The following is a 288,358-nucleotide window of genomic DNA, read 5'->3' as shown; positions in this document are numbered from 1 at the left end:
GAAGCGCAACCCACCCATACCCGTACATTTACCCCTTACCTAACACTACGGACAATTTAGCTTCGCCAATTCACCTGACCCGCACATCTTTGGACTGTGGGAGGAAACCGGAGCACCCGGAGGAAACCCACGCAGACACGGGGAGAACGTGCAAACTCCACACAGTCAGTCGCCTGAGTCGGGAATTGAACCCGGGTCTACAGGCGCTGTGAGGCAGCAGTGCTAACCACTGTGCCACCGTGCCGCCCACTGGAAACATTTTCCTGTCAGAGGGTTGAGAGAGTTTGGAATCTCTTCCTCAAAAGACAGTGGGTGCAGAATCTTTAAATGTTTTTAAGCCGAGGGAGAGAGAGAGTCTTGATTCCGAAGGGGATGAAAGATTGTAGCGATTAGCAAGAATGTATAGTTGAGATTAAAATCAGATCATCCACGATCTTATTGAAATGCAGAGTAGACTTGCAGGTCAAGTGGCCTCCTCCTGTTCCTGATTGTATGTTGGAATGATTGCTCCTTTATCTACTTCTCTAGCTTTCCCTTAAACACTTAGTGATTTAAACCTGGGCACTGTCCAATTATTCTGCAGAATAATTTACTGGCTATTCCTTCAGAATAATTATTTCATTGTACAGGTCTAAACCAGACAGAGGATAGTGGGGAATTGGAATGTACCTTCGGAATTCTACCTTTGAGCCAGGTAGAATGAAATGCAAAACTTGCACCCACATCCACCCCCCCCCACCTCCCTCCAAGGCCCCAATGGATCCTTCTATATCCATCGCAAATTCACCTACACCTCCACACACATCATATACTGCATCCACTGCACCCGATATGGCCTCCTCTATATTGAGGGCAGCATGGTGGCACAGGAGGGCAGCATGATGGCACATGAGGGCGGCATGGTGGCACAGTGGTTAGCACTGCTGCCTCACAGCGCCAGGGACCTAGGTTCGATTCCCACCTCAGGCGACTGACTGTGTGGAGTTTGCACGTTCTCCCCGTGTCTGCGTGGGTTTCCTCCGGGTGCTCCGGTTTCCTCCCACAGTCCAAAAATGTGCGGGTCAGGTGAATTGGCCATGCTAAATTGCCCGTAGTGTTAGGTAAGGGGTATATATAGGGGTATGGGTGGGTTGCGCTTCAGCGGGTCGGTGTGGACTTGTTGGGCCGAAGGGCCTGTTTCCACACTGTAAGTAATCTAATCTAATATTGGGGAGACAGGCCGCCTACTTGCGGAACATTTCATGGAACACCTCTGGGACACCCGCACCAACCAACCCAACCGCCCCGTGGCTCAACACTTTAACTCCCCCTCCCACTCCACCAAGGCAGGTCCTTGGCCTCCTCCATCGCCAGACCATGGCAACACGACGCCTGGAGGAAGAGCGCCTCATCTTCCACCTAGGAACCCTCCAACCACACGGAATGAATGTAGATTTCTCCAGCTTCCTCATTTCCCCTCCCCCCACCTTATCTCAGTCCCAACCCCTCGGATTCAGCACCGCCCCCTTGACCTGCAATCTTCTTCCCGACCTCTCCGCCCCCCCACCCCTTCTCCAGCCTATCACCTTCACCCTCACCTCCTTCCACCTATCGTATTCCTAGCGCCCCTCCCCCAAATTCCCACCCCCTTACCTTTTATCTCAACCCACTTAGCACATCAGCCTCATTCCTGAAGAAGGGCTCATGCCCGAAACATCGATTCTCCTGCTCCTTGGATGCTGCCTGGCCTGCTGCGCTTTTCTAGCAACACACTTTTCAACTCTGGTACTCCAGCATCTGCAGTCCTCACTTTCTCCCATTTGGAATATACTGCCTGGGAGAAAAGTTAAGGCAAGAAACGTCACAACCTTGAGGTGTCACAGTGGCTCAGTGGTTAGCACTGCTGGTTCACAGCACCCAGGACGCAGGTTTGATTCTCCCTGAGTGGGTTGCCTCCGGGTGTTCCAGCTTCCTCCCAATAGTCCAAAGATGTGCAGGTTAGGGTAGGTTAGCCATGGGAATGTTTAGGTTGGGGGTGGGTGGGTCTGGGATGCTCTTCAGAGTAGTCGGTGGGCTGAATACTGGAGAGATTCTATGAACCTTCAACATGATCTTGGATGGTCATGTCACAGCATTCAAGGCTGTGGGAGAGTGAGACTTGTGTATATTTGGAGGAGTTTTTTTTTGTTGGTGCAGACTTGATGGACTGAAGGGCCTCTTCTGCGCCGTATGATCCTGTGATTGAATTCCTGCTGAAAAAATACACCTGCAGTTGAAGATTTTTGATTTTTGAAGACTTTTGATTTTTGATTTTTGAAAATTATTGATTTTTGAAGATTTTTGATTTGCGCGCACAGGACATTTAGTAAAAATGCCCAATGTAAACAGGAACAGCATGTATATTATAAGAAGTATCAAATACTTTACACAAGAATATACAAGTAGCATTACCAACCAATCAGCACTCGCTTCTCTGCAGTATAACATATTGTTCCTTTTTAATTTATATTCTTACGAAATGTCCTGATGATTGCAAGAACAAATGGTTTCAACAAAACGTGTCTTTTTTCAGTCTTATTTATTTTAAATTCAAGTTGAAAAGTAACTTTCAAAATAAAGAAATAGGATAAACAGGAGGAAGGATAAAAATTTGCAGAGCTTCAGAGAAAGCGCATAAATATAAAAACAACTCAGTGGCTGTGACAGAGAGCTAGCACTTCCACAAAGGACAAATGGCCTCCTTCCATGATATTTAATTCTTTGATTGATGGATTCTGCCTTCTTTCAATTCAAATGCCAACCTGAATTCTAACTGCTTCTCTCTCCAAAGTTACAGAGATGGACTGATCTGAAATAATCTGATTATCAGTAAAAAAAAATGTACTTACAACCTCCTTATATCTTTGTTTCTGGCAGTCTTCCCTCCCTCACTGTGACTGAGCACAGCGCCAACAATACATTCTCCAACAAGCTGCACGCCACCCTCCCAAAACAAAACAACAAAAATATCTGGCTATTGGCAAATCAAGTTGGCAGGTTGTAAATTGGGATTTAATGAGTCGTGGGGTTTCTTTTCAGGTAGGGTTCTAGTTTGTGGGAAAGCACCAAGCAGGAATCTAACAAATGTTATTTTAAAAATATTTTCTTTCAGTGATGGATTGTGTCAGACTGGCAGAGCCGTATGTTTTAGTCTGGTGGTGGTGGTTTTGAGGGATCATTTTGTTAAGACAATAATGTCATTAACAAGGGGAGAGTGGTGGCAGAAATGTGTTTGAATGTGGTGGAAGACTGCCCTCTGGTGGTGCTTTTGGCCCAGAACAACACGACTCATGTCGGCTGCTTTTATGTAGCAACACATGCTGTTTCTCTATCTCTTGCGCCTTTCTTGAAGCGTTTTACAGCTGATGAAGACAAACAGCAAAGTCTCAATGACCGCACAACCTACACTTTAGTAATGTCGTTCGGGAAATTGGAATTGGCCAGGACTTCACAGAAAACTCTTCAAAATATTGACATGAAGTTCTGGATCAGTGGTGCTGGAAGAGCACAGCAGTTCAGGCAGCAGCCAAAGTGCAGCAAAATCGACGTTTCGGGCAAAAGCCCTTCATCAGGAATAAAGGAAGTTTTCTAAGCCCACCTGAAAGGGTTTGATGCCTCACCTGAAGGACAGTGCAGTGCTCCCTCAGGGCTGCATGGGGAGTGTCGCTGAGCTTTTGTCCTCAGGTCCCTAGAATGGGAACTAACTCAGAGAGGAGACTGGGATCCGGATTCCTGATATAACAGAAGAACAGTGGGAAGAAGAACAGCCATAGTATAAAGGGCAAGAGTGGATCAAGAGCAGCCTGTAGGCCCCTATTCACAAAGACAATGCACTGCTCCTTCATTGACAAGGGCACAGAGCTGATCTCCACTCACTTTGAACAGTAAATATTCACCAACATGCTCTTACACTCAATGCTGTCTTTCATAGATGATGAGAGAATGCGAACAACGTATCAGTAAACAGTTGTAATCAGTTCTGACTGCATTGCTATGTGAGGGTGAGATTCTCACTTAGGGGGAAGAATTTTTAAAAGGGTGGGAGATTACAGTAGCTCAGTGGTTAGCACTGCTGCCTCACAGCACCAGAGACCCGGGCTCATTTCCAGCCTGGGGCGACTGTCTGTGTCCACATTCTCCTCGTTTCTGCATGGGTTTCCTTCAGGTGCTCTGATTTCCTCCCATTGTCCAAAGGTGTGTGGGTTAGAAGGATTGGCCATGGGAAATGTAGGTTTACTGGAATAGGAATATGGGGAGTGAGACTGGATCTGGGCCTGGGTGGGATGCTTTTTGGAAGTTCAGTATGGACTCAATGGGCTTAATGGCCTGCTTCCATACTAAGGATTCTATGATTTGTGTTATAATATCAAAAGTGCTTGTTGATACACTCTATGGTCCTCTATCCCAGAGTGTCCTGGAAGGAGAATGATGTTAAACCATTTCTGACCATCCTGTCAGCCCCTATCACTCAGGACCTGCTCTGTTTCAGATACTCACACACACAGAGAGTCATTGGAAATAGGACTGATGGACCCAGCCGCGGAAGTTGGATATTGTCAATGTTGCTGTGATCCAGTGACAGTGCAGAGAAATGGAGGAGGAATGGGTGTGCTAGGAAAGGGAGGGCCCACTCTACACTCCAGCTCAGTCGAGGCTGACCATGTCCTGGGACAATGACCCTGAACGATGCCATCTATGCTATCTGCTAGAGTGGGATCTCCCAACCCGAGGTGGGCAGAGTGGGAGGGGGAGGGGGTGTCTGTACCTGGTGACCTTGTGGTCATCGGGGTGACAGATCTGGTGAACTTTTCTGTGACTGGATCCTGTGTGGGATCTCCCAGTCATCCTCCCACAAAACATATCGAAGCAGTGACTGATGCGACTGGTAACAAATGACACGCTTTATCTCGCTTACCCCGGGACCAAGTCAGTGCTGCAGCCCGGGACGATTGGATTCCGAAAGCAAACAAAATCCAGGATTGGGGCCTAGCAGCATCTGTGGAGAGAGAAGCTGAGTTCATGCTTTGGGTCCAGTGACCCTTGGTCAGGATTCTGAATGATAGCTGCCTTCCCCCAGCTACAGGAAGCGATAGAACATCCCCATGTTTTGCTGGGACCACAGCTCACACTGTCATCAATCCATCAAAGTACACATCCATGTGTGATCTTCAATAATTCCATCCTGGAAGACACTGCCAGCTTCCCTGGGAGCTACCATGACACCTAGATCCTTGTGAACACTCAAGGCCTGTTCCTTTGTGAGGCTGGTTACTGAGACTAACCTCCCCTCCCCCCCACCCCATCCCCACCCCTTACCCGGATCCATAGCTGGTGACTCGGATCCACAAGTCCCTGACTGGGGCCGAGCACAGAGACAAGGCAACGCATTCTTCACCCAGGGCATAGGGGAGCAGGTGATAGGGCTCCTGAACATGAGGCTTCAAGGCTAGTGGGGTGTCACAGTCCACTCCAGATGGAGTGATCCGTACAATCCTGCAGGAAGTGCTCTACACAACTGGAACGAGCAGCGAGGAGATGGGATGGACTCTGAAGAGCCAAGAGAGCAGCCGCAGTTTCCTGAGGAGGAACACTGAGCAGGAGGGACATCACCCTCACTGAAACAGAGGGCTGCAGTGCTTGGTATTACTAACCAGGCAGGGCTGAGCACTGACAGAGGGCTGCAGTGCTTGGTATTACTAACCAGGCAGGGCTGAGCGCTGACAGAGGGCTGCAGTGCTTGGTATTACTAACCAGGCAGGGCTGAGCGCTGACAGAGGGCTGCAGTGCTTGGTATTACTAACCAGGCAGGGCTGAGCGCTGACAGAGGGCTGCAGTGCTTGGTATTACTAACCAGGCAGGGCTGAGCGCTGACAGAGGGCTGCAGTGCTTGGTATTACTAACCAGGCAGGGCTGAGCACTGACAGAGGGCTGCAGTGCTTGGTATTACTAACCAGGCAGGGCTGAGCGCTGACAGAGGGCTGCAGTGCTTGGTATTACTAACCAGGCAGGGCTGAGCGCTGACAGAGGGCTGCAGTGCTTGGTATTACTAACCAGGCAGGGCTGAGCACTGACAGAGGGGTTCTGTTGATCTAAGCTGGGTGCAGTGATTACTCAGGGACTGGAGTTGTTTTGCTTTGCAAAAATCAGGCAGCCCCTAGTTGTTCCCAGAAAGCAAATGCAGCTTTTGTTGATTTTTTTTTGCTGTTGATGAAATAATGTGAATGTTTTAAACCGTTTGAGGGTTTTCTAGTCTGTGATGGTCCCACGTTGAACAGTGAGGGGATGCCAGTCTATACTGGGCACTGGGGAAACAGTGACACTCCCTCACTCAGAGGAACAAGCTGGGGGGGGGGGCGCTGAAACTGGTTCCTATAGCTGCAGTTTCAATGATCGTTGATCAGACAGGGGATGGTGTAAAATGGCAATACATTTATGAACATGAGGAGTCGCTGTGCCACCTATGTACCTTCCAAGGCATCCCTCCAAATTGGCACTGGTGACATACATCCCTGGATGTGCCAGAGTCATGGGCATCGCTGAGAGCACAGCAGTGCCATAGAGGCAAGGAATGTAGCAGATGAAGCAAGGAGCATGAGATATCTCAGCGGAATTGGCAGATAGAAACTCTCCAGGAAACTCTGGCAAACCGACAGCTGGCTGATATCTGGTAAAAGGTAACCAGCCGAATGATGGTGCCTTTTGAGAGTCTTGATGGTTATCCCATATTGACAGCCTCCAGTTAGACTTTTCCCCACAAAGGGGAACCTTCTTTCAGTCTTCACTCAATCAGAACCCTTCACAAGTTTAAAACTTTGGCTTTGGTTGGATAAGGCTGTTATAAGCCACACTCAGACACATGCTATACCATTTGGTAAATCTCCCCTCCTCTTTCTCCAGTGACAACCAGAACTGTATGAACTATTGTGACTGAGATCGAATCAATGTCTGATATAAATGTAACACAATGTCCCTACTTTTCAATTCAATCTCTCTGGAAATATAACCTCTGTTCCTTTCATTTCTGTCTGTCAAACATGGCTGCGTTCTTCCAGGGGGGAATCTAACCGCAGTAAAGCTGGGGCACTGCTCCCTCCTCATTATAGCCTTCTTACCCTTGAATCAAAGAATCCTTCCAGTGTAGAAGCAGGCCATTTGGCCCATCGGATCCACACCAAATGTCTGGCGAGCATCCCACCGTATCCCTGTAAATGTGCACTTCCCATGGCTAGCCCACACATACCTGAACACGATGAGGCAATTTACCCTGCTCAATCCACCCTGACCTGCATATCTTTGGACTGTGGGAGGAAACCCCACAGATTCACAGGGGGAATGTGCAAACTCCACACAGATAGTCGCCCGAGGCTGGAGTTGAACCTGGGTCCCTGGTGCTGTGAGGTAGCAGTGCTAACCACTGAACCACTTTGCCACCCCATGGTGGTAGGCCAGCTCTCACTAAGCCTTTTCGATTACAACCATCACCTTCAGTCATCTGAGCAGCAAACCCAATCTGTACCTCACCATGTGGTAACTTGCTATCACCATCCTCTTGAAGTACAGGAAACTGCAGAGCCTCGGCCTAGGGTGGGAGAGGGAAACCACTTCCTGGAAACTGCAGAGCCTCGGTCTAGGGTGGGAGAGGGAAACTACTTCCTGCTCTAATTAGAAGAGCCTTTTTTTACACCCAGTGGGTAATGGGAACCTTGTACTCGCTGCCGGTAAGTATAGAAAAAGCAGAAACACTCATCACATTGGGCATGTATTCAGATGTTCACTTGCAATGCCAAGACTATGAGCCAAGTGGTGGGGAATTGGGATTCGAATTGGGGGCTGGTTGTATTTGACAGTCACAGACTCGATGGGCTGAAGGGTTGTTTTCCATGTAATAGAGCTTTCTGGCTCTGTGGCTCTATGCACATTAACACCTGGCAACATTAATGCTGTAGACTTTGTTACAAAACCTTTAGGGAGGTGTTAGATGTTTGGTCTCATTCCTTCCAGATGTTAAACTGTTCTGCTCACAATTCCAAATACAATCATGGTGGTGGGAGGTAGGAACGCGGGAAAAGAGATAAACCATTTGATCCATCAAGCCCACCCCACTATTCAATGTGATAATGACCCTTCCAACACTTCAATGCCTTTTACACATAATCCTGTACCCCACTGATTATCAGAAATCTATCAATCATGACTTTCAGCAGACGCCATGACTGAGCCTCCACGGCCCTGTGGAGTAGAGAATTCCAAAGGTTCACCCACCTCTGACCAAAATAATTTATTCTTATCTCGGTCCTAAGTGGCATCCCCTTATTTTTTAATTCATGCCCCTTGTTTCAGACTCTCCAAACAGGAGAAACATCCCGTAATGAAAGCAAAGCCTTGGGGGTGCAAGAAATCTGAAACAAGCACAGAGAATACTGGAGAAACTCAGCAGGTCTGGCAGCATCTGTGGAGAGAGATGGAGAGTTAATGTTTCTGACACTTCTTCAGAACATTCCGAACAAAATATTTCTCTGCATGAATCTTTTCAAACATTTTTTGCACAGATTAATTAACTCTCCTATGGACTATTTAATTTTTAGGAAAACTAAAAGAGCTGTGGATGCTGTAAATCAGAAACAAAAACAGAAGTTGCTGGAAAAGCTCAGCAGGTCTGGCAGCATGTGTGGAGAGAAATCAGAGTGAGCATTTCGGGTCCAGTGGCCCTTCCACGGAATTCTATTTTTATGTTCACTTCCCTCTTTGGTTTGAACTTATTTAAATGCTTCCAGGTTTTGTACAATTCCTTTTAAGTTTTTGTGGGTGGCACGGTGGCACAGTGGTTAGAACTGCTGCCTCACAGCGCCAGAGACCTGGGTTCAATTCCGTCCTCAGGCAACTGACTGTGTGGAGTTTGCACGTTCTCCCCGTGTCTGCGTGGGTTTCCTCCGGGTGCTCCGGTTTCCTCCCACAGTCCAAAGATGTGCAGGTCAGGTGAATTGGCCATGCTAAGTTGCCTATAGTGTTAGGTAAAGGGGGAATGGGTGGGTTGTGCTTCGGCGGGTCGGTGTGGACTTGTTGGGCTGAAGGGCCTGTTTCCACACTGTAGGTAATCTAATCTTTTTGTGGAACATTCCCTGAAACTGTTTTTATTTGGCTCCTGCAGCAACAGCATTCCCTCTCTTTTGGTTTTGAATTTCTTTGATTACAGAGCTGCTTCCATGAGGAAGCACTGGCAATTGTAATAATCAGGAAATGATGATGTTGATGTGAGATGAGAATTAAATCATTCAGTGGCCCCTTCTTCTCCGCGTTCCTCAAACCCAGTCCAGCTCCCTGCACTCTCCCTGCACACAGAGTGAAACGCTGGGAGTTGAGTGGTGTGCAAGAGTTTAAGGGAATAAATCTCAACCTTTCACCTTCTTAAAATCTAACAAGCTGCTGGTCATTGAAGGGTAGTCATTTAACCTGCTTTAGGGCCAAAGGTAAATAGAAACAAAAACAGAAACTGCTGAAGAAGCTCAGCAGATCTGGCAGCATCTGTGAGAGAGAAACAGAGCTAACCTTTCTGGTCTGGTGACCCTTCTTCTGAACTCTGTTTCTCTCTCCATGCCTGTTGCCAGACCTGCTGAGTTTCGGCAACAGTTTCAGTTTCTGTTTCTGATTTCCAGCATTTGCAGTTCTTCTGGTTTTTTGTTGGATATAAAAACAAGCTGATCTTGTGCCAAAGGGCAAGTCAATTAAGCTGATTAAGTAAACTGCTTGTCTCTAGTTCTTGAGGCAGGATAGGCCGAGGGTGTAAAAACAGGGCCTGACATGTGTCCAACAAAAATGTTAACTGTAGAAAGTGAAGCGCTGGGTGTTGAATTGAGTTGAGTTGAGTAGAGAGTTGAGTTGAGTTGAGTTGAGAGTTGAGTTGTGTTGAGTTGAATTTGTTGGAGTTGAGTAGAGAGTTGAGTTGTGTTGAGAGTTGAGTTGTGTTGAGTTGAGTTTGTTGAGTTGAGTTGAGTTTGTTGGAGTTGAGTAGAGAGTTGAGTTGTGTTGAGAGTTGAGTTGTGTTGAGTTGAGTTTGTTGAGTTGAGTTTGCTGAGTTGAGTTGAGTTTGTTGGAGTTGAGTAGAGAGTTGAGTTGAGTTGAGAGTTGAGTTGAGTTGAGAGTTGAGTTGAGTTGAGTTGAGTTTGTTGAGTTGAGTTGAGTTTGTTGGAGTTGAGTAGAGAGTTGAGTTGTGTTGAGAGTTGAGTTGAGTAGAGAGTTGAGTTGTGTTGAGTTGAGTAGAGAGTTGAGTTGTGTTGAGTAGAGAGTTGTGTTGTGTTGAGAGTTGAGTTGAGTTGAGAGTTGAGTTGTGTTGAGAGTTGAGTTGAGTAGAGAGTTGAGTTGTGTTGAGTTGAGTTGAGAGTTGAGTTGAGTTGAGTTTGTTGGAGTTGAGTAGGGAGTTGAGTTGAGTTAATTGAGTTTGTTGAGTTGAGTGTCAAGAAGACATACAGGACACTTGCCTTTCTCAGTCATGACATAGACTATAGGAGCAGGGAGGCCATGTTAGATCTGTCCTGAACTTCTGTGAGGCCTAGGCTGATGAATCAGTACTCCTCCATGTTGACCAACACTTAGAGGAAGCACTGAGAGTAGCGAGTTCGCAAAACATAGTTTGGGTGGGGGATTACAATGCCCACCACCAAGACTGGCTTGGCAGCAGCACTAATGATTGAGTCGATCAGGTCCTAAGGAACATAGCTACCAGACTGGATCTATGGCAGGTGGTAAAGGAACCAACAAGAGGGAAAAACATTCTTGACCTCATCCTTACCGATCTACCAGCTACAGATGTATCTGTCCATGACAGTATCGATAAGAGTGACCACTGCACAGTCCTTGTGGAGACAAAGTCCCACCTTCACATTGAGAATACCCTCCATTGTGATGTGTGACACTATCACCGTGCTAAATGGGACAGTCTTCAAACACATCTAGTAACTCAAGACTGGGCATCCATGAGGCACTGTGGGCCATCAACAGCAGCAGAATCATACTCCCACACAATCTGTAACCTCGTGGCCTGACATATCCCCCACTCAACCATTACCACCAAACCAGGGGATCAACCCTAGTTCAATGGAGAGTGTAGGAGGGCATGTCAGGAGCAGCACCAGGCACACCAGAAGATGAGGTGATGACCTGGTGACAACACGAAACAGGACTATACAAGCAGCAAGTGATAGACAGAGCTAAGTGATCCCACAACCAAAGGATCAGATCTAAGAAAGGTCACTGAATCTGAAACATGAAGGTTAGGTGAATTAGCCATATTAAATTGCCCATAGTGTTCAGGGATGTATACGGTAGGTGCATTTGTCAGGGATAGATGTAGACTAATAAGGAAGGGGAATGGGTCTGGGGGGGTTACTGTTCAGAGAGTTGGTGTGGACTTAGAAACGTACAAAAGTACAGCACAGAACAGGCCCTTTGGCCACTGATGTACTGTGGTTTAATCCTAATGTAAAATATAATAACTTAACCTATGCACCCCTCAACTCACTGCTATCCATGTGCATGTCCAGCAGTCACTTAAATGTCCCCAATGACTCTGCTTGCACCACCACAGCTGGCAACGCATTCCATGCATTCACAACTCTCTGCGTAAAGAACTTATCTCTGGCATCTCCATTATACCTTCCTTCTAATATCTTCAAGCTATGACTCCTCGTACCAGTCAATCCTGCCCTGGGGAAAAGTCTCTGGCTATTGACTCTGTCCATGCCTCTCATTATCCTGTACATCTCGATCAGGTCACCTCTCTTCCTCCTCCTCTCCAGAGAGAAAAGTCCGAGCTTAGTCAACCTCTCTTCACAAGGCAAGCCCTCCAGTCCAGGCAGCATCCTGGTAAACCTTCTTTGCACACTCCCCAAAGCCTTTGTATCTTTCCTATAGTAGGGCGACCAGATCTGGACACAATATTCCAAGTGTGGTCTCACCAAGTACTTGTAGAGCTGCAGCTAAACCTCACAGCTCTTAAACTCGATCCCCCTGTTAATGAAAGCCAAAACACCACATGCTTTTCTTAACAACCCTATCCACTTGGGTGGCAACTTTGAGAGATCTATGTACTTGCACACCCAGACCCCTCTGTTTCTCCACACTGCCAAGAATCCTGTCTTTAATCCTATATTTAGCATTCAAATTCGACCTTCCAAAATGCATCACTTGTTGGGCCGAAGAGCTGTTTCCACACTGTAGCGATTTTATATTATTCGAAGCATTAATTCTGATTTTTCTCCATAGACGCTGCCAGACCTGTTGAGATTTTTCAGCATTTTTGTTTGGATCAGATCGAAGCTCAGCAGTCCTTCCACACCCAGTCTTGAACGATGGTGGAGGAGAAAGTGAGGTCTGCAGATGCTGGAGATCAGAGCTGAAATGTGTTGCTGGAAAAGCGCAGCAGGTCAGGCAGCATCCAAGGAACAGGAGAATCGACGTTTCGGGCATGAGCCCTTCATCAGGAATTTTCAGCTCATGAAAAGGTGACAAAGAAGTGCAACATTTTTTCATAAGGATTAATAATCTTTTTAGTCCACTGGATATATAAACTTTGCCTCTCTCTCCTTCTCCCTCTCTCTTTATATATTTCTCTATCTCTCCTCTACCCCTCTCTCGCCCTCTATCTCCTGCTCTACAACCCTCTCTCCCTCTATCTCCCCCTCTACCCCCCCTCTCCCTCTATCTCCCCCTCTACCCCCTCCCTCTATCTCCCCCCACCCCCCCCCTCTATCTCCCCTCTAACCGTCTCTCGCCCTCTATCTCCCACTCTACCCCCCAATCTCCCACTCTACATCCCACTCTCACTCTATATCCCCCACTACCCCCCTCTCTCCCTCTATCTCCCCCTCTACCCGTCTCTCTCCCTCTATCTCCCCTCTACCCCCCTCTCTCCCCCTATTTCCCCCTCTACCCCCCTCTCTCCCTCTATCTCTCCCTCTACCCCCTCTCTCCCCTTATCTCCCCCTCTACTCCTCTCTCTCCCTCTATCTCCCCCTACCCCCTCTCTCCCTCTATCTTCCCCTCCACCCCCCTCTCCCTCTATCTCCCCCTCCTTCTGTCTCCCCTCTACCCCCTCTCCCTCTATCACCCACTCTACTGCCCTCCCTCTCCCTCTATCTCCCAGTCTCCCTCTCACTCTCCCTCTATCTCCCCGTCTACTCCCCTCTCTCCCCCTTCTATCCCCCTCTCTCCCTCCATCTACCCTCTACCCCCCTCTCCATCTATCACCCACTCAAATGCCCTCCCTTCCTCTATCTCCCCCCTCCTCCCCACTCTCCCTCTATCTCCCACCTACCCCCCACTCTCCCTCTATCTCCCCCTCTAACCCCTCTCTCTCCCTTTATCTCCTCTCTACGCCCCTCTCTCTATCTCCCCCTACCCCCCTCTCCCTCTATCTTCCCTCTACCCCCCTCCCTCTGTCTCCCCTCTACCCCCTCTCTCCCTCTATCTCCCCCTCTACCCCCACTCTCCCTCTATCTCCCCCTCTACCCCCACTCTCCCTCTATCTCCCCCTCTACCCCCACTCTCCCTCTATCTCCCCCTCTACCCCCACTCTCCCTCTATCTCCCCCTCTACCCCCACTCTCCCTCTATCTCCCCCTCTACTCCCGTCTCTCCCTTTCTCTCCCCCTCTACATCCCCTCTCCCTACATCTCCCCCTCTGCTCCTATCTCTCCCCGTACACTCTTCTCTCCCTCCCTCTCCCCTTCTCTCCCTCCATCTCCCCCTCTAACCCCCTCCCTCCCTCTATCTCCCCCTCTACCCCTCTCTCCTTCTGTCTCCCCCTCTACCCCCCTCTCTCCCTCTATCTCCCCCTCTACCTCCTCTCTCCCTTTCTCTCCTCCTCTACCCCCCCTCTATCTCCCCGTCTCCCCCCACTCTCCCTCTATCTCCCCCTCTACTCCCATCTCTCCCATTCTCTCCCCATCTACACCCCCTCTCCCTATATCTGCCCTTCTGCTCCTGTTTCTCCCCCTGTACACTCCTCTCTCCCTCCCTCTCCCCCTCTACTCCCTCTATCTCCCCCTCTACTCCCCTCTCTCTCTGTCCCTCTCTCTTGATGTTTCTCCCTCTCCCTCTCCATTTCTCTCCCTGTCCCACTCTCTCTCTCTCCCTCTCACTCCCCCTCTCTCAGGTGATTTGCTCTGAGAGGGTCAATGGAGTGGGGTGGAGGTGAGCTGGTTTACCCAATAAAGACTTGCACCATGTGATTTGCCCCAGTCATCCATCCCCCTCGAGGGATAACTGCAGACAATCCCGGGATCTGCAGCCTGTTGGCTGGGATTCAGACAGGCAGGAATATCTTCAGTGGTAGCTTAGACAGGACCAGGCCTGGGGTGTGTTAGCAGTCAGTTCCCTGCAGAATCCTGTGGCTGAATCCATAGGGAGCAGGGCTCGCCTTTCGGATCACCGATCGAGAGGTGGTCACCAGGATCAACTGTAACACTGGGTTCCTTCCTGACCTGAACCCCCTCCCTCCTTAATGTCCCAGTGTCACAGAAGTAAGAACACCACCAGAGGGACCTATTTGTCTTCAAACACATTGAAACGCCGTGCATTTTCTTAACAAGGTTTACCGCACTGACAGAGGAGGAGAAACAAGATCAGCCAGGACTGTATTCACTGGAGTTTAGAAACTGAGGAGGCATCTCATTAAAAACTAAAGTTAAAAAGAATCCAACAGGACTGGACAGGGTAAATACAGGAACTGAGATCAGGAGAAATGTCGTCACCCAGAGAGTGGGGGAGCCTATTGAACTTCCTGTCACAGAGAATGGTTTGAGGCTAATATATTGAATATTTTCAAAGAGTTAGATATAGTTGTTAGGGCGAAAGGGGTCAAATATTATGGGGGAGAAATCATGAACAGGGCACTGAGTTAGATGATAAGCCATGAACATATTGAATATTGGAACAGGCTCGAATGGCCGAATGGCCTACTCTAGCTCTTATTTGTTTCTATAGTTGCGCCACAGGGACAGCAAGCCAAACTAAATCAGCCTCACTAATACCGATTCACAACAGAACATAGAACATTGAACATTACAGCACAGTACAGGCCCTTCAGCCCTCGATGTTGCACCAACCCATGAAACCAATCTGAAGCCCATCTAACCATCCATATGTCAACCCAATGACCATTTAACTGCCCTTAAAGTTGGCGAGTCTACTACTGTTGCAGGCAGGGCATTCCACACCCTATTGCTCTCTGAGTAAACAAACTACCTCTGACATCTGTCCTATATCTATCACCCCTCAATTTAAAGCTATGTCCCCTCGTGCTAGCCATCACCATTCTAGGAAAAAAGGCTCTCACTGTCCACCCTATCTAACCCCCTGAGTATCTTATATGTCTCAATTAAGTCACCTCTCAACCTCTCCGCTCTCAATAACAGGCTCAAGTCCCTCAGCCTTTCCTCATAGGACCTTGCCTCCATACCAAGCAACATCCTGGTAAATCTCTTCTGAGCCCTTTCCAAAGCTTCCACACCCTTCCGATAATGTGGTGATGCGATACTCCAAGTGCAGCCACACCAGGGTTTTTATACAGCTGCAGCATGACCTCATGGTTCCGAAACTCAATCCCTCTGCCAATCAAAGCTAATACACCTTAACAACCCTATCAACTTGGGTGGAAACTTTCAAGGTCTCTCTGCTCATCTACACTACCAAGAATCTTACCATTAGCCCAGTACTCTGCATTCCTGTTACTCTTTCCAAAGTGAATCACCTCACACTTTTCCGTATTAAACTCCATTTGCCACCTTCAGCCCAGCTCTGCAGTATATCTATGTCCCTCTGTAACTGGCAACATCCTTCGTCACTATCCACAACTCACCCGACCTTCGTGTCATCCGCAAATTTACTAACCCACCCTTCTACGTCCTCATCCAGGTCATTTATAAAAGTGACAAGCAGAAGCGTACCCAAAATAGATCCTTGTGGTACCCCAATAGTAACTGAACTCCAGGATGAACATTTCCCATCAACCACCACCCTCTTTCAGCTAACCAATGTCTGACCCAAACCACTAAATCCCCCTCAATTCCATGCCTCTATATTTTGTGCAATAGCCTACCGTGGGGAACCTTATCAAACACCTTACTGAAATCCGAATATACCACATCAACTGCTTTACCCTCATCGACCTGTTTGGTCACCTTCTCAAAGAACTCAACAAGATTTATGAGGCACGACCTACCCTTCACAAAACCGTGTTGACTATCTCTAATCAACTTATTCATATCTAGATGATTATAAATCCTATCTCTTATCATCCTTTCCAATACTTTACCCACAACCGAAGTAAGGCTCACTGGTCTATAATTACCAGGGTTGTCTCTACTCCCCTTCTTGAACATGGAAACAACATTTGCCATCCTCCAGTCTTCTGGCACTATTCCTATAGATAATGATGACATAAAGAACTTGGCAATCTCCCCCCGGCTTCCCAGAGAATCTGAGGATAAATCCCATTCAGCCCAGGGGACCCACCTATTTTTACACTTTCTAGAATTGCTTACACTTCCTCTTTATGCACCTCAAACCCAACTAGTCTAGTAGCCTGTGTCCCAGCATTTGCCTCGACATTTGCTAATATGAATACTGATGAAAAATATTCATTTAGCGCTTCCCCTATCTCCTCTGACTGCACGCACAACTTCCCATTACTGTTCTTGATTGGCCCTAATCTTACTCTAGTCATTCTTTTATTCCTAATATATCCATAGAAGGCCTTAGGGTTTTCCTTGATCCTATCTGCCAACGACATCGGGTGTCCCCCCCTCGCTCTTCTTAGCTCTCTCTTTAGGTCTTTCCTGACCAACTTGTAACTCTCAAGCACCCTAACTGAACCATCACATCTCATCCTAACATAAGTTTTCTTGACAAGAGATTCAACTTCCTTAGTAAACTACAGTTCTGTCACTCGACCACTTCCTCATTGCCTGACCAGTACATACTTATCAAGGACACGCAGTAGCTGATCCTTGAATAAGCTCCACATTTCAATTGTGCCCATCCTCTGCAGTTTCCTTCCCCATCCTATGCATCCTAAATCTTGCTTAATTGCATCGTAATTGCCTTTCCCCCAGCTGTAACTCTTGCACTGCATCATATACCTATCTCTTTCCATCACTAAAGTAAACACAACCAAATTGTGGTCACTATCACTGAAGTGCTCACCTACCTCCAAAGCTAACACCTGGCCAGGGTCATTACCCAGTACCAAATCCAATGTGGCCTCGCCCCTTGTTGGCCTGTCTAGATACTGTGTCAGGAAACCCTCCTGCACACATTGGACAAAAACTGACCCATCTAAAGTACTTGAATTATAGTGTTCCCAGTCAATATTTGGAAAGTTAAAGTCCCCCTAAACAACTATCCTGTCACTCTTGCTATTAACGAGAATAACCTTTGCTATCTCTTCCTTGACATCTCTGGAACTATTCAGAGGCCTATAGAAAACTCCCAACAGAGTGACCTCTCCTTTCCTGTTTCTAACCTCAGCCCATACGACGGAAGTAAATGAGTCCTCAAACATCCTTGCTGCCACCGTAATGCTGTCCTTGACTAGCAATGCCACACCTCCCCCTCTTTTACCATTTTCCCTGTTCTTACTGAAACATCTAAATCCCAGAACCTGCAACAACCATTACTGTCCCTGCCCTATCCATGTCACAAAAAATATCAAAGTCCTAGGGACCAATCCATGCTGCAAGTTCACCCGCCTTATTCCGGAGCTCCTGGCATTGTTTTTTACCTCAGTGTTCTCAAACTCCCGCAAACTTGAACTACAATTTAAGTTCCCAGCCTCCTGTTGAATTAGGTTGAACCCATCCAACCAGCATTAGCACATTTTCCCCCCAGGATATTGGTGCCCCTCTGTTTCAGGTGAAGACCATCCTGGTTATAGAGGTCACATCTAGCCCAGAAAGAGCTCCAATTATCCAGACATCCGAAACCCTCCCTCCTGCACCATCCCTGTAGCCTCGTGTTTAACTCCTCTCTCTTCCTATTCCTCGCCTCGCTAGTACGTGGCCCATGCATTAAACCAGAGATAACAACTCCGTTTGTTCTAACACTAAGCTTCCATCCTAGCTCCCTGAATTTCTGCCTTAAATCCCCATCTCTCTTCCAACCTATGTCATTGGTGCCTATGTGGACCACAACTTGGGGCTGCTCCCCCTTCCCCCTCAAGGATCACGAAAACATGATCAGAAACATCATGAACCCTGGCACCTGAGAGGGAACACACCAACCTTGAGTCTCTCCCATTCCCACAGAACCTCCTGTCTGTCCCACTAGCAATGGGGTCCCCAATGACTAATACTCTGCTCCTCTTCCCCCTTCCCTTCTGAGCAATAGGGACAGAGTCTGTGTCAGAGACCTGTACCCCACTGCTTTCCCCGGGTAAGTGACCCACCCCCCAACAGTATCCAAAACAGTATACTTGTTATTGAGGGGAACAGCCACAGGGACTACAGGGGTTCCCTGCACTGCCTGCTGGTTCCCTTTCCATTCGCTGACTGTAACCTATCTGTCTTTTTCTTTTACCTGAGCTGTGACTAGCTCCTTGTAAATCCTCTCAATAACCCCCTCTGCATCCCGAATGTTCCGAAGTTCATCCAGCTCGGGAAGGTCTAGGGACTATCACAGGAGCAAAGGCCACCTTGCCTGTTGACCAGGAAGCAATCGCATGATGCTGCCAGGCACACCCAGAGCCATTTGCCTTACGGGCAAAAGTAGAGGCAGAAAAGTAGTGGGCGGCACGGTGGCACAGTGGTTAGCACTGCTGTCTCACAGCGCCAGAGACCCAGGTTCAATTCCTGCCTCAGGCGACTGACTGTGTGGAGTTTGTACATTCTCCCCGTATCTGTGTGGGTTTCCTCCCACAGTTCAAAAATGTGCAGGTTAGGTGAATTGGCCATGCTAAATTGCCCATAGTGTTAGGTGAAGGGGTAAATATAGGGGAATGGGTCTGGGTGGGTTGTGCTTCGGCGGGTCGGTGTGGACTTGTTAGGCCGGAGGGCCTGTTTCCACACTGTAAGTAATCTGACCTAATCTAATCTGAAAAACAGGAGGCTGGAAAACGAAGGAATCATCAAACCAGGCGAGAGTGTGGAATAGGCAGCACCAGTCATAACAATTGTGAAGCCCGACGGGTCGATTCACCTCGTGGGGATTTTAAACAAACGGTAAACTGCTTCCTGTAGCTGGTTAACACCCAATCCCTCCCAGAGAACGTTTGTATGCAAAGCTGGCAGGGGGCTGACCTTCACAAGGTGGACATGAACAAGGCGTACTTGCGGTTGTGGTTAGATGAGAATTCCCAGATGCATGTTACAATTAATACCCATAAGAGTTTGTACCAACAAAACAGACCGCCATTTAGGCTGAACATGAGGAACGTATTCCAAAGTCTGCCCCAGGTCACCATTTATGTAGATGGCGTGCTAATAACAGGGACGATAAATAAGGAGCACTTTGAGAACTTGGGCATAGTCCTTAGATGTTTCTCCCAGGTGCACATACACCTTAGAAGGGAAAAATGTGACCTACTTGGGCAACAGAGTCAACGGGACTGGGTTACGCCCATTGGAAGATAAAGTGAGGGCAATCAAAGATGCCCCAGCCCCATGTATGTACCTGAGTTTAGGTCTTTCCTTGGGTTGGTGAATTGTTATGGAAAGTTCATCCATACCCTGGCCTCCACCCTGGCACCTTTGTATCAACTCTTAAAGAAAGGTCAGCCTTGGGAATGGTCGCTTAGCCAAGTCAAGACTTTCCGTGAAGTGAAGAAACAGCCATCATTCTCAAAGGCATTGATAGACAATGATCCCAAGCAAGATCTGATATTGATGTGTGATGCCATTCCTTATGGCATTGGGGTAGTATTAGCTGATAGGTGGCCAGATGAAGAAGTACACCCAACAGTGTATGCATCCAGGACTTTGGCTCATGCAGATTGTAAATATACCCAGATAGAAAGGAAGGTTTGGCAGTCATATTTGGAGTCAGAAAGTTTCACCAATGCCTTTAATGGACATAAATTTGTAACAAAATCAAACCACAAACCCCTGCTAGATCTATCCAAAGAGGTCAACACAATGCCTCCCATAGCTTCAGGCTGAATTCAGCAGTGGGTTCGAATAATAAGTGCGCATAATTACAAGTTGGAACACCCTCTGGGTGGCCAAGTAGCGAATGTGGCCTCCTATTGGCAGATATACCAACAGTGGTACCGCCACTGGAACAGTCTCTAATGGTTTTAAATTTCCTGGGCACACTCCCAATCACAGCTGACAATATCAGATTTTGGACGCAGAAAGATCCGGCCCTGACAAAACTGAAACAGCTCGTGGTGATGTGGGAAACCTGAGGGCCGTACAATCAGAACTGAAACCTTTTTGAACCCAGAGAGAGCAAATCACAGTAGAGGTCGCTACATTATTGTGGAGAGCAACAGTGATGCCCCGAGCAAAGGCTGCCACCAGATACAGGCTGAACTCCTACAGGAGAAAGTGAAGTCTGCAGATGCTGGAGATCAGAATGTGAATGTGTTGCTGGAAAAGCGCAGCAGGTCAGGCAGTATCCAAGGAACAGGAGATTCGATGTTTCGGGCATAAGCCCTTCTTCAGGCTTATTCCTGAAGAAGGACTTATGCCCGAAACATCGAATCTCCTGTTCCTTGGATGCTGCCTGACCTGCTGCGCTGAACTCCTACAGGGTCATCCAGGGGTTTCCAAAATGAAGATATTGGTGAGCTGCTATGTCTGGTGGCCAGGATTGGTAGGGCAGTGTCCAGAGTGCCAAAAGGGATAAAAATGACCACTAACAGCCCTCCCACATTGTGGGAACAGGCAGGTAAACCCTGGACTCGGTTACACATGGACTGAGCAGGTCCTTTCATGGCCTTAATGTTCTTAGACGTTGTGGATGCCTACTCAGAGCGGTTGGATGTGCATACAGCTCTTTCATCAGACACAGGGATGACGTTAGAAAAACAGCTTTTGCAATACATGGGCTCCCGGAAGTATTGGTCAGAGATAATGGGCCATCGTTTACCAGCAGGAAGTTTGAATATTTCCTGAACTCAAATAGTATTCGTCATATAAAGACAGATCCATAACATCCATCAACCAAACTTTGAAAGCAAGGCTTAAAGAAACAGCCTCATCCCTGATAAAGGGCTTTTGCCCGAAAATTCGAATAGAACAAAGAACAAAGACCAAAGAAAATTCACAGCCCAGGAACAGGCCCTTTGGCCCTTCAAGCCTGAGCTGAATCAAATTTACTGTCTAAGCCTGTCACCCAATTCCTAAGCATCTGTGTCCCTCTGTTCCCCACCTACTCATACATTCATCCAGACGCATCTTAAATGAATCTACCATGCCTGCCTCTACCATCTCCGTTGGCAACGCGTTCCAGACACCCACCACTCTCTGTGTGTGAAGTACTTGCCGTGTGTATCCCCCTTAAATGTTTCCCCTCTCACCTTGAAAACGTGACCTCTCGTTATTGAATCCTTCACCCTGGGAAAAAGCTTGTCTTTATCCACCCTGTCTATACCCTTTGTGATTTTATAAACCTCAATCAGGTCCCCCCATAAATCTCCTTTTTTCTAATGAAAATAAACCTAACCTACTCAACCTCTCTTCATAGCGAGCACTTTCCATACAGGCAACATCCTCGTAAACCTTCTCTGCACCGTCTCCAAAGCGTCCACATCCTTTTGGTAATGTGGCGACCAGAACTGTACAGAGTATTCTAAATGTGGCCGAACCAATGTCTTGTACAATTTTAACATGACTTGCCAGCTCTTATACTCAATGCCTCGTCCAATGAAGGCAAGCATACTATATGCCTCCTTGACCAATCTATCCACCTGTGCAGCAACCTTCAGGGTACAATGGACCTGCACTCCCAGATCTCTCTGCCCATCCCTTTTTCCCAAGGCTCTTCCGTTCATTGTATGATTCACCTAGAGTTAGTGTTGCCTAAATACATCACCTCACATTTGTCTGGATTGAAATCCATCTGCCACTTTTCCGCCCAACTCTCCAGTCTATCTATATCCTCCTGTATTCTTTGACAGTCCCTTATGCTTTTTGCTACTCCACCAATCTTCGTGTCATCTGCAAACTTGCTGATCGTACCAACAGTGCCCTCTTCCAGATCATTTATGCATATTACAAACAACAGTGGCCCCAACACTGACCCCTGTGGAACACCACTGGTCACCTTCCTCCATTTCGAGAAACTCCCTTCAACTACTACTCTCTGTCTCCTGCTGCTCAACCAGTTCTTTATCCACCTAGCTAGAACACCCTGCACACCATGTGGCTTCATTATTGTACCACAGGGAACCTTATCAAATGCCTTACTAAAGTCCATGTGTATGACATCAACTGCCCTTCCATCATCTATCAACTTGGTCTCTTCTTCAAAGACCTCTATTACATTGGCAAGGCACGATCTCCCCCGTACAAAACCACGTTGCCTATCACTGATAAGCCCATTCTTTTCTAAATACAAATAGATCCTAACCCTCAGTACCCTCTCCAGCAACTTTCCCACCACGGACGTCAGGTTCATTTGTAGTTACCCGGATTATCCCTACTACCCTTCTTGTACAGGGGGACAACATAAGCAACCTTCCAGCCCTCTGGCACCTCACCTGTACTTAAGGATGCCACAAAGATATCTGTCAGGGCCCCAGCTATTTCCTCTCTCACCTCCCTCAGCAACCTGGGATAGATCTCATCCGATCCTGGGGATTTGTCCACCTTAATAACTTCTAGCCTACCCCACACATCTTCCCTGCTTATGTCAACGTGATCCAGGCTAATCAAACTTCTATCTCTAATCTCAAGATTCATCATGTTCCTCTCCTTAGTGAACACTGATGCAAAGTAATCATTCAGAATCTCACCCATTCTCTCAGGTTCGACACACAGCCTTCCTTCATTATCCTTTAGGCACGGTGGCACAGTGGTTAGCACTGCTGCCTCACAGCGCCTGTAGACCCGGGTTCAATTCCCGACTCAGGCGACTGACTGTGTGGAGTTTGCACGTTCTCCCCGTGTCTGCATGGGTTTCCTCCGGGTGCTCCGGTTTCCTCCCACAGTCACAAAGATGTGTGGGTCAGGTGAATTGGCCATGCTAAATTGCCCATAGTGTTAGGTAAGGGGTAAATGTAGGGGTATGGGTGGGTTGCGCTTCGGCGGGTCGGTGTGGACTTGTTGGGCCGAAGGGCCTGTTTCCACACTGTAAGTCTAATCTAATCTAATCTAATCTAGTTACCTGGTGGCTTCTTATTTCAGAATAAAATGCTTTGGGATTCCCCTTAATTCTGCTCCTTGGATGCTGTGCTTTTCTAGCACCACACTCTCAACTCTAATCTCCAGCATGTGCAGTCCTCACTTCTGCCTGAAAGAAATAGTATACAGCTTCACTAGAAACCAAACTATCCCGGTTCCTGTAAGACTACAGGGCCACCTCTCACGCATGTATTGGGATAGCTCCAGCAGAGTTGCTCATGGGAAGGGGCCATTTCTAAGATGTGATGGCATGACATTGGCATCAGTGGCTAGGCCAGCATTTATTGCCCATTCCTGATTACCCTTTTGATGCAAGTGACTTTCTATGGCCATTTAGGAAGGCAACCAAGAGTCAACCACGCTGCTGTGAGAGTCACACAAAGATCAGATCAGCTAGGGATGACAGACCTCTTTCTATAAAGGACATTAATGAACACAATTGGCATTTTCACCATTAGGCTGGTTTTTTGATTCAAAATTCCACATTTTTATCAAATTCAAAGACTTCCCATTGTTGTTTACTGTGTCTAATCCCAACAGAGTAAACACTTCCATCCCCTCCTATTTTATTCAAGTCATCACAGTCCTCGTGGGTCGTAAGGTGGCTCTGCCATTTTAGAGAGATGTCTGGCGATGGTTTCACCTGAGTGTCACCACACCTCAGGCAAGGGGAGAGGTTGGGAATGAGAATCGTTAGTGGTAACCTCAGCTTATGTGAGAATTATTGGTGCTTCACAGCATAGCTATCCAGCCAACTGAGCTAATCTAGTCCCTCATTGCATAATGAATCAAATTCCTTCCATTTATTTCCATTACATAGAAACTTAAATTGACTTAAATTAAAATCGACAATTTTCCATTACTTTCATTGCATTCAAACCCTTCAGACCGGAACACTTCCCATTCATTCCTGTCCTACAGAATCTCTCTGTAACACAAGTCAGAGCAGTCTCAGACTCAAACTGTTATTGCGAGCTTCTCTGAGACTGAATGAATGTGAAAAGTTCACTGCATCAGCCTGACTGAGTTCCTGTAGCACTGCCCTGCTTCCTGCCCTCAGTGCTTAAGATTTGTTTTCCCAGGGAAATCCTGTACATATGATCAGGAATCCAGACAGAGAGAATAATGCCTTGTCTTGATTTCTTTACTGTTTAACCAACTTAACTAGGAAACAGAGCTGGGGTTTGCTGTGGACAAGTCATACAGTGTTGTATCAGAGATTACTTTCCAACTGTAATGTTAATGTGATCCCAATGATACATGAATGAGAGAGTCCCAGTACAATGTTAGGATTAACCAGAGTAATAATTGTCGCTACCACTTCTATCAACAGTTTTACCAAGCACAGAACTTAATGTATAGACCGGTCAAGGACAGGCGACGAAACCGAGAACAAAAACAGATATTGCTGGAGAAACTCAGCAGGTCTGGCAGCACCTGTGGAGAGGGAAAGCAAAGTTAATGTTTCAGGTCCAATGGCCCTTTTTCAGAACTGCTAAAGACGGGGTGGAGGGAGTGGTGGGAATATGTAATCTGTTGGTAGAGATAGAGCCCAGGAAGAAAGAACAGCAGTTGGGCACACAGGAGGAGTGGGTACAGGTCAGCCTGGGAGAATGAATAGCTGCTAATGGGGACCATTAATGACAGACAATGGGTTGTTTGTGGCAGGAGCCTGTGAGATGACAAGGCCTGATGTGTGTGGGTTGGGGTAAGGACATGGAGACGGCGTTCAGGACCTAAAATTGTTGAACTCAATATTGAGTCCAGAAAGCTGTAGCTGAAAATGTGTTGCTGGTTAAAGCACAGCTGGTTAGGCAGCATCCAAGGAACAGGAAATTCGACGTTTCAGGCCAGAGCCCTTCATCAGGAAGCCCTTCATTCCTGATGAAGGGCTCTGGCCCGAAACGTCGAATTTCCTGCTCCTTGGATGCTGCCTAACCTGCTGTGCTTTAACCAGCAACACATTTTCAGCTCTGATCTCCAGCATCTGCAGACCTCACGTTTTACTCCAGAAAGCTGTAGAATTCCCAAGTGGAAAATGAGCTGCTGTTCTTCCAGATTACTCTGAGCTTCACTGGATCACTGCAGCAAACCTGAAACAGAGACGTTCGTCAGGGAACAGGGTGGTGTGTTAAATTGACAGACAACTGGAAGCTCAGGGTCTGTTTTTTGTGGGCAGAATGTAGATGCTCTGTGAAGCGGTCCATGCTTTGCTTCCCCAATGTAGAGGAGACCACATTGTAAGCAGCGAATGCAGTGGACCAGGTTGTGTGAAGTACAGGTAAAGTGCTGCTTCACCTGGAAGGTGTGTTTGGGCCCTTGGATACTGAGGAGGTAAAAGAGCAGGTGTTACACCTTCTGCAGTTACAGGGAAAGGTGTCGTGGAGCTGTGGAGAGATGTTGAGATTGGAGAAGGAGTTCACCAGGGTGTTCCAGACTAAATATATGAGCAAAATAAGTGGAAAAGTTTATCAATCTCATTTCCGATTTCCACCTTGCTGTCACCTTTACCTGTCCATCTCTGAACCCCCTTTCCCTTCCTTGACAACCCTGTACCATTCCTGGGGATAGCAATCAGTCATTTATTCCACCATCACTGGGAAATGTTCATTCCTTATCTTAAAGTGAAGTTATACAGCACAGAAACAGGCCACTCAGCCTATTTTGTCAGTGCTTGTGTCTGATCAGATTAGATTACTACAGTATGGAAACAGGCCCTTCAGCCCAATAAGTCCACCCCAGACCCATTCCCCATATTTACCCCTAACTAATGCACCTAACATTACAGGCAATTTAGCCAATTCACCTGAACTTCACATCTTTGGATGGTTAGAAGAAACCAGAGCACCCAGAAAAAACCCACACAGACACAGGGAGAACGTGCAAACTCCACACAGGCAATCACCCAAGGCTGGGATCGAACCCAAGCCCCTGGTGCTGTGAGGCTACACTGCTAACCACTGAGCCACTGTGCCACCCAGAGCCTATTCTCAGTCTTTCTCATCAATCCCCATCAACATATGCTTCTATTACCTTCCCCCTCAGGTGTTTATCTCGGTTTCCTTCCCATTCCTACTGTGTGCTTCAACTGCCCAGTATATTAGTGAATTACCTTTGTCACTCTGCCCTGGGTAAGAATTTTCCCTGGGTTCCTGACTGGAATTATTCAGGAGCAGTTTGTACTTGGGGAGGTTACTTACTCTGGTGACAAGGCAAATGATATGCAGATTAGTTTAACATCAATAATGGAGGCTTAAACTTCTGGTTAAAAAATAGATTCAAGGTCTATCTCTGAGATCAACCTCAAGGAAAAGTCACAGCACTTTGATGGAGTTTAATAAGTAACTGGCAAGAATCTACCTTCAGATAAAGAATGCAATGAAACAGTTCCCTGACTCTCTCACTAAGCAAGTATCCTCTCTACACGATCCAACCCTTTCAGAATCGTAAAGAGCTCATTTAGAGAACTCGCTTTCTTACGTGAGTCAGGATAGACCAATTCTGCATTTCAGGTTTGGCAATTGTTCATCGCATTCAATCATCCACAAACAGTTCCTGGTCTGGCGATTCCTCAGTTTGAAAGTCCTCAGCTTTGGTTTTGCGCCTCTCCATAGCCTCACCTGCGCTCATCTCTGCTACCCTCCACCAGCCTCACAACCCTCATCGATCTCTGCTCTGATCCTAGTCTGGACTCTCCAGCACTCCAAGCACTGTTTCCAGCCTGCACCTCAGGTTCAGGAATTCACTCCCAGAATTTCTACAGCCCTCCACTTCTCTCTCTCTCTCTCTCTCTCACTCCTCTTCCTTGTCGCTACTTTTCTGACCAAGTCTTGGAAGCGTGTCTTTGTATTTCTTTCCATGGTGTTGTCCCAGTGAAACAACTGGTGCATCTTATTGCACTAAAGGCGCTATATAAATGGAAGCTGTTGGTGAAAAGTCTTTGCATTTGAGAGGAGCATTGGATGGCAATTTGGATAGGAATGGAGTGCAGAGATCTGGGGGAAAAGCAGGAACTTGGCACTAGGGAATAGAACCAGGACATGCTCAATGGTCTTCAGAACAATTTGGCCATTCTGTGTGATTTGAGGGCTTTAGAGAATGACAGGATAAGTGGAACTAGTTGGATAGTTCTTTCAAAGAGGCAGCAGTGCAATGGGCTGAATGGTCTCATGCCACACAGTATCTACCTACATTTCAAAACAGAGCAGCTGCACAGTCACAGCTGCTCTGTGGTAGGGGTCATGCCAAGATGGGTCTTAGAGGGGCCAGGTTTGGACAGTTTCGGCTACAGGGCTTGAACCAGACAAAACAGCAGAGTCTGCACTAATTTGCTGCATTGTTTAAGAAGGCAAAAGGAAACGAAGGAAGTGAGTCACATCTATATTGTTGGAGACTTCAAACCTGCAGTGCGGGAGAGGAAGGAAGGGAGCTGAGAGGAAATGCAAGCCTTTAGCTGCTGGGAGCAGTGGAATGTGACCTCTTCAAAAGAAGCTGGTGTTTAGCACAAGTTGTGTTTCTCTCCTGCAGCATCTAGTGCATCTCACTTGCTCCTGAAGAGTGTCTGGGTTCTGGTCAGGACACTGCCCACTTATGCTCTGTCTCTCTCTCACACACACACACTCACACATTTACCAGGAGGTTGCCAGGAATGGAGGATTTGAGTTATTAGCGGAGGCTGGATAGGCTGGGACATTTTTCATTGGACTATAAGAGGCTGAGGGGTGACCTTATGGAGGTTTATAAAATCATGAGGGGCATAGATGAGGTTAATTAGTAGTCTAGCAATGATAGCACCATCACAGAGCACTGTACCCTCTCCAGTTTAACAATATCCTTCCTATAATCTTATGCAAAAAGAAAATAAAAGGGAAATAATGGGACCGATGATTGAGGGTCACAGGCAGTGAATTGCCTATCGCAGACAGATATGGATGTGCCATCATTGAGTGGAATCAAGGCAGAGATCAATAGGTGTCTGGGTATGAAGGGAATCGCGGGATTGTGTGGGAAGGGTGGGGAGTTTATGTTGCTGTGAAACTTATGTCTCAGGATTCTATTGTGCTTTTTGTTGTGATGAATGCCATAAAAATCATAGACTCAGATAGTTCAGAAGTGGCCCTTTGGCCTGTGCAGTCTGCATCAACAAAAAACTATTCTAAATCAGCACTGGTCCTATTTTCCAGCACTTGGCCCATAGCCTGGAATGTTGTGATATCTCAAGGGCTCATCTAAGTACCTTTAAAAGGTTGGGAGGTTTCCATCCTCAGCTACCCTCCCAGACAGAGCATTCCATACACTTCCCAGACAGAGCATTCCAGACCCCTCCCAGACAGTGCATTCCAGACCCCTCCCAGACGGATCATCCCAGACCCCTCCCAGACAGAGCATTCCAGACCCCTCCCAGACAGAGCATCCCAGACCCCTCCCCAGAGAGTTCATTCCAGACCCCTCCCAGACAGAGCATCCCAGACCCCTCCCAGACAGAGCATCCCAGACCCCTCCCAGACAGTGCATCTATCTCTCCCTGCCTGTGGAACATGGGAAAGCAGGAGGTGGCCATTCAGCCCTTCAAATCTGTTCCACCACTCAGTACGTTCTGTGCTGGACGTGCTGTTTCTGTGCTGGATGTCTCTATGACTTTATGACTCTAAATCTCCCAGAATTAGGGATACATGGGATTAGGGAGAATGAGGAATTGGAAGAAATTATTATCACCAAGAAGCCTGTGTTAGAGAAACTAATGGGAATGAAGGACTGATGATCCACATCCTGAAAGAGATATCTATGGAGATAGTGAACACATTGGTGATTGTCTTGCAAAATTCTACAGTTAAGTAGATTGTTAGGAAGAACAAATGTGCAGAGTTTTTATTAAACTATGAAGGTTACAAAGTGCAGAGATTCAAGGGGAGTCCTTAGAACATAAGAACCAGGAGAGGGAGGAGGCCATTTGGCCCTTCAAGCCTGCTCCACCATTCTATAAAACCATGGCTGATCTTTTCATGACCTCAGCTAACTTACCCGCCAGCTCATCGTAACCCTTAATTCCTTTATTTAAAAAAAATCTATCTTAGCTTTAAAAACATTTACTAAAGTAGTGTCAACTACTTCCCTGGGCAGGGAATTCCATAGATTCGCAGCCTTTGGGTGGAGAAGATCCTTCTCAATTCAGTCCTAAACCTGTTCCCTCTAATCTTGAGGCTATGCCCTCTTGTCCTAGCTTCACCTGCCAGTGGAACCATCCTCTCTACTTCTATTTTATCGATTCCCTTCATAATTTTATATGTTTCTACAAGATCCCCCTTCATTCTTCTGAATTCCAATGAGTATGATCCCAGTCTCCTCACAAGCCAACCCTCTCAACTCCGGAATCAACCCAAGTAATCTCTGCACCCCCTCCAGTGCCAGTACATCATTTCTCAAGTAAGGAGACCAAACCTGCACACAGTACTTGAGGTGTGGCCTCACCAGCACCTTGTACAGCTGTAACATAACCTCTCTGCTTTTAACTTCATTGCCTTCAGCAATGAAGGACAAAATTCCATGTGCCTTCCTAATTACCTGTAGTACCTGCAGACCAACCCTCTGTGATTCACGCACAAGGACACCCAGGTCCCTCTGCACAGCAGCAGGCTGCAACTTTTTACTATTCAAGTAATAATCTATTTTCCTGTTACACTTACCAAAATGGATGACTTCACATTTATTAACGTTGTATTCCATCTGCCAGACCTTTGCACACTCACTTAAACCAACTACATTCCTCTGCAAAGTTTTACAGTCCCCTGTACACTTTGCTCTATCACTCATCTTAGTGTCATCTGCAAACTTTGACACCATACACGTGGTCCCCAACTCCAAGTCATCTATAAAAATTGTAAATAATTGCGGTCCCAATACCGATCCCTGAGGCACACCACAAGTCACTGATTGCCAGCCAGAATAGCACTCATTTATCCCCATTCTTTGCTTCCTGTTAGTCAACTAATCCTGTATCCATGCTAATACTCTATCCCTAATGCCATGTATCCTTACCTTATGCAGAAGCCTTTTGTGTGGTACCTTGTTGAAGACCACATCCACTGGGTCCCCGTTGTCCACCTTGCTTGAAATGTCTTCATAGAATGACAAAAGATTTGTTAAGCATGACCTGCCCTTCATGTCCTTGTCAGTAAGTCACTGAAGGGCAACATGCAGGTGCAGCAGCTGCAAATGTGTTGCTGGTCAAAGCATAGCAGACCAGGCAGCATCTCAGGAATAGAGAATTCGACGTTTCAAGCATAAGCCCTTCATCAGGAATAAGAGGCCAAACGTCGAATTCTCTATTCCTGAGATGCTGCCTGGCCTGCTGTGCTTTGACCAGCAACACATTTGCAGCTGTGATCTCCAGCATCTGCAGACCTCATTTTTTACATGCAGGTGCAGCAAGCTATTAGGAAAGTTAATGGAATGTTAGCCTTTATTGCAAGAGAATTTGAGCACAGGACGAGTGAAGTCTTGCTTCAGTTGTATAGCAGAGTGGTTAAGCACACCCCAATTACTGTGTACAGTTTTGGTCTCCTTACTGCAGGAGGGATGCAACTAAGGTTCAGCAGACCTGTTCCTGGGATGGCGGGAGTGACCTAGGATGAGAGATTGGGAAACTGGGTGGGTATTCGATCAAGTTTTGAACAATGGGAGTGATTGCACTGAAATTTCCAAACTACTTAAATGGATAGAACCAGACTAGATTCAGGTAAGATGTTTCCCCTGGTTGGAGACTCTTGAAGTGGGGCCACAATTTCAATGTAAGGAGGATGCCACACGTAAGGAGTATGTATTTATGTAGAGGGTTGTGATTCTTTAATAATCTTTCTCTCCAAGGGCTGTGAAAGCTTAGTTTTTGAGTTTAAAGTAGAGATTGACAGATCTCTAAATACCAATAGTGCAGAGGGATAATGTGGAGGAATAGTTCGATTTCCTACTGGACAAGTGGTTCTTCATAGTCATTTTCTCCCCCTCATTCTGACGCTGCCCGAGTATTCTTTGGCTACTTGGGGTTGCAGGCGAAAATGTAAACCCCAAACCAATCACACAGGTTTCTGGCCAAGAATTCTACCACCACATACATTTCCAAAGATTCAGGAGGCCATTCAGCCAATCATGCTTGTACCAACCCTTTGAAAGAGCTATCCCATTATTGCCCAGCCCCCTGCTCTTCCTGCATAACGCTGAACGAAACGTACTTTCCAAGTACTTATTCAATTCCCTTTTGAAAGGTGCTGTTAAATCTTCTTCCATAACCCTTTTAGGTAGCATTTTCCAGATCATATCTCAGTGTGTGAACAAATTACCCACATCAGCCTTTCTGATTCTTTTGCCAGCGAACTACGTTCTTTGCTTTCTGAATTTCCTGCCAATGAAAATAGTTTCTGCTAGAATCACTTCGCTGTTTAAATATCTCTTTTAAATATCCCTTTAATGTTCTCCACAATAAAGAGAACAGCCCCAGCTTCTCCAGTCTCTCCATTTACTCTGTGAACTGACACATTATTATTTCTGTCACTGTATTGTATCTGTGCTCTCAGATCACTGTCTTGAAGCCCTTCATTAGTGGGATTCTGACTTTATAGCACAACCGCTGTTAAGTTTCTATTCAATGCACTTTGTTGCACCTGACCTGCGTGGTTACTATGTTTGTCCTACAATAGCACAACCTCCTTTGTTAAAATGTGCAAATGTTGCTTGAGTGTCTCAAATTAAGCTGGCGAATCCCAAATGGGCAACAGATGCTCACTAGTGTAATGTGGGGAGCTACTGGAATTGTAACCAGAATAAACTTTTCATCACATTACAAATAAATTAGATTAGATTCCCTACAGGTCCACACCAACCCTCCAAAGAGTAACTCACCCAGACCCATTCCCCTAAGGTATATTTACCCTTTACTAATGCATGGCCAATTCACTTGACCTGCACATCTTTGGACTGTGGGAGGAAACCCACGCAGATACAGGGAGAATGTGCAAACACCACACAGTCAGTCACCCAAGGGTGGAATCGAACCCAGGTCCCTGCACTGTGAGGCAGCGGTGCTAACCACTGACTCACCAAGCCACCATGCATTGTGCCACCCATAAAGGTTTAGAGATCAAGAAGAAATGTAGGAAAGATACATAGCTGCGATCATCGACCGTTTTCTGACAGTATCAGTCAATGTGCAGTCATTGTCAAAGAAACCGAATCTCAAGGGGACTACATCCAAATTGATATTGTGGCTTCAACCCTCTGGAGCCGACGATGTTGGACAGGGGTGGGCAACGTCAAAAGTCACATGACACCAGGTTATAGTCCAACGCGTTTATTTGAAATCTCCACCTGGCAAAGGAGCAGCGCTCCGAAAGCTTGTGATTTCAAATAAATCTGCTGGACTATAACCCGGTGATAGTGAGGACTGCAAATGCTGGAAAGTCAGAGTTGATAAAGTGTGACGCTGGAAAAAAACACAGCAGGTCAGGCAGCATCAGAGGAACAGGAGAGTCAACGTTTCGGGTCAAGACCTTTCATCAGGAATGGGGAGGGGGAAGGGGGCTGAGAAATGAATAGAGGGAGGGGGTGGGGCTGGAGGAAAGGTAGGTTGGATGGCAGTAGGTGGATGCAGGTGGTGATTGGTGCTGTGTGAATTCTGATTTCAGCTCTCTCTCTAACATAGAGTGTATCCAGATCTCCAGACATTAGCTATGAAGAGAGATTTCAAAAACTGGTTCTTATTACTTGGAAAGTGAAAGATTAAGGAATATTATAATTGAGATTTTTCAGATTTGCTGTTGATTTGATGGGATTGATAGTAATTTTTTTTCAAAAATATACTTTACTCAAAAAATTTGTGAATCAAAATTACAAAAACATTTCAACTTGAAGCTTACAGACTTTGTGATAATATTCAACTAGTCCCCATTCACTATGTTTCACTCAATATAACTGTAACAGACTTAATATTTGCCATGTAGGTTCCATATCAGTTATACAGCCTAAGGGTAAAACATTGCAACTCATAGACTGCAGATTTAGCATCAGACATAGTTTTAGTTTCTATACAGTATGTGTCACTCTGAGGTGTCTTAATGTGTTTTCAATACTCTTGGTTTCCAATGTACATTTTTTTCTAAAGTACATAACCCAAGGATTCAACAACTATCAGTTCCTTAGGGGATTATGATTGAAAGACTTAAATAACCACTTTTCCCCACTGCGCCTCTGAGGCAGTTGTCCCAGGTTTCAGTGAGTCCCTCAGCATGTAGTCCTGGACCTTGGAATGTGGAAAAATGTTTTCCACTACTTAAAATATTTAGGAAGGGAAGATTTTAAATCCAAATCGGGTTTTGCTTTGGGAAATTAGTTTAAAAAAACGCACCTCATAGATATCATAGAGTCCCTTTAGTGTGGAAGCAGGCTATTCAGCCCATCAAATCTACACTGACCCTGCGAAGAGCATCTACCCAGATCCACCCAATCCCTGTAACCCTGCATTTCCCATGGCTAACCCATCTAGCCTGCACATCTTTGGGCTGTGGGAGGACACTTGGAGGAAACCTACACAGACACGGAGAGAATGTGCAAACCTCACACAGACTGTCGCCTGAGGGTGGAGTTGAACCCAGGTCCCCAGCACAGTGCTGCATGAATTTATGTAAAACTCCGTTATCTCACTTTTTAGATTTGAATCAATCTAAACCTCATGGCATAGATAGAGAACATAGGGGGCTAACACCTTCAACATACAGTCTAGCCATCACCATTGTTAATAGCTAACCTGAGAATGCAACTTTTTAAAAAAAAGATTTTGTGTAAGAAGTGAAACTACCACTGTATTCTAACAGATGAAAGGCTTAACAGACAATCAATTTTTCAATGTATGATTTCAGTTACATCACACTGTAAATTTTTGCTATAAATTCTGTGTGTTAGGATTGAGCCCTCCACTATCACCTGATGAAGGAGCGTTGCCTCTGAAAGCTAGTGTGCTTCCAATTAAACCTGTTGGACTATAACCTGGTGTTGTGTGATTTTTAACTTTATACCTCTCATGATTTTGTAGACCATAATCAGGTTCCCCCCTCAACCTCTGTCTTTCTAATGATAATAATCCTAATCTACTCAACCTCTCCTCATAGCTAGCACCCTCCATACCAGACAACATCCTGGTTAACCTCCTCTGCACTCTCTCCAAAGCGTACACATCCTTTTGGTAATGTGGTGACCAGAACTGTACACAGTATTCCAAATATGGCCAAACTGAAGTCTTATACAACTGTAACATGACCTGCCAACTCTTGTACTCAATACCCCATCCGATGAAGGAAAGCATGCCATATGCCTTCTTGACCACTCTATCAACCTGCATTGCCACCTTCATGGTACAATGAATCTGAACACCCAGATCTCTCTTGACATCAATTTTTCCCAGGACTTTTCCAATTACTGTATATTTCACTCTTGAATTGGATCTTCCAAAATGCATCACCTCACATTTGCCCAGATTGAACTCCATTTGCCATTTCTCTGCCTAACTCTCCAATCGATCTACATTCTGCTGTATTCTCTGACAGTCCCCTTCACTATCTGCTACTCCACCAATCTTAGTGTCATCTGAAAACTTGCTAATGGGGCAACCTACACCTTCCTCCAAATCATTTATGTATATCACGAACAACGGCGGTCCCAGCACAGATCCCTGTGGAACACCACTGGTCACAGGTCCCCATTTTGAGAAACTCCTTTCCACTACTACTCTCTGTCTCTTGCTGTCCACTCAGTTCTCTATCCACCAAGCCAGCACACCCTGGACCCCATGCGACTTCACTTTCTCCATCAGCCTATTATGGGGGACCTTGTCAAACACTCTACTAAAGTCCATGTATATGATATCTACATCCCTTCTCTCATCAATCAACTTTGTCATTTCCTCAAAGAATTATATTAGGTTTGTCAGACGTGACCTTCCCTGCACAAAACCATGCTGGCTATCACTGATAAGCCCATTTTTTTCCAAATGGGAATAGATCCTATCCCTCCGTTTCTTCTCCAGTAGCTCCCTACCACTGACGTCAGGCTCACAGGTCAGTAATTACCTGGATTATCCCTGCTACCCTTCTGAAACAAGGGGACAATATTAGCAAATCTCCAGTCCTCCGTGACCTCACCTGTGTTCAAGGATGCTGCAAAGATACCTGTTAAGGCCCCATTAATATCCTCTCTTGCTTCCCTCAGTAACCTGGGGTAGATCCCATTCAGACCTGGGGCCTTGTCCACATAAATACCTTTTAGAATACCCAACACTTCCTCCCTCCATATGCTGACCTGACCAGAGTTCTCAACGATCTATCCCTTAACATCCGTCATGTCCCTCTCCTCAGTGAATATCGATGCAAAGTACTCTTTGAGAATCTCACTCATTTGCTCTGACTCCAAGCATAACTTCCCTCCTTTGTCCTTGAGTGGGCCAACCCTTTGTTGAAAAGTGTGGTGCTGGAAAAACACAGCAGGCCAGGCAGCATCCGAGGAGCAGCAGAATCGACCCTTCGGGCATAAGCCCTTCTTCAGGAATCAATTTCTCCTGGGTCAACCCTTTCTCTAGTTCCCCTCTTGCTCCTTATACATGAATAAAAGGCTTTGGGATCTTCCTTAACCCTGTTAGCTAAAGATATCTCATGACCCCTTTTAGCCCCCTCAATTCCTCATTTCAGATTGGTCCTATATTCCCAATATTCTTCCAAAGCTTTGTCTGTCTTCAGTCACCTAGACCTTATATATGCTTCCTTTTTCCTCTTAGCTAGTCTCAGAATTTCACCTCTCATCCATGATTCCCTAAACTTGTCATTTCTATCCCTCATTTTCACAGGAACGTATCTCTCTTGCACTTTAATCAACGTCTCTTTAAAAGCCTCCCACATATCAAATGTGGATTTCCCTTCAAACAGCTGCTCCCAATCCACATTCCCCAGCTCCTGCCGAATCCCCCAGTTTAGCACTCTTCCTTTAGGACCACTCTTGTATTTATCCATGAGTATTCTAAAACTTACGGAATTGTGATTACTATTCTCAAAGTAATCCCCTACAGAAACTTCACTCACCTGACTGGGTTCAATCCCCAAAACCAGGTCCAGTATGGCCCCTTCCCAAGTTGGACTATTTATATACTGCTATAGAAAACCCTTCTGGATGCTCCTTACAAATTCTGCTCCATCAAGACCTCTAACACTAAGTGAATCCCAGTCAATATTAGGAAAATTAAAATTTCCTATCACCACCATCATGTTGCTCCTACATCTTTCTATGATCTCCCTACATATTTGTACCTCTATCTCTTGCTCGCTGTTGGGAGGCCTGTAGTAGAGCCCCAACATTATTACTGCACCTTTCCTATTTCTGAGCTGTGCCCATATTGCCTCACTGTTTGGGTCCTCCATAGTGCCCTCCTTCAGCACAGCTGTGATATCCTCCCTGGCCAGTAATGCAACTCCTCCACCCCTTTTACCTCTTTCTCTATCCCTCCTGAAGCATCAATATCCTGGAATATTTAATTACCAATCATGCCTTTCCCTCAACCAAGTCTCAGTAATAACAATAACATCATACTCCCAGGTACTAATCCAAGTCCTAAATTCACCTGCCTTACCTACTACACTTGTCGCATTAAAACAAATGCACCTCAGACTACCTGTCCATTTGCATTCATAATCTGCTCCCTGCCTATTCTTCCCCTTAGTCATGCTGACTTCATCATCTAGTTCCTTACAGGCTTTAGTTACTAACTCCTTCCTGTCCACTAACCTCCTCACTTGATTCCCATCCCCCTGCCACATTAGTTTAAACCCTCTCCAACAGCATTAGCAAAAGCACTCCCAAGGACATTGGTGCCAGTCCAGCCCAGGTGTAGACCATTCAATTTGTAATAGTCCCACCTCCTCCAGAGATGATTATTTTTGAAATAGTATCTGAAGCAAGAAGCATAACGTATTACAATTGTGATGAATCTATTACCATCAGATGCAGGGATTGAAGGATGTGAGACCATGGGAAATAGGAGGAGGAATGGGATACCCAGCCTCCTAAACCATTATATAAGACTGTGGCTGATTTGCTGCAGACCTCAACTCAAACAATAAGAGGATGCCATTTATAACAAGGCTCTAACAGTTTGTAGTACGGTTGCAAAGGTGATCTTACAGAGGTTTATAAAATCAGAGGGTGAATAGCCAAGGCTATTTTCCCCAGGCTAGAGGAGTCCAAAATAAAAGGACATAGGTTTAAGGTGAGAGAGGAAAGATTTAAAAGGGACCTGAGGGCCAACATTTTCAGGCAGAGGGTGGTGCATGTGTGGAATGAGCTGCCAGAGGAAGTAGTGGAGGTGATTTTATTACAACATTTACAAGGTATCTGGATGGATACGGGAATAGGGAAGGTTAAACTCCAACCTACTCATCGGAGCATAAGGTGATACTGATGCAGTCATCAATCTAGTGGAGGAAAAGGTGGGGAGTGGTGCCACTGTAACTGTGGAAGATGGACTGTTCCACATAGCTGACAAAGAGATAGGCATGGTTGGGCCCATGCAGGTGCCCATGGCTGCCTCTTTCATCTAGAGGAAGTGGGAGGATTGGAAGGAGAAATTGTTAAGGGTGAGGACCAGTTCAGCCAAACAAATAAGACTGTCGGTGAAAGGATACTGGTGGGGGCGTCAGAAGAGGACGTAATAGAGGGCTTAGAGGCCCTGGTCATGGCAGATGGAGGTGTAGAGGGATTGGATGTCCATGGTGAGGCTGAGGCATTGAGGGCCAGGGAAACAGAAGTGTTGAAGGAAGTGGAGGGCTTGGTGGTGTCCCAAATGTATGTGGGATGTTCCTGGACCAGGGGGAATAAGACAGTATCGAAATAGGTGGAGATGAGTTCAGTGGGTCAGGAGCAGGCTGAGACAATGGGTTGGCCAGGGTGGTCAGGCTTGTGGATCTTGGGTAGGAGCTAGAATTGTTTCCCGAACTATGATGTTGGAAGCTGTAGGTGGGAGATCCCCTGAGGTGGTGAGCTTATGGATGGTATGGGAGATGATGGTTTGGTGATGGGAGGTGAGGTCATGGTCAAGGGGGTGGTAGAAGAAGGTGTCTGTGAGTTGGTTCATTTCTTTAGCAGTGTAGAAGTCAGTGCACCAATGCATCCCTCTGTATCCCCCGCCATTTCCACTTCACCATCAACAAACAGACTCCATTACCACAGATATATTTCCCTCCCCACCCCCATCCCCTTTCCATAAAGACCGTTCCCTCCGCGAATCCCTCGTCAGGTCCACGGCCCCCACCAAGCCACCGTCCCGTCCTGGCACCTTCCCCTGCCACCGCAGGAATTGAAAAACATGTGACCACATCTCCCCCCTCACCTCCATCCAAGGCCCCAAAGTAGCCTTCCACATTTGTCAAAGTTTTACCTGCACTCCCACATGGTATTTACTGTATCATTTGCTCCCGATGCGGTCTCCTCTATATTGGAGAAACCGGGCGCATACTCTCAGAGTGCTTCAGAGAACATCTCTGGGACACCCGCACCAACCAAACCCACCACCCCGTGCCAAACACTTCAACCCCTCCCTCCCACTCGGCCAAGGATATGCAGGTCCTAGGCCTCCTCCATCACCGCTCCCTAACCACCCGGTACCTGGAGGAAGAACACCTCATCTTCCACCTTGGGACCCTCCAACCCCATGACATCAATATGGATTTCACCAGTTTCCGCATTTCCCCTCCCTCCATCTTATCCCAGTTCCTACATTCCAACTCAACACTGCCCTCATGACCTGTCCTAGCTGTCCATCTTCCTTCCAACCTATCCACTCCTTCTCCTCTCTGACCTATCAACTTCATTTACCTAACACACTCTCAGCTACCTCCTCCCCCGCTCCAATTTATCTCACCACCCCTCGGCTCACAGCCTCATTCCTGATGAAGGCTTTTGCCTGAATCGTCAATTCTCCTGCTCCTCGGTTGCTGCCTGACCAACTGTGCATTTCCAGCACCACAGTCTCATCCACATGCCTATCCAATGACCATTTAAATGCCCTTAAAGTTGGTGAATCTACTGCTGTTGCAAGTAGTGTGTTCCTCACCCCTACTACTCTCTGAGTAAAGAAACTACCTCTGACATCTGTCCTATATCTATCACCCCTCAATTTAAAGCTATGTCCCCTCGTGCTAGCTATCACCATACATAGAAAAAGGCTCTCACTGTCCAACCTATCTAACCCTCTAATTATCTTATATGTCTCAATTAAGTCACCTCTCAACCTTCTTCTCTCTAATAAAAACAGCCTCAAGTCCCTCAGCCTTTCCTCATAAGAGCTTCCTCCATACCAGGCAACATCCTCGTAAATCTCCTCTAAACCCTTTCCAAAGTTTTCACATTCTTCCTGTAATGCGGTGACCAGAACTGTACACAATACTCCAAGCGCAGACACACTAGAGTTTTGTTGCAGCATGACCTCATGGTTCCGAAACTCAGTCCCTCTACCAATAAACGCTAACACACATATGCCTTCTTAACAACCCTATCAACCTGGGTGGCAACTTTCAGGGATCTATGTACGTGGACACCGAGATCTCTGCTCATCTACACTACCAAGAACCTTACCATTGTCCCAGTACTCTTTATTCCTGTTACTCCTTCCAAAGTGAATCCCCTCACACTTTTCCACATTAAACTCCATTTGGCACCTCTCAGCCCAGCTCTGCAACTTATCTACGTCTCCCTGTAACCTACAACATCCTTCGTCACTATCCACAACTCCACCAACCTTTGTGTCATTCGCAATTTTAATAACCCATCCTTCTACGCTCTCATCCAGGTCATTTATAAAGATGATAAAAGCAGTGGACCCAAAACTGAAACTCTTTTGTTGTCCATTATATTTGTGTTCCTTGTATCTAGTTGCTACCTTGCAACAAACTATATTGTGGTTAAGACAGCCTCTCTTTCTTAGATCACAAATTGCTTTTCCTCTACTACATCAGATTAAGGGTCTGTAGATCCCTATCCTGAAACTAAATTTAATCTCTGGGTGCAGGCACTGCTGACTGGGCCAGCATTTATTGCCTGTCCCTAGTTGCCCCCTTGAGAAGGTGGGGTTGAGAAGCATTCTTGAACTGCTATGGTCTATGTGTTGCGGGTTGACCCACAATGCCCTTTGTTCTAGAATTTTGACCCAATGACAGTGAAGGAACGGTGATATATTTCCAAGTCAGGATGGTTGTAACTGAACTCCAGAATGAATAGTTTCCATTAACCTCCACACTCTGTCTTCTTTCAGCTAGCTAATTTCTGATCCAAACCACTAAATCTCACTCAATCCCATACCTCTGTATATTTTTACAAGAGCCTACCATGGGGAACCTTATCAAACACCTTACTGAAATCCATATGCACCACATCAACTGCTATACCCTCATCCACCTGCTTGGTCACCTTCTCATGGGACTGCAATCAGGTTAGGATATCTGGTAAGCATGGACAAGTTAAATGGAAGGCTAAAGTGTGGACTGCAGATGCTGGAGATCAGTGTCAAGAGTGTGGTGCTGGAAAAGCACAGCAGGCCAGGCAGCATCCGAGGAGCAGGAGAGTCACTGCTTTGGACAAAAGCCCATGAGACTGAAGGGTCCGTTTCTATGCTGCCTGACTCTGAGTCTAAGTGCAAATGCAGCAAAGACAGATGGATGAAGATAAAATATAGATCAAACAAATACGCGAAGAGAAGTGTAGACTTGAAAGGCTGGATTGTCTTCCCCCAGTCCTATTTCTAGAGCCCATTGTCAATTTTATATTGGCCATGCTGAGCCTTGCAATTTTGAATTGACATTGATGTGGTGGACAAGAAAGGATGTGGTGATTCAGGACTGAAACCCCCTAACAATCCTTGCTGAGCATTGATTTTAGCACAGGAGGTATTTGTGACAATCTCTTTGTTTTCTGCTCTTGTCATCCTTCATCAATAACTTCCTGTTGTTAGTGACAGCTTTCCACAGCTGCTTCCTTCAGTTTTATGGTTCCACAATCACAAGAACTTGTATTTATATAGCACCTTTAACATCATCAACAATTGCCAAATGCTTCACAGGAGAGCAGACAGAACAAAACATTGATACTGAACCACATTAGGAAATTATAGGACTGATAATCGCAGTGGGGCCTCCTATTCCATTGGCTGTATGTGTTGCTTATACTATTGCTCACAGATTTGAAGTTATCACTCCCTCTCCCACCAACACTGACTACCAGAAGTGTGTACCGTCTACAAGATGCATTTATATAAATTCACCGATGATCCTCAGACAGCATCTTCCAAACCCACACAGGACAACAGCAGCAGATACATGGGAACACCACCCCCTGCAAGCTCCCCTCCAAACCACTCACCATCCTGACTTGGAAATATATCACCGTTCCTTCACTGTCATTGGGTCAAAATCCTAGAACAAAGGGCATTGTGGGTCAACCCGCAACACATAGACCATAGCAGTTCAAGAATGCTTCTCAACCCCACCTTCTCAAGGGGGCAACTAGGGACAGGCAATAAATGCTGGCCCAGTCAGCAGTGCCTGCACCCAGAGATTAAATTTAGTTTCAGGATAGGGATCTACAGACCCTTAATCTGATGTAGTAGAAGAAAAGCAATTTGTGATCTAAGAAAGAGAGGCTGTCTTAACCACAATATAGTTTGTTGCAAGGTAGCAACTAGATACAAGGAACACAAATATAATGGACAACAAAAGAGTTTCAGCACAGACAGGATAATGAGGCAGATGTTAGAATAAAAGGCAGACTCTCAAAGGTAACATCTGGACTATTACCTGAGCTATGTGAATTGGCATAGGGCAAATAAGATGGGGGAGGTGAGGGGATTTGATTGAAACTTACCGAATACTGAGTGGTATGGATAGACTGGACATGGAGAAGATGTTTCCATGAGTAGGAGAGACAAGAGCCCAAGCCACAGCCTCAGAGTTAAGGGACAGCCCTTTAGAACTGAGATGAGGAGGGATTTCTTCAGCAGAGGGTGGTGACTCGGTGGAACTCATTGCCACAGAGGACCATAGAGGCCAAGTCATTGAGTGTGCTTAAGACAGAGATAAATAGGTTGTTGATTAGTAAGAGAATCAAAGGTTATTGGGAGAAGGTAGGAGAATGGGGTTAAGAAACATATCAGTCGTGATCAAATGGTAGAGTATACTCAATGGGCCGAATGGCCTCATTCTTCTCCAATATCTAGTGGCATTCTAGTTTCTTGGCTCAAGGAGGGGTGTGATTTATGGGGGTCTTGCACCAGTACTGGGTAATTTTGACTGCATGGTTGGGATGGTCTACATCTGAATTATACTAGGGCTATTACTATTGTAAGCTGCAGAATTAAGGATGTGGAGAGGGTTTTAAATGAAATGCTGGGGGAGACACTTAAAATTTGGCAAGATGTCGAAGAGTCAAGACAAGGCAAGAAAGATAGGCATTTGTATTGAAAATGTTAACCAACTGTGACAGGAAGGGATAGAGAAAATGCATCAAAGAGTGAATTAGCTCATAAGTTTGGAGGTTACAACATTAAGAAAAAGACCAGCTGAAATCTCTATACCAGATGCAATTAGAACTCACTTTAATTTTACACATTAATCTCTTCTGTGGGACTTTGTCAGAAGCTTTCTGAAAGTCCAAATGAGCTCTTTCAATGGCTTCCACTGAACAAACCTTGCTAGGTACATTCTCGGAGGGTTCCAGTAAATTTGTCAAGCCTGATTTCCATTTTGGAATTAAGAAAACGACAAGCTGAAATCTCTATACCAGATGCAAGGATCTGAACATGGAAACAACCATTATTAAGATTGATCCAATTGTCATCACAAAGGCATGGCTACAGGGGCCTGAATATTTCAGGGTTCTAGACATTTATGAAGGGCAGAAAAAGGTTGAGGAGTGGGTTTGTTGATTAATCATACTCTCAACATAACAGAGAGGAGGACTTAAATCTAGGAAACTAGGTCGTAGATGTAGTTTGGGTAGAGATGAAAAATGATAAAGGCATGGATCACTTGTGGGTGTGGTGTGCAGGCCCCATATCAGTAACCACATTGTAAAATAGCGAATAAAGGAAGGAATAAGTGAAGCTTGGCAAGTAGGCTCAGTGATCAACATGGAGTGTTACAATCTACATACAGACGAGAAAAGAGTATGAAAGAAAGCTAGCTAGAATTACAAAAACATGGACTAAGAGTTTCAATGTATGATTAAAAGAAAAAGAGTTGACAAAGTGAACTTTGGACTTACAGAAAGTTAGTCTGGGATATTACTAATGGAAATAAGGAGATAACAGGTTTTCATAAGTTTTCATTATAGACACTATAATTAACATGAAAACATAGATGATAGGAGCAGGAGTAGGCCATTTGGCCCCTCAAACCTCCACTACCTTTCATCTTGATCATGACTGATCATGGAGTTCAATATCCTAATTCTGCCCTCCGCCATATCCCTTGGTCCCTTCAGCCATCTTCCAACTCCTTCTTGAAAACACAAAGCGTTTGACCTCAATCATTTTCTGTGGCAGAGAATTCCACAGGTTCACCACTCTGTGGGTGAAGAAATTCCTCATCTCGGTCCTAAATGGCTCACCCCTTAACCGTAAACAACGACTCCTGGATCTATTGGGAACTTTCTGTTTCGTCTTATTAGAATCTGATAGGGTTCTATGAGACAACCCCCCATTCTTCAAAACTACAGGGAATATCATCCTAATCAATTCAATCTCTCTTCTGTGGCAGTCCTGCCATTCCACGAATCAATTTGGGATGCACTCCCTCGATAGCAAGAACATCTTTCCTCAGATAAGGAGACCAAAACTGCACACAGTATCCTAGGTGTGTCCTCACCAAGGTCCTGCATAATTGCAGTAAGACATCCTTGATCTTGTACTCGAACCCTCTCGCTATGGAGGCCTACGTACAGTTTACCTTCTTTACTACCTGTTACATCTGTGCACTTACTTCCAGTGACTGATGCACAAGGACACCCAGATCTTGTTGAACATTCCTCTCTCACAATTTACAGCCATTCAAATAATAATCTGCCTTCCCAGTTTTGCTCTGAAAGTGGATAACCTGACTTTTATCCACATTATGGTGCATCCAGCATATATTTGCCCACTCACTCAGCCTATGTAAGTCGCACTGCAACATCTCTGCATCCTCCTCACAGCTCACCCTCCCACCCAGCTTTGTGTCATCTGCAAACTTGGAGATATTGCATTTAGTTCCCTCATCTAAATCATTCCCATATATTGTGAAAAGCTGGGGTCCAAGCACCTGTCCCTGTGGCACCTCACATTCAGAAAAGACCCATTTTCTCCTACTCTTTGTTTCCTGTCTGCTATCCAATTTTCTATCCAACTCAACACACTGCCCCTAATTCCATGCACTTTAATTTTAGACATTAATCTCTTAGGTGGGACTTTGTCAAAAGCTTTCTGAAAGTCCTAATGAACTACATTCAATGGTTTGCACTGATCAACCCTCAGAGGGTTCCAGTAAATTTGTCAAATATGATTTCTGTTTTGGAAATCCATGCTGACTGTGTCTGATTCTACCAATGCTTTCTAAGTGCTGAGCTATAAAATCCCTGATAATTGTCTCCAGTATCTTCCCTGCTACCAACTTCAGACTCGCTAGTCTGTAATTGTCTCTACCTCTCTTTTTCAACAACGGGGTTACATTAGATACCATCCAATCTATAAGAACTGTATCAGAGTCTAAAGAACCTTGGAAGATGACCACCAATGCATTTATTATTTCTAGGGTCACTTCTTTTAATACTTGGGGATTGAATTTCCAGACCCTAGTGATTGATCAGCCTTCAGTTCCATCAATTTCTCAAACACCATTTCTCTACTAAGATAGATTTGCTTCAGTCCCTCCCTCTCAACAAACCCTGTGTTCCCCAACATTTCTGGTTCATTAATCATGGCTTCGTTTGTGAAGACAGAAGCATCTCAGAAATAAGTCTATGTCAAGACATGGAAGGGAGGGAGAAACTCAAGATAAACGGAGCAACTCGAGATGGGGGACTGGGAAGATTAGGACCTCTTGAAGAAGGTTGGGTAAGTGTAGAATTTTTAAGGAAAGACTGTCCTCAATAGGCACTAATAGACCGAGCTGTGTGCTTGTCGACATATATTGGCTCCTGATCCAGGGCAGTTCGACATTTTCAAACTTTCTTCCAAGCACTTCCATATGCCCACATCCAACCCCACTCCCCATCCCTTTACCACCGTAATCTCCTCCAGACAATAGCACCCAAGATGCTCCTTGCTTCTCCAATTTGGCCTCTTGACCACCCCACATTGTCATCATCCCATCAATGGCATCCACTGACTCAGTCAGGAATTCCATCACTAAACCTCTCCAATTTTTAAGATGTTCTTTAATTCCGACAAAAGAAAGCTCCTTCATCACAATAGTGCAAAGCAACTGTTTCCTGATGGGACCTCAGGTTTAATGTCTCTCTCCAGCTCTCTGTTTCAGGACCTGAGCAGATATGAACTCCTGACTATGCAAGATACCCCAGAGGACATGGACATCAGTTGCAAACGATGTATGCTGCTTCAGAAATTATTGTCAATTCACAATCTCAGATTCCTTTCAGCTGAACCAGTGTGGATGTAGCACTGCTTCGTCAATAGATGCTCAGTCCCATTGTCCACTCTGTATTTTTAAGAGCAACATTGTTGAAGTCCATCATCTTAAACATACACTCCAACCTTCACTACAGCAGGTGAAGGTGGGAGTTCATGTTTATTTGACAAAGGCTTCCTGAACAGCAAGAACCCATACCTTCCATCAGCTACAAAGACATCGTCACCATCTCTGGAGAACAGCTCCATCTCCAAGCTTCCTGCTGTATCTTGCACTACTGCAGCAGGAGCACATTGAGAATCCAGCCTGAACAATCTCTAGGCTGTTGGTGTCTCAACATCGAAGCTGTTTCTCTGAATCGCTACATCAGGTTCAAACATACGCAGAGAATGTTGGAGGAACTCAGCAGGTCCAAGAGCATCTGTGGAGAGAGAAAGCAGAATTAAGGCTATGATTCGTTATCAGAACTCAGAATTTCAGAACTGTTCTGAACAAGAATCATACCAGACCCGAAACATTAACTCAGTTTCTCTCTGTACAGATGCTACCAGCCCTGCTGAGTTTTTCTAACATTCTCTGTGTTCTTGGTTCAGATTTCCAGCACCTGCAGCATTTTGCTTTCCTCTAAGTCAGAACTGAGCTCCTTGTGTTGGCTGTTCCCTCACTACAGTTCATCAGTCTGGAACTCAATACTTAGTAGCACCTTGAGAGCACTTGCACCACCACACAATATTACAGTGCAAGAGGAAGATATATCAGCATTTTCCCAAATACAACAGAGGGATGGACCATAAATGGGTCAAGAAGAGCATCTCCTCCATCGCCAGACCATAACAACACGACGGTTGGAGGAAGAGCGCCTCATCTTCCGCCTGGGAACCCCCAACCACAAGGGATGAACTCAGATTTCTCCAGTTTCCTCATTTCCCCTCCCCCCATCTTGTCTCAGTCAAATCCCTCGAACTCAGCACCGCCCTCCTAACCTGCAATCTTCTTCCTGACCTCTCCGCCCCCACCCCACTCCGGCCTATCACCCTCACCTTGAGCTCCTTCCACCTATCGCATCTCCACCGCCCCTCCCCCAAGTCCCTCCTCCCTACCTTTTATCTTAGCCTGCCTGGCACCCTCTCCTCATTCCTGATGAAGGGCTTATGCCCAAAACGTCGAATCTCCTGCTCCTTGGATGCTGCCTGACCCGCTGCGCTTTTCCAGCAACACGTTTTCAGTTCTGATCTCCAGCATCTGCAGACCTCACTTTCTCTTCAAGAAGAGTGTCTCCAAGTAGAGTATAAAATGAATGAAATATTCAACGGGGACAAACTGCTGAGTGTAGTGGTGCACTGAACTGTCTAGGACATGATTAAAAATACAATGAGGAAGTTAGAAGTAGGAAGGGAAGTCAAGATGGAAGATATCAAAGGATAATGAAATTGTATGTTATCAGCAAGGGTCATTGAACCAGGGTTCAAGAGACAATTGCACATGTTTTTGGAACAGAGTGAAATTGAGGGATTTGACTGCAAGATGGGTTTGATTTATCAAAGAATGCCTGTGTTCGTTCAGTCAATATTCCATTTCCAGATTACCCTTTTGCTCATTCTTATGTCAATATTATTCAACTTTTTTTTTAACCAGACAATGTCCTCAACAACAGGCTTTCTTTTTTAAATTCACTAAAGAGCTATTCCTATCTCTGTTTTCATTCTGAATCAGTTTGTTTCAGATGGGAGTGCAGGTAGTGTCAGGGATTCACTTGGGGACAGTTACTGGTTCAGGTTTAGGGACACAGCTTCAGGTTAAAGGGAACCAACTGGTGAGGGTGAAGAGTGCACTTTCTTTGAGATTAACCCTGTTCCGACTTAGTCCCCTTTAGTGAGTCCTTTTTCTGTATAAAAGAGAAACTGAAAACATATGGGGAAAACAGATGAGAATGATCATTTATTTGAATTGGCTTTAGTACACCCACAGTGTGACCAGTACATGGTGCAGGCAACTCCCATTATGTGTCATACAACACAATTATTTAAATCACCATTTATGTCTCTGAAAACCAAGTGGCTACTTTGGGATAATTACGTTCAATTTATCTGGTTTCCGACACACTCAGCCCTCAGCCCTGATATCACAAACGTGTTGGACAATGTCAGGAAATGACTGAATGGCAAACGGGCTGGGTCCCAGGAGCAGGAACAGAGGAACAAACAACTCTGGAAAGCTGAGACAACACACTCAGCACCGCAACCGCACCAGTTAACTCTGGAAACTAGTGCTGTAATCTGCACTAGATATTTGTTCCTCTCAATATTCCTCATTTTTGGATGTAAACAGGACAGCAAGGGACTGAAGTGATTTGAAGAGAGGTAAGTGGATTTGATTCAGTAAGTAATTGGAGGGATAATGCAGTCATCAACAAATGAAATTATTAGTGGGTTAGGGTGGGGCGACATTCAGTTCGAGCGTTCCCATTATTGTGATTCAACAGTGTACCAGCTTTAAATAAGATGGTACCTGACCTGGGACGGTGTGGAGGGAGGTTTACTCTGTATCTAACCCTGTGCTGTCTCTGTCCTGGGAATATTTCATGGGAACAGTGTAAACAAGCTATATTATGTATCTAAGTCTGAGCTGTCCCTGTTCTGGAACTGTTTGATGAGGACAGTTTAGAGGAAGCTTCACTCTGTACCTAACACCCGTGTCATCCCAGTCCTGGGAGCATTTGATGGGAAGTGTTGAGAGAGCTTTATGCTGTACCTAACCCTGTGCTGTGCCTGCCCTTGGAGTTTTTTGATAGGGACAGTATAGCAGAAGTTTTACTCTCTATCTAACCCCGTGCTGTCATTGTTCTGGGAGTGTTTGATGAGGACAGTTTCAAGGAAGATTTACTCTGTATCTAACCCCGTGTTGTTCTGAGAAATGGACTGATTGTAATCAAATCATGAAGGTAAGTACTAGAAGCCATGCTCACTACAGAGCTGGCGTGGTGGCTCAGTGGTTAACACTGCTGCCTCATAGCGCCAGAGACCCAGGTTCAATTCCAGCCTTGAGCAACAGTCTGCATGAAGTTTACACGTTCTCCCCATGTGTGCGTGCACTTCCTCTGAATGCTCTGGTCCTCTGGATGCTCTGGTTTCCTCCCACAGTCCAATGATGTGCGGTTTAGAATGGCTTGGTCATGCTGAATCACCTATCATGTCCAGAGATGTGCATGCTAGGTGGATAAGCCATGGGAAATGTTGGGTTACAGGGATGGTTGGGGGAGGGGGGAATCTGAGTGGGAAACTCATCAGTGTGGACTTGATGGGCTGAATGGCCTGATTCCACACTGTTGGATTCTATGCTACGAAAGAAGGTCACTTGCCTGACTCTAGAGGATGCACCATCGGGCAGGTTAGTTTGTTAAAATTACTACAGTATTGCATGTGGTATTATTCTGCCTGTTTTTCCCATGGCAAATCGGATCCAATCAGATGCAAGTAAAACCTTCAAGTAGCAAAGTCTGATAACCAAGGGGGTCATCTGATTATAACAAACAGAATTGAAACATCCTCTCGCAGAATACTCAATGTGTAGTTCAAGAACATTTTGCCAAAGAAGCACACACAGAATCCCTACAGGTGTGGAAGCAGGCTATTCGGCCCATCGAGTGTGTTGCTGGAAAAGCACAGCCAGTCAGGCAGCATCCGAGGAGCAGGAGAGTCGAAGTTTTGAGCATGAGCTCTTCATCAGGAATCTCCAACAGACGTCAACTTCTCCCATTCGGCCCATCAAGTCCATACCAATAATCTGAAGAGAATCCCATCCAGAACCATATGCCCTACTCCCGTGACCCATGTATGACCCATGGTTAATCCACCTAGCCTGCTTATCCTTTGATGTTATGGGTAATTTACTGTGGCCAATCGAGCCTAACCTGCATAGGCTTGGACTGTGGGAGGAAAGCGGAGCACCCGGAGGAAACCCACACAGACACACGGGGAGAATGTGCAAACTCCACACAAGGGTGGGTCCCTAGCGCTGTGAGGTAACAGTGCTAACCACTGAACTACCTCAAGACATGGGTGAACTTTTTTTTCAGTCTATCAATCGTTGTGGTCCAGAAAGATCGTAATGGGACCAGATTCCATAGTTATCTTCGAGTTAATTGGAATTTCTCAAAGTTTCTTTATTTATTTATTTCAGCATTCCAGAGGGTATTGGCTGGTTGAAAGTGAGGGCTGCAGATGCTGGAGATCAGAGCAGAAAAATGTGTTGCTGGAAAAGCGCAGCAGGTCAGGCAGCACCCAAAGAGCAGGAGAATCGCATATTGGCTGGTTGTATGAAAACAAATGGCGTGCAAAGATATGGGGAAAAGCACTAGGGAATGGAACTGGCACAAGCTGATGGGCTGAATGGCCTGCTTCAGTAGCAATTCTGTGATTTGTTCTTGGGATGTGAAGGTCCCTGGCTAGGCCAGCATTTGTTGTCCATCCCTTACCACCCTGGAGAAAGTGATGGTGAACCATGGCATCCTTGAAGTGTAAGGATGCCCACAGTGCTGTTAGGAACAGAATGAAGTAACTTGATCAGTGGGGACATTCAGCCCATTACAACTGTACCAGTATTGTCAGAGAGCTCTTCATTTTACCTGTTTCCCCAGTAACTCTGACAGTTGTCATAGAGGCAAAAAAACCAGAGAAGAGTCAAAGAATGTTTTTTTTTAAAAATGCGTTGCTTCTGAGTATGCACTGCCTGAAGCGGTGCTGTTAATTCAGCACTAACATTGGAAATGGAATTGGGTTGATGTGTGGAAAGGGGAGAAATTGGAATATATGGGGAAAGAACGGGGGCTATTTGAATAGCTCTTCAAGAGAGAAGCAGTGATTGCCTGAATGGCCTCATTTGGTGTTGCGAGAACTTATGGGTCAGTCCAGGGCAGAACTTCTTTGAAAAAGCGAGAGAGACAAATCCAAACAGAATTGGAACACGACGTGTTCTAAGCAGGACTGTCCATTGGATAGATACCCACAACGTTGACTTCTCCACTTCCTGATGCTGCGTGGCTTGCTGTGTTCTTCCAGCCTCCTGCATGTCCATTGTATAAGCAAGTATTTAAACAGCATCACGTCACAGAAAGAAGCATAGCAGCTGGAACTCTGACCATTCGCTTCGGCATTCAGAATATTAATGGATTCATTACCTAAGAGCACTAGATCCTTTGTCTTCTACGTGATCCCACATTATGATTTGCAAAAGCAAGTTTAGCGGATTCTATAGGTGAGTCATTGGAAGCCAGAACTCAAGACAAAGAGAGTGATCAGTATATATTGCTAATTAAAACAGGATACCCCTCAAGGTGACTGCAAAGGGAGGTGTCACTGCAAAGGGAGATCCATTTCCCACTCAAGTGGCTATGAGTTCGAGCCCCACCCCCAGAGGCAGAAGTGTTGCCCCCACCTCCCCCGACCCTGGTTAGCAGGGGATGGTGGGGAGGCCTCAAATTCCAAAGGGTGGTCCACCCTGGTTAAGGCCCTCAAGCTGTACATGTTAGCCACTGAAAGGCAGTGCTTCCCCACCCCCTCCACCACCACCAACCCCCACTCTCTCGATGTTGAGACTGAAGGGAAGGACAGGGAGGAGCCAAATCTCAGCCTTGTTCAGGCTTTACACAGCAAGTGTCACTCAAGACAGCCCCTCTTTGACACCAGGTTCTCACCATCCACACCACAGTCTCCCCTCACAGAACCGGTCAAATCCAGAGCCCAGATCAAGGCTGGTAGACAACGGCAGAGTTACCAGGGCATGGGGCTTTTGCGGGAGTGGGAGGAGAAGGACCAGAGGTCCAGAAAATCAGGCCTGGTTCCTGTTTTCATTCCTCAGGCCTCTGTCTTGAAAGCTTCAGCCTGCTGCCTCAAGGGACAGAAAGCGACAAACTTGCTCAACATCTCAGTGTGAGAAAGACCTCCTTAAATTTCCTCCTGAACAATTTGACTCTGATTTTGAGTATCTGTTGCCTCATTTTGAATTCCCCTGATCTATCCGGTAATGCCCACACCTTAGTCCTGATGAAGAGCTTATGCTCGAAACATCGATTCTCCTGCTCCTCAGAAGCTGCCTGACCGGTTGTGCGTTTCCAGTGCCACACTTTTTGACCATGCCCACATCTAATAAATGCAAAGGAAGTAATTAACTTACCATACAGTCTAAATACTCCATTTCTCCCCAGAGTCTCCCATAATCTCCCATAACAGTACTGTAAATTCTAGGACAAAAATCACTGGCCTCCTGACACCCCAAGGCACAAGTCAGGAGAGTGAAGGAATACTCCCCACTTGCCAGGATGGGTGCAGCTCCAAAAACACTATCGATGATCAATACCGTCCAAGATAAAACATCCCTTATAATTAGCACCTCTACCACCAACTTCAGCATCCACCCCCTCCACCACCAATGTTCACGAGCAGCCGTGTGTGTCATCTAAAAGGTGCACTGAAGAAATTCACAATTGAAAGCACTTTCCAACACTCTGTTCTCGAAAAGAACAAGGGCAGGAGATCATGGGAAAACCACCACCAGACCAAACATGCACACCATAATATAAAACTTTATTGCCACTCTTCCACTGTGGCTGGGTAATAATCCTGGAATTCCCTCGCTTTGGGCATTGCAGGTCCACCTACAGCACATGGAGCTACAGCAGTTCAAGAAGGCAGCTCACCCCCACCTTCTCAGGGTATGAATAATAAATGCTGGGCTAGCCAGCGACACCCACATCCCTGTGAATAAATGTTTTAAAACTACACACACAGCTTGTAATTTAAATATTGGGATATTAAACCTTTACTCTGCAGTCGGGGGAGATGCTTTTTCTCAGTCTAATCCAGCCTGTCTAATCATAACCCAGGCTCATTCTGCTTCCGTCTTGTCTACCCATCTCCCAGTTCCTCTCCTCCCCAGCAGCTTTCTTATCTGACACCATTCCGGCTCTGATACTTGGTGCAGGCCGTAAGATCTTCAAGCATTATTGTGAGAATTTCCAGCTGGAGTTGTGGGAGATAGGTTTAGCTGACCACGGACACTGACAAGGAATGCTGTCTGTACAAAATAAATTTGGCGCATATCGTCACATCATTCAATTGCCTCAACATTGGAAAAATTGAAATAGGTTCCTACTCAGGTGTTTAGGTTTGCAAGCATCAAATAAATAGAGCAAGACAATAGAAGAACAAACATGATTTAAACTGAAGATTATTTTTGGTGACATCCAAATTCAGTAACCTAACTTGCCTGACTTTATAATGGGAGGAGAAAGTGAGGTCTGCAGATGCTGGAGATCAGAGCTGAAAATGTGTTGCTGGAAAAGCGCAGCAGGTCAGGCAGCATCCAAGGAGCAGGAGAATCGACGTTTTGGGCATAAGCCCTTCTTCAGGAATGGACTTTATAATGACTTTATAGAGAAGTGAAACAATCACTATGATTAGTTTCAATGTGACTGTAAGGGGCCAAATCTTAAATATAGATTTCTTCCTCGAAAGGACATTTGTGATCCAGTTGAGTTTTAACAACAATCATGGTCACTTTAAATGATTCCAGATTTTGACACGTAAAAAGATATCATCAAATTGCTAAAGGAGTAGATTATTCCGATAATGTAACCTCCACACTAACACAAGCTAAATTTACATCAACAGTAAGTTGTTCAGGCTTATTATCTAGGTGATTCATGCTACGATTATGACTGTCAAAAGTGTTCAACTTCATAAACTGGAACAGCCACTCAAACCCTAGATTACATTCTCGAAATAACTCACTGCTCACTGTCATTTTATTTTATTATTCACTCAAGGGATGTGGGCAGAGGTGACATGGTCCGCTTTTATTGCCAATCCCAGTTTGTCCCCTTGGGAAGCAATGATGCAGGGAGCCGGATTGAGGTGTACACAACACACAAAATCACACAACACCAGGTTAAAGTCCAACAGGTTTAATTGGAAGCACAAGTTTTCAGAGCGCTGCTCTTACATCAGGTAGCTGGTTGGGAAGGTAAGCAACCACTGCAGTCAATGTGCTGTAGGCTGACCCACAAAGCCCAGAATTTTGATTGAACAATACCGAAGGAATGGCACTATGCTTCCAAGTTAGGAAGGTGAGGTAAGGGGAACTTGGAGATGGTGTTCTCATGTACCTGTTGCCCTTGTCCTTCTAGATAAAAGTGGTTGTGGGTTTGGAAGGAGCTGTTTGAGGATCTTTGGTGAATTTCTGAAGTGGACCCTGTAGATGGTACACTCTGCTGCTATTGAGCGTCGGTGGTGGAGGGAGTGGATGCTTGTGGATGCGGTGCCAATCATGCGGGTTGCTTTGTCCTGGATGGTGTTGAGCTTCTCGAGTGTTGTCGGAGCTGTACCCATCCCAGCAAGTGGGGAATATTCCATTACACTCCTGACTTGCGCCTTGTAGATGGTGGAAAGGCTTTGGGGAGTCAGGAGGTGAGTTATTTGCTGCAGCATTCCTAGCCTCTGATCTGTTCTTGTAGCCGCTGTGATTATGTGGTGAGACCAGTTGAGACTTTGGTCTATGATATCCCTAGGATGTTACTAGTGGGCGGCACGGTGGCACAGTGGTTAGCACTGCTGTCTCACAGCGCCTGAGACCCGGGTTCAATTCCCGCCTCAGGCGACTGACTGTGTGGAGTTTGCACATTCTCCCCGTGTCTGCGTGGGTTTCCTTCGGGTGCTCCGGTTTCCTCCCACAGTCCAAAGATGTGCGGGTCAGGTGAATTGGCCATGCTAAATTGCCCGTAGTGTTGGGTAAGGGGTAAATGTAGGGGTATGGGTGGGCTGCGCTTCGGCGGGTCGGTGTGGACTTGTTGGGCCGAAGGGCCTGTTTCCACACTGTAAGTAATCTAATCTAATCTAGTGGGGGATTCAGTGATGGTAACACCATTGAATATCAAGGGGTGCTAGTTAGATTGTCTCTTGTTGGTGATGGTTATAGCCTGACATGTGTGTGGCGTGAATGTTACACGCCACTTGTCAATCCAAGCTTGGGTATTATCCAGGTCTTGTTCCATTTGAACACAAACTGTTTCAGTCTGAGGAGTCATGAAAGATGCTGAACGTTGTGCAATCATCAGTGGACACCCCCACTTCTGACCTTACAACTAAGGGAAGGTAATTGATGAAGCAACTGAAGATGGTTAGGCCTAGGATACCACCCTGAGGAAATCCTGTACGGAGGTCCTGGAGCTAAAATGATTGACCTCCCACAACCACACCTACCTTCCTATGTGCAAGTATGACTCCAATCAGCAGAGAGTTTGCCTCCAGATTCCCATAGATTCTAGGAGAAAGTGAGGACTGCAGATCCTGGAGATCAGAGACAAAGAGTGTGACACTGGAAAAGCACAGCCAGTCAGGCAGCATCCGAGGAGCAGGGCAGTCAACATTTTGATCATAAGCTGATGAAAAGATTACGCTTGAAACGTCAACTCTCCTACTTCTCGGATGCTGCCTGACTGGCTGTGCTTTTCCAGCCGCACACTTTTTGACCCTCAGATTCTAGTTTTCCTCAGGCTCCTTGATGCCACACTTGGTTGAATGCAGCCTCGATGTCAAGGGCTGTCCCTCTCCCCTCCCCTCTGGAATCCAGCCTCTTTTGTCCATGTTTAACCCAAGGCTGGAATGAGGTCAGGAGCTGAGTGACCCTGGGGGAACCCAAACTGGGCGTCACTGAGCAGGTTATTGCTGAGCAGGTGCTGCTTGATAGCACTGGTGATGACGCCTTCCATCACTTTAATGATGATGGAGAGTGGACGAATGGGGCGGGAATTGGCCGGATTGGATTTGTCCTGCTTTTTATGTACAGGACATACCTGGGCAATTTTCCACATTGTTGGGTAGGTGTCAACATTGTAACTTTACTGGAACAACTTGGGTAGAGGAGTGGCAAGTTCTGGACACAAGTCTTCAATACCATTGCTGGAATATTGTCATGGCTCATGGCATTCACAGTATCCAGTACCTGCAACAATTTCTTGATACCATGTGGAGTGGAGTGAATTGGCTAAAGACTGGTGTCTTTAATACTCTGGACCACTGGAGGAGGCTGAGATGGGTCATCCACTTGGCTGCAATGGTGATTGCTGTGAATACTTCAGCCTTACCTTTAGCGCCAATGTGCTGGGCTCCTCCATCACTGAGGATGGGGATATTTGTGGAGCCTCCTCCTCCAATGAGTTGTTTAATTGTCCACCTCCTTCCATGACTGGATGTGGCAGGACTGCAGAGCTTAGATCTGACCCTTTGGTTGTCGGATCACGTCATTCAGTCCATCACTTGCTGCTTCTGCTGTTTGGTACACAAGTAGTCCTGTTTGGTGTTGTCACCAGGTTGACATCTTATCTTCAGGTATGCCCGGTGCTGCCCCTGACATGCCCTCCTGCACCCTCCATTGAACCAGGGTTGATCCTCTGGCTGGGGATATGCCGGGCCATGAGGTTACAGATTGTGCTGGGGTACAATTCTGCTGGTGTTGATGGCCCACAGCACCTCATGGATGCCCAGTCTTGAGTTGCTAGATCTGTTTGAAGTCTGTCCCATTTAGCACGGTGATGGTGACACACAACATGATAAAGATTATTCTCAATGTGAAGGTGAGACTTTGTCTCCACAAGGACTGTGCGGTGGTCACTCTTACCGATACTGTCATGGGCAGGTTGGTAAGGATCAAGTATGTTTTTCCCTTTTGTTGGTTCCCTCACCACCTGCCGCAGACCCAGTCTAGCAACTATGGCCTTTAGGACCCGACCAGCATGATCAGTAATGCTGCTTCCAAGCCATTCTTAGTGGTGGACATTGTAATCCCCCACAGAGTACATGTTGTACCCTTTCCACCCTCAGTGTTTCCTCTAAGTGTTGCTCAACATGGAGGAGTACTGATTCATCAGCCGAGAGAGAGGACAGTAAGTGGTAATCAGCAGGAGGTTTCCTCTGCAGGTAGTTTTGAACGAAAGGGCACTGAAGGAATAGAAAGGTAGAGACCAACAGCAAATATATTTTGAAAGTGGGAGGCTGACAGGGAAATACAGATGAAAGAATGAGGCAAATTCAACAAAAACTAAACTTAATCAATTTCTGTAGTAAATCAGGTGTGAGAACTAGGTTAAAAACAATGACTGCAGATGCTGGAAACCAGATTCTGGATCAGTGGTGCTGGAAGAGCACAGCAGTTCAGGCAGCATCCAACGAGCAGCGAAATCGACGTTTCGGGCAAAAGCCCTTCATCAGGAATAAAGGAGAACTAACCTACTGTGAATGTAGATTGAAAGATTATGATTAATGCCCTACAATTTCCCTCATCGGTACTTGCTCAGGTTACTGGCTCACCGCCTGTTGATTTAGGGTTTGGTCAGAAAAGGCCAGAGCGGCTCTGCTGGACCCTGAAGCAGTGATTCGCTTCTGCTGAAAGAACTGGGTAAGGTGTGCGGCTGGGTGGGGGTGTGCTGGAGATGGATAGCTCTGGGCCTGTGTGTGAACGCCACCTTCCTCAGTCTCTCACTCTCTTTCTCAGTTCTCACACAACGAAGGCTATCAGATGTTTACTTCAGTTCTGAGCTTCATTTCCAGTTTTCTCTTTCTAAATATTGAACATCACTTCTGGTGGAGCTTCATTGTGTAACTTGCCCCTGGACTCTCATACTCTCCGCCTGAAAGGAAGACGCACGAAAATGTTTTTTTTTTCTGTGTTGTCTTTTCAAACTACTCTTTATTTTAAAACTTTCTCTTCCACTCAGTGTTTCACTTTTTCAGCCAGCTCCCCAACCCTGTGATCAACTAGCCCCAAGAGTTTGTGTAAATTCGAAAAAGCCAAGTCAACTCTGATTGGTTGAAAAGTCACTGTGGCAAATACACCAGGGCATTTGCCATGGCAACATCGCATCCAATCAGAATCCAGCTTCCTACCAATCAGCATGCCCTTTTTCTGCATGGACTGTAAATTGTTCCTTTTGAGGTTTGTATTCTTATGCCTGTCCTGATGATTGTGAATTCTTGAATATTTTCATAGAATCCCTACAGTGTGGAAACAGGCCCTTCGGCCCAGCAAGTCCACACTGACCCTCCAAAGAATAATCTACCCAGATCTATTCCTCCTACCCTACAACTAATGCACCTAATCTACACGACCCTGAACACTATGGGGCAATTTAGCATGGCCAATTCACCTATCCTGCACATCTTTGGATTGTGGGAAGAAACCAGAGCACCCGGAGAAGCCCACACAGACACAAGGAGAATGTGCAAACTCCACTCAGTCATCTGGCACTGGAATTGACCTTGGGTCCATGGTGCTGTGAGGCAGCAGGGCTAACCACTGAGACACCATGCCACCTTTTTGGGATGTGTCAGCAGTGTTTGCCTCAACAATGCTTACATTCTTTACAATTAAGCAGAAACAATGATTGTGAAAACTGCAGAATATCACAAAACCTCAACTGATCCAGTAATGTTCTTCTGTAGGAAGTGAATCTACAACAGTTATTCTGACTACTCTTTATGTGTCTCGAGTCTCCAAGTAAGTGGTTGACCTCCGATGCCCTCCTCTGTAGTGGTTTCACAAGTTAGCCAGGCCATTGTTACAGGGTAACGAAAGGCCCGACAAAGGTTACAGACAGTGGAAAAGAAGGAAGTGTAATTTTATTACAGTTCATTCTCCGGGATGTGTTTTCTACTTTTTATTTAATTCATTCACAGGATGTGGGAGCATTTACAGTGCAGTCATGGAGGAAGTTCCAGAGTTTTGACCGAGTGGTGATGGAGGAAAAGCTGGCATATGTCTGGGTCAGGATGGTATGTGACCCAGAGGGAGACTTGGAGGAGGTCAGCATTTATTACCCATCCCTAATTGTCCAGAGGGCAGTTAAGTCAGCCACATTGCTGCGAGTCTGGAGTCACATGTAGGCCAGACCAAGTAATGATGGCAATTTCCCTCTCTAAAGGACATGAGTAAACCAGATCTTAATCAGCAATGGATTCATGGTCATCATTACTTTGGATGCTGCCTGAACTGCTGTGCTCTTCCAGCATCTGCAGTAATTGTTTTTACCTCATAGTTATCATTAGACTCTTAATTCCAGATTTTTATTGAATTCAAATTCCATCACCTGCCATGATGGGATTCAAACCCAGGTCCTCAGAACATTTCCGCAGTCCTGGGTTTATCCCTAATTGCCCTCTGAAGGGGGTGGGGATACTGTGGGTCATCTGGAACTGCTTACAGGCCGTGGCTCTTACAGTGCAGTCATGGAGGAAGTTCCAGTGCTTTGACCGAGTGGTGATGGAGGAAAAGCTGGCATATATCTGGGTCAGGATGGTATGTGACCCAGAGGGAGACTTGGAGGTAGTGATGTTCCCATATGCTTGCTGACCCTGTGCATTTGAGTAGCAAACATTGTGCATTCAAAAGGTTCTCTGAGCATTGCTTAGGATAACACAAACCAATAAACAATATGTCAGGAGCAAAAACTAAAGGAAGGAGTCAATGAGAGGCTGCACTAACTGTAAAATCAAATTATTTTTTAAAAACCTGAAGAACATCTGATTGAAAGTCGGCACAGGAACTAGAGGAGAGATGAGGAGAATTTCTATGAATGGGCATTTGGTAGAACAGAAGTTGAGCAATGCTCAAAAAAAGGACAGCTTTTTATCTTGCACTCATCAGGACATTTCACAAGAATACCAATTCAAGTGAAAAAAAATCACATTTATCATGAGAGGAGAGTGTTGGTTGATGGCAAGCTAACAGTGATTGGTAAAGCATTTCCATGGAGACTGCTCCCATCGTTGCTAATTGACAGTTAAATGCCAAAATCTGTTTAAATTTTAAACCAGATGAGTTGACTCTGATTGATCAGGGCATTCCCCTGAGTAATTAATCAGCGAATAGATATTTTGTCACGGTGAAATAGGCACATATTCTGTCTGTAGTGGGCGGCACGGTGGCACAGTGGTTAGCACTGCTGCCTCACAGCGCCTGAGACCTGGGTTCAATTCCCGCCTCAGGTGACTGACTGTGTGGAGTTTGCACGTTCTCCCCGTGTCTGCGTGGGTTTCCTCCGGGTGCTCCGGTTTCCTCCCACAGTCCAAAGATGTGTGGGTCAGGTGAATTGGCCATGCTAAATTGCCCGTAGTGTTAGGTAAGGGGCAAATGTAGGGGTATGGGTGGGTTGCGCTTCGGCGGGTCGGTGTGGACTTGTTGGGCCGAAGGGCCTGTTTCCACACTGTAAGTAATCTAATCTAAAAAATAATGTACAATCATTGTGCCTGCGCTGATAGCTCTTTCATAGAGACAACACTGATATGATTCTCCTGGGCTGTCGGTTTCTATGTTATTTATTGTGGGCATTTTATTGGTTCAGGTATTTTATTGAAGGCAAAACATGGCCTTTAGACCACAGGCACATTATGATGATGCTCTGTGCATAAAATAAGCAATGATTCTGCTGCACGCATCTCTGGGGGCTTGGCATAGTATTTACTGAATGAATAACTAGTGTGATCACACGTTGCAGAAAATACTTGCCAATGCTTTGATGAAGTTGCTAACCTGTTGGAAAATAGGAAGATTAGCACCTTGGCTTAAATCGCAAGGAAATTTCACACCAGTTCCTTCCAAAATGTTCATTGACTGACTGTGATTCCAGTACATTGGCACACAGTGGAAGCTACCATTATTCAATTCCCATTTCACTGGAGAAAAAGAGAAGAGGGGACATCATTTTATTTCTTTATGCTTTAGTTCATCTACTGCCTAAATCCATAATTACTGCTTTCATTCCTTCCAACCTTCTTCATATCTAATGCTCTTCTAGTCTGACACCCATCTTCTGCAAATTTTTCAAATTTCATCTCATCCAAAACCCATTCGCCCGCAAAGCCTTGGTTCACTGGTCTAACTTGCTGCAAATGTGTTGCTGGTTAAAGCACAGCAGGTCAGGCAGCATCCAAGGAACAGGAAATTCAACGTTTCGGGCACAAGCCCTTCATCAGGGATGAGGAGAGTGTGCCAGGCAGGCTAAGATAAAAGGTAGGGAGGTGGGACTTGGGGGAGGGGTGATGGAGATGTGATAGGTGGAAGGAGGTCAAGATGATGGTGATAGGCCAGGGTGGGGTGGGGGCGGAGAGGTCAGGAAGAAGATTGCAGGTTAGGAGGGCGGTGCTGAGTTGAGGGAACCGACTGAGACAAGGTGGGGGGAGGGGAAATGAGGAAACTGGAGAAATCTGAATTCATACCTTGTGGTAACTCACATTTCTCCAGTTTCCTCATTTCCCCTCCCCCCACCTTGTCTCAGTCAGTTCCCTCAACTCAGCACCGCCCTCCTAACCTGCAATCTTCTTCCTGACCTCTCCGCCCCCACCACACTCCGGCCTATCACCATCACCTTGACCTCCTTCCACCTATCACATCTCCATCGCCCCTCCCCCAAGCCCCTCCTCCCTACCTTTTATCTTAGCCTGCTTGGCACACTCTCCTCATTCCTGATGAAGGGCTTGTGCCCGAAACGTCGAATTTCCTATTCCTTGGATGCTGCCTAACCTGCTGCGCTTTAACCAGCAACACATTTTCAGCTGTGATCTCCAGCATCTGCAGACCTCATTTTTTACTCACTGGTCTAACTTGGCTTCCATACAACAACATCCCTTTTTCAAATTTACATCTTTGTGTTTAATTGGCTGGATGGCCTTCCATTCCATTGATCTCGATAATCTCTGTTAGACCCACAGTCACCTGCAGTTCTGCAGTCCCATTTTTCTATCTACGGGTCTACATCTTCTATAACGCGATGGCTGTGTTCTTGTGCAGCCCCGTGTTACAGAAATATTGCGCTTCAGAACCGGCGCTTAGAGTATTGGCAATGTAATCGTGTTACAGCCAAAACACATTTTAAAAGTTTGCACATTAGAAACAGTGTCCCAAGTTTATCAATTGTGTTATAGCAGAACGACCTGTACTGCCAATTCTGTTTGCCCCACCATAGGCAGACGTGCCTCCAGCTTCCTGAGTTCTAAGGTCTAGAATTCTCTCTCTAAATGATTCCACCTCCTCCTTCAATACAATCTTTAAATGTCATCTGCTCGAACAAGTGTGTGCCCAATAAGCTTCCTCTGTGACTCAAGCTTTTATACTAAAGCTCCTTTGAAGCGCCTTGCTCTTTGAAGATGTTATCCAAATGCATATATTGTGCTAATGATATCTGTTATGGCCAATCACTAAAGCCAGTGGAGTAGTGGACAGTTTGGAAGAGGGTTACAGGTTGCAGGGAGACTCGGATAAACTGCAGAATTGGGCTGAGAGGTGGCAAATGGAGTTCAATGCAGATAAATGTGAGGTGATGCACTTTGGGAGGGATAACAGGAAGGCAGAGTACTTGGTCAATGGAAAGATTCTAGGTAGTGTGGATGTGCAGAGGGATCTTGGAGTCGATGTGCATAAATCTCTGAAAGTTGCCACCCAAGTGGATAGTGCTGCTAAGAAGGTATACGGTGTGTTAGGTATCATTGGTAGAGGGATTGAGTTCCGGAACCGCAATATCATGGTGGAACTATACAAAACGCAGTTCTGGTCGCCCCATTACAGGAAGGATATGGAAGCATTGGAAAAGGTACAGAGGAGATTTACCAGGCTATTGCCTGGTCTGGAGGGAAAGTCTTATGAGGAAAGGCTGAAAGATTTGGGTCTGTTCTCATTGGAAAGAAGAAGGCTAAGAGGGGATTTGATAGCGACATACAAGATGATCAGAGGGTTAGATAGGGGAGACAGTGAAAGACTTTTTCCTAGGATGATGACGTCAGCTTGTATGAGGGGGAATAACTACAAATAACTACGAGGTCAATTCCCGGAATGGCGGGAGTATCTTACACTGAAAGATTGGAGCAACTGACCTTGTATACTCTTGGGTTTAGAAGGCTGAGAGGGGATCTGATTGAGACGTATAAGATTATTAAAGGATTGGACACTCTGGAGGCCACTTAGAACAGAGTTGAGGAGAAACTTCTTCATCCAGAGAGTGGTGGGTGTGTAGAATGCTCTGCCCCAGAAGGCTGTGGAGGCCAAGTCTCTACATACTTTCAAGACAGAGTTGGATCGAGCTCTTAAGGATAGTGGAATCAAGGGTTATGGAGATAAGGCAGGAACAGGATACTGATTGAGGATGATCAGCCATGATCATAGTGAATGGTGGTGCAGGCTAGAAGGGCAGAATGGCCTACTCCTGCACCTATTGTCTATTGTCAAATTGAGGGGTGATAGATTTAAGACAGATATCAGAGGCAGGTTCTTTACGCAGAGAGTGGTAAGGGTGTGGGATGCCCTGCCTGCCAATGTAGTCAACTCAGCCACATTAGGGAGATTTAAGCAATCCTTAGATAAGCACATGGATGATTTTGGGATAGTGTAGTGGGACGAGCTGAGAATAGTTCACAGGCCGAAGTAGTGCAACATCAAGGGCCGAAGGGCCTGTTCTGTGCTGTGTTGTTCCATGTTCTATGTTCTATCCCTGAGTAAAGTTCCCTTATCATTCCAGTTCCAGATGAGATACTCCTAAATTGAGAAGCTCCTGGATGAGGAGGCTTGTGTTGTCAGCTCTTCTTTATTTACCACCTCCCCCTCAGTTGCTCACAACAGTGTTAATTTGCAAAACATCACTCCCCTTTGACTGTCTTTCTCACCAGAGTTTATGCCTGAAACATCGACTCTCCTCAGATGCTGCCTGACCTGCTGTGCTTATCCAGCACCACGCTTTTCGACACTGATCTCCAGGATCTGCAGTCACCACTTTTTCCATGTCTTTCTCCCCAACCAAACAAATTCATGTTTTAAAGGAGTCAATTGAATCAGGTTCTTGAACTAATGAAAGAGTGAGTTGATTAGTTATTGAAAATAAGAAAGATTAATAACAGAACACAATACACATAGATTAAGAATAAGAGGTGAGCCCAAATAAAGGTAAAAGATGAAAAAATATACACAGATTTGTCTCAGAATCCTGAGAAGAGTAGACAGTGGAACATTGCAGCCATCATTTTGGATGAGACCAGTAGAATGGATGTTGTTAAATAAGCAGCTGGCTTTGAGATTCTTGGTCTTGCAAGACACGGTGGGCGGCACGGTGGCACAGTGGTTAGCACTGCTGCCTCACAGCGCCAGGGACCTGGGTTCAATTCCCGCCTCAGGCGACTGACTGTGTGGAGTTTGCACGTTCTCCCCGTGTCTGCGTGGGTTTCCTCCGGGTGCTCCGGTTTCCTCCCACAGTCACAAAGATGTGCGGGTCAGGTGAATTGGCCATGCTAAATTGCCCGTAGTGTTAAGTAAGGGGTAAATGTAGGGGTATGGGTGGGTGGTGCTTCGGCGGGTCGGTGTGGAATTGTTGGGCCGAAGGGCCTGTTTCCACACTGTAAGTAATCTAATGTAATCTAATCTAAGCAGATCATCTGTCATCGTCTTTCCTGTCATGTGACCATGTGCAGCCCTCACAGTAAGAGAGCATCTTTCCTTTCCACCTGCAGTGCTAGAGTGACACGGAATTTTCTTAGCTGTGACCCTCATGTCCACTTGCACTCACAGACCAGGACTGATGCTGGTGTTAAACACTTCTTGTTGTATGTCTGCACCTTGGGAAATAACTCACAGGAGATGGCTTTCTGCTGAGGGATAGGGCGGAGAGTGTTGGTTCAAACATGACCCCAGCTTATGGTCAACTAGATGGATTATGCAAGTTTCATCAGATTAATTTCCTGAATAAGGAGCACTTGTTGGAGATGGTTGGCATTGCATTACATACAGCAAGCCTATCCTTACAGACTGACTGCAGTGTTGGGCTAGATTTAGCTGACCACAGGCTGGGAAGTCCTGGCTTTCAGCTAAAACCTTGTTATTCTCTCAGGTTGTAGTAAAAGTCTCCGTGTCATGTTTGCGAGAGGAGTGGTGGAGCTCTCCCTGGTTTTGTGGACATTGGGGTACAGGGGGCTAATATTCTGGGGTCATGGGCTTGGATTCCATTAAATAGTGAAATCAACGTTTCGGGCAAGATTTCGCTGCTCGTTGGACGCTGCCTGAACTGCTGTGCTCTTCCAGCACCACTGATCCAGAACCTGGTTTGCAGCATCTGCAGTCATTGTTTTTAACCTTGGATTCCACCAAGGCAGTTGGTGAAACTTGACTTTAATTAAATTATCAATTTTTATAAATCTAGCCTAATGGTGATTATGTAACCATTATCAATTATCATTAAAACCCTTCCAGTTCACTGCCATCCCTCCCTGTCTGGCCCACCCCAATGTGGTTGATTCTTAACTGCCCTCTGGGCAATTAGTGATGGGCAATTAGTGCTGGCCAGGCTAGCAATAATGCCTATTCCATATCATAAGAAAACAGAATATTTGGTTTATGATCAGATTGCTATTTATGGAATCTCTTCTCTGTTCAAATTTCATTTCCTCCACTTGAATTACCCCACAGGCTGTCAAATACTTTGATAGGTTTCTGGGATCTCAAAAGCTGCTGAACAAATGCAAGTTTTGTCTTTCTTTCTTCATTGTGCTCGAAGCGCTGTCTCTAATTTGTGACTGAGAAACAGATTTGCATGAGACACGAAACAAAGCATATGGGGTGGTTTCCCCAGTGTCCTGGTACAAAATCAAATAAGGGTTGGGTATCATTGAAATCAAACTTGATGAGTGTTCTAGTTAATTGAATCTCAACAAAATTAACATTCCACAAAGTCAGGAAGCGGCTTTTTGTTGCCATGTCCCTACCTCTGGGTCAGGGGATCTGGGTTCAAGTCTCACTTGTTCCAGATGTCGCCTACAAGTGGCCATGCATGTAGGTAGGGTGGTAAAGAAGGCGTATGGCACGCTTGCCTATATTGGTCAGGAAACTGAGTACAGGAGTCAGGATGTCATATAAAACTTTGGTTTGACCACACTTGGAGTATTGTATTCGATTCTGTTCGCCGCATTACAGGAAGGATGTGGAGGCTTTGGAGAGATGAGGAAGAGGTTTACCAGGATGCTGTCCGGATTAGAGGGTATGAGCTATAGGAAGACGCTAGAAAATCTTGGGTTGTTTGCTCTGGAGCAGCGGAGGCTGAGGGGAGACTTGATAGAAGTCTCTGAAATTATGAGATGCTTAGATAGGGGTTGACCCTTCTACCTGCATCTACCTGCCTTTGTCCCATATCCCTTCATCTTTTGCATATTTATCTGCTTATCCAAAAGTCCCTTAAATGCCCCAATTGTGTCTGCCTCCACCACCACCTCTACCAGACCACCACTCTCTGTATTAAAAAGACTTGCCCCTCACATCTCCTTCGAACTTTTCCCCCTCTCACTTTAAATGCCCCCTAGCACGAGACATTTCAATTCTGGGAAAGTGAATTTTTTTACACGGAACGGTAGGGGTCTGGAACGCACTGCAAGGGGTAGTGGTGGTGGTATATACATTAGGAACATTTAAGGGACTTTTCAATAAGCACATGAATATGCAAGGAATGGAGGGATGTGGACCAAGAGCAGACAGAAGGGATTAGTTTAATTTGTTCAGCATAACATCGTAGGTCAACGGGCCCGTTCCTGTGTTCTATGTGTATCATTAGCTGTCCCAATCAGGTTAGATCTGGGAGGCAGGAATCTGTTTAGATTCTGATGAAACTCCAAATCAAATGGGCCGATCATTTCTGAGAGACCGTACCCTGCAGCATTGAATACACTCCCCCTGAAGTGTATTCATTTTCCTCAATGTATGAATAATTCTGTACAGAATTCATGTTGAGAGGAATTCCTCAGTCTGGCCCACAAAACAGGAACTTTTGGGTGATGCTGCCGAATTACATTGGAAACCTAGAAGCAAGAGTAGGCCATTTGACTCCCTGACCTGCTACATCATTCAATATGATAATGGCTGATCATTGAGTTCAATATTCTGGATCAGTGGTGCTGGAAGAGCACAGCAGTTCAGGCAGCATCCAAAGAGCAGCGAAATTGACGTTTCAGGCAAAAGCCCTTCATCAGGAATAAAGGCAGTGAGCCTGAAGCGTGGAGAGATAAGAGTAAAAAATGAGGTCTGCAGATGCTGGAGATCACAGCTGCAAATGTGTTGCTGGTCAAAGCACAGCAGGCCAGGCAGCATCTCAGGAATAGACAATTCGACGTTTCGAGCATAAGCCCTTCATCAGGAATAAGAGAGAGTAGCCAAGCAGGCTAAGATAAAAGGTAGGGAGGAGGGAAATCCTTGTAGAGGGAGGAAGAGAGCTTCTTCAAGGAAGGCATCCTTGCAAGAGGATTCGCAGTAGGTTAAAATCTTCGAGTAAAAAATGAGGTCTGCAGATAGTTATGCTCGAAACGTCGAATTCTCTATTCCTGAGATGCTGCCTGGCCTGCTGTGCTTTGACCAGCAACACATTTGCAGCATGGAGAGATAAGCTAGAGGAGGGTGGGGGTGGGGAGAGAGTAGCATAGAGTACAATGGGTGAGTGGGGGAGGGGATGAAGGTGATAGGTCAGTGAGGAGAGAGTGGAGTGGATAGGTGGAAAAGGAGCTAGGCAGGTCGGACAAGTCCGGACAAGTCATGGGGACAGTGCTGAGCTGGAAGTTTGGAACTCGGGTGAGGTGGGGGAAGGGGAAATGAGGAAGCTGTTGAAGTCCACATTGATGCCCTGGGGTTGAAATGTTCCGAGGCGGAAGATGAGGTGTTCTTCCTCCAGGCGTATGGTGATGAGGGAGCAACGGATACTAATATCATTTATTGCATACGTTGCTCCCGATGCGGTCTCCTCTACATTGGGGAGACTGGGTGCCTCCTAGCAGAGCGCTTTAGGGAACATCTCCGAGACACCCGCACCAATCAACCACACCGCCCCGTGGCCCAACATTTCAACTCCCCCTCCCACTCTGCCGAGGACATGGAGGTCCTGGGCCTCCTTCACCGCCACTCCCTCACCACCAGACGCCTGGAGGAAGAACGCTTCATCTTCCGCCTCGGAACACTTCAACCCCAGGGCATCAATGTGGACTTCAACAGCTTCCTCATTTCCCCTTCCCCCACCTCACCAGAGTTCCAAATGTCCAGCTCAGCACTGTCCCCATGACTTGTCCGGACTTGTCCGACCTGCCTAGCTCCTTTTCCATCTATCCACTCCACCCTCTCCTCCTTGACCTATCACCTTCATCCCCTCCCCCACTCACCCATTGTACTCTATGCTACTTTCTCCCCACCCCCACGCTCCTCTAGCTTATCTCTCCACGCTTCAGGCTCTCTGCCTTTATTCCTGATGAAGGGCTTTTGCCTGAAACGTCGATTTCGCTGCTCGTTGGATGCTGCCTGAACTGCTGTGCTCTTCCAGCACCACTGATCCAGAATCTGGTTTTCAGCATCTGCAGTCATTGTTTTTACCTCATTGAGATCAATACCCTAATCCCACCCTCCCTCCATATTCCTTGATCCATTTAGGCACAAGAGCTGGCGCTACCTTCTTCTTGAAAATCTAGTCTTCTTGAAAATTCTACATAAATGTTCCCAGATGGAACACCCTGCTGCTTTAATCCAAACACTGTTTAGAGTTTCTGTATGGACAGTAAAGTCTTACAACGAATTACTTATTGACCCACTTCATCCAAAAAGCCGCTGTACTTGAACCTTCCCACATACAACAGTTCGCCGCAATTCTTGCCATGTCTCGCAAGCACAGCTTTCCCAAAAATGCAGCATTCGTCAAACAGTTCCATCGCAGTGCTGTACGGTCTGTGCAGGGGAAACTCCACACTTCTCCCCTCGACAGCACTGGCTGCTGTGAGATCTGTTTCAATGCCCAGTGTGATTTTTATTGAAATGGTGATTGAGTCAAAGGATATGGTAGAAAGGGTAGGTCAGAGTGGTAAGTGTGGAGGGTGGCAAGTGAGTGAGTGAGCGGGTGGGTCATGGAGTCATGGAAACAGACCACCTGATTCAGTCCAGGTTAGGAGGGGCAGTCAGGTCAGGAGGGATAGCCAGGTTAGGAATGGTCAGGCCTAGTTGGGGGGGGTTAATTGGCTGGTCAGGGGTCAGCATGTAGTTGGGTAGGCTCAAGTCAAGCAATAGATGAGACGGCAAAAAGGTAATCAGGACAGGAGAGGCAATAGCTTAGTGCTGTTATTGTTGGGCTTTTAATCCAGTGACCCAGGTAATGTTCTGAGGACCTGTGTCGAATCCCACCAGGGCAGATGGCGGAATTTGAATCCAATAAATATCTGGAATTAAGAATCTAATGATGACCATGAATCCATTGTCAGAGGTAAAGAACTACCTAATAAACAAATGTCCTTTATAGGTGGGAACTGCTGATCTTTCCCAGTCTGGCCTACAAGTGACTCCAAAACCTACCACAATATGGTTAAATCTTAACTGCCCTCTGGGCAATTAGGGATGGGCATTGAATACTGGCCCCGGCCAGAGACTCAGTGAAGGTGAGAGAGGATGCAGTTGTCCAGAGTGTAGATTAGGATTTTTCTGTTGAACATTTTTTATATAGTAGGCGAAGGTGGGTACTGCAAATGCTGGAGATTAGAGTCAAGATGAGAGTAGTGCTGGAAAAGCACAGCAGGTCAGGCAGCATCTAAGGAGCAGGAAAATCAATGTTTCGGGCCAAAGCCCTTCATCAGGAATGGCTCAATGAAGAGCTTTTGTCCAAACGTTGATGCTCCTGCTCCTCAGATGCTGCCTGGCCTGCTGTGTTTTTCCAGCATATTTCCTGGATAGTGTCAATGAAGTGATAATATTGTCACTGGACTGTAATCCCAAACCCTCGGTTAATGCTCTGGGGACATGGGCTTGAATCCTACCACCACAGATGGTGAAATTTGTACTCAATCTGAATTAAAAGGGGCAGCCTGATGGTGAGCATGTAACCATTGATGGTTATTGCTAAAATCCACCAGGTTCAAGCTACTTGGTGTCAATCAGCTGTCTTCATGTGCTCTGTTCTCCATGTGAGTACAGAACTGCAGCAATCTGACTGACTGCTTTGTGAGCAATAAATACTGGCCTCACCAGTGACACCCATAACCTCGGAATAAATACCAAGAAACAGGAAGTTACCCAATCTGTCCTTTATTGCATTTATTAAATACCTTGTATTTATAGGAACCTTGTATTTTTAGTCTCTCCCACAAGTGGGAACATCATCTCCACTTGTATCCTCTCAAGCCCTTTCATAATCTTCAAGACCTCAATTATCTCAGGGTTCAGAGGATTCAGTTGATCATAAATAATTTAACATCAAAAAGAAAATGCCGGAAGTAGCAGCATGTGTTGATAAAGAGAATTAACAGTCAAAGATGCCTTTATCCTGTATTTTCTCTCTCGTTCAGAACCTGTGGATTTATCATGAAAAGGTCAATTACACCAATGTCACTAATTAATAGCGAAGGGCTGAGTGAATTGCTTTCGGCTTGTGGGACAAATGTCACAAGGACACCAGAAAATTTGCTAACTGCCTCGCATCTTCCTCTTCCTCAAATGCTAATCATGTTGGACTTTAAGTTTATTTTTCAGTGAAGTTATTTCATTCAAAGCTCTAATGATGGATCCATACACAAGGAAGAACTCACCTTTCATAATCACACAACTTCTCAAACTACCCCACGCTATGAGGTTTCTGTTTTGTAGCCCAGTCACTGTTGCAGTGAAAGGAACATAGTAACCAATTTGCACACAGCAATTTATCATGACAGCACTCTGATAAATAGATAATGTTTCTTTGATGATCTCTGTTGAGAAAGAAATGTGGCCAGACCTTCCCTGCTACTCTTCATTGTAATGCCATAAGTTCTTGACCATCCACTGGGGCAGCACAGTGGCTCAGCAGTTAGCATTGCTGCCTCATAGCACCAAGGACCCAGGTTCGATTCCTATCTCGGGTGACTGTCTGCGTGGAGTTTGCACATTCTCCCTGTGTCCTGTTTCCTCCCACAGTCCAAAGATATGCAGGTCAGGGTGAATTGGCCATGCTAAATTGCCCATAGTGTTAAGTGCATTAGTCAGGGGTAAATATAGGGTAGGGGAATGTGTCTGAGTGGCATCCTCTTTGGAGGGTTGATGTGCTCTTGTTGGGCTGAATGGCCTGTTTCCACACTGTAGGGATTCTGTGATCAGATTAGATTCCCTACAGTATGCAAACAGGCCATTCAGCCCAACAAGTGCACACCAAAGAGTATCCCGCCCAGGCACATTCACCTATCCTGTTACTCTACACCTTCCCTGGCTAATGCACCTAAACCACGCATCCCCGAATACTATGGGCAATTTAGCATCGCCAATTCACCTAACCTGCTCATCTCTGGACTATGAAAGAGATTCCTCATCAATTAACCTTTCACCCCAAGTGTTTGACAGAGACAGTCAAGGGGAGATGTAACTGTGATGTCCAGAATCTTAGGCCGGATAGATTGAGTAGTTCAGGTTAACCTGTTTCCAGGGGAAGCTGGGTCAGTGAGAACAGGACACAGATGTCAACGCTATTGCAATTTTCATTTTGACAGTGAGTTCTGGTGATCTGGAACACGCTGCCTGAGAAGGAGGTGTAAACAGATTTATTAGAGACAGGGTTGTGGGGAAAGAACTGGAGAGCAGGACTATCCAGGAAGCAGCATAGGCACAATGGACCAAATGGCCTCGCACTGTGCTCTAGGATCCAATGATTTTATGGTTTACCTCTGCTTCTTGTTCCCAGTCCAGTGGTTCAGTTAAAGAGTCGATGATGAAAGGGTCTTCAGGAGAGATGATCATTGCACTGAACCTAAAAGCACCACAATTCGAAATGAGAACAGGAATCACTCACAATCTGGACATCATCTGAAAAATGGATCTTCAGACAGTGTAGTGCTCCCTTTGCACTGGGGTGCCAGCTGAGATTTTGACCTCCGGAGTGAACCTTGAACCAAAGGCGTGCAGGTTAGGGTGGATTGGCCACGCTAAATTGCCCATTGTGCCCAGGTATATGCGTGCGAGGTGGGTTAGTCATGGGAAATGCAGGGTTACAGGGATAAGGTAGGGCGGTGGGTCTGGGCTGCTCTTCGGAGGGTTAGTGTGGATTTGATGGACTGAATCGCCTGCTTCCACACTGTAGCATTTCTATGATTCTATGAACTGATAGCTGTGTGATTGTTTGACATTGTGTCAGCGAGATGATATTTTCATCCGCAAAAACAACTTATATTCATTAAGTGGCTTTGCGGAAGTCAAGAGGGAATTTATCGGTTGGAAGGAAAGTTCTTTGAAACTTTTCATAAGGACACACCATAAATAAAACATTTTTCTGTCTCACCAGATATTATTCTTCCCAACAATAAATTCCTGTTTAAGAAACCAGACCGTACAAGAAGAATATCAATTCTTCTCTTTCGTATTTCAATAGGGAAGGACAGTGCTGTTCCCTAAAGCATGCAGACAATTCCAGTGGGAAGTGCTGGCTAATAAGCAGCACACCAGACATGTTCTCCAGTTAAATGACAGGAAGGGTGTGTTAGAGGAACAGAACCTATTTAAAGCTCAATGCAACTTTAAAGCTGCATCACAATAAAGCTCATACAAGAGACAATCACTGTGATTCCTTTTGGATCCATTTGATGCTAATTCAATGATGTGGTTTACACCCCCTGGAGGAAGGAAAGTGGGAATGAAGCTGAATGAAAAACACTGATATTTATAACTTAATCCATCCACATTAAAACATCCAGACAGAGGGAGGTGATGAGGAGTATTTTCCACGACACGTTGCAGTGATCTGGAAGGAGCTGCTCAGAAGAGTGGTGAAAGCTGATTCCTAAAGTCCATTAGTCCAGAGTTTATGTTGGACACAGTCGTTATTCCAGTGAAAGATGGGAGGTGTGCAGGGGGATCCTGCGGAATCCCAGTTGTAGCAGATGCTGGAGAAACTGCTGGGGAAACTGGACATTCCACAAGACAATTCCTCTCTGCTGGAATCCCTCCAAAATCCTTCATTAAAATGGGGAAACCCTGCATGGTTCTGATGAAATAAGACAGTGACTCAGGAAAAGTTAGACTGTTAGGTATTGAGCTGATCTCCTGAGTGGCTGTAACACTGACTCCATACTTAACTTCACACATACCCTCAAATTCACTTCCTCCAGTTCCTGACCAGACAGTCCCTGGGATCTGACACCCCCTCCCCCCCACTCCCCACCCCAGGCCCTAACACACATCCCAGGGCCCCGCCCCTCTTGCTGGACAGACCAACATACCCTCTAAGCTGCACAGCTCTGCGTGTATGACTGCTCCAAAGTGCCATACACAGGGATCAGCATCAACACACTCATCATAGTAATGACTTCCAGTTTCAGAGGTCATTGCCTCACCCAACACTTGAGAAAATTAGAGGCAACGCTGCATCAGACCTGACCTAACCCTCTCCACCAACACCCAGTACAATATCCCACACCACCCTCCCACCCATCCAAACCTTCCCCAGCCTGCACTCATGGTCTGTAACCATCCCCAGGCCTCCCCGACCCAACTGAACACACCATCAGCCAGGCATGATGTATAGTCAGAGTCATACAGCATGGAAACAGACCCTTTGATATAACCAGTCCATGCAAACCTTAATCCAAAACTAAAATAGTCTCATCTGCCTGAGTGTGGCCCATATCCCTCCAAGTATTTCTTATTCATACAGTTATCCAAATGTGTTTTAAATGTTGTAACTCCCATTTTCACTGGCCAACCCAAAACACCATATCATAGAGTCACACAGCATGGAAACAGACCCTTCAGTCAATCTAGTCCATGCTGACCAAGTTTCCAAAACTAAACTAGTCCAACTCACCAGCATTTGGTTTATATCTGTATAAACCTTTCCTATTCATGCACCGGTCCAAAATGTCTTTTAAATGTTGTCACTGTACCTGCATCTACCACTTCTTCTGGCAGATCATTTCACAAGTGAACCGCCCTCTGTGTGAAAAAGTTGCCTCTCAGGTCCCTTTTAAATCTTTCCCCTCACACCTTAAACTATATGCCCTCTAGTTTTGATCTCACCCATCCGAGGGAAATTCTTGGTTGGCATGGACAAGTTGGACCAAAAGTGTCTGTTTCTGTGTTGTATGGCTAAATGACTCTGTGGCATGTCCCAAGCTAGGAGAAAGTGAGGATTGCAGATGCTGGAGATTAGGGTCAAGAGTGTGGTGCTGGAGAAGCACAGCAGGTCAGGCAGCATCCGAGAAACAGGAAAATCAACATATTGGGCATAAGCCCTTCATCAGAAATGTCGCCAGGTGTCATTCTACTAACCTAGCACCCTCCCCATTTAACACCCTACGTACTTGGCACCTTACCCCCTCAATCCCTCTGGTACCCTCCCCTCCCAACAGCCTAACATCACACTTATCTAATGTAGTTAGCGTTTGACAGTAGCCGTTTCTGAAGAATTGCCTCTCAGAAATACAAAGCTCCCTTCCCTCATAAAAAAAATGGGCCAGCCTCGCAATCCCCAGATAATCCAGCCCACAGAGTTATTACAGCACAGAAGGAGTCTATTTGGCCCATTGCATCGTGCTGGTTCTCTACAGAACAACCCAGTCAGTACCCATTCTGCCCGCTCTCATCCCATAGTTCTGCTAGCGCATTTGCCTCAAGTGCCCAATGAATTTCCAACTGAAATATAAAACATAGAATATCACAGCACAGTGCAGGCCCTTTTGCCCTTGATGTTGCACCGACGGAACCAATTTGAAGCCCATCTAACCTACACTATTCTATTATCATCCATATGTTTATCCAATGACCAGTTATGACCCTTAATGTTGGCGAGTCTACTACTGTTGCAGGCAGGGCGTTCCACACCCCTACTACTCTCTGACATTTGTCCTATATTATCACCCCTCAATTTAAAGCTATGTTCCTCGTGCTAGCTATCATCATCCGAGGAAAAAAGCTCTCACTGTCTACCCTATCCAATCCTCTGATTATCTTATATGTCTCAATTAAATCACCACTCAGCCTTCTCTCTGAAGAAAACAGCCTCAAGTCCCTCAGCCTTTCCTCATAAGACCTTCCTTCCATACCAGGCAACATCCTGGTAAATCTCCTCTGCACCTTTTCCAAAGCTTCCACATCCTTCCTATAATGCAGTGACCAGAACTGTACGCAATACTCCAAGTGTGGACGCACCAGAGTTTTGCGCAGCTGCAACATGACCTCATGGCTCCAAAACTCAATCCCTCTACGAATAAAGCTAACGCACATATGCCTGCTTAACAACCCTATCAGCCTGGATGGCAACTTTCAGGGTTCTATGTACATGGAAACTGAGAACTCTCTGCTCATCTACACATCCAAGAGCCCAGTACTCTTTATTCCTGTTGCTCCTTCCAACGTGAACCACCTCACAATTTTCTGTATTAAACTCCATTTGCCACCTCTCAGCCCAGCTCTGCAGCTTATCTATGTCCCTCTGTAATCTGCAACATTCTTCAGCACTGTCCACTACTCTACCAACATCAGCATCATCTGCAAATTTACTAAATGATTTGTTGTCTCTGCTTTCATCAAACGTGATGAATTTTGTTGCTTCAGATGTTTATGAGTTTGGAGGAGATTACAGTGACAGAGAGGATTGAAACTGTGGTGGGGTTTGTAAACAGAGATGAGAACTTTACAATTGGGATGTTGCTGGGCTGGGACCAGTGTCAGTCAATCAGCACAGCGGCGATGGGGGAGCGGGTTTTGGTGGGAGTTACTGTATGGGTGATGGAGCATTGAGGAGAGGAAGGTCATCCAGGAGAATGTTGAAATACTCATAATATCACTGACAATATGTGGTGTAGAGGGTGCTGGGTTAGTTAGCCTTAGATGGCTGGCTCACAGTAAAGAGTGACGCCAATAGTGTGGGTTCAGGTCCTATAGCAACTCAGGTAATCATAAAGGTCTTACCTTGTCCCTTGTCTAAGGCATAGCAACACTCAGATTAAACTGCCACCAGTCACTTATCTCTAACGACAAAGTGGAACATTGGTCAATCTTACTAAACCAAGAGGGTGAAATGGAATATCCTTTGTTTTGTGTTACAGGTCATTGAGATGTTTGGGGCAATGTTTCCCCTATGGCTCCTGATCTGCAGTACAGCTTGGGCAGCACAATCAGGGCTAAGCCTCAAAGTCAACAGCAGTGACACAAAATCAGACTGGATCTGGAACCAGCTCGCTTCCTGGGAGGGAGTAAAAGATCCCCGACAAATCGGAAAGGTAAGATTCCTCCCCTTCACTCCTGGAACGGAGGCCTGCCAAGGAATGATTCTATGACTCTATGAGATAATAATGCTTTCTGTCTCGCATAAATGTGAAAGGCCCATGTTTGCAATCTGAAGAGGAATCAGAAAGTTTGCCTTATGTCCAGAGACAAGATTTATCCCTGAACAAAGCAACCAGCAATGGGATATTTGGCTGTTATCAAATTCCTCTTTTCTGGGGAAGTTGCTGTGCACAAATTGGCTGCTATGATTTCTATCGGATAAAGATAAAGTCACCATTGAATTACTGAATCACAGGGCTGCTCTTTTATAAGACAGATGACTGGGAATGGTTTCGCCTGAAGATCCGAGAGTTATCGAATCATACAGCGCAGAAACAAACCCGTCGGTTCAACCAGTCCATGCTGACTGTAATGCTAAATTAAACTAGTCCCACCTGCCTGTGCTTGGTCCACATCCCTCCCAATATTTCTGATACACATACTTATCTAAATGCTTTTTAAATGTAACTGTACCCAGATCCACCACTTCCTCAGGAAGTTCATCCCACACACAAACCATGTGCTGTGGAAAAGAAATTGCCCCTCTTGTCTTTCTTAAATCTTTCTTCTCTCACCTTAAAAATATGCCCCCCCTGTTTTGAACTTCTTCACACGAGGGAAAAGGCACCTGCCATTCACATTATCTACACCCCTCATGATTTTTTAAACCTCTATAAGGTCACTTCTCAAACTCCTGAGCTTCAGTGAAAAATGCCTCAGCATATCCAGCCTCTCCTTATAATTCAAACCCTCCTTTCCCAGCAACGTTTGGTAAATCTCTTCTGAATCTTCTCCAGTTTGATATCATTCCAATAGCAGGAAGATCAGAACTGGACACAGTAATCCAAAAGAGGCCGCACCAATGTCCTGAACATCGAAATCATGCCCTAACTCCTATATTCAAAGGTCACCACACCTCAGGCAAGGGGAGAGGTGAGAAAGAGTGATCGCACAGTAACATCAGCTCAGTGTGGGAATTAAACCCATACCATTGGCATCACATTGCATCATAAAATGGTTGTACAGCCAACCGAGCTAACAAATCTCCTTCAATGCCTTAACAGTGTAGTTACTTTACTCCCCATTAAGAGGGCTTTGATGTGACCTCTGGTGTGGAAGGCTTGAGATAAATGTTGATGCACTGGACATCGAAACTGGCAGTGTGATCATTCACAGAGACAGCCCGCAGTTATACTCCGGCTGGTAATTCTGCTTGATGTTGAATCTTCTGTTTAGGATTACGTTTTCTATGAGCAAAGCTGAAGTGTCAAGGATTTTCGCTGGGGACAGTGATTCCTGAATCCTGGAAATGATCTTGGAACATGGAAACAGTGGGAGGGAATCTTAAGATCTGGTTTTATGGAGGTTTGTGGCCTCAGGATCCTATAGTTGGAATGAAGAATCCCAGAGCACTATGGGGGAGAAGCAGCATTCTGGGAGCATGAAACTTAGGATCTGGGAATAGGGATTGAGAATATGTGGGAAAGTGGGGTGAGCGGTTTGACGATTCAGGGGCATTCACATATTTCTAGAACAGGAGTGCTCTTGGAAGGCAATCAATTAGTACAGATTCTGCAATGGAGATAGCTCACAAAACTCAAACCAGAGAGTTAACATGGCTTATGCAGCACTTTCACTATGACCAGACAGCCTAAAGTGTTTTAAACCCAATGATGTACTTTCTGAACTGTGCTCGCTGCAGCAATGCAGGAATTGCAACACTCAGTTTGCACTCAGTAAGCTCCCACAAGCTTCAAAGACCAGAAAATCTGGTTTGAGAGAGAACTTCTGGCTGGGGCACCAGAGAAGTCCTCTGCTCTTCTATGAAACAATTCCCTGAGATTTTTTACATACACCCAGTCAGGTCGACGGTGCCTCAGTTTAACATCTAATCCAACAGACAGCGCATCCTAATGGTGCAGTGCTCCCTCAGCACCGCTCTGGAGTGACAGCCTTGATTGTTTTCCTCCTGGAGTGAAACCTAAAGCCAGAATCCAGTGAACCAGATGTGAGTGAGCTAGCAGCAAAGGCACAGCTGTCAAAGAAAATGGAAACTGCGCAATACTGAAATTGATTTACAGAGCAGTAACAGAAGCAGCTTCGTAAAGAAAATGGAGTGGAGGCTGAAATCTGGGACTTTGACGAATGGGGTGGGTGAAGAGACTGAGTGTATGGTGGGTAAGTATATCGAGATCACCCCAAGATGGGTCAAAAAGTAAATTGTCAAGAGGAGGTAGAGAGTCTGCAGAAGGATATTGCTGGGTCAATGCATGGACAAACATTTAGCAGATGGAGCATAATGTGGGAAAATGTGAACTTGTTCACTTTGACAAGACGAATGGAACATCAGAATGCTGCTTAAATACGGAGATGTTGTAGAAATCAGCAAGGCAGAGGGATATGGTTGTTGTGGTGTATGAATTACATTAGTATACAGATTCAGCAAATGATTAGGAAGAAAAATAGAATGTTAGTGTTTATTACAAGGGAATTGGAATATCAAAGTAAGGGCATTTTACAACAGTTCTATTGGAATACTTCATACAATTTATCCCTTCTTATTTAAGAAAAAGATATAATTGTTTTAAAAACAGTTCCAAGATTGTTAACTTATTCATTCCTGGAATAAAGAAGTTGTCTTGTGTAGAAATGTTGACTAGTTACCCTGTATCCGTTGGAGTTTACAAAAGTAAGAGATGATCTAGCTGCAGTATAAAAGGACTTGAAGGTGCTGGGTAGGATGGATGTTGAAAGGATATATCTCCCCATGTGGGAAGGACTAAAGCTAATGGGTGGTATTTAAGAATTAGGGGTCTTCCATTTAAGGCAGAGATGAGTAGTATTTTTTATCTCATAAGAATTCTCTTCCCACTGGGCGGTGGAGGCTAGGTCTTTGAATCTAATCATGGTTGGGATAGATATTTGATAGACAAGGACGTTGAAGGCTATAGAGAGGCAAATGGAGTTCTGACTGCTGATTGAATGATGCAGCATTGACCCACTCATATGTCCCTGTATAGAAATATGCAGAATTTATCATCTTTTTATCAGTTAATGAATCTCTCACACAGATAGACCATTGCGCATATGATTCCTACATTACAGGAACAAAATATTAATTTCACTCCCTTCACATTGCCCTCTCTCTCTGTCTCTCTCTCTGTCTCTCCAAGGAGGAGTTTGCAAACAATGATGATGACTTTAACATAGCAACATGTCAAAATGAGAACCACCATCATCAGTGAGTGCAGAGGAGTGGGTGATATGTGATTGGATGGGTGGACCATGCCATGTCAGTGGGATTTCCCATGAACTAAATGTTGATATCTCACAACTGGGGATTAGAGCCGTAAATATTTGCATGTTTGATGGTGAAATATGTCTATTTTACTTTCCAGGTAGAATCAGGAAGACACGTGTTGGGAAAAACACAATACGTTCTACGTGGTGAGGGAGTAGGAACTATTTTTAAAGTGAATCCAGATACCGGAAACATTGGCGTGTTCAGAGAGTTGGACCGGGAGAAGAAGGGCCGTTATAAATTAGAAGGATTTGTGATTGACATAAAGTCTAAGAAACAAGTGGGTTCTTCAACCAACTTCACTATTAATGTTCTGGACCTGAATGACAATGCACCCATATTTACAAAAGACCCGTTTAATGGAACTGTTCCTGAGATGTCTGGTACAGGTAAGAACAAGGCTACTTGAGTCAATACAGGGTATAGGGTTAAACAAGGGTCAGATATACTTTAAAACCCTGCTACACATCCCCACAAAACACTCCCCAGACAAGGGGTTAGATACAGAATAAAACTCCCTCTATACTCTCCCTATCATACACTCCACAGGCAGGTACAGCATGGAGTTAAATACAGAGTAAAGCTTACTCCTTCCACACCATCCCCGGAACGTAGAGGGTTAAGTACGGAGTAAAGCTCACTCTATGTTTTCTAACCTTCTGTTCAGAGATGGCATTTCACAATTCTGGGGCAGGTAGGATTGAGGTCGGCTGGCTCAGAGGTAGGGACACTACCACTACACCACGAGAGCTATACACTGTCCCCATCAAATACTCCCAGGGCATGTGCAGCACGGGGTTAGATACAGAGTAAAGCCTCTTCTACACTGTCCCCATTAAACGCAGTGACAGCATGGGATTTCACTTGAACACCTGTTCCTAACTCACGCACAGATGTCAGTGTCTCCTCTGAGCATGTGAATTTCCCTGTCCCTCTATTGTATGAGATGGCGGTTATTTCACAGCCTGACATTAATGTTCGCCAGATCCTGGCTCCATCAGTTGTCTCCTGTGCCACCCCCACAGAATTCCAACTCACTAGTGCTTGGCATTAACATGAGTAATTATTGATGTTCCCTGAGGTTTGCATTATAACTTTGGTCTTAACTGCAGCTTCAACATGCACTAACAGAGTAACAGAAAAATCAGGTCAGGGACAACAGGACTGACTTCAAGGAACAGACTGGAGTTGTCTGGGATTCCAAGTGGCTAAACTTAGCCTTCCTGTGGCATTCCTTTTCCCTTGAAGAAGATACCAATCTCTTTCTTATAAATGGGCCAAAAATGAGGGAGAGAGGGATGTTACACAGAAATGTTGAAAGTTCTTTGTGAATGTAGATTCGGGATTGTTGTTTTGAATGATCAAAATGACTCTCACTCTGTGAGACACTTGAAAACAGGCTGTAATGAACAATGTTTTTCATAGCTATCACAGCCAAGACTTCATGCCTGAGCAACATGTTTACTCCATCCTCCCAGCCTGACGTTTTCTCTAAGCCCTGTGCTTATCTCACTATTTTCTTCACAGTTACATCTATCCTATTTCCCTGCATCTCCCTCCAAATGTAATCCCAAATGATCATCTAATGACTATTCAACCATTTACATTCCCACCATCTCTTGCCTAACGTGACAGCTTCCATTTGTCTGGTCTCTTTGCTAAATTGCTGCTCTGGTTAGTAGTTTTCCTGATTAAAGGCACTAGTCGATGTTTTTTACACAGACTCCATTATCACTCTTTAAGGTGGTTGATGCAGAATCCATCTCAGTTATACTGGAACGAATCGTTCCTCATGACCTCGAGTTATATCAGAGCCTTGGTGTCTCTCCTGGACGTGTGATGTCTGAATGAGATGCAATGGTTTGCTGAGTGATTGTAACTTCACTGTATAGTCCCTGGGCCACTCCTCCTGTCCAGGTATTAATGTTGCTAGAGTCTGCTTAATGTCAGTGATGAGGCTATCTGCACAATTGGTGTGTTTGTCTCTATGTGTTTGTGATCTGAGGTGATGCTGGATGTGGCATAATGAAGGATGTTGAGCCCGCCACCAATTAGAACTTTGCCTGGTGATTGGCCAGTGATTAGTGGGATCATTCCTCAAGGTCAACTCTACCTTCTGATTTCTGCCCGCAAAAACAATGTCCCTGAGCTTCCAGTTGCCTGCCACTTTAACACCCCCAGCCTGTCCCTGACTACCATCTCTGTCTCAGGCTTGCTGCAGAGCTCCAGTGAAGCTCAGTGCAAGCTGGAAGAACAATACCTCATTTTCCACTTGGTGCCCCTCCTTCTGGACTCAACAGCTTTAGGGATTGAGCTCTCCCATGTCCTTACCCCAACACCAACACACCAGGCCCTGTTATCACACCGACTGCTATTCAACAAAATCCATTATTAGTCACTAATGGTCCCCATTAATAGCTATTCACCGCCCTTGCTGGATTGTTATCCATTCCTTTGTCTGACCAACTGGTCTTCTCTCTCCTTGGGCTCTCTCCCACTTGTTGTTTCCTCTTACCCTCTCCCCACACCCTATCTTCTGCATAGAAATGGACATTCTCCTAGCTTCCATCAGTTCTTAGGAAGGGTCACTGGACCCGAAATGTTAACTCTTGATTTCACTCTAGATGCTGCCAGACCTGCTTAGCTTTTCCAGCAATTTCTATTTTTTATTTCTAATTAACAGCACCTGCAATTCTTTTGGGTTTTTTTCTACATTGTGATTCCTTGTCGTCAGCTCCATGATAGTTCTAACACATCTTTCTGCTTCTCTATAAGCTTCTGGACAAAATGATCTGGTCACATGGTGAAACCAGTATTTTTCAGAGAATTATCTACAACATTAATTTAGGAACTGCTGATGGTTGTTTCATGGTAAGGTGTAAGGTACATGATTTATCTGTACGTTAATATCAATTATTTTAGAATTTGGAGTGTAAACTAGTGGCATATGGTTTTTGGTGTATGCTAGGTCTTAATGATTAACTTGTCAGTATTTCTGGAGCTGTGACTGTTTTTAAACCTAGTGTGACAGAAAGCTAAAGTGATCATGGAAATTTGCTTGCATTGAGAGAGTTTTACAACCAGACAAACATTAAAAATATTAATTTGCTTTTGGTCACATGTGACTCAAAGTGGGAGTAGAGTGGCCATGCTCTCCTCCAAACTAAATAAATATTAACCCATTCCTCTACAAATATTGCCAATAGAGTAGGGTTTGAATAAGTTACTTAATAATTTGTGATTTTGTGCTTTTGTGTCTCCACTGCAGGAACTTCCATTCTCACTGTGAGTGCTCATGACCCAGATGACCCAACTGTTGGAAAACATACAGAAGTGACCTATAAGCTTCTAAATAATGAGAACAATTTCTCCATTGATCAGATGACAGGTAAGCAATCAATTCCAATTTCACTCACTTGAACTGCTGGGGATGAAATAAGCCTTCCCTAGAAACACAAGACTGGCTCAGACCAAAACAGCAGCCACTACTTGCACAGGATAAGGGAGAGGAGAGGGAACAGTAGCAAAGGGTAATCAACACATTTAGCATTCTGCCAAATAGCAGGTTCACTCTCATTCATTTCCGGGGTTTCTGTTCTAATTTTTCCTTTTTAGCAGGTTTGTTCACTGTCTTTGGATTCGGCCTTCAGTTGGGCAGCATGGTAGCTCAGTGGTTAGCACTGCACCCTCACAGCACCAGAGTCCCAAGTTCGATCCCAGCCTCGGGTGACTGAATGTGTGGAGTTTACACATTCTCCCCATGTCTGTGTGGGTTTCCTCCAGGTGCTCTGGTTTCCTCCCACAATCCAAAGATGTGCAGGTCAGGTGAATTGGCCATGCTAAATTGCCCCTGGTGTTAGGTGGGTCTGGGTGAGTTGCTGTTTGGAGAGTCAGTGTGGACTGGTTGGGCCATAGGGCCTGTTTCCACACTGTTGGGAATCTAATCTAACCCATCCCCCTGTCAGGTTAATTTCACAGAACAGCAGGGGAGTAATCCTCAACCTTCTAGGGCCAAATATTTTCATCCTCATACACCACCAAGAAAGAAAGTGCCATGAACATTTATGTCATTTTTGCAAGGTTTGTGAAGGTTTGTAGCTCAGGTTGAGGTTTAGGGTGTAGGTTTGCTCGCTGAGCTGTAGGTTTCATTACCTGGCTAGGTAACATCATCAGTGGCAACCTCTAAGTGAAGTGAAGCTGTTGCCTCCTGCTTTCTATTTATGTCATTGTTATCAGGCATTAATCTGCCTGCATTAGTTACTGTGGAATATAACAGCCCACGATGTAGGGGCAGCATATTAGCTCCAACAGAAGGTTGACTGGCTATAGGAAACAGGAAACCACTGAAACGTCAATTCCCCTGCTCCACAGATGCTGCCTGACCTGCTGTGTTTTTCCAGCACCACACTCTCGACTCTGATCTCCAGCATCTGCAGTCCTCACGTTCTCCTGGCTGTAGGAAGCAGAGAGTCGGAATAAATGGGCCATCTTTTTGTTGGTAAAAGTGGTGTGTGATAGGGTCAGTGCTGGCTCTCAAATTTTTACAATTTATATAAATGAATCGGGTGAAAGGACTGAAGGTTTGGGAGCTAAATTTGCTATAACACAAAGGTATCCCTACATTGTGGAAACAGACCCTTTGGCCCAACAAATTCAATACCGACCCTCCGATGAGTATCCCATCTAAGTCCATTCCCCTACCATATTACTCCACATTTACCCCTGACTAATGCACCTAGCCTACACATCCCTGAACATCGTGGGCAATTTAGCATGACCAATTCACCTAACCTTCACATCTTTGGAGTGTGGGAGGAAACCAGAGCACCCTGAGGAAACCCACGCAGTCACGAGGAGAATGTGCGAACTCCACACAGACAGTTGCCTGGGGCTGGAACCAAGCCTGGGCCTGTCACTGTGAGGCAGGATTCCAAACCACTGAGCCACTGTGCTGCCCCAGAAACACAAGACTGGCTCAGACAAAAACAGTAATCATCATAAGTAAGAAAGTAATTTGTGAAACGGACATATGGAAGCTACAAAGAATATAGATAAGGGAACAAAGTGGACAAAGATCTGGCAAATGGAGTATCCCATGGGAAGATGTAAAATTGTCCATTTTGGCAAAAAGAAAAAAAACATATTATCCAAATAGTGAGAGATTACTGAGTTGAAAGAAGTAAATGGATCTGGGTGTCCTCATGCATGACTCATGAAAGGTCAGAATGCAGGTATGGCAAGTAATCAGAATGTTATTATTTATTGTGAGGGGGAATTGAATACAAACTTAGGGAGATTATCCTTCAGTTGCACAGGGCATTGGTAAGACATGGTGAATGGCTCATGCCCAAAATGTCAATTCTCCTGCTCCTCGGATGCTGCCTGACCTGCTGTGTTTTCCCAGCGCAGCATCTCGACCCTGATCTCCAGCATCTGCAGTCCTCACTTTCTCCTCCAAGACAACACCCACAGCACAGTGTACAATGTAGATCACCTTATTTAAGGATGGGTGTAAGTGCATTAGACAGAAGTCAGAGAATATTTATGAGACCTATACCAAAGGCCTATGAGGAAAGACTGGACAGGTTAGGCTTGTATGCATGAGAATATTAAGTATTGGCTTGATTGAAACATAGAAGATCCTGCGGGGTCTTGATTGGGTGGATGTGGAGACAATGTTTCCTCTTGTGGAAGAATCTGGAACCAGAGATCACTGTCCAGAAACAATAGAATTCAAGGCCCACTATCACCAGACACATCACAACGCTCATCAACTTCTATACATGCACCATAGGAAGCATCCTATCTTGGTGCATCACGGCTTGGTATGGCAACTGATCTGCCCAGGACTGTAAGAAACCACAGAGAAGTGTGAACACAGCCCAGGCCATCACACAAGCCAACCTCCCATCCATGGGGCAGCACGGTGGCTCAGTGGTTAGCACTGGTGCAACACCATGTCAGTGACCTGGGTTTGATTCCAGCCTCAGGCGACTGACTGTGTGGAGTTTGCCCATTCTCCCCGTGTCTGCGTGGGTTTCCTCAGGGTGCTCCAGTTTTCTCCCACAATCCAAAGGCATCCAGGTCAAGGTGGATTGGCCATGCTAAATTATCCAGAGTGTTCAGGGACGTGCAGGCTAGGTGGGTTAGCCATGGGAAATGTAGGGTTACATGGATAGGGTAGCAGATAGGATGCACTTCAAAGGGTCAGTGTGGACCCAATGGGTCAAATGGCCCACTCCTACACTGTAGGGATTCTATGATTTAGACCTCTCTTTGCCACGGAACGGCTGCCAATATCATCACCCTGGTCATACTCTCCTACAACCTCCTCCATCAGGCAGAAGATACAGAAGCTTGAACACATGCATCAACAGGTCCAGGAACAGTTTCTTCCCCGCTGTTATGAGAGCAATGTCAATTAATTGACACATACTCTGCTGAAGGAAAGAAACTCTGGTGTACTTCAGGCTTAAAATGGCTTCCTGAAGCAAACAGAGCAAGAGCCCCTTGGCTGGTGGAAACCTGAAGTCTTTTCTGTATCTTGCTCACAGTCCCAAGCTGTTTAGTTACCTGAGAACTAATCACTTGTCGTTGGCAGGCAGAGGGCATTTGACGTCAACAATTGGTCACTGTTTACAGACTAATCTGTTACCACTCAAATCTGTACACAGTCACTTGGATCCAGTTCATCTGCAAACACTGTTGCAACCCACAGCAATGAATATCAATTTACTGGCTCTCAAAACGTAAAATCAATCCTTAGTTTTCAAACAACTCTTTTCTCATTTCAGTCCACAATTTAAACAACACAAAAATAAAGACACAGTCTTTGTAATATTTAAAATGGAGATGTGGCTAATAAAAGTTCTCACAGAGGGTGGAGTCTTTGGAACTATTCCTTAAAAGACAATGGAAGCAAAGTCCTTGATATGTTTAAGGCAGAGGTGGTTTGATTCTTGAAGGGGTGGGAGGGGCTGTTTATCAAGGTCAGATGGGAATGTGGAATAATCAGTTCAGCTCTGGTCTGATTGAATGGCCTAGCAGACTCAAGGGCTGAATGGTCTATTGCTGTTCCTTATGCACATGTCCATACGTTCTGTGGTGCGTCTGAATCCCACTCCAGGTACTTGAGCACATTATCCAGGCTCAGTCTCCTACAGTACAGCTGTAGGGGGTGCTGCACAGCAAGAGGTATCTTCGATCATGTACAACATTAAGATGATGCTCCATCCACTCTCTCAGGGCAGATTGTAAAATATCCACCAGCCACTACTTTGAACAGAGAAGGTGAGATCTCCCCAGTATCTTGGTCAATATTCATCTTGTGACCAACTTCACTGAAACCAACTGTATGTGGGACCTTGCTGTGCATAATAGTCCCTCCACTTTAACCTGACCTATTATAGGAGACAATCCATAATTGTCGAAAGGCTGAGATATATCTATAAGTCTTGTTTCTTTTGTAGAGTTTGCCTGTGATGACTTTCAGTTACAATGGCATTAAAGAGCACCTCTAATGACAAATATTATTCTTCTCTTTATTTGTAGGAATTATACGTGTTGTGAACCCTAACCTGGACAGGGAGAGGAAGAAAGACTATCGGGTCATTGTCCAAGCCAAGGACATGGGTCTTGAACAAGGAGGAATGAGCTCATCTGCTACTGTATACATCTCTCTGACTGACATCAATGACAACGCACCCTACTTCCCACACAGTAAGATCCCACCACACTCATTGAAGTGGAGACTTATAAACAGCAGGAAATCATTCAATAACTCATGTCTGCTCTACCGTCTGAGTTGATTGGGGCTGATCTGGATCACAGATCTATTTACATACGTTGGTTACAAAGCCCTGACACCTTAACCCAACAAGACCCTTATCGCCCCCAGAGTTGAAATTGCTCATCCCTTCTAATGCACAGACTTATACAGAGTAGAATTGTAAATTTCTGCCAACGTTTGTGTGAAAAACTAGATTTCTCATTTCCAACTAAGTTGTCTTAATTCAATTTTCAAAAGACAGAGACACATTTATTGGGAAACTTTATTTAAGAGGGGAGAAAGGAGTATAACCATATGCTACGGTAACTCTTGACCAGAAGTAAGGAAAATGTATAATTTCTTTAAAATATCTGTGGAATTCATAGTATAGTAGGAAACCAACACAATAATACTGATGATGATATTTAAAATTATCATGTAACTCAGTCATTGGCAGAACATAGGGAGAGAGAATCCTACAACAGAGATTTGGAAGAAGTACTATACTAAGGAACTGTGCACAATGTAGTGTATGTCTTATTACAAACAAAGAGTTTACAGGATTACTGAGTTTGAGAGAGACTTAGTCTAAGTTAAGAATGTGCTATAGATACAAAACAAAGCAGCCTCTAAAACTGTAGGACAGACACTGAACATTGAGGAGAACCCAATAGGTATAGAATCCACAAAGGGACAGCTACACGGGATTGAGTTAATGGGTGAAACACAATCCAGAGACATAGCTACAGCACTCCACAGCATGATTAATGCAGAGCTCTCTCAAAGCCATATCAATCACTGAATTTAAGAATGTTTGAAAATAATTTGTAAGAGTTTGCATCAATCATGAAGGGACTAATTGATTCTTTACTTCAATAACAATTCCATATAACTAAGCGAACCTTAATGCGGCGGTGGTACCAACAGGAGAGGACTTCAGGCTAGGGACCTTATGGCTAGCAGGGTCAGAGGGCAGGTAGAGGCGGAAGAGAATTGGTGAAAACATAGAGGCAACAAAGATCAAATATCTATTATTTTCAGGCTAGGGGAGGCAATAGACTAGTGGTATTAGCACTAGCTTATTAATTCATAGAATCCCTACAGCCAATCAAGTCCACACCAACCCTCTGAAGAATATCCCACCAATACCCATTCTCCTCTTACTCTACATTTACCCCTCACTAACACATCCCTGAACACTGTGGGCAATTTAGTATGGTCAATTCATCTAATCTGCAAATCTTTGGATTGTGGGAGGAAACCAGAGCACCAGAGGAAACCCATTCAGACACAGGGAGCATGTGTAAACCCCACATAGACCATCACCCAAGGCTGGAATCACACCTGGGTCCTTGGCGCTGTGAGGCAGCAGTGTTGACCACTGGCCCTCCGTGCCCCAGTAGACACAGGTAATGTTCTGGGGATCTGGGTTTGAATCCTGTCTTGGCATATTTTGCAATTTGAATTCAATTTTAAAAAACTGGAGTCTAATGATGTCGGATAAATTTCCTATTTCCAATAAACCTCGTACGCAAACCTTGTGAAATTGGCATGTTGGTTTATTTCATGATATCGTGGGAAGAGGTAAATGACCACTCAGCTCAGAATGATAGCTTAACTCGGAATGATCTCTCAGCTCGGAATGATCCCTCAGCTCGAAATGATCCCTCAGCTCAGAATGACCTCTCAGCTCGGAATGATCAATCTGCACTGAATGACCGCTCAACTTGGAATGATTGATCTGCACTGAATGACCGCTCTGCTCGGAATGACCGGTCAGCTCAGAATAATCGATCTGCACTGAATGACCGCTCAGCTCAGAATGACCGGTCAGTATTGAATGACCGCTCAGCTCGGAATGACCACTCAACTTGGAATGACCGTTCAGCTCGGAATGACTGCTCAGCTTGGAATGACCGCTCAGCTCGGAATGACAGTTCAGCTCGGAATGACCGCTCAGCACGGAATGACAGTTCAGCTCGGAATGATCGCTCAGCTCGGAATGACCACTCAACTCAGAATGACCGCTCAGTACTGAATGACCGCTCAGCACGGAATGACCGCTCAGCACGGAATGACCGCTCAGCACAGAATGACAGTTCAGCTCGGAATGACCACTCAGCTCAGAATGACCGCTCAGTACTGAATGACAGCTCAGCGCGGAATGACCACTCAGCACGGAATGACCACTCAGTACTGAATGACCTCTCAGCTCGGAATGATCCTCAGCACTGATGATTTGTAAATTCTCCCTCCAGCTACAGGTGTATACAGTTTATAAAGGGTTACAAATGGCTGATTGTTTGTTACAGAACAATACAGGTCTAACTACGATAGATAGTTTAACAATATTAAAAGACTAACAACGCTATTGGCCTAACAACATTGATCAGTTGTACAATTGAAACCGCTCAGGTAGCATCCTATTCATAGTAGCAAGTGTTTAGAGACTATCAATATTAAATAGTTTGGTTACATCTTGTCTGCAGGGATATTGTTTTAGCTGAGAGTGTGATGCTGGAAAAGCACAGCCAGTCAGACAGCATCCGAGGAGAGGAGAGTCGACGTTTCAGGCATAAGTCCTTCATCAGGAGGAGCCTTCATCAGAAAGTCTTCACTTTCTCCTATTGTTTTAGCTGGAGCTCCCATGGAGTGAGAGATCCCTCAGGGGTCTCAGCAGTGGATGCAGAGGTACAACAGCATTATCTCTGAGAGAATCCAATTAGCAGGTCGTTTAACTAACGTGTTTCCCCTGATTAGGGAAAATGGCTTCCACAGTCAACATGCAGTCACTTCTCCCACAAATGTTGTCCACAAATCCATTGTTCATTGTCAAGAAAAACACACCTGGTTCACTAATGTCCATTTAGGGAAGGAATCTGCCAGCCTTACCTGGTCTGGCCTACATATGACTCCAGTCCCACAGCAATGTGGTTGACTCTCCAATATCCTCTGAAATGACTGAGCAAGGCACTCAGTTCAGGGGCATTAAGGGAGGGACAACAGAGGCTGGCATTGACAACGCTGTACACATCCCATGAAAAATGCCGCACTGCACACTTCCTCTACTATCGTGCAGGTACGTCACGTGCAAATTCATTTATGCAAATAAAGCACATAGGAACTTTAAAAAATCGAAGCAGGTTAGATGCTGATGTCTTGTGTGCTGCACCATTCTGCAGGATCATGGTGGTCAATCTTCCTGAAATCCACCCTCATACACAATCCCCATATCCACCCAATCTTCTCGTAACCAAGCATTTACCAATCTCTGTCTTGAATTACACAATGACTGAGCTTCCACAATCCTCTGGGATAAAGAATGCCAAGGATACACAACCTTCTGAGTGGTGAAATGTTGCATCATCCCAGCCCTAAGGACCCAATCCCTATTTTATGCATTTCATAGGATGAAGGCGTCACTGGTTATGTGTCACATTTATTGCCTGTTCTTATTTGCCCAGAGGACAGTTAAGGGTCACCTACGTTGTTGTGGAGTCACATGTAGACCTGACCAGGTGAGGACATCATAGTTCTTTCCCACATGAGCCAGAGGGGTTTTTCATGACAATTTACAATGGCTTTAGGGATTCCATTAAGCTAGTTTTTATTCCAGAGTCCCATGTCCGCAGAACATTCACCTGGATTTTCATATTACCCACACTGTGATACTGCCACTTCACCACTGCTCCCAATTTCAGTTTATTCTGAGGCAAGACTGTCCTGCCCAGGGAAGGAACCTCTTAGCATCGACCATTTCCAAGAACTTCTTATCGTCCAATGAGATCACATTTCAACCCTCTAAGCTCTAGAGAATAGCATCCCTTCTATTTATCCTCTCTCTCTGTGAATGAACATTGCAGCTTCCTGCACCAGGATTTCTAAATCCATCAGAGAGCTGGGGTGGGGAGGGGGGTGAACATTGGTCTTCAGAGGAGAACAGTTCTTGAAGCTAAATTTCTATTTTTTTTAAACCAACAAGTTCTTAAAGATAATAAGGAATGAAAGGTGAACTGAGATTGGTGTGAAGCAAGTAATGAAAACATATATAGCACAAGTTAAGCAGATTGGGGCAAATGATCATCAAGGGGTAGGTGAGATTGTGGAATAATCAAATCCAACATGATCTTATTGATCAGCTGTGCAGATTCAATTCTGAGTGGCTTATTCCTGCTCCTCATTGTTTTCTCTGTATGTATGTTCACATGCAAATCCTGGAGGTTTCAACTCCAAGAGTGTATCTGAATTTCCTGAACCACTGGCCAGTTTGCATATTATTAGTGGCCTGTGATTTAAGGTTTTCTACAAGGTGGCTCTTTCAACATATTCGAGGAGAAAGTGAGGATTGCAGATGCTGGAGATCAGAGCTGAAAATATGTTGCTGGAAAAGCGCAGCAGGTCAGGCAGCACCCAAGGAGCAGGAGAATTGACATTTCAGGCATGACTCCTTCTTCAGGAAACCCAAAACGTCAGGCCCGAAATGTCGATTCTTCTGCTCCTTGGATCCTGCCTGACCTGTTGTGCTTTTCCAGCAATACATTTCCAGCTCTTTCAAAATATGCCACAAAAGCATCACATTCTTAGTAGATAGATGTCTTGAAGTTTACTGACAGCACTATTTGTTATCAAGACCAGGATACCACAGGCTTACACACAGTCTGGGCTCTGTGTTTACTTGCTGGTGTTACCATACAATGCACTTCACTGGCTGATGACACGGACTCCATTGCGAAGAGACTGTGCCTGAAGTCAAGTGGGTTCTCTCGTGCAGACACATCATATGTTGTCATGCTGTGGAGCTGTTTGAAAAGTACAGACCTGACTATCTCATAATACAGAGTCCAGACTAGAGTGGTGCTGGAAGAGCACAGCAGGTCAGGCAGCATCCAAGGAGCAGGGAAATCGACGTTTCGGGCAAAAGCCCTTCATCAGGAATGGAGGCAGGGAGCCTCGGGTGTGGAGAGATAAATGGGAGGGGGGGTGGGGCTGGGGGGGAGGTAGCAAAGAGTACAATAGGTGAATGGGAATGGGGATGAAGGTGATAGGTCAGAGAGGAGGGTGGAGCAGATAGATGGGAAGGAAGATTGGCAGGTAGGATAGGTCATGAGGATGGTGCTGAGCTGGAAGGTTGGAACTGGGGTGGGGAGAGGGGAAATGAGTAAACTGGCTCATAATACGACACAGTATTATCTTTGCAGCAAGCTCCTAACCAAATATGAATGTGAGTTTCACTATATCTGCAGGGCAATACAACTATTCTGTTTTGGAGGATGCCACAATTGGAAGTGCAGTAAATCGAGTGAAAGCCAAGGACCTGGATGAAGGAGAGAATGCAAAAATACTGTACACAATTGTCAGTCGCAATAGTATGTTTGGCATTAAAACAGACCCACATACACAAGAGGGAGTTATAACAGTCAAGAAGGTAATTTGATACTCACTGTATTTTCTTTCATTCTTTCAATTGTTTGTGGCTGCAAATGTGTTGCTGGTCAAAGCACAGCAGGTTAGGCAGCATCTCAGGAATAGAGAATTCAACGTTTCGAGCATAAGCCCTTCATCAGGAATAAGAGAGAGAGAGCCAAGCAGGCTGAGATAAAAGGTAGGGAGGAGGGACTAGGGGGAGGGGCGATGGAGGTGGGATCGGTGGAAGGAGGTCAAGGTGAGGGTGATAGGCCGGAGTGGGGTGGGGGCGGAGAGGTCAGGAAGAGGATTGCAGGTTAGGAGGGCGGTGCTGAGTTGAGGGAACCGACTGAGACAAGGTGGGGGGAGGGGAAATGAGGAAGCTGGAGAAATCTGAATTCATACCTTGTGGTTGGAGGGTTCCCAGGCGGAAGATGAGGCGCTCCTCCTCCAGCCGTCGTGTAGTTGTGTTCTGCCGGTGGAGGAGTCCGAGGACCTGCATGTCCTCGGTGGAGTGGGAGGGGGAGTTAAAGTGTTGAGCCACGGGGTGATTGGGTTGGTTGGTTCGGGCGGCCCAGAGGTGTTCTCTGAAGCGTTCCGCAAGTAAGCGGCCTGTCTCACCAATATAGAGGAGGCCACATCGGGTGCAGCGGATGCAATAGATGATGTGTGTGGAGGTACAGGTGAACTTGTGGCGGATATGGAAGGATCCCTTGGGGCCTTGGAGGGAAGTGAGTGTGGAGGTGTGGGCGCAAGTTTTACATTTCCTGCGGTTGCAGGGGAAGGTGCCGGGGGTGGAGGTTGGGTTGGTGGGGGGTGTGGATCTGACAAGGGAGTCACGAAGGGAGTGGTCCTTGCGGAACGCTGATAGGGGAGGGGAGGGAAATATATCCTTGGTGGTGGGGTCCGTTTGGAGGTGGCGGAAATGGCGGCGGATAATACGTTGTATGCGCAGGTTGGTGGGGTGGTAGGTGAGAACCAGTGGGGTTCTGTCTTGGTGGCGGTTGGAGGAGCGGGGCTCAAGGGCGGAGGAGCGGGAAGTGGAGGAGATGCGGTGGAGGGCATCGTCGATCACGTCTGGGGGGAATCTGCGGTCCTTGAAGAAGGAGGCCATCTGGGTTGTGCGGTGTTGGAATTGGTCCTCCTGGGAGCAGATGCGGCGGAGACGAAGGAATTGGGAATATGGGATGGCGTTTTTACAGGGGGCAGGGTGGGAGGAGGTGTAGTCCAGGTAGCTGTGGGAGTCAGTCGGTTTATAATAGATGTCTGTGTTGAGTCGGTCGCCCGAGATAGAAATGGAAAGGTCTAGGAAGGGGAGGGAGGAGTCTGAGACAGTCCAGGTGAATTTCAGGTCGGGATGGAAGGTGTTAGTAAAGTTGATGAACTGTTCAACCTCCTCGTGGGAGCACGAGGCAGCGCCGATACAGTCATCGATGTAGCGGAGGAAAAGGTGGGGGGTGGTGCCAGTGTAGTTGCGGAAGATGGACTGTTCCACGTATCCTACGAAGAGGCAGGCATAGCTGGGGCCCATGCGGGTGCCCATGGCAACTCCTTTAGTTTGGAGGAAGTGGGAGGATTGAAAAGAGAAGTTATTCAGGGTGAGGACCAGTTCAGTCAGTCGAAGGAGGGTGTCAGTGGAAGGGTACTGGTTAGTGCGGCAGGAAAGGAAGAAGCGGAGGGCTTTGAGTCCTTCGTGATGGGGGATGGAGGTGTACAGGGACTGGATGTCCATAGTGAAAATAAGGCGTTGGGGACCGGGGAAGCGAAAATCCTGGAGGAGGTGGAGTGCGTGGGTGGTGTCCCGAACGTAGGTGGGGAGTTCTTGGACTAAAGGGGACAGGACCGTGTCGAGGTATTGGGAGATGAGTTCGGTGGGGCAGGAGCAGGCTGAGACAATGGGTCGGCTTGTCTCAGTCGGTTCCCTCAACTCAGCACCGCCCTCCTAACCTGCAATCCTCTTCCTGACCTCTCCGCCCCCACCCCACTCCGGCCTATCACCCTCACCTTGACCTCCTTCCACCTATCCCACCTCCATCGCCCCTCCCCCTAGTCCCTCCTCCCTACCTTTTATCTCAGCCTGCTTGGCTCTCTCTCTCTTATTCCTGATGAAGGGCTTATGCTCGAAACGTCGAATTCTCTATTCCTGAGATGCTGCCTAACCTGCTGTGCTTTGACCAGCAACACATTTGCAGCTGTGATCTCCAGCATCTGCAGACCTCATTTTTTACTTCAATTGTTTGTGGGCAAGGACAGCATTTGTTGCCAAACTCCTTAAAAGGTGGGAGTGAGCTGCTGTCTGGAAACACTGCAGTCCACACAATGCCCTTTTAGGGAGGGAATTCCAGGATTTGGACCCAGTGACACTGAAGGAATGGCGATATACTTTCAAGTCAGGATGCAGACTGGCTTGGAGGAGAACTTGAAAGGGACGCCATTCCCTTGTATCTGCTGCTCTTCCCTCTAGCCTCCAGATAGGGCATACTTAGGAGGTGCTGGTGAAGGTGATAGCATGATAATTTCACTGGATAAGTGATCCAGAATCCCCGGCTAATAGTTCTGGGAATGTAGGTTCAAGCTCCACAGTGGTAATTGGTGAAATTTAAATTCAATTAATTAGTTTTAAAAGTAAACTGGGAATTGAAAGCTTGTCACAGTAACGATAACTGTGAAACTATCACCACTTGCTATAAAAGGCTGACACACACACACACAACTGGTCCCACCCTCTAATTCAGACATGAACACGGTCCCAGACCGAATATACATACCATATCGTAAGCAAAGGCTGCAGTGCACACAGAAGTCTCGCAATATTGAAATGGGAGGGGGAGACGGGCTGAGCATGTGGGAGCAGGAGGGGGGTGGGGACATGGGAAAGGAATGTGAGGACAAAGGAGGGGGAGTGTGTGTAGACATGGGTAGGAGGTGGTGTGAGCATGTGGGAGCAGGAGGGGGTGAGGATATGGGAGAGGGGAGTGAGGAATGTAGATGTTGTGGTGGGGGTCAGTGAGGATTCAGGATTTTGAATTCTCCCTTGTCCTATGAGTTTGTTTCTACTAACTACCAAGCCAATGCCACAGCCTACACAGTTAGTTGTCATCTGCTTTCTGTTTAAACAGAGCCTGGATTTTGAGAAGCAGCGACAGCACCAGATTGAATTGGAAGCAGAAAACCCCACATTAGTGAAGGGGCTGAAGTACAAGACTAAGACAGTTGTTGTCATCGATGTGCTCGATGTGGATGAGCCTCCGGTATTCAGCCGAGGTCACTACACCTTCACTGTCAGTGAGAACCAGCCCATTGACACCTCGATCGGGAGGGTTTCAGCTAAGGACCCAGACCGCGCCAAAAACAGCATTTGGTAAGGAATCCACTTGGATCAATTATCTTGGATAAACACCGGGAATTTCACTCAATGGAAACGAGAGCAATGTATCAGATATTGCAATTTCCCCAAACTCTTGCACACCACTTTAACCAAAGAATCATCCAATTCCCTCTTAAATGCTTCAATTGAACCTGGCTCCACCACTTTTCCAGCCGGTACCTTCCAGACTCTAACTGCTCACTGAGTGAAAAGGGTTTTGTCTCATATCACCCTTGGTTTATAAACCCCCTGAACCTCCAGATCAGATTCCAGTCTGTAACTCACTCCTGTTTTTTATGTTATTCCATGTATAAACCACCCTGAGCCCCTCAATTCAATTCTGTCAGGTGCTTTGACGCTTAGATTAGATTACTTAGATTACTTACAGTGTGGAAACAGGCCCTTCGGCCCAACAAGTCCACACCGACCCGCCGAAGCGCAACCCACCCATACCCCAACATTTACCCCTTACCTAACACTACGGGCAATTTAGCATGGCCAATTCACCTGACCCGCACATCTTTGTGACTGTGGGAGGAAACCGGAGCACCCGGAGGAAACCCACGCAGACACGAGGAGAACGTGCAAACTCCACACAGACAGTCGCCTGAGGCAGGAATTGAACCCAGGTCTCTGGCGCTGTGAGGCAGCAGTGCTAACCACTGTGCCACCGTGCTGCCCTTTGGATTGTTATTTGATACATATAATCTCAGAAGTATGAAATAATTTAGCATAGTTAAATGAATATTTTGAGTTCAGCGTTGTAATGTTATGTTGTTTGGAAATGTATTCTGTGCCTCCAGGTACTCATTAATAGATGGGAAAGAATTTTTTGACATCAGACAAGATGATGGTGTGATTAAAACCGGTGTGGAGCTAGATCGAGAAGATATTGCCTGGCACAACATCACAGTGGCAGCCCATGAAGTTGGTAAAAACAGTAAGTCTCCATTCCTGCCTGCAGAGACCTTCATTTCAGACTGAATCATCACCAATACTTAAGGGGTGGCATAGTGGCTCAGTGGTTAGCACTGCTACCTCACAGCACCAGGTATCTGGGTTCAGTTCCACCCTTGGATATCTGCATGGGTTTCCTTCAGGTACTCCGGTTTCCTCTCTCAGTCCAAAGATGTAAATTGCCCCCTTGTGTCCAAGGATGTGCAGGCTGAGTGGATTAGCCATGGGAAATCCAGGGTAACAGGGATGGGATGCTCTTCAGAGGGTCAGTGATGGACTGAATGGCCTACTTCCACACTGTAGGGATTCAATGAACTGTTCCAGTGCTCTTCTAGTCAGTATCCTTCCATGAACCATCTGGAATTACCACTTTATCCAAAGCTCTCCAGTTCATGTATAACCTGCCCCAACGCATGCATCGCATTGACACACACAGTCTGATAACTTCCAATTCCAAAACCCTTGTTCTTCTCTTCAAAATATCTCCAGAACCCTGGCCTTCCCTCAGCCATAATCTCCTTGGGCTCTATAACCATCTGACACTGCTGCATTCCTCCAAGTTCAAGCTGTAGAGTACTTCACATTTCCACTACTAGCAGCCCTTGCTTCAGTTTCTCTGAAGCTGAGTACTTCATTTCCTTCCCTATACCTCTCAACGTTGCTAATCACTTACATTACTGCTTGCTTTATAGATTCCACATCCTATACTCAAGTGACAATTAAAGTGTTGGATAAAAATGATAATGCTCCAACTTTGGCTGAAAACTACAATCCCCATGTCTGTGAAGATGATGCAGTTGGAACGGTGAGTGGAGATTGGCCAAAAATCTATATTAACATGCAATATATTAACGTGTATAACACTGCCATGTGACACTGAATAATAATATATATTAACACAGCATGTGATACTGAATATGGTGTCAACCCACACGATACTGGGCATCACAACATCTATAGTATGCATTAATAAGTCATATGGTAATGGATATAATGTTGTCTACAGTATATATTAATTTACCATCTGTAACAGGATATGACATTGTGTATTGTATGTATTAATGTATTACGTAATACTGGGTATCACACTGTCTATATTATATAATAGCACAACATGTAATTCAGGAATTGTATTGTTTATATTCTATATGAACACACCATGTGATACTGTATTATTATTTGAATTGACTCTAGGTTATCCAAATGATCTCTGCTGTTGATCTCGATGAAATTACTCCATCTGTCAGATTTCATTTCAGGATAGCGGAGAAGGACAGCAACTTCTCAGTCAAGGACAATGGCAGTAAGTGAAAACATCAGGATAATATAACAGGGAGAAAGGACCTGAAATGATGCTGCACAATGCTAGTCAATGAGTGATGAATAAACACAGCCAAATTCAGCTGTCTGATTTCAATAGACATTTTCACGATAGACGAACCTCTGTTGAAGTGAAATAGGAACTTCATATAATGATATACAACACAAATAAAGCCCACTGGTAATATGTGGAGACCAACCTGCAGGAAGGTTACAAGTTAGTCATGATGTGGAGGAGTCGGTGTTGGACTGGGGTGTACAAAGTTAAAAATCACACAACACCAGGTTATGGTCCAACAGGTTTATTTGGAAGCACTAGCTTTCGGAGCGCTGCTCCTTCATCAGGTGGTTGTGGAGAATAAGATTGTAAGATGCTCCGAAAGCTAATGTTTCCAAATGAACCTGTTGGACTATAACCTGGTGTTGTGTGATTTTTAACTTTGACATGTTCTAAAAGCACACAAGGGATGAGAGATTTGATTAGTGCCTTCTCTAAGAAGCATCCTCATAAAGAAGATTTAGTTGAAGTCTTCAAATTGTGAGGGTTTGATAGAGTTGTCAAGGAGAAACTGCTCCCATTTCCAGGAGGTTTGGCAACCAGAGAACCCAGTCAGCATCCTTTTTTATTCATTCATGGGAAGTGGGCATTGCTGGCTGGTTTAACATTTATTGCCCATCCCTCATGGTGATTGACTGCTGTCGTGAATCACTGTAGTCCATGAGATGTAGGGAGACTCATGGTGCTTTGAGAAAGGGAATTCCAGGATTTTGACCCAGAGACGGTGAAGGTACAGCGATATATTTCCAAGTCAGGATGGTGAATGACTTGGAGGGGAACTTGTAGAGACTGGTGTTCCCATGCTGCCTTTGTCCTTCTAGTGGTCAAGGGTTTGGAAAGTGCTGTCTAAGGATCTTTGGTGCCACTGAGCTTCAGTGGAGGGAGTAAGTGTTTAAGTTAATGCTTTGGCATGCCCTTCCAGCAAAGTGCTTTGTCCTGGATGGTTTTCAGACCTAAAACCTAAGTTCTGATATCTTGCATCCCCAAATGTTAGTATTCCTCTCTCTGCCTTTAAGACACTTGTTTGAACTGACCCCTCTGGCCATGACTTTAGTCACCCCAGCCCTCACCATCACCTTCAGCTTTTCCCAATACCTCACACCTCCTTTCTTCAGTTGGTGCTTTTTTGTGTGTTTATTCAATCCACTAGTTTGATAATGTTCTGAGAAACACTTCAATGTTTCACTGCACGAAAGATGATCCTATATAAATGCAAGTGGCTATTGTAGAGCTAGTGAGAGATCATATACCATATGAATAAGGAGCAGGAGTAGACCATTCGGCCCCTCGAGTTGTTCTGCCGTTTGACAAGGTCATGTCTGATCAGATTGTGACACCCACTCTACATTCCCAGCTCTCCAATAATGTTTGGAGCCCCTTGTTGATCAACACTCCATCTATTTTGCCTTAATAATTTTCATTAACTGTGTCTGAAATTGTCTCCCGGCTGGTGGTTGAAGAGTCTGGGTCTATTTTCCCTGCAGCATCAAAGGCTGAGGGGTGGCCTTATAAAGGTTCAAAAAACCATAAGGGACATGAACAGGTTGTATAGCCAAGGTTGTTTCCTCAGGGGACTGGAATCCAAAACTAGAGGGCATAGGCTTAAGGTGAGAGGGGAAAGATTTACAAAGGATCTGAGGTGCAGCTTTTTCACACACAGAGGGTGGTGTGTGTATGGAATGAGCTGCCAGAGGAAGTGTTGGAGGCTGGTACAATTACAACATTTAAAAGGCATCTGGATGGATAATAGGAAAGAGTTAGAGGGATATGGGCCACGTGCAGGAAAATGGAATGAGATTAATTTAGGATATCTAGTCATCATGGAGAAGCCGGACTGAAGGGTCTGTCTCCATGCTGTACATTTCTATGACTCTTTAGCGATTTGTGACTGGGGACACGATCTCAAGATAAGGGGCTGGCTGTCTAAGACTGATCTGAGGAGGAATGTCTTCACTCAGTGTGTAGTAAATCTTTGGAATTCTCGATCTCAGAGACCCATGGAAGCTCAGACATTGAGCAGATTCAAAACAGAAATCAATAGGCTTTTGGAGTTGAATGACATTGAGGGATGTACTGACAGTGAGGGAAAGTGGGACTGAGGAGGTAAATAGCCATGATTCAGAATGTCAAAGCAGGCTGAATAGCCTTATCCTTTTCCTATATTCCTAAGTGTCCACCGCCTTCTGGGGAAAACTGTTCCAAATACTCATGACCCTCTAAGACAAAGGATTCCTCCTCATCACCAGGTTAAATAGATGTATCGGACAGTTTCAACCTCCACCAGAGTATTGTGTACGGTTCTGGTGCCACATTGTGAGGAAGATGTGAACACACTGCAGAAAGTACAGACGCAATTTACTAGAATGGTTCTAGGAATGAAGAACTACAGTGACGAGACAGATTGAAGAATTTGGGACTGTTCTCCTTGGAGAGGTGAAGATTAACTGGAAATTTGATAGAGCTTTTCAAAATCGTGAGTGTGCTGCATAGAGTAGACAGGGAGAAGTTGTCCCTGCTTGCTAAAAGAACAAGAGAGGGCATTGATTCAAAAGATCGCTGGGCAGTACAGTGGCTCAGTGGTTAGCACTGCAGCCTCACAGCGTCAGGGGCTTGGGTTCGATTCCAGCCTCCGGCAACTGCCTGTGTGGAGTTTGCACATTCTCCCCGTGTCTGCGTGGGTTTCCTCCTACAGACCAAAGATGTGTGGGTCAGGTGAATTGGCCATGCTAAATTGCCCATAGTGATAGGTTCATTAGTAGGGAGTAGATGGGTGAGTTACCCTTCAGAGGGTCCATGTGGACTTGTTGGGCCAAAGGGCCTGTTTGAGCACTGTAGAGAATCTAATCTGAAAAGGAAACAGGAAAACCTTTTTCACTCATAGAGTATGGGAATGTGGTGGAGACAGGTTCAATTGAGGCATTCAAGAGGGGCATGGGATGGGTATTTTAATTAAAAAAACAATTAGCAATGGTACAGGGGAGAAGGCAGGCAACTGGTATTGGGTTATGGTGTTCATTTGAAGAGCTGGTACAACCATCATGTTGTGAATAGTCTCCTTCTTTCTCAGGACACTGCTGTGATTCTGGGAAATAGGAGCCTCATCGTTTTAAAAAAACAGGTCAACCACCTCAGCTCACTACAATGGGTGATTGAATAAAAAGTTAAAAGATCATGCTTTCAAAATCTCCTCTGCAGCCCAGGTCAATCCACCAACTAACGTCTATTGCTGCTGCAGCTATAGCTTCTGCTGTTGCAGAATCTGTATGGGTACTAACAGGTTCAGCTGCACACACAGCAAACCAGCTCAGAAACTAAATGGCAGTGTCACATCAATATCATACAGATTTGGAACAGGAGGAGGCCATTCAACCCCTCAAACCAGCTCTGCCATTTAACAAGATCATGGCTGATCTGATCATGGCCTCAATCTTACTTTCTGAACCTGAATTGTTAAAGGATCAAAGTATCACCTGCAAACGTGGACATTTGAGCTCCTCTGTGTGCTGTATCCAATGAGTAGGAAAGCAAATTATTGCAAGTAGAGAGCCAGAGAGAATTACTAAGTCCCTGAAGCAAATAGTTGCTTGGGAAAAAGACATTTGAGCATAACAAGCTGATTTTCTGAAGGAGTTAAGTAATTAGTTCCATAGCCCAGCCCCATAGTTTCCTCAGTATTTATTTTGTAAGTATTTATCCAGTTTATTCCAATCCAATTTGAAAGTTACTATTGAATCTGCTTCCACTATCCTTGTAGGCAGGGCATTCTCATGTAAAAGGAAACTACCTCTCATTTCCCTTCTTGTTATTTTGCTCATGGACTTGGTGTTGGAATGGGACTGCTCTTGGCCAGTACAAACAACCTCCTGGACAGAGGACAAGAGTTGAAATCCTATCGTGGTGTCCGCAGAGATTTATAGATTGACATAACTCAACCAATTAGGAAACTGGAATTATAAAGCTATTTTCATCAATTGTTGTATAGACCCATCTGAGGCCAGTGGCTGCCTTTTGTGGTTTCTGTGGATTCACAGAAGGAAATCTGTCATCCCCACCTGTTCTGGCCTGTATATGACTTTGTGTAATTCTAACTCTGAAATGGGTGAACAAACCATTTGGTTCAAGGCAGTTCAGGATGCTAAACAAATTGTGGCCAAGTCACTGAAACCCACATCTCATGAAAAAATAATTAGATTATGTGCTTCATGTCACTAGACACAGTTTCTTCCTGATGAAGGGCTTTTGCCCGAAACATCGATTTTCCTGCTCCTCGGATGCTGCCTGATCTGCTGTGCTTTTCCAGTACCACACTGATCTAAACAACAGTCTCTCGTTTCCATCATCAACACTTTTTAAGCGGGCTGTGTTCATTTGATTCATGTGGTACGCAAAAACAGCCTCAACATTTTTTATTAGATTAGATTACTTACAGTGTGGAAACAGGCCCTTCGGCTCAACATGTCCACACCAACCTGCTGAAGCGCAACCCACCCATACCCCTACATTTACCCCCTACTTAACACTACGGGCAATTTAGCATGGCCAATTCACCTGACCGCAGATCTTTGGACTGTGGGAGGAAACCGGAGCACCCGGAGGAAACCCACGCAGACACGGGGAGAACATGCAAACTCCACACAGTCAATCGCCTGAGGCGGGAACTGAACCCGGGTCTCTGGCACTGTGAGGCAGCAGTGCTAACCACTGTGCCACAGTGCCGCCCACAACTTATTCATACAAAACAGTTGGGGCTGTTTTGCATACCACGTGTACAGCACAGAAACAGACCCTTCAGTCTAAATTGTCCATGTGACCAGGGTTAGATAGGGTGGACAGTGTAAGCCTTTATCCTCAGATGGAGATGGCTGTGATGAGGGGACATAGCTTTAAATTGAGGGGTGATAGATGTCAGAAGTAGTTTCTTTACTCAGAGAGCAGTAAGGGTGTAGAAAGCCCTGCCTGCAACAGTAGTAGACTCGCCAAATATAATGTTATTTAAGTAGTCATTGGATAGACATTTGAATAAAAATGGAATAGTGTAGGATAGATGGGCTTCAGATTGGTTTCACAGGTTGGTACAACATCAAGGGCCGAAGGGCCTGTACTGCGCTGTAATGTTCTATGTTCGATGTCAAAACAAAGAAGGTTACAACACAGGAACAGGCTCTTCGGCCCTCCAAGTCTGCGTTGATCCAGATCCTCTATCTAAATCTGTTGCCTATTTTCTAAGGATCTGCATCCCTCTGCTCCCTGCCCATTCATGTATCTGTCTAGACACATCTTATCGCCCGCCCTACCATCTCCACTGGCAATGTGTTCCAGCACTTCCCACCCTCTGTGTAAAGAACTTTCCACTTATATCTCCCTCAAACTTTTCCCCTCTCACTTTGAACTCATGATCCCTAGTAATTGAGTCCCCCACTCTGGGGAAAAGCTTCTTGCTCTCCACCCTGTCTATACCTGTCATGATTCTGTAGACCTCAACCAGGTTCCCCCTCAACCTCCATCTTTCTCATGAAAATAATCCCAACCTACTCAACCTCTCTTCATAGTTAGCCCCCTCCATACCAGACAACATCCTGGCGAACCTCCCCTGCACCCTCTCCAAAGCATCCACATCCTTTTGGTAATGTGGTGACCAGAACTGCATGCTGTATTCCAAATGTGGCTGAAAGAAAATCTTACGCAACTGTAACATGACCTGCCAACGTTTGTACTCAATACCCCGTCCGATTGAATTTCATTGCCACCTTCAGGGTACAATGAACACCCAGATCTTTCTGTACATCAATTTTCCCCAGACTTTTCCACTTACTGTGTACTGTTCATTCTTGAACTGGATCTTCCAAAATGCATCACCTCGCATTTGCTCGGATTGAACTCCATCTGCCATTTCTCTGCCCAACTCTCCAATTTATCTATATTCTGCTGTACTCTCTGACAGTCCCCTTCACTATCTGCTATTCCACCAATCTTGGTGTCATATGTCATATCCCAACCTAATCTAGTCCCATTTGCCAGCACTTGGCCCATTTCCCTCTAAATTCATCCTCTTCTTATACCCATCCAGAAGCCTTTTAAATGCTGTAATTGTACCCAGCTCCACCACTTCCTCTGGCAGCTCATTCCATACACGTACCACCTCTGCGTGAAAAAGTTGCCTCTTAGGTCCCTTTTATATCTTGCACCTCTCACCCTAAACTAATGCCATCTAGTTCTGGGCTGCCCCATCCCAGGGAAAAGGCCTTGTCTATTTATCCTATCCATGCCCCTCATGATTTTATAAACTTCTACAAGGTCACCCCTCAACCTCCGGTGCTCCAGTCTATTCAGCCTCTCTCTGTAGATCAAATCCTCCAACGATGGCAACATCCTTGCAAATCTTTTCTGAACACTTTCAAGTTTCACAACATCCTTCTGATAGGAAGGAAACCAGAATTGCATGCAATATTCCAAAAGTAGCCCTCTACTCAATACTCTGACCGATACAGGAAAGCATACCAAATGCCTTCTTCACTATCCTATCTACCTGCAGTTCTACTTTCAAGGAGCTATGAACATGCACTCCATGATCTCATTGTTCAACAATACACTCCAATCTTATCATACGTCCCTCATCCCTGGTTCCATACTTATTAATCCACTCAGCACCTTTTGTACGATGAAGCCTTCCTATGAGGTAGAACGGTGATGTCAATGGCACAGGATAACGGACAGCAACCAAAGCCTATCCTCTCTCTCTCTTAGCTTTACAATTTCTCTCTTCATTCTCTCCTTTCTTCCCTAGATAACACTGCCAACATCACTGTCAAACAGGCAGGCTTCGATCAGAATGAGGCCAGCAAGTTCTTGTTGCTGATAAACATCTCCGACAACGGGAATCCATCCCTGAGGAGCACTGAGAAACTGGAGATCAATGTGTGCACCTGTGACAGAGACAGGAAGCCGATACACTGCCGGCACTTTGCTCCGCTCACCTCAGGAGTCACCGTCACCGTCCTGCTGATTGTCTTCCTCTGCATCATCGTTGCTATTGGTGAGTCAATTGCAGAAGGTGCAGCAAAGAAAGTAAAATACTTTTCTTGAGGCTGTTGTAATGTAGCAAACACAACAATCCATTTGCACACAGCAGCTTGCCACAAATAGCAACGTGGTAATAAATGACCGAATAATCTGTCCTTTAGTCTTGACAGTTGAGGGGCAAATATTGTCTTGGACAATAAACAGAACACTACTGGCCTTTTTACACCCATGGAAGACAGTCGGTGCCTTGGTTTAAAGTTTCCTGTGAAAGGTAGCACTTCTGGCAGTGCAGCATTCCCTCTGTTCCACACTGGGCTACTAGCCTGGATTGTTGCAGGGTTTGGAATCCCGCCATCAAATCAACTGAGGCCCTAAAGGTCACACTGCAGCCAGACCCACAGAAGGGCCAGTTGGCCTTTCTGTACGTGTCTACTATATATTATTCATCCCATACGGACTGGTAGTCAGAGGCTCTGGTAACGTGGGTTCAAATCTCACCCTATCAGATTGTGACATTAAATTTAAATAATTGAACATTGTTTTTCCCCCCTTTATATTGTCCTGCATTATACTCTGACTTGCTCACAAATTGACTTACTAACAGACTCAGAGTGGAATGGTGACACAGCCCCGGTGTGGGATGGATACAGCCCCAGAGTGGGATGGGGACACAGCCCCGGTCTGAGATGGGGATACAGCCCCAGTCTGGGATGAGGATACAGCCCCGGAGGAGCACACAGACAGCGAGTCCCAGGTGGAGACCTGGAGCAGGGAGGCAGCCCTGGCACTTATCTTGGAGCAGCTGAGTGCCAACGCGGAGGGCTCTGGGGTTTGAAGCAGAGTGAGGACAGCTGTTAGATTTGACCCTGGCGCGGGGTGGTCAGGCCATGTGTTGCAGCTCTGTGCTGAGCTACTGCACGGTAATGTCTATTCGGAATTTCCTACCTTACTGTAATGTCAACCCTTTAATGCTTTCCTTTTTTTAAAAACTTGTTTTCAACTCCGTAAGTAGTGCAACTACTTTTATTCCACCGTTGTATCCAAGAATTGCACCAAGCTACTTATACCTATGGCGTCTCCGTAAGAAGGCAGACATTGTAAAGCTCTTCACTGTACTCTGACAATAGAGAACATGAGACAACAAAAGAATATTGTATTGTTTATTGATTTGAATTCAAATTCTCCAGCCTCAAGGTGGGATTGAGATCATCGGAACTCTCATGAGTATTTGTCCAGGCCTTTGAAATAACCTCTCCAGTGTCAGCACCATTCTCAGTCTGTCAATACCTACCAAGTCCTGCTTGGGAATGCTTGTAGGCTTCTGTTCCCAACTTTCCTGAATTTTTGGATAACTCTAGGTATAAATAATCCAAGGCTGTTCTAATAACAGTGTATATTATATCTGTATTGTAAGTGGCCAATGTTCTTTCTCAAAGACTGCATGTCAAAAATGCTGCAAAAATAGTAAGACCTCACGAGTTTACCCTTACATTGCAGATATCGCTCTGCTTCATGTGCTCATGTCTAAGGTTCTCACCAAAACTGGTGATCAGCCTGCTCCATCTCAATCTCCAGTCACTGCCCAGATGACCTGTCCTGAACTAACTATGGCCCTGAGTCGAACTTTCCCAAACCTTTTTCCTTACAGGCAGGTTGTGTGGTCAACTCTGACACTGTCAAGTCTCCAGCAATTTGATGAATTTGATCACTGGCAAACTTGGAGAAAGTGAAGACTGATGAAGGGCTTATGCTCGAAACATCGATTCTCCTGCCGCTCAAATGCTGCCTGACCTGCTGTGTTTTTCCAGCACTACACTCACTGGCAAACCTGTCCTAAACCACGGCCAGGTCGACCATTGACTCATAGGGACTAGCTCTAGCACTTGGTTTTATCAAACTTTGGCCTCAATCTTAGCTTGCTCTGCACTTGTCACCTTTACATCATCCAATTGACTGTGAGATACTTACACAGCACCAAACTGTGGTTAAGGCACTCTTTGCTTAATGATAAATGGTCAACGTCTGATGTCCTAATCTATTTTAAACTAAGACTCCAGCCTTTTGGAGTTGCTGTGTGGCTTTACTATTAAGTTATAACATTTAATCCAAATGTACTTTCTTTAACTGACAGACACACATTAAAACCAGTGAGCTTTCTAATCACCAGCTCATCATCTAACCTCAAACTTTACATCAGAGCAAGCTTCATTTTTTTTTGTTCATTCTGGCTAACCTAGCAAATCCCAAGTTATTTAATCCCAAGGTTACTAAAGGTGCCAGTTAAATGCAAGTGATTGTTATTGTGGTTGTGGTTCACTGGAAGCAGAAATGGAACACGCTGTAGATAGAGGGTAAATGTGAACAGGGAATCCTCTCAGATTCACAATGGGTCCCAGACTGCCCCAACCGTGTCATTGGACCCAAACTCATAAAGGGGCAACACCACCCAACTACATACATAACCGTTGGAGTATACTTCCTCCTCTAGTTGTTCTTTCAGAAATGAATGACTGACTTTGTTCTTCCCTTCCCCTCAGTGTTGGCAGTGCTGATTGTCCACCACAAGATACGGAAGAAGAATGCCTTTGTGGGGTTGGTGAAGCCTCCGGGTGAAATCCGGGAGCAGTTGGTGAGGTATGACGAAGAAGGGGGTGGGGAAATGGACACTAACTCCTTCGACATCACGGTGCTGAACTCTCTCCGAGTGAACGGCCCACGGCCAGCGAAGGCTGTGAACTGCAGCCCTGTTTACGCCCCGATCAGAAAGCCCAACAACGACATGGGCTCAGTGGTCAAGATGAAGAAGGATGAAGCAGACGGTGACAGAGATGGCCTGCCCTACGACACCCTCCATGTCTACGGTTACGAAGGCGCTGACTCAGTCGCTGACTCACTGAGCTCCCTCGACATCTCCTCCATCGACTCCGAACAGGATTACGATTTCCTCACTGACTGGGGACCCCGGTTTCAAATGTTGGCCGATCTTTATGGATCAGATCCGGACAGGGCGATAGGAGATTATTGAAGCGAGAGACGGAGATGTGATTCGTGTTTTTATTTGGGTAAAGAGGTTTACCAAGTGGGGTGAGGAAAGGAAGCTATAAAATGAAAGTGGATCATTAGTTTGTATATCACAAGAGTATCAGAACAAGAGGAGGTCATTTTGCCTTTGCTGCATGTTCTACAATTCAACTAGATCATGTCCATTTTTTCAAATTAACGTGTTAAGACCATAAGGTGTGGGAGCAGAACCAGACCATTCAGCCTATCGAGTCTCCTCTGCCATTCAATGAGGTCATAAGTGATCTGATAATCCTCAGTTCCACTTTCCTACATTTTCCCCATATCCCTCGATTCCCTTCCTGAATAAAAACCTGTCTCCCTCAGCCTTGAATATTCTCAACAACCCAGCCTCAACAGTCCTGTACAGTAAAGAATTCCACAGATTCACTCCTCTCTGAGACACAAAATTCCTCCTCAGCTGTCTTTTCCTCCTCAGCTGGACCCTTCACTCTGAGGTGGCGCTCTGTGGTCCTTGATTCTCCCACCAGGAGACACAACTTTGGCACATCGGGGATGTTATTACACACCTCTGGAGCTGGAGGGACTTGGAGCCAAGCCTTCTGGCTCAGATGCAGGGGCAATGCCAGTACCCGGCAAGAGTCCTGTGGTTGACCTGTATCATAATTCTATCTACCTTCCTTATCTCGTAACTATGACTGACAAAACGCTTTGTTTTCATTCATGGTATATGAGTGTCACTACCTAAACCAGTACGCATTACCCAGAGGACAGTTAAAAGTCAACCGTGTTGCTGGAGTCACGTGTAGGCCAGACCAGGTAAGGATGGCAGTTTCCTTCCCTAACGGGTATTAGTGACCCAGATGGGTTTTTCCAACAACCAACAACTGTTCCGTGCCAACATTAGATTCTTCATTTCCAATTTTTATTGAATTCAAATTCCACCACCTGCGCAGCAGGGATTTGTCCAACAATAATATCACGAAGCCATCGCCTGCTCAGCATTGCATTGTAACACACATTAATAAGAACTAAATTAATAACTACTCGAAAAGTGAGAGACAATCACTGAGTCAACTATCAAATTCATTGACGGTTCTTGCATTACAATAACGGCGTGTTATGTTGCCAACAGAGGAGCAGGACAATGTCAATGAGCTGTGGATGGTTAATGGAGGTGAGCTGGGATGGTGGAGGGAGTGATGGTGAGGGATGTCTTTCTTTGATCTGACTCTCAGATTCAGACAGTTGTCCTGAGATGAGTCACCAGGAGACAGTCAGAGTTTTCTTCACTGACGCATTGATGCACAGTAACACCAGACTGTACTGAATTTACAGCATTAAAATAGACCATTCTGTCCATCCTTTCTGTTCCACTTGAGCTTCCTCCATTTCATCCAAATTCCCTTTCCTCATACTCTCGCTCACCTTCATTTCGAGTCCATAAAGTGTGGCACTGGAAAAGCACAGCGGGTCAGGCACCATCCAAGGAGCAGGAGAGTTGATGTTTCAGGCTTAACCCTTCATCAGGAAGTCCAAAAACATCGATTCTCTCGCTCCTCAGATGCTGCCTGATCTACTGTGCTTACTCCAGCACCACTCTATATCGACTCTGACTTCTCCAGCATCTGCGATCCTCACCACCCCATCATTTCTGTACTACTCACCTCAACCTCACCCTGTCATAATGTGATCCGGATTCTCAGAGCAAGGGAGTTTCTAAAGATTTCTAAATGACTATCTTATATTTATGGCCTTGAATGCTCACTGCCAAATTGATGAAACATTGCAACACTGTAAAAAAGAAGCAGAAAAGATAAGCTTTAATAAAACTTCTGTAACAGGGGCTTACAGTCTGGAGTTTTCTCAATTTGCTTTAACTGCCCACCAATCAGGACCTGCCTGGATGGGAAAATGCATTGGGAATTCTCATTCTGTAACCATGGAAACATTCAGGCCTACCTAGTTTGGAATATATCAAAATTAATTTTGTTCAAAGCCTATAGGTGTTTAGTTGCATTTTAAATGTCTTAACTTTTTAGATTGATTTAACACAGCATGTAAAGGGTTTTATCATAACCTTTTTTTTAAACTTTTTAAACGTAACTTTGAAAAGTCTTGAAGCAATCAGCAATAGGTATTTCACGTGTGTGCCTTCCTATGAGGAATGTCTGTTTGTAATAATTTTGTAAATACTTTGTAGGCAGTGGGTAATAGTTACTCGGTGGTTGGTGTAGCTGTTGTAATGAACATCCCGTTGTTACAAAGTTCGTTGTTTTTACATTGTCTTCTGATGTTTGGAAAAAATTTGTTAATAAACGGTTTATAACATTTGTGAGTAACTGTTGTTCAATAATACTAGTTGATCGCAATAATGGGACATGATCCACCGCACTCTGGGCAAGTAAACTTTACAAATTCAAGACGTTTTGAGAAAGTAATTTATCTTCTGTTCCAAATAAGTTAATCCTTATCCTAAAACTATGATCTTTCATTCTAGATCACCCCACATGTACTAACATACTCTCTACATCTAAATAAAAAAACAGAAAGCCCTGTGGATGCTGGAAATAGGAAACAAAATCAGAGATTGCCGGAAAATCTCAGCAGGTCTGGCAGGACTTTTGGAAAGAAATCAAAGTTAATGTTTAGGATCCAATGACCCATCTTCAGAACTGATGGTACCAAGGAAAAAAGTTGTTTTTTTTTTGCAGAAGATAAAGTGAGGGGAGGGGGTGAGGAGTAAATGATAGGTGGAGATACAGCCCTCAAGAGAGAGAAGGACAGACAAAGGAGTGGATAACAATCAGCCTGGGAGAATGAATTTCAGCCACAATATTGAATTATTTCTCCATCATCTTCGCCTCCATGCCCATTTCTTTGGACAAGAGTGCTCTCCCCATCCCACAGACTGCTCCACCCAGCTCCAACACTCTCCATCCACCTGGAACTCCTCCCGTTTACCTGCACGCGATCTGTTCATCGTGAAATGTCAACATGACATCAGTCACCTTAATTTCCCTGGCCCCCTTCACCCATTCTAACCTATCTCCCCATGAACTGACTGCACTCTGTGCTCTCAGGTCATTAAGCTTGCTGTTATCCGGCTTACTGACTGTACATTGCGCCAGCTCTCAGATACCTCCTCCTACCTCCCCTGGGGCCATGACCCTGCCATGCCACATCAGGCTATTGTGTCCAAAATGGTTACTAACCTCATTTCATCTGGTGCTCTGCCGTCCTTCCCACTGCCTCCAAGCTGACAGTTCCCCATAATTCGCTTCTGCATCCTTCCCAAAATCCACAAACAGGACTGCCCGGACAGACCCATTGTTTCTGTCTGATCCTGCCCCACAGAACTCATCCGTTTCTGCTTCGACTGGGATTTTCGTGCACTGATCCACTCCCTGCCCAGTACATTTTCAATTCCTCTGATGCTTTACGCCAGTTTCGGAATTTCCAGTTTGTGGGCTCCAGCTGCCCCCCCCCCCCCCTTTCCCGTGGATGTGCAACATGTCTATTTCCCATCAGGATGGTCTCAGGGCTCTCCATTTCTTCCTGGTACCACACCCACTCACCACCAGCTTCCTCCACCCGAGTGAGCTCATCCTCCCCCTCAACAACTTCCCTTTTAACTCCTTTCACTTTCGTCAGTGCAGAGGGGTGGCTGTGGGTCCCCACATAGGTCCCGGTTAGGCCTGTCTCTTTGTGGGGTTTAAAGTCTGGTTGATAATTTGTAGCTCGGGTGTCCGTTGTTGTGGTTCTGTTCGCCGAGCTGGAAGTTTTTGCTGCAAACGTTTCGTTCCCTGGCTAGGGAACATCATCAGTGCTATTGGAGCCTCCTGTGAAGCGCTGCTTTGATGTTTCTTCCGGTACGTGGAACATTCCTTGTTCCAGGCAGAGGTGGTAGTGTAGATGATGGAGATTAGAGTCATGATTAGAATGGTGCTGAGATGCTACCAGGCCTGCTGAGTTTATCTAGCAATTTCTGTTTTGTTGCTACGGCTACTTTATCAATCCCTTTCAGCATCTTGTACACATCATCAGCTCATTCTTCTAAACTCCAGAGAGTATCGGCCTAAACTGTTCGATCTCTCTCCATAAGATGAACCCTTCAACTCTGGAATCAATCTTGTGAAACTCCAATACAACTACATCCTCCCTCAAGTAACGAAAGATGTGCATTGGCCATGCTAAATTGCCCATAGTGTTCAGGGATGTATAGGTTAGGTGCATTAGTCAGGGGTGAATGTAGGGTGGGGAATGGGTCTGGATGGGTTACTCTTTGGAGGATCAGTGTGGACTTGGGCTGAACGGCCTGTTTTCACACTGCAGGGATTCTACAAAAGAAAAAAGCAGACCAAGATTATTCACCATATTCCAGATGTGGTCTGATGCCTTGTGCTGTTGCAGCAACACCTCTTTACTTTCATACTGGACTCCTTCAGCAATGAATGCCAAATACCATTTGGTTTCTATGGTAACTCATTACTATCCTTTTCAGGGCAATTCAAGAAGGGCATCCAATAAGGCAAGAGCTCACCACTGACACTCATATGGGCATGAAACAATAAAAGCAAACATAGCCACGTCTGTCATGTTTTGTTATAATTACTGAATATAGACACATTTTGTCAGAGGTTTGGGTCCTATCCTGTCCAGGACAATTTGTAAGAAATACCAAAGGGAAAATAACATTTATACCAGAGGAAAGGAGAGTGCTGATTGATTGACAAGTGGATTCTGATTGAGAGAGGCATTGTCATGGAGGATACATCAGTCAATGACAACTGACAGTTAACGGCCAATGTTTGCTCAAATTTGCTGTCAAAATGACTCTATTATGGAAGGGGGAGGGGATTAGGACTGAGCTAAGAATTGGAGTTTGACTAACAATGACTATGTTTGCCTCTGGTGATACATTATAGGATTGGCATCACGTAAAAATCACGTAGGGGAGAGAAGAAGGGTTTCTCTAATCTAGACTGCCATTTCCTAATGTCATAGCTAATATACATTGTACTGCCATTTACTTTCAGTGGGTCTGTAAACTTTAATGCACTGATCTAACAAAAAAAACTATCAGTCTCAACTCTTAAGTCATGAATGATCTCCAGTCTCAACAGCTTCCAGGAAGAGAGCTCCAGATCTGCATTGTCTTTTATGCAAACACATGTTTCTTGGATTTCACCCCTGGACAGTCCAGTGCAGCTTCTCAAGTTTTGTTTTGGACAGTTCCCACCAGAGGAAATAGTTGTTCTCTCTCTCTCTAGTCTTTCAAATCCTTTAAACTTTAAAGTGGATGGAACTTCCCAGGAGGCACATTGGGTTCACTGGCCGAAAGGCTTCCTTGCACTTTGTCAGATGTGATGATTCAAACCCAGTACTGTACAGTCTGTCATTTTCCTGAAAGAGTCTGACTCAGGAACACACTGAATAATTCACCAGGTAGCAATCAGATCCAATCATTCATCAATTCAAAACGTTCGGGCTGACTCACGCTGAGTGGGATTATTAGGAAGCAGAAAAGTAGGTCCAAGGCCAACATTGCTTATCTAATTGAGTATCCCCAAGGGGATGTTGGGTGTTGCCAACACTTTGATGGCTTAACAATATCTGAGTTTTTTAAATAAACAGGAAGGGGCCCTCTGCTTTATCTCAGCATCTCTGGAATAGCAAAGTGCACAATCTATTACAGGCAGGATACTCTACTGATTCACTGACTGTGATTGTTACTTGTAGGCATCTGCCATCAGTGAGGGTTGGATGAGGCAGGGCTCTATGTCTGTGACAGAGGAGATGAAGCTCAACAGGGAAGTGTTCAGGGGGAACCACACTCTCCTATTCCTGGCTCCCTCACTGTCACCACTCCCTCACCCAACATCCTAGCACCCTCATTGTCACCATCCATCATTGTCACACACCCCTCACCATTACCCCAGCACTGCCACACTCTCCCCACTGACACTCCCCCTCACTGTCACCCCCATCCTCACTGTCATGCCCCTCACTGTCACGCCCCCGCTGTCACATCCCCTCACTGTCACACACCCCTCACCATTACCCTAGCGCTGTCACACTCCCCCCCACTATCACATTCACTCACTGTCACACCCCCCTCAACATTACCCTAGCACTGTCACACTCCCCCCCAATGTCTCAGCCCCTCACTGTCAACCCCCACCTTCCTGTCACCATCCCTCCCTGTCATACCTCCCTCAATGTCACCTCCCTCACTGTCAACCCCTCACCATCACCCCCCCATTTTCACAATCCCCTGACTGTCATTCCCCCTCACTGCCACCCCCTCACTGTCACCCCTACCCTCACTGTCACCCCTTCATTGTCACCCCCTCAATGTCACCCCCTTACTGTCACCCCCTCACTGTCACCCCCTCACTGTCTCCTCATCACTGTCACCCTCTCACTGTCTCCCCCTCACTGACTCCCCCCTCACTGTCTCTCCCCCACTGACTCCTCCCTCACTGTCTCCTCATCACTGTCACCAATCCCTCACTGTCACCGCCCACACTGTCATCTCCCACACTTTCACCACCCCCCACTGTCTCCCACTCGCTGTCTCCCCCCTCACTGTCACCCTCCCCACTGTCTCCCCCTCACTGTCACCACCCCCTCACTGTCATCCCCCACACCCTCACCACCCCCCATTGTCTCTCCCTCACTGTCTCCCCCCTCATTGTCACCCTCCCCACTGTCTCCCCCTCACTGTCGTCACCCCCTCACTGTCACTCTCATACTTTCACCAACCCCCACTGTCTCCCCCTCACTGTCACTCCTCACTGTCACCCCTCCCACTGTCTCCCCCTCACTGTCGCCTCCCTCACTGTCTCCCATCTTACTGTCACCCCCCCCACTGTCACCCCCTCACTGTCACCCCCCACTGTCACCCCCCCCACTGTCACCCCCTCACTGTCACCCCCCACTGTCACCCCCTCACTGTCACCCCCCACTGTCACCCCCCTCACTGTCACCCCCCTCAATGTCACCCCCTCACTGTCACCCCCCACTGTCACCCCCCTCACTGTCACCCCCCTCACTGTCACCCCCCTCACTGTCACCCCTCATTGTCACCACCCCCTCACTGTCACCCCCCTCACTGTCACCCCCCTCACTGTCACCCCTCATTGTCACCACCCCCTCACTGTCACCCCCTCACTGTCACCCCCCTCACTGTCACCCCTCATTGTCACCACCCCCTCACTGTCACCCCCCTCACTGTCACCCCCCTCACTGTCACCCCTCATTGTCACCACCCCCTCACTGTCACCCCCTCACTGTCACCCCCCTCACTGTCACCCCCCATGTCACCACCCTATGTCACTCCTTCACTGTCACCTCCCCACTGTCACCCCCCCAATTTCACCCCCCCACTGTCACCCTCCTCACTGTAACCACCCCCTCTGTCACCCCCCACACAGTCACCCCCTCCCACTGTCACCACCCCTTTACTGTCACCCTCCCCCCACTGTCACCCCCCCTCACTGTCACCCGCCTTCACTGTCACCCCCATACTGTCACCACCCCCACATTGTCACCCCCACACTGTCACCACCCCCTCATTGTCACCCCCCCATTGTCACCCCCTCACTGTCACCCCCTCACTGTCACCCCCCCACTGTCAACCCCCTCAATGTCACCCCCCCATTGTCACCCCCTCACTGATACCCCCCTCACTGTCACCCCCGCACTGTCACCACCCCCTCATTGTCACCCCCCATTGTCACCCCCTCACTGATACCCCCCTCACTGTCACCCCCGCACTGTCACCACCCCCTCATTGTCACCCCCCCATTGTCACCCCCTCACTGTCGCCACCCCCTCACTGCCACCCCCCACACTGTCAACCCCCAATGTCACCACCCACTCACTGACTCCCCCCACACTTTCACCACCCCCCAATGTCACCCCCTTCTCTGTCACCCCATCACTGTCACCCCCCCCCCACTGTCTCACACTCACTGTCTCTGTCCTCACTGTCACCTCCCCACTGTCTCCCCCTCACTGTCTCCCCCCTCACTGTCTCCCCCTCACTGTCTCCCCCCTCACTGTCACCACCCCCACTGTCTCCCCCCTCACTCTCTCCCCCCTCACTGTCTCCCCCTCACTGACTCCCCGCCTCACTGTCAACCCCCCTGTCACCACCCCCTCACTGTCACTCCCCTCACTGTCACCCCCCACACTGTCACCCCCCCCAATGTCACCACCCCTCACTGTCACCACCCCCCCACTGTCCCCCCCTCACTGTCACCACCCCTCACTGTCACCACCCCTCACTGTCACCACCCCCACTGTCTCCTCCCTCACTGTCTCCCTCTCACTGACTCCCCCCTCACTGTCAACCCCCTCACTGTCACCCTCCACACTGTCAACCCCCCTGTCACCACCAGCTCACTGACACCCCCACACACTTTCACCACCCCCCACTGTCACCACCCCCCACTGTCACCCCCCTCACTGTCACCCCCTCACTGTCACCCCCTCACTGTCTCCCCCTGTCACCCCCCCTCACTGTCTCCCTCTTCACTGTCACCCCCCCCACTGTCTTTCCCTCACTGTCTCCCCTTCATTGTCAACCCCACTCTGTCTCCCCCTCACTGTCACCCCCCTCACTGTCACCCCTCATTGTCACCAGACCCTCACTGTCACCCCCTCACTGTCACCCCCTCACTGTCACCCCCTCACTGTCAGCCATCTTCTGTCTCCTCATCACTGTCACCCCCCCCCCCCCCCCCCACCCTCACCTCACTGTCACATAAATGTCTTTTAAACGTTGTAACCGTGTATCGGCATCGCCCACCTCCTCTGGCAGCTCATTCCACATCCGAACAACACGTTATGTGAAATAGCTGCCTCTCAGTTCGCTTTTAAATCTTTCTCTTCTCACCCCAAAAGTATGTCCCCTAGTTTTAACCTATCCATGCCCCTCATGATGTTATAAATCTCTGTAAAGTCTGTCCTCAATCTCTTAAACCACAATGTATCCAGCCTCTCCTTATAACTTTGACCCTCCAGTCTCAGCAACATCCTGGTAAATCATTTCTGATCTGTCTCCAGCTGAATAATATCCTTCCTATACAAAAGCAAGGAATAAACAACAGACCCTGGTGTGACTTCGTAACAATAGCAAAAGTCAAACAATGTACAATATCTTATGGAACTGTAACAGAAAATCCTCATTTCTACTCTTTAAAAGAAAGCATTAATAACACCTGATAGGGCTCAATCTTCCTGATATTTTCTACTGGACGTGATCAGGGATGTTATTACACACCTCTGGGTCAGGTAGGATTGGATCCCAGGCCTCCTCCATTAGAGGTAGGGTCACGAAAGCTGTGCCAGGGATTCCCCTAACTACTGCTAAAATAACAAACTTTAACCAGTTAAACAACACCAAGTGAAGCAGCTAACAGAAACTTATCATATCAAAATACCACTTCCCAGGGTAATGGTCTGTCCCAAAGTATCATTAGCACCAAAGTCACATTCAAGGTGCTTTCAATCAACCTACACTACTCTTGGGTGGCACAGTGGCTCAGTGGTTAGCACTGCTCCTCGCAGCACCAGGAACCCAGGTTCATTTCCAGCCTCGCGTGGCTGTCTTTGTGTAGTTTGCACGTTCTCCCCGTGTCTGCATGGGTTTCCTCCAGGTGCTCCGGTTTCCTCCCACAGTCCAAAGATGTGCGGGTCAGGTGAATTGGCCATGCTAAATTGCCCGTAGTGTTAGGTGAATTACTCAGAGGGAAATGAGTCAGGGTGGGTTACTCTTCGGACTGGTTGGGCGGAAGGGCCTGTTTGTGCACTGTAGGGAATCTAATCTAATCAGGCACCTTTTATTTATTTGAACCCAGGCCTCCCAGTTCTAAGGTGGGAAACTACCACAAGAATCCTCCACGGATCTTCCTTTCAACCCATTTGGAAGTAAATGTTCTTCCACTTCTAGAATACCATGAAGAGATTAGATATTTCCTAATCCAACTGTTCAGAAATGTTATTATACACCTGTGGAAGAAAGGCCTTATGAAGAAAGGCTGAGGGTCTTGAGGCTGTTTTCATTAGAGAGAAGAAGGTTGAGAGGTGACTTAATTGAGACATACAAGATAATCAGAGGGTTAGATAGGGTGGACAGTGAGATCCATTTTCCTCAGATGGCGATGGCTAGCACGAGGGGACATGGCTTTAAATTGAGGGGTGATAGATATAGGACAGATACCAGAGGTGGTTTTTCTATTCAGAGAGTAGTAGGGGCGTGGAATGCACTGCCTGCAACAGTGGTAGTCTCGCCAGCTCTAAGGACCTTTAAATGATCATTAGATAGTCATTTGGATGAAAATGGAATAGTGTAGGTTAGATGGGCTTCAGATTGGTTCACAGGTCGGCGCATCATCGAGGGCCAAAGCGCCTGTGCTGTGCTGTAATGTTCTATGTTCTATGTTCTAATATGAGTTCCTTGATTGGGCTGTTAACTTGGTTCAATCAGGGAGCCCTGGCTGACAGATAAGAACAGGCGTGTTCACCGGCACACACACGACATTAAAAAAAAGAAAAAGTAAATAAAAAAAGAAAGTGTCGGGGATTGTGTTCCCTCTGAGAGCTGTCTCTGAGGGAGCTGGACCCAGTGTTGAGGAGTGAAAGGAGTCTGGTCTTTTCCCTGCAGAAAAAAAAAGAAGAAAAAAGAGCAGTCATGTTGGAAATCTTGTCCACTCTGACAGCTGGCTCTGAGTGAGCTGGACCACTGTCAAGGACTTTCCACATCTAAATAAAAGGGTAACTTGGTGATGGAATACCAGCCTCTGTGGAATATTTTCACCGACCTACTCTGTTGAGAACCTCTATGATTTTGAATACATTGACCAAACCTCCTCTTCCTAAGGGACAGCAGCTGTGGCTTCTCACCGGCCTGTAGCAATGTCTGAAAAAAATTTCTGTGCCGTCTCTAATATCTCCACCATCCTGATGGCACCAACCTCTATTCTCAGTGTCAAACTGAATGTGTTGCTGCTATGTCTTTCTGCTATAAGCCCAGCAGGTGGCAGCAATCCTGGAAGAGAGATTTCTCAATGATTGGGTACATCTTTCCCTCTGCAAAACAGTAATATTCTACTTAATCTTCCTTTCAAACAGATTCAACACCCATCAGATCAAATGAATCTGTTTAATTTTCTCCCTCACAGTTTAGCCTTGCTACCTTTCGAGAGTAGGAAGAATGTCTACTCACAAACAAGCATGTCAAATCACTCCACAGTGAGTTGGGGGGAGATCAAACAGGAGGCACAGAGATGGTAATGAAAGCAGAATTAGAAGCACAGTCAAATCGATTAATTTTTAAGAGGGTATTGAAGGAAAGGAAACAAATGGGAGAGAATTCAAGAACACGACAAGAGAAATGGGTGCAGTAGTAGACCATTCAGCCCATCGAGCCTGCACTTCCATTTAATTGCTGACCTTGGGCTTCAATTCTCTTTCTTGCCCACTCCCCGCATCCCCCAAAAATCTATTTGCCCCAGCCTTCCATCTATTCAAGGATGGAGTATTCAAAACTTGCCAGGGTAGAGAATTCCCTCTGACTGAAATTATTTCTCCTCATCACAGTCCAAAAGGATCAGATCCTTATCCTGTATCCTCCCTCTACCATCACCCTGGTGTTGTAGATTCACAGACCAAGCGTAATAACCTCTCAACATCCACCCTGTGGTGAACCTTCAATGTCTCCATTAGATCTTCTCTTGTTCTTCAGCTCTCCAGGGAAATTGGACCCAATTTACTTCAATATTCATCTTTGGACAATGCCCACGTGGATGTAGGTTGCTCGCTGAGCTGGAAGGTGCATTTTCAGACGTCTCGTCACCGTACTAGGTAACATCTTCAGTGAGCCTCCCGATGAAGCACTGCTGATGATTCCTGCCTTCTATTTATATGTTTGGGTGTCTTTGGGTTGATACATGAACATCAACTAGCCACAAATGACATGACCCTCTCTCACTAATATCCTCACATACAGATGAGGAAAGATACCACTTTGACTTGGACAACACATCAATCCCAGGACAAACCAAACAGAGACACACACGAGAATTCCTAGAAGCATGGCATTCCAACAGGAACTCTATTAACAAATACATTGACTTGGACCCGATCTACCACCCCCTGAGAAAAAGAACAGGAAATGATATGACTATAGGAAATGACATCACCACCGGAAATTACATCACCAACCCAAAGAAATCCAAACATATAAATAGAAAGCAGGAATCATCAGCAGTGCTTCATCCGGAGGCTCACTGAAGATGTTACTAACATGGTGACAAAATGCCTGAAAATGAACCTTTCAGCTCAGCGAGCAAACCCACATCCAGAACCTCAACCTGAGCTACAAATCTTCTCAAAACTCTCTAATCCCCATATCTCCAGGAATCTTCACTGTAACACCTGCAGATACAAGTATGTACTTCCTTAAATAAAGACCAAAACTGTGCACAGTGTTCCATTTGCAGTCTCACCTGACGCCCATACAATTTTTGCAAGCCAGCTTTACTCCTGTATTCAATTTCCAAGAGTGAAAGGGAGTAGGGTGGAAAGGGATAATGAACAGATGGAGATAATGATGACCTCTGTGTAACTGAACCCATCTACTCAGAGACTTGACTGTGAGCTTATTTTATTCATTTATAGGATGTGGGCACCATTGACCAGCAGTTATGATCCAGAGACCATTGGAAAGGTCAACCACATTGCTGCAGGTTTGGAGTCACAAGAACACCAGACTGTGTAAGGGCTGGTACAAAGGACAACATTTAAAAGGCATCTGGATGTGTATATGACTAGGAAGGGTTTAGAGGGATAGGGGCCAAGTGCTGGCAAATGGGACTAGATTAATTTAGGATATCTGGCTGGCATGGACAAATTGGACCAAGGGGTTTGTTTCTGTGCTGTACATCTCTATGATTCTATGACAGATGATTTTCTACCATAAAGGACATTAATGAATTACTGGGTTTTTACACAATGGTCACTATTTGTCAAACTTGTTAATTGCAGATGTCTTGCTATGGCTGGATTTGAACCCATATCACCAGAACATTAGGCAGTAGTGTTGGGTTACTTTGTGTGGTGACAACACTACTGCCTTTCCACTCCTCCCTGCCAACCATTCTACCACCACAATCAATCTACTTCAGCTAATCAGCAGCTCAAACTTTCATATGTGCTGTCAGCATTCCCCATTCTCCATCACACCAATGCTTTACTGTACAAATGCATGGACTCCCCAAAACTCTGCTGCTTGTAAACTAACTATCCCAAGCCCAACCCATCGAACAAAATTGTGCTCACTGACCTGACCTCATTGAAATATATAAAATTCCAACAGAGCTGGAAGAGAATTGACGCAGGAAGGAAGTTGGGAGCCCCAACGCCAGGGCACAACATCTCAGGATATGGAATAGACCATTCTGACACTTGGAAACATGTTTTCACGCACAATCTGGTTAGCCTGTGGAATTCTCTACCACTGAAAGCTGTGGACGCCAAGTCCCTGAATATATTCATGGACGAGGTATATAAATGTTTAGATTTTAAAGGCATCAGGGTATGGATAGAGAGTTGGAATGTGCATTTGAGATATAGGATCATAGTCATAGAGATGTGCAGCATAGTAACAGACCCTTTGGTCTAACTCACTCATGCCAACCGGATATACTAAACTGATCTATTCCCATTTGCCAGCATTTGGCCCATATCCCTCTAAACCCTTCCTATTCACATTCCCAACCAGATGCCTTTTAAATGTTGTAATTGCACCAGCCTCCACCACTTCCTCTGGTAGCACCACCCTCTGTGTTAAAACGTTGCCCCTCAGGTTCCTTTCAAATCTTTCCCCTCTAACCTTAAACCTATGCCATCTAGTTTTGGACTCCCCTACCCTGGGAAAAAGACCTTGGCTACTCGCCCAATCCATGCTCCTTATGTACCTTTAAGGGAGAGTGAAAACTAATTTGCACTGCAAGCTTGCAGGCACCTGTCATGTGACTGACTGGCAGTCTCAGCATGTAGTGGAAAATTGAAAATTAGATTAGATTAGATTACTTACAGTGTGGAAACAGGCCCTTCGGCCCAACAAGTCCACACCGACCCGCCGAAGCGCAACCCACCCATACCCCTACATTTACCCTTTACCTAACACTACGGGCAATTTAGCATGGCCAATTCACCTGACCCGCACATCTTTGGACTGTGGGAGGAAACCGGAGCACCCAGAGGAAACCCACGCAGACACGGGGAGAATGTGCAAACTCCACACAGTTGCCTGAGTCGGGAATTGAACCCGGGTCTCAGGCGCTGTGGGACAGCAGTGCTAACCACTGTGCCACCGTGCCGCCCAAAATATGTAACATTTGGCAGTGAAACAAATACCTGAGTTCTGGTTGCTGTTTTGACAACAATTCGAATTGAACTAATCAGTTTAAATTATGCCCCAAGATAGTAAAATGCAATCAATTTTGAATTTATTGTTTGCCATCATCAAACCAATGAGATGATCAGATGCTGGGGGGTATAAAGAAGTAAACATTTTGACAGTTAGACAGTGAGAGACCAACTGCCATTGCCAGAGTAACTGCCAGCAAGACACTCTCTATCAAAGGTACCTTTTTCGTATGAAACATCTTTGCAGCAAAAGACTCAAGATGACCCAGAGAGATCTTCAGCCAGAGGGAGACAGCCACTGCATAGCTTTGAAATTAAGTTGATGTAATTTTAATATGGGCTTTTATTGGAACAGTATATTGTTGTAGATTTGAACACAAATAACAAACATTTAGGGAAAAGGAGGCTTTGAGTTGTAAATAGTCGTTGTTTAATATTCATTTTTAGAGTTAAAGAATACATTGATTTTTTTTAGATTAGCTTCCCTACAGCATGAAAACAGACCCTTCCAGCCAACAAGCCCACACCAACCCTCCGAAGAGCAACCCACCCCCCTGTGACTAATGCACCTAACACTGTGTCCACACTTTCCTCATTCCTGATGAAGGGCTTATGCCCAAAACATCGAATTTCCTGTTCCTTGGATGCTGCCTGACCTGCTGCGCTTTAACCAGCAACACATTTTCACCTAACACTGTGGGCAATTTAGCATGGCCAATTAACCTAACCTGCACATCTCTGGACTGGGGGAGGAAACCAGAGCACCCAGAGGAAACCCACGCAGACACAGGGAGAATGTGCAAACTCCACATAGACAGTCGCCCGAGGCTGGAATTGAACCTGGGACTCGGGTGCTGTGAGGCAGCAGTGCTAACCACCGAGCCACCGTGCCACCCACTTATGCCAGGGAGCTATAACACTTGCTGCACAGAGCACGAGCCACCTTCCAAGGCCACCGGCTTTTCTTCAATTAGTGGAAGTTGGGAGTTCTCTGTCTATCATGCTTCAACAGATTATGAGATGAGGTGAGCTTTTCTGAGTGTTTGGTTTAATTAGCAGAAGGGTTCACCGTTGTATCATAACACTATGAAACTGCACCCTAAGTATATAAGTCCTGCTCTGGTTTGCTTTTCCAAATTGCAGCACCTCACATTTATCTACATTAAACTTCATCTGCCATTTCTTGGCCCATTAGCCCATCTGATCGAGATTCCATTGTATCCTGAGCTAACCTTCTTCGCTGACCACTATACCACCAGTTTTGGTGTCATCTGCAAACTTACTAACCATTCCTCCTATATTCACATCCAATTCATTTCTATAAATGAGGAGAAATGGTGGATCCAGCACCAATCCTTGTGGGACCCCATTAGCAAGGGCCTTTAGTCCAAAAAGCAATCCTCCAACAGTACCCCCTATCTCCTACCCTCAATCCAATTTTGCACCTAATTGGCTAGATATGCCGGGTTCTATGTAATCTAACCTTGCTAACCAGTTTACTATATAGAATGTTGTCAAATGATTAGCTTCCCTTTACTGTAGAAACAGGCCCTTCGGCCCAACAAGTCCACACCAACCCTCCAAAGAGTAACCCACCCAGATCTATTCCCCGACCCTATGTTTACTCCTGACTATGGGCAATTGAGCATGGCCAATTCACCTGACCTGCACATCTTTGGATTGTGGGAGGAAACCCACACAGACACAGGGAAAATGCGCAAACTCCACACAGACAGTTGCCCAGGGTGAGAATCGAACCCTGGTCCCTGGCTCTATGATGCAGCAGTGCTATCCACTGTGCCACTGTGCCACCGTACCACCCCAGTGTTTTTGGAAGTCCTTATAAACAACGTCTACCATTCTGCCTTCATCAATCTTCTTGCTCACTTCGTCAAAAAATTCAATCAAGTTAGTGAGACACAATTTCCCACACTCAACACCATGTTGATTATCCCTAATCGGTCCTTGCCTTTCCAAGTGCATGTAAATCCTGTCCTTCAGAACCCTTCTAACAACTTATCTCCCACTGATGTCAGGCTCACTGGTCTATAGTTCCCTGATTTTTTCTTACCACCTGTCATAAATAATGGCACATTAGTCAACCTCCAGTCTCAAGCATGATCATATTGAACAGTAGAGCAGGCTTGAAGGGCCTACTAATGCTCTTCGTTTCTGACACTCACTCCGAGTCCAGCAACTCCTTGTTTTTAAAAAAGAAAATCCCTGTTTCTAAATTCTTCAAATGTCCTCACTCTTCATCACCACCTACAATCTTGCAACCTTTGTCCTCCCCATCCTGAGGTCTCCATGTTCCTCCAAATCTCTCCTGCTCTGCATCTGCAGTTTTCATCACTCCATTATTAGTAGCCCTGTCTACAACTTCCTGTTCCCTGTTCTCTGGAATTCTGTTTCTAAACCTCTCCAATTCTCTACCTCTCTCCAACTTCTCCTCCATGATGTTTTTCAAAACTACTTCTTTGATCAAGGATTCGGACACTTTTCCTAACATCTCTTTATGGACCTCAGTGTCAAGTATTGTGTAATAATGTAGCCATGAAGCACTTTGAGAAGTTTTTTTGTGACATTAGTGTCCATCTCTTGTCATGATGCTGCTTCTCACTGACCCTGTCTAGTCTCAGTTGAGGTAAAAACAATGACTGCAGATGCTGGAAACCAGATCCGAGGATCAGGAGTGTCAATGTTTTGGGCATAAACCCTTCATCAGGAATCTTATGCCAGAAACATCGATTCTCCTGCTCCTCGGGTGCTGTCTGACCTGCTGTGCTTTTCCAGCGCCACACTCTCGATTGTGATCTCCAGCATCTGCAGTCCTCACTTTCTCGCACTATCAGAATTTTGTAGACTTCAATGAGATCACCTTTCATCATTCAAACCTGCAGAGAGTGCAAGTCATCTTTCAGCTGGGGGTGTTGCAAGCGGAGCTGTCCCTATCCCCGCTCTCTCAGGAGGGTTTAATAAAATCCCATGGCACTAAAACCAGGTGAGCCCATGTTTGTGTTTAATTGGAAACAACAGACTATCTGGCTGTTTCATCACCGTACTAGGTAACATCTTCAGTGGGCCTCAGGTAAAGTACTGCTGATAATTACTGCTTTCTATTCATATGTTTGGATTTCTTTAGGTTGGTGATGTTATTTCCTGTGGTGAAGTCACTTCCTGTTCTTTTTCTCAGGGGGTGGTAGATGGGGTGTAACTCAATGTGTTCGTTGATAGAGTTCCGGTTGGAATGCCATGCTTCTAGGAATTCTCGTGCATGTCTTTGTTTGGCTTATCCTAGGATGGATGTGTTGTCCCAATCGAAGTGGTGTCCTTCCTTATCTGTATGTAAGGATACTAGTGAGACGGGGTCATGTCTTTTTACCTATCCATGCCCCTCATGATTTTGTAAACCTTTATAAAATCACCACTCAGCCTACGATGCTCCAGAGAAAATAGCCCTAACATATTCAACCTCTCCCTATAGCTCAAATCCTCCAACCCTGGCAACATCCTTGTAAATCTTTTCTGAACCCTTTCAAGTTTCACAAAATCTTTCCAATAGAAGGAGACCAGAATTGTATGCAATAATCTGAATGTGGCCTAACCAATGTCCTGTGCAACCGCAACATGACCTCCTAACTCCTGTACTCAATAATCGGACTAAGAAAGGAAAGCATACCAAACGCCTTCTTCACTATCCTATCTACCTATGACTCCACTTTCAAGGAGCTATGAACCTGCACACCAAGGTCTCTTTGTTCAGCGACACTCCCTAGGACCTTACCATTAAGTGTATAAGTCCTGCTAAGATTTGCTTTCCCAAAATGCAGCACCTCACAGTTATCTGAATTAAACTCCATCTACCGCTCCTCAGCCCATTGGCCCATTTGATCAAGATCCCATTGTAATCTGAGGTAACCTTTTTCGCTGTGCATTGCACTTCCAATTTTGGTGTCACCTGCAAGCTTACTAATGATACCTCTTATGCTCACATCCAAATCATTTGTATAAATGATAAAAAGTAGTGGATCCAGCACCAATCCATGTGGCACTCCACTGGTCACAGGCCTCCAGTCTGAAAAACAACCCTCCACCACCACCACCCTCTGTCTTCTACCTTTGAGCCAGTTCTGTATCCAAATGGCAGGTTCTCCCTGGATTCCATGAGATCTAACCTTGCGCACCAGTCTCCCAGGGGGAACCTTGTCGAACGCCTTTAAATCCATACAGATCACATCTACCGCTCTGCCCTCATCAATCCTCTTTGTTACTACTTGCAACCACAGTTCTTTGTTTTATTTAGTAGAAGCTGTTGTTGCTTTTCCTGTTCGATATTGTACATATACAGGACCTGACACTGAGGCACACAGGCCACTACACACTGAACAAGAGTGAGTCAGCAGCTTGTAGCCAGTGTATTTCTCTTGACACAAGCTTCAATAGTCAATAGCTACCTGTTTATTTTATGTCCGTTTATATGCATAGGTTCAGTTGAAAGGAAATTGGACCAACCATCTCAAAATCAACTGCTCAAATACCAACATCACCCACACCATCCATTGCTCACAGGACTCAGACACTGATCCCCAAACTGGTTTGAACTTTGGGACTTGTATCTCATTTCTATGCTTTGTGCTTGTTAGATTAGATTAAATTACTTACAGTGTGGAAACAGGCCTTTCGGCCCAACAAGTCCACACCGACTGGCCGAAGCGCAACCCACCCATACCCTTACATTTACGCCTTACCTAACACTAGGGGCAATTTAGCATGGCCAATTCACCTGACCCGCACATCTCTGTGACTGTGGGAGGAAACCGGAGCACCCGGAGGAAACCCACGCAGACACGGGGAGAACGTGCAAACTCCACACAGTCAGTCGCCTGAGTCGGGAAATGAACCCGGGTCTCTGGCACTGTGAGGCAGCAGTTCTAACCACTGTGCCACCGTGTCGCCCATAATCTCATTTCTATGCTTTGTACTTGTGTGTTGCCTTTTTATTTCATGTCTTGTATAGTAACCAATAAACTTACCCTTTCTTTAATTCAAGAAAGCCAGGATAAATGTCAAAAAAAATGAATTAAGTTGGATGTCGGAGAAAGGTACCCGCAAGTGAAGAGATCTGTTTTTAAATTATCCATGTTGGGTGGGGAGGAATACAGGAGGGAAATACATCCTTCCCTTCTCACCAAGGGCTTAACGATTTTGGGATATCCCATCTGGATCAGTAATGAATTGGGGAACATTGCCTGGAGTCAGGCTGTTACAGTACAGGTGGTTCTAGACTCACAGCAATGTAGCTGACTCATAACTATCTTCTGAATTGGCCGAGCAAGCCATCCCGTTCAAGGCAATTAGGGATAGGCAACAAATCCCACAAACGCCCCACATCCCTTTTCTTTAACAAAATTCAAAAGCTTAGGGCACAGTCAGCTGAACCCACAGAGTACAAGGAGATGGGGGCGAGGGCTGGAAGATATTGAGTGGGACCAATGTCGGGAATGATCTACAGGGACTGTGCAGCCAAATAATGGAGATATTTGTGAAAAACAGTCTGTGCTCCAGGGAATCAAAGGGATGTGGCAGGATTGTGGAGTTGATGCATGACAGCCTTGCTCCAACTTACTGGCAGAGGAAGCTGGAGAGGACACATGTGCCTCTTCCTTCTCCTATTTCTTACGTTCTTATGATCCAGTAACCAATGAGCAAGCTCATGTCTGGACTCGCAAGGGAGCAATGAGCAAATTTGCTGATATTCCCTCCATTAACAAAAAGAACCTTAACTCCCTCCCTTTTCCAATGTGAAAGGCAAGTTGGATGGAACATGGGAAAAGTAAAGCAATTAAATGTTGGATCAACCTTTCCAAGCCTAAGGCTGTTCTTCCACACACTATAACTTGCAGAGTTTTAAACCATTCATTGATGATATGAGGTCCCTGTGGTCCTTGTATTTATTCTCCAGAGATCAGTCAGCCTTAACTCTTCATTGATACCTGCCCTTCATTTTTTATTAGACGTGGCATTTGAATTCTCAGGCAGTTTTGCCAGCTGTCACCAGATGGAAGATCAGAGTAGGGTCGGCAAATTTCTCCTGAATTCTGATTTCCCAATGGACCTCATTCTAAATGAGTATTCCCTCAGCTCCAGCTCAGACTCAACATCCTCAGGCAGCTCAGAATTATCAGCTACAGTTCTGCTTTTAACTCAATGAGGAACAGTGTTGCCATTTATGCTTTGAGTTATTGCAATGGGCAAATTCAATGGTGGCCAACTGGACTCCATAACATCAGTCGATGCTAGCCTGCAAGTCAGTTACCGACAATTCGCAGTAGCTAGATATTAAAAATACTTCATTGGAATGTCCTAAGGTCATGAAAGATGCTCCAGAAATTTCTTCTTTTTTTTCCTCTTTGTGATAAAGAGTTGCCCTTCCCTCTGGAAGTAGCTCTCCCAGTTAGATGGTCCACTCCAATCAATTTTACAGGCTGATACAGCTGGGGGAGAAAACCGAGGGAGTGCTACACTGTCTGTGGTGCACTTTCTTAAATACAATTTCAAACTGTCAAAAGTGCCCATTTGTATAACTTGACGTGTTCTGAACGATATTTATTGTCAACTAATATCATTAACACATAATGTCTAGACGTGATCTCACCATTGTGAGATCTTGCTATTGAATCACCAGTGAACAATGGCTGCTCTTCAAAAGTGAACAACATGTTTTGGGATGCACCAAGGTCATGAAAGATGCTGAAAATATCGTTTAGTTTAACAATTGAGAGTCATATTAAGGGCAGAATTATTGAAAGGATAGTTCATCTATAAAATTCGAAGAAGTTTATATGTGACTTGACACAAAGCAGGAGCCAAGTTCAGAAAATTGGGATTAAATAATTAGAGGGTTATTTTGACTGGCATGTACGTAATGGGGAGAAAGTGAGGTCTGCAGATGCTGGAGATCAGAGCTGAAAATGTGTTGCTGGAAAAGCGCAGCAGGTCAGGCAGCATCCAAGGAGCAGGAAATTCGACGTTTCGGGCATAAGATGAAGGGCTTATGCCCGAAACGTCGAATTTCCTGTTCCTTGGATGCTGCCTGACCTGCTGCGCTTTTCCAGCAACACATTTTCAGCTCATGTACGTAATGGGCCAAAGGGCCTTTTTCTGTCCTCTCTGACTAAAGATCGACACAGATTAGTTTCTGTCTGCCATCCAAGTGTTTTTTGTCAGAAAGAGCAGCAGAAGATCATTTGGCCCCTTAAGACTGTTCTTAAGATTCAACATTGTTAGAGCCAGTTTTAATTCCATTCACCCGCCCTACCTCCTTACCACTCCTGTCCCTGAGCCAACAGCAATAGTACTGCTCACAGGGAGTTTACTTTCAACGTGGATACATGGGTGGGTGTGCGTTTTATTCCGTTAAGGCCCACCCAGGGGAGTTGTTCAGCCTTGAAGAAAGCGGTTCGAGTCTCTCTTCAGGTGAAATTACTGCCTGTATTCCCAATACAGAGCGACTGATGTTGGGAGAGAGATAGGGCGGATCTCTGACGGCACGATGTCGAGCTGTAGCAGTGTTGGCTGGCTCTGGTTATGTAGCTGAGGGATATCTCCTGCTCGAGAGAGAGAGAGAAGGACAGGAGAGTGAATGAGATCCGGAAGCTGGGGATGAGGACCTATGACAGACTGGGACCCAGAAGAGATGGTGTTTAAACGCCTGTTTCTGAAACTCGATCATCATTTGTACTGGCACAGCTGAATGCTACATTCGCAAGAATATTGATAACATATGTAAACATACATTTCTCCAGCAAATGCAGTCTTATGGATTAAGACCTGGCGCATGGAGATAATCGTGCACTTCTGTTCAGGTAAGAAGGGACATGAGGAATGGAGACCCACATATATTTTGAAGTGGTTGCATTTTTCAACAAACTGTCCCCGCCCAGGATAGGGATCAGAGTGGGCTAATCCAGGGATTTAAAAAACAAATCAAAACCATGATTAGTCAGACTTTTACAATATATTTTTAAGCAAAAGAGACTGTCTGGGGTGCTTGTGGAGTGTTCACTGAGATACATTGTAATCGTTTCCATACACTTTACCGAATTGAAGCCGAGGATGTGATGGTTGTGAGCCCGGGTTAATGCTGCAATATTCAGATGGGGCCACTCTCAAACACTCTCCTCAATACCTAACCTTAATTTCCCCTCATTCATCTCTTTCGGGTCACCGCTGTTTTGGGGTTATTTCTCTCTCTCTCGCTGAGGGGACGTGAATTTAAAGGGACATTTCGCTTCGTGATCGAGAGATTGGAGTGATGTGGAGCTTTACCCCTATCCTGTTCCCACACTGAGACACCCCATCCTTCATCCCCCCATCTTCCCATCTTCTACTATCTCCCCCACATTAATCCCCACCCCCACCAGCCTTGCTGCTGGGACTGTCAGACAAACCGTATAGAGACACCATCCCGAGTTCACTGGAACCCAACTGCAAATGGTTCATGTGAAACTAGTTAAAAATCCAACTATTTCACTGAAAAGGGGGTCAGTGTTAATTCACCGAGAACCAGGCAACTGTCCCCAGAGAATTTATACACAGGCACATCCCCCTGAACTGGCTTTTCACATTTCATACTGCAGTTCCACTCAGCAGCAGGACTGATGGGAGTACAGGGTCACTACTGAGGGAAGGTCATAACTGAGGAGGTGCCGCACTGTCAGAGGGTCAGTGCTGAGGGAGTGCTGCATTGTCAGAGGGTCAGTGTTGAGGGAGTGCTGCACTGTCAGAGGGTCAGTACTGAGGGAGTGCTGCACTGTCAGAGAGTCAGTGCTGAGGGAGTGCTGCATTGTCAGAGGGTCAGTGTTGAGGGAGAGCTGCACTGTCAGAGGGTCAGTACTGAGGGAGTGCCGCACTGTCAGAGGGTCAGTACTGAGGGAGTGCCGCACTGTCAGAGAGTCAGTACTGAGGGAGTGCTGCATTGTCAGAGGGTCAGTGTTGAGGGAGAGCTGCACTGTCAGAGGGTCAGTACTGAGGGAGTGCCGCACTGTCAGAGGGTCAGTACTGAGGGAGTGCCGCACTGTCAGAGAGTCAGTGCTGAGGAAGTGCTGCATTGTCAGAGGGTCAGTGTTGAGGGAGAGCTGCACTGTCAGAGGGTCAGTACTGAGGGAGTGCCGCACTGTTAGAGAGCCAGTGCTAAGGGAGTGCTGCATTGTTAGAGGGTCAGTGTTGAGGGAGTGCTGCACTGTCAGAGGGTCAGTGTTGAGGGAGTGCTGCACTGTCAGTGGGTCAGTACTGAGGGAGTGCCGCACTGTCAGAGGGTCAGTACTGAGGGAGTGCGGCACTGTCAGAGGGTCAGTGCTGAGGGAGTGCCACACTGGCAGAGGGTCAGTGTTGAGGGAGGGCCACACTGGCAGATGGTCAGTGTTGAGGGGGGGGCCATACTGTCAGAGGGTCAGTACTGAGGAAGTGCTGCAGTATCAGAGGGTCAGTGCTGAGTGAGTGCCACACTGTCGGAGGGACAGTATTGAGGGAGTGCCGCACTGTCAGAGAATCAGTACTGAGGGAGTTCCGTACTGTCAGAGGATCAGTGCTGAGGGAGTGCTGTACTGTCAGAGGGTCAGTGCTGAGGGAGTGCCGCACTGTCGGAGGGTCAGTGCTGAGGGAGTGCCGCACTGTCAGAGGGTCAGTGCTGAGGGAGTGCCGCACTGTCGGAGGGTCAGTGCTGAGGGAGTTCAGTACTGTCAGAGGGTCTGTACTGAAGGAGTGCTGCATGCTGGAGGGTCAGTACTGAGTGAGTCGTCCAATATCTGACAGCACTGAGGGAGTGCTGCATCACAAGCACTTAGTCACTGCTGTCCCATTTATCAGTGATCTGGTTCCTCAGTAGTGAGTGACTTTCCAACAGTGCGATGCTCTCTCATTGTGACTCTTTTCCTGTGTAGCACTCCATCATACTGACCCTCCGGTAGTGCAATACTGTCTCAGTATTGACCCTTTGACAGTGCAGCATTCCCTCCAAGAATGTGACAATGCCTTTGTACTTACCCTCCAACAGTTCAGCCCTTCCTCAGATCCAATATCAGAGTAATCTATTAAACAATTGGCTTCTAACTGATGAACACTTCAGCCCTCATCAATACTGAACCTCCAACATTGTGGCACTCAGTCAGTAGTGACCCTCCAACAATGCAGTTCTCTCTTTGTTCTCAGTTTTTTTACTTCCAAACAGTCCATACTGAGGTGGCACCATATGTCAGAAGGTCAACACAGGAGGACTGCTGCCCCCTGTTGGTATTCCAGAAAAAAATTGAACAATGCCTACTCAGCACAACATAAAAGAACCATTTGTATTATTCCAATGAACCACAGGAGAGCTCTCCCCCAGATTAGTCACTGAAAATAGATTATCCAGGAATTTGCAGACTGACTTTTGTTGAAAGTTGCTGGGCAGAGACTGACAGCCAGATTGCCAGTGCTACAAGGGAAATTAACAGAGTACTTTGTTCACTGTGCTATAGTTTGAACATCCTGCAGTTGTGAAAAGCACTGTATAAATGCAGGCCTTTAATTTGTCCTCTAGCAGCGGTATATCACACATTAGCCTGATAACTTGTGCAATTTTTCTCCCTGTGTTGTGATTTTTTTTTATTCACTTGTGGGACATGAACATCACTGGCTGGGCCTGCATTTATTGCCTATCCCTAGTTCCCCCAATGAACGTGGTGGAGCTATGGATGGACAGAAGTGTGCAAAAGTGATCAGTTGAGCTATACCATGCACTGTAATGTATCCCTCTTGATATTCTTTTTGAGAATGAACACATTGCCTCAGTTTTCAATGTGAGGTTCTAAGGATGGAAGTGTCTTTTTGCACCAGAGTTTTAACAAATAATCAATGATGTAACATGCAAGCCATTGTGACAGTGCTGGCGTTTTATTGCTTTCAGAGCAGGAGACAGTCAACTGTCCAGTGCCCAATGCAGTTTGTGTTGCTAATATGTAGCCATGTATGGCTCAATGTGTAATTGCTTTTGCTTTCGGAGGTCTGTTCGAGGCTAATTGCTTAATGGCTTACCCTGACGTCAGTGATGGGTCAGGCTGGCTTTCACTTTCCTTGCTTCACATTACTCTTTGTTTCATGTGTGGAGGTACAATCAATGTATAAAATTCCCATGGAAGACAGCAGGGCAGTTCTCTCGAGTTGCCTGGCCAACAACCACACTCCGGCCTCGTGTCAAAAGCAATTTACCTTGTCATTATCACATTGCCCGTTTGCAGGAGCTTGCTGTAAATAAATTCACTCTGACGTTTCCTACGTTGCAACAGTCATCATGTTGCAAAACAGTGCTTCCGTGTCTGTAAAGACTTTTAAAATGTCCTGGACTTGTGAAAGGTGCTATGAGAATGCAAGGACTTGAATAGAAATGGTGTGCAAGGAATTAGGGAAAAGGCAAGTGTGGCTCAGTGGTTAGCATTGTCGCCTTACAGTGCTAGGGACCCGGATTCGATTCCCGCCTCAGGTAACTGTCTGTACGGTGTTTGTACATTCTCTGTGTATCTGCATGAGTTCCGTCCTACAATCCAAAGATTAGATTACCCACAGGCCGCTTGGCCCAACAAGTCCAAAGCATGACCCATTCCCTACCCTATATTTACCCCTGACTAATGCACCTAACACTATGGGCAATTTAGCATGGCCAATTCACCCTGACCTGCACATCTTTGATTGTGGGAGAAAACTGGGGGAAACGTGAAAACTTCACACAGACAGGTGCCCGAAGTGGGAATCGAATCCTGGCACTTTTGTAAGGCAACAATGCTAACCACTGAGCCACTGTGCTGTACTAAAAGAATTTCAGATTTTTAAAAACTGAATTTAAATCTCCCCATTTGTCTCGGTGAGATTCGAACCTATGATCCCGGAACATTAACCTGAGGTTCATGGATGACTGGTCCCAGTGGTATTACCACAAGACCATCACCTTCCCCCCACCTTCCCCCCACCTTCCCCATGTTCAGATTAGGGTTAGGTGGGTTGGCCATGCTAAATTGCCCAGTGTCCAAGGATGTATCGGTTAAGTGCATTAGCCATGAGAAATGCAGGGTGAAATGGTGGGGGGTGGGGATGAGTTTGGATGGAATATTCTTCAGAGAATTAGTATGGACTTGTTGGGCTGAATGGCCTGTTCCCACACTGCAGGGATTCTGTAAGATTGGCTCCAGGTAATAGAATCCGAGCAGGCACAATGTGCCAAATAGCCTCCCTCTGTGATTATCCTTTTCTATCATGTACATTCCTTGTATTTCAGATATGCTCATGTGACTCAAGTAAGCTGTGATTTTCTTGTTTTGTTTTACAGTTAGTCTTTTCTACCTTCCTCTCATTCTCGGGAGTTCCATCCGGATTGGTCTAGGAAGAAACTACTCTAACCTCTGTGAGTGAGTGACTCTGGTGAGGTGACTACTTTTATTGGTCGTGTAGGGACAGTACTTGTGGAAGGGTTTTCCTATTGAACTGAAGAATGTTCGACATCAGGTAGAGATGACAACATTCAACAATCCTGACCCTCTCAGCTGCAATGCTCTATCTAGGCCTAGTTGCTCCACACACTTAGTTCATTCTCGGATCCTGCTAGAAGTTGTGCTACAATATTCTTTCCCCAGGAAGTCATTCCCAAGTTATCCCCAGATAGGGCGGCACGGTGGCACAGTGGTTAGCACTGCTGCCTCACAGCGCCAGAGACCTGGGTTCAATTCCTGACTCAGGCGACTGACTGTGTGGAGTTTGCACATTTTCCCCGTGTCTGTGTGGGTTTGCTTCGGTTTCCTCCCATGGTCCAAAGATGTGCGGATCAGGTGAATTGGCCATGCTTAAATTGCCCATAGTGTTAGATTAGGGTTATGGGTGGGTTGCAGGTCGGTGTGGACTTGTTGGGCTGAAGGGCCTGTTTCCACACTGTAAGTAATCTAATCTTATATTGAGTTGGAAGTGTTCCTTTTGACTTCACTTGCTACCACTCAGTAAGTCAAGGATACAGGTATATGTTCAGATTCAGATGGCTCATGACTCTAGTATAGAGTCCAACAGGTCTATTGAAAATCACAAGCTTTCAGAGCACTGCTCCTTCATCACTTGCCTGTGCGCTTCCCTCCACTTCACCTGATAAGGAGTGGTGCTCCGAAAGCTTGTGATTTTAAATAAACCTGTTGGACTGTAACCTGGTGATGTGTGACCTCTGACCTTGTCAACCTCTGACACTGGCATCTCCACATCATATTTTCAGATTCCAGTTCTATCCGCTGCTACCAAGTGTATCGGGGAGGAAGCTCAAGAATAGGGAGGGAGGGAGGGAGGCTGCAAGGGATTAGATGAAAAGGCTGTCAAAGAGAAAGAACAGCTTTCAGTATGTCAACAAAGGGACGCTCAGCCAGAAAATCATGAAATCCTTGAAATGGACCTCGAGCTCAAAGCTGCATATATTGAGGTGCTGGCGGGAAATGTAGTGGATGCTACTGTAACAAATGCTGTTCATTGTTAAATTTAAAGCTGGGATTGAAACTTGAGATGCAGTAACAATGATTGTAACTAGATTAGACTTACAGTGTGGAAACAGGCCCTTCGGCCCAACAAGTCCACACCGACCCGCAACCCACCTTTTACCCCTTACCTAACACTACGGGCAATTTAGCATGGCCAATTCACCTTACCCGCACATCTTTGGACTGTGGGAGGAAACCGGAGCACCCGGAGGAAACCCACGCAGACACGGGGAGAACGTGCAAACTCCACACAGACAGTCGCCTGAGTCGGGAATTGAACCCGCTGTGAGGCAGCAGTGCTAACCACTGTGCCACCGTGCCGCCCACTTACCTGGTTAAAATCTTCTGGTACTACATCAGTTGTGACCTCACCAGTCTGTGGAAGGTAGCTTTTGGGGATGGAGTTTTTTAATGCAGAAATGTATCAGTTGGTTTTTAAGAAAAAAGTTTCGTTACAAATTTATGCCTGTTACTTGTGTCAATCTAAATGAATGCTTTCTTTGTGGATTTAACTTTAATGATGTCTGCTAAAAATTGTGAATATTGATGAATTCCTCAATTCAGTTTCTGTGTGAGACCAAATGTCACATATGTCAACTGAAATCACCTGTTAAACAAGTTAGTGAGAATCTAAAAGGAGCCTCCAAAATCCAGAAAGTAGTCACCAAAAATAAGCACATGGATGATGATGGGATAGTGTAGGAGGATGGGCTCAGAATAGTTTGCAGGTCAGCGGAACATTGAGGGCCAAAGGGCCTGTTCTGCGATGTATGTTCTATGTTCTATGTTCTAAAAATCAGAACCTTGTGAAAATCTGAAAAATAGCTCTCAATAAACATATTTTTAGCTCTGTTCTCAAACATGAAGAATTGTGCATGCGTGTGTGCATGCGTGCGTGTGTGTCTGTATGTGTGTTTGTGTGGATGCGTGTTTGTGTGTGCTAATTTACACAAGAGACTGGAGGGTTGAAACATGAAGATGTGCCGGTACTTTAGAGGTGCTGGTTTAGTGTGAGCTACTTTAGATCAGTGAGTTAAGGAGTGATGGACATGTAGGAGCATATTACTGCCAATGCTGGAATCTACTGAAAACCAAATATGCTGGAGATCACAGCAGGTCAGGTAGCATCCATGGAGAGAGAGAAAGCTAACATTTCAAGTCTAGATCAGAAGCCAGTCAGGACTGCAGATGCTGGAAGTCAGAGTCAGTAGATGTGAGGCTGGAAGAGCACAGCAGCTCTGACAGCATCTGAGGAGCAGGAGAGTCAACATTTCAGCCCGAAACATTGACTTTCCTGTTCCTCGGATGCTATCTGACCTGCTGTGCTCTATCAGCCTCACATCTATTGACTTTCAATCAGAGTCTGTGTGGGATGGATGTCTAGGATTTGGTGCGTCTCAGGAGACAGGCAGCAGAGTTTTGGATGAGCTCAGGTTTGTAAGGAGTTATGGATGTAAAGTTGTCCAGGAATGTATCTCATAAAAGAGACAAAAACAGAGAGAGAGAGAGAGAGAAAGGGCTGGCGAGGAATTTAACACTACCAGTCATTATGCCTCAGGTAAGTTGGACAAGGTGGGTTCTTCATAGTGACCTGAGCTGAGAGAGGAATCCAATCTACATTGTTGGTGTCAAAAACCAGCTTACAGACAACTGACCACATCCAAGTCATCAAGTATACAAGTGGCAAAGGCATGGATGAGGGTTTCCACAGCAGAATAGCAGTTGCAAGAGAGCAGACAGGTGATTTGCAGAGGTGGCTGTAACCATTTTAATTGAGGGCGAGAACATTATCAGTTAACCTCAGTGCTGTCTTTGCAGAATGTGGCAGGGTCACTGCATGCTCAGCTCTGAGTCAGGCATGCATGGGTTGAAGTTCCTTACCAGGGATTTAGAGTCATAGAGTCATAGAGATGTACAGCATGGAAATAAACCCTTTGATCCAACTTGTACATGCCAATAAGATATCCTCTACAGTATAAATCTAGTCCAATTGCCAGCATTTGGCCCATATCCCTCTAAACCCTTCCTATTCATGTGCCCATCCAGATGCCTTTTAAATGTTGCAATTGTACCAGCCTCTACCACTTCCTCTGGCAGCTCATTTCATACACGCACCACCCTCTTCTTGAAAATGTTGCCCCTTAGACCCCTTCAAATCTTTCCCTCTCACCTTAAACCTTCACCCCCTAGTTTTAGATTTACCCCACCCTTCAGAAAAGACCTTGTCCATATATCCCATCCATGCCACTCATTATTTTATAAACCTCTAAAAGATCACCCCTCAGCCTCCTACGTTCCAGGTTAAATAACCCCAGCCTATTCAACCTCTCTCTATAATTAAAAACCTTCAACCCTGGCAACATCCTCATAGATCTTTTCTGAAGCCTTTCAGGTTTCACAACATCCTTCCTATAGCAGGGAGACCAGAATTGCATGCAGTATTCCAAAAGTGGCTAAACTAATATTCTGTACAGGCACAACAATGACCTCCCAACTCCTATACTCAATACTCTGACCAATAAAGGAAAGCATACCAAACACCTCCTTCACTATCCTATCTACCTGTGACTCCACTTTCAAGGCGCTATGAACCTGCACTCCAAGGTCTGTTTCTTTCAGTAACACTCCCAGGACCGTACCATGAAATGTAGAAGTCCTGCTCTGATTTGCCTTTCCCAAAATGCAACACCTCTAAATTAAATTCCACCTGCCAATCCTCAGCACATTGGCCCATCTGATCAAGATCCCGTTGTACTCTGAGGTAACCCTCTTCACTATTCACTACATCTCCAATTTTAGAGTCACCTACAAACTTACTAACTATACCTCCTATGTTCACATCCACTCATTTACATAAATGACAAAAAGTAGTGGATCCAACACTGATCTTTGTAGCATTGTGTGGAGTTTGCACGTTCTCCCTGTGTCAGCGTGGGTTTCCTCCGGGTGCTCCGGTTTCCTCCCACAGTCCAAAGATGTGCGGGTTAGGTGAATTGACCATGCTAAATTGCCCGTAGTGTTAGGTAAAGGGTAAATGTAGGAGTATGGGTGGGTTGCGCTTCGGCGGGTCGGTGTGGACTTGTTGGGCCGAAGGGCCTGTTTCCACACTGTAAGTCTAATCTAAAAAAAAATCTAATCATTCCACTGGTCACAGGCCTACAGTCTGAAAAGCAACCTTCCACCACCACCACCTTTTGTCTTCTACCTTTGAGCCAGTTCTGCATATAAATGGCTAGTTCTTTCTGTATTCCATGTGATCTAATCTTGCTAACCAATCTACCATGAGGAACCTTGTAGAACCCCTTACTGAAATCCATATCAATCACCTCCACTCCTCTGCCTCATCAATCTTCCTCATTACGTCTTAAAAAAACTCAAGCTAGGGAGACACAATTCCCCACAACCTGAGCATATAAGACAGACTTGCACGCCCAGTGCAGTACTGACAGAGTGCTGCACTATCAGGGGGTGCTGTTTTTCATTAAACTGACACTCTGCCTGTTCTCAGATGAATGAGAAAGATCGATTGGTCATTACTTTGAAGAGAAGCGATAGAGTTACCCTGGTATTCTCGACTATTCCGACTCCTAGCTGAAAATGTGTTGCTGGAAAAGCGCAGCAGGTCAGGCAGCATCCAAGGAGCAGGAGAATCGACGTTTCGGGCATGAGCCCTTCTTCAGGAACTTACCCCACCCTTCAGAAAAGACCTTGTCCATAGATTCCATCCATGCCACTCATTATTTTGTAAACCTCTAAAAGATCACCCCTCAGCCTCCAACATTCCTCAACTTTCCTGAAGAAGGGCTCATGCCCGAAACGTCAATTCTCCTGTTCCTTGGATGCTGCCTGACCTGCTGCGCTTTTCCAGCAACACATTTTCAGCTCTGATCTCCAGCATCTGCAGTCCTCACTTTCTCCTATTCCTACTCCTAGAACAACATTACTAAAACCACTTTCTGTACGATTCATCACATTGGTATTTGTGGGAGCTTGCAGTTCTTTTCCTACATTACAACAGAGACTAGAATCAAAAAATGTACATCAGTTTTTTAAATATTCTTTCATGGGATGTGGCTGTGATAGGTGAAAATCCAATGATGAGCAGGTTAGGAAAGATTGGCCATGCTAAATTGCTGTGTGGTATCCAGGGATGTGCAGACTAGGTAGCTTAGCCATGGTAGATGCAGGCTTATGGGAATAGACTGGAGGACTGGATCTGGATGGCTTGCTGTTCAGAAGGTCAGAGCAGACCCGATGGGCTGAATGGCCTCTTTCCACACTATAGGGATTCTATAATTCTGAAATAGCATTTGGTGCCCATGAATGGAGTGCCTCACAGGGCCATTCTAGCTGACCACATTGTTGTGAATAAGGAGCCGCAGAGTTCCTTGAAGGATAATAGTGAGGAAATGCGTTTTTATAATAATTTCATAGAATCATAGAAGAATCATAGAATCCCTAGAATGTGGAAACAGGTCATTCGGCCCATCGAGTTCACACTAACCCATGAAGATCATTCCAACCAGACCTACCGCTTACCCTATCCCTATAACTCTGCATTTCCCATGGCTAGCCCACATAGCCTGCACATCTCTGGACACTCGGGGCAATTTAGCATGGCCAATCCACCTAACCTGTACATTTTTGGATTTCATGGTCACCATTATTAAGGCTAACTTGCCACTGACGGTTAATTGGATTTAATTTCCACCAGCTTTTCATGGTGGGATTTCATCTCCCTGAAGCCTTCGGCTGGGCTGCTGGAGCCTGAGAGCTGCTCTGAGTCATTCTAACATTGTGAAAGACCTTGTATAAGTGTACACTCTTTTTTTATAAGTCAATAAACCTGGGACTAACATTCACATCCCCTGCAAGAAAACAGTCAAATCTCGACTGAATGGGCCCATAAAACAGCGGATTGATTTTCTAATCGATTTTGGTTTTCTCGTAACTGATGATCAATTCCATCTCCAGTTTCAGCAAGTGGTTCTCCAGCAGTTCACTGATAAAATAAAGGATGAGCTGTTCCCACTCCTGGTCATCGTCTCCTGATAACTTCCGGAAACAGCTGTTTATCCAGGGCTCGACTGTGAAGTTCTCTACAGTCAAATAGCCTGCCAGTGTTCAGCTCCTTAGCTTATATATAACACAACACAGCTATGAGTATGCTACATGCAAAACTATCCACATCTCAGAAGTCACTACTTAGAGGAGACAGGTAGAAGTTGGTAGCTAAAAATTAATAGAACAGAAAGAGGCCATTCGGCCCTTTGAGTCTGTTCTATTGTTCTGTTTGATGATGGACATCTTCAATCCCCTTTTACCTGTTTTGGTTCCATATTCCTTAAAGTTCCCAAAAATCTTGGTCTTCAACTTCTCAATTCTCCTCCAGCTCCAACAGCTTTTGAGGGGAGACAGTTCTTTTGTGTGGATGATACTTTCACTACATTAAGACAATGCCTCTTTGTTCTAGACTTGCCTTCTACCCTCTCCAACCAGTGGAAATCATTTCCCTCTCTGTCTACCCAAACAAATCCCATCAATTATCATATAGATGGATCTTACAGAGAGCTAGAATAGTGGGCTGAATGGTCACCTTCAGCGCTGTAGAATGGTCACCTTCAGCGCTGTAAAATGGTATGATTCTAGCAGTGAGCTGTATGTCTCAGAGACACACTGGATAAAAAAGGAACAGTACAGCACAGGAACAGGCCCTTCAGCCCACTAGATCTTCACCAACCATGATGTCATTATAACCTATACCCACCTGCCTGGTGCAGTTCCTCACACAGAAACTGCCTCTGATTATTCATCCTCTGAGTAAACCTGAGAAACATAGCAGCAAATCAGGCACTACTTATAAATCTCTGCCCTCTGAAGCTGTTGACAAACAGCAGAATAGCATTGTCTGCCATTTGATTAAACTCCACCAAGACCCTAATGAATCACTGGGATGAACTAGAAATTTAAAAGCAGATTTGTCTTCCTGAAGTACCTTACAGGGCCTCAAGATGTCCCAGAGTGTTTGCAGCAGATGAAGCACTCCCTGAAGTGCAGTCACTGCTTTAGTGTAGCACCCATTACTGACACAGCAAGCTCCCACAAACCGACTGGGCTAGCACGGTGGCTCAGTGGTTAGCATTGGTGCCTCACAGATCCAGAGACATACACCTCACTGCTAGAATCGTACCATTTAGCAGCGTTGAAGGTGACCATTCAGCCCAATATTCTAGCTCTCAGTATGATCTATCCATATCATAATTGATGGGATTTATTTGGGCAGACAGGGACGGAAATGATTCCCACTGGTTGGAGGGGTAGAAGGCATTTCTATTTCGATTCCAACCTCAGGTGACTGTCTGTGTGGAGTTTGCATGTTCTCACCATGTCTGCGTGGGTTTCCTTCAGGTACTCTGGTTTCCTCCCGAAGATGTGCAGGTTAGGGTGGAATGACCATGCTACATTGCCCATAGTGTTCAGGGATGAGTAGGTTAGGTGCATGAGTCAGGAGTAAATGTAAGGGAATGGGTTACTCTTCGGAGGGCCGGTGTGGACTTGTTGGACCAAAGGGCCTGTTTCCACACTGTAGGGAATCTGTGACTGTGATAATGACCAGGGAATCTCTTTTTTTCTGGTTGTCGATCATATCAGGGCTGTGAGCTAACTGAGGGAAGAAACTAACTGAATATTACCACAAGAATTACTGATGCAGTCACCAGAAAAACAAAATCCTAACTATGGGTAATAACATAAGAAATAGGGGCAGAAGTAGGCCATTCAGCCCCTCAAGCCTGTCTTGCCATTCAATTACATCTTAGTTGGTCTGTCCAGGCCACAATTCCTCTTTCATTTAAGCTCCTTATTGCCCTTAGATCCCCAATATTTCAAACATCTATCTGCTTCCTCTTCAAATACTTTGTAATGTAGCCTCCACAACTCTCTGGGGTAGGGGATTCCAGTCAATCACTATCTGAGAGAAGAACTTAGGGTTGAAGAGTGGGGCTGGGTGGGAGGGTCTGTGATGGCTCAATGAGACAAATGGCCTCTATCTGCAATGTATGGATTCTGTGATCCTTCTCATCTCGTTCCTCGCTCTCTTGTTGACAATCTTGACATTAGTTCCAGTACAGATTCCAAACAGCGGAAATTGAATATCCTTCTTTACCCTGTCAAAATTGTTCATCATTCTCAAAACCTCAATAAGGTCACCTCTTAAATCTTTTCTGCTCTAAGGACAATAAGCCCAATCTTTCTAATCTTTCCTTGTATCTAAAATCCCTCATTCCTGGCATCATTCTGGTAAATCTCCTTTGAACTCTCTCCAGGGTTTTTACTTCCTTCCTTAAATAACATGCCCAGAACTGAACACAATCCTTCAAATGTGGTCCACCCAATGGGTGAAGAGGTATAGCACCATTTTCTTGCTTTTATACCCCATGCCTCTATTTATAAACCTAAGGATCCTGTAAACCTTCTTAATAACTGTTTCGACTTGCCTGGCCACCTTCGGAAAATCATGCAGGTGAATCCTGATGTCCTGTGCTCATCTCAGAGTTGTATCATTGAGCCTGTATAATCTCTCCACGTTTCTTCCACCAAAACCGTTTCAATCATCTTTTCAACATCTACCCGGTTACTCCACTTCAGAATCTTGTATGTTTCAATGACATCACCTATCATTCTTCTAACATCTGTCAAATAAAGGTCTAACCTGTTGGGCTTATCTTAATCAATCAACCTTTCATCACAGGAATCAGCTCAGTGAAACTCCTCTGAGTTACTCCCAATGCCATTACGTCATTTCTTAAACACAGGGAGCAAAACAGAACAGAGTATTCCAGGTGCATTGTCCCTTAACACTTTGTACAGGTGTAATAAGGCTTCCCTTTTTTAACTCTATCTCCCACAGCAATAAAGGACAAAATTCAATCTGCTGCCTTAATACTTGGTTTCCTTTACAGAAACATCCAGGTCCCTCTGTGCAGCCCTTTTATTTGGAGTTTCTCTACATTTATAAATAGTCTCCCTCTTGATTCTTCCTAGCAAGTGCATGAGCTCACATTTTCCTACATTCGACTCCATCTGCCACACTTATGCTCGCTCACTCAACCTATCTACATCCGCTCACAGATACATTATGTACTCATTACAACCACCTATTTTTGTATCACCAGCAAATTTGGATACATTACACTCCACCCCCCTCTTCCCCCATGTCATTGATACCGATGATAAATAATTGAGGTCCCAGGACTAATGCTTGTGACACTCCACTAGTTTCCAACCTGTGAAAGACCATTAATCCCAGCTCCCTGTAATCTGTTAACCAATCCTCAATCCATGCTAAGCATTACTCCCAGTCCCATGAGATCCTGTCTTGTACAGTATCCTTTTACATAGCACCTGATCAAATGCCTGATAGAAATCCAAGTACATTTCATCTCTCAGTTCCCCTTTACCAGCTTTGCTTATTGTATCCTCAAAGAACGTTAGCAAATTTGTTGAAGGTAATTTTCTTCTCACAGAACTGCATTTGATTGTGTTAAGCTTTTCTAAATGTCCCGCAATTTCCTCCTTAACAGTGTTTTCCCAAAGACAGATGTTACACTAACTGTTCTACAAATTCCTGCTTTCTGTCTCTCTCCCTTCTTGAACAGGGGATATTAGAGTTCCAATCCACTGGAACCCTTCTGGAATCTGAGGAGTTCTGTAATATTTTGACCATCGTTGCAGCCACTTTCTTTAAAACCTTTTAATGCAGTCCATTGGGTCCTGGTGACTTGACATCTTTAATCCCATTAGTTTGTCATATACTTTTTCCCTCATGCTACAGACTCTTTCCTCCCATCAGTGCCTTGCTTATGTGTTACAATCTGTGTGGGAGGCGTTGGTTAGCTCAGTTGGCTGTGAGGATGGTTTATGATGCGAACATTGTCTGCAGTATAGGCTGAGGGTACTATGAGAGTCCCACTGTCTCAACCTTGCCCCTGAGGTGTGGTGACCCTCAGCTTAAGCACCACCAGCCCTCTCTCTAATGAGAGAGAGCAGTCCTACAGTCTGGTAGGATTGTGGCCGGTTTATCTATAATTCCTTTCTGCAGATGAAGGCACGTGTCTCTGTGATAGTTTAAACTAAAATAAATTCATCTCCACCTGGTGAGGCTGAGGCGGTAATGACCTCTTAATAGGGGTAGATTGTCCTAACCTTTCCAAAGAAGCAGACACTGCCATGTTGAATGATGACTACCTTTGGGTGTCTGAAGACCTTTTTGTTTCAGGTGTTACACCAATTTAAGGCATAAACCTGGATCCTGTGGAATATACACAATCCCAAAGGACAATCAATGCCTCATTGAGGGGGCTGGACATCAGGCAGGGTACTAGGGATGGACCTGGATCCTGTGGAATATACACAATCCCAAAGGTCAATCAATGCCTCATTGGGGAGCTGGACATCAGGCAGGGTATTAGGGATGGGACAAGGGGTGCAATTCCTTGCTTTTGCTTCGGAAATCACTTCACCCTCACCCCATGACTCCCAACCACCACCACCATTGTCCCCTCACCCAAACACTTACTCTTGTCCTGGGTCCTAAATAATTCTAGGACACTTGAAGGTTCTCCTCCGTGAGCAGTTGTGGAGCTCCTGAAATCCGGCACAGTGAGCATAAACAGTAAACACGCTCACATCATCAAATACGCAGCAATAGAACACTACAGAAAGAACTTGCAAAGTATTAACAACTCAGAAAGCAGTCTACCTGGTACAATTGTTCTGTACTACTCCTTATTTTCTGTACAAGCCTCCTCCCACACCACATCTTCAAACCTATCAAGATATCCTACTATTCCTTTGACCTACTTATCCTGCTCATTGAATGCATCTGTACTATCCCTCTGTGGCTCAGAGGGTAAGAGCAGAATGAAATGCATTAGTAAGTGAAGCTTGAGGGAAAGTAGATGATGACACCTCTGCAGCTAGAAACAAGCATCCCAAAGGGTATTGGGCTTTTGCCCGAAACACCGATTTTCCTGCTCCTTGGATGCTGCCTGACCTGCTGTGCTTTTCTTGCACCACTCTGATCAAAACTCCGAAAGGGTAGTGCCTATCCTGACCCACAGTGAAGGATATCTTACAATGGTTGGTGAGAAATATTGAAGTTACATTCAGTTGTCTCGGTCCACACTGGTGCAAATGACACGGACAACAGCAGAGAGGAGGTTCATCTGAATGATTACCCGGAGTCAGGCCTCAGAATTAAAAGGTAGACCCCCAACTGAGATAATCTCCAGGATTGTTCCCCAACCCATGTGCTAACTGGCATAGAAGCAGACAGATCAGGAAACTTGATCCACGGCTTAGAAGCTCATTTAGGAGTAAAGGAGTTCATTTTCCTGGGACACTGGGAGAGGGAGCAGCTTTACCAATACCACCTGAACCAGATGGAACCCATGTCTGACTGAATAGGGTGAAGAGGGAAGGAGCACAGGCTTAAAACTAGCAAAATGAGGGAAGTGGTCTACGAGAGACGTAAAGTAAAAAATGAGGTCTGCAGATGCTGGAGATCACAGTTGAAAATGTGTTGCTGGTCAAAGCACAGGGCTTATGCTCGAAACGTCGAATTCTCTATTCCTGAGATGCTGCCTGACCTGCTGTGCTTTGACCAGCAACACATTTTCAACTACGAGAGACGTAGGCAATCAAAATGTAAACACAACAGGGTGGGAGAATGTAAGAAAGGATAAAGTATGGGAGGATAGAATAGGGATACAGTTGTAGGTCTAAAACAATGCATAAAGTGAGAGGAAAGTCAATTAGATATGAGTCAAAATTAAAATGGTGGAACTGGAGGTGTCTGTTTCACTAAACACATGGTTTCCCCAACACCAAAGCAGCCAAACAGCCCAGGAGAAGCCTGCCCCAAGCGGCCAGAACATGTTTTGGGCAGTTAGATGAATGCTGAGTCAGGTCTCTGCCCTCAGGAACAGGAAATCCCACTCTCTGGGATGGACTCTCAGATCCAGCAGTCCCAGCAATGCCAGAGCTCCATAGTGGCTGCTGCTGGTACTGCAACCAATCCCATGATGAATCCTGTACCCAGACAGGCAAAGGGCATTGGGCCAGGCCAGTCTGGCTACCTTGGGAAGGGAGGTACAGGGATTAGACAGGTAGTTTTTAATGTCCATGTAAACAGTAATGACGGGAGTTTACTGTGTTCTGGAGGGTAACCCACAATGTGCAATGGACACCTTCAAGGATAGCACTGACCTTAACTCTAGTCCCTTCTTTCTCACATTTTTAAGAACTGGCTAATAGAAAGGGGGCTATTCTCTCCTGTCCTCACCAACCTGATCACAGCAAGAGCAAGGGTAATATTGGGCTGAGTCCAAGCTTTTAATTTTTCTTCTTTTTATTATCTTTTTTTTTCTCTTTTTTTTCTTTCTTTTTTTCATCTTTTTCTACTTTCTCATAGCTGTGAGACACCGTGAGAGACACAAAGTGCATGAATCTTTATTCAATTTCCACCACCAGGAAGATAGGAAAACACCCGGGTGGCCTGTGACAGGCAGTGCCCTTCACGTCAAAGGGTAATGCTGTGTGATCAAACAGTGAAGGGGGGGGGTCCAAGCTTTTAACAAACTCAATTGGCCCTTCATGATTTGTTCAGATATAATGAATGGTTGCTGATGTCTGACTCCCACTCACTCTTCTCTCCTTGTGCAGGTGGGTATTGGTTAGTTCATGTGGCTGGAAGGCTGCTCTCTGTTGCACTATGATACTGACAGCCTGGATTCAATTCCTGCACTAGCTGAAGTTACCCTGAAGGACTCTCCTTCTCAACCTTTCTCCTTGTCTGAGGCATGGTGACCCTCTGGTTCAACCACCACCAGCCCTCTGTCTCTAATGACAGAGCAGCCTGCAGTGGGTGGTGAAGTCAATACCTGATATGTTTTAATACTTTCCCCTCCCCTCATAAAATACACCCAACAGGGATAGGTAACATCTGGCTTAGAATTCTGTTTCACTCTCTGCTGCGCTTCTCCAGCACTTTCTGTTTTTATTTGTGGAATGGAACCAGATATAACAAGGTTTACTGAGACACAGTGACAGAAGAGTCAGGGCCAGGAATAAAACATTGCAGCATGACCGATTTGGAAAAGATAGACGGAAGGTAACCAGGGAAGTGTAGAAGCCATCCTTCTTCAGGATTGTGATAATAATAGTGGGCTGATAAAGGATGCAGTTATCAGCAAGACAAAAATAGAATCCATATGGTCAGAGATAAAAAAGTAGTGAAAGATAAATCACACGAGTAGGTGCAGTCTTGCTGATCACTGAACAGGATGAGGAATTCAGCAAAAAAATAAGCTGGAGTTTTATACCAACCTTTTACACACACACACACACACACACACACACACACACACACACACACACACACACACACACACACACACACACACCTGGAGTGGGTTGGAAGGGGTTGGGAAGTAAAACCAGGTGGCATTGTAGAGGGGGTTGTTATTGCTTAATGCCTTCAGCTGGGAGTTTCCCAATGATGGGGTATCTGTTGCCTGCTCCCACTCCTCCTAGATTCATTGACAACCTTGAGTCTGCGAAGATACACGGTACAGGATTGTATCCCTGTCCGATTCCACCCAGCATTAACTGGCCAAATAATTGTGTGAATCACAGCAACCAGCTTTGGTCTAGTTTTCCATGTACAAAGTGAAGGATTCTTTCAGAATTGCAAAGACCAATGGGACTTGCATGTCAACATTAAAGCAGTGTCAATGTGCTCCCCCTCACCCCCAACTTTTAGCATTGCTGGTCTAAGTTCAATTCATTAATTTCATGAAATGAAATGAGGAGAGATTTGAGCAATTCAAGCCTTTATTTGCTTGTGTCTAGAAGAACAAGAGGAGATCTAATGGAAGTATATAAGATGCTAAAAGGGGCTTCATGAAGTTGACGTAGAGAGGATGTTTCCTGATGTGGAATAAACTAGAACGAGATTTCATAGTTTTAGGATAAGGGGGAGCAAATTTAAAACAGAGATGAGGAGGAATTAATTCTCTCAAAGGGTTGTGAATCTGTGGAATTCACTCCCCCAGAATGTGATGGATGTAGGGACATTGTATAAAGGAGTAGAGAGATGCCTTTTTAACTAGTAACAGGTCAAAAAGTTATGGAGAGTGGGCAGGAAAGTGGCGTTGAGATCAGCCATGATCCATATTGAATGGCGGTGCAGGCTCGAGGGGCTGAATGGCCTACACCTGCTCTGAGTTCTTATGTATTCATCAATATATTGCTCAAGGACACCATAGATCTTTATACTGCAGCAATACATTATGTTGCGATAGACTGGCCACCCCTGACGTGATGAACTCAGCAATTCAACAATCATGTTCAGTTTTGATGACCCTGTACATGCCCAAATGGATGGTGTAGCCAACAGATCCCCACTACTGCCAGCTCTCACAATATACCTGTGCTAGGTTCCATGAGAAATGCATCGTGATGGAATGACCCTTAACCTCCTATCCTTGACACATGTCCCACAAGTAGCTTATACATTTACCAGATTAGAATCTCGGCTGCTGACTTGTTTGAGAATGTCCTCACTTGTCTTAATGGGTACCACCCTGTGTTCAAATTCGCTTGTCAAATGGAGCAGGCAAATAAACTCCCCCTCCTCAATATCCTACTTGTGAATCAGCCAGAGGTTTCTCTGTAATTATTTACTACAAGCCTTCGTTCACTGTTGAATTCACATAGTTCCATTTTGGCTCCTTTTCAGCAACCTTGTAAATCGGGCCCGAGCTATTTGGTCTCTCTCTAAGTTTAATACTGAAATGAGGAGCATCAAAGCCATCCTGCGGAGGGGGCGGAGCTAAAGGCCACGACCTCCGAGGCTGCAGCACAAACAGCTGCAGAACAGGTGCGAGCTCTGGAGCAGAGAGTCCGGGCCTTTGAAATCTACATGGATGACCTGGATAATAGAAATCGGAGAAAGAATATCCGTCTTCTGGGCCTCCCTGAACAAGAAGAGAAGGGACAGTTAGTAGTATTTCTGGAGCGATGGTTGCCCCAGCTTTTAAACCTGGGGGCTGAAACTGACCGGGTAAGGGTGGAGTGGGCCTACCGGGTCGCAGTACGCGGATCTGGCCCAAACCAGCGCCCACGCCCGGTCCTGTTCCGGCTGCAGAGTTATAGGGAGAGGCAGATACTCCTGGACGCCTCCAGAAAGCTTGGAAAGGATCCTAAAGCTATGATTCATGAAGGATCCAAGATTATGTTATTTCAGGACTTCTCCCCGGCTTTGGCACGAAGGAGGAAGGCGTTTGATGAGGTGAAGAAATGTCTACGGAACTTAAATATTCAATACACCTTACGCTACCCAGCGACGTTATGCTTTAACCACGAAGGATCCGAGTATAATTTTAGATCACCAGAAGAGGCTAAGGAACTTTTAGACTCGTTTAAATAAATCGTAAGAGACAATTTATGTTGGCTTGCCTCTTCCACACTCCGTGGGGAGAAATGGATACTTTACTCTACTTTACTTTTGCTTCTGGGAGCAGGGTTGTCTTCCCTTGCTGTTTTATGTTATTATACTTAACTGTAATTTGTTGGAGTTGTAATTTTATAGTTATGGGTGTTTGTATGTGGCATTGATGCTATCAGATATACTCAGGTATGGGTGGGGAGGGGTGGGGGTGGGGCGCTCACTGTTAACTCTAGCTCGGTATTATATCTAAATCCTATTAAGGAGCGCCCGGGTCAAGGGTGGGACACTGTTTGGGAGAGGATATGGTGGACCTTTAGAAAGGAAGTAAGGCCCCCTGAGAATAAGGGGGAGGATCTCCATTCAAACATGTTTTTTTTTGTTCTTATTGTTTGGAAATAGTTTCCTTTTTATGAAACTGTTATGAGTGTATTAGAGAACTTTTTTCTTGTTTGAAGGATGTAAGTGACTCAACTATACACTCTGGATAATTGTGGATTAGATTAGTAGTTAACTGAGTTTCATTGTTTTTCTTTCTTCTTTAGTATCATTCCTTTGAATTTTGATGATTATATATTTAAGATCTATTTTTATATTAATGTTTGTGCTTGAAAGTTCTGTTTATTTTTGTAAATTTGTCAAAATATTAAATTTCTAATAAAAATATCTTTAAAAAAAAGCCATCCTGCGGGATAATGGCTACTCTGATCAGATTGTTTCCCATTGCATATTGTGCAAAATTTGTTGAAGTGCCCAGTTAACCTGAAATTACCTGGAAGGGTAAGGTTTCTGAAATGTTTGATCAAATGGTAAAGGTAGCTATTTCATGCTCTTACTATGCAGCAGCAACATGAGTGGTGTTCGCTGCTAACAGGGTGCTACTGTCAAACCAGACAACTGAATAAGGTGGTATATGAATTTCAGTATCAGTGTGATGCCAGACATGTAGACTATGAGTCCCAAAGACTGCTTGTATTCAACAGTCTTTGGGTGTTTGCAGCAAGTAGGTTGACTGTACTCAACCATCGCAGACTTGCAAAACCACAAGTGCCCAATATTCGATGTGATTCTGCAATCAAACAGCATTTACTAAGTGGTCCAGAGTGCAAAGTAATTTGGGACGGTCATTCACCTCACAGGGTGGTGCATCGTATATACTGGAAGCCGCAGATATTAATACAGAGTCCTGTACTTTCCAGACAGAAAGAACATGTGCACCCAGTGTATCTGTTTCAGCTTAATAAGACAGCTGACATCCATCCTCTGAATCATTCCTCAGGGCAATGCCTTGATGAATTAGTGTCAATCTACCAATTTAAAATTTGACCAAAGCTTGGCAGCAAACTGATAGATTTTCCATGGGCCAACATCATTGGCCATCAGAGTCCATCTGACAACCAGTCAGCACTCTCTTCTCACCTCATGCATGATGTTGTTTTCATTTTACATTCTTATATCTTGGGGATTAAACTGATGAAGAGCTGAAAATGTGTTGCTGGAATGGATTCCTGAAGAAGGGCCGATGCCCGAAACGTCGATTCTCCTGTTCCTTGGATGCTGCCTGACCTGCTGCACTTTTCCAGCAACACATTTTCAGCTCTGATCTCCAGCATCTGCAGTCCTCACTTTCTCCTAGAAGATTAAATTGATGAATGCAAGACATAAAGTTTCATTGAGCTGTGTGTATTTTTTTTCAGCAATTCTCACATCCTGATCTACAGAATGATATTTTAGACTGCATATATTATTGTCTTAAAGTCAGCCTGAACTTCAAAAAGCCTGAGGCTAGCTGTATGCTTAGATCAATAATGCTACACAGTGGAATGGGATTCAATACAGTGAGGGTGAATTTACCTATTTATTACCTGTCCTAATTGCCCTTGAGCTATGTAGCCATTCAGATATAAGCAAACTCTTTTATTAAACAGCACCCCTGGGGGCAGGAGTACACCTGTTGATCAGGATGGCAGATTTCCTAATCAACATTATTGAGACAGATAGCTTTTTATGTTAATTGATAATAGCTTCATGGTCCCATTATGAAGATTTTTTTTAGTCCTAGATTTATATGTCATTTAAATTTCCTCCAGCTACCAAGGTAGGAGTTGAACCCATTTCCCCAGCACATTAGCCTAGGTCAGTAAGCCAGTGATGGTACCATTTCGTCATCAGATTCATCTGTATTGTTGTGTTTGGTTCTGGAATTCTACACAAAGGGAGTGAGTCAAAATGGCTGCATTTATTGGAATTCTGTACAGGAATGTGCGTCTGCACTTCTGTCAGGGGATGTACTGATCAGGAACTGACTTTGACTAGTTTCGCTGTGCAATTAATTTCCGCCTCCTTTAATTTAATCAGCAGAGCAAAGCATCCTGCCGTGTAAGAAGGAAGAGCTACAATGCGGGAATGGCTTGTGTCTCCTGAACTGGTTACATTGTCAGTATCGGAAGGATTGTGGCCGAGAGTACACCTCCGTCAAGTTAATATGTTCGAGTAAGTTCTGTCTCTGAAACTACATCTCGCGTTGTGTGCCAGGATCCACCCACAGCAAAATAAGTATCAAATTCACCCCAGTCTCCCAGTCCTTCTCACCCCTTTCCTCTTTGTCACTTTCCTCATTGAAACCTCTTAGTTTGTTTCTTTCCAGTATTCATGGAATCCCTACCATTTGGAAACAGGCCCTTCGGCCTAACAAGTCCACACTGACCCTCTGATGACTAACCCACCCAGACCCATTTCCCTACATTTACCCCTGATTAATGCACCAAACCACATATCCCTGAACACTGTGGGCAATTTAGCACGGCCAAATCACCTAACCTGCACACCTTTGGATTTTGGAAGGAAAGTCTCCCAGTCCTGTCTGAAAGATGCAAAGTTTTTCCTGAGATAGAGGTCCTACTGGGTCCCAGTTGCAGTCAGCCTCCTGGCCAATCAGCCATTCTTGAAGAGCTGCCAGTGAATAGCTGCATTGACTTGTGGACACCTCTGGAGAGTAATCCTGGACAGATCATCTGGAGTGGAGCCCAGAGGCGGACTGATGTCTAACTCTGGAGAAAGTGAGGATTGCAGATGCTGGAGATCAGAGTCAAGAGTGGGTTGCTGGAAAAGCACAGCAGGTCAGGCAGCATCCGAGGAGCAGGCGAATCGACATTCAGGCCAGAGCCCTTCATCAGGAATAATGAATGGCTCTGACCTGAAACGCCAATTCTCCTGCTCCTTGGATGCTGCCTGACCTGCTGTGTTTTTCCAGTAACACACTCTAATGTCTAACTCTGTCACCTTCCCAGAAACTTCTGCAGCCAAGCCAGTGCACTTCCCTGGGTCCAGATGGGGAGAATGAGAGGTTGGGGGTGGGGGGATCCCTGATTTTTCAGCAGCCCAGGCTCTCCGCAAATGAAACCATGGAGTCGAAAGCTCAGTGTTGCTGAGCACAGAATTAGCCAGCTAGGTACAATACAGCAGCTTGGGAGACTGATGGTAAGGCGCCCGACAGCCCTATGTGTGTAGGGGATGGCTTCTTAACTGGGCAGCCTGGGTGATACAAATGAGGCCCATCCTGGGTTCAGAAAGTGACCATTTCGCCCAACTGGTCCATGCTCTCAATGATGGTCACATGACTTTGTGTCACCCAAATCTGCATATCCGTCCATCTCTTTCTCCATCATGAGCTTATCTCAATATCCTTTAAATATATCTACTCCGAGTGTTAGCCAATCCAAGGTTCTCACCTCACAATTGGTAAAGTGGTTTCTTCTGAATTCCTTAGTGGAATGTTGGTGAATATCTTATATTTCCGTGCCCCAGTTTTGAACTCCCCATCTTTTCTATGTCTGCCCTGGCAAAAATAACTTTGATAATTTCAATCAGTCCACCCCTCAGTCTTTTCTACAGAAAAGTGCCCCAGCTCATACAGTTATTCATGGTAATTATTATCTCTCAGCCAATCTAATAAACCCTTTATGTACCTTCTCCTTTACAAATGGAGTCATTATAATTATAAATATGTTATAACATAATTTTATAAATGGATACCAAGACTGATTAACTGAATCAATTTATATAAATTCTGAAAAATTCTCTCTAAAACTGAGCGTCCCTGCTTTGTTGATATTTTTCTGTCCTTTATTCACCTGCCTTGTGTTTGTTGCTGATGTGGTTGGAACATGTCAATGAATGGTGTTTACATCCTAAAATAATTTGCAGTGATCACTGGTGGGATGTGCAAATCTGTACCTTCGGGCAATGTGGATGCTGCAGAGACACAGCGTGAAATGGAAACTGTCTATGTCTGTGGAGGAGAAATGGACTTAACATTTCAGATTAACGACTTTTTATCAGATGGCCAACTCACTGACCAGGACCACTCTCACTGCCCACAGGCTTCCCTTGCTATCTTCAGAAATCTCATTCCATCTTCACCCTCATCTCTTAGCCCTGTCAGGATCGTGTTACAAAGGGTGAAGTGACATTGGCCATCTCAGTTTCACTGGAGGGCACTGGAAGGAACAACAAGAAGAGGGCATAGATTTACAGTGATTTGCAAAAGCAGCAAGGGTGAACTGAGGGAGACACCTTTTCCCTCAGCAAGTTGTGAGGGTTTGGAATTCACTGCTGAGAAGTCTGGTGAGGGCAGGTTCAATTGAGGCATTCACAGAATCAGACATTTGCTATGGTGCAGAGGAGGCCATTCAGCCCATCATGCCTGCACCATTTCTATTCCCTGCACATTATTTCTATCTAAATGATGACCCCAAGCACTCTTGAATGCCTCAACTGAACCTGCCTCCACCACATTTACAGCTAGTGCATTCCACACCAACTTGAATTATTATTTTATTCCAAGCAATGTGGAAAGTTACAGGGAAATGGCAGGAGATTGGCTCCTGGTAATGATGCTCATTTAATTTGACAGTACAGGTACAGTGGACTGAATGGCATCTTTCTGCTCTGTAAGACTTGTGTTATCCAGTGAGTTTACAGCACTCTGTTCTTGCAGGTCCAAAGGGAGGTTGCTATTAAACATGCTGACAACTGACATACTGATGTTGTTATGGGCCAGGCTCCTGCCTTGTGGAGCCTTTACTCCAACCTGTCAGCTCCTCTTTCAGCAGGACCATGACTCATTCACCAAACGTCAACCTAACCCTTCACTGAGGTCACCTTCTCTCGAGATCTTCCCTCCATGGTTTCTATCTCCATACTCTCTCAATCTCCACACAGCCTCTTTCCACATCCTTCCTTAGATTAGCCGACTTGAGGCAGGACTGACTAAGAAGGTATTTAGAACGCTTGCCCTTCATTGCTCTGACCTTTGAGTATAGGAGGAAGTGGGTACTGCAGGTGCTGGAGATTAGAGCCAAGATTAGAGTGGTGCTGGAAAAGCACAGCAGGTCAGGCAGCATCCAAGGAACATCCAGGAATGATGAAGGGCTTTTGCCCAAAACATCGATTTTCCTGTTCCTTGGATGCTGCCTGACCTGCTGTGCTTTTCCAGCACCACTCTAACTAGACTTTGAGTATAGGAGTTGGGACGTCATGTTGAGGTTGTACAGAACATTGGTGAGGCCTTTTCTGGAGTACTGTGTGCAGTTCTGGTCACCCTGTTATAGGAAGGATATTATTAAACTGGAGAGTGTTCAGAAAAGATTTAACAGGATGTTACCGGGAATGGAGGGTTTGAATTGTAAAAATAGGCTGGATAGATTGGGACATTTTTCATCAGAGAATAGGAGGTTGAGGTTTATAAACTTTATTGAGGTTTATAAAATCATGAGGGGCATAGATAAGATCTTTTCCCTAAGGTGGGGAGTTCAAAACTAAGGGGCATATTTTTAAAGAGAGAGGAGAAAGATTCGAAAAAGATATGAGTGGTAACTTTTTTACACAGAGAGTGCTTCCAGGGAAAGTGGTGAATGAGGTTGTAGTTACAACGTTTGAAAGATATTTAGATAAGCTCATGAATAAGAAATGTTTGGAGGGATATGGGCCAAACGCACACAGGTGTTGCTTGTTTTGTTTGGAAACGTGGTCAGTGTGGACAGGTTGGGCCGAAAGGTCTGTTTCTATGCTGTATGATTTCTATGACTGCCATGGATATATCTTCCTCTCACCCCTCCCACCAATTCCCTGCCCCTGTCATTCAAAGGGTCCTTGACCTATTTCCCAAACTTCAGCGCCAAAAGCCTTTACACCTCCCTCCCAAAACTAGAGTAGAGTTCCCCTGGACCTTACTGTCCAACTCACCAATCTGCACACTCCTCATCATCTAAATCATCCATTTCCATCACCTTCAGCATGATGTCCCTTCAGAACATGGCAACCTTGGTGGTCAGCCTCCCCACTACATGGATTTAGACTCAAATCGAGCAGTGACAAACCACTTATCAAACAAATCAACTCAATTTAGTTTTGATGTTCAGACAAACCTTAATTGGTAAGATCCTTAAAGAAAAGGACCAGTTTCAAGTTGGGTCTTATCCCCGCTCTGGTCATTCATAAACAATCCACAAGCAGTCATTATTTTAGATTGATTACCAATTTGAAAAACTCACAGTAGCTACTCATGAGGCTCATTTCCATTTACGCACTGTTCACCAGTCACAAAACAGAGGTTACTAGAAAAGCTCACCAGGTCTAGCAACATCTGTGAAGAGAAATCAAAGTTAATGTTTCGAGTCAGGAGACCCTTCCTCAGAATGTTAATTCTGATTTCTCTTCACAGATGCTGCCAAACCTGCTGAGTATTTCCAGCAACTTCTATTTTTGTTTCTGATTTACGGCATCTGCACGTCTTTCTGTTTTCATTACGTATTGTTAATGTTTTTTACTTTATTCATGGGATGTGGACATCTTGCAAACATGAGTGGCATGGTGGCTCGGTGGTTAGCACTGCTGTCTCATAACACCAGGGACCCAGGTTCGATTCCAGCCTCGGGCAATTGTCTGTGTGGAGTTTGCACATCCTCCCCGTGTCTGTGTGGGTTTCCTCTGGGTGCTTCAGTTTCCTCCCACAATCCAGATTAAGTGAATTGGCCAGGCTAAATTGTGTATAGTGTTCAGGGATTAGTGAGGGTAAATGTAGGAGAATGAGTCTGGGTGGGTTACCCTTCGGAGGATAGGTGCGGACTTGTTGGGCCAAATGGCCTGTTTCTACACTGGCGGGATTCTATGATCCTCTGATAGTGGCGGCAGGTTCAGCTGAGCCCTTCAAGAGGGGACTGGCTGATTATTTGGATAGAAATCACATGGAAGGGTATGAGTAAAAAGGCAGAAATTTGGCACTACATAATGGAACCAGTGTAGGCATGAGGGGCCAAATGGTTCCTTCTGTACCAGAACAATTCCTTGATTTTAGCAGGTTTTGAGAAGATTTGAAGCTCAGGCTAAGGTTTTGGATGTAGGCTTGCTCGCTGAGCTGGGCAGTTCATTTCCAGACATTTCATTACCTTACTAGGTAACATCTTCAGTGGACCACAGGAAATGACATCACCACAGGAAATGACATCACCAACCCAAAGAAACCCAAACATATAAATAGAAAGCAGGAATTTTCAGCATTGCTTTGCATGAGGCCCACTGAAGATGTTACCTAATAAGGTAACGAAACGTCTGGAAATCAACCTTTCAGCTCATCGAGCAAACCTACATCCAAAATTCCTTGTTTCTGGCTAAGCCAGCTTTGGCTGTGCCCATAGCCTTGGTGAGATTCTCCTCTACCTCATGATGATTTTCTGTGCTGCACTGGGGATAATTTTCCAATTTTGAAACACCCTCCCTCCCATTATTTGCAGAGAGTGTGAGGAATGCGATAAACTGGCTGGTGGTCCCCCATCCAGAGCTGTAGAGAATTACTTTAGGGATTACTGTGTTCAGATAGACTAAGGGGTAATGTCAGTGGACTATTAATCAGAGCCCCAAGTTATAATGTTCTGGGGAAATAGGCTCAAACCCAACCAGGAGAAATGGTGAAGTTTGATTCAGTAAAAATATGGAATTGTGGTGCAGGGGAAGCAGTTAAAAAAAGCCAATCTAATGTAGCCATTATGAATTGTTGTCTTTCATTTAAAAAGCCCATCTAGCTCACTAATGTCTTTTAGTGAAGGAAATCTGCAATCCTTACTTGATCTGGCCTACATGTGACTCCAAACCCACAGCAATGTGGTTGATTCTTAACTGCCGTCTTGGCAATTAAAGATGGGCAATAAATTCAGGACGAGACAACGACGGCCACATCCTGTGCATGAATTTTTTTTTTTAAATTGCCCAGAGAGCAGTTGAGTCAGCCACTTTGCAGTGGGTCTGGAGTTACATATAGACCAGACCGGAATAAAGGGAGCAGCTTCCTTCTCCGAAAGGGGCATTAGCGAAACAAGTCGGCTTTCCTCCAACAACTGTTTCACAATCATCATTTGGCTGTTTGAATCCAACAAAAATCTGGAATCAAATCCCACCATATGCCTTGATGGTATTCAAACCCCAGGTGCCCAGAACATTACCTGAATCTATGGATTAATAGTTGCAATGATAATGCCACTTGGTCATCACGTGTTCCCTACTTTAACCTCGCGCTCCCTATGGTACATCCTACCTCTTTTAAGACATCAAAGCAAAACACAGCAGAAGTTGGAAACCTGAAACAAACGCAGAGAATGCTGGAGAAACTCAACAGGTCTGGCTGCATCTGTGGAACGAGAAACAGAGTTCACATTTTGAGTCTGGAATGACTGTGTTCTGAAGGAGAGTCATACTAGGCCCAAAATGTTAACTCAGTTTCACTGTATCTCCACAGATGCTGCCAGACTTGCTGAGTTTCTCCAGCATTTCTGTGTTTGCTTCTTCCTAGATATACCAAGGAACCTCGATTATCCGGTATTTGATTATCCAAAACTCGGATTATCCGGACAAGGTCACAAGGTCCTGATGCTTGGCTAAGCTGTGTTATCGGGCATTCGATTATCCGAACATTTGTTTATCTAAACAAAATACTCCCTGTCCAAGGTATTCGGATAATCGAGGTTCCTCTGTAATGGCCTTAGGGTACAGCAGGTGCATCAACAGCTTTCACACACATGGTGTGGTGCCCAGGAGCAACCACACATTTATAGCTGATCAGAGCAGATATCTTTAATGCAAGCACCATATCTGCTGCATTCAGAACCAACACAGCAACAAAAGCCTGTCTTCCCTGCACTCTGTTCCTGCATTCTGAAGGTATTGTTCCCTCCTGGCCCATTGCCCCTTTCATTCTCCATGGTGCCTACAGCATTAGGAGATATTACACCTTCCCTGTCACCTCCTCTCATCCAGGATCCGAACACTCCACAGACTAAAACAGCAGGTCATATACACCTCTTTCAGCTGAGTTCTGATGAGAAATCATTGACCTGTTTCTTTCTTTATGCAGATACTGCCTGAGCTGCTGAGTGTTTTCCTGCATTGTCAGTTGTATTTCAGAGTGTCTTCTACAACGACAGATGTCAGCTTTGGTCAGTTGACATCAGTGAGGCAGAAGCTTCATAGCTCACACCAGCAATGCCAGAGCTTAAACCAAACTGAGATAACAATGTGGTAATGACAGAGCCTAGCCTTCAGATTAAACACTCAACCAACTCTCGCTATTCTGATTTCACAAAGCAATGGTTGTACCCCTCTGCAGGACTGGGCACCGCACTCTGGAGAATGTGTTGGCCTTGGAGCGGACACAGCTCAAACCCATGAGAATGATACTGGAGCTGAATGAGGGCAGGTTGCATTGACTAGGTTTCTGTATTCCCTCGAGTGTCAAACATTAAACAGTTTACTAATTGAGCCATTAAGAATGATTAATGGATTTGATAGGTTCATAGCTGAGTGGTTTAAGGTGGGGAATTTCAGAGATTGGGCAGTGCTGTGGTGGAATAAGAGAAATTAAAGAATCACAAGAGCCCCGAATTGAATAAATGCAGAAATCCCAGAGGGTTCTAGGGTTCAGCTTAACTAGAAGCTGATGAGTATCACTGGTACAGTTTGTCAGATTGTATCTACCTGCGTGTTCCCCAGATGTGCGTTACAGCAGCCATATGTGTATGTATATATTAATGAAGCAAATTAATTTTAGATTCTCTAATCCTTTCTTGTGCTAATCAGCACAGCACTGTGCATTTAATTAACCCACTTCCAATGGTATTTGACCTGACAAGGCAACCGATTTCCTAAATGATTAAAAACTTTAGTTAAAATGCTGCTAAAAGTGGGTTAAGCAAATTTCCTGTGGGTTTCTCTGTGAATTTGTCTGAATTTAATATGTTTTGCTGCAAGCTTTCTTGTCAATCTTTTTCACAAGTGTAGAATGCATCTGTCAGTCATATTATCTGTCTCTGTGGTCCCAGCTAATGGCAATACTGGACAAGTCCACGAAACCTGCATAGATCATTTGTTTTATGTTTGCAGTTGGTAACTGTGGTTATTAGTCATTGAAATCTCTTTACAAGAGGCTGCAGCATGCTTTAATGACAGAAAATAAGTTTATTACACAAAGGAAGAAAAAGTAAAGCTGTGTAAATAGAGAGGCTGTTTAGAAAGATCTTAATGCAAACATTAAACAAAGTTTCAACCTATTTCCCAACTCCGCCATTCACGGAGACTTAATCTCAGAGAAATATCATTCCCATCTCAGCTTTTTAAATTTTTGTCAAAGACCTCAGAAGGGGTAGGTGAACATAATTCGTTGGAAAACATGCAAGCAAAGATAGGGCTGTGTGTGTGGGAAAATAAACACACATGGAAATGAAGTACATTGAACAAAGACCTAGGTCCAATTGGCTGATACTTTCTCATTTCTTTTCCTTGGACTGTTGGGAAATTTTCTTTTTTCCCATTCCAAGTCTGATGGCCTGAACGTGTTACATTCTGATGACCTAAACTGTCTCAATTCCAGCAACCTGAAGATTTCTGTCCAAATTCTCCTGAGTCGTAAGTTCCACAGACCAGAAATCACTTCTGCTGAGGTAAAGAAGAGGGTTACCTCAGATTACAACAGGATCTGCACCAGATGGGCCAATGGGCTGAGAGGTGGCAGATGGAGTTTAATTCAGATAAATGCGAGGTGCTGCATTTTGGGAAAGCAAATCTTAGCAGGACTTATACACTTAATGGTAAGGTCCTAGAGAGTGTTGCTGAACAAAGAGACCTTGGAGTGCAGGTTCATAGCTCCTTGAAAGTGGAGTTGCAGGTAGATAGGATAGTGAAGAAGACGTTTGGTATGCTTTCCTTTATCGGTCAGAGTATTGAGTACAGGAGTTGGGAGGTCATGTAGCAGCTGTACAGGACATTGGTTAGGCCACTGTTGGAATATTGCGTGCAATTCTGGTCTCCTTCCTGTCGGAAAGATGTTGTGAAACTTGAAATGGTTCAGAAAAGATTTACAAGGATGTTGCCAGGGTTGGAGGATCTGAGCTACAGGGAGAGGCTGAACAAGCTGGGGCTGTTTTCCCTGGAGCGTCGGAGGCTGAGGGGTGACCTTATAGAGGTTTACAAAATTATGAGGGGCATGGATAGGATGAATAAACAAAGTATTTTCCCTGGTGTTGGGGAGTCCAGAACTAAAGAGCATAGGTTTAGGGTGAGAGGGAAAAGATATAAAAGAGACCTAAGGGGCAACTTTTTCACGCAGAGGGTGGTACGTGTATGGAATGAGCTGCCAGAGGATGTGGTGGAGACTGGTACAATTGCAACATTTAAGAGGCATTTGGATGTATATGAATAGGGAGGGTTTGGAGGGATATGGGCCGGATGCTAGCAGGTGGGACTAAATTGGGTTGGGATATCTGGTCAGCATGATCAGGTTGGACCGAAGAGTCTGTTTCCATGCTGTACATCTCTATGACTCTATAACTCTATAATTGGTTCCCCTAAACTGAACTGAACTGGGAAAAAAAATTATTCTTTTGCTGTGAGAAAGACAGTTCTCCTCTGAACTAAATATCCAGGTTTTTCAGAATTGAAACAATGAACCTTATGTTCTGGTCAAAATTAAGCTACTTGTCTTAATGTGTTTACACTCTCATAAACTCAACAGCATTGATATTTTATCCATTAACCCCACAGAGTTTCTCCCTGGCAGTTCACTGTGGTCACATGCTTTCATTGAATTGATGTACCTGAATCCCTGTTCCAAATGACTTTCTGACCTTTCTAAAAAAAATCACAAAACTAACCAAAATTTGTCAGGCCCTTAATTAAAACAAAATTCCAAACATAACATATTACACACGTCGTCATGATCCTATTGGGAGGAGTGCACTGATAATCAAGCCCCATAACTCCACAAGCTATTGTGAAAGTGTGAATGTCTGATGGATTCACTAGGATGGGTTAAGTTAGTTAAGTTACCTAACTTTGACTGCTCCCTTGGGCCAAAGAAAGTCACACCAGATTTCACCAATTAACAAAAGTAAACTTAATTGTGAGCAAACTTATTCTTTAAACTGTTGTAAAATGCAAACCTTGGAAATTTAAACCATATCCCCTTTAACCCCAAACACACAAACATTCCTTCACAAATAGGACAGGCAAGACAGACAGTGCTGCAAACATATCAAGGGTGGAAAACATAGGCAAAAAAAAAGCGAATCCTGGGATTAGAGTCCAAACTGTAATGAGGTGAGTTTCACACACTTTGTTTGGATTTTGGTGATATCACTTTGTTGTCAATTGGACAGCAATAGAAAATCCTCAATTTGGTATCCAGCCAATTGGACCTAGGTCTTTGTTTTATGTACTTCATTTCTGTGTGTGTTTATTTACCCACGCACACAGCCCTATCACTGGATTAGCAATCCAGATTCTAAAGACCTAGGTTCAAATCCCACCATGGCCAATGGGGAAATTTCAATTCAGTAAAATCTGGAATTTAAAAAGCCAATCTAATGGTGACCACGTACGCATTGTTGTAAAACCTGTCCTTACCTGGTCTAACCTATGTGTGACTCCAGACCCACAGCAATGTGGTTGACTGTTAGCTGCCCCTTGGGCAATTAAGGACAGACAATAAATGCTGACCTAGCCAGTGACAACCATATTCCTTGAACAAGTAACAAAAATTGCAGTGGTTCAAAAAGGCAGCTCACCACCACCTTCTCAAGGGTTTTAGGGATGGCCAATAAATGGTTATCCAGGCAGTGACACCCGTGTCCACTAAATAAATGTTTTAAAATGGCCTTATCAAAACAAGAAAGCTGAGTGGCTGTCATATTCACTCTGACGTGTCCAACCTTCTCCTGGATGTCAGTCCCCATTCTAACACACCGCGCTGGTGTCCTGACTCTTTCTCAATGCCTAGGGAACCCTTCACACCTGATTAGCCAACACTGCGTCTCAGCGTCGTTTATCCCAGTAGTTTATTCAGCACTGAGGTTCGGCTGGTGATCAGCTGGGCTATCCTTGTAACACAATGATACAATGTTCACTCTCCTCTGGTCCTCTTGCACTACTTCTGAAGCCAGAAAGGATCTGAAAATGACTGTCAAAGCTTTCACTATTTTCACCTTTGCTTCTTCTCTCTGTGGCCGAGACTATGGCAACACCTCTACCAATCAAGTCCCCTGGCACTCTGCTCTTATACACTGTAAATGATGTTTTCCCTTTATATTGGCATTCTTGTGAATTGTCCTGGATGATTGCAAGATGACAATATGTGATATAAGTTGTCTTTTATTGGCAGTATGTATTTGATATATGGTTTGATATAATCCACTTAGACTTTGGCTCCTATAGCTACATACCTGACATCACACTGGCACTAAATTTCATATACCGCATGATTTATTGGTGTTACAGGCAGAACATTTTATGGTAGGATCCTGTCAAGGGTGAACATCACCTCATTTTAGTCCTGCATTGTGGCAGTGTGTAACAGTTAGTTTCATCTATTGCTCAAACATTCAAGATGCTTTATCTTTCCGATTTACTAACCATCAGAGTCTATGTGCCAACCAAACACTAATCTGCTTTCTTACAATATAAATGCTTGTTTCCCTTTACAATGGCATTCTTGTGAAATGTCCTGATGAATGTGAGAGTTTCAGAGCAGGAAGGTGATTTTGGAACTGTGTAAATGTTGGTTAGGCCCCAGCTGGAGTATGGAATCCACTTTACAGGAGGGATATCTGCACTGGGTGCAGAGGAGATCTAACAGGATGGTGCCTGGGCTGGAGAGTTTCAGTTAAAGAGAGAGATTGGACAAACTGGGCTTATTTTCCTTGGAGCAGAGGAGTTTGAGAGGGGACATGATTGACATGTGTTAAATTATGAGGAGCATTGATAAGTTAACCTGGCAGGATCAATGACTCGGGGAATGGATTTAAGATAAGGAGCAGCAAGTTCAGAGGAGACGTCAGGAAACTTTTTTTCACCCAGAGGGTGGCGGGCAATCTGAAACTCACAGCCTATAATGGTGGGAGAGGCAGAAACCCTCATCATACTGAAGCAGGATTAATGTTTGTGATGTCAAGGCAGCAAGGCAATGGGCCAAGTGCTGGGGAATAGGATTAGAGTAGTCATGGCTGTTTTTGGCCATCACAGGCGTGATGGGTCAAAGGGCCTTTTTCTGTACTATAGATCGATATCCTGATGAATGCAAGTCAAATTGTGTCTTTTCTCAGCAATGTCGGCGACACGGTGGCTCAGTGGTTAGCACTGCTGCCTCACAGTGCCAGGGACCCGGGTTCGATTCCTGCCTCGGGCGACTGTCTGTGTGGAGTTTGTACATTCTCCCCGTGTCTGCGTGGGTTTCCTCCGGGTGCTCCGGTTTCCTCCCACAGTCCAAAGATGTGCGGGTCAGGTGAATTGGCCATGCTAAATTGCCCATAGTGTTAGGTGCAATAGTCAAAGTTATACTTAGGGTAGGAGAATGGGTCGGGGTGGGGTGCTCTTCAGAGGGTCAATGTGGACTTGTTGGGCTGAACGGCCTGTTTCCATGTTATAGGGTATTTAACCTAATCTACTCAAGTATTTATATGCCTGTCCAATTCAGTTTCTAATCAATACTAACCCCTAGTATGCTGATACTGGGAGATTCAGCGATAGTGATGCCATTGAATGTCAAAGGTTGGGCTTCATAAGGGAGATCACTTAGGTGTTTATAATTGCTCACATTGTCACTTTGCCCTTCAATATTCATTCCCATTTCGAAGCTGTATTGTCCAATCATCCTCAGTGTTGACAGTATAAAGCCATGAGGATGTGGTATGGTGAGTATAAGATGATGGGGAAGGTTCAGTGAGAGAGGGATGGATCATCGAGCTGCAGCTGCAGTATATGAGAAGGGGTGTAATGGGTTCTGTGTTGGTGTGGAAGCTGGTTACACTGCCTCAGGTCAGCTTACAGCTTCCTGACTCAGTCTGCCGCAGCTCCCCCTGGCAGCTGGCCACCTTCCTGCCCCCTGTTGCTCCTTCTCTTCCTGCAGCTCCTGCCATGATGTGGAAGGATAAGTGCTGTCTCTTCCTGCAGCTCCAGTCCTCTCTGCTATTTAATGTACAAGGTGCCAATGTGGACCATTTCAGGACTCTTGGTTTGCCTACCCTAAAGGGAAGCCCAGTAGAAACATAAAATAGGAGCAGGAGTAGGCCACTCAGCCCATCAAACCTGCTCTGCCAGTCAGCATGATAATAGCTAACCCACTGTCTCAACACCATGTTCCTGCTATCTCTTGAATGTATTCAGTGACTTGGCCTTCACAGCTCACTGTGATAGAGAATTCCACAGGGTCACCCTCTGAGTGAAGACATTTCTCCTGCCATCCAAGTCAGAGGGATCACCATCCCCACATGCAGCCCTGTTAGAATTGTATCTGTTTGAATGAGTAGGTACCTGAATTATTGTATATACTCATTTAAAAGTCAAATTGTTAGACATTTTTAAGGTTAAATTTATGGGGCCAACTATTATATGGATATTACTTTTGAGGGGCTTAAAGTCATGCTACAGTCCAAAATATTGTATCATTAGCAGAAGATTATCCCCAAACGAATAAAGAAAGTAAACACGATGAATCCTGGTAATATGACTGTATTCTGAGTGCTACAGAGGAACTGAGCTCAGCTGAGCTGTACACAAAGGGAGGCTATCACTTGATTCTAACCTGATGTGTCTTAAACTTTCAAACTGGTGTGAGTTATACATCAAAACACATAATAGCACGATAAAGAAAATTCATTTCCTCAATGTAATATTTACGTACAGGATAATACCTTGCTTCACAAATGTTGATGTTGAAGAATCAGGGTCAATTTTTACATGAGTCAAATGGAAACTTCCAAATCTTTTGGCCAAAAATACAGGGTTGACTTTTACTCATGTATGTACGGTACATTGGTATCCACCCTCAGAGGTAAGGTGAAGCAAAATCACTGTGGTCCAGCTCTCTCATTGCAGCGAGACAACTGGTGTTGGTTTTACCTGATGGTCACCAAATCTCAGGTGAGGGGGGTGACATTGAAAAGCGGAGTCCTTCATGGTCACTTCAGCCAGTTCAGGAATTGAACCCACTGCATATCAGAAACCTACCACCCTGCTAAATGCTAACTCATTAGCTGTATGAATAAACTATTTTATTGACATGTGGGCTTTACAGTGGAAAATGCAGTGAAAATGTTTCAATGTCACTATGATATGGCACCATCTTGACCAGTTTAAGAATTTTTTTTTTAAATGAATAGCTTACAGAGGGTCCATAACCTTCCCATCACCGCTGCGTCAATACTGGACCCAAGCCACGTAGAAGTCACTGATCCTCGGGCACCATGTGTTTTCCACTGAGCCTACCTCACTGATAGCGCCTCCACCAATACTGGATCGCACGCTCACCCCTCCACCAGCCACCTCCTTCAGACCACCGCCAGGGTCCTGCTCCAAGCTGCCCAGCCACTGCCAGACTCCAGGCCCCGACAAAGAAACCAACCCCCACCAGCAGACTCTCCCCTCCACACTGCCCGTTCCCACTCTCCCCTCCACACTGCCCGTTCCCACTCTCCCCTCCACACTGCCCGTTCCCACTCTCCCCTCCACACTGCCCGTTCCCACTCTCCCCTCCACACTGCCCGGTCCCACTCTCCCCTCCACACTGCCCATTCCCACCCTCCCCTCCACACTGCCCATTCCCATTCTCCCACCAAACTGCCCAGCCCCACTCTCCCCTCCACACTGCCCATTCCCACCCTCCCCTCCACACTGCCCATTCCCACTCTCCCGCCAAACTGCCCGGCCCCACTCTGCCCTCCATGCTCTTGGGTTGCACTCTCCCCTCCATATTGCCCAGTTTCACGTTCCTCTCCATACTGTTGGGTCCCATTCTCTCTTCCACATTTCCAGTTTGCTGGAATCCTGTCAGTTTCTCATCCACAGGTTTCAGTTTCCAATATGCATCCAGCCAGCCTGGAACTTAAAATCTCTCCGGTCTCAATCCCCCAACTTCCCTCTCTCCACCATCCCGTGGTGAACCTGAAATCCTCGCCTCCCCATGCCCACTGCCCAGAGATGGCAGAAGAACCAGCAACAGACTATGGCTGTAAAGGCAAAGGAATCCCTCTGGGAATGTCCACTTCAGCACTCTCGATAGATCAGAGTCAGACTAGATTGAGTGCTGTGTAAATCTGCATTCTATCAGCGGAGATCTGTGTCCCAGTCTGGAATCTGACCAGCTTCCTCTTATAGTCAGGAGTCGAGACGTACAGCGCAGCCACAGATCCTTCAATCCAACTCATCCATGCTGATCAGATTTCCTGAATTAATCTAGTCCCATTTGGCAGCATTTGGCCCTGATCCCTCTAAACCCTTCCTGTTCGTGTACCCATCCACGTACCTTTTAAATGTTGCAATTGAACCAGCCTCCACCATTTCCTCTGGCAGCTCATTCCGTACACACTCCACCCTGACCAGCCCTCAACACATTCCATCGGCTTCTCATTCTCTGGGAAGTGTAAGTCCCCTGAACATTGCGTCTATTCTTTGTACTTTAAACTCATGGGCACTGTTCCTTCCAAATCTGTTAATCCAGAATTGACATTTCAATGCACCTTATCCAGACACTCCCTTATTCCTCTGTCAAATCGATACTTACCACAAAGGCACGGTTCCACAAGACCCTGGCTCTCGGGCTCCATATTGAAGGATGTGGGGATTGACGCGCAGTGTAGTGACCCCTCAACACCCCCACTGTTTCCAGAAATTCAAGATTAATCTTCAGGATGCTGATGCACAGGAGAAAAATCACAGGAACATGATAAAATTAAAGAATTTTTCCCAATAATTTTCTCTATCAGAAATATTGAAGATGGGAAAAGTAGGATTTTTTACGAGTTGTGCACTTGGATCTCATTTGACTGAAAGTCCAATAAGAGATGTCCACTGTCTGAGAGTTTTGACACAGAATTAAACCCTTTAGAAGAATCAGAATTAGGTATTAGAATTCGACTAAGGTTTATTGTCAATTCACTCAAGTACGACGTACAGTGAAAAGTTTACAATCTCACCCCTCTGCACCATCTCAGATATGAAGTACCTAAGTACAAATCTTAGACACAAAATAAAGAAAAAAAAGTTACATTACCTTACAGTGATTCATAGTATAAATTAGAAAATAAGAAATGACATGAAAAAGATAAACATTGCATTCAGATAAACAGATTGCAACTGACTCAGGTGACTGACTGTGTGGAGTCTGCACGTTCTCCCTGTGTCTGCGTGGGTTTCCTCCGGGTGCTCCGGTTTCCTCCCACAGTCCAAAGATGTGCGGGTCAGGTGAATTGGCCATGCTAAATTGCCCGTAGTGTTAGGTAAGGGGTAAATGTAGGGGTATGGGTGGGTTGCACTTCGGCGAGTCGGTGTGAACTTGTTGGGTCGAAGGGCCTGTTTCCACACTGTAAGTAATCTAATGTAATCTAAACAGATTGCAGATAAACATGGCATTACAGCAGGTCAGTGCAGGGGGCTTCCCCACGTGGTCTGACTTGGGCTTGCAAGCCACTGACCTCCTGCACCAGTCGCTCGTCCATTAACTCTCCCCTCCCCACTCCGCTCCAGCCCTCAGCCATTCCACTCCAAGTGAGTGAAATCATGATGAAGATCACCATCTGCACTGTCTAATGTTTGCGGCCAGGAGCTGACCATCCTCCTCCCAACAGTGACCAGCAGTCTGACAACCCGAACACAGTCGTAGAATTGTTACAGTACAGGTGGAGCCCATTTGGCCCATCATGACTGCACCAGTTCTATTTCCCAATGCCCCTCGCTTGTTTCTTCCACTTATCCCTGCCAACCATTTCTAACCAAATAATCATCCAATAACCTTTGGAATATCTCAGCTGAACCTGCCTCCACCATATTTCCAGGCAGTGCATTCCAGACTCTAACTCCTCGCTAAGTGAACATGTTTTCCTTCATCATCCCTTAAACGTCACTTTAAATCAGTGCCCTTTCATTTGTTCCGTTTACAAGGAGAAACAGTTTCACCCTCTTTGATTTGTCCAGTCCACTCATGATTTTGAAATCCTCTCTGAAAGCTCCTCCCTGCCTTCTCCTCTCCAAAGAGAACAGTCCCAACTCCTCCTGTCCTCAATGTTGAACTTTCTCATTCCTAGAGCCATTCTTGTAATTCACTTCTGCACTCTCATTCACATCTTCCCTATAATGTGGCCGCACCTGGAGTATTGTGTGCAGTTTTGGTCGCCATACTATAGGAAGAATGTGGAGGCATTGGAACGAGTGCAGAGGAGGTTTACCAGGATGTTGCCTGGTATGGTAGGAAGATCGTATGAGGAAAGGCTGAGGCACTTGGGGCTGTTTTCATTGGAGAAAAGAAGGTTTAGGGGTGACTTGTTAGAGGTGTACAAGATGATTAGGGGTTTAGATAGGGTTGACCATGAGAACCTTTTTCCACGTATGAAGTTAGATATTACGAGGGGGCATAGCTTTAAATTAAGGGGTGGTAGGTGTAGGACAGATGTTAGGGGTAGATTCTTTACTCAGCGAGTCGTGAGTTCATGGAATGCCCTGCCAGTAGCAGTGGTGGACTCTCCCTCTTTATGGGCATTTAAACAGGCATTGGATAGGCATATGGAGGATAGTGGGCTAGTGTAGGTTAGGTGGGCTTGGGTCGGCGCAACATCGAGGGCCGAAGGGCCTGTACTGCACTGTATTTTTCTATGTTCTGTGTTCTATAATGTGGCGCCCACAACTGTACACAGTACTCCAGCTGAGGGCTACTCCTGTACAAATTTAGTATCACCTTGGTCCTCATGTTCTCTATGCCGTGTCAATAAAGCTGAGGACACTGCATGCTTTATTGACTGTTGTCTCCACCTGTCCCGCCACCTTCAATGAACTGGTGCACATATACACCCAGCTCCCTGTGCCCCTGCACCCCTTTCAGAATTGTACCCCCTATTTTAGATAGTCTTTCAGTTTTTATCCAACCAAAGTGCAACTCTCACACATCTTACATTGCAACATGTGAACATTTGAAACACTGCTGTCACAAGGAGACTGAAGCTCCCCAGAGTGGGTTGTTATTTGAAGAGTTAATTGATTCTTTTAATGAACAGGATGGAAATCCAGAGATTTCATTTTTTTGAATTTAGATCAGAGAATCTAAAATAAATTTGCTTTATTAATATCTGTAAAAATGCAATAGACCTCTGTTCTGCAATCTGAGCTTTGCCCTCTACATGACAAGAATGATACTGAGGTACTGCAAAAGGTGCAAAATAGATTTAAAGGGATGATCTCAGAACTAGGTGCGACTATAGCTATCAGTGAGGACCAAACAGACTGGCTCTGTTAATATTAGCAAAGAGAGGAATGAAGCTTCACTGTAAAAAAACAGCTTGGTAAGATTACTAGCAATACGTTCACTTTAACAGGGGAAGGAGAACAGTGGGGTGGAGAACACAACCATAAAAGCATCTGATGGTCATTAATAAATCCACCTAGGAATTCAAGAGAAACTTCTTAACACAGAGAGAAGAGAGAATAGAGAACTTTGTCCCACAGGGTGAGTTCAAATTAACTACATTTAAGGAGAAATTGTATAAATACATGGTTGAGGTAGAAAGAAATAGAAGGATTTGCTGATAGAATGAGATGAGGCAGAATAGAAGGAGGTTAGTGTCCAGTTTAAATACCATAATAATCCCATTGGATTGAAAGGCTTGTGTTATAAATATGATAAAATTGGTGCATTTGAAATGTTCCGGTTTTTGGTTCCAACCTGTTTGAAATATTCATACTTTAAGCTGAGAAAACAAGAGCTATTTTTATTTAACACTTGCCATGCTACATTCCACAGAACAATTAGTTTGGGCTGCTCCTAGTGCATGTTGCATGACTCTCTAGTGCAGTCATGCATGAGGCCTTCTAGAACACTTCATGCTGACAATTAATTCCTCGCTAATTCATGTATGATTCTTTACAGGTAATGTAACAATATATAACATATAATCCTGTTTTGTGATTTTGTTTCTTCATGTATTGTAGGGAATAGACCATATTCAGCTAGTGTCAGACATGCTCAGTCTTTGTCCAACATCCTGGGAAGGTGTGGCCTCTTACAGGAACAATTAATCATTCAAAAAAAGGACACAGAACAGCAATCCTCCCTTGAATACAATATTATGTTATTACACAGAGATAATGATGGAGTATGTAATCAGTGGGTTTTCGCTGAGTATCTAAAGGGACCTTGCTATTTCTTTGCTAATGCAGCCTGAAAACATGACTGATCCAATATAGAGATTGCCCGTAAAGAGCATTTAGATGAATTACATTTACATTGTGTCCAACAAAGAGATTATCCTTCAGTCACTGTTATTCAGACTATCTGTTATTCACGCTAGCTGCAGTAGAAAAGGAGGGGGAGAGGTCAAAGAGGATGGAGTGATTGTAGACACCACCAAACAATATAAGTGCCCGTGTGTGTGTTCCCATGTGTGTGTGTCCCCGTGTGTGTGTGCGCACACGCATGTCCGTATGTGTGTGTGTGTGTGTGTGTGTGTGTGTGTAGTGGGGAGTTGTTTAATTCATGGGTTGTGGCACACTGGTTTGACTGACATTTATTCCTGATCCCTAATTATCCTGAGCAGTCGGTCATAGAGTCACAGAGATGTACGGTACAGAAACAGACCCTTCAATCCAACACACCCCTGCTGACCAGATATCCTAAATTAATCTAGTCCCACTTACCAGCATTTGGCCCATCTCCCTCTAAATCCTTCCTATTCATATACCCATCCAGATGCCTTTTAAATGCTGCAGTTGTATCAGCCTCCACTACTTCTCCTGCGGCACATTCCATCCTCTGTATGAAAAAGTTGCCACTTTTAAAGCTTTTCCTTCTCACACAAACCCTGTGCACTCTAGTTCTGGACTCCCCCATCCCAGGGAAAAAACCTTGTTTATTCACCCTATCCGTGCCCCTCATGATTTTATAAACCTCTATAAGGTCACCCCCTCAGCCTCCGACGCTCCAGGGAAAACAGCCCCAGCCTGTTCAGCCTCTCCCTGTAGCTCAAACCCTCCAATCCTGGCAACATCCTTGTAAATCTGGTCTGAACTCTTTCAAGTTTCACAACATCTTTCCTATAGTGGGGAGACCAGAACTGAATGCAGTATTCTGAAATTGGCCTAACCAATGTCTTCTACAGTTACATGACACCCCAACTCCTATTAGGGCCAGTGGCTTGGATTATTGCTGAGGGGTGGTGATTGGGGTCAGATTTCTGGCTCACTGCTGACAGCTGGGGTTCACATCACAACAACAAGGTTAATGATTGGGATAGTATTCATTGAGAGGAGTGTCATTGGAAACCACCACTGACAACATGATTGTGAAAATATGTGACCTTCAAAGAAAACTCCCCCATTAAATAAAATACTGACAATGACCATAGATCGGGAACAGATTATTGGATTTGAGTTTAGAATAGACATCTGGCAAATGCATTTCAGAATGATAGGACATTCAAACTGATAAGATCACCATTCTGATCTCTATATTGTGCAAAGAAGGTTGAAGCAGATAACATTTACAAGCAGAGTTACAGGGTTATGTATGTTTTGGAAAACAGAACAGCCTTTAGTGTAAAGATGGGTAATCTAAAATTAAAGTCTTTAAAATTATTGAAAAGAGTTTGATTAGACAGACCACAGAACCAGGATACAGAGGAAATGTTTCCACTTGTGGCTTATACCAAAGCTAGGGGCCATAAACATAGGACAGTCCATAAGAAATTCAAGAGAAATTGCTTCGCTCAGAGAAACTAGAATGTGGAAGTCATTCCACCGTGACAGGGGTCAAGGTGAGTGGCAGTGCTGCAGTCAAGGGGAGGCAGGATAAATAAAACAGAGGAGAAAGCAATATTGCAATCATGGTTCTGGTATCTGCAGGACAAGGGTTCAAATCCTGCCCTTAGCAGCTGTTGGAACCTAAAATTAATAAATCTGGAACTGAAATTAGTTTTAGTAACAGTTTTGAGAAGATTTGTAGCTCAGGTTGAGGTTCTGGATGTAGGTTTGCTCAATGAGCTGGAAGGTTCATTTCCAGACGTTTCATCACCCTGCTAGGTAACATCTTCAGTGGGCTTCTGGACGAAGCACTGCTGATAATTCCTGCTTTCTATTTATATGTTTGAGTTTCTTTGGGTTGGTGATGCCATTTCCTAAGGTCATTCCTGTTCTTTTTCTCAGGGGGTGGTAGATGGGGTCTAACCAGATGTGTTTGTTGATAGAGTTCCGGTTGGAATGCCATGCTTCTAGGAATTCTCGTGTGTGTCTCTGTTTGGCTTGTCCTAGGATGGATGTGTTGTCCCAGTCGAAGTGGTGTCCTTCCTCATCTGTATGTGAGGATACCATAAGACCATAAGACATAGGAGTGGAAGTAAGGCCATTCGGCCCATCGAGTCCACTCAGCCATTCAATCATGGCTGATGGACATTTCAACTCCACTTACCAGCATTCTCCCTGTAGCCCCTTAATTCCTTGTGACATCAAGAATTCATCAATCCCTGCCCTGAAGACATTCAGCACCCCGGTCTCCACTGCACTCTGCAGCAATGAATTCCACAGGCCCACCACTCTCTGACTGAAGAAATGTCTCCGCATTTCTGTTCTGAATTGACCCCCTCTAATTCTAGTGAGAGAGGGTCATGTTGTTTTGTGGCTAGTTGGTGTTCATGTAGCCTGGTGGCTAGTTTTCTGCCTGTTTGTCCAATGTAGTGTTTGTTACAGTTCTTACACGGTATTTTGTAAATGACATTAGTTTTGCTTGTTGTCTGTATAGGGTCTTTCAAGTTCATTAGCTGCTGTTTTAGTGTGTTGGTGAGTTTGTGGGCTCCCATGACGCCAAGGGTTCTGAGTAGTCTTGACCACTGTCATTGATTATGTTTTAAAGATGACCTGTTCCACTAATGCCTTTCAGGGAAGGAATCTGCCATCCTTACCTGGTTTGGTCTACATGTGATTCCAGACCCACAGCAATGTGGTTGACTATTAACTTCCCTCTGAAATGGTCTAAGCAAGCCACTCATAATGAAGTCAATTAGAAACGGGACAATCAAAGCTAGCCTTGAGCCAAAGGGATGAAGCAGTACTGCCTGAAAACAGACGTACGTATGTTCCCGTTCACAGTCACAAACTGAGTCAGACTGATCTTCCTTCAGGATGTTCAGCCAGATCCCAAGAAAGAATAAAAACTGAAGAATAGACTGCTAGGATGTCTCTCCAGGAGAGAGACATAGTGGAGCACAAATGTCCAGTTTGTCTGCTATAAATTTTAGATAAAGATTTTTAAAAGAGAAAGTTCTAGAGTGTAGATAGACAACCATAAGACAGAACCAATGGAGACATGAGGGAAAGGTTTTCTTGAAGGAGTGACTGGTTAGAGTCTGGAATGTACTGTTTGAGAGTGAGGTGGAGGCTGTTAGAGTCAGTGTTTTCAAAACTGTCATTTCTCAAAAGAAAAAAAAACATTTGCAGGGCTGCATTGAAAGGCAGGAGGAGTTAGGGATTAGTTGTATTGCTTTTCTAGAGAGTTGGCCTCAACATGATAGGCTGAATGGCTTCCTCTGTACTATAACCATTCTGTGACAGCATGCACACTTTGCTACCTCGGCATGTTGCTGCATGTAAATGTTAGCTGCTATGTTTCCCAAAGTGACGAAACTTGCTCAGAACTTTGGACCATCCTGAAGAGGGGAAGTCTCTCGGAAATGGAAATTTTGTTTTTTTTTTCACATACATCATTTCAGCAACACCCCAGTGAACAATAACCATGGGGCATGACTGTCAGCACTGACAATACTCTCCCCAACCAGATGGAGTTCAGCTGCACAGCTTCTCTGAAATGAAGGTGAGATGGTCTCTGTTGGTTTTTAGAATTTTAATTAAGCCTCTTCAGGTAATGAAAAACCCCTCGTGGATCGTCCTCAGCAACAAACAGAACAGGAGAAAGGCAACACAATTGATTTCAGTGATTCTGCTCAAAGTTTTCTGAAAGGTATGGCTCTCTCATCCCTACAAAGCAATTAATGATGTCGCAGATGGTGCGGTGCAGACAGCAGATGTCACTTTGATTCTCTCCATGCTCTTCAAAGAGAAACCCAATTTTCTTTGTAATTAGTAGCTCTCTTCTTTAATTACCATTGAGAGTGACTGCTGATCTAAGGTGAGAAGACCATGAGGCTAAATCTGCCCTTTATAAATGCAGGCTAACACACTCACCACTGCTAATACCACCACTAAAACTCACTCTCGTTCTGTTTTCATTTAGATTGTTTGGTTGTTTGAAACTAACTAGCTTGTTGTGATGATTTGGAGATGCCGGTGTTAGCCTGGGGTGGACAAAGTTAAAAATCAGACAACACCAGGTTATAGTCCAACAGGATTAATTGGAAGCACTAGCTTTCGGAGCGTTGCTCCTCCTCAACCACCGATGAAGGAGCATCGCTCCGAAAGCTAGTGCTTCCAATTAAACCTGTTGGACTATAACCTGGTATTGAGTGATTTTTAGCTTGTTGTCGCTATTAAAATCCTCAAGCCTCATCTGTTGAGATAATGTTCTGTATTTATGCTCAGAATAGATAAAGTGATGATGGCAAAGTGGAAATGTCATGGAGGTAGTAATCCAATGTTCTGGGCTAATACCTTGGGGACACTCCCTTGTGGCAGTTTATGGAATTCAAATTAAATTTAAGAATCTGGTATATAAAGCTGGTCTGAATAATTATCATCGAATGTTGTAGTTTCTTGATGTTATTTAGAGTAGGAATCTCCTGTTCTTACACCAGCAGGAAAAGTCAGAAAACTCATTCTTGTTCTAGGTAAGAATGGGACTTAAGAAGGAACGTTAGATCTTCCCTCTGTCATGGCGTTAAATTAAGTGAGCATAGATTAGTGTGCGGCTGTTTAATGATTTGATCTTAAATCTATTAGCCCCCAGTTTAAGAAGATGTATTAACATGTTTGTTTTCAAGCACACCCTTCCTTCTTATACGTGTTAAAATCGATGATTTGAAATCCAGTGCAGAAAGCATTCAACAGGCAATCATTGCGCAACATAATTTCAAAGGAATAGAAATGAGAAAATGCTTAAATATTAGTTAGTAATATTCAGGAGTGGCAAGTAAAGAGACAACTTGCATTTCTTAGCACCTATTATAACATCCCACAACAATGACAGGGTCTTAATTTTTATATTTCACCTGCAAAGCAACATCTCATCAGGAGTGGACACCAGCGTATCATCCTAGACTGTGTTTAGAGCATCTGTGTGTCCAGAGTGGGAGTTGAACTCACTAACCTCTGTTTGAATGTCATGGGGATGCCAGTGTTGGACTGAGGTTGACAGAGTCAGAAGTCACACATCACCTGATGAAGGAGGAGCACTTTGAAAGCTTGTGATTTTAAATAAACCTGTTAGCCTATAACCTGGTGTCATGTGACTGCTGATTCTGTTTCCATGGCTGGTACTTGTGAGGTGCAATAGTTGGTCCAAGCACATGACTCCTGGCCAGCCACTGTAGTAATGGCCAGCATCTGAGATAATTGGCCTCCAACAATCAAAGCCACCTTCCTTTCGTAGGTATGGTTCCATCCCCAGGGAAGTATTTTCCCCCAGTTGATTCTTTCTTTCTTTTAAGAAGTGATATTTGCTGATGAGGCATATGTGACAAACACTTTCAGTATGTCGACATCCCACATGGAGGAATACAAGGATTGATTGAGGGGCAGTCATTGACTGGGAGATCTCATTTAATCTTTTTTCAAATCATGTCAGGGGTCTTTAACAGATAATACCTAAATAGGTAAAGCTTCATGTCTCATATGGAGGCTGTAAATGGTGAAAATTGAAGAGCAAGGTGTGCAAAAATAAAATTACTCATTACCAACAGAAGATGCTCCATCTCTTCTTGACTTCCTGAATCTAGGAAATTAATTGAAAGGAAATTAAAATCCGTAAGGTGATTTAAACAGATGCCAGTAATAATTGCTTGATGCTTTAGGAATATAGAATCAGTGTGCAGTCTAGGCCCGATCATTAAATGTGAATTAGCCACATTTCCTAGCTTATTCTTAGGTATGATTATTCCAGGAATAATTCTGGCCTAGTGCATTCAACATTAATCTGCTGACCCAGTGGTGCGTAATGAAGAATTTATGTAACAGTGATTTTTCTAGAAGTGATTATTGATTGGCAACTGAACTTCAAGGTCTCTTCAAGGTTTGTAATGATCAGATTACCGGTGTGATGGACGGATTGATTCATTCTCAGTATCAGCAGCTGCATCTGCCGTCTGCTTCTTAACCCATCAAGTAGCTCAGTCGCTTGAAGGACAAGACTGAAAGTTAATGAAGGCAGACTTGTCTCTCTCTCTTAAACATGAGTCTTCATATATGTCCTTCTTTCTCTCTCCCATATAATCACACACACATGTATGAGCTAATTCACATATATTCAAAAATAATGTGCATGCGTGCATGTATACCATGACATAGTGGTTAGCACTGCTGCTTCATAGCTCCCTCAGGCAACTGCCTGTGCAGAGTTTGCACATTCTCCCCGTGTCTGCGTGGGTTCCCTCTGGGTGCTCCGGTTTCCTCCCATGGTCCAAAGATGTGTGGGTTAGGTGGATTGGCCATGCCAGGTTGCCCATAGTGTCCACGGACATGAAGGCTAAGTGCCTTAGCCATGGGAAATGCAGGGATAGGGTAGGGAATGGGTCTGGGTGAAATGCTGTTCCGAGGATCAGTGTGGACTGTTGGGTTGACACCGTAGGGATTCGAAGATACACCAATTGGGGTCAGGAAATTGAAGGAAAGAGGCAGAGATGGGCTAAGGAAATTTGTCTGCACAACAGATGTTTATGATTAAACATCCCTTTGATTCTGCGCAAGAAAGAAAAAAAAATGCATGATTTGCTGGAAGTGAATTGTTTTTTGACAGAGCCAGCACAGACTCGATGGGCCAAAAGGTCTCCTCCTGTTCTGTTCTGTGCTTTATTTCTACAATTGTAAAGGAGCCAAACTTGAAAACTAAAGTAAGCATGTTCAAGGGTGATGTCAGGAAACACATTTTTCACACAAACGGGAGAGGAAATCCGAAACTTGTTCAACAGAAAGCTGGAATCGATGGAGTCGTTACAAACAGAACTTGACAGACTTGGATACTGTTTACCTAAATGTGACAGTGCAGTGCTCTGCCTAAATTGAGGCCATTAGGAATCAGGAATGTTTGGAATTGTATGTAACACAAAAGATGGATGTGGAGGCCAATTATCCCCCTACCCCACCCCAGGACGTTGCTGCAGGACAGGACATAATGCTAGCCCTGACCATCTAACGCTGCTTCACGGAGGACCCCTTGCCTCTGTTATCAGGTCAGCGTTGGGACAAAGTTCAACACCATTTGGGACTCCTCAGACACTAGGCAGCCCCATGTCCAAATGTAACCAGACCTGGACAATATCCAGGCTTGGATTGACAAGCGATAAGTAACATTCATGCTACACAAATGACAGGCAATGACCATCTCTAACAAGAGAGAATCGGACCACGTCCCCTTGATATCCAGCACCATTAACATCACCTCACCGTACTGTCAACATCCTGAGAGTTACCTTAACCAAGAAACTGAACAGAACTGTTTCCTGCTGGACTGGCTATAAAAACACCATTAGCCACAAGAGCAGGTCAGAGTCTAGGAATCCAGCAACGCGTAACTCACCTCCTGACTCCTCAAAGCCTTTCCACCAAATACAAGGCACAAGTCAGGAGTGTGATAAATTACTCTGCACTTGCCTGGATGAGTGCAGATCATATTTCAGCTTTTTCCCTGACAGATAAAGATTAAATGTTTCTTTCAGTGATCCACCCCCAGTGAGCCTGTTGCTGGTACTGAGGCCAGGTCAACACTCAGCCTCTTACGTTCCACGTTGATCATAGCTGTCCTGTATGTTTATTGACCAGCTGCAATATAAATGTAAGTTGTTGTGGACAGGGTGAGAATTTGCTATGTTTCAAGCAGGTTGCTATATTCCTCACATTACAGCAATGTCGACGTTTTTTAAAATGTTTGCTGTCAAACACTTTACAACGTCCTGGAATTCTAAAGGCTGGTGTAAGAATAATGGGCCGCACGGTGGCACAATGGTTAGCACTGCTGCCTCACAGCGCCACAGACCCGGGTTCAATTACAGACTCAAGCGACTGACTGTGTGGAGTTTGCACAATCTCCCCGTGTCTGCGTGGGTTTCCTCCAGGTGCTCCGGTTTCCTCCCACAGTCCAAAAATATGCAGGTTAGGTGAATTGGCCATGCTAAATTGACCGTAGTGTTAGGGGCAGGGGTAAATGTAGGGGAATGGGTCTGGGTGGGTTGCGCTTTGGCGGGTCATGTGGACTTGTTGGGCCGAAGGGCCTGTTTCCACACTGTAAGTAATCTAATCTACACAGTACATTATTCTAAACAGTTAAAAATCAGACAACACCAGGTTATGATCCAACAAGTTTAATTGGAAGCACTAGCTTTCGGAGTAGCAACCACCTGATGAAGGAGCAGCGCTCCAAAAGCTAGTGCTTCCAATTAAACCTGTTGGATCATAACCTGGTGTTGTCTGATTTTTAACTGTTTAGGATAATGTACAGAGTAGATTAGATTACTTACAGTGTGGAAACAGGCCCTTCGGCCCAACAAGTCCACACCGACCCGCAACCCACCCATACCCCTACATTTACCCCTTACCTAACACTACGGGCAATTTAGCACGGCCAATTCACCTGACCCGCACATCTTTGGACTGTGGGAGGAAACTGGGGCACCCGGAGGAAACCCACGCAGACACGTGCAAACTCCTGAGGCAGGAATTGAACCCGGGTCTCTGGCGCTGTGAGCCAGTAGTGCTAACCACTGTGCCACCATGTCGCCCACCGGGTAGTTGAGAAGGAAAAGCTGGTAAATTTTGGAAATAATGTAACCGGTGGAAACCCATCTTGTATACCTGAAAATGGAACTCCCTCAGCAACAACCAGCAACAACATTTCCGAGTTTCCCTGTTCTTGTTTTCCATCTGGGATATAGCCGTCCGTAGTGAATAACCCAGTTTTCTCGAATACAAACCACAATCAACTTTCAGTTTGCTGAAAAAAACTAGAGCTAAGTGCAGATATCCAATCAACAAGCCTTCTGCAGCAGCAAAACCAGGCCGAGGGAAGATCATCGCGAAACCAGGACAAGGGAAAATTGAAGATCCTTTCCCAGTTCCTGCTCTCCTAATTCAGGACCGTTTTCAACTACACAGCACATTTAATGCAGGAGTATTTATGAAATAAAACTTGACACACATAAGAAAGGAAGTCTTGTATTTATAATGTGCCTTTTATGACCTCAGGACACCTCAAAGATTTTGGCAGCCACTGAAATGCTTTTTGAAGTGTAGTCTCACTGAGAATGTGTGAAATGGAGCAGCCCAAACTGTGCACAGCAAGATCCCACAAGCATCAATGTGACAATGACCAAGATAGAATCGGATTTCAAGGAATTTCAAGGTAGCCACAAATAACACCCCTCCTCATTGAAATAATGTCAGACAATCGTTTTCATTTATCTCAGAGGCAGATATTACATCAGTTTAACGTCTCATCCGAAAAACAGTACCTCCAATAACAAAGCACTCCCGCGGTGCTACCCACAAGTGTCAGCCTGGGAGCTGAACCCACAGACTTAGAGGCAAGAATACAGTCCATGGACATGCAATTTGCACCATTATCAATACAGATAAGAAAGAACTTAGTCAAAGCACAGGAGCTTGTTGTGTGGCACAGTGGCTCAGTGCTTAGCACTGTTACATCACAGCCCCAGGGCCCTAGGTTCAATTCTACCCTTGGGTGACTGTCTGAGTGGAGATTGCATGTGTCTGCGTGGGTTTCCTCCCACAGGCCAAAGATGTGTAGCTGAGGTGAATTGGCTGTGATAAAATTGCTAGGAGGAAGTGAAGCCTGGTGATCATAGTCAAAAAGTGTGGTACTGGAAAAGAGAAACAGGAGAGTCAACATTTTGGATGTAAGCCCTTCATCAGGAAAGTGGGGCTTATACCTGAACCGTTGACTCTCTTGCTCCTCGGATGCTGCCTGACCTGCTGTGCTTTTCCAGCGCCACAATTTTTGACCATGATAAAATTGTCTATAATGTCCAGGGATGTGCAAGTTACGTGGCATAGCAATGGGAAATGCAGGATTACAGGATTAGGGTAATAGAATAGGAGGTCAGGCAGCATCCAAGGAACAGGAAATTCGACGTTTCGGGCATGAGCCCTTCATCATTCCTGATGAAGGGCTCATGCCCAAAACGTCGAATTTCCTGCTCCTTGGATGCTGCCTGACCTGCTGCACTTTTCCAGCAACACATTTTCAGCTCTGATCTCCAGCATCTGCAGACCTCACTTTCTCCTAGGGTAATAGAATAGGATGTTCTTCAGAGGGTTGGTGTGGACTTGATGGGTTGAATGGCCTGCTTCTTCAAAAATGGCCCACTGTAGGGATTCTATTCTATTCTGCGGGGAGAAAGAGAGAGTCAGGGATGGGATTTCATCATTTCGATCTCAGCTGAAGACAAATGCAGCAGTGATGACAAATGGATAATTACGGGAACGCATTATTTCTTGTATTCGAATGTTCATCGGATGTGGTTGGATTTCCCTGCATTTATTGTCCATCCCTAATTGCCTTGAAAAGGTGCTGGTGAGCTGCTTCTTGAGCAGCTGCTGTCGATCCAGTATAAATGCAGCCACTGTGCAAGTCAGCAGAGAGCTCGGAGTTCTGACCCAGTGACACTGAAGGAGAGACAAGAATGGTGCAGAGTTCCAAATCACAAAGGGTATGATGAAACTTTATACAACACTGAGACTGCTCCAACTGGGATATTCTGTCTAGTTCTGGCGAGCAGACTTTAGGAAAGGTCGAAAGGCTTCAGAGAGGGTGCAGCTGGGGATGTTACTCTTTCACAGGATGTGATTGTCACTGGCGAGGAGACTATGTGCTGCAGCCAGTTGTAAGCTGCCTTCCTGATCCAGTACATTAGGGAGTCCCAGTGAGTGGGGGGAAAGGGGTTAGGAAGGAGAGAGACTGTGACCCAATAACATTGAAGGAATGGTGATATATTTCCAAGTCAGGATGGTGGGTGGCTTGGAGGGGAACTTGCAGGGGATGGCGTTCCCATGTACCCACTGCCCTTGTCCTTATAGAGGGTAGATGTCACCATTTTAAGGTGCTGTCAAAGGAACCATGATGAATTACTGCAGTCACCTTGCAGAGAGCACACACTTCATCCACTAAGGGAGTGACTGTGCAAGGAGGTAGTTGGCCTCCAGCCTTGTCCTGGATGGTGTCAAACTTTGTCGCTGTTTGTGGAGCTGCACCCATCCAGGCAAGTGGGGAGCATTCCATCACACTCCTGACCTGTGCCTTGTAGATGGTGGACAGACGTTGGGGAGTCAGAAGGGGAGTTACTCACTGCAGAACCTTTAGCCTCTGACCTGTTTTTGTAGCCATTGTATTTTTATGACTAGTCCAGTTGAGTTGATAGTGGGGGATTTGCCTATGCTAAAGTCAAGGAGCAATAATTTGATTCTCTGTAGTTGGAGATGGTCATTATCTGGCACTTGTGTGATGTGAATAAGATCAGAAGTTCTCTCAAGTAAAGAATTCCACAGGTTCACTTCCTCTAAAACAAAAATTTACTCTTTCTGCCGTCTAAACGATGTGACCCCTTACACTGAGTTGATGCCCTCTGGTCTTAGACTCTCCCACAGGGGAAACAACCTTCTCCATAACTCCCCTGCCAAGTGCCCTAAGAATCTTGTATGTTTCAGTAAGATTGCCTCTCATTCTTCTAAATTCCTACAAGTCCAGGCCCAGTTTACTAAACCTGTCTTACTTGCCACTTGTCAGCCTAAATCTGGAGACTACACGGACTGCTTCAGTATCTGAGGAATTACAAATGATGCTGAACATTGTGCACTCATCGGTGAACATCCCCACTCTGACTCTATGGTAAAGGGAAGGTCATTGAAGAAGCAACTGAAGATGGTTGGGCCTGGAACACTACCCTGAGGAACTCCTGCAGAGATGTCTTGGAGCTGAGATGGCTGACCTCCAACAACCACAACCATCTTCCTATGTGTCAGGTATGACTCTAACCAGCAGATTTTTCTCCCTTGTACCCATTGACTCCAGCTTTGTTAGGGCTTCTTGATGCCACATTTGATCAAATGCAGCCTTGATATCAAGGGCTGTCCCTCTCCCCTCCCCTCTGGGATTCAGCTCTTTTGTCCATGTTTGACCCAAGGCTGTAATGAGGTCAGGAGCTGAGTGACCCTGGGGGATCCCAAACTGGGTGTCACTGAGCAGGTTATTGCTGAGCAGGTGCTGCCTGATTAGCACTAGTGATGACGCCTTCCATCACTTTACTGATGATGGAGAGTAGACTAATGGGGTGGTAATTGGCTGTGTTGGATTTGTCCTTTTTGTGTTCAGGACATAGCTGGGCAATTTTCTACATTGTCAGCTGGATACCAGTGTTGTAACTTTTCTGGAACAGTAGGACTAGGGGAGCGGCAGGTTATGGAGCAAAGGTTTTCAGTACTATTGCCGGTATGTTGTCAGAGCCCAAATCCTTTGCAGTATCCAGTGTGTCCAACAGTTTCTTGATATCACGTGGAGTGAATCGAAAAGGCTGAAGACTGGTATCTGTGATGCTAGGGATCACTGGAGGAGGCTGAGATGGAACACTTCTGGCTGCAGATTGCTGTGAAAGCTTCAGCCTTAACTTTTGCTCTGATGTGCTGGGCTCCTCCATCATTGAGGAGGGGGATATTTGTGGAGCCTCCTCCTCCAGTGAGTTGTTTAGTTGTTCACCACCATTCACAACTGGATGTGGCAGGACTGCAGAGTTTAGATCTGATCCATTGGTTGTGGAATCATTTAGCTCTGTCTGTCACTTATGCTGTTTGATTTGGAAGTAGTCTTGTTTGGTGACTTCACCAGGTTGACACTTCATTTTCAAGTATACATGGTGCTGCTCCTGATATGCCCTCCTGCTCTCTCCATTGAGCTAGGGTTGGTCTCCTGGCTTGATGGTAATGGTTGAGTGGGGGATATGCCGGGCCATGAGGTTACAGATTGTGCCGGAATACAATTCTGCTGCTGTCACCTAGTCTTGAGTTACTAGATCTATTTGAGTTAATTCCAATTTAGCACAGCTATAGTAGCACACAGCACGATGGAGGGTATTCTCAATGTGAAGGCAGGACTTTCTCTCCACCAGGACTGTGCAGAATAGAACAGAGAACAGAGAACATAAAACAAAGAACATGACAATGTATAATAGGCCCTTTGGCCCTCAATGTTGCACCAACGTCTGGAACCAATCTGAAGCCCATCTATCCTACACTATTCCATTCTCATCCATATGCCTATCCAATGACCATTTAAATGCCCTTATAGTTGGTGAGTCTACTACTGTTGCAGGCAGTGCATTTCTCACCCCTACTACTCTCTGAGTAAAGAAACTACCTCTGACATCTGTCCTATATCTAACACCCTCAATTTAAAGCTATGTCCCCTCATGCTAGCCATCGCCATCTGAGGAAAAAGGTTCTCACTGTCCACCCTATCTAACCCTCTGATTATCTTGTATATCTCAACTAAGTCACCTCTCAACCTTCTTCTCTCTAACGAAAACAGCCTTTCCTCATAAGAGCTTCCCTCCATACCAGGCAAAATCCTAGTAAATCTCTTCTGCATCCTTTACAAAGCTTCCACATCCTTCCTATAATGCAGTGACCAGAACTGTACACAATACTCCAAATGTGGCTGCACCAGATTTTTGCACAGCTACAGCAAGATCTCATGGCTCTGAAACTCAATCCCTCCACCAAAAAAAGCTAACACACCGTATGCCTTCTTAACAATCCTATCAGCCTGGGTGGCAACTTTCAAGGATCTATGTACCTGGACACCAAGATCTCTCTGCCCATCTACACTACCAAGAATCTTACCATTAGCCCAGTACACTGCATTCCGGTTACTCCAACCAAAGTAAATCACCTCACATTCCTCCGCATTAAACTCCATTTGCCACCTCTCAGCCCAGCTCTGCAGCTTATTTATGTCCCTCTGTAACCTGCAACATCCTTCATCACTATCCACAACTCTACCGACCTTAGTGTCATCCATAAATTTACTAACCCATTCTTCTATACCCTTATCCAAGTCATTTATAAAAATAATGAACAGCAGTGGACCCAACACCAACCCTTGCGGTACACTACTGGTAACTGGACTCCAGGATGAACAGTTCCCATCAACCACCACCCTCTGTCTTCTTACAGCAAGCCAATTACTGATCAAAACTGCTATATCTCCCACAATCCCATTCCTCCGCATTTTGTACAAAAGCCTACTGTGGGGAACCTTATCGAACGCCTTGCTGAAATCCATATACACCACATCAACCGGCTTACTCTCATCCACCTGCTTGATCACCTTCTCAAAGAACTCAATAGGTTTGTGAGGCATGACCTACCCTTCACAAAACTGTGTTGACTATCCCTAATCAAATTATTCCTCTCTAGATGTTTATAAATCCTATCTCTTATAACCTTTTCCAAACTTTACCCACAACCGAAGTAAGGCTCACTGGTCTATAATTACTAGGATTGTCTCTACTCTACTTCCTGAACAAGGGAACAATATTTGCTATCCTCCAGTCTTCTGGCACTATTCCTGTAGATAATGACGATTTAAAGATCAAAGCCAAAGGCTCTGCAATCTCCTTCTTGGCTTCCCAGAGAATCCTAGGGTAAATCCCATCCGGCCCAGGGAATGTATGTATTGTTACACTTTCCAGAATTGCTAACACCGCCTCATTATGCACCTGAATCCCATCTAGTCTAGTAGCCTGTATCTCAGTATTTTCCTCGACCACATTTTCTTTCTCGAATGTGAATACTGATGAAAAGTATCCATTTAGCACTTCCACTATCTCCTCTGACTCCATGCACAACTTCCCACTACTATGCTTGATTGGCCCTAATCTTACTCTAGGTAAAAAATGAGGTCTGCAGATGCTGGAGATCACAGCTGAAGCTGTGATTCTTCCCAATTCCTTCGTCTCCGCCGCATCTGCTCCCAGGAGGACCAGTTCCAACACCGCACAGCCCAGATGGCCTCCTTCTTCAAGGACCGCAGATTCCCCCCAGACGTGATCGACGATGCCCTCCACCGCATCTCCTCCACTTCCCGCTCCTCCGCCCTTGAGCCCCGCTCCTCCAACCGCCACCAAGACAGAACCCCACTGGTTCTCACCTACCACCCCACCAACCTCCGTATACAGCGTATCATCCGCCATCATTTCCGCCACCTCCAAACGGACCCCACCACCAGGGATATATTTCCCTCCCCTCCCCTATCAGCGTTCCGCAAAGACCACTCCCTTCGTGACTCCCTCGTCAGGTCCACACCCCCCACCAATCCAACCTCCACTCCCGGCACCTTCCCCTGCAACCGCAGGAAATGTAAAACTTGCGCCCACATCTCCACACTCACTTCCCTCCAAGGCCCCAAGGGATCCTTCCATATCCGCCACAAGTTCACCTGTACCTCCACACACATCATCTATTGCATCCGCTGCACCCGATGTGGCCTCCTCTATATTGGGGAGACAGGCCGCTTACTTGTGGAACGCTTCAGAGAACACCTCAGGGACGCCCGGACCAACCAACCCAACCACCCCGTGGCTCAACACTTTAACTCTCCCTCCCACTCCACCGAGGACATGCAGGTCCTTGGACTCCTCCACCGGCAGACCATAACAACACGACGGCTGGAGGAGGAGCGCCTCATCTTCCGCCTGGGAACCCTCCAACCACAAGGGATGAACTCAGATTTCTCCAGTTTCCTCTTTTCCCCTCCCCCCACCTTGTCTCAGTCGGTTCCCTCAACTCAGCACCGCCCTCCTAATCTGCAATCCTCTTCCTGACCTCTCCGCCCCCACCCCACTCCGGCCTATCACCCTCACCTTGACCTCCTTCCACCTATCACATCTCCATCGCCCCTCCTCCAAGTCCCTCCTCCCTACCTTTTATCTTAGCCTGCTTGGCTCTCTCTCCTCATTCCTGATGAAGGGCTTATGCCCGAAACGTCGAATTTCCTATCCCTTGGATGCTGCCTAACCTGCTGTGCTTTAACCAGCAACACATTTTCAGCCCTAATCTTACTCTAGTCATTCTTTTGTTCCTGATATACCTGTAGAAGGTCTTAGAGTTTTCCTTGATCCTATCTGCCAACAACTTCTCATGTCCCCTCTTGGCTCTTCTTAGCTCTCTCTTTAGGTCCTTCCTCGCTAACCTGTAACTCTGAAGCACCCTAACTGAGCCTTCATGTCTCATCCTAGTATAAACTGCCTTCTTCCTCTTGAAGAGAGATTCAACTTTCTCAGTAAACTACAGCTCCCTCACTCGTCCACTTCCTCCATGCCTGACCAGTACATATTTATCAATGACCTGCTGTAGCTATTCCTTGAATAAGCTCCACGTTTCAATTGTGCTCATCACCTGCACTTTCCTTCCCCATCCAATGCATCCTAAATCTTGTGTATTCACTTTGTAATTATCTTTCCCTCAGCTATAACTCTTGCCCTGCGGTATATACCTACCCCTTTCCATCACTAAAGTAAACATAACCGAATTGTGATCACTATCACCAAAGTGCTCACCTACCTCCAAATCTAACACCTGGCTGGATTCATTACCCAGTACCAAATCTAATGTGGTCTCTCCCCTTGTTGGCCTGTCTACATACTGTGTCAAGAAACCCTCCTGCGCACATTGAACAAAAACTGACCCATCTAAAGTACTCAAACAATAATTCCCAGTCAATATTTGGAAAGTTAAGGTCCCCCATGACAACTAACCTGTTACGCTCGCTCCTATCAAGGATCATCTGCCCCAGAACGATTCTGTGATTTGGTGATTAACACAATGTCATTAAATGCAATTCAAACTTTAAAATTTTGAGCATTTTTCTTTCAGATGATTTTTTTTATCATGATTGAAACAATTTTAGATTAAAATGCTTTTCTTAATTTTTCTTTGTCTCTTTATATCCCACCACCACCTTAATTCAACCATCCTTTCCCTCTCTTTATTTCTTTCTATATCTGATTTGACTCAAAACCTTTCCTGACTCCATTGTTCATCTGTTCCTTTACCAACATCATATTGTTTAAATCCTACTGTAGCTCCCATTGTTCGCACAGCTCCTGTTAGTCCTTATTGTGCCATTATGAGCTAACTTTTCCTGTACAAAAATTTTTTATGCTGAAAGACACCTTATAAAATCTAACCAACAGAGTACTCCACTGGATCTTTGCTCAGTCTATTATAGGTGTCACTTGAAGGATAAATATTTGCAATTGCTCCAGGGAAAACCTCTCTGCTCTTTTTTGAAACCCTGCAATTACACTCATAACATTGCACTGTCCTGTGAGGACAGACAGCATCTTGGTTTCATAGCTCATCTGAAAGAAAGTACCTCTGACAATACAGCACTCCCTCTTCCTGCCCTCAAACTAAATGTTATCAGCATTTAATAGGTTTAATCAACTCTGGTCATATGTGCCATGCTGTCTCATGGCGTGAGATTAGTTTATTGATTGAATGGGAAAGCTGCCAGACAATCTTAGTCCAAGATAGAATCCAACAAAGGAAGAAAGAGATGGCGAGGTGAGATTTTGTTTTCAATTACTGAAATCTTCTATTGGGGAAAAATTGCAGAAATTTCTGTGGGGAAAAGTTAAATTAATTGGATCAGAAAAAAATAGATTTAATCTGAAAAATTCCCTTTGGCCTGTTATGATCACCTGATTGGTGTTTTAGAATAAAGTCCCTGAACTATTTCTTTCCTTTGTGAGGTAGGTTTTGCAGATTGACAATATAGATGTGAAACTCCGTCAGATACAGGGAGTCAGTTACAGACTGGAATCTAATCGAAGTGTCTGGGTGGTTTATATGTACAAGTAACAGATACCCACGATGAGTTACAGACTGGAATATAATCAAGATGTTCAGGCTGATTATATTGAATTACAGATACCTGGGAGTGAGAATCTAAATGAGGGGTCTGAGTGGTTTATGTAATAAATAACAGATACCCAGGAGTGAGTTACAGCCTGGAATCTAATCGAGCGGTTCGGGGTGGTTTATATATAGAATAACAGATACCTGGGACTGAGTTACAGCCTGGAACCTGATCAAGGGTTCAGGGTAGTTTAGATTAGATTCCTTACAGTGTGGAAACAGGCCCTTCGGCCCAACAACTCCACACTGACCCTCCAAAGAGTAACTCACCCAGACCCATTTCCCTCTGACTAATGCATCTAACTCTGTGGGCAATTTAGTATGGCCAATTCACCTGACCTGCACATCTTTGGACTGTGGGAGGAAACCGGAGCATTTTGAGGAAACCCAATATATAGAATAGCAGATACTTGGGACTGAGTTACAGACTGGAATCTAATCAAGAGATTTAAATGGTTTATGAATAGAATAACAGATAAAGACGATTGAGATGTGGATTGAAATATAATTGAGGGGTTTGGGAGGTTTAAACATATAAATATATAATAACAGATCTCTGGGAGTGTGTAAAAAGGCTAGAGGAATTGTAGGAATTCAGGTATTTTATATTAAGAATAATAGATACCTATATATGAGTGTCGGCTTAGTTCAGAAAAGAGGGATTGATTGGTGTATGTGTGGAACTCACAAATTACAGAGAGTTGTAAAACACTTACAATCAAATTAATACTTTTTTTGTTAACAGTAGATCTTTATTGCAGGACATAAAGCTGCTATGTGTTACAACAGGCCTGTATAAATACAGATTTCAACAAAGGTCTGACCTTGTGACTTGTTTTTATAGAATATGGAAGTCTAATTAGGAACTGTTTCCCCTGAGATAGATAGACAGGCTTACAACTGATGGATTTAATATTATTTGAGGTATAAACACTCAATTTTCTTACAATCTGCTGATAATAAGTTGAACATCTATCATCAGCTTCCAAACTACCAATGTTGTTCTGTGATGAACTCCTTATTTCAGACTCATGTTTTGTAGCAACATTATAAATGTTTTTCCTTGAATATATGAACATGGACACATGGATAGGACAATCAGCACATTAAGCTTGCTCTACTATTCAATTAGATTCCCTACAGTGTGGAAACAGGCCCTTCAGCCCACACTGACCCTCCAAAGAGTAACCCATCCAGACCCATTCCCCTAACTAATGTACCTAACACCATGGACAATTTAGCATGGCCAATTCACCTGGCCTACGCGTCTTTGGACTGTGGAAGGAAACCAGAGTACCCAGAGGAAACCCATGCAGATACAAGGAGAACATACAAACTCCACACAGGCGTCACCCAAGGCTGGAATCAAACCTGGGTCCCTGCTGTTGTGAAGCAGCAGTGCTAACCACTGAGCCACCATGCTGAAGAAAGTACTCCTCATCCTCAGTCTTAAGTGGCTGACCCATTGTCTTGGGATTATTTCCCTTGGTTCTAGACTTACCAACCAGGGGAAACATTTTATCTCCAGGCCTGTAGGAATTTTGCAAGTTTCAAATAGATCCTTACATCCATGAGGGTAAATTTGTGAGATTTCACATCCATTGGACTTAGACTGTGTAGACAGCCTGGAAGGTATAAGTTGTGGTTATCTTCTTTGTGACCAGAATTGAGGCTGATATATTCTTTCAATTCCACCTTATAACATTTCTAAACTTTTTATTTATTCCAGTTCAAGTTTTAATTTATATAAAATGATTCAGAAGACGGGATTGCTGTTGATAGAAAGCTAGGCAGGAAAGTAAGTTATGATGCGAATGCAAGGAGATTATAAGAATTAATCATAGTTTAAGTGAGAAGACAAAGATATGGCAAATGGAGGCTAATGTGGGAAAATGTCCATTGGCCACTTTGACAGGAAGAATAAAAAGGAAGAATTTTCCCAAATGGTGAGAGGTTGCATAGCTCTGAGGTACAGAGAGTTTTGACTGTCCCCAGTCATGACTTGGGAAAGGTTAGTTTGCATTTACACAAGCAATGAGGAAAGCTGGTGTTATTATTTATCGCAAGGGGAATCAAATACAAAAGTAGGAATGTTATGCTTTATTTCCACAGGGCACCTTGTGCAATCACATTGGAATACCATGTGCACTGTATTGGTCACCTTATTTAAGGCAGGATGTAAATTTGTTGAAAGAATTTTAAAAAAGGACAGGTTAATACCTGAAAAGGGTGTGTTGTCTTATGAGTAAAGGTTGGGATGTGTGAGACTTGGATCTGCTAAGGTTTAGAAGATTAAGAGGGGTCTGCATTGACCTTAATGAAGTCAATAATCACACGACACCAGGTTATACTCCAACAGGTTTATTTGAAGTCGCAAGCTTTCGGAGCATTGCAGGGGCGGGTGGATGAATTTTGAAGGATTGGGGAGATGGGTGGCATGGTGAATCATGGGTAGCACTGCTGCCTCACAGCAGCAGGAGCCCAAGTTCGATTCCACCCTCAGGTAATTGTCTGTGTGGAGTTTGCATGTAAATTAATCCATCAGAAAACACAGGTGATTTACTGGCTAATAGATGAAAAATCCCATGGATGATTTGGTGATGGGAAAAATAATGTTCCATTGTGTGTCAGAACAATTCTGATATAAAGAGTCCGTGCAGGTTTCTTCCCACAACCCAAAGGTGTGATGGCTAGGTGGATTGGCCATCGGAAATTGCCTTTAGTGTTCAGGGGCATGTAGGTCGGCTTGAGTAACCATGGGGAAGTGCAGGGATACGGTGGGGGGGGAAGGTGAGGTGCTCTTTGGAGGGTTGATGTAGTCTCAATGGGCTGCTTCTAAACTGTAGGGATTCTATTGTTCTAGTTTGGGGGTTTGTGTGTTCCCTCCCACACCTCCATCTCACCTCAGCACGTTCCTGGTGAAACTTTATTTTGAGAATGACAGGGCAGGTTCGAGGTCCTGAACTGATAATGCCTGCTCCTGATTTCAATGCTCCTACATTTGGTGCCTTCCTCAAAGAGCTCTCTCTGTTTTGATCAGTCACGGACCAGGGATTCCTGTGAGGATGCTTGACCTCTTCAGGAGTTCTAACCGTGCAATGTATCCCAATCACCAGACTCAAGTTCTGCCAGCTATAGTTCGGGAATTTTGACACAGTTTATGAGGAAAAATTATATCCACTTGCAGCAGGATCAGGAACCAGGGGAGATGATTTGAGATAATTCACAAAAGAACCAGGGAGCGGCGAGGAGATTAATTTTTTACATGACAAATAGTTCTGATCCATATTGTATTACCAGAAAGTAAGCAGATTTAATAATAAACTGGAATACATGAAAAGGGAAATAAATTGTTGAATATTGGGGAAACAGCAGGATTAGTCATCTGAGTGGATATTTCTTTAAAAGGGTCAGTATGGGAGCAGTGGGCTGCATGGCCTCTTTCAGTGCTGTACGGTCCTATGATAACAAAAAAATGCCAGGACCCTGAACAGCATTGATGTACAGAGGAATCTTTGGGTTCAAGCCCATAGCTCCCTGAAAATGGCCTCTCAGGTAAATAGGATGATAAAGAATGTGTATGCTTGTATTTGTCAATTGGAGAATTGAGTACAGGAGTCAGAATATCGCGCTGTAGCTTTGTAAGACTTTGGTTAGGCCAAAGTTAGAGTATTGCTTTCAATTCAGTGACAGGAAGGATGTGGAGGCTTTGGAGAGGATACAGAAGAGGTTTACCAGGATGCTGCCTGGATGAGAGGGTATGAGCGATAAGGAGAGGATAGAAAAACTCCTGTCGTTTTCTCTTTGGAGCTGCAGAGGCTGAGGAGAAACTTGACAGAAGTCTATAAAAGTATGAGATGCAAAGATAGGGTTGACGATCAGAATTGTTTAACCCGAGTTGAAATGTCTCATACTAGGAGGCATGCATTTAAGGTGAGAGGGGGAACGTTCAAAGGAAATGTGAGGGAGAGGTTTTTTACACAGAGATGGTAGGAGTCTGGAACATGCATCAGGGTGGTGTATGGGAGAGATACAATAGGGACATTTAAGAGACTTTTAGAAGACTATGCAAGGAATGGAGGGGCATGGACCAAGGGCAGGCAGAAGGGATTAATTTGGTGTCATGGTTGGTACCTTATCATGGGCCAAAGGGCCATTCCTGTCCTGTCCTGTACTGTTCTATGTTGTATTGGGCAGCACGGTGGCTCAGTGGTTAGCACTGCTGCCTCACGGCACCAAGGACCCATGTTAAATGCCAGCCTCAGGTGACTATCTGTGTGGAGTTTGCATGTTCTCCCCGTGACTGTGTGGGTTTCCTCCCAGTGCTCTGCTTTCCTCCCACAGTCCAAAGCTGTACAGGTTAGGTGAGTTGGCCATGCTAAGTTGCCCATAGTATTCAGGGGTGTGTCGGTTAGGTGCATTAGTTACGGGTAAAAATGTAGGGGAATGGGTTTGGGTGGGATATTCTGCAGAGGGTCGGTGTGGACCTATTGCCACACTGTAGGGATTCCATGTCCTGTAATATGGTTTTTCTCAGTTGTTTGACATTATGAGTACAAGTGGGTGTGGTACCCAGGAAAGGGCTGTTCTTGAGTAAGTTGTTCCCTGGAATGAAAACTCGACATCATTTTATACCGTCAGCTTAGGACAGGATCCTGCCAGCCCCTGTGAACAACGACTGATATGTTGAAAAGTGGTGAGCAGTCAGTCCAACTGTTCCAAAACCAGTCCTGAGCTGTTTGAACAGTGTAGTCTTAGAGAAGGCAGGATGACCTCTCCCTGTGACATCGGAGGCAGCTTCACATTCAGAGGTCAAAGGGTTGTGGAAGGCTGTTAATTAAATGGAGAATGGCTGCAAAATTCCAAGGGGCAGAGGATGTTGCAGTGCATGAGTCACTACAAGTTCGTGTGCAACTACAGCAAGGCTAACAAGATGCTATCCTTTGGAACTGAACATAAGTATAAGGCTGTTATGCTTCACTTATACAGGGCATTGAGATCACAGCTCAAATACTGTGTGCTCATTTGGTCTCCTTATTTAAGAAAGGACATAAATGCAATAGAGATGGTTTACTTGATTAATACCTGGAATGTTTCAGTAAGGCTGCATGAGTTCAAGATCTATTCTATGGGAAGATCTGATGGATGGTGTATCAATAAATACTGTGCTAATTGTTAAATTTATATCTTAGATTGAAGTCTGAGTTTTAGTAAAAAGGTAATGTCTTTAGGGTGATGGCATTTTGTACGTTGAACTCTATGTCAATTATTTTGACATAAATAACATTTGGTACTAAGATAATCTGTGCTAAATTAAGTGTTATGTTTTCTAGGAAAGGTGGAGGATTTAAATTTAAGGAAGTTTTCATTATTATTGAAGCTATTGACAAATTCTTCTAATTCTGTTTCTGTGCAAGTCCAACTAACTCATTGATTAACACAAATTCAAAAGATATTGTTAGTATGTGGCTACATCACCTGAAAAAAAGTTAGTTACAATGAAAAGGTAACCCTCAACACTCAAAAAGTATCTCTAAAAATGTAAACCCTTTGAGAAAACCTCATGAGGAAGGTTATTTTGACTGCTGCCCAGAGGTTTGAATTTTATGGTCCTTCACTGGCAAATTTGTAGGTGTGGTATGAGGAGGGTGTCACTTAATTGTCCCCAGGAGGCCTTGCTGCTGACTACACACCTTCCTTCACTGGCCCACAGTTCCATAGACAGAGGTCAGCGAGGCCTTGAGTAACCTTCATTACAATTGAGACCCTTAGTTGGCCAATTATTGACCATTTCAGAGCTGCCTGATGCCAAACTACAATTGCCTAGCTCAATGAAACTGCTGGAGATCAAAGATGATGAACTGAGAAGGCCAATCGATTACTCTACCCAGTTGTTGGATTATTGTTGTTCATTCACAGGTTCTGGGTGTCACTGGCTTGGCCAGTGTTTATTACCCATCTCTAACAGTTAAGGGTCATCCACATTGCTGTGAGTCTGGAGTCACATGTAGACCAGACAAGGGAAAGACTTGACTGAACCAGATGATTATCATCAGACTCTTAATCCTAGATGTTTATTGCATTCAAATTCCACCAACTGCCACGGCAGGATTCGAACCCAGGTCCCCAGAACGGTGCTTGAGTTCTGTGGATCAATAGTCCAGTGATAATACCACTAGGCCATTGCCTCTCCCTGAAAGGTAGTAAAGGGGTGAGTCTCTGTATAACTGGGCCCCTTCCAAGGCCAAGCACCCATGCATCCATTGCTCCTTCCATAGCTAAACTTGTCGTCAGAACTTTCATCTCCCATCTCCCCATTATTTCCAAGCTTCCTTCTTCCCATTCTCACCATCAGGATCCCACACAGTACTGTTAATGTGGGGTAAGAGAATGCTGCAATGCAGATTTGTCACCGGGTCAGAGGGTTTACAGTGATAGTGAGGCTTAACAAGGCTGTTGTCTTAAACAAGATGTAGTTTATCATTCATTACAGGATAGCATTTACGTCCAGGTGAAACTAGCTGGTTAGTCATTGTTACCTTGGGAGACAAAGATGGCACATTTGTCCCCTTCAAGATCCAGAGCTACAGTATTCCCCTGGGATCTCCACCCAATAATGTATGACATCATCAGGTTGGGTGAGCTCAATGCATTCTCCAGTGTTAACTCTTTCAGAGCCATGACATTTTACAACATTTATCTCCCTCCTGGGCTGGACTTAGAATCTGGGAGCTGCCCTGAGTGGCCACCACTCCCAGTGGCGCTGCTGGGACTCCATCGCTGTTTCTCAATCAGATTGACTGGCAGCTCTCTGGAATCTCTCTGAGGTGGAGGTTCCTCCTGAAAGAGAAATTGACATCCCCCTTTTTTCAGCCAATTAGCGCTCCATGGATTGTCAGCAGCTGCAGGCCAGGTCATATCAGAGGAGTCATATTCTGGGGCCAGGCAGCGAAAGTTCACCCCTTTCAAATTTCTACCCTGTGACACACCCACCTGTGGTGTTTCCACTGGGGATGCGTATCCTGTTAGCAGCTCGTTAGGGCTGGTTAGCTGAGTTGGCTGGGCAGCTGGTTTGTGATGCCAAGGTGCACCAGTAATGTGGGTTCAATTCCTACACCAGCTGATGTATGTGTGAAGGTCCCATCTTCTCAGTCTCTCCCCTTAAGTGAGGTGTGGTAACCCTCCGGTTAAACTGAGACAGACTACGATAATGTTATTTATTAGCAGTCCAGCGAGTTGCCTCTCTCCTCGCAACGCAGTTAAATAATTCTATCAGTTTCACTCAATCTAATGGACCACTTTAACCCTTGCCACACCTGTGCCCCCCTACATCTCAGAGTTCATAAAGTGACATCTAAAATCAATGAGGAGGTCTGTAAGTTCCCAATGGAAATGATTTGCCTTCAGGTGCTCAGTTTATCCTGTATTTTGTAAAGTAATAAATCCTACTGTCATCCTGAAGTCAGTTGCCTTGAAGACTTTGTGCCACCAGGTTAGAAATATAGAATTATACAGTCATACAGCATGGAAACAAACCCTTTGGTCCAACTCATTGGCACCGACCTGATCCCAATCTGATCTCATTCCCATTTGCCAGCAGTTGGCCCATATCTCTCGAAACACTTCACATTCATATACCCGTCCAGGTGCCTTTTAGATATTGTAATTGTACCAACCTCCACCACTTCTTCTGGCAGCTCATTCCACACATACACCACCCTCTGCATGAAAATGTTGCCTCCCAGGTCCCTTTTAAATTTTTCCCCTCTCACCTTAAACTTACACTTTCTAGTTTTGAATTCCCCTATCCTGGGGAAAAATCTTTGGCTATTTACCCTATCCATGCCCCTCATGATTTTATTAACCTCGATAAGGTCACCCCTCAGCCTCCAATGCTCCAGGGAAACAGCCCCAGCCTGTTCAACTTCTCACCATAGCTCAAACCCTTCAGTCCTGGCAACATCCTTGTAAATCGTTTCTGCACGTTCTCAAGTTTAATGACATCTTTTCTATGGCAGGGTGACCAGAATTGTAAGTAGTATTCCAAAAGTAGCCTCATCAATGTCCTGTTCAGCTGGAATATGATGTTCCAAACACCTACGGTCATTGTCTTAACCAATGAAGGCAAGCATGCCAAGCGTCTTCTTCACCATCCTGTCTACCTGTGACTCCACTTTCAAGGAACTATCCACTTTATTTGGCAACATTCCCCAGGACCAAGGATGCCTGCCTTGAAGAAGTTTTCCTCCTCTCTCTACAAGAATCTCAGGGAGTTCCTCTCCCACTGCAACTCTCAGGTCAGGCTCACTGCCTTTATTCCTGATGAAGGGCTTTTGCCTGAAACATCGATTTCGCTGCTCTTTGAATGCTGCCTGAACTGCTGTGCTCTTCCAGCACCACTGATCCAGACCTTACCATTAACTGTATAAGTCCTGCCCTAATTTGCCTTACCAAAATGCACTACCCCATCTTTACCTAAGTTAAATACCATCTGCCACTCCTCAGCCCATTGGCCCATCTGATCAAGGTCCCCTTGTACTCTGAGATAATCTCCTCCGCTGTCCACTACACTTCCAATTTTGGTGTCCTCTGCAAACTTGACTGATTGATTGATTGGGCAAAAGTGATCCTGCTCCTTGGATGCTGTCTGGCCTCCTGTGCTCTGACACACTTATCTTCACGATGGACATCCAGTCCCTGTACACCTCCATCCCCCATCACGAAGGACTCAAAGCCCTCCGCTTCTTCCTTTCCCGCCGCACCAACCAGTACCCTTCCACTGACACAATTCCTGATTAAGGGCTCTGGCCCGAAACGTCGAATTTCCTGTTCCTTGGATGCTGCCTAACCTGCTGTGCTTTAACCAGCAACCCATTTTCAGCTCCTGTGCTCTTCCAGCACCACTCTAATCTTGATTGATTGATTGATCTGTTGCCACGTGTCCCAAAGTATGGTGAAAGGCTTTGTTTGTGAGCAGCACAGGCAGATTATAGTCAGCAAGGATGTACAGATGAAAAAGACTGAGGCAGAGGCATACAGGGTGCACTGCACAGGCCATGTGCAAGGTGAGGTCAATGTTAGTGAGGTCAGCATTATTTGAGGCTAGAGAGACCGTTCATTAATCTAATAACGGCCAGGAAGAAACTGCTCCTGAACCTGTTGCTGCATTTGTTCAGGCTTTGATCTCTTCTGCCAGAGGGAAGAGATGGGGGACATAATTATCGGAACCTTACCATGCCTCCTATATTCACACCCAAATCATTTACATAAAGATAAATAGAAAGCTTGCCAGTATATCTAATGAGATGTTTGCAGAGACAGGTGTGACCTCTGGGTGGACTCTCTGACTGCAGTGTTGAGACAGTGCTGCACTGTCAGAGACTTCTCTGAGACGTTAAGCTGAGGTCATAAAGATCCCATGGCCTCAATTTAAAGAAAAGCAGTGCGGTACTCTCAGATAGCCTGCCCACTATTTATCCTTCAAACAGCATCGCAACAACTGATTGATCAATCAAAATGGTAAACAACAAATGGTTCGAGGATTCGAGGGCAGGAGTGCATGTGTAGCTGCAATTGGTGGGACCACACTTGGAGCATTGTGTGCAGCTTGGGTCTCCTTATCTGAGGAAGTGTAGAATTTTTCTCAAAATTGTTTCCCTCTATTTTCTAGAGAGAGTGCAGCAAAGGTTTCCCAGACTGCTTCCTGGGATGGCAGGACAGGCGTATGAAGAGAGACTGGATCAGTTTCTCTGTATTTAGACGAATAAAGGAAGACCTCATCGAACCCTATAAAACTCTAACAGGGCTAGACAGGGTAAACACAGGAATATGTTCCTAATAACAGGAAATCTGGGGCCAAGATAAGGGTATGGGGTAGGCTGTTTAGGACTGAGATGTGGAGAAATTTTGTCACCCAGAGAGTGGTGAGCCTGTGGAATTCACTCCCACAGAAAGCAGGTGAGGACAAAACATTGAATATTTTCAAGACGGAGTTAGATTATAGTTCTTAGGGCTAAAGAGTTCCAAGTGTATGGTGAGAAAACAGGAACAGGGCACTACTTTGGATGACCAGCCATGATCATATTGAATGGCAAATCAGACTTGAAGGGCCAAATGGCCTCCTCCAGCTCCTATTTTCTATGTCTCCGTGAAGTCAATGTCCTTGGCAAGATGACATCATCAGACACTTTGTCACTTCAGTGCATCTCAGAATATTTTGTCTTCTCCCTATAAACCTTCACATATTCCAAACAAATTGAGGTTTCCGCACATGACTCTTAACTGACCAGGTAGATAATCTTATTCAACCCACTGTTTCTGGCAGGTTCTGGTTAGTTGAACCTGCAGATGTTCAGTTCTGTGAGTGTTCTGATGCCTGGGAGCCAAATAGGTCACGTTGGAGGGCTCTTGGGAGATAAAATTGGACAGGAGGTAAATTTCAGACAATACCTTCTGATTGCAAAAATGGTAGAAGGTTGAGTATTGAGAGTGCACAGTGTTGATACCTGTGTGACTTAATTCATCATATTTCTTTCAAAGCACAGCTGACAACATAGGGAGGGCTTTGTCAGATTATCAAATGACAGAGAAGGCACACAGGGAGAAAGGAACAAGCCTGCAGTTAATTCAAAGTACAGGAATAGCTTTTACCACTCAAGGTCACAGGATGATTTTTCAACAATTGGAATGTCTTTCTATTAGAATCTCATTTTAATGCGCCTTCTCGCACTCTATCAGTATCTGGATTTCCTGGACATATCATGTTACAGCAATTACATCATTTTGGATATAATGTGATGTTCTGGTAATGAGTCTATTCCCAGTGAGCAATGAACATAATATCTGGGCAGAATGCGCTATCACTACAATCAATCCCATGACTGTACATGTAATTTTCTCAGCATTGTTACTTTGTCAGTAGTTTACTCTCAGACTCACTCAATGATATGGCAACAATGCCTCACAGAAAGAAGCAAGCAGCTTTTTCATTATTTTCCCTTTTGTGCTGCTGACAGTGAAGAATGTCAACACTGAGAAAGAACGGTTTTGGAACCTTGCAAACAGCCAGGCAATCTCGCATCAGCAACAACACAATTTCGATACAGAGTAAAGCTCTCTCTACACTATCAAACACTGTAAGGACAGGAACTGCACGGGGTTAGATACTGAGTAAAGCTGCCTCTACACTGTCCCACATCAAGCATTCCCTGGACAGGGACAGACCAGGGTTAGATACAAAGTAAAACTCTACGCTATCCCATCAAATTCTTTCAGGTTCTATTGAGTAAGGATTGATTGATATTTTTTCCTTAGATTATAAATAATTTAATCAAATCCCAAGGCAGGACCCCGACAACGGGAGAAAGCAAAACTTATCGTAAGGGACTTACGTTAACTGTCTGAAATGTAAAATATCATGCATACATTATTACCCAGATGACAACATGACTGAACCAATATCAACAATAGCTGAAAACTGAATACATTACATTGTGTATTTGCTTTTACTGAAAACAAATTTAAGCACCTCTGACCCATACAGCCGAGTAATTTACATGTAAATAAAATAGTTTTTCACAAAGCAATATGAATTACTGAACAAGTAATAACTAAAAGATCAACTTCTTTTCCTCCTTGCTATATACTTGCTATCTATTTGGCCTCTTTCTCTGTCAGTTTAAGGATCTCCTTCCATTGACATTATGTTGATTCTATTCTCTCAACATCAGTGACTATGTCAAAGCTAAACTTTCATTTTAACGACCAAGTCTGCTTCATTACTAGGAATGTGACATTGCTTGGTTTGTCTAAAAGGTGCTGATTCACTTTACTGTACCAGTGGGTTCACTAATGCTGACAAATTTTCATGTTCTTTCTAACTTACACTTTGAGCGTTTGAGAAATTGGGCTTGCAGCCGATATCTCGTACTCTCCCTCTATCAGATTTTCTCTTTGAAGCAGATAATTTACACAACACTGGCAGAGTTCTCTCCATCCTTCACGAGATATGTGAATGCCCCATCTCTTTAGAACTCCAGTCAGAGACTTCTCTCTGTCAACCCAGTGGGTTTGCCAAGACCCTTGGGCCCACACCTGGTCTACCGTGCCTCACCTTTTCTTAGTCTTGCTCTTCTCTTATTTTGCTATTTTCATCAGGCTTGATCAAACTAAACCTCGATACCAGGAAGTCTGTTCAAACATTGATTCTCAGGGTGAGCACCTTGTTGTATAGTGTAGGGTTAGTCCATTTTGAAAACTGGAATTATCCAGCCCATGTGAAAGAGAATCATGGAACGTTGTCTAGTTTTTCACCAAATATATACTTCTGTAAACGCGTTTTAATAATCTATGTTTTAATCATCTCTGCAACATCATGCAATGTTGGGTGATATGATAGTGTCAGAGTATTAACGAATTAAAGGATCATGGGGAGCAGGCAGAAAAGTGCAATTGAGGCGGAGATTAAATCAGCCATGATCGTATAAGATGGGAAGCAGACAAGAGAGGCTCAATTGCCTATTCCTGCTCTTTGTTCTTATGTTTCTTAAACAGAAGTATTTCAAACTCTTCTAAAGTAAACTGAGATCGCTATCTGACACCAACCCCTCTGGCGACCATAACTTGAAAATAACTTCTCCAAATCTCAATAGCTTTTACACTTGTGGCATTGGGCACAGATTCAAGCTTTCACTACTTGCTACTGCTAATAACCAAAAAAAGTTACTCATTCCTTTCTAGTTCAAAGGAGTCAAGATGAACTTGTTTTAATATTTTCTTGTGTTTAACTATGGAATCAAGCAAATCCACATTTTGCACTCTTCTGCAACACTTCCCCAACTCTTCCCCAATTCTTGATCACTCTTCTCCAACTCTTCCCTACTCTTCACCAACTCTTTCCCAACTCTTCCCCAACTCTTCCCCAACTTTTCCCCAATTCTTCCCCAACTCTTCCCCAATTCTTGATCACTCTTCTCCAACTCTTCCCTACTCTTCACCAACTCTTTCCCAACTCTTCCCCAACTTTTCCCCAATTCTTCCCCAACTGTTCCCCAATTCTTCACCACTCTTCCCAACTCTTCCCCAGTTCTTCCCCACTCTTCTGCAACTCCTTTCCAACATTTTACTACCCTTCCCCAATTCTTCCCCAGCTTTTCCCCAACTCTTCCCCAACTCTTCTGCAACTCTTCACTACCCTTCCCCAACTCTTCACTACCCTTCCCCAACTCTTCACCACTCCTCCCCAATGCTTCTCCAAATCTTCACTACCATTTCCCCAACTTTTCACCAATTCTTCCCCACCTCTTCCCCAACTCTTCACCACTCTTCCCTAATTCTTCCCCCAATTCTTACTCAACTCTTCCCCAATCCTTCCCCAACTTTTCCCCAATTCTTCCCCGAATCTTCCCCAACTCTTCCCCAACATTTCCCTAGATCTTCCCCAGTTCTTCCCCAGCTCCTCCCCAGTTCTTCCCCAACCCTTCCCCAACTCTTCCCCAATTTTTCCCCAGCTCTTCCCTAGCTCATCCCCGACTCTTCACAAGCTCTGAACTCGCTCTTCACCATCCTTCACCAATTCTTCAGTCTCCCTGTCTTCCTTTGAATAACAAAAGTAGCTCCTTGCACCTACTTTTGCGCTTTAATGCTCTCTCTGTAAATATTGGCAGAATAATGACTCTTAAACCCCAGAGCAGTTTTTATTTGCATCAGTTCATTCCTGTGTGAAGTCTGCCTTCAGTTTGTCATCTTCACACCCTTTAGGTCAATCACTTATGACATAGTTGAGCATTTTACCAGGTACTTCATCTGTACATGTTTCTGCACTAGTTTCTCTGCCAGACAGTTACATCTCATATTAAAGAACTCAGAGGCAGCTAAGTGGTTGGAAATTAATTAGTATTCAGGGGAAATATTGAAAAATTGTCCATGTTTGTGTGACCTGCTAACTAACTGTGTTGCTGTTGATTTGGAGATGCCGGTGTTGGACTGGGGTGTACAAAGATAAAAATCACACAACACCAGGTTATAGTCCAACAGGTTTAATTGGAAGCACACTAGATTTCGGAGCAACACTCCTTCATCAGGTGATAGTGGAGGGCTCAATCGTAACACAGAACTTATAGCAAAAATTTGCAGTGTGATGTAACTGAAATTATACATTGAAAAATTGATTGTCTGTTAAGCCTTTCATCTGTTAGAATACAGTGATGGTTTCACTTCTTTCATGTGGAAATCACAAAACCTTTTTTTAAAGTTGCATTCTCGGGTTAGCTGTTAACAATGGTGATAGCTGGACAATATGTTGAAGGTGTTGGCCCCCTGTGTTCTCTGTCTATGACCTGATGTTTAGATTGATTCTAATCTAAAAAGTGAGATAACACTGTTTTACATAAATTCATGCAGTTTTTGAGCTCAGAGTTCTACATGAATGTATGCAGTTTTTGAGCAAAGTGCAATGTAACCCTGCAAGTACAAATTCACCCCACACAATATATGTGTGCATGTGGGTCTGTGTGTGTGTGTCTGTCTGTCTGGGTTGGGGGTTGTGAGTGTGAGAAAGTGTGTATATGCAGTGTCTTAAGTCTGTAAGGGGATGCATGTGTTGTGTCTATAAGTGTGTGTGTGTGTAGGAATACCTGTGTGTGTGTATGGTGCAATGGTGATCACCTGTAATGTGACATGAACCGAAGGTCCCGGTTGTGGCCCTCCCTATGGGTACCGAACTTAGCTATCAGCCTCTGCTCGGCCACTTTCCTCTGCTGCCTGTCCCGAAGTCCACCTTGGAGGATGGTCACCCGAAGGCCCGAGGCTGAATGTCCTGGACCACTGATGCGCTCCCCAACTGGGAGGGAACCCTCCTCTCTGTTGATTGTTGTGCGGTGCCCATTCATCCGTTGTTGTAGCCTTTGCTCGGTTTCTCCAATGTACCATGCCTCCGGGCATCTTTGCCTGCAACGTATAAGATAGACAATGTTGGCTGAGTCACATGAGTACCTGCCATGTACAAGGTGGGAGGTGTCCCCATGTGTAATGGTGGTATCTATGTCCACAATCTGACACATCTTGCAGCGTCCACCGTGACAGGGTTGTATGGAGTTGTCCTGAGAGTCGGGCAGTTTGCTACGAACAATGATCTGTTTGAGGTTTGGCGGTTGTTTAAAGGCAAGTAGTGGAGGTGTGGGGAAGGTCTTGGTGAGGTGCTCATCCTCATTGATAATGTGTTGCAGGTCACGAAGAACATGGCGTAATCTTTCAGCCCCTGGGAAGTACTGAACAACGAAGGGTACCCTGTCAGTTGCAGCACGTGTCTGTCTCCTGAGAAGGTCATTACAGTTCCTTGCTGTGGAACCTCAGAACTGGCGGTCGATGAGTTGAGCCACAGCAAGGAACCGTAATGACCTCCTCAGGAGACAGACACCTGCTGCAACTGACAGGGTATCCTTCATTGTTCAGTATTTCCCAGGGGCTGAAAAATGACGCCATGTTCTTCGTGACCTGCAACACATTATCAATGCGGATGAGCACCTCACCAAGACCTTCCCCACACCTCCACTACTTGCCTTTAAACAACCGCCAAACCTCAAACAGATCATTGTTCGTAGCAAACTGCCCGACTCTCAGGACAATAAAACCCTGTCACGGTGGACGCTACAAGACGTGTCAGATTGTGGACATAGATACCACTATTATGCGTGGGAACACCGCCCACCTTGTACATGGCAGGTACCCATGTGACTCAGCCAACATTGTCTATCTTATACGTTGCAGGCAAGGATGCCCGGAGGCATGGTACATTGGGGAAACCGAGCAAAGGCTACAACAACGGATGAATGGACACCGCACAACAATCAACAGACAGGACGGTTCCTCCCAGTTGGGGAACACTTCAGTGGTCCAGGACATTCAGCCTCGGACCTTCGGGTGACCATCCTCCAAGGTGGACTTCGGGACAGACAGCAGAGGAAGGTGGCCGAGCAGAGGCTGATAGCTAAGTTCGGTACCCATAGGGAGGGCCTCAACCGGGACCTTGGGTTCACGGCACATTAAAGGTGATCACCATTGCACTACACACACATACAGATATCCCTAATCATGATTTGGAGATGCCGGTGTTGGACTGGGGTGTCAACATATTGTCTAGCTATCACCATTGTTAACAGCTAACCCGAGAATGCAACTTTTAAAAAAAGGTTTTGTGATTTCCACATGAAAGAAGTGAAACTATCACTGTATTCTAACAGATGAAAGGCTTAACAGACAATCAATTTCTCAATGTATAATTTCAGTTACATCACACTGTAAATTTTTCCTATAAATTCTGTGTTACGATCGAGCCCTCCACTATCACCTGATGAACGAGCGTCGCTCCGAAAGCTAGTGTGCTTCCAATTAAACCTGTTGGGCTATAACCTGGTGTTGTGTGATTTTTAACTTTGTGTTGATGATAGCCATGATGTAGAAGAGCTGGTGTGTACTGAGGTGGACAAAGTTATTTGGAAGCACTAGCTTTCAGAGCACTGCTCCTTCATTAGCTCTCTGGGCCACAAGGTGGCTCACTGTTTAGCACTGCTGCCTCATTGCACCAGGGGCCGAAGTTTGATTCCAGCCTCGGGCGACTATCTGTGTGGACTATCTGCACATTCTCTCCGTGTCTGCATTGGTTTCCTTTGAGTGCTCTGGTTTCCTCTCACATTCCAAAGATGTATAGGTTACATAAATTGGCCATGCTAAATCGCCCATAGTGTTCAGGGATGTGTCAGATTGGTGTATTAGTCAGGGGTAATGTAGTGTAATAGGGGAATAGGAATGGGTGGGATACTCTTTAGAGGGTCAGGATGGACTTGCTGGGCTGGAGGGCTTGTTTCCACAATGAATCTAAGACAGCCAATGGATATGGCATACTTAAATTATCAGAAGGTTTTTGCTGACAGGTTAGAGACATTAAAGAATATGAGAAAGGAGGAAATTTGTCCAGTTGAGTGCAAAACAGCAATTGTCTCATTTTCTTCAGCAAGTTTCAACTTTATTTTTAAAAATTCATTGAGCATGAAGCATTTTGGAATATTCTGAGATGGTGCAAGTCTCTCTTTAGAAACAGGCTCCTTCTTTCATTGAAGGTTTGTCTCTGCTACATATACACTTGTTGGCTTTTGAATAGATGGTCTTTCAAACCCTTGATCAGAAATGAGAGTACAAGAGTTGCTGGGGGGGGGGGGAGTTCTCTGTGGGAATGCAAAACATGCGTGTTTTTGATGTTTTTTCAGTCAATGACAGAATTTTATCACAGATCAAGTGTAGGGACAATCTCCAAAAGACAGCTGTCAGTATGATGTAACCTTCATCTCATTTGGTGGATTAAAAAAACAATTGTGTAATCTTTGAACATTGACTTAGAATTCTTCTCTCTAAAACCTTGTCTCTCTATATTCAGAGATTCAGTCAAACCAGAGTGGAGGCCACGGTGGATATTCACACTACATGGATGGCAGCAATGATGCCAATTTGCTGGTGTCACCACTGGTTGTAGCAGGTATCGTGATCGGACTAGTGCTCTTCCTGTCCTGCATGACCATCATTGTCGGAAGCTTGAGAAAAGACAGTCGTTTAGGAAACTCTAATCTCAGGACCGAGGCAAGTTATGGTGAGTCCCTTTGCATATTGCAGCCTGAAAGAACAAAGAACGTCACAGCACAGGAACAGGCCCTTCGGCCCACCAAGTCTATGCCAACACATGATGCCTTTCTAAACTAAATTCCTTCTGCCTCTGCATGGTATGTATCCCTCTATTCCTGTTTCACGTACCTGTCAAGACGCCTCTCAGACGTTGCTATTGTATCCAGCTCCACCACCTCCTCTGACAGCTCATGCAAGGCCTTTACCACCTGCCTCTCGCATCTCATATGTGTAGGGATGTGCTCCAAACGACAGCTGCCAACAGGATGTAACTTTCATCCTTTTTTACCTTAGTAATTGACATTTCTATCCTGGAAAAAGTAAAACTCTGACTAACCATTCTATCCATGCCTCTGATAATTTTGGAAACCTCTATCAGGTCAGCCCCCTCATCCTTCAATGTTCAAGTGAAAACAAGTCAGGATCTTGGTGATCTTTGTGCTGAGAGTACAAACCAAAACTAACCTTTCCCGTTAGAGAGAAAGAGGCATCACTGTAATACACTCACTCACACCATCCACACACACACATATCCAATCCACACACTTACACAACATCAACAAAACTGGGCATTGCTGGCTGGGCCCAGCATTTATTGCCCAACCCTAGTTGCCCCTTGAGAAGATAGGGGTGAGCTGCCTTCTTTAACTGCTACAGTCCATGTGCTGTGGGTAGACCCACAATACCATTAGGGATGGAATTCCAGGATTTTGGCCCAGCGATAGTGAAGGAACAGCGATATATTTCCAAGTCAGGATGGGGAGTGGCATGGAGGGGAACTTGTCGGAGATGGTGTTCCCATATATCTGCTTCCCCTGTCCTTCTAGATGGAATGGGTGTGGGTTTGGAAGGTGCTGTCTGAGGAGCTTTGGTGAATTTCCTGTCGATGGTACACACTGCTGCTACTGCATGTTGGTGTTGCAGGGAGTGGGTGTGGTGTCAATCAAGCAGGATGCTTTGTCCTGGATGGTGTTAAGCTTTTTGAGAGTTGTTGGAGCTGAACCCATCCAGGCAAGTGATTCCAAAAAGCATGGAATCTCTACAGTGTCGAAGCAAGTCCACACCCACCCTCCAGCATCCTATCCCTATCCCAACCCTAACCTTTTAACTCCCATGACGAATCCACCTAGCCTACACATCCCAGGACATTATGGGCAATTTGACATGCTCAATCCAATTAACCTGCACATGTTTGGACTGTGGGATGAAACCAGATCACCGGAAGAAATCTACACAGACACGTAGAAACTGTGCAGACCTCCACACAGACAGTCACCTGAGGGTGGAGTTGAACTGGTTCCCTGGGGCTATGAAGCAGCAATGCTAATCACTGAGCCACTGTGCTATCCCAAGTGGGGAGTATTCCACCACACTCCTAATTTGTGCCTTGCTGACGGTGGACAAGCTTCAGGGAGTCAGGAGGTGAGTTACTCGCTGCAGGATTCCCAGCCTCTGACCTGCTCTTGTAGCCACTGTGTTTATCTGGCAAGTCCAGTTCCATTTCTGCTCAGTGGAAAGCCCCCAGGAAGCTAACAGTGGTGGCAGGGGTGGGCACTTTGGGAACGTTGAGGGAGAGGCCGTGGTGTTTTGGGAGACAATGTAGCAGTGAGAGATTGGGCTCACCAGCAAACAGAGCAAATTGGCAACACCCAGGGAGCAGAAATAGAGGACTGCAGAGATCTGAGGGGGCTGGAGGGGGTTACAGGGATAGTGAGGGGTGTAGGGGCTGGAGGGTGTTACAAATATAGTGAGGGATGTAGGGACTGGAAAAGGTTACAGGGATAGGGAGTGGTGTAGAGGCTGGAGGGGGGTTACAGGGATAGGGAAGGTTGTAGGGGCTGGGGGGGTTGCAGGGATAGGGAGGGGTATAGGGGCTGGGGGAGGTTACAGGGATAGGGAAAGATATAGGGGCTGTGGGTTTACATGGATAGGGAGGGAGGTAGGGGCTGGAGGAGGTTACAGGGATAGGGAGTGGTGTAGAGGCTGGAGGGGGTTACAGGGATAGGGAAGGTTGTAGGGGCTGGGGGGATTACAGGGACAGGGAGGGGTATAGGGGCTGGAGGAGGTTACAGGGATAGGGAGTGATGTAGGGGCTGGAGGGGGTTACAGGGATAGGGAGTGATATAGGGGCTGGAGGAGATAACAGAGATAGGGAGGGATGGGGGGGCTGGAGGAGGTTACAGAGATAGGGAGGGATGGAGAGACTAGATGGGGTTACAGGGATAGGGAGGGATGGAGAGACTAGATGGGGTTACAGGGATAGGGAGGGGGAAGACCACAGAGGAATTTGCAAACAAAGGTGAGAAAATTAAGATTGAGGCATTTCTGGAACAGTGTTTGATGGGTGAATAGGATTCAGTGTGAACTGGGACATGGAAACAAGGTCAAATTTACTAAAGCCAGAAGGTCAGAGAGCAGAGCATTTATAATTACAAGAGAAGCAGCCAGTCACTGAGCATGTTTATAGGCAGGAACCTGTCATCGCCTCATAAATATGGGAAACAATTATCCATGGCACACGATTCTGCACAAGCCATGTTTAATGCAATCCTTGACACAACACCTTCAGCATGTCCAGAGCAGGCAGAGACTAACAATAACTCACTCGATCTTACCAAAATGCACAAGCATTGAATAGAGTTGTGAAGCTGGTTGAGCCAGGAGTCTGTGAACAACACTGTCAGGAGACAGTCAAGCTCTGTAATGTATGCAGTGATGACCCTGAGATAAATTTGCAGAGGTCACCACCAATTGAGCTGAATGGGTCACACAATGCACTCCAGGGGTCCCTAACTGCTGCTTTGCAAACCATTTCTGCAGCTGATCACCTCAAATGGCTCAAGGACACTGACAGGAGCTGCTCTGAGTTTGGAAGGTTCGATAGACCCGAGCTCCATTTGCCCAGTTTTTTTTTGTACACAGCCTGCGTTGCCTGTGCAATGTTGTTGAGAATAATCACAATCCTGATTTATTTCTCTGATAGTACATTAAATAATCTAGCTTCTTAATTAACACTGCAAAGAAATAATTTTATGCTTTGCAATCAATTTACTGGGCCCAAAGAAACCTGCCACCCATTCATCAGTCATTGCAACCTGCCATTGAAACTCCATCTAACCCCGTGCTGTCTCTGTCCCTGGGAGTGTTTGATGGGGGACAGTGTAGAGGGAGCTTTACTCTGTGTCTAACCCTGTGCTGCCCCTGTCCTGGGAGTTTGATGGGGTCAGTGTAGAGGGAGCTTTACTCTGTGTCTAACCCCATGCTGCCCCTGTCCCGGGAGTTTGATGGGGTCAGTGTAGAGGGAGCTTTACTCTGTGTCTAACCCCGTGCTGTCCCTATCCTGGGAGTGTCTGATGAGGGACAGTGTAGAGGGAGCTTTACTCTGTATCTAACCCTATGCTGTCCCTCTCCTGGGAGTTTGATGGGGTCAGTGTAGAGGGAGCTTTACTCTGTATCTAAACCTGTGCGGTCCCTGTCCTGGGAGTGTTTGATGGGGACAGTGTAGAGAGAGCTTTACTCTGTATCTAACCCCGTGCTGTCCCTGTCCTGGGAATGTTTGATGGGGCAGGCAGTGTAGAGGAAGTCTACTCTGTATCTAACCCTATGCTGTCCCTCTCCCGGGAGTTTGATGGGGTCAGTGTAGAGGGAGCTTTACTCTGTATCTAACCCTGCGCTGTCCCTGTCCTGGGAGTTTGATGGGGACAGTGTAGAGGGAGCTTTACTCTGTATCTAACCCCATGCTGTCCCTGTCCTGAGAGTGTTTGATGGGGACAGTGTAGAGAGAGCTTTACTCTGTATCTAACCCTGTGCTGTCCCTGTCCTGAGAGTATTTGATGGGGCGGGCAGTGTAGAGAGAGCTTTACTCTGTATCTAACCCCATGCTGTCCCTGCCCTGGGAGTGTTTGATGGGGGACAGTGTAGAGAGAAGAAAGTGAGGTCTGCAGATGCTAGAGATCAGAGCTGAAAATGTGTTGCTGGAAAAGCGCAGCAGGTCAGGCAGCATCCAAGGAACAGGAAATCCGACGTTTCGGGCATAAACCCTTCATCAGGATGATTCCTGATGAAGGGTTTATGCCCAAAACGTCGAATTTCCTGTTCCTTGGATGCTGCCTGACCTGCTGCGCTTTTCCAGTGTAGAGAGAGCTTTACTCTGTATCTAACCCCATGCTGTCCCTGCCCTGGGAGTGTTTGATGGGGGACAGTGTAGAGAGAGCTTTACTCTGTATCTAACCCCGTGCTGTCCCTGTCCTGGGAGTGTTTGATGGGGGACAGTGTAGAGAGAGCTTTACTCTGTATCTAACCCCATGCTGTCCCTGCCCTGGGAGTGTTTGATGGGGGACAGTGTAGAGAGAGCTTTACTCTGTATCTAACCCCGTGCTGTCCCTGTCCTGGTAGTGTTTGGTAGGGACAGAGTGGAGCAAACATTACTTTAAGTTTATTAGAAAAGAGGAAGGATTGATTTCAGTTAAACAATGTAGATGGAGCTTTATTCTCTTTCTAACCCTGTGCTGTACTTGCCCTTTAGTGTTTGATGGGAGACAGTATAGAGGAGTATTACTCTGTGTCTAACCCCATGCTGTACTGTCCTGAGAGTACTTTGATAGAGACAGTGCAGAGGGAGCTTCTATATTGCAAAACTTCATCAAAATTCACTTACACCAAAGGCCTATATAATTTAAACTATTTCACCTCTCAATGTCCTTTGTTGGAGGTGAGAGTGAGGTGTGGTGGAGAATTATGTTCTCCCTGGAGCTCAGAAGACAAGAGGGCAATTTGAGGTTTGCAATCATGGAACCTTTGGATGAAGGGAAGAGCTGTTTTGGTCAAATGATCAATAAGATAAAGGTTCGCTTTCCAATGGATTGGGTAAAAGAATGGAAAGTGAGTGGTTACAATTTGGGGCTGCCTGATAGGGTGATAAAGATAGATTCGACAGTAACTTTTTGTAGGGAACTGTATAAATGTTGAAGGAATGCACCTTGCTGGGATATGGGCTAAGAATGAGCTGTGGGATTACTTAGCTGGTCTTGGTCAGAGCCAGCACAGATTCAATGGCTAAATGGTCTCTTGGCTATATTTTCTGAAGATTGTGTGAGTATTAAATGAGGTTTACTCTGTCCTGAGGAAATAGAATATGGTTGAAAACTTTTGCTGAGCATGATTTCTAACATCATTGATCTCCCCTGTTGTTAATTTTGGGCGTAATCTATCCCAGTCACTGTCGGTTGAGAGCAACCCGTCCTGAAGGTGCTGCGTAGATGTGGGAGCCATTAATGACTGAATTATACTAGAGGTAAAAAATGAGGTCTGCAGATGCTGGAGATCACAGCTGAAAATGTGTTGCTGGTTAAAGCACAGCAGGTTAGGCAGCATCCAAGGGACAGGAGATTCGACGTTTCGGGCATAAGCCCTTCTTCAGGAAAAGGGCTTATGCTCGAAACGTCGAATCTCCTGTTCCTTGGATGCTGCCTGACCTGCTGTGCTTTTCCAGCAACACATTTTCAGCTGAATTATACTAGAGCCAGCAAGCTCAATGCCTCCGAGGGTAAAAACAATAACTGCAGATGCTGAAACCAGATTCTGGAGTAGAGCGGTGCTGGAAAAGCACAACAGTTCAGGCAGCATCCGAGGAGCAGGAAAATCAACATTTCGGGTATTCCTGATGAAGGGCTTTTGCCTGAAACGTCGATTTTCCTGCTCCTCGGATGCTGCCTGAACTGCTGTGCTTTTCCAGCACCGCTCTATTCCAGAATCACTGCCTCCTGAGAAAAACCAGGCTGTCCAATGTTGCCAATTTCTCTGCTAAACGTCGTCCAATACTGACTGAGGAACAAGTGACAGGAATACGGCTTGTGACCAATAGGGACTCACTCATGTGGTTCTTGATTCCATTGACTTCTCATGCCTACCAGAATCCGATGGTTGCCATGGAGATTCTGAATGAAGGCCCGTGATCCTGATTAAAACTGCCAGTCATTTCCTGGGATTTACAGATGTTTCTCATCCTGTGTGACAGTTCCCTCCACTTCAGGCAATCTCTTATTTTCTTTTGCACTATTCACAAACCAGTGATGTTTCATTTCATTGGAAACATTGCTGCCCATATCCTAACTCATAAAAAATAGAAATTAGGCCATTCAGGCCTTCAAACCTGCTCCACCATTCATCGTGATCATGGCTGATCATCCAAATCAGTCCCCTATTCCTGCTTTCCCCAATATTCTTTGATCTCTTTAGCTCTAAGAACTATATCTAACTTCTTCTTGAAGACATTCACTGTTCAACTGAGCCATTTCATATTGCAAAGAATTCCACATCATTCTTAGGGTTCTCCTTATTTTTAATCCTCAAGGCTTGCCCTGTGTCTTTAGATTATGACTCACACCAAGCCCCATTCATCCATCAACACCCCGTTCCTGATGAAGGGCTTATGCCTGAAACATCGGTTCTGCTGCTCCTCGGATGCTGCCTGACCTGCTGTGTTTTTCCAGTACTACACTCTTGACACTGATCTCCAGCATCTGCAGTCCTCACTTTTTCCATCAACGCCTCACCCTCCATCCTCAGCTTAATCCGACAATGGCGCAATTTTAAAAGTCTTATACTTATTGTAATTCTTTTCCACGACCTCGTCCCTCCCTTTCTCTGGAACCTGCAGCCCTCTGACGCCTCCAGACACTGTCGGTTCTGGCCTCCAGCCCATTCCCAGCATGAATTTCTCTCTCTTTGGTGACCATGCCTTCAGCTGCCTGGGCTCCACACATTAGGATTCCTTCCCTGAACCTCTTTACCTCCATGTCCTCCTTAAAGACTGGCCAATGTCCAGCTGTCCGGCCACGCCACTGGTCACCTGCAATCGTATCTCCTTCTGTGGCTGGTCAAAACATTTTGCACCTGTCAAAAATAAAGAGAAATATTGGGAATTCCTCAGCCATGGAGAGAGAAACAGGGTTAACATTCCAGTTTGATGACCTCTTGTAACTACACATGCCAAATGTTGTTGCTTATGGAACTTAGTAAAGACAGACCCAATGGGCCAGTGTGAAGTATGGCACAAGGGGAGAGTGCAAGCAAGTTTGGAAACGGGGCAACCGTAGGGATTTGGAATGAGCAAACCCCTCATCACCGCTCCTGTGGATCCTGCTGAGGCTCAGTATCCATCCAGAGTGAAAGAGTCTGGGGGGATGTGGGACATCACAGTCCCAGTGCACAGAATGGTATCTGCCAACAGGTAAAGGTTGGGATGAAAGTGGGCTTGCTGGGCAGCATGGTGTGCAATCTCTACTGGGTAATGGGGGACACCCTTAGCTTCCTTGTGGTACCACGGTAGAGAGGTCCTGGCTGTCCTAACCCCTCATATAAACCGAAAATAAACACAAGGACATATCAGGAGCTGGAGTAGGCCATTGTGCCCTTTGAGCCTGTTCTGCCAGTCAGTAACATCATGGCTGTTCTTGTACCTCGTTTGCACCACGTCTCACTATGCCAATATGGTTGAATCCTCTTCCTGCCAGTTGTGGTTTGGTTGGTAGTCCACTTACCTCTGAATCATAAGGTTCAATTCCCACTCCAGAACTTGGACAGAAATTCCATGGATACGACTCCAGATCAGCACTGAGGGAGCACTGCATTGTCAGAGGAACCATCTCTTCAGATGAGATATAACCCACATCTGCCTATTCGAGTGAATGTAAAACATCCTTGCCACTAATTCAAAGATGGTATTTGGTATGCTAGCTTTTATTGATCAGTGCATTGAGCGTAGGTGTTGGGGGGTCATGTTGCAGCTGTACAGGTCATTGGTTAGGCCACTTCTGGTATATTGTGTGCAATTCTGGTCTCCCTGCTATAGGAAAGACAATGTTAGACTTGAAAAGGTTCAGAAAAGATTTAAAAAGATGTTAGCAGGGTTAGAGGGTTTGAGCTATAAGGAGCAGCTGAATAGGATGTTTTTCCTGGAGTGTCAGAGGCTGAGGGATGACTTTATAGAGGTTTATCAACTCCTGAGGAGCATGGATAAGGAGAATAGCCAAGGTGATGATGAGTCGAAAACTAGAGGGCATAAGTTTAAGGTGAGAGGGAAAGATTTAAAAGGGACCTAAGGAGCAACTTTTTCACTCAGAGGGTGGTACGTGTATGGAATGAGCTGCCAGAGGAAGTGGTGGAGGCTGGTACAATTACAACATTTAAAAGACACTTGGATGGGTTTATGAATAGGAAGGGTTAAGCAGGATGTGGGCCAAGTGCTGGCAAATGGGGCTAGATTAATTTACGATACTTGGTCGGCACGAATGAGTTGGACCAAAGTGTCTGTTTCTGTGCCGTACAACTCTAGGAATCTGTGACATCAGTGAACAGATGTTATTTTTCCTGATAATCGACACTGGTTTCATGGTCACCAGTAGATTATTAATTCCAAATTTTTCATTTAGTCCATATTTTACCAACTGGTGTGACAGAATTCAAACCTGGGTCCCCAGACCATTACAAGGGTGTCTGGATTAATTGTCGACCAATAATACCATTGGGCCGTTGTCTTCCCCATGGAGTTTGAATTATTATCTGTGAATTATTAGCCCAGTATTGTCACTCCTATGTTACTGAACCTAGATCATAATACACAGCTTGACCTCGTCTCTATGTTTCTATCCCACAGCCCCAGATGGTTTCTCATTTGGAGGATCTGTTGGAGAGCTGCAATCAACTTGTATCGAAGAGTATCCCCCCACTTTCGATTTTGATTCCTACATTGAGACACTGTCCCAGATCAATGTGATGTATCAGGATTCACCTCCACAGTGAGTATCTGCCCAGTCTGGGGCCTGCTGTTCCCTGCAACAGAGAGTGAAGGAAATAGAGGCAGATATGGGGCAGCACAGTGGCTCAGTGTTTAGCACTGCTGCCTCACAGCGCCAGGGACCTGTGTTCGATTCCAGCCTCGGGCAACGGTCTGTGAGGAGTTTGCTCATTCTCCCCGTGTCTGCTGAATGCTCTGGCTTCTTCCCACAGTCCAAAGACTTCCACAGGCCATCTTAAATTGCCTACAGTGTTCAGCAATGTATAGGTTAGGTGCATTAGTCAGAGGTAAATAAAGGATAAGAGGTATGGGAATGGGTCTAAGTGGGTCACTCTTTGGAGGGTCAGTGCAGACTTGTTGCGCTGAAGGGTCTGTTTCTACACTTTAAGGATTCTATGATTCTATCTAGATGAGCTGCTCTCTCATACGAAGCAAAGAGCTAATGAGTTTCCAAGTCTTTACCTCCAACCTATGTTTCAAAGCTTTGTAGCTTCCTTCCTTTCAGCTGACTGAAAGGCAGAAATTTCCTGGGAGTTCAATGTCAATAAGGCTTGAAAGGTTTCTTGGATGCAGTATTGACTACCATTTCCAATGACAAGCCACAAGCAATAACTACTTAAAAGGAAAACCCTTTGCATTATCGGGAAAGGGCAGAGAAGTGAGCTTGTTTTTATTCATTCACAAGATGTGGCCACCTCTGACCAGGCCAGTATTTATTACCCAGGGGGCAGTTAAGAGTCAGCCACATTGCTGTGGGTCTGGAGTCACATGTCAGCCAGACCAGGTAAGGATGGCAGTTTCCTTCCCTGAATTACATTAATGAACCAGATGGGTTTTTCCCAACATTCAACCAGAGTCACCTTTAAACTCTTATTTCCAGACCTCTTCATTGAATTCAAATTCTACCAACTATCTCGGACTCTGCAGAACATTACCAGAGTTTCTGGATTCATAGTCTACTAATAATATCATTAGACTACCATCTCTCCAAATTGCATTGCTTTTTCCAAGAGCCAGCATACGCACAGTGGGCTGAATGGTCTCCACCTGTGTTTATGCAATTCTGTAATCCTACTCTCAGAGACATATAGCCAAAAAGACATCAATGTTTCATAAGCAATGACCATCTTGCAAACTCCCCTTCTCCATCCCGAAGTCCATCAATATCTAACCACTGGACTCCTCTTTCCTTCTTTCTTTCAAATAGCCAGTTACTTATGCAGACCTTGAGCATTGCTGAAAAGGTTTGTCAAAGCTTATTTTGTCTCACACTCATCAGGACAGTTCTCAAGAATATCAATTCAAAGGGAAAGTCAATATCTACACTGTGTGAGAGGAGAGTGTTGATTGGTTGGCTAGTAGACCCTGATTGGTAGAGGCTTTGCTATTAAGAATGCAACCAATAATGCTGAATGACAGTTAACTGCGGGGCATTGTTTAAATTTTAAACCAGGCATTTGACCTTGATTGATCAGGGCATCAGGGCAATGACCCAGCAATAGGTAGTCACCTATTTTGTTGCATTGAAACAGGCACAGTGTGTGTATGTGTTCTTTCTGTCCGCAAAGTACAGGGCTCAGTATATTAATTTACGTAGCTTCTAATGCACACGGAGGGACCACACTGTGAGTCTGGCTAACAATCCTAAATTAGTTGCCAGTGTAATTAGCCACACACTCAGGACTTTACAGCAAATGCTGTCCAATTGCAGACTCACAACGAATGTTAGACACTGTAGTGTGAGTTTTACAAGCACGGGTTAGTTGTGCCTTTGCTCATTGCAAACAGCCGAAGGGAAATGCAGTCTGATTCAACCCATCAGTCTTTGTGATGTACAGTCTACATATCCGACATCACACAAGCACTTAGATTCACATACCATCAAAAATGTGATAGGTGCAGCATCTTGCTGGTTATTTTTCTCTCCCATTTTTCTTCTCTGTTTACTGTATTCTCTTTCTCTCTCTTCACTCCTCTCTCACTGTTCCCATTTTCTCCTTATCTCTCCACTTCCCCCCTCATTTTTTCATTCTCCTCAATTTCACTATTTTCATCTGTTCTTTCTCCCCATCTCTTTATCTCCTTCTGCCCTCTTTCAGTCTACGTTCTTTCCTTCCCGATTTTCTCTGATCTTCTGTTCCCTCCATTCCATTCTTGACCTCTCTTTCCCTCCCTTTCTATGATTATCATGTAGCCTCACAACACACAACAGCCATGTCATCAGCTGCTCTGGCCTTTTGTTCACTAATCCCTGACCTAAATGTCTCCATCACTCTCCCTCTCTCCACTTTTAAAAAGTTCCTTAAAACCTACCTCTTGAATAAGCATTTAGTCACATGGGCAAGCATCTCCACCTTTGGTTCAGTGTCCATTGTTTTCTAAGGAACCTTGAAACGGTTTCCCTTATATTTGTTTTCATGATACAGGAGTTGCTGCCTGGACCAGTATTTATTGCCCATTCCTAATTGCCCCAGAGAAAGAGGCGGTGAGTTGCCTTCTTGAATCATTGCAGTCGATGGAGTAGTGAGACGCCCTCCTTAAGGGCATTGTGGGTCTACCTACAGCATATGGACTGCAGCAATTCAAGATGGCAGCTCACCCCCACCTTCTCAAGGGGCAATTAGAGATGGGCAATAAATGCTTGCCCAGACAGTGATGCCCATGTCCCACAAGTGAATAAAAAAAAGTTTCCACATTGTCAGATAGATGCCAGAGTTGCAACTGTACTGGAACAGCTTGGTCAGGGGAGCAGCAAGTTCTGGAGACCTCAGTACTATTGCCAGAATGTTGTCAGGGCCTGTTGCCTTTGCAATATCCAGTGCCTCCAACCATCTCTTGATGTCATGTGGAATTAATCAAGACTAGTGTCTGAAATGCTGGGGACCACTGGAGGAAGCTGAGAGGAATCGTCCACTTCTGGCTGGAGATTGCTGCAAATGCTTCAGCTTTATCTTTTGCCCTGATGTGCTGGGCTCCTCCATCATTGAGGAGGGGGATATTTGTGGAGCCTCCCTCTCCAGTGGGTTGTTTAATGGCCCACCTCTATTCAAGACTGGCTGGGGCGGCACGGTGGCACAGTGGTTAGCACTGCTGTCTCACAGCGCCTGAGACCCGGGTTCAGTTCCCGACTCAGGCGACTGACTGTGTGGAGTTTGCACGTTCTCCCCGTGTCTGCGTGGGTTTCCTCCGGGTGCTCCGGTTTCCTCCCACAGTCCAAAGATGTGCGGCCAGGTGAATTGGCTATGCTAAATTGCCCATAGTGTTAGGTAAGGGGTAAATGTAGGAGTATTGGTGGGTTGCGCTTCAGTGGGTCGGTGTGGACTTGTTGGGCCGAAGGGCCTGTTTCCACACTGTAAGTAATCTAATCTAATCTAAAGACTGCAGCGCTTAGCTCATTGATTGTGGTTATATGTCTAGATTTTTCAAAGTATTTATATATCTTGAGGGAGCCGATGCATTGACCCTCAATTCCAAAAGCTGCTGCTGTACTTGGGCTCCAAAGGTCTGCTCAGCAGCAGGAACAATGACAGGGAATGTAGCTGAGGACGAGAGTTCCGATCCCTCCACAGCAGCTGATGGAACGTAAAGCCAGTTGATAAATCTAGTCTCAGTTAGGGTGGCCAGGGGCTCTCATTGACTGTCATAAAGCCCCCAACCCCCTAAGTCTCCCTCCACACTTCACTAACTTAGAGTCATAGAGCATGGAAACAGACCCTTCGGTCCAACCCGTCCATGCCGACCAGATATCCCAACCCAATCTAGACCCACCTGCCAGCACCCAGCCCATATCCCTCCAAACCCTTCCTATTCATATACCCATCCAAATGTCTCTTAAACGTTGTAATTGTACCAGCCTCCACCACATCCTCTGGCAGCTCATTCCATACACGTACCACCCTCTGCGTGAAAAAGTTGACCCTTAGGTCTCTTTTATATCTTTCCCCTCTCACCCTAAACCTATGCCCTCTAGTTCTGGACTCCCCCACCCCAAGGAAAAGACTTTTCCTATTTACCCGATCCATACCACTCATAATTTTGTAAACCTCTATAAGGTCACCCCTCAGCCTCCGATGCTCCAGGGAAAACAGCCCCGGCTTACTCAACCTCTCCTGATAGCTCAAATCCTCCAACCCTGGCAATATCCTTGTAAATCTTTTCTGAACCCTTTCAAGTTTCACAACATCTTTCCGATAGGAAGGAGACCAGAATTGCACGCAGTATTCCAACAGTGGCCTAACCAATGTCCTGTACAGCCATTTCAGTCTGGCCCAGATGTGACTCCAGACCCACAGCAATGTTTTAGCTACCTTCTGAAATGGCGGTAGCAAGTTACTCAGTTCAAGCCAGACAATAAATGGCCACATCCCAATGAAGATTAAAGAAGAGAAAGGTACTTTTCATCATCAATAGATATCAGAAAGCACTTTATAGTCAATAATGATTTTCTGGAATGGAATCACTTTCTCAACAACACGGCCATCTGAACACTGCAAACTCCCACAAACAGTTTTGTTAATGACCAGATTACTATTGTTGCTCAAGGGTGCAAATTGATCGGGACACACCACAGAATCGGTGTGATGCAGAGGGAGACTATTCAGCCCATTGTGACTGCACCTGTTCTATTACCTAGCTCCAATCTCCTGCATTTTCCCCATTTCCCTCCATGCCATTTCTCTCGAAATAACCATCCAGTGCTCCTCCTGAGTACCCTGATTGAACTGGTTTCCACCACATGGGATAACCCCTCTTGCTTTTCTTCAGATTGGTGCTCGGGGATCATTTACAAAGCTGTGCAGGCAGGGTTTCACTCGCTCAGCCAAAGTGCCTCTGTCAGTGTGGCACTCCACCAGGATGGCACTGAAGTGTCAGCCTTAATGGTTGTGCTTCATCCCTCTCGAGTGCAGAGCTGTTCAGCGCAGAAGGAACGCTGCTACAAACTCTGCCACAGGTAACATTGATGTGGAAGACTTGCTGATGAATAATAACAACACAGGAACAGGAGTAGGCCATTCGGCCCCGCGAGTTTGTTCCACCATTCTGTGAGATCCTGGCTGATCTGTGGCCTTCCTTCATTTTCCTGCCTTTGACCCATATCCCTTAATATTTTTGCTTAAATAAAACTCACACACATTTAAAATTAATAACTTATCCTGCACCCATGCTGTTTTTTGAAGAGAGTTCCAAACCTCTCCCACCCTCTGTGTGGAAGTGCTTCCTAACATCTCTTCTGATCGAGCTGGCCCTAATTCTCAGTCTATGTCCCTAGTTCCAGCTCCTGTCTTTCCAGGTTAATATCTTGAAGAGCTTCTAAATTCTAGGCCTCAACTTGTATAATCTTTCCTGATAGTTTAACCCTTGAAGTCCTGATACTATTCTTGTAAACACTCTCCAAGGCCAATCGATCCTTCCTAAGGTGTGGTGCCCAGATCTGCTCACTGTACTCCGAGTGGGGTATAACTGCAGCATAACCTCGGTGTCCTTGAATTTCAATCCTCCAGATATAAAGGCCAGTTTTACACAAGCTTTCTTGATTATTTTATGCACCTGTTTGATGCATTTTCAAGAAGGGGCAGTGTCTATAGGTTTGGTGGCACAGGGGAGAAAGATGGGAGGTGAAACTTGGTGTTTGGATTAAAACAGTGTTCTTGGAATTATTCAACAGCTATACTTGCGCTGTGTTCAGAGAGATGGGTGTGTCCAGCATTGCAATGAGATGCCATCAGCTCCCAGCAGCAGTGATGTGTTGACCTACTAATGTCACTTTGCAGACAGTTCCCAGAATTTGTGTCTTTGTATTCTGTTCAGTGAAGCCGAAATCATCTGAGCAATAACAGCTAAACTAAGCACTAGCCAACTGCTGAATAGTCTTGCACTGGTCACTGATCTTTTGGGAATTTGCAGGTTTGGTTTTGTTTTGGCTCGTCCATTGCAGATGCCAGCTCAGTGGGTCTAACCCCTGAGTCAGAAAGTGCTCACTTCCCACTGCAGAGACGTGACTGGAACTCCACATCACAGAACAAGGATTCGTCTGGTCAATAATTATCACTCAGCCAACACCCAGGAAAAGAGCAGATTTTCTGGTTCTTATCCCTTTGCTGATTGTGTGAACTTGCTGTCTGCAAATTGACCGTTATTTCTGATGTCAGAGGCCACAGACCTGAAAGTATTGGATTGGCTGAAAAATGATTTGGGACTCCCTGAAATCAGGAACGGTGCCCATGAAAGACAAGATTTTCCATAAGGGTTGGAAGATGCTCAGTCAATGAGGCAATGGTTGTGACAACTGCACTGCGATACAAGTCATTTTGTGGGGTCAGTCATGGACTGAGGTTCACTCTGAGGTAGGATTTGCTTGTTACTTAGTAACGGTTCTAAAAAAGCGAGGACTTGGAGATAGCAGTAGTTTCGCCCCCAGTTTGATCATGTTAAATAATCTTGTTCTTGTCAAGAACTGTGGAGTCAAACACAAGGTCCCAGTGGAGAAAGGGGATGTCTTCTCTAGCTTCTGATCATCTTTGTGACCATGCTAAACAAACGAATCTAACCTGTTCTTATTACTGTCAGGCGATAGCCTAGATGTAAAACAATTGCTTCATCTTATTAAACCTCTTTAAAGCAATTTGCCATCTACCACTGATAATTAGGTAGCCCCGAAGACTCGGAACAGAAATGAGGATTTCGTCTGCAGTCGGTGAACATCACTGGGGCTGGAGTGCATCATCACCATGGACAACCTTATTTTGGTTTACTAAGTTTTGGTGTCATTGTCTATTAACCGTTAATTTGATTATTTGTTACATTGTCCATTCAGGGCTGTTAAAGCCGACTTTGTTTGTTGAAAATAATAGAAAGGAAGATTGATTCTGTGCCTGATGGGCACTATGGCATAGCACAGTGGCTCAATGGTTAGCACCAGGGACCTGAGTTCGATTCTGGCCTCTGGCAACTCTCTGTGTGGAGTTTATACATTCTCCCGTGTCTGTGTGGGTTTTCTCTGGGTGCTGTGGTTTCCTCCCACGGTCACAAAGATGTGCAGCTTAGGGTGGATTGGCCACGCTAAGCTGCCCATAGTGTTCAGGGATATGTAGGTTAGGTGCGTTAGTCAGGGGTAAATGTAGGGCAATGTGTCTGGGTGGGTTACTCTTCAGAGGGTCAGTGTGGACTTGTTGGGACAAATGGCCTGTTTCCACACTGTTGGGGTTCTATGGTTCTGTAGGGGCTGGAGTACATCATCACCCCCCAACATGAAGTCATACAAGTTTACAACATGAAAACAGGCCCTTCTGCCCAGCTTGCTCCTGCTGACCAGTTTTCACATTTTAAACTAGTCCATATGCCTGTGTTTGATCCACAGCTTCCATACCTGTCCCATCTGGGTAGCTGTTTTAATTTAAATGTGTAAGACTTCTTTGATTTTCTGTCATAGTGCCCCTTTAGTGGCTGTCAGCCCTTACTTGGTTTAACCCGCTATCTGATCAGCTTCAAAATTGTAGAAGGATGGCTGTAGGGCCTTCTGGTGTAGTGGTAGTGTCCCTAACCCCAAGCCAGGAGGCTCATGTTCAAGTCCCTCCTGCCCCAGGAGTGTGTCATTACATGTCAGAGCAGTTTGATTAAAAATAATTAGAAAAGGAAGATTGATCTTAGCACTTGGACCCAAATATAAGCCATTAGTGACTTCAGACAACATCACTGAGTCTTAATACAAATTCCACTGAGACAATTAACTCTGCATCACTTCCATCATCTGCTTAAAATTAGGAAAGTATAAACTATTGCTTTGTGTAATCAATGTGAAAAGGATTCTGTTTAATTCAGGTTATTTGATTGTATTTCCAAGGCTTCTCACTATAAAGCATTTTCTAGCCAATTAAGTACTTCTGGGAATGCAGTCACTGAGATAATGTCAGAAACCCACATTAGCACACAATAGCTCCCAGAGACAGTGAGGCTGGAAAGAGCCAATGATCTGTCTTCATTAATTTAACACGTGAACATTGACCAGGGCACACAGAGTTCAACTGATCCATTTGAAGTAATGACAATGAGATCTTCTACATTGACCTGAGAGGGCAGACTGGGATCTTGATGTAAAATGAAAATCACCTACGACAGTGCAGCACTCCATCCATCCTGCGCTGGTACGTTCAAGTCTCTGTGTTCAAAAGTGAACCCACAACCTGTGGCCATGTCCTGTCAGTGAGGCCACAGCAAGGGATACCCTGTGAGGCTTGTCATTGCTTTAAACTCACTTTCATGCCAATATAATTCCAAATAATTGGAGGGTGAGAGCTGAAAATGTGTTGCTGGAAAAGCGCAGCAGGTCAGGCAGCATCCAAAGAGCAGGAGAATCAATGTTTCGGGCATGAGCCCTTCTTCCTGATGCTGCCTGACCTGCTGCACTTTTCCAGCAACACATTTTTCAGCTCTGATCTCCAGCATCTGCAGTCCTCACTTTCTCCTCCAATTGGAGGGTAATGCCTGATACATTAAATGCAGTTCCTAAATGCCACAGTATATTCTTTCCTTTTGTCTAAAGGAACCTGGATCTCAGGGTGACTACAATATCACCAACTCGAGTTATTATACCATAGTATATAGAAAGTCCTTGTAAATTACTTCACACCCCTCCCCCACATCTCAGTTCCGGAATCCGTCATTCCCAATTTTCCACTTGTAATTTATGAAGGAAAGCTAAAGAAGTTTTTTTTACTGTGGTCACCATGGCAACATAGTGATCTTATTAGTCATTGCAATAAGATCTGTCAAAGTGGAGAATTCCCCTGCCTGACACCACAGCATTCTCACAAATGTGATGTTGTTCTGAACTCTTGAAAAAACATTCTTCGCACTTCCTGTACTTTTGATATTTGTGAAAAACATTTGTCCCAGTATCAGGGTTCTGAAGCCTCGACTAGGCTGCAGTTTTATAGGTTCCTCAGCTGTACTGAGAGATTACAATAATCTTGTAATTTAAATTTGCCCTTGTTCTTGCACCATGGATCAGACTGTGATTAAGCCATAATGAAAAAACAAAGACGTGAATTAATAATTTTTATAATAATAGGGGATTTTAATTTTCCACACATTGATTGGGACACCCATAGTGTTCAAGGTTTGAATGGTGAAGAATTTGTTAATATGTTCAAGAACTTTCTTTATCAATATGTAAAAGTTCCGACTAGGGAAAGAGCAAAACTTGACTTTTTCTTGGGAAATAAGGTAGGGCAAGTGACTGAAGTGACAGCAGGGGAACACTTTGGATCTAGTGATCATAATTCTATCAAAATAGAATATTCTTTATTGTCACTTGTACTCCAGTACAGAAGCACAGTGAAAGGTTTTTACAATGACGTCCTTTTATTGGCACCATCTTAGGTACAGGTATCTAGGTACAAACCTTAAACAGTAGAATTAGTTTTAAAATGTTCACAGAAAAGGATAAGCCTTCTGTGAAAGTTATAGATTTTAATTGGAGTAAGGCAAAGATGAGATTCCCTACAGTGTGGAAACAGGCCCTTTGGCCCAACAAGTCCACACCGACCCTCCGAAGAGTAACCCACCCAGACACATTTGCCTATGACTAACATACTATGGGTAATTTAGCACGGCCAATTCACCTGACCTGCGCATCTTTCGATTGTGGGAGGAAACCCATGCAGACACGGGGAGGATGTGTAAACTCCACACAGACAGTCACATGAGGCCAGAATCAAACCTGGGACCCTGGTGGTGTGAGGCAGCAGTGCTGACCACTGAGCCACCGTGTCACCCCAAAGTTTAATGTTATGAGACAAAAATTGTTTGGAGTAGACTGAAGGCAAAAGGGCGTCTGAAAATGGGAGGCCTTCAAAAATGCAACAGAGTTCAGAATCAGTATGTTCCTGCTAGTGTAAGATAAGGCAAATGGGATTAGGGAACAATGGATGCATAAAGATATTGAAGTTCTCATCAAGAATAAAAAGAAATCATATATGAGATACAGACAACTGGGTTCAAATGAATCTCTTGAACAGCATAACGAGTGCAGGGACATTCTTAAGAGGGAAATCAGGAAAGCAAAGAGAGGATATGAGATAGCTTTAGCAGATAAAGTAAGGATAATCCAAAGAGTATTAAAAGCAAGAGAGCAACTAGAGAAAGAGTTCCCCTTCAGCCAGACAGGTCATCTTTGTGTTGAACCTCAGGAGATAGGAGAGATATTAAATGAATATTTCACGATAGCTTTTACTGTGGAGAAAGAAATTGAGGCTAGAGAAGGCAGGGAAATAAATATTGATGTTTTGAAAACAGTTTACATTGCAGAAGAGGATGTACTGGAGGTTTTAGAAAATATAAAGGTGGATAAATCTCCAGGGCCTGATCCAGTATATCCCAGGGTGTTGTGGGAAGTTAAGGCAGAAATTGCAGAGTCCCTTGCAGAAAACTTTGAATCATTTCTAACAACGGGTGAAGTGCTGGAGAACTGGAGAGTGGCTAATGTTATGCCTTTGTTTAAGAAGGGTTGTAAGGAGAGGCCTGGGAACTAAAGACCTGTGAGTCTGACTTCGGTGGTGGATAATTTGTTGGAGGTGATTCTGAAATAATAATGCTCAATAATGATTTAAAAAAATATGGTATTAAGAGTCTAATAATGACCATGAATCCATTGTCGAATGTTGGAAAAACCCATCAGTTCACTACTATCCTTCAGGGAAAGAAATTGTCACCCTTACCTGGTCAGGCCGTCATGTGACTCCAGACCCACAGCAACGTGGTTGACTCTTCACAGCCCGTTGAGCAATTAGGAATGGGGAATAAGTGCTGGCTTAGCCAGCGACACCATTATACCGTGAATGAATTTTTTAAAAGATAGGATTTACACGCATTTGGAGAGGCAAGGAATGAGGCAAGGGATAGTCAGCATGGTTTTGTGCAAGGGAAATCATGATTGAGATTTTTGATGAAATAACCAAAAAGATTGATGAGAGCTGAGCATAGACTTGTTTACTTGGACTTTAGTGAAGCCTTTGACAAGGTTCTGCATGGTAGATTAATGAGTAAAGTTAGATCATGTGAGATTCAGCTGAGCTTGCCAATTGGATGTAAAATTGGCTTGACAGTAGAAGACAGGGGATGGTGGTGGAAGATTGTTTTTTTGCCCTGGAGGCCTGTGACCAGCAATGTTCCACAGGGATTGGTATTGGGTTCATTTATGTTTGTCATCAATATAAATGATTTGGATGAGAATATAGGAGACATGGTTCGTGATTTTGTAGATGACACCAAAATTGGACAGTGAAGAAGGTGCTTAAGATTACAAAGAGGTCTTGTCAATTGGGTCAATAGACTGAGGAGTGGAGGATGGAGCTTAATTTGGATAAATGTCTGGTATTACATTTTGGTAAAATAAACAAGGGCAGGACTTGTACAATTAAAAGTTGGGCCTTGGTAGTGTTGCAGAACAGGGACACCTAGGGGCTCAGGGACATAATTCTTTGCAGTTTGCATCACATGTCAACAGGGTGGTTAAGAAGATGTTTATCATGCTTGCCTTCATTACTCAGACCTCTGAGTACAGGAGTTGGGACGTCATGTTAACGTTGTACAAGGTGTTCATGAGGCCTCTTCTGGAATACTGTGTCCAGCTCTGGTCACCCTGTTATAGGAAGGATATGATCAAATTGGAGAGAGTTCACAAAACAGGATGTTGCCCGGAATGGAAGGTTTGAGTTATAAAAATAAGCTGAATAAGCTGAAACCTTTCTGGAGGTTGAGAGGTAACCTTATTGAGGTTTATTAAATCATGTAGGCGGCACGGTGGCAGTGGGCGGCACAGTGGCTGTGGTTAGCACTGCTGCCTCACAGCGCCTGTAGACCCGGGTTCAATTCCCGCCTCAGGCGATTGACTGTGTGGAGTTTGCACGTTCTCCCAGTGTCTGCCTGGGTTTCCTCCGGGTGCTCCGGTTTCCTCCCACTGTCCAAAGATGTGCGGGTCAGGTGAATTGGCCATGCTAAATTGCCCGTAGTGTTAGGTAAGGGTAAATGTAGGGGTATGGGTGGGTCGGTGTGGACTTGTTGGGCCGAAGGGCCTGTTTCCACACTGTAATGTAATGTAATCTAATCTAATCTAATGAGGGATATAGATGAAGTGAAGAATAGGTGTCTTTTCCCTGGGGTGGGGGATTTCAAGACTAAGGGGTATATTTTTAAGGTGAGAGGAGAAGGATTTAAAAAGGACATGAGGGGTAACCTTTTTACACAGAGAGTGGTTTATATATGGAATGAACTTCCAAAGTGAGTGGTGGACAGTTACAACATTTAAAAGACATTTGGATAAGTTCATGAATAGGAAGGTCTGGAGGGATATGAGCCAAGTGCAGGCAGATGAGACTAGTTTAGTTTGGAATTATGGTCAGTATGATTGTTTGGAGCGAAGGGTCTGTCTCCATGCTGTTTGGCTCTATGACCTTATCTTGATAACCAAAAGCAAAACCATCGTTTTTGATATGGAATTGTCTGCTCCTCTTTTGTCCACAGACCTAAATATTAAATGCTTTGAATCTTCAAGGAATTAAATATACATGATAAGGGAAACAAAAGCTGGCTTAAACCAAGAGGTTTAAGCACTATTTGTCATATTGCAAATTCTCCTGGTTTTCAGAAATGAGGAAATGATGAAAGGTTTCAGGCCAAGCAACTATTCCCCCGTGGCCTTCATCTCCAATTCAACAACCCTTCATTGAATTTAAAGACATGATGGTAGGCTCCTTAATTTCATTTGAGTGTGTCCAATCTGTAACTGCTGTTGACATCCTCAGAAAATGGGCTGTTAGTCTGCTATAATGGAGGATAATTGAATAAAGGTTGACACTGATACTTGTAAGGAAATATTATGACTGGTGACTAAAAATCTGGTCAAAGAACTAAGTTTTAATCTTCATCGTTAGGCAGGGAGTGAGGGAGAGGGAGAGAGAGTTAGTGAGATCGGGGAAAGGCAGAATTCAGATAGCAAGCAGTGGAAGCCTGTTAATGATGGAATGGTGATTGGTCAGTGAGTTCGACTTGTAACCAAAAAGTCAGTCATTCAAGACCATCCAAGATTTTCGTTTCTCCTCTCTTTATCCCATCATATTCTTGTCAAGCGCTCTTGAGGTGCAGTGGCAGTGTCCCTATCTCTGGATCAGGAGGTCCAAATTCAAGTCCAATCTGCTCCAGAGATGGGGCATAACATCACTGAACAGGTTGATCAGAAGATTGGAAATGAGGGATTGCCAGCAAGTTGGATTTGGAGAGCGCAGAGGGTTGTGGCACTGGAGGAATTTACAGGAATGTGGGGTGGGGAGAGGTTTTGGAATGGTTTGGAAACAAGGATGAGGATTTTTTGAATGGGGTCAGTGAATAGAGAGGATGGGTGATGATGAGACGTAGCAAAATTTTGATTGAGTTGGCACACCAACCAGGAGTAAAGCAGAATTAAAGTGTTAGTATCGTAGAATCACTGTATTGAAGAAGTAGGCCACTCAGCCAACCAGGTGTACACCGATCCTCCAAAGAACATCCCACCCAGACCCTTTCCATCCCTGTCACTCCACATTTCCTATGGTTAATCCAACCTAACCTGCGCATCTTTTGACTGTGGGAGGAAACCAGAGCACACAGAGGAAAGGCACATAGACGCAGGGAGAATGTGCAAACTCCACACAGACAGTCTCCTGAGGGTGGAATTCAACCCAGGTCACTGGCGCTGTGAGGGGGCAGTGCTAACCACTGAGCCACATTGCCACTCTAGTGTTGAATGAAAAATAGGTGAGAGTTTCAGCAGGAGATGAGCTGAGGTAAAGGCAGATATGGGCTGGGATACAGAGGTGCAAATGAGCGGTCTTGGTAAAAGTGAGTCCTGACTTAATGCATTAGACTTCAAAACAGCTAAGGAAATGATTTGCCTCCTTCAATAAGGCAGTCAGTGGAGAATGGCTGACATTCTGTAAAGGGGTAGTTGATGAGAGACAATGAATGATGTTCTATATCTCCCGGATGTCTCTTTTGCCAGTCATTGTGGAATAATAAATGAGTGAGCTGTCCCTAAACTCCACTTGAATTTCTCAACATCGTCCATCCCCAGGCTTTTGCTTTGGATTTCAAAGAACCACCTACCCCCCCTCCACCCCACCCCAACAAACAAAAATTCCCATATAATGAAGCCTACTTCATATTGCCCTGAAAGACAAAAGTGCAGACAGCTCAATGTTGAGCGTACTCCTACTTAGACACTCAAAGTATCTCATTTCCAGCCATTAATCATCATTTCCAATGAGAACAAATGGAGTCTCTTGGATGCTCTCCATCATTTTATAATCTATTCCAGTCCTCGCTGCTTGCTGCATTTACAACATGCAATGCAATTTACTTTCTAATAATCGGATTAAGCAAAAGAAAATGCAGGGGATGGAGCCAGGAAGCTTATTAAATGATTGACAAGCAAAATGGGGACTTTTTTGGACAGTGGCCTTTAACTCTGGACGGTGGGTGTACATTAAGGCTTCTGTTTGTTTCTCTGTGCAGTCCTTGTCCGCAAGCTGCTCCATCAATCATCCCTAATAGGTACAGCTCTCGCTGAGTCACACTGCCTTTAAATTATTCACGGCTGCAATTAAACAAGCCTGAAAGCTTCAATGGCCATTTTGCTTTTCTATTCCTCGGCCGGAGACAAGGGTCTGTTCTTAATGGCTTCATTACTTCGACAGGAAGGAAGACCGCTAACATTCTAAAACCACCTTTCATGAATTCTTGATGTCTCAAAGTGCTTCACAGCCCTTGAAGGATGTCCTTGAGTGCAGTCACTGTTACAATGTCAGAAACACAACAACCCCCACTAACAGCAGAGTGAGAGCGGCCAGATAGTCTATTTCTTGTGTGTGATATTAACTTAAATGGAGAAACACCTGCCATTGATATGCCACTGTTTATTATCCCAAACCATCTCATAAACAACACTGGAAGATGTGGGCATCACTGGCTGGAAATGTGTTGCTGGTCAAAGCACAGCAGGCCAGGCAGCATCTCAGGAATAGAGAATTCGACGTTTCGAGCATAAGCCCTTCATCGGGAATGAGAGAGAGTAGCCAAGCAGGCTAAGATAAAAGGTAGGGAGGAGGGACTTGGGGGAGGGGCGATGGAGGTGGGATAGGTGGAAGGAGGTCAAGGTGAGGGTGATAGGCCGGAGTGGGGTGGGGGCGGAGAGGTCAGGAAGAGGATTGCAGGTTAGGAGGGCGGTGCTGAGTTGAGGGAACCAACTGAGACAAGGTGGAGGGAGGGGAAATGAGGAAACTGGAGAAATCTGAATTCATAGGCTTCGGATTTGTTGTAGGTACAGGTTGTCCTGGTTGGGTCCAAATTTTGTTGGTTGGAATGTAGTTCGGAGTCCGTGTGGGATCAGTCGGTTCCGTAGGCAGGTGCTGAGGAAGGAGATGTGGCTGTGGTAACGGGCCCAGCATTTATTTCTCGTCCCTAGTTACCCTTGAGAAGGTGGGGGTGAACTGCCTTCTTGAACTGTTGCAGTCCATGTGCTGTAGGTAGACCCACAATGCCCTTAGGGAGGGAATTCCAGGATTTTGACCCAGTGACAGTGAAAGAACAGTGATATATTTCCACGTCAGGATGGTGAGTGTTTTGGAAAGGAACTTGTAGGGGGTGGTGATCTTGCGTATCTGCTGCCCTTGTCCTTCTTAACAGAAGTGGTGTCAAAGGATCTTTGGTGAGTTTCTGCTGTGCATCTTGTAAATGAAACACACTGCTGCTACTGAGCGTCAGTGGAAGGAGAGGATGTTTGTGGATGTGGTGCCAATCGAGTGCTCTGTCCCAAATGGTGTCGAGCTTCTTGAGTGTTGTTGGAGCTGCCCCCATCCCAGCAAGTGGGGAATATTCCATCACTCTCCTGACTTGTGCCTTGTAGATCGTGGACAGGCTTTGGGGGGGTCAGGAGGTGAGTTACTCAGTGCAGTAATTGATTCCTGAATTTCATATATTGCAACCATAATTTCACTTCATAAGTCCTTTGTATCTTGAAAACACTTTGAGATAGTTGCTACATCAATGCAATTCATCCTTCCCATGCTTCCTCTCAGTCTCAACCTGCAGTGAGTAATTCGAGTGGGACACTTCAGTCAGCTAGGAAAAGCCAACTGAGAGGTAAAGTTTTGTTTTCCCTAACAGGTTTCTTGAGATTTTCTTGAGGGCTACTATTTGGTTTTCAGGGCCTCCTCTCACCTATCCATGTATGAGATGATGCACTGGCATAGTATTTGGTTTGTACCTTTTGTATTCATTTTGACGTCTGTGGCATTTGAACCCCTGTAGAAGCAACAGGAGAATAATTCATCAATATCCTCAAGCCCTCCATTAAACCTAAAGCCCCAATATTCAAGGAGAGCATTAATCTATCAGACACAGAATTTAAATTGACACAACACAGATAAATTAGTAAAAGAAGTTTTTATTTGAAATAGCTGACAGACACTTCTACATACAAAAAGCCACCATCCTAAACAGATATTCCCTAGATAGGTGAGCACACAGTTATTGTGTATCCTTCACATAGACACAGAATGGAAACATTTTAACAAGGCAGTTCATAGAATTGCTACACTGTGGAAGTTAGCCATTTAGCCCATCATGTCCACACCAGCCATCCGAATAGCATCCCACCCTGACCACCCCCTTCATAACACCCCCTCCTGTGGCCAATCCACCTGACCTGTACATCTTTGGACTGTGGGAGGAAACTGGAGCACCCAGAGGGCACGGAGAATGTACAAACTCCACGCAAACAGTCGCCTGAGGATGGAGTCAGGCAGGGGGTGTATCTCCTCCCACCAATTTCATTTCCTGTCAGTGACCATGTTCTGTGAAGGAATGTTTTTTTAAAATACAAAGGACAGGACTTGGAGTAGAATGTGAATTAACAACAGAAAAGACAGTTCCCCTTAACCTCTTAGCCCTTTGTACAGAGATTGATGATCACAGAGTGGATCAAGTGAACACGATCTGAGTGGGTGCACACTTACCTCAGCAATGAGGGCTAAGGGAATGCTGCCCTCTGATTTCCGGTTGAGATTTAAATTGGATTTCAGTCACATAATTCACAAAGCTTCAAGATCCAATTAATCTTCATGGAAATTCATATGTCTCATGATTCACTGCTTAATGACAGGTTATAAACCAGGAATTAGCCACTCTGTCATTAAAATATCCCAGTGTTTACACAATATCAACACCCAAAGTTTTACTCGAGATCTAACCCCATGCTGCAGCTATCATGGGAATGTTTGATGGGAGATAGTATCAAGGGGGCTTTACTTTCAGTTTAAAAATGTAGAGGGAGCTCTACTCCATATCTAATCCCATGCTGTCCTGTCCTGCGATTTTTTGATGGGGACAATGTATAGAGGGACCTTTACTCTGTATCTAATCCGATGCTGTAACTATCCTGGGAGTATTTGATTGGGACAGCATCGAAGAATTTTGTTCTCTATCTAACCCCTTGCAAGTTCTGTCTTGGGAGTGTTTGATAGGGACAGTGTAGAGAAAGCTTTTCTCTTTTAAACGAGTGTGGCAGGGGGCTGGGAACCAGAGCAGTATCAGGAATCTTGATGAAGGGCTTTTGCCCGAAACATCGATTTACCTGCTCCTTGGATGCTGCCTGACCTGCTGTGCTTTTCCAGCACCACTCTAATCTTGACTCCGATCTCCAGCATCTGCAGTACCCACTTCTGCCTGAAAGAACGGGACTGGCAGCTGAATGTCCCAGGATTTAGGTGGTTTTGTTGTGACAGAAAGAGAGGTAAAAAGGAGTGGGGGAGATGCATTGTTGGTAAAGGTGTGCCTCCCATCTGTACTGATGGAGGATCCATCAGAAGATTCATCCAGAGAGACAATGTGGGTTGAACTCAGCAATAAGAAACATGAATTCACAATGCTGGGAGTATGCTACACACCTCCCAACCGCCAGAGGGAGATAGAGGAGAAAATGTGTGGACAGAATTTGGAAAGATGTAAAAACAGCAGGGTTGTTGTGGTGGGTGATTTTAACTTCCCCCCCTATATTGAATTAGATTACCTACAGTATGGACACAGGCCCTTTGGTCCAACAAGTCCACACCAAACCTCTGAAGGGTAACCCATCCAGACCCTGTCCCCATGGGCAATTTAGCATGGCCAATTCACCTGACCTGCACATCTTTGGACTGTGGGAGGAAACCGGAGCACCCGAAGAAAACCCACACAGACACAGGGAGAATGTGCAAACTCCACACAGTCACCCGAGGCAGGAATCGAACCTGGATCCCTGGCACTGTGAGGCAGCAGTGCTAACCACTGAGCCACCATGCCACCCTTGACTCAGTATGTGTCGGGGTTTGGATGGGGCAGAATTTGTAAGGACCATTCAGGAAGGACTCTTGACACAGTACATAAACAGTCCACCCAGGAAAGGGATTATACTGGACCTGGTTTTGGGAAGTGAGCCTGGCCAGGTGAGTGAAGTTTCAGTGGAGGTGGATTTCGGGAGTAGTGACCATAATACTGAGAGTTTTAAGATACTCATGGATAGGGATAACAGCAGTCCTCAGGTGAAGATGTTAAACTGAAGGAAGATGAACTACAATATTGGGCAGGATCTTTGATTGGAGACACATGTTTGAGGGTAAATCTACATCAGACATGTGGGAGTATTTCAGATGGCAGTTGATAAGAGTTCAGGAGCAGTTCCTGTAAGAGTAAAGGATAGGTACGGCAAGGAACGTGAGCCTTGGACGACCAGGGATGTTATGATCTTGGTCAGAAAGAAAAAGGATGCATACGTAAGGTTGAGGAGGATGGAAAATGACAAAGTCCTTGATGTATAGGAAACAACTTCATCAAGGAATTAGAAGGGCTAAAAGGGGTTTTGAAAAGTTGTTAGCGAACAGGATTAAGAATCCCAAGGCTTTTTATACACATATTAAAAGCAACAGGGTAGCCAGGGAAACGGTTGGCCCACTCAAGGCCAAAGAAGGGAATCTATGTGCGGAGCCAGAAGAGGGCGGTAAGGTTGTCAATGAATACTTTGTGTCAGTATTCACCAAAGAGAAGGGATTGGTGGAGAATGATCTCAGAGAAAGGAGTTTTGAGTTTCTAAGCCAAGTTCCTAATAAAAAGGAAGAGGTGTTGTCCATCTTAAAAAGTATTAAGATAGATAAGTCCCTGGGTCCAACTGGGATCTATCCCAGAATATCGAGGGAGGCAAGAGACCAAACTGCTGGTGCACCGACAGACATCTTTGGATCCTCTTTGACCACAGGTGAGGTCCCGGAGGACTGGAGAGTAGCCAATGTTGTCCCATTGTTTAAGAAGGGGAATGAGGATATTCCAGGAAATTACAGGCCTGTGAGTCTCAAGGCGGTGGTAGGGAAATTGTTGGAAAAGATTCTCAGGGACAAGATCTATATACATTTGGAAGCAAATGGGCTTATTCTGCAGGGGAGGTCGTGCCTCACTAACTTGATTGAGTTTTTTTGAGGAGGTGATGAAGATGATTGATGAGGGAAAAGTGGTCGATGTTGTCTACATGGACTTCAGTAAAGCCTCTGACAAGGTTCCTCCTGGCAGGCTGGTACAAAAGGTGAAGTCACATGGTATCAGAGGTGAGCTGGCGATATGGATACAGAACTGGCTTAGTTATAGGAGACAGAGGGTAGTGGTGGAAGGCTGCTTTTTGGAATGGAGGGCTGTGATTAGTGTTCTACCAGGATCAGTGCTGGGACCTCTGCTGTCTGTGATCTACATAAATGATTTGGAGGAAAACGTTGCTGGTCTAATTAGTAAGTTTGTAGTTGATACAAAGATTGCTGGAGATGCAGACAGTGAGGAGGATTGTCAAAGGATACAGTAGGATATAGATCGGTTGGAGGCATGGGCAGAAAAATGGCAGATGGAGTTTAATCCAGACAAATGTGAGGTGATGCATTTTGGAAGGTCAGGTACAGGTGGAAATTATACAGTGAATGGCAGAACCCTGAGGAGTATTGATAAGCAGAGAGATCTGGGTGTGCAGCCTTCATTGGAAGGGGCATTGAGTATGAGGATGGACAGGTTATGCTGCAGCTTTATGGAACTTTAGTTAGACCACACTTGGAAGATTGTGTACAGTTCTGGTTACCATATCAGAAGGATGTGGATGCTTTGGAGAGGGTACAGAAATGGTTTACCAGGATGTTGCCTGGTATGGGGGATTTTAGCTATGTAGAAACGTTGGATAGACTAGGTTTGTTTTCACTGGAACGTGGGATGTTGAGGAGCGACCTGATAGAAGTTTATAAGATTGTGAATTGCATGTATAGAGTGGAAATTATGAGGCTTTTTCCCAAGGTGGAGGGGTCAATTACTAAGGGTCACAGGTTCCAGGTGTGTGAGGGCGGATGTTTAAAATTGATGTTTGAGACAAGTTTCTCACACAAAGAGTGGTGAGTGTCTGGATGCTCTGCCAGAGGAGGTGGTGGAAGCAGACACAACAGCAGCATTCAAGAAATACCTGGACAAATACATGAATAGGAAGGGAATAGAGGGATGTGGATTCTGTAAGTGAGGGCTGTTTTAGTATGGAAGGGCAACATGTGGCAGTGCAGGCTTGGAGGGCCGAAGGGCCTGTTCCTGTGCTGTATTGTTCTTTGTTCTTTGTATCTAATGATGTGCTGTCCCTGAACCGAGAGTGTTTGATAGGGACAGCATAGAGGAAGCTTTACATTGTTTCTTATCCTGTGATGGTGACTACTTGATGGAAACGGTGTAGAGCAAACTTTACTTTCAGTTTACCTTCAGTTTAAAAAAGTAAATTTTTAAAGTATCTAACCCTAGTCTGTACCGGGTCTGGGAAGTGTTCATTGGGGATAGTGTAGGAATTCCAGTCGGAATCAGAGGAAGAGAAGGAACTCTCAGTAACAAAATGACAGACGTGAGCAGAGGATGGACAGTGGGCCTGAGGTGCATTCTGATTAACAAACACAATGTGACCTTGTAGAGGTTTATAAAATCATAAGGGGCACAGATAGGATCTTTTCCTTGGGATAGGGGAGTCCAAAACTAGAGGGCATAGGTTAAAGGTGAGAGGGGAAAGATGTAAAAGGGACCTAAGGGGTAACCTTTTCACACAGAGGGCGGTACGTGTATGGAATGAGCTGCCAGAGGAAGTGGTGGAGACTAGTACAATTACAATATTTAAAAGGCATACAGATGGGTATACGAATAGGAAAGGTTTAGAGGAACATGGCCGAATGCTGGCAAATGAGACTAGGTCAGATTGGGACATCTGGTTGGTGGATGAACTGGACCATACGGTCTGTTTCCATGCTAAAAATGGACTTTATGACTCCTTGATCAGATGCCAGAGGAGATCTGGATGGTCCTTAGACATCACATCCAATGATCAGATTCATTGGTGGAGGGGCTGAATGGCCTTTGCCTGTTTTGCTGTGTGTGTGTGTGTGTATGGCTGCTGTGTTTGTTTACCTGAGGACACTCAGTGTGCCTCAAACATAATTCATTGGGGGCTGCCAATACTACTATTGTGCATTTATTTGGCACCTCTTCCCTTTGTCTAATGTACCAAGGTTACTCCATGAGTGGGTAAAAAATGAGGTCTGCAGATGCTCGAGATCACAGTTGAAAATGTGTTGCTGGTTAAAGCACAGCAGGTCAGGCAGCATCCAAGGAACAGGAAATTCGACGTTTCAGGCATTAGCCCTTCCTCATTCCTGATGAAGGGCTTATGCCCGAAACGTCGAATTTCCTGTTCCTTGGATGCTGCCTGACCTGCTGTGCTTTAACCAGCAACACATTTTCAACTTACTCCATGAGTGTGCTGTTAAACAGAATGTGATGGGTGAGACAGTGAAGGGAATTACAAACACGGATGAAAGTGGGACTAGGAACCAGTGGGGGTCACTGAGCACTCTGGGGAGAGGGGGTCATGGGGAGCAATGCAAAGTTGGAGTTTGTGTGAATTTGGAAACTGACAATGGTGTTTTTAATTGGTTCAAACGCACGACAGTGAAAGTTGGGTTGGATATTGATTTGCATTTGGATGATTTATCAGCTAGAAACGTTTTTGTTTTTCTATATCTTGACCTTGTTCTCAAGTCCTGGGCTCTTCCTTTTCCTTCTTTCCAGTTACGAGGAATGTGTGAGTCACCGAGCTCCTGATCTCTATCTCCCAGAGGAAGACCCTCCACCATACTCCCTGACTGACCCACACCAGAGGAATGACTCCACTCACAGGGAGCCCCCTGAGGAAGAGACCAGGACCCAGGGACCGGGGAATCCCCCTCGTGTCGCAAGCTTTCCCTCCGAATCCCAGCAAGTGGTCGTGTCGATCTCCTCCAGCTCCATGCCCCTGGACCTGGCCCCTCCCTATGAGCAGGTGGTCTTTGACAGGCAGGAAGTGGCCCTCCCACTAAGCCCAGCGGGGGAGCTAAAGGACACACCTGAGGAATGCAGACCCATCTCCCGCACCATCGTGTAAAATCTGGTCCGTGCGCTGGAGGGAACGGGCAAAGGAAGGTGCCATGCATGTCCTGCACCCCCCCAACCTCTAACTCCCCACAGCTCCCCCCACCCCCAACCCCTAACTACCACCCACCACAGTGCAATAGAGAGGGAAGAATGCTTGGGGAGCTGGGAACCTACATCGCTTTTAGCCAAGAGAAGATGGCGGGGTGGTGGTACTATCCCTGGAGGCCCGGCTAATACTCTGGAATTACAGCTGCAAATCCTACCATGGCAGCTACGGGAATTCAAATTCAATGACCCGAAAATCGCGGAACATTAATATTGGAGGCTGCTGTCGATTTTTGGTAAAAGCCCATCTGGATCGCGGATGCCATTTTGGGGAAGGAAATCTGCTGTTTGTTCCCGATCTGGCTCACACATGACTCCAGTCCCACAGCAATGTGGTTGACTCTTACCTGCCCTCTGAAAGGACTGTGGGAGCCACTCAGTTTGAGGGCAATTAGGGACAGGCATGGAATGCTGATCTGGCCATTGGTCCCCATCTCCCACAAAAGAAGGAAAAATGCCTTTTGAAACCTCCAACACAAGACAACATAAACCAGGTCAAAGTGAGATGATGTTTCAATGTTGCAACTTACCAATTGAGACTTATCGACGAGAGGGTCAGCTGTGTCTGCCTGTTGACAGCATTCCCCTTTGAGCTGAGAAGTTGTGAGATCTGAGCACTACATCCAGGCTGAGAGTCCCAGTACAGTGAGGGGGGGGGGGGGGGTGCTGCACTGTCAGGGGTCCTACCATCCAGCCGGCTTGTTAAGCCAGCGTGTCCCACTCTCAGCTGGACAGGAAAAATCCCAGAGCATTCTCCGACAAACGGAAGGGGATTTCTCTCTCCAGTTTCCTGGCCAACATTTACCCCCTCAAATTTGAAACCGCCGAAGAGAAAAGTGATGATCCGGCCATTTATCACACGGTTGTTTGTGGGATCTTCCTGTGCGCATTTGTGTGTGTGTTTTTCCCACACTCCAACAGTGACCGCCCCTCAAGCAAGTACTTCAGTGGCTGGGTTGCAATTTGGGACATCCTGAGGTCATCTGAGGCACTACAGAAATGAAAGTCTTTCACTGGAAGGTCAGTATACACTCCCTTGTCACGTTGATCTTTCTGTGACAACTCCTCCTAACTCTTCCTGATGAAGTCCCTATTAATCAAATCCACTGTTTGTACCATGCCTTGTAATATGTGCTGTACATAAAACTGAATAAAATACAATTTGTGCACAAAGTGCTTGTTTGTGTTCTATCAAATGCATGTCAACCTCAAAAACAAACCCCTGTGGGCAATTTTTATTTCTTTGCTCCTTGTCCCTCCTTCCTGCTCGACCCCTCAAGAATTGAACTGTAATCTCAGGATAACAGCTTTCTGAAAGTTACCTTTAAGCATTTGGCTGCACTACTGAGGCATTCTCTGCAAAAGGCTATTCCACTCTCGTAGGCCTCACACCTGAGCAGCCACAAAGTTGCCACCAGATGGCTGAGTGAATGAAGGGAAATTCATTGGTTAGCAATTGTCAGTCCTCACCAACCTCCCGCCACCCCACCAGATTCTAATGGCACTGTGGCAGGGCAGTGTGGTGTAGCTATCCTCCTGAAAGCCATTGACTCAGTTCAGAACAAGGATCAAATTTAAGGCCAACTGACGACAAGAAGCACAGGGGACAGAATCCCACAAGTCTCTTTAACAGATTAAAATGCAGCATGCTAGGGATTACCACTGACCAGACCAGCCATATAAACACTGTGCCAAAGGAGTAAATCAGATACTAGGAATCCTGCAGTGAGTAACTCACCTCCTGACTCCCCAAAGCCTGTCCACCATCTACAAGGTACAAGTCAGGAGTGTGATGGAACACTCCCCACTTGCCTGGATGGGTGCAGCTCCAACAACACTCAAGAAACTTGACACCATCCAGGACAAAGCAATTAAGTGGCACATCCACTCACACCACCACCGATGCTCAGTAGCAGCAGTGTGTACCATCTACAAACTGCACTGCAGAAATTCACCAAAGATCCTTCGACAGCACCTTCCAAACCTATGACTACTACCATCTCGAAGGACAAGGGCAGCTGATATATGGGAACACCACCAGCTGCAAGTTCCCTCCAAGTCACTCACTGTCCCGACTTGGAAATATATCACCATTTCCTTCAGTGTCGCTGGTCAAAATCCTGGAATTCCCTCCCTAGGGGCATTGCGGGTTAACCCACAGCACATGGACTGCAGCAGTTCAAGAAGGCAGCTCACCCCCACCTTCTCAAGGGGCAACTAGGGACAGACAATAAATGCTGGGCCAGACAGTGATGCTTATGTCCAGGAGTGAATTTGAAAAAATATATTAAATATTAATTATCAGGAGCTATTTTAGAGGATTCAGGACTCAGGCCCAGTCTGGCTTCCAGAGATCCTTTCACCTTAATGCTGTCTCGGCTTTCAAAGTGAAATACCGGCTTACTTTTATTGAATTCTTCAGGGGGCTCACTGAACAAACAGAAATAACTGAATAGATTGATTTCAACACAATTAGTGTCAAAACACATTCCAAGATCAGTGTCCCTGTACAAACATATTGCACTTGCATTTCCATAGCATCTTACCCCACTGCACATTCCAAACAGCTTTGCACTCAGTGAGGGATTTAGAACATAGAACAATACAGCGCTGAACAGGCCCTTTGACCCTTGATGTTGCACCACTATTCTCAGCTCATCCACCTACACTATCCCCAAATCATCCATGAGCTTATCTAAGCTTAAATCTCCCTAATGTGGTTGAGTTGACTACATTAGCAGGTTCTGGATCAGTGGTGCTGGAAGAGCACAGCAGTTCAGGCTCAGCACTGTCCCATGATTTGTCCGGACTTGTCCTACCTGCCTAGTTCCTTTTCCACCTATCCACTCCACCCTCTCTTCCCTGACCTATCACCTTCATCCCCTCCCCCACTCACCCATTGTACTCTATGCTACTTTCTCCCCACCCCCAACCCCCCTCTAGCTTATCTCTCCACCCTTCAGTCTCTCTGCCTTTATTCCTGATGAAGGGCTTTTGCCCGAAACGTCGATTTCGCTGCTCGTTGGATGCTGCCTGAACTGCTGTGCTCTTCCAGCACCACTGATCCAGAATCTGGTTTCCAGCATCTGCAGTCATTATTTTTACATTAGCAGGTAGGGCATTCCACGCCCTTACCACTCTCTGAGATCTGCCTCTGACATCTGTCTTAAATCTATCACCTCTCAATTTGTAGTTATGCCTCTTCGTACAAGCTGATGTCATCATCCTAGGAAAAGGATTCACTGTTCACCCTATCTAATCTTTTGATCAACTTGTATGTCTCTATCAAATCCCTCCTTAGCCTTCTTCACTCCAATGAGAACAGACCCAAGTCTCTCAGCCTTTCCTCATAAGACCTTTCCTCCAGACCAGGCAACATCTTGGTAAATCTCCTCTATACTTTTTCCAATGCTTCCACATCCTTCCTGAAATATGGGGACCAGAACTGTACACAATATTCCAAGTGAAACCTAACATAACGAAGGCACAAGGAATGAGAAAAGGAATAAAGAATGGTTTTGGTGATACTGTTTGAGAGAGAGGCATAAAGTCGTGGAGTCATAGAGATGTACACCACAGAAACGGACCCTTCAGTCCAACTCGTCCATGCCAACCAGATATCCTAAAATGATCTAGACCGATTTGCCAGCATTTGGCCCATATCCCTCTAAACCCCTCCTATTCATGTACCCATCTAGAGGCCTTTTAATTGGCATAATTGTACCAGTCTCTACCATGTCCTCTGGCAGCTCATTCCATACACTTAAACCCCTGCATGAAAAAGTCACCCCTTAGGTCCTTTTTCAATCTTTCTCCTCTCACCTTATACCTATGCTCTCTAGTTCTCCCAGCCCAGGGAAAAGATCTTGTCTATTTACCCTATCCATGCCCCTCATGATTTTATAAACCTCTATAAGGTCACCCCTCAGCCTCTAATGCTCCAGGGAAAACAGCCTCAGCCTGTTCAGCCGCTCCCTATAGCTCAAACCCTCCAACCCTGGCAACATCCTTGTAAATCCTATTGTCTTTCTCAAATAGAGATGTGGGATCAAGCCCAGCTGCAACCTGAGTTTCTTTTCATTCATTCCTTAATGCAAACATCCACTGCCCGGGCCCAGCATTTATTACCCGTCCCTGGCTGCCCCTTGAGAAGGTGGGGGTGAGCTGCCTTCTTGAACTACTGCAGTCCATGTGCAATAGGTAGACCCACAATACAACAAAGGAGGGAATTCCTGGATTTTGACCCAGCGACAGTGAGGGAACGGTGATATATTTCTAAGTCGGGATGATGAGTGGCTTGGAGGGAAACTTGCAGGGGGTGATGTTCCCATGTATCTGCTGCCCTGGTCCTTCTAGGTGGAAGTGGTTGTGGATCTAGAAGGTGCTGTTTAAGAATTATCTTGTCTATGATACATACTGCTGCTCCTGAGCATATGATTATTGTTTGTGGATGTGGTGCCAATCAAGCAGGCTGCTTTGTCCTGGATGGCGTGGAACCTCTTGAGTGTTGTTGGATCTGCACCCATCCAGGCAAGTAGGGATTATTCCATCAAACTCCTGACTTGTGCCTTGTAGATGGTGGACAGGTTTTGGGGAGACAGGCCGCCTACTTGTGGAACGTTTCAGGGAACACCTCTGGGACACCCGCACCAACCAACCCAACCACCTCGTGGCTGAACACTTTAACTCCCCCTCCCACTCCGCCAAGGACATGCAGGTCCTTGGCCTCCTCCATCACCAGATCACGGCAACATGACGCCTGGAGGAAGAGCACCTCATCTTCTGCCTAGGAACCCTCCAACCACAAGGGATGAATGCAGATTTCTCCAGCTTCCTCATTTCCCCTTCCCCCACCTTATCTCAGTCCCAACCCTCAGACTCAGCACCACCTTTCTGACCTGCAATCTTCTTCCCGACCTCTCCGCCCCCACCCCCTCTCCAGCCTATCATCCTCACCTTAACCTCCTTCCACCTATTGCATTCCCAACACCCCTCCCCCAAGTCCCTCCTCCCTACCTTTAGCCTGCTTGGCACACCCTCCTCATTCCTGAAGAAGGGCTTATGCCCAAAACATGAATTCTCCTGTTCCTTGGATGCTGCCTGACCTGCTGCGCTTTTCCAGCAACACATTTTTCGACTCCTGACTTGTGTCTTGTAGATTGAGGAGTCAGGAAATGAGATACCTGCCACAGAATTCCTAGCCTTTAAATGGCCAGATTAGTTCAGTATTTTTTGTTCATTTATTTATGGGATGAGGACATTGCTGGCTAGGCCGGCATATACTGCCCACTGGGCACTTATGAGTCAACTACATACCTGCGGGTCTGGAGTCACATGTGGGTCACACTAGGTAAGGATGGCAGTTTCCTTCCCTAAGGATCATTAGTGAACCAGATGTTTTTTTCCTGACAATTGACAATGGATTCATGGTCACCAACAGATTCTTGAATCCAGATTTTTATTGAATTCAAATTCCAAAATCTGCCCTGGTTGGATTCAAACCCAGGTCCCCAGAACATTACCTGGGTCACTGGATTAACAGTCTAGCAATAATAGCACGAGACTATTGCCTGCTCTCAGTCCATGGTCATGCCCCAGGATGTTATTGTGGGTAATTCAGCATTACTAATGCCATTGAATGATAGTTAGATCAACAGAATGCCTTGCAACAATTCACCAAGGTGCCTTCTGAAGCACCACCCAAACTCATGACCATTTCACCCAAGCCCCTCAACTAAATGATCATTCTTCTCATGTTGGCTGGGCATTGCATAGGCTATTCAACCATGAGAGGAATGCACCACCAGACCTCTCCTCACATGCTGTGCAGGCACATCTCTAATAACGATTAAGAACTATGCTGCCTTGATACCCCCATCTCTCAATCCCACACTGATGTTTTGTCCCTGACCTAATATTGGGACTAGCTCGCTGAATATCACATGGATCTTAGGATATTCCCATTCTGCACTGCTACATGCCACTCATTTGAATTGCTGAAAGAATTGAGTTACATTCTTAACAATAGAGTCATAGAGTCATAAAGCACAGAAACAGACCCTTTAGTCTAACTTGTTCATGCTGACCATAATCCCAAACTAACTAGTCCTACTTGCCTGCATTTGGCCCATGTCCCTCTGAACATTTCCTATTGATATACCTATCCAAATGTCTTTTAAATGTTGCAACTATACCTGCATCCACCACTACCTCTGGCAGTTCATTCCACATACAACCAACCTCAATGTGACAATGTCTCAGGTCCCTTTTAAATCTTTATCCACTCACCTTAAAATTATGCCCTATAGTTTTGAGTTGCTCGACCCTCAAGTAAATACCTTTGCTCAATCGCCTATACTCTAATGAGAAAAGTCCCAGACTACCCTGATAACACAAACCTTCTAGCCCCAGCACCATCCTGATAAATCTTTTCTGCACCCTCTCCAATTTAATAATATCCAGGATGCCCAGAACTGTACACAGTACTCCAAAATTGGCCTCACCAATGTCCTGTATAACCTCAACATGACTCAATGCTCTGAGCAATGAAGGCAAAACTGCCAAATCCTTCTTCACCACCCTGTCTGCTTGTGATGCCATTTTCAAAGAACTACATACCCAAGCCCCTAGATAGGGAAGAAAATACAGGGCCATTAGCAGAGATATTTATATCATCTACAGCTGGGAGACTGGAAGGTGGCTAATGTTGTGCCTTTATCTATGAAAGGCTCCTGGAAACTATAGATCAGTGAGTCTGACATGAGTCTGACATCAGATGGTGGGTAAGTTGTTGGAGGGGATTCTGAGAGATAGGATTCACAGGCATTTGGAAAGGCTAGTACAGAAGAACCTCTATTATCCAAAGGACACAGGCAGGGAGTATTTTGTTCGGTTAATCGAATTCTGGATAATCAAATGCTGGAAAACGTAGTTTAGTTGAGCATTGGGACCTTGCAATCTTGCTGAATAATCCGATATTAGGAGAATCGAATGCTAGATAATCGAGGTTCCTCTGTACTGATTAGGGATAGTTAAGGTGACTTCGTGCATGGGAAATTGTGCCTCACAAACTTGACTGAGTTTCTTGAGGATGTGATCAAAAAGATGGATGAAGGCAATATTTTAGATATTGCCTTACGGACTTCATGTTTGACAATGTTCCACATAGTGGACAGGAAAGTAAAGTTAGATGAGGTGGAATCCAGGGAGAGCTCACCACTTGGATACAAAACTGGCTTGACAGGAAACAGAAGGTGGTGGTAGAGGGTTGTTTCTCAGACTGGAGGCCTGTGACCAGTGGTGTTCTGTAGGGTTCATTCAGGTCCACTGCTGTTTGTCTTTTATAGATTGAATGTGTTAGGAGTGTCTGGAGTGATTGAGTGGCCAGTTTTCTCCCTGGGAGCTAAGAAGGTTGTAGCTTCAGCTCCCAGCACTGTGCTGTCAGCAGTATCATCTTCTGGATCAGGTGCTGAACAGTAACTTCCAGTGATCTCTCCCATCTGAAAGGACAAGGGCAGCTGATATGTGGGAACATCACCCCTGGAACTATTTCACCGTTGCTTCATTGGCTCTGGGTAAAGATTCTGAAAGACCCTCCCTAACAGACATCCCTTAAAATGCAAAAAGGTGGATAAATCCCTGAGACTGGATCAGATGTACCCTCGAGCTCTGTGGGAAGCTAGGGATGTGATTACTGGGCCCCTTGCTGAGATATTTGTACCATCAATAGCCACAAATGAAGTGCCATTAAACTGGTGAGTGGCTAACGTGGTGCTACTATTTAAGAAGTGTAGTGAGAAAAGGCCAGGGAATTATAGACCGGTGAGCCTGACGTCATTGGTGGATAAGTTGTTGGAGGGGATTCTGAAGAACAGAATCTATATGTACTTGGAAAGGCGAGGACTGATTAGGAATAGTCAGCATGGCTTTGTGCGTCGGAAATCATGTCTCACGAACTTGATTGAGTTTTTCGAAGAAGTGACAAAGAAGGTTGATGTTGGCAGAGCGGTGGATGTTGTCCTCAGCAAGGTGTTCAACAAGGTTCCACATGGTAGACTGGTTAGTAAGGTTAGATCACATGGTATCCAGAGACAGCTAGCTGTGCGGATACAAAATTGTCTTGAAGGTAGCAGACGGAGGGCGGTGGTGAAGGGTTGTTTACCAGACTGGAGCCCTGTGACCACCAGCGTGCCACAAGGATCGCTGCTGAATTCATTACTTTTTATCGTTTATATAAATGATTTGGATGTGAACATAGGAGGAATGGTACTAAGTTTGCAGGTGGCACCAAAATTGGAAGTACAGTGGACGGTGAAGAAGGTTACCTCGGTGTACAATGGGGCCTTGACCAGATGGGCCAATGGACTAAGGAGTGGCAGATGGGGTTTAATTTAGATCAATGTGAAGTGCTGCATGTTGGAAAGTCAAATCAGGGTAGGACTTACACAGTTCATGGTAAGGACCTAGGAGCGTTGCTGAACAAAGCCACCTTGGAGTGCAGGTTCATAGATCCTTGAAAGTGGAGTCACAGGTAGATAGAATAGTGAAGAATGTGCCTTTATTGGTCAGTACATTGAGCATAAGAGTTGGGAGGTCATGGTGTGGCTGAACAGGACATTGGTTAGGCTACTTTTGGATTATTGTGTTCAATTCTGATCTCCCTGCTATAGGAAGGATGCTGTTAAACTTGAAAGGGTTCAGAAAAGATTTACAGGGATGCTGGTGGGATTGGAGGGTTTGAGCTACAGGGAGAGGCTAAATAGGCTTGGGGATACTTTCTCTGGAGAATCAGAGGCTGAGGGGGTGACCTTATAAAGGTTTATAAAATCATGAGGGGCACGTATAGAGTAAATCAACAAGATGTTTTTTCCCAGGGTGAGGGAGTTCAAACCAGAGGTTATGGGTTTAAGGTGACAGGGTAAAGATTTAAAAGGAACCTAAGGGGCAGCATTTTCACGCAGAGGGTGGTGCATGTAAGGAGTGAGCTGCCAAAAGAAGTGGTGGAAGCTGGTACAATTACAACATTTAAGAGGCATCTGGATGGATACATGAATAGAAAGGGTTTAGAGGGATATGGGCCAAATGCTGGTAAATGGAACTAGATTAATTTAGGATATCTGGTTGGCATGAACAAGTTGGACTAAATGGTCTGTTTCCAGGCTATACATCTCTATGACTCTATGACTCTGTAACAGCTCTGTGAGTCTGCCTACATCACATGGACTCCTGCGATTCAAGAAGTCAGTTCATCACCATCTGCTCTTGGGTGGCACGGTGGCTCAGTGGTTAGCACTGCTGTCTCACAGTACCAGGGATCCAGGTTTGTTTCCACCCTCAGTCGACTGTCTGTGTGGAGTTTGCACTTTCTCCCCGTTTCTGTGTGGGTTTCCTCCTGCCGTCCAAAGGTGTGTAGGTTAAGGTGGATTGGCTGTGGGATTCTGGGTGGGCTCTTCCCTGGACGGTCAGTGTGGACTTGAAGGATGAAATGGCCTGCTTCCACAATTTGGAAATTCTATCATTCTCAAGGGCAACTAGGGATGGACAATAAATGCTGTGACACCCATGTCCAATCAGTGAATATGGATAAATAGAGTACACATTGCTGGGACTCTGTGGTTTGCCTTAAGGTTCTGGACTCTTACAAACCAGTTTTGCCTCTCTCTGTTAGTGAAGTCTTGAATCAATGTTCTCAGCAGGGGCCAGAGAATGCTGTTCGTCTCAGGGCTGCAGGGTACAACTCAGTATCCAGCACTGAGACACATTAGTTCATCGAGACATGTTGTTGTTGATGTTTGCTGAAATTAGGATCAATGTCACACAATGTGTGCCAGTCACCAGTAACTGGATACCAGCCACACAAAAGAAAACAAGACGATGTGATTGAAAATCTCTATTTCAAAGTGACTCATGTGGCTCTATCTATTTTCAGTTCCTATATTTATATTCCTCTCACTGCTGATGGAATGTCAGCCTCAGATCAGGAGGTAGAACTCACAGCACAAGCTCAGTGGGTCCTGCTTTCGACCCTTACTTCAAACATAATCTACACTGGCACCTTAATGCTACAGTTCCAGGACTTGTTGCCTTTCAAATGAGATGTTAACCCAAGGCCCCAGCTGGCATTCCAGGTGAGTTCAAAAGATCCCACGATGCTGGCTGTACAACAGCAGAGCTCTCCACAGTCTCCAGGCTAATATTTATGCCTTAAACAACATCATTAAAAATGGATGGGAGGCAGCAAAATCAATGATCTGGACAGCGACTGTGGAGAGAGTTAATGCTTCAGATCAATAAGGGGTGCATTAGAAGTGCAAGTCCCTCCCTCACAAGAGAGACATGGGCCGGTTTGTCTGTGTCGGTTGCACTCCCTCCCAACATCAGAGAGCTACAGCTTTTAACTCTGTCACAAACTATAAACACCACGCACTATTTAACCATGTTGTTGAGACTTTAAACCGAAGCCACATTGACCTGTCGGACAAACAAATCAATGTGAAGGGGGTTAGCCTGTATTCCATGTTTTTCTGTTATTTTGCTTCTCCCTTTGAGACCAGGCCCCTCACTAACAGCAATGCACACAGGCAGAACCCAGTATGTACATCGACCCCCCCTATCAGTACACAGCTCTCGACTGTACCTCCTGGTGGTGACACACGGAACTGGATCCCTCACAGCTACAGGCCAAAGCTTCTCAGGGACCTGGAGGAGGTTTGGCGCTGGGATCAGCAGTTTGCCAGCACCCAGCATGTGGACCCACCCTGGCACTCAAACCCCCAGCGATGGGCACATAACTCTGATGTCTTGGTGGGTGGGGGGACTTCAGGAGAGCCGTAAACCCCGACAGAAAAGCTGGACTGAAGCCCAAAGGTGGAGTGATGCCTGTCATCCTTCTGGTAGCTCCAAAATGTGGTGGGAAAATGGGGATCCTGGTGTTCGGCAGCTCAGAGACAAGATAAATGTTGCCCAGATTAGTGGCCAGGAACATTGTAGGAGAGCATGGATTGACACAGCATGGGAGAGCAGTGACAACTGAGAACCACAACTTGATTGGTTTAGATTAGAAGTGCTGCAGGCTGTCTCCTGTGGTGGGACCCACCATGTCTCCCTGGTCAAACACTGCCCAGCTCTGGCCGCACACAGCCCAAACTGCAAGATGCTGGCCCCCCCACCCCCTGTCCAGGTCAATGGGTACTTGAGATTGGAATCACTGCTCAACAAGTGAAGAGAGTTTATCGCACACAGCAAAATAGCAACATGAGGGGAGGTAATGGCCTGCAGAAAAACTGATCGGATCACTCTGGGGATACGGGTTTGAATCCCACCATGGGAAATAGAATCTGCATTTAATACAAATCAGGAATGGAGATGACAGTGTGGGAGTTTGTTGTACAATCTGTTTCCCCAATGTCTTTAGGGAAGGAAGTCATACAACCCCTACAGATGTGGGAACAGGCCCTTCCAACCTTACGAAGAGTATCCCACCCAAACCCATTCCTCTACATTAACCCCAATGATGCAACTAACCTACACATCCCTGAACACTACGGGCAATTTAGCATGACCAGTTCATCTAACCGGCACATCTTTGGATTGTGGGAAGAAACCGGAGCACCCGGAGCGAACGCACGCAGACACAGGGAGAATGTAGAAACGCCACACAGACAGTCACCCAAGACTGGAATTGAACCTGGATCCCTGGCACTGTAAGGCAGCAGTGCTAATTGCTGAGCCACTGTGCCACCACATCTGATGGTGGATGTCCTTACTCTGGTCCAGCCCATGTGTGACCCCAGGCACAGAACAATGTGACTGACTCTTAACAGCCCTCCGGATAATACATGCTGACCCAGTCAATGACTGAATTTTTTAAATTTCAAAATGAAAGAAGAGACCAACTCTGAACAGGCTGGAAGGTCAGGAGCATGGAGAGGGGATGTGTAGCCAGCACAAGGCACAGGGAACATACGAGGCTGAATATTGCTGTGGTCTCACACACGAACCGGGCTCCCTGAGAGTGGATCACTTCCCTCTGGAAGAGTTCAGGAGAAACTCTCAAATAAAGGCGAAGTCTGACAGCCGTAGAATTTTGTCTTTATCTGAAACAAACACAGAGACGAATCACACGGGATTCTGCTCCTCTCTCAAAGATGGACATGCAAGTCCTGGGCCTCCTCCACCGCCAAACTCTAGCCACCCGAGGCCTGGAGGAAGAAAGCCTCATCTTCTGCCTTGGGACCCTCCAACCACACGGGATCAGTGTGGATTTCACCAGTTTCCTAATCTTCCCTTCCCCTACCTTATCCCAGATCCAACCCTCCAACTTGGCACCGCCCTCTTGAACTATCCTACCTGAGCATCCATCTTCCCACCTATCTGCTCCACCCTCTTCTCTGACCTATCACCTTCATCCCCCAACCTCTATCTCCCTATCACATTGCCAGCTACCTTCCCCCAGTCCCATGCCCCTCCCATTTATCTCTCAGCCCCCTTGGGCTGATGAAGAGCTTATGCCCAAAACCTCGACTCTCCTGCTCCTCGGATGCTGCCTGACCGGCTGTGCTTTTCCAGCACCACACTTTTTGACTCATAGGACACAAATGCAGGGGAGGTCATGACTGACTGCAGTGGTGAAGAGATGAATTCAACACTACCTTGAGTTGTATTCTAGAGGAGGACTGGGTCACTGAGGATGTTGTAGACACTACAGAAAGCTTGTGTGTTATGATGTTAAACCTACAGTACAGCAGTTTAGCAAAGTTCTAGACTCCTTCATGGTGAACAAGTTCCAGGAGCTGCTATGATATACCCTGAACTCATCAAAGACAGGAAACCACACACCTGCAGTAACTGCACAGACTGCTCATTCACTGCTGGAGGGAGGGTGTAGTGGTCCGGGTGTGAATGATGCAAAGATAAGATGTAGATGCACAAGTAGGGCATTCAGCCAATCGAGTCAGCTCTGTCATTCACTGAGATCGTGGCTGATCTGATCTTCAACACCGCTTTCCTGCCTTTGCCTCATAACCCTGTGCTGCTCAACACAACTCTTCGTTAAACATCTCGTGGGGTGGCTCAGGAACATGCAGTGTCTGTCTCGTTCACTGTAGAGGAAGGTAATGGGTTGAGAAGGTGCAGGGTTTAATTGCGTTTGATTTCCCTGGACTCTCTTCTGTCCGAGAGCATTTTAGTTTCCCTTTGTCTCTTCCCAAGCTCCCCAAAGTAGGCAGCTCCCAATGATCATGGTGAAGTATACTTGTGGTGCAGTGGTAGTGTCCCTTCCTCTGAGATAGGAGGCCTGGGTTCAAGACCCCACCAGCTACAGAAGTTAGATTAGATTAGATTCCCTACAGTGCGGAAACAGGCCCTTCGGCCCAACAAGTCCACACCGACCCTCTGAAGAGTAACCCAGTCTCATTCCCCTCTGAATGATGCACCTAACACTACGGGCAATTTAGCATGGCCAATTCACCTGACCTACACATCTTTGGACTGTGGGAGGAAACCGGAGCACCCGGAGGAAACCCACACAGACACGGGGAGAATTGTGTAATAACATCTCCGAACAGGTTGGTTAGGAAACATCCAGAGATCATGGCCGTCAGTGACTGTCTCCCAGATTTCAATGTCAATGATCACACGACATGTCCTGCTCATGTATGTCCTTGTCTTGTTCTAAGTACCCAGGACCCTGTGAATCATTGACCAGGTCACTGCACAGAGTCTTTGGGCCAGTAGTGAACCAGTGCAGATGCCTTAGCAATGGCTTGGCCTCGACAGACTTTAACAGTGAAGAATTCCACAAATTCACTGCGCTCTGAGAGAAGAAATTCCTTCTCATCTCTGCCTAAAATGGGGAACTCCTTATTCTGAGATTATTCCCTCTGATCCTAGATTCTCCCACTAAACAACCTTTCTGCATCGACCCTGTCAAGTCCCCAAAGAATCTTGTATGTTTCAGTAAGGTCACCTCTCATGTTTCTATCTGGGAACAGGCCCAACCTTCCCAACTGCTCCTCATAAAACAGCCCCTGCACATCCTGCAACAGCCTAGTAAACCTTCTCTGGATTGCCTCCATCTTTCCTTAGATAAGGGGCCTGAAACTGTTCACGCATTCCAGTGTTGGTCTGACTCAAACCTTAAATAGTTTGGGCAAGACTTTCCTATCTTTATAACCTATTCCTTTTGCAATAAAGGCCAACATTCCACTTGGCTTCCCTGTTACCTGCTGAATTTGGGTGATGGTTTTTTGTGACTTATGCAAGGGGACTCCAAGCCCCTTTGTGCTGTCACTTTCTGCAGTCTTTCTCCAGTTGAATTATATTCAGCTCCTCTTCTTCCTACCATTCCATTTGCTAAATTTTGCTCACTCACTTAACCTGTCTGCGGACTCTATGCATCATCCTCACCACTTGCCTTCCCACTTATTTTTGTGTCATGCACAAATTTGGCGAAATTTTCCTTTCCCAAGTCATGAATATATATTGTAAATAATTGCGGTTCTAGCACTGATCCACCAGCTACGGGTTGCCATCCTGAAAGTGTTCCCTTTATCCCAACTCCCTGTCTCCTGGCAAATCCTCTATCTCCCGTCTTTATTCAAGATTAAAAGAAGCAGGTGATGCCGATGTATTGTCTGAGCACGTAGACTGGGTGTGAGACAGAGGTGATGTAAGAGAGGGGAGAAAGAAAGAGGGAAAGGAAGGAAGGAAGGAAAAACTTGACAAAAAAAACATGTGTCTTGATTTCAGTCTCACCAACTGACTTGGAAGGCATTACTGCCCACTATCTCAATTGTACCTTCAGTTCAGGACAAAGTGACCAACTTGGAGGCTCTAGTGTCTGCTCATTCTATCAGCATATTCCCATTACTAAGGCATCTGCACTGGTTCACTATTGGCCCAAAGACTCTGTGCAGTGACCTGGTCAATGATTCACAGGCTCCTGGGTACTCAGAGCCAGACAAGGACATACATGAGCAGGACATGTAGTGTGATCATTGACATTGAAATCTGGGAGACAGTCACTGACGGCCATGATCTCTGGATGTTTCCTAACCAACCTGTTCAGAGATGTTATTACACAATTCTCCCCGTGTCTGCGTGGGTTTCCTCCGGGTGCTCCGGTTTCCTCCCACAGTCCAAAGATGTGCAGGTCAGTTGAATTGGCCATGCTAAATTAGGTGCATCATTCAGAGAGGAATGAGAATGGGTTACTCTTCAGAGGGTCGGTGTGGACTTGTTGGGACGAAGGGCCTGTTTCTGCACTGTAAGGAATCTAATCTAATCTAACGTCTGTAGCTGGTGGGTCTTGAACCCAGGCCTCCTATCTCAGAGGAAGGGAAACTACCACTGCACCACAAGTATACTTCACCATGACCTCTGGGAGCTGCCTACTTAGAGGAGCTTGGGAAGAAACAAAGAGAAACTAAAATGCTCTCAGACAGAAGAGAGTCCAGGGAAATCAAACCCTGCACCTTCTCAACCCATTACCTTCCTCTGCAGTGAACGAGACAGACACTGCATGTTCCTGAGCCACCCCACGAGATGTTGTGTTGACCAACACCGCGCAAACCATCCTCAGATCCAGGCAGAGGTTAAGGATTGAAGTGTGAGTAAGAAATTCTCTCTCTTAGTTCTTGGTCAATATTCTTCCTCATTCCACTCCTAACATGAAGGAATGAACAATGCCAGTTCTGAGATTGCACAAAATGAATGCTCCATTAGCCTATGCAACAGAGAAGGAAATTATTCCGTGTAGCATTTTCATGTGCTCTCTCTCTCTTATTCCTGATGAAGGGCTTATGCTCGAAACGTCGAATTCTCTATTCCTGAGATGCTGCCTAACCTGCTGTGCTTTGACCAGCAACACATTTGCACCATTGGGATTTATCCATTTATTTTGCATTGTGTATGAGATGCAAAGCAACTCTATTCCTGTTAGCGGTGCTGATGAGCCATCAGTGAATGGGGAGCTCACCACCACCCCCTAGTAGTAATATTATGGAACTGCAGGTCTTCTCCACAACGATGGGAGAATTAGCATGACAGCGGCACAAAGCATAGGAGCTGACAAGTAGGAGCTGAAGAAGATCATTTGACCCTTTGAGTCTGTTCAACCATTCAGTACATTTCAGGGGGACCTTCTACCTCACATTCTCACACACACACACACACACACACACACACACTGCCCCTCAGTACAGCCACGACCCAGAAAAACTCAATCTTGAGTAAACCCACCAGCAAACAGTGAGAGCCCTCTGGGATAGAGAATTTCAAAGATTCACTACCATCTGAGTGAAGAAGTTTCTCTTCATCTCAATGGTAAATAACCCAACTCCCTACTGTGAAACTGTGACCCCGCATTCTAGATGCCCCCACCCCAGCCTAGCCAAGGGGAAACAACCTTTCAATGCCTATTCCATTAAGCTCTTGAAGATCATCTCTCATTATTCTCCGTATAAAAGCAATTGACCAATTCTACGCAATTAGAGCTTTGTTGCGACTACATTTATAAAATGTTGCAGTCTATTCTCCGGATATTGGAACTTCCCTAAACAGCTGGGTATTGTTGTTAGGTCAGTATCATCCCCACACTATGTAAATTATCCTTCATTTCTATCTCTGGTCCCTGCATGCTGTTTTATCTCAAATGCATAAAACAATTCTTTTCAAAGAATATTGCTGTGAAAGATTCCTGCAGCTTGCATCTGCACCAGGATAGTCTTTGGCTGGTTTTGCTACTCTAACCCTTCCTCTCACATCAGTCTATAGGGCTTACTGGTATTCAGTGATGAAGGATTAACGACAAATCAGTCTTTGCAGTACAGGCATGCACTTGAGTCATAAGAAGTAGCTTATTAATGTAATCTGACAACTGTACTATTAAAGCACACTTTGTGGGGAGTTAGTTAGCTCAGACAGTAGGTTTGTGATGCAGAGTGACACCCACAGCACAGATTCAATTCCTGTACCAGCTGAGGTCCTGTCTTCTCAACCTCGCCCCTCTCCTGAGATGTGGTGACCCTCAGGTTAAACCCCATCCGTCATCTCTCGGTAATGAGAGAGCAGCCAGTGGGACTATGAAGACTTTACTTTCCTATAGTATATTTGAAAGAGACCTGTGTCAGGGAAATTTGAATTCAATAAAAAAATCAAATAATGAAAGCAATGTACTGGGGGATGTTGGAAATTGGAAATGAAAACAGAAATACCAGAGCAACTCAGCAGGTTTGACAGTATCTGTCAACAGAGAAACTAAGTTAATGTTTTAAGTTGAATATGACACTTCTTTGAAATAATCTTTTTAAATAAGAAACATATGCATCCCAGGATAGTCAAAGTTACATGGTTTTTACCAGGAGGGGTATATCTGACAGTCTAGAACAATTACAATTAGAATTGTCTAGCTCTTGCCAGACACTGTCCTGTATATCCCAGAGAGTGGAATTACACAATTGTTTCTTATTAACTCCTCCAGGCTACTGCCATACATAACAAATATGTTAGCTTGACACAAATATCAAGCCTCCTTTGGCAGCAACGTGAGCAATTCAAAATGGGCAACAAATTTGGGCTAGTCACATCTCACGCATAATCTTGTTTGAAAACTCATAACGTTCATTTGATCCCAAGCTCAAAGAATAAGTGTGTGCTGGAAGTAACAGAATATAAATCTGTTCAAACAAGAAGCAGGTGCCAGGGGTCACACAGAGATTGTTGAATGCAAGGTTGTTTAATATTTAAATGATTGAGAGAGACAGGATAAGCATTAGGAATGTGAAGATAGAAGTGATGCCCTCTACGTAGAATGACCCCTGGAGAACAGGCCAGGCCAGCAGATACCAATCAGTGCCTTAAAGTGTGGGTGTGGAGGAGGGCTATCTCCCAGGAGAAGGAGAGACAAAGACATAGGACTCCAGATGTTTGACATAAGGAAAGGAGCAGGAGTGGGCCATCTGGCCCATTAGAGCCTGCTCTACCATTAAATAAGACCATGGCTGATCTTTCTTGTGGACTCAGTTTCACTTAGCCACCTGCTCACCATAACCATTAATTCCTTTACTGTCCAAAAATCTATCTTAGCCTTAAAAATATCCAATGAGGTAGCCTCCACACTGTTTCACTGGGCAGGGGATTCCAGATTCACAACCCTTTGGGTGAAGAAGTTCCTCCTCAGCTCAGTCCTAAGTCTGCTCCCCCTTATTTTGAGGCTATGCCCCCTGGTCCCAGTTTCAGCCACCAGTGGAAACAACCTCCCTGATTCTATTTTATCTATTCCCTTCATAATGTTACATGATTCTATAAGATCTCCACTCATTCTTCTAAATTCTAATGACTACAGTGGAAATAGCATTCAATTCTGGCCTCCCTGCTATATTGTGAAACTTGAAAGGGTGCAGAAAAGATTTGCAAGGATGTTTCCAGGTTTGAGCTATAGGGAGAGGCTGAACAGGCTGGGGCTGTTTACCCTGGAGCGTTGGAGGCTGAGGGGTGACCTTATAGAGGTTTATAAAATCATGAGGGACATGGATAGGTTAAATAGACAAGGTCTTTTTCCCAGGTTAGGGGAGTCCAAAACCAGAGGGCATAGGTTTAGGGTGAGAGGGGAGAGATTTAAAAGAGACCTAAGGGGCAACTTCTTCACGCACATGGTGGTGTGTGTATGGAATGTGCTGTCAGAGGAAGTGGTGGAGGCTGGTACAATTAAACAATTAGAAGGCATCCTCATGGGTATATGAATAGGAAGGGTTTAGATGGAAATGGGCCAAGTGGCTGGCAAATGGGACCAGATTGGGTTAGGATATCCGGTCAGCATGGACGAGTTGGATTGAAGGGTCTGTTTCTGTGCTGTACATTTCTATGACTCTATAAAAACAGAGAGTGCTGGAGAAACTCAGCAGGTCTGACAGCATCTTGGGTCCAGTGACCCTTCTTCAGAATTGCATCAGTTGTGAAGAAAGATTTTTTTTGAATTACTCATGGAATGTGGGCATCACTGGCTGGGCCAGCATCTATTACCCATCCCTAACTGCCTTTGGATACACTGACTGCTTTGCTGAGCCATTTTAGAGGCAGCTCAGAGTCAACCACATCGCTGAGTCTGGAGTCACAAGTCGGGCCACAGCAGGTAAGATTAGCAGATTTTCTGCCCTGAAGGAAATTAATGAACCAGATCAGTTCTTATGACATTCAACAATGGTTCCATGGTCACCATCAAATTTATAAACTGAAATTGGTGGAAAATTTCATCGGTAAAACTCACACCCAATGCAAAAGACAAAGACGATGTTAATTCTGGTTCTGAAGATGAGTCACACTGGATTGGAAACATTAATGCTGTTTCTCTCTCCACAGATCCTACCAGACCTGCTGAGTTTCTCCAGCAATTTCTGCTTTTATTCCAGATTTGCAGCATCTGCAGTATTTTGCTTTTATTATTAAATGTCATTTTGGTATTGAATTCCAATTCTACCATCTGCCCCATCTGAACCGGAATTCAGGCCACAGCCCCCAGGACATTCGTTACTCACCAATGTGGCTTCCCTTCCATTGATGAGACTAAAGACAGACTGGGTGCTCGCTTTGTGGACCACCTCCCCTCTGCGTGTAAGAACAACCCTGACCTCCAAACTGCTTGCCTTTTCAATACACCAGCTTTTGAAATGATCGGAATGATTGATTGTTATTTGCATTTTACAGTAAAATACAGCAAAAAACTTCAACTGCCGCCACAGTCCAGCGCCATCTTGAATTGGTTAAGGATGAAAAGAATAAAAAGATGTAACAGAGAGTCCACCTTCATTCTGCTACCTCTGATGTAAGTCCTGATCTGACTCACCAACAACACCTGGTCTGCTAATCCTCCACTATCCCTCCTCCACCCAGGACAATGAAGGGTATGTACATTAGTCTGATCTTAGAGTAGGATAAAAGGTCAGCACACCATCGAGGGCTGAAGGGCCTGTACTGTTCTATGTTCTATAAACAACATCTCATGTTGTGTTCAGGTACTTTCCAGCCTCAAGGTCTCAGCATTGAATTCAATAACTTCTGAAACTGAGGACGTCTTGTCTGCTTTTTAATTTCCCTACATTCTCTTACCATGCCCGCCCACTCCACTTCAGCCTTTTGTTGTGTTTGTGTCTTGTTTATTTTGCACTCAGTTGCAATTCACCAGCATTCACGCCTTCATTTTTTTGCCTTTTCTGTTTCACCACGATTATGCCCCTGGGTCATACTGTCTGGCCTCTGTGAAAAGTATTAAGTATAACTTATTTTTCCAACACATTTTGTTTCCAGTGGAAAGGTCACTGGATTCGAAATGTTTTCTCTGTTTCTCTCCACAGGTGCTGCCAAACCTTTAATTTAATTCATTCGTAACAGTGTCACTGGCTAGGCCAGAGTTTATTACCCATCTGTAGGTGCCCAGAGGGCAGTTAGGAGTCACCCAAATTGCTGTGGGTCTGCACTCATGTGGACCAGACTAGATGACAGTTTTCTTTCTTAAACGGCATTGGTGAGACAGATGGCTTCATCATTGAATCCCTAACAGCGTGGAAACAGGCCATTTGGCCCAACAAGACCACACCAACCCTCCAAAGAGTATCCCACCCATTCCTCTACCCCATCACTTTACATTTCCCCTGAGTAATGCACCTAACCTACACATCCCTGAACACTGTGGGCAATTTCCCATGGCCAATCCACATAACCTGCACATCTTTGGACTGTGGGAGGAAACCGGAGCACCCGGAGGAAACCCATGCAGACAGTCGCCTGAGGCTGGAATCAAATCCCCAAAAATTGGCATTGGATACATGGGCATGGTTAGACTCTTAATTCCCTTAGTGACTCAAATTCTGAGGAAGAGTAACTCAACCAAAAACATTAACTCTGATTTCTCTCCACAGAAGCTGCCAGACCTGCTAAGCTTTTCAGGCTACATCTGTTTTGGTTCTTAATTTCAGGTGTTTGTCAAATTCAAACTCCACCATCTATCATGGCAGCATTTGGATCCAGATATCCAGGACACGGTGGCACAGTGGTTAGCACTGCTGCCTCACAGCGCCAGGGACCTGGGTTCAATTCCCGCCTCAGGCGACTGACTGTGTGGAGTTTGCACATTCTCCCTGTGTCTGCGTGGGTTTCCTCCGGGTGCTCCGGTTTCCTCCCACAGTCACAAAGATGTGCGGGTCAGGTGAATTGGCCATGCTAAATTGCCCATAGTGTTAGGTAAGGGGTATATGTTGGGGTATGGGTGGGTTGCGCTTCGGCGGGTCGGTGTGGACTTGTTGGGCCGAAGGGCCTGTTTCCACACTGTAAGTAATCTAATCTAATCTAGACATTAGAAACAAAATCAGAAGTTGCTGGAAAAACTCAGCAGGTCTGGCAGCATCTGTGCAGAGAAATCAGAGTTAACCTTTTGAGTCTGTTGACCCTTCCTTAGCACCACAGGACATGACCTGGGTCTCTACATTAACATTCCTGATGAAGGGCTTTTGCCTGGAACGTTGATTCTCCTGCTCCTCGGATGCTGCCTGACCAGCTGTGTTTTTCCAGCACCACACTCTCCATTCTGAGCTGCAGCATCTGCAGTCCTCACTTCCTCCTACATGAACAGTCTAGCAACGCCAGGCCATCTCCTTCCCTTGCTGAGGGTCTTCGGTGTTTGTTCCCTAGGACATTACCTGGATCTCTGTGACAACAGCTGAAAATGTGTTGCTGGAAAAGCGCAGCAGGTCAGGCAGCATCCAAGGAGCAGGAGATTCGACGTTTCGGGCATAACTGCTGCAAATGTGTTGCTGGTCAAAGCACAGCAGGTTAGGCAGCATCTCAGGAATAGAGAATTCGACGTTTCGGGCATAAGCCCATTTTCAGCTCTGATCTCCAGCATCTGCAGACCGCACTTTCTCCTCTCTGTGACAACAAACTGCAGGGACAGTATCAGTGGAGCACCGCCTCTCCTACTGGGGAAGAAAACAGAAATCTCTTGCCCTCCCGGGCCGGTTTCCTGGAGCATCGCCCTCGGTGAAACAGTGAAGTGATCGGGGTCCGAATGCAGGCAGCATTGCGCAGGAGCACTTTCAGTTTGCCATTTGCCTGTCACAGTGAGGGTGAGGGAGACAGACAAGAGCAAACTTGCCCCTGGAGCTGGGAAGTTGAATGAAGGGCGAGCGGCTGATGGATACATTGTAGCGCGGGGAGGGAGAGTTTGATACATTTCAGGAAATTGATACACTGTATCCAGCTGGCTGGGGAATTCCCCTCCTGCAACATGGGCGGCTGCAGCAGGGCAGAACTTTACCAAAAGTTCCTGGCTTCCTACCAGAAGGATTTCGTCTCCGGCAGCCTGTGTCCCTGCGCCGGGGGCGAGCAGCTCCGCCGGGGGAAGGAGCTTCTCGATTCGACGGCCGCCCCCCGCCAGCGCTTCCCGCTGCTGGATTTCTACCGCCTGGCGCTGGGCTTTGTGGAAGCCAAGAGCGGGGAGGGCAGCGGACAGCGGGCTCTCTTCGCCCTCGGGAAAGCCTTTGAGCTGCTGGAGCTGATCTCCATCAACCTGTTCCTGTGGCCCTGGAGAAAGGAGATCAAGTCGATCAAGGTCTGTGTGTGTGTGTGTGGGGGGGGGGGGGGGGGGTCTGGCAAGTGGGGTTGGCTGGACGAGGGATCTCTGAGTGGGGTCAGGGTCACTGTGGCCGGCAGTGACATTAGAGGGTGGGACATTTTCTCCAGGGTGACATTGTCAGGTCAAGCTGGTGAAGGGACCTACTTTGGGTTTCAGTTTCCTTCTAATTCCCTCATCACCTTTCCATAAACACCACACACCTCCCCCCCCCCCCCCCCGTTTCATTTCTGATAAGACATTTCGATTTGGAAGAATTCAAAATTACAACATTGAGACGTATTTCACTGAGGGTTGGGAGTTCTCCATCGTAGGGGATTGAGGAGGTTCCAGGTTGGGATATATTTAAGGCCGGGATTGCTGGAGTTTGGGAGTCTCAGGAAATCACGGGAGACAGAGTGGGCGGGAAAGTGGAATTGAATTGCGGGGTTTTCGCATCGTACAGTATAGAAGAGGTCTTTTGGCCCACCAAGGACCCTATAAAAGATCCCCCATGATAGTGTTGGATGGTAGACACGGCTTGATGGGCTGAATGGTCTCCCCTTGTGCCTGTCTTCTGTGGGGAGGTAGTTTCTGGTCCCAGTTTCTACACACTGCATTCCTACAACACACTTTCCCTGTAACCCATTCGGAAGGGTCAGTGTGTGGTAACACTTGCTTTTCAGGGGGTCTGCACAGTGCTGGAGAGGTTAAAGTGAAAGTAGCCATTACTGCTCCCTCACCTGGAAGGTGCTGGCATTGACCCACCCCAAACATTCTCCAGCAGCAGACCCTGAAGCAACTCCAAATGCAGTTCAGGGACTCAGAGAGTGAGAGGAGCCTAAAAGTTCGCCCGAGTGTGGGGACTGGAGTCCCTCTGACCTTGTTCAACTCCAGCTGTGAGTGTCATTGTTTACTGCATTATGTGTTCTCCTGGGAGACTGATGCTGCCATTCCCACGTGAATGCCGATGCAACAACAACTTCTTTATATAGCAATCTCTTAATGAAATCAGGCATCCTTGGGCACATCAGGGGACTGTTACTCAGCAAAAGGACAAAAGATAAGAGTCAAGTGTGGAGGGATTGTCTTAGGAGCAAAGGCTAAACAGGTTGGGGACTCTACTTACTGGAGTTTAGCGGTGAGAGAGATGATCTCGTTGAAACATACAGAATTAGATTAGATTACTTACAGTGTGGAAACAGGCCCTTCGGCCCAACAAGTCCACACCGACCCGCCGAAGCGCAACCCACCCATACCCCTACACCTACCCCTTACCCAACACTACGGGCAATTTAGCATGGCCAATTCACCTGACCCGCACATCTTTGTGACTGTGGGAGGAAACCGGAGCACCCGGAGGAAACCCACGCAGACACGGGGAGAATGTGCAAACTCCACACAGTCAGTCGCCTGAGGCGGGAATTGAACCCAGGTCCCTGGCGCTGTGAGGCAGCAGTGCTAACCACTGTGCCACCGTGCCGCCCCAATTCTTAAGGGGTTTCACAGGGTCAGTGGTGGGAGGATGTCTCCCCTCAAGGGAGAGTCTGGGACCAGAGGGCAGAGTTTCAGAATAAAGGGGCAGGAATGTAAGACTGAGGAAGAATCTCTTCTCTCCAAGGATTGAGAGTCATTGGAACTCACATTGAGCTGTGGAGGCAGAGTCCTCGTGTGTATTTAAAGTTGACATGGATTCTTAATCAGTCGGCGCATCAAGAGATATGGGAAAGGATCGGAAAGTGGACCTGAGGAATATTGGATCAGCCAGTTGAATGGTGGAGCAGACCCCAGCAGCTCATCCCTTGTTCTTGCTCCTCTTTCTCATGGTCTTATTAGACCGAATGTGGCATCACGTAGCCCAGCAAACCTGGCAGGAGGGGGATGTGAAGGGGGAGGGAGGAACTCTCTGCTGGTTGGAGTCATACTAGGCAGATAGGAAGGTAATTGTTGGAGATTGGTCACCTCAGCTCCAGGACATCTCTGGGTAGTGTCCTCAGCTCCATTGCCACACTGAACAACACCTCATCTTCCGCCTGGGCAGCCTACAGTCCGGAGGACTCAACATCAAGTTCTCCTTCCCAGCCCCCGACTCCCTTCCCAGCCCCTCCCCCCTCCCTTCCTTTTCTTTGATCGACCCTTCCTGCCAGCCACTAACCGGAAAGCCGCACCCGCCACTGCCACCACCGCCGTGCCTTTGACAAAAACTCCCAGCCTCCCTCTGAGGACCCTGTCTCCCGCGTCCCCCCACTAGCCTTGTACCCACCCTAGACCTCTTCGTTGCTGACTGCTGACGTGACATCAGCCGCCTCAATTTCTCCACACCCCCCCTTACCCACTCCAACCTCACTCTCTCCGCACCAATTCCCGTTTCACCATCAAACCCGCTGACAAAGTCTGTAGGGCAGACCTCTGTGTCACAGTGGCCGAACACCAGCTCTCCGACACCATGTCCTACCTCCCCCTTGACCATGATCCCACTGTGACCCATCAAACCAAAATCATTCGCACTGTCTGTGCCCTCATCTTCCCTTCAACCTTATAGTCCCCCAGCCTTGCACTGCCTGGTTCTACCTGCTCCCCAAGATCCACAAGCCCAACTGCTCCAGCCAGTTCATTGTCTCAGCATGCTCCTGCCCCACCGGACCCATCTCGTCCGACCTTGACTCCATCCTCGCTCCCTTGGTTCAGGCCCTTCCCACCCACATCCGCGACACCAGCCACACCCCTCACCTCTTCACTAACTTCCAGTTCCCTGGCCCCAGCGCTTTATCTTCACTATGGACGTGTGGTCCTTATACATGTTCGTACCTCACAAAGATGGCCTCCAGGCCCTCCACTTCTTCCTCTCCAACAGACCCATCCAGTCCCCCTCCACCAATACCCTCCTCCACCTCACCGAACCAGTCCTCACCCTCAACAACTTTTCCTTTAACTCCTCTCATTTCCTCCAAATCCAGGGGGTGGCCATGGGCTTGAATGGGCCCCAGCTACACCTGCCTCTTTGTTGGCTATATCGAACAGTCCCTCTTCAGTCCCTACACAGTCACTGTGCCCCACCTCTTCTGCCATTATATCAATAACTGTATCGGTGTTGCATCCTACACCTAGGCTGAACTGGAGCAGTTCATCAACTTCACCCACCTCTTCCACTCCACCCTCAAATTCACTCGGTCCATCTCGGATACCTCCCTCCCCTTTCTTGACCTCACCTTTTCCATCTCCGACGATAGTCTCCAGATGGGCATTTACTGCAAACCCACAGACTCCCATAACTACCTGGACTACACCTCCTCCTTCCCAATATCCTGCAAAAAATCCATCCCGTTCTCCCAAATCCTCCACCTCCACCGTTTCTGCTCGGATGAGGAGACATTCCACTCCCAAGCATCCCAGAGGTCCACCTATTTTGAACAAAGTGCTGTCCCCCCATCTGTCATACTGACAGTCCTCCACCACACCCCCTCCATTCCCCGCTCCACTGCTCTACCCCACCCCCTCTTCAAATGCAATGAAGACACCCACTAGTCTCCGCATCATCCTTAAACACTTCTGCCAACTCCACCATCTCCCCCTCCCCACCCCTCTCTGGTTTCTACAAGGACTGTTCCCTTCAACAGTCCTTGGTTTGCGCCACTCTCCCACCAACCCCCAAGAACCCCCAGGAATGTTCCCCTGCAACCAGAAAAGATGCAAAACCTGCCGTCACACCATCACCCCTCACCTGTGTCCAGGGCCCCAAACAGTCCTTCCAGGTGTGACAGAGGTTCACCTGCCTTTCTTCCAACCTCATTTACTGCGTCAGGTGCTCCCAATGTGGTCTTCTCTACATCAGGAAGACCAAACGTAAACTCGGAATGGTTTGCCGAGCATCTCCACCGGACCCGCAGGGACTGACCAGACCTCCCAGTCACCGCCTATTTTAATTACCCATCCCACTCCCTTTCCAACATGCCCATCCTCGGCCTCCTGCATTGCCACAGCGAACCAGACAGCAATTTGGAGGAACGACATCTCATCTTCCACGTGGGCAGCCTACAGCCTGGACGGCTCAACATCGAGTGCTCCAAATTCAAACAAACTCTCTTCCCGTCCCCCGACTCCTTTCCCAGCCCCTTCCCCCTCCCATACATTCCTCTCAATAACCTTTCCTTCCAGCCACCAACTAGATTCATTCCTCCTATTGACCAAGCAGGCTGTACTCTCTACCTGTGCTCAGCTATCCCTACTTCACCATTCCACCCCTCTCCCCACTCAAAACCCTTCCCCATTTCCCCTTTATTTGCAGCTGCCCTTACCCTCACCCCCAGTCCTGAAGAAGGGTTACTCCCAAAACGTTGACTTGTCCACCTCCTGATACTGCCTGGCTTGCTGTGTTCTTCCAGCCTCCTGCCTGTCTACCAACCATCTTCAGCTGCGTCTTTAATATTCTTCCATCCATCATAAGGTCAGAAATGGGATGTTCGCTGACGATTGCACAGTGTTCAGCACTATTCGCGAAGACTCAGGTACTGAAGCAGTCTGTGTCCTAATTCACCAAGAGCTGGATCATATCCAGGTTTGGGCTGACCACTGGCAAGTTACTTTCATGTCAGACACATGTTAGGCAATGACCATAGGAGCAGGTGCAGGCCATTCAGCCCCTTGAGCGTGTTCTGTGTTTCAGTGAGATCCTGGCTGATCTATGGCCTAACTCCAAATGTCTGCCTTTAGCCTGTATCCCTTAATATCTTTGCTTGACAAAAAATTATCAATCTCAGATTTAAAGTTAACAACTGATCCAGCAACAGCTGGTGTTTGTTGAAGAAATTTCCAAACCTCTACCTCCCTTTGTGTGTAGAAGTGCTTCCTACCATCTCTCCCAAATGGTCTGACCCTAACTTGTAGACTATGGGGATTCTAGAACTGGGGGCAATCAGTGGGAATAGTTCATGTTTATCTATCCTGTTTTTTCCTGTTAATATCTTGGAAACATTCCCCAGATTGCAACTTTTTCACACAGAGGGTGGTACGTGTATGGAATGAGCTGCCAGAGGATGTGGTGGAGGCTGGTACAATTGCAACACTTAAGAGGCATTTGGATGGGTATATGAATAGGAAGGGTTTGGAGGGATATGGGCCGGGTGCTGACAGGTGGGACTAGATTGGGTTGGGATATCTGGTCGGCATGGACGGGTTGGACCGAAGGGTGTGTTTCCATGCTGTACATCTCTATGACTCTAACCTTCTAAATTCTAGCGAAAACAGGCCTAATTTGTCCAATCTGTCCTCATAACAGAGTTCATTCTTGTAAACCCGCAATATTCTCCCCCACCCCCCCAGGCCAATCTATCCTTCTGAAGGTGGTGCCCAGATCTACCCACAGTGGGGTCTAACCAGGATTTTGCACTCCTGCATTCTTGTGCTCCAGGGAAGTTAAAATGGGAAGCAATGGTCTGGTATTATTATCACTGGACTGATTATCCAGAGATGAAAATGTGTTGCTGGTTAAAGCACAGCAGGTCAGGCAGCATCCAAGGAACAGGAAATTCGACGTTTCGGGCCAGAGCCTTTCATCAGGAATGATTATCCAGAGATCCAGGTAACATTCTGGGGACTATGTTTTGAAACCTGCTATGGTAGATGGTGGTGGAATTTGAATTCAGCATAAAATCTGGAATTAAGAGTTTAATGATGACCATGAATCCAATGTGAAGAAAAAAACCACTAATGTCCTTTAAGGAAGGAACTGCCATCCTTACCTGTTTGTACATGTGACTCCAGACCCACAGCGATGTGTTTGACTCCTTACTGCCCTCTGGGCAATTAGGGATGGGCAATAAATGCTAGTCTGGTCAGGGAAGCCCTCTTCCTGTGAAAGATGTTTTTTAAAAGGTCCTCTTGATATAAAGGCCAGCATTGCATTAGCTTTCATGATTATTTTCTGCACCTGTTCGTGGCATTTAAATTCTGCACCTGAATCCTAGTGTCTGTTTGGACATCTTCATACCATCCTGAAAATACCCTGATTAATCCTTTCTTAATCCATCATGGATAACCTTCCAATTGCTGATATTGAACTCTATCTGCCACAGTTTTGACTATTCACTCAGTCTGCCAATATCCCTTTAATTTTATGCTTTCATCTATTTTGTCTACAATGCAGCCTAAAAGTGTGTCATCAGCAAGTTTCCACACCATTATCCAGGTCTTTAATAAATAATGTGAATAAATGAACACAGATCATCTCCAACAAGACAGAATCTAGCCATCACCCCTTGATAATCAATGGCATTACCATCACTGAATTCCTCACTATCAACATCCTGAGTTTACTATTGACACAAAACTGAACTCGACTAGCAATTTAAATAGCTGAAAATGTGTTGCCGGAAAAGCGCAGCAGGTCAGGCAGCAGCCAAAGAGCAGGAGAATCGACTTCTTCAGGAAGCCCGAAACGTTGATTCTCCTGCTCTTTGGATGTTGCCTGACCTGCTGCGCTTTTCCAGCAACACATTTTCAGCTCTGATCTCCAGCATCTGCAGTCCTCACTTTCTCCTAGCAATTTAAATACACTGACTACAAAGGTAGGTCACAGGGTGGAAGTACCACAGTGAGTAACTCAACCACCTGACTCCCCAAAGCCTGTCCACAAGTGAGGCACAAGGCAGGAGTGTGATGGAGGACTCCCCACTTGCCTGGTTGGGTGCAGCTCCAACAACACTGAGGAAGCTTGACACCATCCAGGACAAAACAGCCCGCTTGATTGGCACCACGTTCACCATCTTCAATATCCACTCCACCAATGCTTGGCACCAGCAGTGTGTACTCTTTGAAGAATGCACCACAGTAGGTCACCAAGGATCCCTCGATGACACCTTCCAAATCCCTAACCATTTCCATCTAGATGGACAAGAGCAACAGATATACCACCTGCAAGTTCTGACCTGGAAATATATCACTGTGCCTTCACTGTCGCTGGGTCAAAATCCTGGAATTCTTTCCCCAGGGGCATTGTGGGTCAACCTACAGCACGTGGACTGCAGCGGTTCAAGAAGGTAGCTCACCCCCACCTTCTCAAGGGGCAAATAGGGATGGGCAATAAATGCTGGGCCCCGCCAACAGTGCCCATGTCCCACTGGTGAAAAAAATCTGCATTGGTGTGGGACAGGAGTCACACAGTATCTGACCCTGAGGATTCAATCAGGATCCAGTCGATTTTATGCCAATCACGAGTATATTTAAAAAAAGGAAATTTTAATAAAAAACAAGGTCACTGTTACCAGAGGCTTTCAAAACCATTTTTCACAGAAAAAGAAACTAGTTCACGATTATCCTTCAGGTGAGAACCTGCTGCCTTTATCCAGTCCATTCCAACATATGACTCAAAACCACACCACTGAAGTTAACTCTTCATTGACACTTCATAGCAACTTTGTTTAAACAAAACCTTTTACAACCTGCAGCAGTTACCTGGAACATATAGGACAGTAAACCAACCATTCAGCCTAACTGGTTTGTTCTGGTGATCTGCTCCAGACAGGGTACCTGTCATTCCATCGTCATAAACCACAGTAAACTTTTCTACTCCTTTACCCTTACACATTTAGCTTGTTTCCATTTGAGGGTATCTACATTATTCGCCTCGACTAGTCCCTCTGGGAGGGGGCTCCTTCCCATAGTCTCATCACTTTCTTAGTAAAGATGTATCTCAGAAATGCTGTACCCTCCCATGGCAGGGATTATCTCACCCCTTTCTTCCTCATTCAGAGGATGTGGGCTGCACTAACTGGACCAGCATTTATTGCCCAATTCTTAATTTCCCAACCATGTGCATTTATATAAGACCATCATACATAGGGGCAGAAGTAGGCCATTCAGCCCATTGAATCTGCTGTGCCATTCAGTGAGACCAAGTCTGATCTGATCTGACCATCCTCAACTCCAGTTTCCTGCCTTATCTCCATAGCCCTCAATTCCCTTACTGATTCAACTCTATCTATCTTAACCTCGAATATACTTAATAATCCAAGATCAATAGCCCTCTGTAGCAAAGAATTCCATAAATTCTCTCTCCTCAGAGAGAAGACATTCCTCCTCATCTACGTCTTAAATGTGCGACCCCCTTAATGATGCCCTCTGGTCCTAAACTCTCCTCCAGGGGGAGGCATCCCCTCCATGTCCATGCTGTCGAGTCCCCTAAGAATCAATAAGGTCACCTCCCATTTTTTTCATTTTCATGCGATGAGAATTGTAGAGAAATATTTTTAAAAGAATTTAACAGTCACGTCGGTAAAATATTCACAGTGGCCTCTTCGTTCGAAGCAAGTATGAGGGCACTCCCTTTGGTTGTATCACTGAATGCAAGCCTGTAGTTGTCAAGATGTCTTGCTGCAGTTGTATGGAGTCTTGGTGAGAGCACACCCAGAGTATTGAGTCCTATTTCAATCTCCTTTATACAGGGAGTGCAACAAAGGTTCAACAGATTAATTCCTGGGATAGGAGTAAGTGAGGACTGCAGATGTTGGAGATCAGAGTCGAGAGTGTGGAGCTGGAAAAGCACATCAGTCAGGCAGCATCCGAGCAGCAGGAGCGTCAATTCTTTGGGCCTGAGCCCTTCATTAGGAATGGGCTAATGAAGGGCTTGTGCCTGAAACGTCAGTTCTCCTGCTCCTCAGATACTGCCTGATCTGCTGTGCTTTTCCAGCTCCACACTCTCAACACTAATTCCCGGGATAGAAGGATTGTCCCACGAGGAATGTTTAAATAGACTGGCTGGCCTTTCATTCTGGAGGAGCTTAGAAGAATTGTGGTTTGATCTCAGTCAAGCACACACAACTCCGACAGACTATGCCATGCTCAATACAGGATGTACCCTTTGGCTGAGAGGTCTAAAACAGGGGAGGCAGTGCTATAATGGTACTGTCACTGCACTAATAATCCAGAGAGACTACATAATGTCAAAGGGGTATGGATTATAAGAGTAGGGAAGTCTTATTGCAACTGTAAAAGGTGCTGGGGAGATGACATCAGGAGTACTGTAAGCCGATATCTTCCATTATTTAAGGAAAGATACCATTTCATTGAAGACAGTTCAGAGAAGGTTCACCTGGATGATCCCTGGTATGGAGGGATTATCTTAGGAGCAAAGGCTAAACAGGTTGGGATTGTACCTGGGAGAGTCCAGGGTCAGAGGGCACAGCCTCAGAGGAAAGGGGCATCAATTTAAGACTGAGATGTGAAGGAATTTCTTCTCTCAGAGGGTTGTGAATCTTGGAGATTCTTTGCCACAAAGAGCTGAGGGGGCAGAATCCTTGTATATATTTAAGGCTGAGAGAGATAGGTCAGTAGATAACACGAGGGATTTGGGGAAAAGGCAGGAAAGTGGATGTGAGGTATATCTGATCAGCCATGAGGGGCCGAATGGCCTACTTATGTTCCTATTTCTGGGTTGTTACAGGGCCTATTCTAAGGACAGAGGAGTTTTTCCTTACAAACATCACCAAAAGCATATTAAAGGCAGCTAACTCTTGGCTGTGTATGTCAATACCAGCAATATCTTTAAAAAGTCCAATCAAAAAGTGTGATCACTGTTCTTATTTCAGCTCAATGTCTTTTGTCTAGAACTCAGTTCTGAAGAAAAGTCGTTGCCCAAAACCTTAAAATGTGTCTGACGTATTAAATAGTGCCGAGCATTTTGGCTTTTATCTTGGATTTCCAGCATTTGTGGTCATTGCCTCATCTCTTTCTACCTGCAATTTATCTCTTTACTGTCAGCTGCTTTGCTTTCTACTCTGGTACTTTTCAATGGGAGGTCATTTGAACAGCAATCTCTCTCTCTCTCTCTCTCAGCAATCTGTTGCTCAAGAGAAAGAATGTACATTTATGTAGCACCTTATGGAGCACCAAATCCCAAAATGCTTTGAAGTCATTTTGAAATGCTGTCACTGTTGTAATTAGATTAGTTATTAGATTAGATTACTTACAGTGTGGAAACAGGCCCTTCGGCCCAACAAGTCCACACCGACCCGCCGAAGCGCAACCCACCCATACCCTTACATTGACCCCTTTTACCTAACACTACGGGCAATTTAGCGTGACCAATTCATGTAGGAAACATACCAGCCAGAAGCAGCTCTCTCAATCTGTACACCACCCACACCCTCCACTGCAGACCACTCAGTAGCAGTGGTGTGTACAATCTATGAGATGCACTGCAGAAATTCACCAACGATCCTCAGATCGCACCAGGACAGGGGCAGCAGATACATAGGAACACCACCCCCTACAAGGTCCCTGCCAAGCCACTCACCATCCTGACTTGGAAATATATCACCATCCCTTCAGTGTGGCTAAATGTCCTGGAATTCCCTCTTGAAGGGTATTGTGAGTATCTTTTATACACCCAAGTTCTGCAACAGTTCAAGATGACAGCTCACTGGGATAATTAGGGATGGGTAACAGTTCCTGACCTTGACTGTGGTCACATTCCAAGGTCAAATAAGAAAACACAAGCAGCAGCAGTCCAGATTTTATATTAAGGTTAACAGTCAGGCTTTCAACTCAGCACTACTGCGACAACACGTTCTAACAGGTACATGTTCAATTAAATTTAAAAATCCAGAAACCCCTGTCCGAATTACAGTTCTCCTCCAAAAACCTTGCAATACCTGGGACCTTGGCAAAAGTCTCATGTTGTCCCCATACATGGACAGTTGTAAATTTGAGGTAAAAACAGAAAGTGCTGGAGAAAGTCAGCAAGACAGAAAGCATCAGTGGAGAGAGAAAAATAGAATTAACCTTCAAGTCCAATATAACTCTTCTCTGAAATAGAAAAGAATCAGTTCTGAAGAATACTTTCTCCAGATTGAAGCATTCATCTTGTTTTTCCTCCACATTGATGCTGTCAGATCTGCTGAGTTTCTCCAGTTTTTTTTTTGTTTTCATTTCCCATCTCCCAATATCCACAGTATTTTTCTTCTGTGTGAAATTGTCAAACTTGCCCACGAAACATTTGAGAACAGTTTAAGGCTTTTAATAGTTTAGAGTTTTAATGGCATGGTCAATTACTGCCCACTTCTGAATTGTTTGATATCTTGTCATTCCATATATTAATTACTCCTGTAATATTTAAAAATAAAGAGTCATAGAATCTGGCAGCATAGAAATATACCCTTTGGTCCAACTCTTCCATGGAGAAAGTGAGGACTGCAGATGCTGGAGATCAGAGCTGAAAATGTGTTGCTGGAAAAGCGCAGCAGGTCAGGCAGCATCCAAGGAGCAGGAGAGTCGACGTTTCGGGCATAAACCCTTCCTCATTCCTGAAGAAGGGCTTATGCCCGAAACGTCGATTCTCCTGCTCCTTGGATGCTGCCTGACTTGCTGTGCTTTACCAGCTCCAACTCTTCCATGCCAACCAGACCTCCTAAATTAATCTAGTCCCATTTTCCTCAGCACTTTCCTCAGCATCCCTCTAAATCTTCTCATTCATATATACCCATCCAGATGCCTTTTAAATGTTGTAATTGTACCAGCCTCCACCACTTCCTCTGGCAGCTCATTCCATACACAACCACCCTCTGCATGAAAAAGTTGCCTCTCAGGTCCTTTTTATATCTTTTCTCTCTCACCTTAAACCTATGCCCTTTAGTTTTGGACTCCCCTACCCTGGGAAAAGAAAAAGACTTTGGCTATTCAATTTATCCATGTCCCTCATGATTTTATAAACCTCTATAAGGTCACCCCTCAGCCACCGACACTCCAGGGAAAACAGCCCCAGCCTGTTCAGCCTCTCCCTATAGCTCAAATCCTCCAACCCTGGCAACATCCTTGTAAATCTTTTCTGAACTCTTTCCCATAGAAGGGAGACCAGAATTTTATTCTGTTTGCTTTCTTTTAATCCCATTTTTTCTATCTGTCTCTTTGATTAATGCACAGAGAGCAAAACAATTATTGTAATTGACACATTCTGATTTGCACTCACTTTATTGACAGCTCAGTAGGAAAAGGACAGGCATCTCAATAGTGGAGCAGTTAATATAGTGCATGTACATGAGGCCTGAAGGGGAAAAATACAGAGATCGCAGTGGATTGTTGGACTGGAGGAGGTTTACAGAGATAGGAAGGGGATCAAACTTTGAAGAGGTTTGAAAACAAGAAAGGGAGTATCAAGGTCATTGCATTCCTGGAGGGGGACCCCAGCGTAGATTAGTGAACGTTTTGCTTCTACAAATATGTAAACAAGGAAGAGAGTAGCAAAACTCATCGTAAGCCCCTTAGAGACTGGAGGAATTATATTGGGGAATAGGGAAATGGCAGAGACACTAAACAAATGTTTTTATATCTGCCTTTGCAGTAGAAGACGGCATGGTGGCACAGCAGTTAGCACTGCTGCCTCACAGCGCCAGAGACCCGGGTTCAATTCCCACCTCAGGCAACTGACTGTGTGGAGTTTGCACATTCTCCCCGTGTCTGCGTGGGCACGCTTCGGGTGCTCCGGTTTCCTCCCACACTCCAAAGATGTGCAGGTTAGGTGAATTGGCCATGCTAAAGTGCCCATAGTGTTAGGTGAAGGGGTAAATGTAGGGGAATGAGTCTGGGTGGGTTAGTCTTCGGAGAGTCGGTGTGGACTTGTTGGGCCAAAGGGCCTGTTTCCACACTGTAGGGAATCTAATCTAATCATAATCAAAAGACAAATCCAAACTAGGAGCTAAACAAAAGTCCATTGGAAATGAGGAAATTAAAACAATTACTATTAGTAAAGGAAAAAAGGTTGATTCCAGTTATGGCCAGGCTGCCTTATGAGGAGAGGTTGAGTTGGTCAGACCACTACTCTCATCAGATCTTAGAGAAATGAGAGTCAAGCTTATTGAAACAGAGAAAGTCCTTAGGGATTTGACACAGAGAAGTTGTTTCCGCTTCTGGGACAGACTAGGACCACAGGAAATAATCTCCGAACAAGGGTCGCATACTTAACACAGACGAGGAGGAATTTCTTCTGAGATGGTAGTAATTCTGTGAAACTGCTAACCACAGAGGGCTGAAAAGATTGGGTCATTAAGTATATTCAAGGCTGAGGCGGTTAGATTTTAATCAGGAAAGGCATCAAGGATAAAGCAGGAAAGTGGAGTTGAGGATTATCGTATCAGCCATGCTGGTGGTAGAGCAAACTTGATGGGCTGAATGGCCTGCACTTGCTCCTATGTCTTATGGTCTTGCAGTCTAAAACATATTGAACTACTAGCCATAAAGCCTGACATCGATCATTGAAATAACTGGGACCATGTTATTAAGAAGGCACTTGGAAAAGGTTGTAGGATTAAGCAGAGTCAGTGAGATTTTCTGAAAAGGAAATGATTTGAAACCATTTGAGTTTTTAAGGGAATAGCTAGCAGGGTACATAGGGGAAACCATTTGGGTTTGATATCTGACCTGGTGCCACATGGAAGATTGTTGAATAAGGATAAGGATTCATGAAGTTGGGAATAATATAGGTGCATAGAAAGTGAATTGGTAAACAGACAGAGAATATAATTAAACAAGTCATTCTAGAGTTGTCACAGTGTGAATGCTGGAGTATAACAAGAAAGCTTGCTGTGTCCTGAGCTAATTACAATCTATATATATGACTTAGATAAAGGGAACTAGTGTATTATATCCAACTTTGCTAATAATGCGAAGCTGTGAGAATGTATGTTGTGAGGAAGCTACAATGAGTTGTAATGAGTTATAGGCTCGCTCATTGAGTGGATAAGATGATGGTAGTAGGAGCATCATGTGTGCAAATATAACCTTATTCACTTAGGTCAGGAAAGTACAAAGTCTGTATTTTTTTCAGACAGGCAGAAGCTACTAACAGTTGTTATTCAGAAGAATCAGGGAGTCCTTGTACAAACAGCCTAAAATTAATTTCCAAGTCCAGCAATCAATTAGGGGAGTAAATTAGATGTTGGCCTTTATTGTAAGTGGATTGGAAGGAATCTGGAAGTCTTCAATTTGCAGACCTTTAGTGAAACCACATTGGGAGCAAAGTGTACAGATTTGGTCTCTGTACCTAAGAAGGATGTGTAATGTCACTATGAGAATGCCACAGGGATCAGTGCTGGGATCACAATTACCTACAATACGTGAATATTAATGATTGAGGTGAGGAAAGTGAATGTACCAGAGCCAAGTTTGTAGGTGATACAAAAACAGGTGGGGAGATGAGTAGTGAGGGTGACACAGAGTCTGCAGAGGGACAAGGACAGATTAACCAAGTGGGCAAAAAACTTAGCAGATGGAATGCAACATGGGATGTTGTGACATGATGAACTTTGGCAGGAGCAATGGAAAAGCTGAATGTTATTTAAATGGGAAAAGGTTGCAGAAAGCTGCAGCACAGAGGGAATTGAGTATAAGTTGCAAAAAGCTAGCATCCAACGTCTTTTAGTCTGCAGACGGGCTTTAGTGGAGGTTCACTGAACTTGTTCCTGGGATAAGAGGTTTTTCTATAAGAAACAGCTACATGGAGTAGACCTTTAGTCTCAAGTTTGGGTCTCATTGAAATTTTTAAGTTTTTGGAACTTAGGGAATTTTGGATGATCATAAGCCAGCCATGCACCATCTCTGCAGCCAACCCTTTTAGAACTCTAAGCCATAGACCATTAGTTCCAGGAAATCCCACTAATTTCTCCAACAATTTTTCTTTTATTAGTATTCATAGCTTGAAGTTCTAGGGCTGATGCTGAAAGAAAGTTTTTACTTTTGCTGGAAATTCTAAGGTTGAGGAGTCGACCATTTTGGATAGAGATGAGGAACGATTTCTTCACTATGAGAGTTCTGATTCTTTAGAATTCGATACCTTGGGAAGCTTTACCTGTGGAGAGCCTTTTTCTTTTTTTTAAAGTTCATTTATAAGATGTAGCCAGTATTTATAGTCCATCCCTAATTGCCCAGAGGCCAGTTAAGAGTCAGCCATTTTGCCGTGGGTTGGAGTCTCTCAGGCCAAACTGGGTAAGGAAGGCAGTTTCCTTGTTGAAAGACTTAGTGAGCCAGGTAGGTTTTTCCCAACAATTGGCATCAGACTCTTCACTCTCGACTTCTCTTTTAATTCATATTCCATCATCTGCCATGGCAGGATTTGATTCCAGATCACCCAAAACATGGCCTGGGTCTCGGAGTTAATAGTCTAACAATAATACCACTAGGCCATTGCCTCTCACCATTAAGAATCTGACCAATTTTGGACTGTAATTTTCTGAGATTGGGAATTAAAGTGGAGTTTATGATCAAATCTAACCTTATTAAATTCTCGAGCAGATTTAAGAAGTTGGTTAGTTTATACTAATGTCCTTCGATTGGAATTGGGAGAGACAGGAGGGGTCCTTTGGGGGTGAAAGGGAAGTTATTAGAGAAAAAACCTTTGATTATTTTTCCTTAAAAAACTAATCACATCCTATTTATTTCAGACTTTCACAGGAGCCTTTGTCTACTTCATTGAGCCAGTTTTTCCTCCCGATGTCCTTCAAGGGATCTTGGTGAAGATGGGATACACTCAGAAAGGAATCAGTGAATATGTGATCTCAAAACAGGTCAGCAAAGACACCATTGGCCAGCTTGGGTTTGAATGTTTCTTAGCCAGGGCTGAGTGTGTGCTGATGCAGGAGATGATGGAACAAGCCGTGCACAGTAATTGTCAAGACGTTGTGCAGGTGAGGTCTTGCTTGTCTCTCAATCAGGCCGACTGCATCAAACACTTGATCGCCATTAAAACCGGACCCAGAAAACTCAGTGAATGGTCTGCTCCAGCAAATGAGGGGGCCACAAAGTCAGGCTTGAGCTGTGAGGAAGGCCATGACGAGTCTGGGCTCCCCAACTCACCCTTGCCACTCTCTGCCAACCACCACGAAACCCTCGGGCTGCGGGTAGGAGCACTCGAGGATAGAGAGTCAGACACTGCCAACGATCGATTGCCCACCTCCATGATGTTTCCACCAGACAGCATTGACCTGTACCGTGACTACTCCGACATTGCCATCGCTGGCAACTTGGGCTACTCAGGCCCTCCAAAGCTGCTTGAAGTTGTCAATCCCAATGGGGAAGGGGGGCAGTGTGACTCTCTGCTGCTCCTGAAACAGTCCATGGTGCAAAAGCCTCGATCAGAACCTCACATCAAACTGTCTCCAGATCAACCCCAGTCCTTGAGCTTCTTCCCCAATTCAACTCCAATTACAACTCCATCGGACAGTAAGAACCTGAAGATTAGGGACAGGGCAGATTTCAACACAGGAGATCTAAACGCCTCCTTGAAACATGGTGCACTGGATGCCACCAACCAGCTCTATCCAGAGGACAGACCGTCCGAGAAAAACTATCAGGCATCAGACAACACCTCATCCATAAAATATGGCAAGTTCCTGAATGGGAATTCTACCAGTCGGAAAAAGGAGAGTGACCCCCCAGTGGAGATTGAGCTGAAGCATATGGATAAGGAGAAACTGCCCTATCCAACAGCAGAGACTGCCCAGTTCCACCCCTTGAAACAGCTCCGATCCTCGGAGGTTCAGTGTGTGGGTCTGAGCCAGGCTGATCCAACAGGAGGGAAACGTCTTCAACAGACCCACACAGTTGACCAGCTCGCAGCCTGTCGGCCCCCCAGCCTTCCCAAGTGCTGTGTGTGTTCTCCGGTGGAGATTCTCAGGGCCCCGACGCTGATGGAACACTCCGAGCTCATGAGCAACATGCTGCAGGATGGAGGGGGCCAGATTGTCCGAGAGCCCCCCCAGTCTTTCTATATCCCGCCTGGCAGCCTGGAGGCTGGGCCACCCTCGGCCGTGTCCTGCGATATCTCCGGGTCTCAGATCTGTCCTCACTGCAGCTTGGGGCCGTCTGCGAGTCAGCGCCATATCATGTCCAAGGATTGCCTAGAAATTCAGGAGCTGTTGATTGGAGAAAGCCCTGACCCTTACGTCTGCGTGAGCAAGTTGCCAGAGGGGAGTGTCAGCCTTGTTGATGGTAAGTCAGTGAGGTGCAGTCACTGCAGGCAAGATGAGGACCTTTAAACGCTGGCTTTTGGTGAGAGCCATCCTTGGTGCTTGAGCTGATAACTGAGCCAAACTGACTGGCCGGGTCTCCGAGCAAACTGAGCCATCTAGTCATAGTCCGTCCGCTTGATCACCAAGGCGCTGGAATTGCCACACCCCCTCAATGCCTGGGGCAGGGAGGGGAAATCAGCCAGGGGCTCTTACTACCCAACAAAGTGGCTGTGTGCCTGGACGTGATTGTTCACCAGAGTTGCCAATAGACAAGTTGCCTTCTGACTGGTCTTTCCCGAGAGAAGTGACCCACTTTAAGTGAGGAGTGCCTGAGGAGTGTTTGTAAGTGTCAGCCCCATCAGGAGCGATGGGGAGCACACAGTGACAACAAGCTGATCCAGATGTGAAAGTCTACTGCAGTGAGGATACCCCTCCGTTTGGTCCATTTCGTCCAAGAAGCACTTAGCCCCAGTCATCACTCCCTCTGTTCAGTTTGTGCTAGCAAGGCCACCTTCATTTTCACCCAGAAACCCAGAGCAAAAGCTGTATCCACCTTGGAGAGAGAGCACAAAGGGCAAATCAATCAATGATGAGCCTAAACCTTTTTGTTTTGAATTAGTTCCAGAAGTGTGGGTGTCACTGAGAAGTCTAACTTTATACCAACCTCCCCCATCCCTGGATACCCCTGAACAGGGGTAACAGTGAGATACAGGAGAATCGACGTTTCGGGCATGACCCCTTCTTCAGGAATCAGAGCTGAAAATGTGTTGCTGGGAAAGCGCAGCAGGTCAGGCAGCATCCAAGGAGCAGGAGAATCGACGTTTCGGGCATGACGTTTCGGGTTTCCTGAAGAAGGGCTCATGCCCGAAATGTTGATTCTCCTGCTCCTTGGATGCTGCCTGATCTGCGCTTTTCCAGCAACACATTTTCAGCTCTGATCTCCACCATCTGCAGTCCTCACTTCCTCCCAACAGTGAGATACCTTCTGTTCTCCTAGTGTTGAGAGTCCTGTCTCAGCAGTTTCAGACAGCAGTTAGGCCTCCGTCATATTGATTTGAGACTGGAGTCACGTATAGGTCCGGACTGGGTAAACACAGCAAGCTTCCTCCTTTTAAACATCATGAATGAACCTGTTGTGTTTTTACAACAAAACAATAGCTTTACAGTTGCTTTAACTGAAACCAGCTCTTTATTTCTGGACTTTTATTGAAAAGCTGAATTCTCAACTTAGCAGAGGATATTCCATCTCTCACTGTGGGTTACTAGTCCACAAACTAGACCACTAGGGCACCTGGAAATGGGTAATGGGCCACTGATGGAAAAAAAGATTAGAGTCCTAAAGTAAAACAAAAAGCTGAGATCTGAAATTAAAACAGAGATTGTTGGAGAAACTCAGCAGAATCAGTGGAGAGAAGACAGTGTTCATAATTCAGATCCAGTAATCGTCCTTCAGAACTGAAAGGCTAGAGTCATACCTGACACATAGGAAGCTGTTTGTGGTTGTTGGAGGTCAGTCATCTCACCTCCAGGACAACTCTGCAGGAGTTTCTCAGTGCAGTGTCCTAGGCCCAACCATCTTCAGCTTCTTCATCACTGACCTTTCTTTCATTGGTTTACATTGATCAGAAACTGAACTGGACCAGCCATTCAAACACACTGGCTACAAGAGCAGGCCAAAGGCTAGGAATCTTACAGCGAGTAACTCACCTCCTGACTTCCAAAAGCCTGCTACCATCTGAGGCACAAGTCAGGAATGGGGTGGAATACTGCCCACTTGCCTAGATGTGATGGGTCCAACTACATTCAAGAAGCACCCACTTGATTGGTACCACATCCACCACCTTCATCATTCATTGCCTTCACCACTGTGGCAACACTGTGGATCGTCTGTAATATGCACCACTCACCAAGGCTCCCTTGACAACACCTTCAAAATCTGCCACCTCTGCAAACTAGATGCAAATCCAGAGGAACATCACCATTAAAAGCTGCCATTGAAGCTAGATGCATCCAGACTTGGAAATGTATCGCTGTTCCTTCACTATCACTGGGTCACAATCCTGGAATTCCCTCCCTCAAGGCATTGTGGGTCTACCTACAGCGCACAGACTGCAGCTGTTCAAGAAGGCAGCTCACCCCCACCTTCTCAAGGGGGCACCAGGGACAGACAATAAATGCTGGCCTAGCCAGTGGTGCCTATATTCTGTAATGATTTTTTTTTCTCTGGCCCAAGAGTTGCGAGGGTGGAATGGATAAGAACTAACAGGAGAGTTACTACCATTGAGCTCCTGCCATGTTCCCTCAATAGACTATAGTGTAGGTCAGAGTTGACCATAATCCTGCAGGGCTATATCCATGACCCACATGATCAACACACAAGCGTATGAATCAGGAGCAGGAGTAGACTATTCAGCCCGTCAAGCCTGCTTCACCATTTGGTAATCTTGTGGCTGATCTGCTTGTAACCTCAAGTCCGCAATCCCCCCGCCCCTGCCCCAATGACTTTTTAGCTTCTTCCTTATCAAAATTCTGCCCACCTCAGCCTTAAAATATTAAAGGACTCTGCTTCCACTGCCTGTTCAGAAAGTGTACTCCAAAACCACCTACATCTCTCTAAGAGAAAGAAAGAGTTGCTTACTGTCCCTGATTTTTAACCAATCCATCCTCTCACTGTCCAAGACCCCTCAGAATTTTGGAGGTTTCAATCAAGTTGCGTCTTACTGTTCCAAGCTCCAGTAGATACAAACCTGTCTGTCCAATCTTTCTTCATAAGACAACCCACCTATTCCAGGTAGCAGCCTGGTTACCCTTCTCTGCACTACCTCCTGTCCATTTACAATCTTTCTTAGTTAAGGAGACCAATATTGTACACAATACTCCTGGTCTCACTAGTGCTGTCTGTAACTGAAGTATAACCTCCATATGTTTGTATTGAATTCCTCTAGCAATAAATGATCACATTCTGTTATCTTTCCTCAGTAGTGCCATACTCACATGCTCAACCCTTGCAATTCATACATGGAGACACCCAAAACTCTGCATCTCAGAGCTCTGCAATCTCTCACCATTTAAATAATGTTGTTTACTTCTTGTCAAAGTGAACAATTTCACATCCTCACTCATTAGACTCACTTTGGTACATCTTTACCCATTTACTTGCTTACATCTTTTTTGGACCTTTGTCTCCTTTCCACAACTTAATTTTCATTCCAGTCTTTTGTCATTGTCAAATTTGCTAACCATACCTTTGTATCCCTTCATCTAAGCCAATTTTTATCAATAGTAACCTGTTGAGATCCCAGCATCATTCCCTATGGCACACCACTCATCAAATTTTGCCATCCTGAAAAAGATCTATTTATTCCTATTCTCTACTCTCTTTTAGCCAGGCGATCTTCTGTCCAAAGCACTTTGTTATGCCCATACTATGATCTTTTACTTTTCACAATAACCTGACAACGTATCAAACACCTTCTGGAAATCTAAGTCAAGTACATCTGCTGGATCCACTTTATCAACATCACATGTTACCCCTCAAATAATTCCAATATATCAATAAACATGATTTCCATTTCACAAAATCATGTTGACTCTGCCTGATCAACTTAAAATTATATAAGTGCCTGGCTGTAACTTCTTTAATAATAGCTTCTAACATTTTCCCAATGACTGATGTTAAGCAAACTAATCGTTGCTTCCTGCTTTCCATGTCTGTTTTTAAAGAAACAAATTATATTCACTATTTTTCAACTCAATGGAAACATACCTGAATCAAGAAACATTGAGAAAATTAATACCAATGCATCCTCTATCTCACCAGCCACTCTTTCTTAACAGCCAAGGATATAATCCATCAGGATCCAGGGACTTGTCAAACTCAGGCTCCAGAAATTTACTCAGCCCAATTTCTCTGGTGATTGTAATATTCCTGCATTCTTCCCTCCCTTCCAGATCCTGATTTATCACTGCTTCTGGGATGTTACATATATCCCTTGTTATGAAGACTCATACAAAATGTCTGTTCAGTTAACCAGCCATTTCCTTATTTTCAATTATTTGTTCTCCAGTCTGATTTTCTATAGGGACAGCAATTATTTGGTTAATTCTTTACTTTTTAAATATAACTCTTACCATTTGTTTTTATATTGATGACTAATTTTCCTTCACACACTAATTGTTCCCTCTTTATTAACCTTTTACTTATTCTTTGCTGTTTTTTATTAATATTCTGTCCAATCTTCTAACCTGCCATCCATCTTCACAAAGATTATACAATTATATACTCTAGCTTTAAGTATGGCACTATCTTTAACATTTCCCATTAACCATGGATGATGGTTCATCTCTCGGAAGTTCTCTTATTCTTTCGAATGTATCTATTCAGTTTTCTGAGTATATCTGAAATATCCATGAAATATCAGTCACTGTATCTCTATTGACTGATCCTTTAACCTAACTTGCCAATTGACTTTTTCCAGCTCTGCTTTCAATCCTTCATAATTGCCCTTATTTAAATGTTATAAGTAGTCTCAGACCCACTCTTCTGTCCCTTAAAATGAATTCAAAACAAACAAATATATTATGGTGGGGTGTCTTTACTATGAGATCCTATCTCATTGCACAATCTAGTATACTTGCTCCTTGATCCACTGCAGAGCATGTTGTCTTAGAGTCATACAGCACAAACCCTTCGGTCCAACCAGTCCGTGCTGAAGCTAATCCCACCTGCCTGCTCCTAGTCCATATCCCTCCAGATCCTTCCCTAATCATGTACTTATCCAAGTGTCTTTTAAACATTGTAATTGTACCCACATCCAGTTCCTCAGGAAGCTCATTCTACACATGAACCACCCTCTGTGTAAAGAGCTTGCCTCTCATGTCTTTATTTACATTTCTCTTCCCAGGGAAAAGACCTTGTCTATTTACCCTATCCATGTCCCTCATGATTTTGTAAACCTCTAAAAGGTCACCCCTCAGTCTCCGACGCTCCAGGGGAAACAGCCTCAGCCTATTCTCCCTGTAGCTCAAACCCTCCAATGCTGGCAATACCCTTGTAAATCTTTTCTGAACCTGAGGCTGGTATAATTACAGCATTTAAAAGGCATCTGGATTGTTATATGAATAAGAGGGGTGTAGAGGGATATGGGACTAGATTAGGTTGGGATATCTGATCGGTATGGAGAGTTGGACCGAAGCGTCTGTTTGTGTGTTGTACATCTGTGACTCTCCTCTCATCTTAAAATTGTGCCCTCTAGTCTTGAAATCCCACATCTTAGGGCAAAGACATGTACCATTAACTCTATCTATACCCCTCAATTTTACAAACTTCTATCAGGTCACTTCTGAACCTTCAATGCTCCAGTGAAAAAGCCCCAGCCTTTCTTTATAACTCAAACCTTCCATACCTGGTAACATTCTGGTTAATCTCTTCTAAACCCTCTCTAGCTTAATAATATCCCTTCTATAACTGGGTGACCAGAACTGTACACAGTACTCTCGAAGAAGCCTCACCAATGTCATAAAGTATCTAAAAACATGCCATGGCCTTCCTATCTAGGCTGTATTCACCCATCTGACTCTTCTGGCTGATATTTAGATGAAAATATGGATGTAGGTTTGCTCGCTGAACTGGAAGGCTCATTTTCAGATGTTTCGTCACCATACTAGGTAACATCTTCAGGTGAGCCTCTGGATGAAGCTTCATCTGAATGATGTTTCCCAGTATGATGACGAAACATCTGAAAATGAGCCTTCCACTCAGCGAGCAAACCCACATACAGAACCTCAACTTGAGCTACAAATCTTCTCAAAACTCGCTAAGATGAAAATATCCCCGGATTATCACCGTGCCTTTCTAATGAGCTCTCGTTACTTTAGCTGAAAGGTATAGGAGCAGAATTGGGCCATTCAGCCCATCAAGTCTGCTGCAGTAATTGATCATGCCTGACATGTTTTTCAACCCCATTCTCCTGCCTTCTGCTCATAAGTCTTCCTTTATACCCCATTTTCTTCTGTGTATACTGTTAGGAGCCTATGAAATGGGCACTTGATGAGATTATCTGCTGGTGGCAGAGCCCCACAAGCTCTCTTCCCCCAACCTCTTCACTATTGGGATGATATCAATGATCTTCATTAGTAAGCCATGTCCTGTGGGTCAGCAATGACCATTTCATCCCTGCTTCAAACCCCACTGCAGCTTAAAATCTTTACGTAAAATCGTTACCAAAGAGAATCATGTTGGATTCCTGTGCTCCAAATAATGTTCATGCTCCCAATTCATCCAAACATTACTGTCATGTACAAACTGTGCACCCACAACTCTCCCCAGCCCCATTCCCCTAATGGGCAGAGTGCAATATTTGTTCTTGATATTTATTTGTTCTATACTTTTTGCTGTTTTGTTGAATTAAACTTTGTAAAGATAGGTTTGCTTTGGGCTCTGCCTTAACCACTTGTTGCAAGGACCAATTGAAGATCTCTGATATTTTACTGAACAATTTCCTATTTGATTCTGCTGCAGACAATCAGAAAGAGACGCTGAATCTTGCAGCAGGAGATGGATCCATTCTGTTTATTTGTAGCAGATTTTTGGCATGAGCTAATTAGGGGGTTCCACTGCCCTGCTGTTTTCAAACAGCTCTTTTTACTCTTCAATTAATTTATCTAACTCTCTTTGGAAAGTTCCTCTGGAATCCACCTCTGCCTCCCTTTCCAAGCAGAGCGTTCGAGATCATTACAATTCACTCCAAAAAGAGATAACATCTTCATGTAGTGACTAATCAATTTAAATCTCTGTCCTCTGCTAACAGAAACTGTTTCTCCTGTATCAGAACAATCTACAATTGGAGTAAATCTCCTCTGAACCGTCTCTACTCCCAAGAGAATAAGCTCTGATCGCTGAGTGTTGATGTAGTTGAAATCTATTGCTGTTGGGATTTGTCTGATGACCCATCATCTGCACTCCATCAATAATATCAGTTGTTGTGCAATGTGATATGCAGATAAGTTGAGAGCTGGTCCAATGAGTGCCATACTGGGACTACAACACTGGGATTGTTCTACATGACTTTGTGCCTCCCTTTGAGATTGGTGGGGTTTTGTACATTTCTTTAGCTCCCTCCCCCAGTTCTGACAATGGTGTTCAGACCCATCCTCTTGCCCCTCAATCTGTAATTCCTGTTCTGATGGTTCAGGTGAGGCTCCATCTGTACCTGTCTGGGTGGGGTGAGGGGAATATATTACAGACAATCAGGCCTCCCCTCACCAGCATCCTGACCCCTAACCCTTCACTGACGTCAGAAAGGACCATTATGACATTGGATTCTTTCTGAGCACAAATATTGACTGTTTCCTGCGATACGACAGTGATTATATCTCCTAAAGTGCTTCATCAGCTATGCGGTATTATGGGATGTGCCGACATTGTAACAAGCACTGTCTAAATGCAAGCTCTTGGTTTTCTTTGCCAAGCTGCTGTCTCCAGTCGCAGGGTGGAGAGGTGTCACCATGCAGCTGAGCACCTCCAGCCCTCCTCCCAGTTCCCACAGCTCACTGCCTGTGCCTGACTGTGTGAACAACGGACAGGAGTTATAACCTGATCCTCTCCTAATTTCCAACCCCCCCACTCCCAGCCATCCATGCTATTCTGGACAAATTTAACAACTTGCAACTTCACAGAAACTTGTCGAACTCTGGAGGCCATTCAGTTAAACAGGGCTGTGTGTAAACAGTAGACAATTCCAGGAGAATACACTCAGACAATCCCCAGCTTTTAAACAGGTTCAGTAAGGCACTAAAGGATGCAATCTGCAGCAGGTTCACCAACACACTCTCTAAGGTCTGGCATTATATTTGTGTATCTAATTTCTGTGCACATAGCTTCACCATTTGTCTCAACTTATAAGTTTTTTTGTAACTTTGCTGCCCAGTTATTGCCTGTCCCGGAGCCAATTTGAGGCAGTGTGGGGTGGGGGGGGGAGGACATTATTCAGAGCGTGTACATCTGTCCCAATGAGCCTGTCCACTTTGATTTAGTCCTTCCCCTTCCCCTTCACCTTTTTTCTCACGTACACATTGTCCTCACCGGGATTTACTTGTGAATGGTTTGCTAGTCACATGGGTATTTCTCTTGGTGGTGGAAATGTGTGTGTGTGTGCGAGCCACTCCAAGGGATTTTAATGCTGCTAAAATGCTCTGTATGTTTTCAAATTTTCTTGTCAGTGAAGCTTAATAAATATTAGAATGAGATTCTTGTGTTTGATTTGACTTCTTTTCTCAGACGCTGGCGTGGAATTGGGGCGTTTGGTTTCCTGACACTCCCTTTGATTTAATGTTTGCAACACAGAGGCCATTCAGCCCATTATGTCTGGTCTCTATTGAACACACAGTAAATACCACAGGTCAGGCTGGGTACATGATGAGTGAAAGCATTCCAGTATCTCTGTATCGGCGATACGCAGTGAGTAAGAAGCAATGGTTCACTCCTGTCTAATACTGTACAGAGGTCTGTCGTACTCTCAGTGAATATGAATCAGCGTGAGGGAATCTGAAATGACAAGACTTACTCCACATTGGGGAATGGTACTCTAATTGGAACTCTGATTAAAAGGAGGAGTTAGGCTGGAGGAGGAAATCAGCTCTTGCTCATCGACCTGTGACAAAGAGCAATAGGATCATAGAGATGTACAGCACAGAAACAGACCCCTTGGTCCAACTCGTCCATGCCGACCAGATTGTCCATACACGCACCACCCTCTGCATGAAAAAATTGTTTCTTGCATCCCTGCTAAATCTTTCCCCTCTCACCCTAAACCTATGCCCTCTAGTTCTGGACTCCCTCTTCTTCCTGGATGGGGAGCCCATGGATAGCAGAGTGGGTGTTAAGGGAAGGATTGAGTGCAATTGTGACCCACTCTGATAGAGACACAGAATCGCAATGAGTTGTTTGAGTTAGC

General features: G+C 45.3%; 3 protein-coding genes across 3 annotated transcripts; all 3 read left to right on the top strand.

Moving 5' to 3' along the window:
- Positions 1-48,181: 48,181 nt before the first annotated feature.
- On the top strand, positions 48,182-110,902 carry LOC132823864 (cadherin-5-like). The gene is made up of 12 exons (XM_060837933.1): positions 48,182-48,407; positions 76,137-76,310; positions 79,755-80,046; positions 82,926-83,045; positions 87,209-87,376; positions 92,669-92,850; positions 95,948-96,189; positions 96,999-97,135; positions 97,845-97,957; positions 98,347-98,455; positions 105,315-105,563; positions 108,088-110,902. Exons 2-12 carry the CDS (start codon positions 76,146-76,148, stop codon positions 108,573-108,575), a joined length of 2,265 nt encoding a protein of 754 aa, XP_060693916.1. The 5' UTR covers positions 48,182-48,407; positions 76,137-76,145; the 3' UTR covers positions 108,576-110,902.
- A 19,636-nt stretch (positions 110,903-130,538) lies between these two features.
- Positions 130,539-240,458, top strand: bean1 (brain expressed, associated with NEDD4, 1). Its single transcript, XM_060837570.1, has 6 exons — positions 130,539-130,878; positions 135,372-135,446; positions 153,419-153,553; positions 208,146-208,355; positions 217,044-217,185; positions 239,367-240,458. Exons 1-6 carry the CDS (start codon positions 130,851-130,853, stop codon positions 239,716-239,718), a joined length of 942 nt encoding a protein of 313 aa, XP_060693553.1. The 5' UTR covers positions 130,539-130,850; the 3' UTR covers positions 239,719-240,458.
- Positions 240,459-261,901: 21,443 nt separating this feature from the next.
- Positions 261,902-281,619, top strand: si:ch211-189a15.5 (uncharacterized). Its single transcript, XM_060837932.1, has 2 exons — positions 261,902-262,413; positions 277,839-281,619. The coding sequence occupies exons 1-2, from the start codon at positions 262,090-262,092 to the stop codon at positions 279,429-279,431; spliced, it is 1,917 nt and encodes a 638-aa protein (XP_060693915.1). The 5' UTR covers positions 261,902-262,089; the 3' UTR covers positions 279,432-281,619.
- Positions 281,620-288,358: the final 6,739 nt, after the last annotated feature.

The sequence above is a fragment of the Hemiscyllium ocellatum genome, chromosome 17 (genome assembly GCF_020745735.1).
Source record: "Hemiscyllium ocellatum isolate sHemOce1 chromosome 17, sHemOce1.pat.X.cur, whole genome shotgun sequence".
Lineage (NCBI taxonomy): Eukaryota > Metazoa > Chordata > Chondrichthyes > Orectolobiformes > Hemiscylliidae > Hemiscyllium > Hemiscyllium ocellatum.
This window is presented reverse-complemented; position numbering and strand designations above follow the sequence as displayed.

Coding starts and splice junctions, on each gene's coding strand:
- bean1 (XM_060837570.1), top strand. CDS start 130,851: ATGGAGATAATCGTGCACTTCTGTTCAG. Junction 130,879..135,371: donor AATCGTGCACTTCTGTTCAG/GTAAGAAGGGAC, acceptor TTTGTTTTACAG/TTAGTCTTTTCTACCTTCCT. Junction 217,186..239,366: donor TATCAGGATTCACCTCCACA/GTGAGTATCTGC, acceptor CCTTCTTTCCAG/TTACGAGGAATGTGTGAGTC.
- LOC132823864 (XM_060837933.1), top strand. CDS start 76,146: ATGTTTGGGGCAATGTTTCCCCTATGGCTCCTGATCTGCAGTACAGCT. Junction 87,377..92,668: donor CGCACCCTACTTCCCACACA/GTAAGATCCCAC, acceptor CTATATCTGCAG/GGCAATACAACTATTCTGTT. Junction 105,564..108,087: donor CTGCATCATCGTTGCTATTG/GTGAGTCAATTG, acceptor CCTTCCCCTCAG/TGTTGGCAGTGCTGATTGTC.
- si:ch211-189a15.5 (XM_060837932.1), top strand. CDS start 262,090: ATGGGCGGCTGCAGCAGGGCAGAACTTTACCAAAAGTTCCTGGCTTCC. Junction 262,414..277,838: donor AGGAGATCAAGTCGATCAAG/GTCTGTGTGTGT, acceptor TATTTATTTCAG/ACTTTCACAGGAGCCTTTGT.